This window comes from Leucopleurus acutus (assembly GCF_964270905.1).
Source record: "Leucopleurus acutus genome assembly, chromosome: X".
Classification (NCBI taxonomy): Eukaryota; Metazoa; Chordata; class Mammalia; order Artiodactyla; family Delphinidae; genus Leucopleurus; species Leucopleurus acutus.
In genome coordinates, this window is record NC_139148.1 from 102118323 (window position 1) to 102365786 (window position 247464).

Here is a 247464-nt window from a genome sequence, read left to right on the forward strand (position 1 = left end):
CCTCCCTCCAGCCCCTGGCAAACACTCTTCTACCTTCTGTCTCTATGAGTCTGCTTCCTCTTGGAACCTCGTATAAGTGGACTTAAACAGTATTTGTCCTTTTATGACTGGCTGATTTCACTCAGGGATATGCACATTTTTAAGGTCCTTGATACATACTATCTATCAGTCAGGTTTCTTAGCTGCAAACAACAGAAGCTGACTCTGGAAGATTAAGCAGAAAATGAGTTTATTAAAGGATATTGAGTTTTTCACAGAATTGTTGGGAGGACTGGATAATCAAGGCTAAACTGCCAGAAATGATGCCCCAAACCAGGTCACAGTACAAGCTTGATGAAAAAGACACCAAAGTCTAAGTAAATAGCACATCTTAGAGTTGTACACATGTGGTGGCCTTGAACCTCACTACAAAAAACCTCACTGCCTTACACTGTCGTCAACACCAAAAAAAAGCAGAACCCCGCTTTTCATTACCAATGTCAGCAAAAATGGAAGCTCCATGTAGAGCCTGATTTAATTATCATCCTTACTGTGGATTTGAAGTCTCCTGAAAGCAAAGCTGAGGTCACATGCTTGCAGGCTAACTGCAAGGGACACTGAGAATCTGAGACGGGCCTTATGAACTTGGAATTTCCACAAGCATAGAAAGGTTGCCAGCTAAAACACAGGACACCTGGTTAAGTTCAAATTTCAGATAAGCAACAATTAATTTTTAATATAAATATATCCCATTTATGGGATATACTTGTACTTAAAAATTAATTGTTGCTTATCTGAAATTCAGACTTAACCAGGCGTCCTATGTTTTGATTTGCTAAATTTGGCAACCCTAATAGAAATGCTGTTCAAAGCTGACGGGCAGCCATGAGTGAATATTTCCAACACCCACCACACATTGCTTTAGCAAACAGAAGCACCAACAAGGAGCAGGAAGTTCTCACCCACCAATAGTCTCACTTCAAAAAAAGGTTTGCCAATTTGATAGGCAAGAAATGATATTTAACGATTGTTTTAATTTGCCTTTCTTTGACTTTTAGTGAGGCTGAACACGTTTTCAATCCTCCATGATTTTTATCTCCCACTTTGTGAACTGATCAATCTTGTGCTGCTCTTTCCGTGTTCCTTATCAAAGAGAGCATCGGCTCTTCATACAATAAATACATTATCCGTGTGCCTAGTTTACTATTGATTTTTTTTTTTTTTTTTTTTGCGATACACGGGCCTCTCACTGTTGTGGCCTCTCCCGTTGCGGAGCACAGGCTCCGGACGCGCAGGCTCAGCGGCCATGGCTCACGGGCCCAGCCGCTCCGCGGCATGTGGGATCCTCCCAGACCAGGGCACGAACCCGTGTCCCCTGCATCGGCAGGCAGACTCTCAACCACTGCGCCACCAGGGAAGCCCTACTATTGATCTTTTAAGCCATGATCCCTTTATTTACAGAGGTTTTACATGATCAAGTCTCTTGCTTTCACCCTCATACATAGAACAACTTCCCCTATCTAGATATCAGATATTCACTTATATTTTCTTCTAGTTTTTTATGGCTTGATTTTTTTTAACTTTTCAATGTGCATGGAGTGGGGTGATTATAGACTTTTTTCTAAATAGTTAGCCAATGATCCTACTAGGATTTGTTGAAAAATACAAGGGGTTTCTTTTTCAAAACACTTGTCAGTGTAGTCAGTTTCTCTCTTCCATTACCTGACAGCACTGAGCCCTTTCAACGCCTTCCTTTCAGCTTATCCCTGTGACTTAAAACCAGCACCTACCAATAATGACAGGAATCTCATTTGGACTCTTCTCTTTGCTCCTTCTATATATTTGGATTCATAAGTAAAGACATTCAAAAGCTCTCTCTTTACTCCTAAGAACTACATGTGACGTTCAGGTAATTCCAATGATGATGGGGTTATGTCTTTGGGATCCAAGTGGCCTCCCTCTATGTAGATGTAGACAGCTGGGTCGGAGTATATGAATAGTTTCTCCCATAATTTTGGTCTGTCTCTAAAATAAACTATCCATTACAATAAAATGTTGTTAATAATGATTTAATCTCTATTTAGAAAGAGGCAATACACAATTTATAGCAAGATTTAAAGAAACACAACACCTAAATACAATTCAATATCATTTTCATTAATCCTCAAATATCATCAATATCATTACCCTTCCATTCCCTCTTCTTTTCACTCACGATGCTTAGGGTGCTGTTCACCAAGAATCTTATCTGTAATAGTTTTTACCAATCTCAGAAAACATTAATTTTTTTCTGTACCCCATCAGCTGTCTGTAGCTTTTCCCTTCCATGACCCAAAACAGAAAGAAGAAAGAAAGATCACTGTTGTATTACCACTGTGTACAGGCTCTGCTTTTCTGTGCCCGGATTTTTCCAATCAGGGAAAAATTTTGTTCACTGAATCCCCTTATCCTTCCATTTGAAACTCAGATTGATGTAAAATCCCAATTTGCCTCATACACTCAAGGCTATCTATCTTTTGGAGTCTTCCCAAATTCCCTTTAAGTCTATTTCTTAGTTTTGAAGAGATCAGACTATATCTCCATCTGATTTTTGTTCAATTCAGGCAACATGATGATTGTGACTACAAACTCTGGAGCTAAGTCTGCCTGACTTTCAATTCTGCCGCCTTTATCTCCTAAGCTCCGTGTCTCAGCTTACTTATCTGTAAAATTGCCATAAAATGATATCTATGCCATAGAGTTGTTATGAAAATGAGGTTTGTTGGAAATTGCCTGGCGGTCCAGTGGTTAGGATTCTGCGCTTCCACTGCAAGGGGGCACGGGTTCGATCCCTGGTCGGGGAACTAAGATCCCACAAGTAGCGTGGCCAAAAAAAGAAAAAAAAATTCAATTAAATTTGTTAATACTTGTAAACCACTTAGAAGAGTGGGTGGCACGTACTCAACTTGATATGTGTTAGTTACTCAATCACATAAGTGATTAGAATTCACAACCAAATGTAACAATGGAAGAGCAATGATCCATAAAGTTTGGACGAAACTGGTAGACGAAACCATCCCGTTCCCTTTATCCTAGTTTATTATAAGTATTATGTGATACAGAACTCAGATCAACTCCTACGCATAATTTAACGTATTGTATTAATCTCTACTGAGAGGCTAACTTCTGGAATGTCCGTATTGGATGCCCAAATAAGTAACCTAGGAAAATACACATTTTAGTCATCTCTCAGTATTCTTCACTGGTACATATGTGTACACGTGTCCAATACAGGTGGGAACATTGTCTTCTGAATATGGCTTAATACCATATGAAACTTAGCAGCTATCATTACTTGGTACTGATAAGAGGCATGTCTACAGCATGTAAAATATTGGCAACCAATCAGTGAAAAGTATCCTTTTGTAACAAATTTTTGAATTTACTATAAAAAGTTCAGATTTATTAGCAATAGATTATCCATGGATAAATAAAAGTTTAAGAAAAACTAAAATTCTGTTACTATTTTTCCAGTTTTATTGAGATATAATTGACATATAACATTGCGTAAGTTTATATAATGATATATGTATATACGTGAAATGATTACCACAAGAAGCTTAAATAACACCCATCACCTCACATCGTTAAGATCTTTTATATCCTTGTGATGAGAACTTTTAAAATCTACTCTCTTAGCAACTTTCAAATATATAATACATATTGTTAACTATAGTCATCATGCGGTACATTACATCCCCAGGATTTATTTATCTAACAACTGGGAAGTTTATACCTTTTGACCACCTTTCACCCAGTTGCCTCATCCCCTATCCCCTACCTCTGTTTCTATAAATTTGGTTATTTTATTTTTTTTAATTTATTTTTTATTTTTTTAAAACTTATTTATTTAGGCCACGCTGTGCGCCATGTGGGATCTTAGTTCCCTGACCAGGGATTGAACCCATACCCCCTGCAGTGGAAGCACAGGGTCCTAACCACTGGACAGCCAGGTTCCACATATAAGTGAGATCATGCAGTATTTGTCTTCTGTCTGACTTATCTCACTTAGCATAACGCCAAGATCCATCCATGTTGTTGCAAAGGGTAGGATCTCACTTATATGTGGAATCTAAAAAAGCCAAACTCATAAAAACAGAGAGTACAATGGTAGTTACCAGGGGCTCGGGGTGGGTGGGGAAGGAACTGAGGAGATGTTGTTTATGGGTGCAAAGTTGAAACCAGTAGATAAGTAAGTCCTGGAGAGCTAATACACGGCATAGTGACTATATGTGACTATAGTGACTATATAGGCAACAACAATACTGTATTACAAACTTCAAAGCCTCTTAGGAACTTTGAAGTTTATCATACAGTATTGTATTATCCTTACTGTTCTCACCACAAAAAAAAAGGTAATTACGTGACATAATAGAGGTGTTAACTTACACTACAGTGGTAATCATATTGTAATATATCAATGTGTCAAATCAACACGTTGTACTTCTTAAAGTTATACAATGTTATATGTCAATTATATCTCAGTAAAAATAAATCAATTTTTAAAAAGAGGTAAATTTAGAAAAATAAAATAAAGTGAGAGAGCATTCATTCCAGGAAGCAAGAAGAAGCAATACAAAGGCCCTGAGGTAGAAATAAGTGTTGCGTTTTCAGAGGTTCTAGTTAAAAGGAGGCTTTTTGCTTAGAAGAGAGGGAAGACATGCCCTGGGGGATAGGGCAACAATGCCTGGCATGCTACCACTAGCATCTTCTAGGGGCTGTGGCCAAAAGGAATGTATACTCATATACACTATTAGGATACTATACTAAATTGTCTTATCTACTAACTGTAGATAATACTATATCTACAGTTGTTAAAATCTCACTTAAAAATTAATAATCGCATTTTTTCAAATCATTAAAGAAAATATGATTTTTAAATGGCTATTATATAATAGATTGAGTATTTATATTCAATATAGAGGTTTATTTCCAAGCTTTCTAGATAATGTTATTCTACAAAATTTTATAAATAGTGTTGTGATTGAAATATTTGTATATCAGTTCTTATGAAGCAACAATGTTTAAATTTTTAAAGAAAGGTTTTTTGAAAAATTAATATACATGATCTTGATTTTGAAAAATCAAATAGAAAAGTTTTTTCCAAATACATATATAGTAGTTTTTAAAATAAATTTATTTATTTTATTTATTTATTTTTTATCTTTAGCTGTGTTGGGTCTTTGTTGCTGTGCGCGGGCTTTCTCTAGTTGCGGCGAGCAGGGGCTTCTCATTGTGGTGGCTTCTCTTGTTGCGGAGCAAAGGCTCTAGGCGCGGGACTTCAGTAGTTGCGGCACGTGGGCTCAGTAGTTGTGGCTTGCAGGCTCTAGAGTGCAGGCTCAGTAGTTGTGGCACATGGGCTTAGTTGCCCTGTGGCAGGTGGGATCTTCCCGGACCAGGGATTGAACCCGTGTCCCCTGCATTGGCAGGCGGATTCTTAACCACTGCACCACCAGGGAAGCCCTACAGTAGTTTTTCTAAAGGTCAAATTTATAGCTACTGCTTACTTTTTTTTTAATATAAATTTATTTATTTATTTTTGGCTGCTTTGGGTCTTCGTTGCTGCACACAGCTTACATTTTTATAGAGGCTTAAAAATATTTTTTCATTGTAAGGGAGTTTCTGCCCTGTCCTTTTCTTCCCTGATGGAAGATGTAGGGATTGTTGCCACTCTTTCAGCTAAAAGAATTGTAGATCTTCAGTTTGACACTGTCAACCAGACTCTGATGCTGTTTCCTCTTTATATGTTTTCTCCTTTCTTCTAATACCAAGTATTTGATTTCTGAAGGAGAGACTCTGACCAAGCTAACTACTAACATCCCTAGTGGGCAGAGACTATTGCCAACAAGCCAACTCAGGTGTTGCCAGCCAGTCTATGGATTGACGTAATTGGTTAAGTGCCCATCTCCGGTCCAGTCACTGGCTACCATTAAGGGACAGCCTCAGACCACTTGTTTCAGCAGGGGATTATAGGAATAGATGAGAACAGTAGGCATAGAAAATGCTGAGATTTCTATATCTAATAGAAGGAAAGAGAAGCTGCCTTTCCCCATCATTGGGTACACTATGGTAATTCCGTGTAGAGAGGCCCATACATGGAGTCCACAGGCAGGGTTAGAGAATTTCACTTGGCTTTCTCACAAACATCTCAAACTCAGCATATCCAAAATTTAACTTTGATCCCTTCTCCAAAGTCTTCTGCAATCCCCACTAGTCTTTCCCATATCAATAAATGGCATAACCATTCAGCCATTTTTTTGTTGTTGTTCACGCCTTGCGGCACGTGGGATCTTAGTTGCCTGACCAGGGATGGAACCCGTGCCCCCTGCAATGGAAGCATAGAGTCCTAACCACTGGACCGCCAGGGAATTCCCCAGCCAATTTTTTTTTTTACATCTTTATTGGAGTATAATTGCTTAACAATGGTGTGTTAGTTTCTGCTGTATAACAAAGTGAATCAGCTATACATATACATGTATCCCCATATCTCCTCCCTCTTGCATCTCCCTCCCACCCTCCCTATCCCACCCCTCTAGGTGGATACAAAGCACCAAGCTGATCTCCCTGTGCTATGCGGCTGCTTCCCACTAGCTATCTATTTTACATTTGGTAGTGTATATATGTCCATGCCACTCTGTCACTTTGTCCCAGCTTACCCTTCCCCCTCCCCGTGTCCTCAAGTCCATTCCCTACGTCTGCGTAATTGCATCTTAATATGAAGAAATCATTTGGAATAGATTCACTGGAGCAAAGGGAGGAACACAAGTGCCATTTTACCATATTTAGGCATGCTTTAATTCAGCTATTTCAGAAATCATTCCTTCATTCTAGAGAACTCAACTCCTGAGTTTTTAGAAATCAAAGGCTCTATTTGTTTATATTCACTTGCAATTAGAAATTCTGACTTTGTTAGATTAAGACTCAAGATTACAAGACTTGGTTTTGTTTCTTTTGTTTACTTGTTTATAACTTTTTTCCCAACTAAAATATCCCTGAGGAGTGCAGAGAATGAGTTGGGTCCGCTTACATGCGACTGAACAGATTGTCCCTCCACGTCCCCAGAGGGTGCCACTCACATCGTCTACGATGTGGTTGGTGTTCTCTAGAATTGTTCACTGTGGCAGCCCTGGTGGTGCATTTGTTTAATACGTAATTCTGAGTGTCACCGAAACTGCAGTCATAGGGGAGGACAATATATTTTAGTATGATGTTTAGTTGGTAAATGCTGCCTATGCATTAATTCCCTGACTATCGTGTTTTCCTTCTAGTGATCATTTATGGACTTTTAGTAGCTGTTGGGCATGGCACACCATTTAATAAAGCAGATTATCACATAATAAGAACAATTATACGAATGTGTTCCCTTAGGCATCATCGTTCCCAACACTTTCTGTCTTCCTTGGCAGTCTTTTTTTTTTTTTTTGCCACCTTATCCATGCCAAACCAGCAGACACAAGCAGTTTATCAGGATATGATTAACTTTAGACTTTTAGAGTAAGGCAATTCCTGAAAACAGACAATATGTATTATACAGATACAGTTTGACAAGCACAACTTCTCTCTTGACTTTTCATTATGGAATATTTTATATACATCATACACAACAGCAGGAAGACCAGTATAATGAATCCTCATGTACTCCTAACCCACTTCAACAGTTATTGGCTTTTTGTTAATCTTGTCTCATCTACCACCACTCCCCCATTTTTTTTTTTTTGCTGTAGTATTTTTTTATTGAGCTTAAATTCATACAACGTACAGTTAACCATTTTTTATTTAAAAATTACTTGTGATAAAAACCTCATAATATAAAATTTACTCTCTTAACCATTTTTAAGTGTACTGATCAGTAGTGTAAACTATATTCACATTGTCGTGTAACAGATTTCTAGAACTTTTTCATCTACTAAAACTGAAGCTCTGTACCTATTGAACAGCTCCCTATTTTCTCCTCTCCCCAGGCCCTGGCAACCATCACTCTATTTCTGTTCCCATAGTTTTGACCACTCTAGATATCTCACGCAAGTGGAATCATACACTATTTGTCCTTTTGTAACGGGCTTATTTCACTTAGCATAACATCCTCAAGGTTCAGCCATGTTGTAGCACGTGACAGGAATCCTTTCTTTTTAAAAGTTGAATAATATTCTATAGTTAATCATTTAAAGATGTAACCATTCAGTGCATTCAAAATGCTGTGCCACTACCACCTCTCTGTAGTTTTAAAACTTTTTCATCATCCAAGAAGAACACTCTGTATCCATTAAGTAATACTCCCCATTCCCCCTCTGCCAACCCCTGGCAACCACTAATCTGTTTTCTGTCTCTATGGATTTGCCTTTTCTGGGTATTTCATGTAAAGAGAATCATACAATGTGTGACTTTCTGTGTCTGGCTTCTTTCACTTAGCATAATGGTTTCAAGGTTCATCCAAGTTGTAACATGTATCAGTACCTCATTCCTTTTTATGGCTGAAGTTATTTTACTGTATGCTAGATCACAATTTCTTTACCCATCCGTCTACTGATGGACATTTGGGCTGTTTCCATCTTTTGGCTATTATGAATAATGCTGCTATAAACATTCATGTAAACTTTCTGTATGGACATATGCTTTCATTTCTCTTGGATATATACCTAGGATTGGAATTGCTTGATCATATGGTAATTCCATGTTTAACTTTTTGAAGACTCGCCAAAATGTTCTTCTACAGCAGCTGCACCATTTCACGTTCCCACCAGCAATGTATGAGGATTCCAATTCCTGCACATACTGGCCAATGCTTGCTATTTTCTTCTTTTTTCTCTCTGTCTCCCTTCCATTTATTTATTTATTTGTTTGTTTGTTTATCTATTTATTTATTCCTGCCTATCTGACGGGAGAGACCAGTTTAACAACTCTTACCAGTCAGGATGCTTTCAGCTGCAAGTAAAGAGTGCCTGCTTAAAAGTGGCTTAAACAATGAGAACATTTATGGTCTTGAACAACCAGAGGTCCAAGGTGCAGGGCTGGTCAATTCAGCAGCTCAATCTCTTTATTATTATTATTTATTACATTCATCCTAGCGGGTGGGAAGTGGTATCTCATTGTGGTTTTAATTTGCATATCTTTAATGACCAATGATGTTGAGCATCTTTTCATGTGTTACTTGGCCATTTATATGTCTTTGGAGGAATGTCTATTCGAGTCCTTTGCCCATTTTCTTAAGTGGGTTGTTTGCCTTTTTCTTGATGAGTTATAAAAATTCTTTCTATATACTGAATCCTCAACTTCTATCGGATATATGATTTTCAAATATTTTTCCCATTCTTCACCCTCTTGATAACGTACTTTGATGCACAGAAGTTTTTGATTTTGTTGCAAGTGCTGTTTATCTATCTTTTTCTTTTGGTGCTCGTGGTTTTGGTGTCAAATCTAAGAACCCATTGCCAAATCCAAGGTCATGAAGAGAAACCCCATGTTTTCTTCTAAGAGTTTTACAGTGTCAGTGCTTATAATTAAACTATTGAGCCATTTTGAGTTAATGTTCATATATGGAGTGAGGTAGGGGTCCGACTTCATTCTTTTGCATGTGGAAATCTGATTGTCCCAGAACCATTTGCTTAAGAAACTATGTTTTCCACATTGAATGGTCTTGGTGCTTTCGGAAGCATTTTTAAGCGAATCCCACGTCGTGTCATTTCATTTGTAAATACTTCAGTACGCATCTCAAATCTGTAAAGACTGGTTTTTAACATAATCATCATGCTATGGTCCTATCTAACAAAATTAACAATTATTCCTTAATATCATTTAATACCCAATCCATATTCAAATATTTCCAATTGTCTCAAAATTCTCTTAAAGCTAGTTTGATTGAAAGAGGATCCAAACGAGTGTCACACATTCAGATGCAGTTCCTTTCATTCTGATATATCACTTCCACTCCTGGTACTGGCTGTTTTAATTCTTTGTTTTAATGATAGTGTTCCAGTTATCAAATGCTATATAACAGATCACCCCAAACCTTAGTGGCTTAGGAGAACAACACTTATTTTATTATTGTTCATGGTTTCTGTGGGTCAGGAATTTCAGGAAGGGCTCAGCTGGACGGTTCTGGCTCAGAGCCTCACAGGTGATTGTAGTCAGATGGTGACTGAAGCTGGAATTGCAGGGGCACCATAGCAGCAGGAGACTGCTCAGGCATTCTTTTCACTTCATGTAGCCTGAGAGCCTCTCCACGTGGCCTCTCCACAGGGGCCAGTCTGGGTTTCCTCCATGCATGGTGGCCTGGAGACAGATGGACTGCTTATAATGGCAGCTCAGGGCTCCAAACAGGTATCAAAAAAGAACCACATAGACAATGTATCACTTTTTATGATCTTGCCTCAGAAATCACACTGTGTCATCCTGCCATGGTCACAAGCCCACCTGGATTCCGGGAGAGGCAACACAGACCCCTGGCCTCATGGGTGTGCAACGTGTACAGTCACACAGGGCCTCACCCTCAGAAGAGTTCCACGCTTGGTTTAATGTTCTCCTGTTGTTGGAAACGTAAATGTAAAATTCTGAATACATTTCAAGCAAGGGGCCCTGCATTTGCACTTCACGCCGAGCCCAGAAAATTATGTAGCTGGTCATGTCTTGAAGGCAGAAGCGTCAAAGTCATGTTGTAAAAAGAGCATGTGGGATGGGAGATCCCGCTGTAGCATCTTTGGGAAACACAACATCTGCCACAGACAACTAATGCTCATTTAATAGCTTACTGTGTGCCAGACAATTTATTTCATTAAATTTCCATAAACACGGAAGCCAAGTACTAGTTGTTATTCCCATTTTGCCGGTGGAGAAAAATGACCTGCTCGTGCTTACTTTGCTAGAGAGTCGGAAACCAGGATTTGAACCCAGTTCAATTACACTCTTGTGCCCTAGTGCAAGGGTCCCCAACCCCCGGGCCGCAGACCAGTACCGGTCCACAGCCTGTTAGGAACCAGGCCGCAGAGCAGGAGGTGAGCGGTGGGTGAGTGAGCGAATCTTCATCTGCCGCTCTGCATCCCCCGCATCGCTCGCATTACCACCTGAAGCATCCCCCACCCCCTCACTCCACCCCATCCATGGAAAAATTGTCTTCCACGAACAGGTCCCTGGTGCCAAAAAAGGTTGGGGACCTGCTGCCCTAGTGCACACCCACCATGCTATTCTGCTCGTGTTGATTATAAACCTTCTCACAGGCCCTGACCATATGGGTTGCTGTGCTCCTGTTAATTCTCCAGGGCGGTCAGATCACAGAAGTCATCATGGCACCGGGCACATCGTAGGAGCTCAGTAAATGTTCACTCCTCTCCTTTTCCCTTAGTGCGCCCTCCAGGCTTGGTTGCATTTATATCCACGACGCCCTCTTCTTGGCATCAGTAGAAGTAAGGTCCTTTTTGTTCAGTAAATGTTGATTGCACACCTACTAGGTGTCAGGCCAGGTGTCTTCTCTGGTCTGTGACACGGCCCCTTCTCCTAAGTGTTTTCTTTTCCTGTGTCTGAGTTAAACCCCATCTTGCCTCCTATACAGTGAAGCAGTGTGAACGAGAATCTAGTCACGCGTCGATTTCTGCAGCTCTAAGTGTCTGCCCACCCTGTCCTTGTTCCTGCTCTGATCCTAGTCTCTGCAATTTTCTGGATACAACCTATCTGCCCCTAAAGGCTGCTGAAAGTCGTCCTTTGCTCTTTTCAACTCTGCTCCACAGATGGCTTCCACTCAACTTGCCCAGCGCCCAACTTGCCCAACTCGCCCAAGGAAGTTCCCATCTTCCTTCCCCAGCCTGGACCATTCGGTCTCTTTATGAGTTTCCCATTTAGGAACATGCATTTACAGTACAAAGTAACACCTAGTACTTTCAACAACGTTCGAAATACTCAAGCCCCCTACATTTGCATTTTCAGAGACATATCATTAGCCTCTGGTAGGGGAAAGGGTTATCCTTAAATCCACAACCAATTTATGGGTAGAGGATTTTTATTACACTCTGTGAAGGAGGTGGATTCGGTAAAAGTAACAAAAGAGGGTGAGGTTTGTGCCTTTGTCTGGGGAATAAGAAACCTCCCATTATTCCAAGTGGTGCAATAGGCTGTTAATGTACACACAGTAAGGTTTATATCATTTCAAATACCTCATACTCTAATAGGGCTCTTAACTTTTTCAGATACTCATATAGTGCATATATTATTGTATCTAATCGGACACCATCACTATAAATTCATGGATGATGGATCCATAATGAGATAAAGTAAGACAGAGTTCCTCTCAGGGCCATTCAGGTTACTTGACACTATATGGTGTGTTGGAAAGAGAACTAGAAGACCTGGGTTCTGTTTCTGGCTCTGCCAGATAACACGTGACTTGGCTTCCTCAGTTTCTTCATCTGTAAAATGGGAAAAATAGTCTTGGCTCTACCTACCTCTCACGATTGTGTTGAGGATTGCAAGAGCTAATGGATATAAACGTGCTTTAGAGTCTCTGCAGCTCTCTGCAATTACAGTTTGCTTGTTACAAAGGCCTCAGTGACCCAGAGAAGTGGGCGTGGCATCATGATTGCTTTCGCTTTGCTTTATTTGCCTTCTCCAACTAACCATAAATATCTTCTCTTTGGAAAAGCCTTACACAATAAATTTGGATATTTTAATTAATTATTGAGTGACCCTGATGTGCTGGGCACTGTTCTAGGCCTGCCTTGTCCAACTTAGTAGCCACTAGCCACACGTGCCTATTGAGCATGTGAAATGGGGATTGTGTGACTGAAGAACTGACTTTGTAATTTTATTTAATTTTAATTAATGCATACTGAAATATAAAAACTGATATGCGATACAGTTATTGGGAAACTTTTAAACAAGCTGGATGTGTGAATCTACTCTTGCAACTAATACTATGAATCTAAATATAGATCATGGATTTCTGATGAAAATTTAGCATCTGAACAATCTAAGGGTGAAGCCTGGATCTTGAAGACTTACTATGAAAAAAAAAGTAAAAAAGAATCTCATCAATAATTTTTACAGGCATACCTCAGAGATATTGTGGGTTTGGTTCCAGACCACTGCAATAAAGCAAATATTGCAATAAAGCGACTCGCACGAATTTTTCGGTTTTCCAATGCATATAAAAGTCATGTTTATACTATACTGCAGTCTATTAAGTGTGCAATAACATTACATCTAATGCTGCAACGAAGATCCTGAATGCGGCAACGAAGATCCTGTGTGCTGCAACTAAGACCCGGCACAGCTAAATAAATAAATATTTTTTTAAAATGTACATACCTTAATTAAAAAGTACTTTATTGTCAAAAGATGCCAACCATCACCTGAGCCTTCAGCGAGTTGTAATCTTCTTGCAATAGTAACATCAAAGATCACTGATCATAGATCATATTAACAAATAGAAAAAGTTTGAAATATTGCGAGAATTACCAAAATGTGACACAGAGACACAAAGTGAGCAAACGTTGTTGGAAAAATGGTGCCAGTAGATTCGTTTGAAGCAAACAAAACTTCAATCGATAAGACATGCAGTATATGCAAAGCACAATCAAATCAGGTCTGCCTGTATATTGATTTCATGTTGAAATGATAGCATTTTGGATATATTGGGTCAAAGAAAATACACTATTAAAATTAATTTCACCACCTTCTTTTTACTGAATTTTAACGTGGCTGCTAGTAAATTTAAAATTACATACGTGGCTTGTATTGTATTTCTATTGGACAGCGCTGCCCTAAGCATTGAAGCTAGAACAGTGAACAAAGCAGAGAAAATGTCCTGCCCTCATGGAACTTAAATTTTAGTGTAGAAGACAGACGACAAACAAAATAACTAGGTAAATACATATATAGCACATCAAATGGTGATAGTGCTTTGGAGAAAAATAGAGAAGGGTAAGTTAGATAGGAGGGAGGGTTACCGTTTTAAACAGGGAGGTCAAGGGATTCCTAACTGAGAAGGTGACGTTGGGCACGATCCAAAGGAGTGAGGGAGTAAAGCAATGAAGCTATGTGGGGAGGAGCCTTCCAGGTAGAGGGAATAGTAAGTGATGAAGCTCTGATGATGGGCAATGCCTGCCATTTCAAGAAATCACAAGGAGGCCCGGCTCCAGCATAGAGTACAAGGAGGAGGATTAGCAGGAGATGAGATCAGAGAGTTATGGGAAAGGAGATGTAGCAGGACAGGTGGTCTAGACTGTGACAGACAGCTTCTGACATGGCCCCCAATGGTCCCCACCTCCTGGTGCTAACGCCCTTGTGTGACCCTTTCCCTTGATTGTGGGCTGGATCTCATGAATAGAAGCCAGCAAAACTGAAGGGGTGTCACTTCCAAGATTAGGTTCTTAAAGGCTGTGGCTTCTACTTGCTGGTAGTCTCTTGTTCTCTCATTGGCTCACTTTGATGAAGCCAGCTGCCACGTTATAAACGCCCTATGGACAAGCCCACGTGGCAAGGAGCTGAAGGCAGCCTGTGGCCAACTGCCAGCGAGGAACAGAGGCCTTCAGTCAAGCAACTTGTGAGGATCCAGATCCTGCCAATAACCACTGATGGAGCTCAGCAAGAGATCCTGACCCACTTGAACCCTGAGATGAGCGAGGCCTCAACCGATGCCCTGATCACAGCCTAGTGAGAGACCCTGATCTGGGGGACGCAGCTAAGCCATGCTCAGATCTCTGATCCACAGAAAATGTGAGATAACAAGTGTGTGTTCTCTTAAGGGGCCACATTTGGGGGTAATTTGTTACACGGCAAGAGATAAGTAATACATTGTATCTTGTAGGTCACTCTAAGCACAAACTGGGCGGGGGACTGATTAGAATCACTGGCTGGTATGTTACAAATAGACTGTAGCAGGGCAAGGGGGAACGCGGGGGCGGGGGTGGGGTGTCAATTGAGAGGCCACTGAAATAATCTAGGCAAGAGATGCTGGTGGCTGGGACTAGGGTGGTATTGGTAGAGATGGGAGAAGTCTTTGGACCTTGAAAGTTTTTTTTTTTTTTTTTGGCCACACTGCGGGGCATGCAGGATTTTAGTTCCCCGACCAGGGATCAAACCCGTGCCCCCTGCAGTGGAAGCGCAGAGCCCTAACCACTGGACCGCCAGGGAATTCCCTCTTGAATGTATTTGGAAGGCAGAGTCAACAGGATTCGCTGTTAGATTAGATGCGGGGTGTGTAAGAAGTAAGAGATGACTCTAAGGTTTTTGGCCTGAGCAACTAGAAAAGAACTATCATATACCGAGATAGAGGAAATTATAGAAGGAGTAGATTTGCGGAGAAAGAATAGCAGTTGGGTTTTGGGCATGCTTAATTTGAGGTATCTATTAGACATCAATGTAAGGATGATGAATTGGATATACAAGTCTGGGGGTTGAAGCTGGAAATATACATTTGAGAGTCTGCAGCATTTAGATGATAAAACGTGAAAGCCCGCTTTCTCTCCACTCCCATGTCCCACCCATAATCCCCCTTCCCCCGGTTAGCTCATGTGTAGGGATATAGATACACATACACAAATATTATTTTTCCACAAGTAGAATTGTTCTGCAACTTGCTTTTTATCAATATTTTTTGGAGTTTTTCGATGTAAGTACATCCATATATATCTCATTCTTTCTTAATAGCTGTAGAGAATTCCTTAGTATGAATGAATCATGTTATATCCATGCATTCATTCATTCATTCACAAATATTTTTTGAGCACCTACTATGTGCCAGGCACTGATCTAGAAATTGAGGATAAAGTTGTCCCTTATGGATGGTATTTAGGTTGTTTCTAATAGTTTGCTATTATTAACATGGATACAATGAGTATCTTTATGCAGGCATCTCAGTTCACATGTGAGAGTTTTTATTTGGCATTGATTCATAGAAGTGGAATTTCTAGGTCAAAGAGCTCTATGGCATTTCTAATACTTGAATCTCAAGTTCAATTAGGATAGGGTTAACATTAAATTAAATTAAAATAAACATTAGGATAGGTAAATTTGTGATAAAATCAAAGGTATTTAACAAATGTGGAAAAGAAATCACCCAATAAAATGCTCTGTTGGAAGCTGTAGGATTGCCTCTACAATTTCCCTTTACTATGTGAGTGTAGTCATGTCCAAATCCCACTCAGCTTCAAGGTCAAACTCAAACGCCCCCTCCTACAGGAAGCCTTCAGTAGGCCCTAATCAGATGTGATTTTGTGATCTCCCGCTTTACCTCAAGTATGGTCTTTATCACATACTTCCCTGTATCATAAATACATTCTCTACAGGACTTTTTTTTTTCCTGAAGGGAATGGACAGTGTATTTAATTCATCCTGCATCGTCCCTCAGTGCATAGCACAACGCTCAATGTTTATGTAATTAAACAGAAGCCTTAAAGCAAAAAAAGTGAAACGTACAGTCTCAAGAATAAGCGTGGCGGCTACTAATGACCAGATGGTGTTTGCATACCATCCGTGTGACATGTGCTTCCGATGGCTCACAAGGCTCTGTAGAAATTGCCTTCTTCTCCGATTCCATCTCCTACTACTTCTCTTCCTTCTATGCTCCAACCATGCTGGCCCTTTTTTTTTTTTTCTGGCTTTGAACACACTAAGTCTGCCCCCATCTCCACACCTTTGTACCTGTCATTCCTTCTACCTGGAGTGCTCTACCTCCTGATCTTTGCTGGCTGCTTCTTTTCCTTCAAGACTCACTCAACTTTCACCTCCTCCAAGAAGACTTCCTTGACCTTCTATTCTAAATTAGGTCTCCAACTCCAAGTACTCTCTATCCTATCACCTTAGCTTAATCCTCCACATAGTATTTCTCGCTTTCTGAAATTAACATGTTCATTTGCTTGCACTAGAACGTAAGCTCCACCAGAAGAGGGACCTTGGCCTGTCTTGTTCAACCCTGTGTACTTTTAATGGCTACAATAGAGTATGTAGTAGTAAAGATGCTTTTGGCTGAAAGAAACAGAATATTCAACTAAAAGTTGCATAAACTATAAGGGTTTACTTTTCTCAGAGGTAGGCAGTACTAGGTAGGGTTGGTTCAACCGTTCAATGCTGTCTGAATTCTGGATTGGCCCCTCTGCGATGGTCTTGGATTTCCCTTGTGGTTGCAATATGGCTGCCAAGGGCAGATGCGTCACCAGAAAAGACCCCTCTCAGGGAGAAGGGGGAGCAGAGGTCTCTCTGCACAGCTCTTTTTTAAAAGGTGGAAAAACTCAGGAGCTCTCCTCCCACACTTCTCTTTTCTATTGCATGGGCCCAAACTGAATGGAGTTAAGACCATTCCTCTAGTAGAGTGAGATTATCATGATTTTCTTTTTAACCAGTCATAATTCATCACCTGGAGCTGGGTCTGTCTTCCCTAAGCCCCCTGGATCTGCTCCATACCAGAAGCAAATCTGGGCTCTCTTAGCAAGGAAAAAGTGTTATGGCTTTTCTGGCGGTAACCAACAGGGCGGGCCACACAGGCACTCATGGAACCGAGGCGTGAATTCGGGCTGATCCACCTACATTCAACAATTAACACATTTTATATACATACGCTCTGTGCAAAGCCAAGATTGGTGATACATGGCTTCTGCCTTCCGAGGACCTCCGGGTCCCAGGCCCTCTGGAACCTTTGTCTGTGCTTTAATGGGACTAATGTGATGACTGCTGAAATAGACATGCTGCTAAGAGATTTGGTCTTTTCTGGATTCACAGAAACCATCAACCATGCCCTTGTTTTCAAAACAAAGTCCTGTATATAGGTGTGACTGCTTGGTCTTTGAAGATGGTAAAAAGTGGGCAAAGTGGGCCTTCCCTGGTGGCACAGTGGTTGAGAGCCCGCCTGCCGATGCAGGGGACGCGGGTTCGTGCCCCGGTCCGGGAGGATCCCACATGCCGCGGAGCGGCTGGGCCCGTGAGCCATGGCCGCTGAGCCTGCGCGTCTGGAGCCTGTGCTCCGCAACGGGAGAGGCCACAACAGTGAGAGGCCCGCGTAGCGGGAAAAAAAAAAAAAAAAGTGGGCAAAGTGCCCTCATGGCAGTGGTAGGAACCCGCTTAGAAGGGCTGCATGGCTCCCCAGAAATTTTTGGCCATTTTCAAACTCTTAACACATTAAGTAACCAGGCAGAAAATTCCCGCGGTTAGCAGAGCCTCTCACTTTGCACTTGGGGAGGTTTTACAGGGTCACCAGTACTTCAAGATTCACATCCTTATTTCTGTCTTAAGCACGTTTATTTTACATCTAGTTAGAAGATGTTCTTTGATTCTTGGGAAACAATTTCTTGGAAGGTGAAGAGGATAAGGAAAGGAGTAGGAAATGGAGAGGCGATAGCAGGATGTGTAAAAGCTTCTAGAAGACCGGTAAATCCTCCAGACTCCAGGTAATGGCCTTCCAAACCCGCCCCCGCCCCGCTCCACCCTCCCCCCGCCCCCCCGCCCCCCCCCCCCGCCCCGTCTCTGCCGAACTAGACAACCTGCCACAGGCTCAGGGCCCACCATCCAGCTCTCCCCTGCCCTGCTGGGGGTGGAGGGGTGGGCTCGCCCACAGCAAGTTTCCAGTCCCAGAAGCCCGCTCCCTCCTGGGGTTGCCCCCCGACCCCTCCCACGTGAGGAGGATCGATGGGTAAGAAAACAGTGTGGGCAGCAGAGGACCCAAGCGAGTCGCTCCGGCCGGAAAACCCGCTCTCCCTCCTTCGACAGCGACATCGGCTCGACCCCTCCCGGGCGGAGCACACAATAGGCGGCTGCTCCACGTTGTCGCGCAGCCCCTCGCCGCCCCGGTCCCGGGGGCTTGCGGGGTGGCGGGGCGCGAGAGTTCCCCAGTCCTCCTGCGGGCACTGCAGCCTCCGGGGCGGGAAAGGAGCGCTGGGGTAGAGCGCGCCGCACACTTGGAGACATTTCGTGTGGTTCCCCCCTCCCCGCCCCAAAATACACACAAACGAAAATGAAGCAACCAGACCTCCCCTCCCGGAGGCGGCTGCACCAGCAATATCAGCTGCGGGCGGAGCCCGAGCGGTTGCCACTTCCCCCCTCTTCCCTCGTGACCCTCGTTCCCCCTCCAATGCTCCCTCCCCCTCCACACGCCCTTCCTCGCCAGACACACCCTCCTCCTCGGGCTGCTCGCGCACGGAGCACGGGCTCTCTGGGGGAGGGAGCGGCCGCCGCCGTGGGGCCGGACGGCGAGCGAGCGAGGAAGGGAAGGAGGGAAAGAGGGAGGGGCAGCGGAGGGCGGGAGGGAGGAGCAGCGGGAGACGCGCCGCCGCCAAGCTGCGATGTGGCCGGCCGGCGTGTAAACACTTGGAGCAGCAGCGGCCGCGGCCGCCCCGGCCCGGGGCAGTGAGCAAGCCAGCCGAGACCTTCCCGCCGCTGCCATGGCCGAAGTGCGCAAATTCACCAAGCGGCTCAGCAAGCCCGGCACGGCGGCCGAGCTCCGACAGAGCGTGTCGGAGGCCGTGCGGGGCTCCGTAGTGCTGGTGAGTGGCCGGGGGACGGGGCGTCCTGGGGAACGCGCTCCGGGCGAGAGCAACTGGGTGGCTTCCCGCGCGCGCGCGCGCGCGCGCGTGGGGCCGGGACGGGGACGGCGTCGGCGGCGGCCGGCCGGTGCGCTCCGCGCTCTTTCTCCGTTTCAGTAAGTTTTCGCCCCGGCCGCCGCTCGCCGGGGTCCGAGTCCCAGGCGCCCGCTGACAGCGCCGCGGCTGCCCGGCTGCCCCGCACGGGCTGGACGCCGACGGGCCGTCGGGGGCTCGGAACTGGGGCCCCGGCCGGGGGTGTGAATTCGAGAACGGACCCCGCGCTGCCCTAGACCCGGCACAAAGAGCCGGCGACCCGGGCGCGACGAGATCCAGAGTCCATGCTGCCCGCACCTGAGGCAGTCTAGGCGGAAGGATGCGGTGTCCGTTTTGCACATACACGCACTCGCGCGCGCGCACACACACACACACACACACACCGTGTACACAAAAAAAGAACCCCACCCAAAAAGCCCCGGGCGCCCAAGCTCCGGCGGGCGGTGAGAACAGAGGAAGCACAGCGACTTCCTCCTGCTACTGGGGAGAGGGTGGTGATGGGTGTAAGAAGGGGTGCTGCTGCCGCCGCCGCCGCCGCCGCCGCTGCTGCCGCCGCTGCTGCTGCGGAGGGAGGGGGTTGGAGACAACGGGTTTCCGGGGCGTGTGGGCGCGGGGTGTGCAGCCGCAGGGCGAGGGTGTCCCCTGCGACCCGAGAGCGCTCCGGAGGCAGGAGATGGGGCCATGGGGGTTTGGGGGAAGACGGTGTGCGCCAGTCCAGGGATGGAGGACCTGGGCTCAGAGCCCCACCGCTCACGGCTGGGGGATGGGCATTGGAAAGCGCGCTGACCTCCTGGGAGCCTTTCCATCGCACCCTCAGCCCCATTCGGATTGTCTGACTCTGGAGCGCAGCGGAGGGTACTAGCGAGCACTTTCCCCTTCTCCTGTTTTCAAGACACTCGTTGCCAATTTCCTGGACCAGTAGTCAAAACCTAAATAAGCAATCAGACTGGTTAATTAGCATTTGTTTTGTTGCTTTGGTTTTTTGTTTGTTCGTTTTTGTCTCTCTCCATGCTCTCTACCTTACAGCGAGTCGTCTGCTGTGTTTAAATTTCACCTTTAAGAGTGAGCTCTTTTTGTTAAAACAACTTATCATCGGAAGGGAACTTCACAGCTTTTCCTTGTAATTTTTCTGTTGATCTTGTAGAATCTGCGATAAAACCAACATTAAAGGGAGGCCAGGGGCCTGATCCCAACAGTGGAGAAAGTTGACATTAGTGGGAGTTCTGGAGGAGGATCAAAGGTAAAAATATGTACCTTTGAGATAAAGATCTGATCCCTAATAGCTACCACTGTGCAAAGCCAAATGACTTTAAAGAAATCTCTCTATCGTAGCTGGACCCTTGGAAGTTTAATCCTGCTGTTTAGCAGAGCTAAAAAGCCAGACCTTTAATGTTGTTTTAATGGACTTGGCCTATTGTGTGTCTCACTGATTTTAGAATGAGGTCCTGTTGGGGTTAGATTGGAACCTCGATTGTCATCACAACCAGTTAAGAGAGGAAGGCAAGCTGTGGGTAGGGAATTTATACCAGGGCTCTCATCTCGGGTGATTGTTAACAAGTGATTCAGTCTCCCTAGCATAGGAAACGCTTTCCTAAATTCAGGAAGAAAGAAAACCTCGCTTAAGCAGGGCTGGCTGGCCCTCTACCACATCGTGTGAAGGGAGCCTGTGAATTGGACAGATGGTCTCAAGAGAATAAATGGGACTCAGCAAACCTCCGCTGGGATTTGACCGGCGTTTGACCTGCCACCCCCAGCAACGTAAAGTTGACAGTAGCATTCTTGTCCAGGGTTTTGGGTTTGAAAAAGAATTGGGGGTAACACAGGTGCCTTCCTAACCATTGACTCTGGCACAAAAAACTGTTAGTGGGAGGAGACTCTTCTGAGAGATACCGCCAACCTAGCTTACTTGGGACCAAGGCCACGGATTTTTTTTACCGGGCAAGGCACAGGAATGATGTTTATTTACTACTCTGGTATGTGGTCCACACTGAGATTTTGGGAGGTGGGGAGAACCGATTCTAGGAATCTAAATCTATATCTGTTGAGCCCCTGCAACGTGCAAGGCACAATCCTAGATGCCCTAAAATTATGAATGAGTGTGATGACTTTATCTTCATTTGTTTCTGTTAGTTCCAACCGGGGTTGGGTCTGTGTGTATGTGTTTGTCAAGAGGACACCCAGATTATGTACGTAAATCAGTTTTAGCTTATTCATAGCACCTTAGTGAATGCTGTTTTGAAGCAGTTCAGTCAATTAAGAGATAAGGAAAGAGTCTTAAATGGAGTGTACTCTCCTAAATGGCTCTCTTTCTTGGCCCCTGCTTTTCTGACACCAAGAGCTCGTTAACCAAAGTTAGCAAAGCCATGGGTGGCTGGAGAGCGAGTGGACCACATTGCAGCTGCCATCACAACGTCTGATTCTTTTCTGATTTAAGACCCAAAATGTTTATCAGGGACAGCTGAGGTAGGATTTACACTTGCTGCTGTCAACCCACGACGTTCAAGTTAGGGCTTCAATATGGAGTCGCATTTTCATTAGATTTCAATATGGAGTCATTCCTGCTGCAGAGCAAGCTTTCCTGTGGTGTATCTTTCACTAGAACTTGGAAAACCCACCAAGCTGAACAAATATACAGAATTTCCTGTTTAGGTGGTTTCTTTTTTAACAGTTATACCCTTTTTGGCATGTTGCTAACATCATTCAGTTTTGTTCACTGTTTGAAAAATTCAGAAGGCCTGGGCTATATATAGCATGTAGTTGTGTATTCAAACCTTCATTCAGTTATCAGTACTTCCTCAAATCTATTAACTATATAATGAAGCAGATAGAGAAAGAGAGACCGTTTTGTTGCTGCATTTTTTTTTTTAAATGAAAGACAGTTTTAACCCAGGCAAAGGGATAATTACAGAATTAACCACTGGCAGAGATTTCTCAAGAGAGACTTGGGGAGGGATATTATAACCTGAGAGCGTCTGTGATTAACTGAGAAGTGTTTACATATATACACATTTTAAAATGCAGCGTTTCAACGCTGTTTTCGTTATAGTTCAGGATGTAGCTCTTTGTGCCTCTGGGGAAACAAAGGCATTTGAGAAACCTGTTGTATTCTGGCTGCCCTCGGGAGGAGTCCTTGTGTCTGCCTGGGAAGGTCGCCTAGTAGGTGTTTAAATACTGTTGACTTGCTCTGCTGAATTTACTTTCAATTCCTTGTGCGCCAAAGGATCAGGAAAGAGTTGCTAGATATTACGGGTTGTAGCCCCTCGAGGCAGGGCGATGCATACACGGTGCCCTGGCTGGCGCCTGGCCAGATGGCATATAACAAAGCCAGTGGAGAAAAGCTCTCCAAGAGCTGAGAATGGCTGAAAAGGGTCTGCAGCTGTTGACACCCCCTCCCCCCCCCCCCAACACTACCACCTCTGCAAGGAGTATTCCTTAGGTTTGCATTTAGGGAAGGCCTGAAAATGAATCAGCTCCCCTGCTCCCTCTTCCCAGGGGAATGTGTGGAAAGTACTTCATCGAGGACAAAACAACTTACACGGTAGAATAAAGCCAGTTGCAACGGGCTTTGCCCGCGAGTCTGCAGTTCAGAGACTTAGCTGGGCTCTGTATGCACTGACCCAGAGTGTGGGCGAGTAAGCATGAAATGGTCTTACTGCTCCCGTTGGCTCCTCCAGGTTTGGAGAAGGAAGGATCTGTCAGCCAGCCCAGTGCAGAGGTTGCTGTGAAGCCGGAGAGGCCTCCTTGCCCAGCCCTCTTTGAAACACCAAATAGTACTAAATAGAATTTGTTTTCCAAGCCGAGCACGTTAAACAGATTTATCATACAAACCTGTAAATAATTATGTCACTTACCCGTATCTTATGAACATTTCTTCACATCAGTGATACGAATCTACATAATCATGTTTAACGACTGCCAGAAGTTCCACTGTGGGTGGACCGTAGGTTAATCATCCTTTACTGTTTGATGTCTTGAGAAGTTCTAATTCTGAGGAGTTAGAAACATGAGCTCTCCAGTACAGTAGCTACTAGCCACCTGTGGCTATTTACGTTTGAATTCATTAAAAAACTAAAATTAGTTTAAAAACTTTAAAAATCAGCTCCTAAATTGCCCTTGCCACAAATGCTCAAGAACCACGTGTGCCTAGTGGCGGGCCCGCATAGGGCAGCCCAGAGACAGCATTTCCACCACTGCAGGAAGTTCCTCAGGACAGCTCCGGTATAAACATGAATTTGAATGAACATCTTTGAGCAGGCATTTTCAAACATGCTAGATTGTCCCTCTAGGATAAATTTCTAGCATTGGAATTGCTTTGCTCAAACATTAGACACATTTTTAGCATTAACGTTTCCTTTAAACCTGCTGTTAAATTGCTCTGCAGAAAGTTATTGACATTTGCCCTTCCGTCACCAGAAAGTGTGAGTGTTCCTTCTGCCCCCTCCCATGGCAACACCGGTAATTAGTATTTTTTAACCTTTGCAATCTGGTAGGCAGTAAACGGCATATCACCGTTCTAATTTGCATTCCTCTCATTAGTCTTGAAGTTGACCAGGTTGGCATATGTTGATTAGCCATCTGTATTTCTTCTTTTGAGGATTTGAGTGAACCTTCGTACAGACTTATTTCCTGGTTTGTAATTCTCACACTAACGGTCTCTACCCCTAAGATTCTGTTTCGATAAGTCTGGGCTGGGGCCAGGCATGTGTATTTTTAAAAACAACCCAAGGTGACTTTGATGTGCACAGAAACGCAGATCTAGACCACTTGCCTACTCAAGGCAGGAATGTCCCCCGTACCGGCCCTGACAAACGTTGCCTAGCTTCTCCTTAAACGCTCTCCGCCCGTTAGAGGGCTGGGTTAGAAACGGCTCTTGCGCTGAAATTTGCTCTCTGTAAGTTCCACCACTAGGCTAGGCCTAGCTCTGCCATTTGGAGCCACACAGAAGATGTTTGCTTCCTCTTTCGCATGGCAACCCTTCAAATATTTGGAGACAGCCACCATGGCATTTTAAAATGCACTCTTCCCAAAGCCAAAGAGCCTTCATTTCTTTCCTTCCTTCCTCATGTGACTTGGTTTCGAGATGCTTCACCATCACGATCATCTTGTTTGGGCTCCTTTCCAAGGTTTCAGTGTCCTCCTTAAAATGTGGGAGCCAGAGCGCAGGCTCAAGAGTCAGACCTGGGCTTGACTCTGCCGTCTGTCACCGGCTTGCATTGTGAACCGAAGCGAGTAACGAGATCTTGTTTTCCTCATCTGTGAAATGGGGATAATAAATAGTTGTACTGACCTTGTGGAGTTCTCGTGGGGGTCGAAGAAGGTAATATTTGGAAAGCGTCTGATGTATAAGTGATTCATAAAAGTTTAGGAGAGATCTAGTAAAAAAAAAAAAGCATTCTAGAAGGGTCTATCGCAGATTACAGTGAAGAAGGGGGCAATATTTCATACCCATTCTGAATATGAACCAAGAAGGCAGGGGCTGTGTGTTCCTGTCTATTCCCAGTGCCTCTCACAGCGGGAAACACATGGAAACAATATATAGGATGGACCAGGTGTTGAGTGCCTGGAGACCAGGTAACTGGGTAAAATATAGCTGCATGGCTCTGGAGAGGGACAGCAGTGGCTTAGCTGAGGCAGTGACAATGGGGATAAGGCGGAAGAAGTAGGAGAAGTGATAAAAGCAGCAGGATTTAGTGATCCTTGAAGGGGGAGTAGAGGGGGGAAGGAAGAAGTGGGAGGAAGAGAGAGGGGGGAGGTGGAGTCAAGATGATTGAGGTTGTCAGCCCAGGTGACCAGGAGGGTCAGTGTGTTCCACGAGAGGGGAAGGAAGAAGCTAATGAGCGGCCTCTTCTAGAGAGGGTCGTCAGGGCAAAGCCATTTTACAGTTAAGGCGGTGGAGAGAACGTTCTGGGGAAAGGCTGAGCCTCTAGTGTTGTGTTTTGGCAAAAGACTAGGGTTCTTGAGGGCAGAGAAGAAAGTGTTCCAGATGGGATCAGGAAGGGGCGGAAGAGCCAGGGCTGAGCAGCCGGGCAGGGGAGGCGAGATTAGCTGATTGAAGAGCTCTGCACCTTTGGGGGTCGTTAGGGAAGTGGGAGGCAGGGCGGGAAGGGGGGGGGGCTGAGGAACGGCCTCCCCAGGCAGGCTTCATGGGAAGTTAGGTCACCCCCTGGGCAGCTTCCCGTCCCAGGGTTCAGCCTGACCAGCCTCCTTCCCCAGGTGCCTGAAGAGGCTGGCTAGCGTGTTTCCTGCCCTTGAGGGACTCACAAGCCTGGAAGGGAGATGGGATGTATGCAGATGAGTGTGAAATAGAGACGATGGAAGCGGCAGGAGTCTAGTGATTGGTGCTGCTTCTATCTTCAGTTAGTTACATCATTTCTGCCCGGCCCCCGCCCCCTCATGGTGTTTTTTGTGGTCCTTAACGTTTTTTCAAGACGTTGGTCCTTTCTGGGTTCAACAATGTTAAATGAGGCCTTTGGCATTTCCCTCATTTACTGGGCTACAGAGACCTTTTTTTTTTTTTTTATGGGAATGGGGAAAGTAAATGGCAGCGCCTGACACTGAGAAATTCACATCCAGTGTACATGTGTAACTCCCCTTGACATTCCTTGACCTGACGTCTGTGGGCTGCCGGAGCGGAGCGCTTGCTGCCTTCCCAGACCCCACCTCGGGAGCCGCCCCGCCCCCCAGGCTTGTTTGCGGGAATTCCGTTCAGAGGAGTCATTCACCTCCCTGCTTTTGCTTTCATCTGAGACATAAAATGATCAGTAGGCATGTTGAAAAATTATTAGTTTTTTTGTTTGTTTTCTTTTCTTCCTTTTTTTTTTTTTTTTTAAAAAACACAGAGGGAAGGCCAGAAACCACAGGCGGGAGAAAGCACGAGAGCTGTTTCCCCTTTTCTGTAAATCCTAATGGTAGTTTTATGATACATCTCTGTTTGGGATTTAGATATCTTAGTTTCTTTTAGCTTTTGTCAGGAGTGCAGAGGGGTTCATGGGTAACGTTGACCTGTCGCTTATATCAACCCAGAGCCAGATGCCTTTCCGATTCTTGCAGGGCCACACCCTGGAGGCTCCCAGAGCAGGAACTGGGGCAAAGGGACAGTCTCATTCAGCTCCGTTGTCTGTGACTCGTGCTTAGTAGAGCACACTGGGCTCTGGAAACTCACTGCCCGGGTTCAAAGTCCAGCTCAGCTGCTTACTAACTTGGGTGACCTTGGGCCAGTTATTTCACCTTCTGTGCCTCGATAACCCTCTGGTGGGTTTGGGTTTGTGGAAAGGCTTCCATGAGTTGCATGCAAAGCACTGGGGACCGGGGCTTGGCACGTGGAAGGCACTGGACAACTGTTGGCTCGCACGCTTACTCCCGGGCTTGATGGTGTGCAGAAGTCTTTTGTGTATGTGTGACACATCAACCAACAAAAGTAGACGGGTAGAAGGGAAGCAGGTACCCTTGCTTTTTTATTTCCCCGCTGCAGATCATGCCCCAAAGGGTGAGCCACATACATGGCTGAGCCGAGAATCATACCCTTCTTGGCAGACTAAGCTGGCTGCCCATGAGGTCCTGGGAGCAGCCATTCCCAGGCGGACCGGATCATATCGAAGAGCCCAGTGGATGTGAGCTAGGGCTCTGGGTCTTTGGCAGTTCTTGCCTTCAGACTAGTCAGATGAGTGGGTGGGAAGACTGGTCGTCTAGTGGGGAGGAACACCCCATCCTGTGCCCGGGAGGAGGTCCTCTGGTCTGGGGAACTTACGACAGTCTGTTCAGCGTGGTTTCTCCAAAAGCATGGATAGAGGAGCATTGGGCTCTGTATGGAAGACTAGAACTTGAACGCTCTTTCCTTTCCCTCTCAAAACTTCATTGACATGCCTTTTACTCATTAATCCTTACTTTAAAAAGAATCAAATGACCGTTGACATTCAAGTGCCCTTTTAAAGATGTATTTTGGAAACATGTATTTTAGTGGGAACATTTTAAGCTTACAGGTCTTCTAAGAAATTAATATACTTTTCTGCCCAGCTATCCTGGTTTTGTGGTAGCAGGATGAGTCCAATTAGGAATAGTACGTGCAGGTTTCCAGCGTAGTCAGTACCGTGGAAAATATGCCAACTGTTCCAGGGACATGAGCTTGACCTACTACCTACGCACAGTGTCGCACAATCACGCCAAAATTTGCTATTAATGATTTCCTGCCATTCTTTACCACCTTATTTTTATTGCTCATCGAGTTTATCGTTGACAGGAAGTTGTATTTTGGCCTTTCTCGACAGCTTACGTTGGACTGTATATGTTTCAAGCTGCAGAGAAATGTTTGAAGGTATTTTGATACTTCAGCTCTCCCCTCCCGTTGCTTTCCGTAGTGACTAAAAGATTTGACTGGGTGAGATTTAACTAAGAAGTCAAATGTTCTTCTAAGCCTCTGAGACAGAACATCTTTATTTGAAGTGCTTCAGCAAAGTGTGTCAGGAGGCTGGGGAATGCCTTTGTACGAAATAGTTGATGTATTAGACCTTGTATTTTTATAGCCCCGATCTTATGATGAGTCAAAAATGCTGTTATGCCTCCGACCTCGCATGTTCTTCCAGGTCACTGTGAAACACATCCTGCATTGTCATCACCTGTCTCCCTTCAGTGGGGAAACAGAGGCATGGTTTCAAGTGAGGCAAGGCTGTAGGCCGCCCAGGTTTGCTAAATGACAGAACAGGTAATGAACTCCGGGTGTCTCAATTTCTTTGGCATAATCAGGTAAAGAAGCACTAGCTCCTGGGCCAGATTCCACAATAGAAAGGGTGGAGGAAGCTCTCTTTGTGTGGTTTTGGTGATGATCTCCTCCTGTTGGGAAACAGTGTTTATTTCTGAACAAGCTTAGGTCTCTGTAGTGGGAAAGTAGGAGGTGAGGACAGAAAAAAAAAATGAAGAGGGGTGGGGTTGTTACTGAGAAATGTGGGCAAGATCCGTATAGATTTTTCCTTGCCAAAGTCAGCCTAAGGACTTTGAGAACTGTTTGCAATTGGCCGTCCTTCCTTTCTTTGCTATTTGACTAGCTATATGGGGGAAAAAATTCTCCAGGACACTGGTTCTGCCAAGGTACCTGGGATCATTTTCAGGGAACTGTTTTTATGATTTTTTTTCAAGCAGGTTAGTGCCGTCCAAAAATAACAACATATATATTTCTCTCCATGCCTTTTATATTAGCCGTGTAGCTTTCCCACTTGAGAAACTGCCAACTTTATGTCTTACAGGACCTGTTGTCAATGTTCATGGCGTGAGTGGAACAGTGTGGTTGGCAAAACCAGTTTATTTTCATAGGTTAACAAGTTCCGAAGGCTTCAGCCCATTAGATGGTTTCCTAGAGACCAGGAGGAGGGAATACCACATTCTGAGTTGCCTAACTTACCACCAAGAAAGCACTTAAATCCGGGAGGGCTCTCAATGAACTGTTGGCGAAAATTGAACAAAATGGTTATTTGAAAGCTCATAGGCGCCCGCAGCTCTCCTTCTGGCCAGAAGAGTGTTTAGATCATGCTCTATTGCTTGTGGAGCAAAGAAGGTTCTCCCTGCTAACCTGACCCCAAGGGAGAATCGCTCCTCCCCTGCTAGTGACCTGCGTGACTGCTTACAGAGGAGCTCTGCCTCTGTCTTCGCCTTCCAAACGAAGTGAAACGGGGTCTGGCAGAATTCTCACCGGGAGAGCCGGAGGAGAATTCCATAGGGCTTTGTTGTCGCCTCAGTTCTGCGATGGAGGCCCAGCTCCCTCCCCCTGCTTCCTCTGCGTGGAGTGAACTCGGATGTCCCCTGCCAGCCCGGCACCGCCCCAGGCCCAGAGACTAGTCAGGGCCTAAGCAAGGGGGCATCAGAAGACTCGTATTCAGAGCTGCGGATCTGGGCCTTAAGTCCCCTAGGCTGCTGGTTCTGCCCGGTCTGTAAAATCCATTTCCGGTCACTGGGTTTTATCTTGTTTCTCGTCCCGACCCCCTACCCTATATCTAACCCTCTGCCTTGGTTTGGCGGCCAATGGCGCAGCCCCTCTAGGAGAGTTCTCGTCTTGTTGCCGGTCCTGAGGAGGACTGTTCTACACTCACCATGACTGCACAATAGCTTGAGCTTAGCACGCTGCGTGTCTGCTTAGAGAACTCAGAAAAGGCAGAGTACTTGAGATGAGGAGTCCCAGCAGTGACCCTGCTGAGAGTTGCACTAGATGCATGGCCTGTTAGTTTCCTATGGCCGCTACAACACATTGCCGCAAACTTAGTGTCTCAAAACAATACAGATTTACTAAACTCACAGTTCTGGAGGTTGGACGTCTGAAACGGTTTTAAGTGGGCTAACGCCAAGGTGTCTGTAAGTCCTCACTCCCTCCCAGAAGCTCTAGGGGAGAATCTGTTACCGTGCATTTTACAGCTTCTAGAGGCTGCCTGCATTCCTTGGCTTGTGGCCCCTTCCTCCATCTTCAAGCCAGCAATGTCTGGTCAAGTCTTTCTCACATCGTATCATACTGATACTGCTTATGTCATCACATCTCCTTCTCTGATTCTGACTCTTCTGCCTTCCTTGTTTCCTTCCTCCCTCCCTCACTTAGAAGGACTCTTATGATTGATTACCTTGGTCCCACCAGGATAATTAGTTAGGATAATCTCTCCATCTCAAAATCCTTAACTTGATTACATCTGCAAAATCCCTTTGCTATGTAATATAACGTAGTCACAAATTCCAGGGATTAAGAAGCGGACAGCTTTGGGAAACCATTGCTGGGGGTTGAGGAATGGTGGAATTCTAGGGTCACATGGGTTTCCAGCATGGTTACTGACCTTGTGGTGGAGGAGGAACACGGGGCTGATAGACGGGCAAACTGTGAGCCAGGTGCAAAAGCCTTCGCAGAATAAGAATGAGAAAGCACAAACCCTTTTGAGAATTTTGGCTGAAAGAAAGCAATATAGGTTTGCAGTCTGCAATTTCAGTTTGGATGTTTTCTTAAATTCTTCATGATTAAAAAAATTTTTTCCCACACAAAAGTCCCTCAGTCTGGAGTTCTTGTAAGTGGGCACTGCTTTCAGACTTGAGGTGTTTCAAGATACAAGCTGGCCAGACACTTGGCAGGCACTTAGCCAGTTCAGGCCTATGGAATTTTCCACCCTCAGCTAAAGAGTAAAGAGGTAAGCGGGTGGGTGTGTGTATTGAAAAGAGAAAAGGATGGTTTCACATCAGGGAGGATAACTCTTTGGCTGACAAGCCCCAAGACACCTCTCATGTGTCCTGTGTGAGAGACACTTCACCCATCCTGAAGGTCAGGTTAGACTGGGCATGGCCCTCCTGCATTTTCAAGGTAACTGGCAGACCCTTTCCCAGAAATGGGTTTCTAAAACACATGATTCAAGAAGCAGAGAGAAGGACTGGAAAAGCTCTCTGATTCCTTCAGTCTTCACCATGTTTTCAATTGAGAGAGAAATTGAAACTTCCTGTCTCATTCACCAAGTCCAGCCACTGCCATCTTAGAGACACACACCACAAAAGCTTGCTGGCTGATCACATTTGCACCATCCCTCCTCACGCTGGCCATGACAATATCCATGATAAGCTGATGGCACAGAGCCTACTGCCCTGAAGAAGCACTCTATCATCGATGTGGGTTGCATTTTCTATTTTTACATCACTTCTAATTGGCCATGGCTATATTTCTCCGAGGCCAGGCGTATCTTTTTCCAGACCTTTGGGTAATTGGCTGAAATGTACTGAAAAACATTTTGTAAAAGGTTGGGAAACCCCCAGATTTTGTTTAAAAATCTGTACCGACAAAATATACATTAACCATCTTCACTGTCTCCTGTTCCAGTCTTCCTTTCTTTTCTCCTCAATAGGAAAATAGTTCCAATTCTCCTTATAAGCCAATTCAGTTAAAAAATTCAGATGTTTGCAGTGGAATTATCTTCAAATTTTTTCTAATGTATTTAGATACTACTAATCTCTAGGATGTGAAAAGGTATTAACTGTAATCCTATTTAAATCTTCTTTAGACACTGATGTTCATTTTCTTTATGTTACAGGCTCTTGCCCTTCAACCTGGCTTATTTTGTTATAGTTTATTTCATATTATTTTACTGAGTTACTGCTTTCTGGTTTGAGGTTTTTCCTTTTTCACTGGCCCTCATCTGAACTTCATGGCGTAGGGATAGTAGGCATTGGATCAGTGACCTTCGTGACAGAGTTGATGCCTCAGGACTCTGGAACATCTGGGAGTGTGGTGTGTACCAGAAGAAACTAGAAAGCAAATGTGTTTGAGAGTGAGCTAGGGGAGAGGGGGAGAGAGGGAGAGAGAGAGAGAGAGAGAGAGAGAGAGAGAGAGAGAGAGGGAGAGAGAGATGGGAGGGGAGAGGCATGCTGACCTATGGGAGATAGCAAGCTGTCTTAGCTGAAGGAAAAGAGAAATACGTTCCTTCTGGTCATGCTAAAATCCCAAGGGAAATGCTTTTAGAACTGTTGCTTGAATTGAAGCAGAGAATCTATTTCTACTGATTTTAATACATGGGATCTACTTAGGGCAAGGATGGGGGCGGGGTGGGGGAAGGGAAGACAAGGACTTACTCTGAGGAAACTAAAGGATAAAAATAAGTTAAGTTGGAAGGAAGGGATTTTTTTCCCCCTCATTATAATAGACCAAGAGACCAGAGATGAAAATATTAACAATATTTAATGAGGGGAGCAGTATGGTTTTAGCTTCAGACAGGAAGAAATCCACCCCTGTAGAAATTGTGCCAGGTAAGTGGAACAGTTTTGTGTGGGGTGGTGTACCCTGTCAACTCGCGTAATTCAAGACCCCAAATTAATTAGTTAAGGAATGTGGAGGACACTTCTATGTAGTTCTCCACCGTATGTGTTAGTTGGAACCTAATTCTCCGACTTGGGGGTTTAAGACTTGGGACCACCGGAAACCTGTAGAGGCCAGATTCCTTTTGGGAGTCAAGGGTTGGCTGGCCCTCACTTCCTCCACCTTCCGGTAGAAGAAGGGCAACAGTTCACACCTATTCCAGATCCGTATTTCTCAAGGCAGCAAACCCTGCTAGACAGGAATGGGGGCCGTGGAGGCTGCCCCTCCGAGGCCTTGAGACCTGCTCTGAGCGAGTCGCCCACTGGGGCAGGGTTCCTTTAGCTGACTTCGCGCTCTCCCGACCACATTTCTTTCTTTCTCTTTCCACCTTCCACTGACCCCTGACTGTTCTCCCCTCATTCTGATCTTTCAACTGCTGCCCCCTCTGCACTGTGGCCTTCCAGGAAAAGCGTCTACATATTTGTGCTCTGGAAACTTCCTTCCACGGTGGGCACTCTCTCACTCACCCCTTCTCATCTTTTTCTCACCTCTTCCTTCCCTCTCTCCTCTGTGTTTGGTCATAAAGTGTTCTCTGGGGGACAGGGCCGTCACTGTGTTTATTGTTTTTAACCTTTTCTTTAGACAAGGATGGAAAATTCCAGAGGCCTGAGCTAGTGATGGCTGGGTGCCTTTTCTGGAAATCCAATGGCCTGGATGCTAAGGGAATGTTGTGGAGCTACACATCTGGCAAGGTTGTCCCCTAAAATGTCCTGGCTTTGTATTTAGTTCCAACTAAGAGAAGCGGAGATTCTGTCTGCGGAAGTACGGAATAAGAATGAAGAGTTTAAGAAATGATATAATTACCACTCCAGAGCCCAGTATACATCACTGTGTGTGTGTGTGTGTGTGTGTGTGTGTGTGTGTGTGTGTGTGTGTGTGTGTGTATGTGTGTGTCTTTGCTGGGTTTTATTGGGAAAGAGTGGCCTTTGGCTTGGTAGACCTTTCGAAAGTGAAACCTTCCTCATGAGAGACAAGCAAAGTTCCTGCGGCTCAGTTTAATGGAGGATTTTGCCTTCTTGGGGTGATGAGTTGGCAGAGGCCGTGCACATTTCAGAGCAACCAGGGACATTTCAGAGTGTCTCCTGGGGGGGCACGAGCGTCCTCCCAGTTGCCACCAGGTGGAATGGAATAGGTCTCCCTCACTGTCGCGGTTCTTGCCCCACCCTGGAGAAATCATTTAGGCACAGTCTTGTCCACATGTCCCTAGGGGTATGACATATCAGAGTGGACCATCTTGACAGTAAGCAAAGCAGTTATTGTCTTGAAATAGCTAGGAACTGACCCACCATTCTGCTGCCTCTCAGGAAAGGATGAGGGAAAATCACAAAATCCCCAGACCCATAAAAATACCAATTCTATCTGCACTGGCTCCACATTACTGGAAATGAGCACCCAGATTTCCTAGCAGGCCTTCCTGTTCCTTCCTGTCCACCAGGAAGGCCCATCCCATTTTTGAATTCTCTTCTCCCACCACATTCCTTCCTGTCACCTGTACTCTAGCTGTGCTGGACCATTACTGCTCCCCAAACACACTCTAAACTTTCTCATCTCCGTGCCTTCGCACGTGCTGACTCCTCTTCCTAGAATGCCCTTCCAGCCCCTTCCCTGCTAAAGGGAACCCTATCTGTCCTGCAGGGCTTAGGTCAAATGGCCATCCCTCCCCGCCCCCCACATTTGGAGCAAGTTGCTCCTTCTATAGGCCCATAGCCTCCTGCTACTTGTATTGCTTTCCTGTGACTGTCATAAAAAATGACCACCAACTCGGTGGCTTAAAAGCCATGAATTGATTCTCTTATAGTTCTGGAGGCCGGAAGTCCAAAATCAGTATCAGTGGGCCACATTCCCTCTGGAGAATTTAGGGCAAGTTCCGTTCCTTGCCTCTCTCAGCTCTGGTCGCTGCCAGCATTCCCTGGCTTGTGGCTGCATCACTCTAGTCTCTGCCTCTGTGAGTCGCATGGCCCGCTATTCGGTCGTGTCAAATCTCCCTCTGCCTTTTTCTTATAAGGACATATGTGATGGCGTTTAGGGCCCACCTCGATAATCCAGGATGATCTCTTCATCTTGAGACCCTTATGAACTCGATCCCGTGTTAAAGACCCTTTTGCCATAAGGTATCATTTGCAGGTTCCAGGCATTAGGATGGGGACATATCTTGGCGGGGGGCATTTTTCAGCCTACCATTCCAGTTCTCCAGTTTTACAGAGGATTGATTTCATTCTGCCTCAGAACTATGGTTGACAACTTCTCTCATCCATTAGCATGTAAATGCCTTAAGGAGTGGGCAGGAGAGTAGAAGGAGCTAATGCGTTGGCATCAGAGTGCCAGAAAGGCCCAGTGATTCCACTGACCCTCTCTGTCACCTTGGACAGGCTATTTAACTTTGTGGAACCTCCTTGTGCTCATTTGTAAAATGGAGCTAATATCAACCTCAGTGGGCCTTGCCAAGTGGTTTATAATAGCGAAACAACAACCGCCCCCCTCCCCAAGCTTAAACAACCCGAATGTTCAAAAGTAAGGGATTGGGAAAAATGTACCTCCATACACCAGAAAACCATGCAGTCATTAAAATGACATCTGTATTAATTATTGACATGGGAAAAAGTTTAGGTTATGAAACACCATGCAAAGTATGATCGTGTTTTTGTAAAATAATGCTTATGTGATATATGTGACTTTAGTTACTTAACTACTCTCTGCCTCAGTTTTCCCATCTGTAAAATGGAGATGACGATAGATAGTACCGACTTCACAAGGTTGATGTAAGGACTGAGTAAAGTAATACAGTAATACACTTAGAATAATGCCTGGAACATAGGAAGTGCTGAATAAATGTTAGCTGTTAGTATTATTGTTATATTCAAAGAAAACATTCTCAAAGGGAATGCCTGTGTTTATAATATATGTGAGTATATAGAATATTAACAGTGCGTGTCTCTGGGTGGTGGGATTATGAGTACATTTTATTCTTGCTTTACATTTTCTGTTTTTAAAATGTATTATTTCTGTAATCAGAAAAAGTAGAATTCAGAAAAAGCGCCACACTTACTTTTCAGGCTTGCTATATTTCTCTGATATATATGAATGCATATGTATGTGACATATAGTATCTATACAGTAATTAGCCTGGTGCTGTTATTATTAAAATAATTTCTCCTATAATCCTGCAGCTCCTTGCCCGTTGCTTTGCATGTCTCACATTCTCTGTGTCTTGAATCAATAAAATGAGGATGGCCTAGAAATTAGAGACTTCAATTCCCATTTGCTTTTCATTGCTATCTGCTGAAGTATTCCTCCAATTTTGATCATAATGGGTTCTCTATAAAGTGAAGTTTCAAAGGGTTTATGTATATATATATATATATATATACACTCACACACAGTATATGTATCTGTATGTCCACATCTATGTAATGTTTCATATTATCTTCACAGTTTTTGAGAGGTGGAAATGCCTACCCTGAAGTTTCTGAAATGTAAATTAAAATTGGTCTCATCTTTCTTGCACGTGTCTTAGGTTGTCGATACTGTAGTCATCCTTTGCTGCCATTAATATGATCAATCACAAGAGGGACTTAAATTTCAAGTATAGCTAATTAATAGGTGATATGCATCGATATTGCAAGGATTTCTGGTTGCCATTTTCCTGAGTTCGAAATTGCTTATCTTTGTTCTTTTATTTAAAAATAATCTTAGATTTTTTGTGGATTTAAAACAAATGGATGGGAGAATTATGGATGAATTAGGAATTATGGATGAAATGGAAGGTCTTGCCTCTGACATTTCAGATAATTAGATTATGCTGCAGATCTTGGTAAGCAGGGTCTCTTTTCCCCTCTGTACTGTGTGCCCCTTTTTTTCCCCATCAGCATGTACATCCTTGAGTTCATTTCTTTTTCGTTGCCTTTGTCCTTCTGTCTTGTCTTTTCCCCACCACATTTCTTCCTCCATTTTCTCTCCAGCGCCCACTCTCATCATAATATAAAACTGATATATGAAAATTGATCTGTTGTATTTAAACTGAGGTTTTTTTGGTTTGTTTGTTTGGTTTTTTTTTTGCGGTACGCAGGCCTCTCACTGTTGTGGCTTCTCCCGTTGCGGAGCACAGGCTCCGGACGTGCAGGCTCAGCGACCATGGCTCACGGGCCCAGCCGCTCCGCGGCACGTGGGATCCTCCTGGACCGTGGCACGAACCCGTGTCCCCTGCATCGGCAGGCGGACTCTCAACCACTGCGCCACCAGGGAGGCCCTAAACTGAGTTTTGAATATTTTCTCTTCGTAACTTAAAAAGCAGCAGAGAGGGAGGCATGAATAGGGCGAACACAGAGGAATTTTAAAGCAGTGAAACTACTCTGTATGATACTCTGATGGGAGATACGTGTTATTATATATTTGTCAAAATCCATAGAAGGTACAACACCAAGAGTGAACCCTAGTGTAAGCTCTGGACTTCGGGTGATTAAGAGGGTCAGCGATGGTTCATCGCTTGTAACAAATGTATCTCTGTGATGGGGGATGTTGATATGGGGGAGGCTGTGCTGTGCACGTGGGCGGGGGTACATGGGAACTGAACTCTCTGTACTTTCTTTTTTATTTTTTAAAATTAATTAATTTTTGGCTGTATTGGGTCTTCGTTGCTACAGGCGGGCTTTCTCTAGTTGCGGTGAGCGGGGGCTACTCTTCGTTGCGGTGCGAGGACTTCTCATTGCGGTGGCTTCTCTTGTTGGAGAGCACGGGCTTCAGTAGTTGTAGCTGATGGGCTCTAGAGTGCAGCCTCAGTAGTTGTGGTGCACAGGCTTAGTTGCTCTGCAGCATGTGGGATCTGCCCGGACCAGGGCTTGAACCCATGTCCCCTGCATTGGCAGGTGGGTTCTTAACCACTGCGCCACCAGGGAAGCCCTCTCTGTACTTTCAATTTGGCTGTGAACCTAAAACTGATTGAAAAATTACAGTCTATTTTAAAAAAATACTATGCATGAAATATTTCATGTTTGGAAAAAAATAAACTTAAACGTAGTTCTTTTGTGCTTATGTGGACCTTTACTCGTTTTGCCTGTTAATGGTGCTATTTTTTTTTTCCCATCCCTGGTAGTTTGGAAGGTGGCATTCCCAGCTTTCTTGCCAACTTGTTTGGCATAATTATGAGGACTAACAAATGTGGATTGAAGACTTTGGGTCAAGAGTACTAGGTAAAAAGCAAAGCGATTTTATTGTTAGAGTGGGGGAATTGTGAGTCAGAAATTGTAAGGTCAACTCCTCACTGTACGACGTTGGAGGCAATGAAATGGGTATAAGAACCACTGAAGTCATGGTGAAGAGGTACCTGTAATTAAATTCAGCCTTTGGTACAGCTGTGTTCGCTCAATGAAGCCCATGTGCAAATCCAATCATTCAGCATACATTAGGGGAATCTGATTTTTGAATAAATTTGATTGGAACCCTTTGGCAAAGCAAAGAATCCTTTTGTAATGCAAGTGGACACCCGCTAATTTATGTCTTTTGTAAGGTAGGATTTAATGCTTTAAGCTTATACAATTCCTGTGCCATTTAAAATCAGATTGTTTTGGTGCCCCCGAGAGAAGAATTGCTCTGGGAACTTGCATTAACTCCTTCAGCCCTGAGGAAACCATTTAGTAAATTATTGTTTCTGGGAACTAAATAATACCCGTGTCACCTGAAAGATTTAAAATAGCCTTTGTAAGTGGCTCCTTAGTCTCTGAAAGAACATGACTCATTCCTTCATTGTAACCTGAAAGAAATCCAAGTGTCAGAAGACACTGGGAAATGGACTTAAGTTATACTTCTAAACATCGATACTAGAGGTTTTAAATGTTAGGAAACCAATATGATATGGGTTAAAAGTTGATGGCTGGAGCCACTATATTAGGATGTGGCTGAAAGGGCAAGGGGTGGATTGAGAGTCCTTTCTAGAATATTCCTTGGGAAATTCTTGCTGGCGGCATTAAGAGTCTTGCACGCTAGCTGAATTCGATATACCATGGGTTGTCTTATTCTTTTGCCCAGGGAGCCCACCTTGACCCCCTGCGTTTCTGACTGCCCCATGTTTATACATGGCTCCGTAACGTTCCTTCTGCCAGCTTTACTTAGGGTTACTTCCCCCTCAAGCAGCCTTTTCTGCATCCTTCTTCTGCACATGACCAGTGAAAGGAAACTAAGTGTATTAGAACAAGTCTTGTGTTAGTGCTGGGAGATAGATTGCATTCCCGTACCTCTTAAAACCCATGTTCTTGACAATGTAAATTGGGGCTGTGGAGGGTGAGGTTGTCCAAGTCTGGGTCAGCCATTGCCTTTCACTGACCTCAGTGGATGCTGCTTAATGGAAAGATATGATCAGGGTTCACCCTATGGAATCATTGCTTAATATTGTAGATGACTCATTGGAACTAGTGTGTTAGAAAATCACTTCCAGATGTGTCACAGAAACTTTTCCAAAAGGGAGAACTAAACTCTGGAAAACTGCGTTGGTTTTCTTTTTTCTTTTTCTGCTCTTAGCGCCAGAATCAAATCTTCCTGTAGAGGGTGAGTCAACATATATTTGGAGCTCTAAGTAGTATGATCCTGTTCACTTACTGTGAGACTGGCACCCATCTTCTCTCAGTGATGAATGGTCTGGAAGCCTTACCTAGTCCCTCCGGCGCTGGCCTCATTCTTTATCGTTATCAGCAGACATCTATGGAGCATTCCTCTGTGAAGGCTCGTTGCTAGGTCCTGTGAAGGGTGGAAGAAATAACTAGTTGAGGAGCAGTAGAAGTACGGGTGATACAGCAGTCTGACTGAGAATGTGAGCTCTGGTGTCAGCGTCTGAGTTGAAACGCGACTCTGGTTGGAGAGTGTTGAGAAAGTTACTTAACTTTCTAAATAAGTCTCAGTTTCTTGGTCTATAAAATGGGAGTGACAGTGATAATAATACCTACTTCATGAGGTGAGCCGGAGGCCTAAATGACACAATTCATGGTAAACGCTTGGCATCGGCTACATAAGTGTTAGCTATTATTATTCATCTGCTTTGTCCCCATGTGTAGTTTGGGTGTGTTCGTGTGTGAAAGAACATGAAACATGTGTTGTTGACTGATGCCCTCCAAGAAGCAACTCCAGTGTATGCTTCTGTGAGTTTCTCTTTAACTTGATCTCACTCCAGCAGAGAATTCGCCGGCCTCTCCTAGTCAGTGAATTTGGAGTTGGGCTGTCTGAAAAGAGATAATGGGTTGTCATCTCTTCAGAGGCACAGGATGACAGATCTTGCAGATTACGCAACGATCAGAAGGAAAGTATTCACAAGTAGCACCGCCTGGAGCCCTTGTAAAAAGCCCAGCCTGCTTCGACAAGGCGCCGTTGGTAAATAAAATCTTATGATTTCCGGTCTACTTATTTTTTCACAGCTTACCTGTTATCATGTTGCATTCGAGCAGTTTTCTATTGAATGTGTATTCTTCTCCCAGATCTCAAATCAATATGTGTGTTTCTATACTAGAATGTGGTCAAAACATTTTTAAAACTTGCAAACTGCATCAGAAGAGGAAAAGGTCATACCCATAACTGTTAAGTAGAAATTGGTGTCTCTACTCATTTTGAAGAATTAAACATGGTTAGGAATTTGTGAAACTGCTACTGAAACTACTGTAGTGGTTAAGAGCATTCATGCCGGAGTTAAACAGCCCTGGCTTTGAATCCTGAATGAATGAGTTTTCTATTGCTGCATAGCAAATGACCACAAACTCGGCCGCTTAAAATAACACACACTTCTTATTTCAGTTTCTCTGGGTCAGAAGTATGGGCAGGGCGCAGCTGGAGTCTCTACTCAGGGTTTCACAGGTGTTGGCAGGACTGTGATCTCATCTGGAAGCCCAGGGGCCTATTCCAAGCTCCTTCAGGTTGGCACAGTTCAGTTCCTTGTGGTTGTAGGACTGATTGGACCCGTTTTCTTGCTGGCTGGCAGCTGGGGGTGGCTGTCAGTTCCTAGAGGACAGCCTCAGGTCTAGCCCCGTGGACCTCTCATAACACTTCTGTCTCCTTTAAGACCGGTGGGTGAATCTCCCTCTCCAGGAGGGGCCCAGTTCCTCTCCCAGGGTTCACCCGATTAGGCCAGGCCCACCCAGGATAATCTCCCCTTTGATGACCTTGGAGTCAATTTATTACTAACCTGATCAGGGGAGTGATCTCTCATAATATTCACAGGTCTGGCTTACAATCAAGGGGATGGAATTATACAGGGTGAGTAGACCGGGGGCAGACCTCTTAGGGGGCATCATAGAATTCTGCCTACCATCCCTGCCCAACCTCCCTTAGTCTCAGTTTTCCCATTGATAAAGTGTGAGCAATGATAGTATTTTCTACCTCACAGGATAATTGCGCGAATGAAATAACACGTGTAATGCATTTAGCACAGCACCTGCTGCTTAGCAAGCTTTCAATAAATGGTAGAATGGTAGAGAAGAGCTACTTCTCTTCCTCCCCTCGTACCTCTTCTCTCACCCCAGCCATCCCATAATGTGATGGCTTTGAAGGTAGAGCATGTGAGCATAGGCTAAAGGAGTTGAGGGTTTGTTTTTTTTTCCTAACGATTTAAGTGCAAAAAAGGATTTCCTAAGAGTAAAGATGAAATTTCTAAGACAGTTGTTTTGGAATGTCTAGGTGGAGGCCTTCCTACAGATATCCTTCTAATTTGATTCTTTGCTAAAAGAATGCATGTACAGTACTCAATTCACACCCTGGGGTATGAGATATCTAGTTAAGGGAGAAGTTTCAGATAGTCTCCTTATGAAACAATGGTTTGGTGGATCAGTGATCTATAATTGAGAATACCTTTGATAACAAATGCTTACTTCGTAGAGCAGGAAATATTAATTTACAGGACCTGCAGTGGGTTTCTAACCTTTAGTCTTAGAGATATTCAACAGTTTAGCCTCACAATGGTCCTGAAATTTAGACTTACTTTATTCACATTCCAGGGGATTTGAGTGTGGTTCCACAGTCATCCCTAGAAGAAAATGCGTACGTGGTGCTTCTTCTGATTGCCTGTAGAAACCGATTAGACTTCAAAAATACTTGGAAAATAAATTCCGACGTGACAAAGTTGTTTAGAAAGCCCCATTTTGCCGATAGGAGTAGGGAGGCAGAGAGGGAGGAGGGAGGAGAAAAGAAATGAAGGGCAGAGGCATACAAAAGGCAATGTCTGAAGTTTACAAACAGAGGGAGTCACTTCCTGGGAGTTTGAGTCTTCAAGAGGGAACTGAACTTGGGTGTCACTTTTCAAAGTAACGACTTAAACAGTCCATTCCATTCAGCACTAACACATCTGCATGTTGATCTTGCATGTGAGAAGTTTGGAAGTTTGAGTGTGTATAGTCAAGAACCAGCCAGAGAACGGGTTAGGGTGAAACGTCTGCCTGGTGGAACTGGGGAACCTTAAAAGTCTTACAGGATCCGATGTCCCCACCATCCTGACCATCCCCATTGGGCTCACCTACCACACCCAGCTTGAGTTCCCTTTCTGGGACTCTCGCTAGCCTACAAGTGTCCTACAGCACTAGTTGCCTAGGAAGGAGCCAAGTTGGGGGGAGGAGTTATGAGTTGTTACCTCATAGAGACCTCAATTCTTGTTCCTTTTCCCTTGAAAAGGAAGTCTACAGAGAGGTATGAGGATTCCCGTCCCTGTCTATACTTTATTTTTTATTTTTATTTTTTTTTATTTTTTGGAGGGACTGGTTCTTTATTTCAAAAAGACATTTATCAATGTTCAGTATCAAAACAGTTACACTATTGTTTTTTCTTTCTCCCAATCGGCCCCCAAAGAGACCACACCAAAGGGGAGTACATTTTAAGCCAATTAAGCTGTAGGATGCACACCTAACTGACCTCACTGAAACCTCACCAAAAAGGGGGGACTGGGTAGGGAAAGAAACGTTAAAAGATCAGCACACTGCCAGAGGGCTGTCACAGCCAGATGGGGTGACCAGTGTGCCCCAACCCCAAAGAAGCAAAGTTTCAAAATAATATAAAATTTAAAAACAATTTTGTACATAAGCTATTCAAGATTTCTCCAGCACTAACTGATACAATGCACAATGAGATGGCACTTTTATTAGAGACAGCAGCTTCAGACCCAGAAAAGGGTGATGAGATGAGTTTCATATGGCTAAATCAGTGGTAAAACATAATTTTCTTTCCTTTCTTTCAAGGAGGCGGGAGAGCAAATAAGTGGTCGCCTCAAAATAAGGGGCACATGATCCATTCTGTGAGCGGCTGGGAACAGGGGAGAGCTGGGACAAGGATTTGGTCTCAGAGGTCTCACCATCTTGATTTCATCTGGTCACTTCTGGTGGAAAAGTTGCCCAAAGATACCGTAAAGCTGAAAACCTGAACAGCGCTTTTTTTTTTTTTTTTTTTTTTTTTTTTTTGGCTAACTCCTTCTGGAATCACCTTTCTGGTTTGGCGGGTACTTTTTACAGAGCAATAAGGTTTCCCAAAACGGAGTCCTCTGGGCTGTTTGGCTCTCTGTAAGGCAGGCCCATACCTTTTCCCCTCCTCTACGGAGAGGGCAATATGCATTAAGCTGAAAAGTTACCTTCCAAAAGTGAGAAAGGGATTAGACTGCTGCTTCAGAACTATGGAATTATCTGGAATGTTTTACAAATGGCTGCTACATCAACAACAACAGAAAAGGTAATTACAAAATGTGTACATCACAGCATGCTTTTAAAGACACTTAGCATTGTGCTCACATTCCCTTAAACGTTGTTCCCAAAGGTGCTCAGCCTCTAGCCCAAATGGAATCTCTGGGGAGAGGCAGAGACAGTTTGGCGAAAAGGACACAGGGGTGGGGGTGGGAGAGGTGGCGAAAGGAGAAAGCAGCCTTCCAGTTAAAGGTCAGCCCTCAGTTTAAAGGTCAGCTTCGGGCAGGCTGGCCTCAGCGGAGTCGGGTCAGAGGGAGGAGCAGCGGCAGGATGGGACTGGGGTGCTCTACATCTCATTCAGGTCAAGCAGAGTCTGGTCCAGCATCCTTTGTGTACAGAGGTGCTCCTCTTTGGTGCATTTCAGCTTATCTTCCAAATCATCAATTGTCTTTTCCAGCTTGGCTACCGATCTCTCAGCAAACTCAGCACGGGTCTCTGCCTCCTTGAGTTTATCAGTAAGAATCTTTATCTCTTCCTCATATTTGTCTTCTTTTAGAGAGTACTTTTCTTCAGCAGCACTCAGACACTTCAGGTTCTGGTCCATCAGTCTGATCTGCTCATCCATCTCTCGGCAACGGGACTCTGCCAGCTCAGCTCGCTCCTCTGTGCGTTCCAAGTCTCCCTCAATAATCACCAACTTACGAGCCACCTCTTCATACTTCCTATCTGCCTCTTCTGCAATGTGTTTAGCTTCTTTGAGTTGGATTTCCTGGAGTTCCATTTTTTCTTCATCTTTTAAGGCTCGGTTTTCAATAACCTTCATACCTCTCTCACTCTCATCAGCAGCTTTCTCAGCTTCCTCCAGCTTTTGCAGGGCAGTGGCCAGGCGCTCTTGAGCGCGGTCCAGCTCCTCTTCAACCAGCTGGATCCTACGGTTCAAGGAGGCCACCTCAGCCTCAGCCTGTTCCCGGGCCCGCCTTTCTCCCTCCACTTCCCGCTGGAGGTGCTCGGCCCTCTCCTCTGCATCATCGGCCTGCTGCTGCAGAACCTGGATCTTGCGCTTCACCGCCTCGATGGTGGTGATCCCGGCCATGGTCCCCACCCAGCCCCTGCTTGCCTTCGGGTTCCTGCCTCCTCCGCTCGGCGTTGCAGCCACTTCTCTATACTTTATTTTTAATTTTTGGCTGCGTTGGGTCTTCGTTGCTGCGCGCGGGCTTTCTCTAGTTGTGTCGACCGGCTTATCATTGTGGTGGCTTCTCTTGTTGTGGAGCACGGGCTCTAGGCACGCAGGCTTCAGTAGTTGTGGCACCCGGGCTTAGTTGCTCTGCGGCATGTGGGATCTTCCCGGACCACGGCTCGAACCCATGTCCCCTGCATTGGCAGGCGGATTCTTAACCACGGACCCACCAGGGAAGCCCCCCATCTATACTTTAGGCTGTCTGCCTATGCCCTAAAAAATTTACCTGTACTTTCTTTAAAAAATAAAGTTGATTAAGAACTTTTGTGCATCAGAGGGCACTATCAAGAGAATGAAAAGGCAACCCACAGAATGGGAGAAGATATTTGCATAGCGTATACCTGATAAAGGATTAATATCCAGAATATATGGAGAACTCCTATGACTCAACAACGAAAAAACAAACAACTCGATTTAAAAATGGGCCAAGGACTTGAGTAGACATTTCTCCAAAGGAGATAAACAAATGGCCAATAAGCACATGAAGAGATGCTCAACATCACTAATCTTTAGGGAAATGCAAATCAAAACCACAATGAGATACCTCTTCACACCTGTCAGGATGGCTGTTATCAAAAAAGTGGAAAATAACAAATGTTGCAGAAGATGAGGAGAAATTGGAACCCTTGTGCATTACTGGTGGGAATGCAAAATGGTGCAGCCTCTGTGGAAAACCGCTTGGCAGTTCCTCAGAAAGCTAAATACAGAATCACCATACGATCCAGCAATCCCACTTCTAGGTTATAAACCCAAAAGAACTGAAAGCAGGGGCTCATACAAATACTTGTACACAGTGTTCCTATCAACACATCCTATCAGTGTTTGTATCATATTATTCACAATAGTCAGAAGGTGGAAACAACCCAAATGTCCATCAACAGATAAACAAAACATAGGACATATGTACAGTGGAATCATATTCAGCCTTTGAAAGGAATGAAATTCTGACATGAGCTGCCACATGGATGAACCTTGAAAATACCACGCTAAGTGAAATCAGCCAGACACAAAAGGACAATTATTGTATGATTCTGCTTATATGAGGTACCTGCAATAGGCAAATTCATAGAGTCAGAAAGTAGATTAGAGGTTCCTGGAGGTTGGGGAGAAGGGGGAGTTAGGGTTTAATGAGTACAGAGTTTCTGTTTGGGATGCTGAAAAAATTTGGACATGGGTAATGGTGGTGTTGCAGAACAATATAAATGTACTTAATGCCACTGAAGTGTACACTTAAAAATGGATAAAATGGGGCTTCCCTGGTGGCACAGTGGTTGAGAGTCCGCCTGCCGATGCAGGGGACACGGGTTCGTGCCCCGTTCCGGGAAGATCCCACACGACGCGGAGCGGCTGGGCCCGTGAGCCATGGCCGCTGAGCCTGCGCGTCCGGAGCCTGTGCTCCGCAACGGAATAGGCCACAACAGTGAGAGGCCCGCGTACCGCAAAAAAAAAAACAAACAAAAAAAGGATAAAATGGTGAATTTCATGTTATGTATATTTTACTGTAATTAAAAAAAGCTAATAAAATTGATTTTATGTTTTTGGATTATAATAGCAATACAGGTTTGTGCTAGAAAAATGGGGGGAAAAGCAGAAAAAGAAGGAAAAAAATCACCTATAATCCCATCACTCAGAATACAGAAATCTTTAATGTTTTCATTGGACCATATTTACTTTTAACTACTCTCCTCTTGTCAGTAAAATGACGCTCACTTTCTACCACTTCCTGCGTAGGTAGTACAGTAGCGCCTCCTTATTCCCCCGTGAAATTTTGGTGCCTTAAACAATCCCCAAACAGAAAAGAAATAGTAGTGAAAGAAGGAGCCGCCGTGGCAGGCGTCGTTTCTCAAAGCTGTTGAGCACATCATGGGGACTGAATAGGGTCAGCAGGTCTGGCTTCCAGCTGCAGTTCTATGAAAAGTGTATGAAAGGGCTTTAAGGTCTCTGGTCTTTCTCATGCTACACACTGAGCCCTGGAGCAGCATCACGTCTAGCCACGAATTCAAGTCCCTCTTAGACAGAGTGTGGCTCTTGCTTTAAGAGAAGGTGAGGGCTCTTAACTCTTGCAGTCCACTGGCTGCCTCAAGGCCTTCCGAAAGGAGCTCTGGTCACAGCCCGGAGGGAGAGAAAGATGCCGAGGCACAGCTACGGGCCCACCTCGGCCTGCTTGCCCGATGGCCACTTCACTACAGCCTGCAGGTGGCTGCTGTCAGGTTGAGGTGTTGACAAGAAAGCAGGGCCGAGCCTTTGACCTGGCCAGAGGCTGTGGCTTCTCCAGTCGATGCCAGTATGTTCCAGGAAACTCTTGCAGGGTCAGGCCTGGATTGCTCCCTCAGAGGGGCCTCCAACGGTCAGAGGAAGGAGGAAAAGCCTCAGTGGTTTAGCGAGGGACGGGATGGCTGATAGAGAAAGCTCTGAAGCATTTCACTGGGCTTGGCCTTGAATTCTTGCAAGAGACTTATTTGCTTTCCTGCTTGGAAATGGGATAGTGTTTAAATACGGGATGAAAAGTGCAGTAGAGGGAGTGGACTTGAAATGGTAAGAAATCTTGCAGTTGGCTCATCCTCTGCCTATATATATTTAAAGCAAAGAAGCAATGATTCTGTTTGTCCAGAATTATCTTGATTGTGAAATATGTAAGCAGTGGCGGTGAAATAATTACACTCCTTAAACACGGTGGAATTCCACAAGCAAACAAGCGCTGTCCTTTGAACAGTCACCACCATAGGAGACTACACAATTATTCCCTAATGTCTTTGCTCAAAACACAGGGAATTTCCCTCAGAATGAGTTTATGAGTCGTGTGAGATGATCCAGGCCTTTACTATATAGTCGCATCTCGTGTATTTTGTTTTATCACCTTTTTTAAAAATATATCATTAGGTGAGAGTCCGCATTTTGGTAATAAAGGAGAACCGTCATTAAAAAAAAAAAATCTGACTTCTAGTGGTTTAATTGTGTTCCTCCAAGTCTATAATTACGTCATTGTTGCCACCTGACCCCCTTTTTTTTCCTGGTTGATATAGGTCCAGTCATTTTAAGCTAAAATGTTCTCTTTCTTAGGCTGGAACTTCGCACAGCCTATTGAAATCCCTAGAATTTTTAAACACCTTGTGTGAGAACTTGGATAAGGATTTACTCTTGATTTTTGGAGTGGTGTGTCATACACACAGCAGGTGCTCAAGAAATATTTGTTGGTAGATGGGCTTGGAAATCAAAGGCAGTTGTGAACACTGGTCCCAAATTCTTTGTACTCTGAAGTTTCTCAAACCCTGTAACTATCAAAAATCAACAGTATGAATCCAATTTAGAAGGAGACAAAAATTGAAAAGAGATCGAGAAACATCAAAATGGCCACTAACAGTGATCCTCTCTGGATGGTGAGATTCTAAGGAACTTTCATTTTCTTTTTTACATTTTTAGATTAAAGATTCCTCAGTGAACATGTATTGCTTTATAACGACACAAAACCAGTAAGTCTTATATAAAAATAACGCAGTCTGTTTGTATGAAGTTAGTAAGGCAGTAGATCTTAGCCTTTCTTGGGTCACACACTCCTTTGAGGTTCTGGAAAGCTCTGGATCCTTTTCCCCGTAAAGGTGTACATAGAACATTTTCCATATAATTTCAGACTTCCACAGATCCCACGTAGCCCATCCAAGGATCACTTAGGACCCCAGATTAGGAACCAAATTAGGAATGGAGAAAGTGGCACCCAGAAAGGAGTTGACTGCCAAATAAATGTGGCAGGATACAGGGTTTTATGAAATTTGTTAACGTCAGCGTGGGGACATCGGATTCAGTAGAACAGCCCTTGCAGCAAGCTATGCAGGTCAACCAGGACGCCACTGTAAGAGAGGGGCTTTTCCATTCGTGAAACCTCAAGTGTCCTGTTCTCTTTCAGGTCGTGGGGAGCTGACAAGGAGTAAAGTAAAAGCCTTGAGGGTGGGACTGAGAGCCCAACTGAGCCTAGGATTTGTATCCCCGTAAATGAAGGCCTTGAGCACTCAGTCAGGCTCTTCTCCTGCAGCAGCAAAGACGGGCAAGCAGGGGGCTTGATCTAGGGCTGGGGAGTGGCCATGGATGTGGTTCCGAATGACAAGGGACTAGTGACAGGGCTATCGGCTACGGGGTCCAGGTTGAAATGAAAATGTACACAAGACAGGAATGCGCTGTAACATGGAGAGAATGGGCAAGGGTGATGTTAGCCTAGTTGGAGATTGTCTTGGGGAGAAGGTGTGGAGATTCTTTTCTGGGAAAGACATAGTTTTGCCATTATGACAGTGGTTCAGCCACATAATATAGGTAGAGGCTTGTAGAGGCAGCGTTGTTCTAAGTCTGAGGTCTTGCAGTGGCATTGCACCGGATGAGGAACGTTGCAAAACGGGGATGCTTAGATAAGGGTGTGGGGAGCGCTTCTCGCTAGAGTTTCTGCGCATGTGTGGCGGGATGCATTTTGGATAACTTTTAGGGAAGGAAGCCAGAAAACATACCCTGGGCACATTCAGCACACAGTAAATGTGAGCTCAAGGGAAGGGAGGGATGGGGAGAGAGAGGTTGTTCAGGAGGAAGTTTGGCAATGGGAGAACTGTTACCAGCACAAAATGAGTTTTGCTGGAGTCATCAACTTTCTCTCAAGTTTAATTCAAATGCCCAACCAACACGATTTTCTACCTCCTGACACTTTACATTTCTTCATGTAGGTGTGCCTGGTTCTATGAAAACTTCATATATGATGTTGTGAATTTACCAAAAGAGAAATGAATGAGTGATGATTCACATTATTAAAGTGTTCAGTAGCCTGGCTCCTTTGGACAGCTACCCAAATGTGTGTATTTCAGTGAGCGTTTTGTAGTTGGTGATCATCTTGAAAAATTGGAAGAGGCAGGAAATCTTAATGTTGAGGGTTAGAAAGATAATGACAGCACAGGGAGATCAGCTCGGTGCTTTGTGACCACCTAGACGGGTGGGATAGGGAGGGTGGGAGGGAGACGCAAGAGGGAGGGGATATGAGGATGTATGTATGTGTATAGCTGCTTCACTTTGTTATAAGGCAGCAACCAACACAACATTGTAAAGCAATTATACTCCAATAAAGATGTGAAAGAAAGAAAGAAAGGAAGGAAGAAAGAAAAGAAAGAAAGATAATGACAGTGGATTCATAGTTTGCTCATTCAGTCATTCAACATAAAATTTGGGGGTGCTGGGGATAGAGCCGTGAATAAGACAAAGGCTCTTGAATCACAGAGCTTTCATTCTAGTCAGGGGAGAGGCAGAAAAGGAAATGGGCACCTCAGCTCTTCATCATGGGACTAGGATGGGGAAGGAAGTTCAGGCACTAGCTGTGGGTTTGAGGAGGTGGGTAGCAGTGGGTAGGAGGGAGTGGCCATTTGCACCTAGAAAGATGGGCAGCTTCACGGAGTCTTGCAGTGAGGCTGGGGGAAGAACTGGCAGAGGAGCAGCAAAGGCGGGGTAACAGGGCCCATTAGGAGATCTGCCCACGGGGGTTGGAGCGCCTGGGCTGGAGGCTGGGGGTGGAGGCCAGATCTTATAAGCCTTGCTAAACGGTTCAAGCTTTTTTCTGCAGGCTACGTTTTTAATTTTAATTAAGAACATTTATTATTATATTAGTATATTATGCATTCTCCAGGAGAACGTAGTGACTTTCCCATTTTTACCCCAACATTTTTCTCTGCCTCACAGATCACCAACTCTGCAGGCTATGTTGAACCATTAAAGGGGTTTAAACAAAGGAATACTGTGATCCAACTTACGTTTCATCGAAAATTTAACCATTCTGAATCAAATGAGCCATTGAAAAGGTGTTGGAAACAAATTAAGTGCAGATTGGCAGTTGATCTTTTCAAAATGAAATGTTCAGGCGAATTTAATCTCTGTCACAAGGAAGATGCAAGCAAGTATTTCTCTCTTTATTTCTCTGTTAAAGAAAAACTCTTCACAGAAACAGAGCCCTCACTTAATTTTCCTCAATAGTTTCGGATGCAACTCTAATGAGTAGTTTTCCATAATTCAGTGTATTGCTCCTGGAAAATGTAGACAATGGGGCAAATTTTCAGCCTATGCTGTCATTTTATGGATTAATTTCCATTAGCGCTGACCTTCTGGCTTGCAGTGCATAAATATGAGTAAAACATCTGTTCATGTCATTCCCCTGCTTAAAAACCTCTCTGCTGGCTGCCCATCGCCTACACTAGGAAACAGTCCAATCTCATGGCCTTGGCATCTGTGGTCCTCCGTAAACGTGCCTTTCCAGCTCTTCCCGGCCATTTCTCCTTATTCTGTGCATCCCCAGACTCCTTGAACACATGCGTTTCATCCTCGTCTATTACTTCCGCTCTCATCTTTGCCTGCAGTGCCTTTCTTCACCTTGCCTGCCATGGGCGTTTTTATTCAGTCCTTCAAGGCTCAGCGCACATGCTACCTCCTCTCTGAGCTTCCTTCGCCCGTGGAATTAATCTGCATCCCCACAGCACTCTCTGTGTCCCCTGTCCCAGCTCGTATTCCATCGTGTATTTTTATCCCATCGTGTGTTTTTTTTTGGCTGCGCCGCATGGCATCTTAGTTCCCCGACCAGAGATGGAACCGCGCCCCCTGCAGTGGAAGCGCGGAGCTTTAATCACTGGACCACCAGGGAAGTCCCTATCCCATCGTATTTTAACTCTCTGTTGAGGGCGTCTGTCTTCCCTTCAAGCTCATGAGTTCCTGAAGGGCAGCACCCACGTCTTGCCCACGTTTGTCTTCTCAGCTTTGTAGCCCACTGCCTCTGGCACATGGTTGATGCTCAGTGGCAGTCAGAACTAAGCTGTGTGTTTTGTGTTTCTGTGTGTAAGAGCTCCAGAAGAGCCCTCAGGGAGCTACAGGGCAGCAAGCCTCACTTTTGTTCCAGGCCTGCCAGTGGAATCTCTGGCTACAGCCTAGCTACAGTGTGGGATCCCCACACATTGACACCTAACCATTCTACTGAGGGGCCTGGTGGTTGCTGTACGGCGAACTCTTCTTCCTAAATAGTGGAGGGGTTTTTTAGGTATAAGGAAGTGAAACTGGATAGGTTATTTTTTTCCCCTAGCTTTCTTAGTAGCTTTGTTGAGATGTAATTTGCATACCATACAACGCACCCATTTAAAGTGTCTGTGTCAGTGGTTTTTAATATAGTCACAGATATGTGCAACCATCACATCGATTTTACAACATTTTAATCACCTCAAGGATATTAACTTAAGAACTTCAAAGAACCTTTCACAGGGGTCAACCCCTAAGACTCTCCTATCAAGTGGTATCTCTGATGATACAGGTTTGTCATAGGGAGGGAATTGGCTTAAAGAAGGAAACAAAAGTGATATACAGGCAGTTTTTAAAGAAGAAGTTGTGTAGAAAAGCTGAATAGCCAAGGGATGGTTGAGCAAGGGATGCTGGTCTGATTTAACACCCTTTCCTAAGAGTTGAGAGAGGCCAAGCTCTAGGAGCTGTACCCCAGTGAGACCCCATGAGGCTGGATAGTGTGGACAGGAAAGTGAGAGATGAGTTTCTGGATGGACAAGAGCTGGGGAGATAATTGAAACTTATTACTAGGAGAGTAGGTTTTGAGCTTGATTATGCTACGCTAGAGCAACATGGGAGTGATTGTAGACTGAACACTGAGAACCGTCTGCCCAGGATGCGTTAGGGCTGGAAGGACAGTAAAACATGCAGCATGACCAGGAAGATCATCTGTAGATTCCTGCCTCAAGTCACCAAAAGGCAGAGCCTACTGGAAGGTCTGCCTGTTTAATCACAAGTGGGTAGATAGGATAAACATGGCTCAGGTCACCATATACTGGAATATTATACCAAGACATAGGGCATCTCCTGATATTTTAAAGAGGTAAACTTAAGAAAAATCCAAGGACCTCTCTATTTATTTCAAATAGCTTTTAGAATGTATTATCTCATGAAGTGGTATACACTGAAAATACTGGTAAGGTTCAAAAAAGGCAGAGAGAATTTCAATTAATGGATAGATCCAATATGACCAGTTATGGAAAATGCAAATATTTGTAGAAAAGTACGTTTTTGCCCCTGTCAAGGTTGGTTTTCAAAATGGGGCCCATCGATTTTCTTTACTCCATTGTCAGGAGCAGATTAATGGGATGGCTAGACCAGTGGTTGGATCCAGTGTGGAAAATGATGTGTGGCTGGCTGATTTATAGATTACAGAGCTTTTGTAACGAAATAGGCTTGTCCTGCTGTTTTCAGATGACACAAACAGGACCTTTGGGTTTTTATGTTTTCATGGAATGTAAGTAATGTAGCTGGCTAAATCCACATACCTATAGAACATCAGTGCACTTTACATTTTGTTCTGCTTAAGAATGCAAGGTATGTTATGGTTCTGTTTGTCACACTCAGGAAAAAGTCAACAAGATTTCTTTTCTGTCATTACTGGAGTGGGAACGAAGATCCAAGGCAGGTTATAAATTAGTTGATGGGCACACAGTCTAATTTCTCCTTGCTTGAACGAATTGTCTGTAATAATTTTGTATGTCTATGTGAACTTGTTAAATTCTTTAATTTGTTAGAAAGAAAGCCATTATGTGTAACCAAGGTGCATTTTCTTTCTTTCTGTCAATAATGGCTTGCTAAAGAATAGAAAGAGTGTTCTTCTAGTTTCAAAAAGCTACTTTGCCATTCTCTCAATTTATTCAATCCTTTCTTTTCATTTTTACCTCTTTTTGTCTTATCTTTTTTTTTTTTTTTTTTTTGCGGTACGCGGGTCTCTCACTGTTGTGGCCTCTCCCGTTGCGGAGCACAGGCTCCGGACGCGCAGGCTCAGCGACCATGGCTCATGGGCCCAGCCGCTCCACGGCATGTGGGACCTTCCCGGACCGGGGCACGAACCCGTGTCCCCTGCATCGGCAGGCGGACTCTCAACCACTGCGCCACCAGGGAAACCCTTGTCTTATCTTTGAGTCATTTAAATACTAGCAGAAAGTGGACACAAAACGTAAGGAGTGATTGAATTCAAATCAATTTTCCTACCTGTCAGCCAGCATATTGAGTAAACATCATTATCAGTTAAAGTGAAGTTTGGGGGTATGGAGTTCATGGAAATTCTATTTATTCATTTGTAGATAATCTAGATTATTTGCGTAATATTTGAGTTGGCTGTAATGAAAAACACTTGTTAACCGAGTTTGATTTAATCATATAGTACATATGAGACTTGTTTATTTTGTGATTTAAAAAATAATATAAATTCTTTGTAGGTTTTTAAAAATAGTTCTTGAGTTTATATAAATAGCCGAATAGACTTAGAAAAGGGAAGTAATTTGGCATTTAAAAAGAATTCCTCCCTATGTGAAAACTCTAAACAGGGAAAAAAATGAGTTTTCTTTTTCCTCAGTTAGATTTAAATACCTTTAGAACCTCATTTTGCTGATTTCTTGGAATCAGAAATTAAATTCAAGCTGGGATCTGAAAATGAATTCTGAAAGCCTTAGCTAATCAATGACTTGTCCCTCTCTCCTCGTGTGCTGCCGTTTTAGCTTGGAAGGCATACATACATGTAGGATCAGTCTCTCTGTATTATTCAGCCGGTTATGCCTCATGCACCACAAAAGCTTCTGGCTTTGTAGTTCTCACGGCTGTCTTCTAGGTTCTCTCTGTGGAGGATACAGAGGTGAATTAGACACGGTCCCTTGACAGTATCTTACTGTTGTTTTTTGGTAATCTGATTCTTACCCACTTGAAGTCAAATCTGCCAACTCCTTTCCCCAAAGTAAAAGACCTAAGGTGCTAATCCCTACTCATTGACGGCAAATGCTAAATTGGAAGCAGCAGCTAAGAAATGTAAAACTCCTTATCCAATTACGTTACAAGCTCTGTAAGCCACTCATGCTCAGCATCATCAGGGCGATGAGAAGGCAAGATCTCACTTTGGTAAAAATGATGGTGTAGTTCAAGTAAGCGCTAGCAAATCCTAAAATGTCAAGTCCATCCAAGGAAATTAAACATGGTAGGAGTGAGGGTGGGGAAATGTTTTGTTTTTGTTTATGTGTATTATGGTTAGGGGTACTGGCTCTGGAGTCCATCAGATATAGATTTGAATCCCAGCTCCACTAATGTGTGACATTGGACCTGCCTGAGCCTCAGTTTCCTCGCCTGAAAATGGCCACAGTAAAAGAGCCTCCCTTGCAGGGCTTTTGAAGGAATTAAGTGAGATAATAGAAAATGCTTAGCTTGGTGTATGTTAATACTCAGTGTAAAGGTCAGCGAATGTACAAGGCACTGTTTCCCCCTCCAGGTGTTTACAATCCCGCTAAGGAGACGAATATGCGAAGTACCCACAATGCAATTATAGCTATATGTGAGAAAATGCCGCAGTGGTTGGGAAGGACATTATGAGCTGTGGGTGAGAGAGGTTGGAGGTTGGGCTGTCACAGGAATGATGTGAGAGCCAAGGTGTAAATTAGGAATAAGCATGACCCCGTGGTCTCATGAAAAGTATGATTTTCCCTTTAGCTCTTAGCTTTAAGAAAGGTCAGTGTCTTGAATGTGATTTGTATGTGGGTTTTTGTGCCAACATTTGTCCTGAAAAACAACCTTTATTAAAATGTGTTTGTGTCGGGCTTCCCTGGTGGCGCAGTGGTTAAGAACCTCCTGCCAACGCAGGGGACACAGGTTCGAGCCCTGGTCTGGGAAGATCCCACATGCCGCGGAACAACTAAGCCCGTGTGCCACAACTACTGAGCCTGTGCTCTAGAGCCTGCGAGCCACAGCTACTGAGCCCGTGCACCTAGAGCCCATGCTCCGCAACAAGAGAAGCCACCGCGATGAGAAGCCTGCGCACCGCAACGAAGAGTAGCCCCCGCTCGCCGCAACTAAAGAAAGCCTGCAAGCAGCAACGAAGACCCAACACAGCCAAAAATAAAAATAAATAAATTTATAAAATAAAATATGTTCGTGTCTATTTTGCCAAGTCGGTTATACTAACTGAAAAGATGGCCTTCCCTCCCCTAGCATCATCATCAGATTCTATTAATTCAAAGCTTCTTTGGTACTTGAGTTCCTTTTGGGGAAGAGGGAAAGAAATGAGCTGGTGAAAGGTAATCATACGATTGAGGAAAGACAAGGTCATAACAAAGTCAAATACTCTTGACATGAAACTTATGAAAAAGTTCCTTACAGTTACGGTTCCTTTGTTGCCATGCTGTGTAGGGTCCCCCTCTAGAAATCTCTAGTCTGCAGTGGTGACGTTTCTCATTTCTTACAGAATTTATCAACTAAAGTAGAAGACAAGATGAAATGATCCGAGACCACATATACCCATACAGGGAAATTCTTCTGATATAAATGTGACTAGATGGGCTTGCACACTTTAATGTGCAAGAACACTTGTGCAGTCGCTTTGTTGGAAGAAGATGTGGTATCAGAGGGTCTGACAGATGCATGGAAGCCAAGTGGTGCTTCAGGTTATAACAGCCTCTGTGATCAACTTAAACGTCTTGGGTTTATCCGCCTCCCGCTCTAGACCGTGAGCTTCTCAAGGGCTAGCACACAGCCTGGACCTTAGCAGGGACTTGATAAGTGTGCTCTACCACCAAACCCACTTTCTTTTCTGCGTTGCCGGAAGCAGCATGTCCCCAGTGGCCATTTTGAGCGCAAAGTGTTATTTTGAGATCTCTGGAGAAAGCGCTCCAAACCCTGCTCCAAATGTCTGAAACAAAAGGGGAGCTAAATCCCTTAGGGGGGTCTGGAGACATTCCCAAGGGAGGGAGGTGGGGGAAGGATGGGAAGGAGAGACTTGCGGAGTAACCCCCTTTTTTTGAGTCTGTTCCTTCTTTTCTAAGATGGTTGTCATTTTCAATAAGATTATGTTCAGATGCCATTGCAACAGTCTGATCACAATACTGCAAAAATCAGCTTCTAACTTTTGGGCTAAATCATTCTCCTTCATAAACCAGTCGTTGCCGTGCTCCGTCTGGCACCAAAACTTAATGTGGAGAAGCGGGTGGCAGTGGGAGATTTTTGAACTGGCTCTGGGCCCCACTGCTAAGCCTTCTGCCTGCTCTGCTCTCCCTCCCAGTGTGATACAGAAGGGATTCTGTGAAGCCAGTGTTCACTTCAGACTTGCAGAAGAGACATTCTTAGAATTCTTAAGAACTAGTTTCTAAAAGTCGAAGATTTACCAGCAAACGAGTGACCTTTGGTGTAATATCTAAGCAAAAGTAACCCAGGCTGGGGCCTCCCTGGTGGCGCAGTGGTTGAGAGTCTGCCTGCCAATGCAGGGAACACGGGTTCGAGCCCTGGTCTGGGAAGATCCCACGTGCCGCGGAGCAACTAGCCCCGTGAGCCACAATTACTGAGCCTGCGCGTCTGGAGCCTGTGCTCTGCAAGAAGAGAAGCCACGGCGATAGTGAGAGGCCCGCACACCTCGCTGAGGAGTGGCCCCCACTTGCCGCAACTAGAGAAGGCCCTCGCACAGAAACAAAGAGCCAACACAGCCATAAATTAATTAATTAATTAATTAAATTTAAAAAAAGGCAAAATTCCTTAAAAAAAAAAAAAAGTAACCAGGCTGATTTTGCACTGTTGACACGGAAATATTACGCGATTATGATTGCTTTTTAAAAATGCAATTGAAATGATACGGTTAAGTTTCTAATGAGAGCATAAACCGGCTTACTAGTAATGTGCGCTTGTAAATACATGAGTGGTTGGAGGGTTGACTGTATACCTGCATATACATATTTACATATCATTTTAGGGTCGCAAGCTTGGTTTTACATTTATACATACATAGTTAAGATGATGAAAGATCAGTCATCCTGTACAGTGGATGTACAGGGACCACCACAAAATCATAAAGTCTTAAAGTGTTTGATGCTGTTAGGGACTCCCAGTAAGAATCCATTGCATCCTCTCTTTGTACCAAAAAGCAGACTGTAACCAAATCTGTACTGATGAGTTCCCTTTTTCAGTCTCTGTCCTTTCACTCTATGTTAGACATCAGAAAGTTATCTCCATTTGCGGAATTGTGCATTTCTTCACAATTTGAGGGCTTACACGTGGAAGTCTATTTAGATTTGGTCCGAGGGGCCTGAGTCTGGAAGAGTGTACTGTGTCCTGAACCATGGCACAAAGGTTGATATTTAAAACTTTATTTTTTGGGGATTAGGAAAATATTGACTTATTTTCCTTTGGGGGACTAATATAAAGCTTACTGTTTCAATAAATATATTTCAATGAAAGAGAGATTTGATTTGAAGAAAAATATGAAGTATATGATAGTGCAGAAGTTGTGGCAGAAATCTTGAAGATTGTACCATGAGTAAGTCGAGTTTGGGAGACACTTAAGAACAGAAAAAGGCTCAGTAGTTGGAAGACTTGGATTTGAATCCTGATTCTACCGCTAGATGTGGATAGCTGATCCTAAGCTCCGAGCCAGTTTCTTCATGTACGAAGTTGAAATGATAGTATTTTCCTTGTCTATTTGATGCGTTTTGGTTAAGAAACAGGTAGAATATATATTGAAAGTGTTTTCTTAAAGACTGCAGAGTCATCTTGGAGTGAAACAACCACCAAAACCCTAATAATATGAGCAGCAAGTTATTTCAAGAGAGCTCAGGAATCAGTGAATGAGAACTTTCAAATGCAAACCTTTTTTTTTTTTTTTCCCCTGCATGGTGAAAACTGAGTAGGTTCCAAATTTAGGCTGACGGTTTTCCTGTCACTACTTAGGAAGAGAAGACTGAAACATATGCTCGCTTCTCTCCAGATTATATAAATGCTTTTGCCTTTTACTTAACACTGCTACAGAACTTATAGAAGGACGCAGTGGGACCTTGCTATTATTTGGGTGTTTATGAACTACTGATTATTATTATTTTTTAAAATAAATTTATATATTTTTGGCTGCATTGGGTCTTTGTTGCTGTGCATGGGCTTTCTCTAGTTGCGGCAAGCGGGGCCTACTCTTCGTTGCGGTGCGCGTGCTTCTCATCGCGGTGGCTTCTCTTTTTGCGGAGCATGGGCTCTAGGCACGTGGGCTCAGTAGTTGTGGCTCGCGGGCTCTAGAGCGCAGGCTCAGTAGCTGTGGCTCATGGGCTTAGTTGTTCCGTGGCATGTGGGATCTTCCCGCACCAGGGCTCGAACCCGTGTCTCCTGTATTGCCAGGCGGATTCTTAACCACTGTGCCACCAGGGAAGCCCTAAACTACTGATTATTATAACACAGTTTTCTTGCGTTAGGAAAAAGCACCTTTTCAGGCCAATCAGTGCACGAACAGGCAGGAAGGCAGTGCCCAAACCTGAGAGAAAGACCCTTTTTGTGTGTGATGGAAGCTTTATTTCGGGTAACCCTGTAAGTCTGATAATCAAATCATAAAGCCGAATAGGAAAGTTAGATAAGGGTTATGTTCTAGACCACTGGGCAGAGCTGCCATTAAGTCATGGTAATTCTAAAAGTCAAAGGTTTTCCTTGTCTCTGATGCCAACAGAGTTACAGCTGAATCCTACTGATAGCTCGAATTGTGCTTTTAATTCCGGGGAGAGGGCTGGAGAAACAAATGGGGATTGGAGGCAGCTGGGGGATGGGAGGGGGCCCTTAATCGTTCTCTTTTTCTTTTTGTAAAAATGAAGCCTGATTCACGGGCCTAGATCTTCTTCTAGGGGAAGATTTGTGGGACCCAGAATAGCCACCCCAGCTTCTTCTGCAGTTGAGCTACCCCTGACAAAGGAGTAGGAGTGAAGACCGAGAATGCTTAGTTGAATCAGTTTTCTATGAAAAGTGAAACCTCGTTTTCTGTAACATGAATATGTGGCCTTTGAAACACAGGGAGAGCTGGAAGTTTCATTTTTAGAAGGCATATACTGTACATTTCAACAAGTGATTCATTTTGACGTATCCTGTAGCATAGTAATTTGACAACTAGGTTAGAAAGCTGAAGGAGGATTTTCTTTTTCAAAGTTACTTGGAGCAGGTGCCTGTGAAATTATTGTGCAGAGAAGATTAGCAGATGCTAATTCAACAGGTTAAACAATGAAATTGGAGGACTGTTTTTGCAATCTGTATTGGGAAGATAGTTGGCACCGAAAGCAAAACTTTGAAATTCAGTTTCTAAGGCTTGCCTTTTTTTTTTTTTTTAATCGGGGTAGTCGTTTTACAGTGTTGTTAGTTTCTACTGTACAGCAAAGTGAAGTGGAGTTCCTTGTGCTATACAGCAGGTTCTCGTTAGTTATCTGTTTTATGCGTAGTAGTGTGTATATGTCAGTCCCAATCTCCCAGGCTTGCCTTCTTAGATGGGACTTTTATTCACTTAACTTCTCTGAGAAATTGATCACAGACTCTAAGTGTTAGGGCTCAAGCTTCACTCACAGTGTCCTTTCACTTGGGTCCACGAAACATGGTAGATATGGGACAAGGGGGTCAAATGTTCCTATCAGAAAAATCTCTGAGTTCACAAAATAGGAGTCTTTTTTCTTTTATTTCAGCTTGTTTTGCGCAGGTATCCCTAGACACGATAGGGATGATCTACTTCATTTGATCTCATGGGTCAATAAATCCAAATTTAAGACTTGAAATGAAATATATCTTTGTTAGGATCTTTTTCCCCCAGATTTATTGAGATATAATTGAAAAATAAAAGTATGTATTTAGAATGTACAGCGATTTAATATACGTATACCTTGGGAACTGATTACCACAATCGGAATTAATGAACACATCTGTCACCTCACATGGTTACCTTTTTTGTGTGTGTGAGAATGCTTAAGATATACTCTCTTAGCAAATTTCAAGTACGTAATACAGTATTGTTAGCCATAGTCACCGTGCTGTACATTAGATCCTCAGAACTCACTCAACTTATAACTGAAAGTTTGTACCCTTTGACCAACATCTCCCCGTTTTCCCTCACCCTGCTGCCCTTGGCAACCACCATTCTACTTTTTTTTAGATTCTACGTATAAGTGATACCATACTGTATTTGTCTTTGGCTCATTTCACTTAGCATAATGCCTTCAGGATTTATTCGTGTTGTCGCAAGCAGTGGAATTCCTTCTTCTCTATGACTGAACAATATTTCATTGTATATATGTACACGTCACGTTTTAAAAATCCATTCCTCTCTTGATGGATACCTAGGCTGTTTCCATGTTTTGGCTATGGTAAATAATGCTGCAGTGAACATGGGAGTGCAGATATCTCTTGGAGATAATGATTTCTTTTCCTTCAGGTATGTACCCAGAAGTGGGATTGCTGGATCATGTGGTAGTTCTATTTTTAACTTCTTGAGGCACCTCTATACTGTTTTTTAATTAATTAATTTATTTATTTACTTTTGGCTGTGTTGGGTCTTCGTTTCTGTGCATGGGCTTTCTGTACTTGCGGCAAGCGGGGGCCACTCTTCATCGCGGTGTGCGGGTCTCTCACTGTCACAGCCTCTCCTGTTGTGGAGCACAGGCTCCAGACGCACAGGCTCAGTAGTTGTGGCTCACGGGCCCAGTTGCTCCGTGGCATGTGGGATCTTCCCAGACCAGGGCTCGAACCCATGTCCCCTGCATCGGCAGGCAGATTCTCAACTACTGCGCCACCAGGGAAGCCCTATACTGTTTTTGTTAGGATCTTTTAGACTTGTTGAACACTGATTCTCATTCGTTAGAGTGGTTTACTCTCACTAACTAATCTTACAGAGGAAACTCTGTGACGCCCTTCAGATATGGAACTGCGATATAGCTGTGACCATGTATAAAAACGGTTCTCAAAGCATGGTTTGGATACAGTATACTGGAGACTGCCTCAAATACTATGTACACAAATACAAATATAACCCCTATTCCATTATGCTGTTAAGTTTTAACATATCTTAAATTCAAGTTTTCTTTATACAGTTTTCATTATAAAATTATTAAGAAAAATAATTTAAGTAAAACGTTATTACTAGAAATCAATAATATATACCCGCCTGGGTTTACAGTAGTGTGTTGAGACATGGCTCTGGTAGAATCTGAATATCTCCAAGTTCATTCAACACTAATGACTGGTTGTCTACTGAGTGCCAGGTACTGTTCTAGGTGCTAGGGTTATAGTGGTGAACAGATGAAGGGAAATCCCTGCCCTTAAACAGGCAGAGCCGTAAAATAGACAGTGTATCAGATCAGGGTAAATTCAGTGAAGGAATAGATGATAGGAAGGTAGGTGATGGGATCCTATTCCAAGTTCAGTACCTTGAACTTTAGTATCTTGCTGTATTTCTCAGGGGAGGAAAGGCTATATGGGGTGGAAAGAACAGAGCTTTGGAGTCACAGAATCAGGTTTGAATTCCAGCTCTGAAGGTGGGCAAGTTACGTAACCTGTTCTGAGTCCAGGATTTCTTCATCCGTAAAGTGGGAACAAAGATTTAATCTATTTCATAGGGTTATTATGAGTCTTATGTGAAAAAATGTAGAGAAAGCACTTGGCACGGTGCCTGGTATCTAGAAGAGGCTCAGTAGATGCTGTTATCACTCTTATTAAATCAGTCACATCCTGGATTTCTCAGGGTCACTAACCCTGCTCCTTGTAACCTTGGCCGCGGGCTGTGGCCCTACTATCAATGGCCGGGTCACCTGGAAGTCCCACAGGGATCCCCTGACTTTGCCACCTGGAACCTCATCCTTTCATGCCCTGCCCATTGGATCAAGCACCTCCAGTACCCATGCCTGCCCCAGCTATTTGGAAACTTGAGATGTCCTTTGGACAGCGTGCCTGGTACCAAGTAGGCACAGGAATGTTGCTACTTTTCTCCCCTTTAGTTACCCAGTGAATAGTGCATACTCAGTAAATATCAACTGACAGGCTTCCATATATGCCACTTTTTGTTTTGCCTTAAATTCGATAAATTGTTGGGTGGCACACGGATAAGCAGAGTACAGGGCTGTCTCTCCTGAACTCTTGTGTTTAGCAGAGAGACCTGTGTTTGTATGTATGTATTTGGTGTGTGGGTCTAATTATGGAGAATATTTCCCTCATAAAAGTGTCTCCTTTAATTGCTGAGTATCAATAATCCCTTCTTTGGTGAAATAATGTATCTTTGACACATGATGAGGAGGAACTACTCTCTCGTGAGTTTGACAGTATTAACTTTCTTTTCGTCTCTCATTAAGGAAAAGACCAAAGTTGTTGAGCCCTTGGACTATGAGAATGTTATCACCCAAAGAAAAACCCAGATTTACAGCGACCCCCTCCGAGATCTGCTTATGTTTCCAATGGAAGATATATCTGTGAGTTCACAAGCACTTCTTTAAAGAACAAAACTGCATTTTTCAAGGCCGTTCGTAGAGCGAGGATGTTCTTTGTCTTCTAGATCTCGGTGATAAGTCGTCAACGCAGAACGGTGCAGTCCACTGTACCAGAAGATGGTGAGAAGAGGGCCCAGAGTTTGTTTGTCAAAGAGGTAAGAGGCTCAAAGGCCACAGAAGAAAATTCATCATTCATTCATTTTAAATATACTGTATTTAAAATACTCTTTCCTGGGGAGATCTGTATGTGTATGGCTGATTCATTGTTGTGCAGTGGAGGCTGACACAACATTGTAAAGCAACCAGACTCCAATAAAATTAATTTAAAAATTAAAAAAAAATACTCTTTCTTTAGTGTAAATGGAAAATAAAATTACTAGAACTTAACTGACCTACATAACAAGTCTATATGATGTGATATCGAGGATACAATTTAAATACTTTCACAAGTAGCTTGTATTCGTAGTCTTTTTTTTTTTTAGAAGGCAAAGGACGTTGTTTACTTTTATTTATTGATTTATTTATGTGGCTGTGCCGGGTCTTAGTTGCTGGCATGCAGGATCTTTCTTGCGGCATGCGGGATCTGTGGTTGCAGCATGCGCGCTCTTAGTTGCGGCGTGTGGGATCTAGTTCCCTGACCAGGGGTCGAACCCAGGCCCCCTGCATTGGGAGCGCGAAGTCTTAACCACTGGACCACCAGGGAAGTCCTCTTAGTCTTTTTTTTTTTTTATTTGAATACTCTTTGGACTTGGAGTCAGAGTGTCCAAGAGAACATGTGAATTGGTATTTATTGCCACCAACTGGTTTAGGAAGACACGGTTAATCCCCAAAGGAAGAGCCCAGTGCCAACATTCCCCAAATGATTTTTAGAAGTCTGTCAGCCTATTACCAGACATAAAGAAAGCAGATATACATGTACTTTTCCTACATTTCAAATTAAAGATTCTTATTTTCTTTCAGTGTATTAAAACTTATAGCACAGATTGGCATGTGGTAAACTACAAGTATGAAGACTTCTCTGGGGACTTTCGAATGTTGCCATGGTAAGTTTAGAATTTAAGGGAAACTTTCAAGAGGACAGTTATTAGACATTTTACCTTTTTTCAAACCATTTGTGAAGCTTCTCAATTATAACATATAATAAAGCAAAACCTCAAACACCCAGCATGTTTGGTAAATGTATTTTGGGTAATTGGATATATTTTAACTTTGCTCATTGAAATTTTTTCCAAGATGGGCGAGTTCACTTTTTGGCTTTGGTACATCTATATTGACCATAAAATCATCTTTCTTTGATTCTGGATAATGTAGTGAGCATTTTCTAGTGCTGTCAGTGAAGAAGCTAGAAGACATTTGGCTCAGTTTGATGGCCCCAGACATCTCTCGACAAAAGTACATCTCTTTGAGTTGCGTTGAAGGGCAGCCGTGAGCGCCCCGGCCCAAGATCCAGGCTGTCAGGGTTCAAATCTTATTTCTACCACTTCCTAGCTGGATGACCTTGGGCTAGTCACTCAGTCACTTGAGCCCTCACTTTTCTCCCCTTTCTCATCCATAATACTATTAACCTCACAGGGTATCATACGGGAGATGTTTTGGAGAAATGACTTGGTGTAGCCTTTTGTAGTTTTCAAGGCACTTTCCCAGACGAGAAAACTGAGTCTTAAAGATGTCCTGTAAAGCTGAGTCCTAAGATGATCAGTCCAGGGTCATACAGCAAACAGACGGAAGAGCCAGAGTGACCTGATGTTGCTTTTAGGCCTGGGAAGGATAAGGTCCCACCACCAGTGACAGCTCTGGCACCCATTCCTTGCAATTTCTGCCTTTTGGGCTTAGTTACGTCTTCGCTGCTGGCTGCACATGTGGGAGTCCTTTTACAAAAGGTAATGCAAGTTTAGTCAGAGGGGAGAATCTGACTTCGGAAAGGAGAAAACAATTTCTCCTTCTTATGTCTTGGCGTTTCCTTGGTTGTGAAAGAGAGAAGTCTACTCATCTTGCCTTTTTTTTTTTTTGTCTGTTCTGTTTAGTGTCTAAGACAACTCTCTTGTATTTTCAGCAAATCTCTGCGACCAGAAAAGATTCCCAATCATGTATTTGAGATTGATGAGGACTGTGAGAAGGATGAGGTAAAGATGGGGGCAACTGCGCTGGTTTCTTCAAGATCACTTCTGCTGAGAGATTTCCCTGAGAAAAGATGAGGGAAAGAATTGTTTTTGAATGATCTGGGGCCAGCTTTCAAGCTGACGAGTGTCTTTAAAAATTTTTTCTTTTTAGGGGGCTTTCCTGGTGGCGCAGTGGTTGAGAGTCCGCCTGCCGATGCAGGGGACGCGGGTTCATGCCCCCGTCCGGGAAGATCCCACATGCCGCGAAGCGGCTGGGCCCATGAGCCATGGCCACTGAGCCTGCGCGTCCGGAGCCTGTGCTCCGCAATGGGAGAGGCCACAGCAGTGAGAGGCCCGCATAACGCAAAAAAAAAAAAAAAAAATTTTTTTTTTAATTGTTGCATTTCCAAATGGAGCTTAGGAAAAATCAAGTGAAATGGGCTGTGATGTGTGTATAAAACATGTTTTCCCACCTGTGGGACGCGCTTGTAGAGTTGCTTTTCCCGCACTGGGCATGTGGCATGGTGATTCATCTGGCCTGTCCTGCCTGATAGATCCCTCTTGGGACAGATGGCCCGGATGTCTGTGACATTTTGAGGTGCAGTTTGACTGTTTATGTAATGCAGAAAACTTTCCCAGAAGACAGTCCATACGATCCAGTAAATACTGAGTGCCTACTGTGTGCATGGCACAGAGCCTTTCATCCTGTAGTAACAATTTCAAGTTTCATCAGGCATCTTCACGGTGGGGGGGTGGGGGTAGGGGGAACTTTATGCTTTGGAAAGTGAGGCAGGGCCTAGTTCGTGCCCCCCAACTGTTTGATTAGATGCCAAGCCAGCTGCTGTTTTTACTGATGGTTTTCGCTCTATTTCAGGATTCCTCATCTTTATGTTCTCAGAAGGGCGGTGTGATAAAACAAGGCTGGTTGCATAAAGCCAATGTAAACAGCACCATCACGGTTACCATGAAGGTAAGAAGTAGTTATTATATTATTTCATCATTTTAAGGATATTGCCGTGACTAGCCTGTCTGGAAACAATATTTCTTTTTCAAACTTTCTTACAAGGAGCCCTAGCCAAAAAAAAAAAAAAAAAATCTTTAGTGAGAGGATTCTCACAAATGTATGGAATTTAAGAACTCTGACCCTCAGGATGAGTTTAGAAGTCCACCTTTTTAAAGAAATGTAATTATTACCTTCTGAATCAGGATGTTTAAAAAGGAGGCTGTCAGTTGAATGAAGAAAATAGCTTTGAAACAAAAAAGGCATCAAAGGTTCCTGTGTGGAAATGAATGTAAATGAGTAGACAAATAAGGTACTCTGTTTCTTTAGCAGATATTAATTAGGTGCTTATTATACGCTGCTCACTGTGGGGAACATATGGCTCGCTAAGATGGGATCCCTGGCCTCCAAAAGCCTCCAGACTAGATAAGAAACATACCAAATTAACTACTACACCAAGCGGTACCTTAGTGCTGTCAGAACTAGGGACTTCTGTAGTCTGGCCAGAATAGTGAGTTTGTGTACAGGGTTTGTGCGTGGCCTTGAGTGCTTCGGACATGATGTTGGCTTTTGTTCGGGAGGCTGTGGAGAACCATTAAAATCCGAAGGTAAAGCTAACAAGCTACTTGAAGATTCTGAGCGGAAAACCGAATTATTCTCTGATACCAAATATAACTGTCCTTCCAGATATTCAATAGAACATCATGTGGTTTGCCGAGGATGATTCACACTTCCATTAAGTATTAAAGGTCATTCTATCTTTCACACAGCCTGCAAGCAGAAACCATGGTTGTCTACCAAAGGGAGACTCAAATTTTATCTTAATTTAATATTTTGCCTGCTGCTTTCCATTTAGTGGTCATGTCCTGTTCTCACTTTCATTTTCAAGCCCTGAAAATAATGAATCCAAGCGGTAGGATGCTTCCTGTGTGTCTCTTGCACCTAAGCCTGGGCCTTGGCACGTGGTGAGGATAAGAAAATCCACTTACTGATGACTTAATATGTGCCAGGCACCATGCTGAATGTTTCATATTCTGTATCTCTTTTAATCCTCATGGCAGCCCTAAGACACAGGTATTATTATTATTCTTGGTTGACAAATGTGGAAAGTGAGGCACAAAGAAATTCAGTGATTAACCCAAGGTCGTATAGCTTCGAGTTTTCAGAGGTGGGATTTGAACCGAGGAAGGCTGATGCCTGAGCCTCTGATCTTAATCAGCACACTGTTGATGCTTCCTAGCTGAGTGAGCGAGACTCAGGCATTTATTGTATTACCTATCAGAGTTACCGGGTTCCAAAGTGCATGTGTGAAGGTGAAAATTCTGGGCAGTTTGTTAGAAAATGCTTCTGTGGTTTTTGACTGCACTCCCTTCCCCTAACCTTCTCAAAATATTAAAATGCTCTACCCGTACTTAAGTTTTAGTTCAACATTAAGTAAATATAATGTATGGAAATCTGGATTTCTAAAACAAGACATTAGGAAGTTAATATCTTTACAAAACAATTCACAGGATTCCTTTCAATAGCGAGTTATTCTAATGACTTTAAATTATAATTTGCTTTACATATAACTTTTTTAGGAGTTCATATATTGTAAATCAAAATACAGTTGTCTGTAAAAAAGTGCATGCTTTAAATTTTCTTTCATAATTTGTGAACTACAGATTGGTTAATATAGTAGGCAGAATAAAGACCCCCATGCAAAGGTGTCCATTCCTAATCCCTGGAATCTGTAAATGTTCCCTTATATGGCAAAGGGGAGTTAAAATCACTAATCAGCTGGTAGGGTGGTTAGCCTGGATTATCCAATGTAATTATCATGGTCCTTTTTTTTTTTTTTTTTTTTTTTTTTTGCGGTACGCGGGCCTCTCACTGTTGCGGCCTCTCCCGCTGCGGAGCGCAGGCTCCGGACGCGCAGGCCCAGCGGCCATGGCTCACGGGCCCAGCCGCTCCGCGGCATGTGGGATCTTCCCGGATCGGGGCACGAACCCGTGTCCCCTGCATCGGCAGGTGGGCTCTCAACCACTGCGCCACCAGGGAAGCCCATCATGGTCCTTTTAAACTGGAAGACGGAAGCAGAAGAGGAGAGTTGGGGAAGGAGATGTGAGGGCGGAAGCAGGGTCAGAGAGAGATGCTGTGTTACTGGCTTTGAAGCTGGAGAAAGGGCCAAGAAATGGAAGCTGGAAAAGGCAAGGAAGTGGATTCTCCCCTAGAGCCTCTGGGAAGGAGCACAGCTCTGCTCTAAACTTGATTTTAGCCCAGTGAGATCCATGTCAGACTTCTAACCTCCGGAACTGTAAGCTAATACATTTATGTTGTTTTCAGCCTCTAAGTTTGTGGTAATTTGTTACAACAGAAATAGAAAAGCAATTCAATCAGTTAGTCAAAGATTGATTGTTTAGCTTTTGTATCGTCTACCCCTGAGATTGCAAACTCCACTGCTTACAAAGGCCAGGCAGGAACCATAAATTCATGAAGCAGGGCTGGGGGGGGGCGGGTGGGGGGGGTGGGGGGTGTCTGAGGCAACCTGGTGACCACGTGGCCCGGCTGAAGGGGACAGCTGCTGCTTGTTTCCAGCTAATTGTTGCTCTGCTGCTGCTGAGCTAGGCTCTTTGCTTTTCCTCTTTTCTATCCCCAGCTGTTCATATTTTGGCCGCTTCTTTCTTCTTCTTCTTGTTTTTAAGTGACATATAATTCACATAACATAAAAACACTTATTTCTTTTAAAACCTCTACCAAACAGTAGGCAGAGGAAGGAGAAGAAGGGTAAGCCAATTTGGTCGTCTGTGCTACACAGTTCTTTAAAAAAAAATGTGTGAGGAATAATTTGAGATATAAAGGCCGTTAATGAGCTTTGGGAATTGTCTCTGGTTATGGAGCTCATTTATCCCGGCTATTCTTTATTCTGGATTGTGGCTCTCCATTTTGGATTTCTGGGAGCTGGAAATACACCCCGTGTTCTTCTGGTTTCACCTCCAGAAGGTCCAGCCAGATTCAGTTAAAGGCGTCAGGGATTTTGCCAAGATATTTTTTTTCCTATAAGAACTGTGTTTGAACTCTTATTTAGTTTAGCATCGTTGAAATTCACGGAAACTTGCAGTGTTTACTGTGCCCTCTCTCCCTATGTAAACAGAGGGCGTGTGAGTATGGAGCAGGGCAGGGAGAGGATTGGGCATGGGTGGCAGTTTCGTCGTTGTCAGGCTGGAGGTTGGAGCGAGGGCCAAAGCAGAAATCCAGGCGCATGAACTGAGGTGCACTGGAGGCCTCAGGCTTGTATCCCTGGGTGCCCTGTGCAGGATGGGGGATCGTACACATTCTTCCTGCTTCAGGCCTGGATTGGCTCAGGCATAGACAGAAGAACTGCAGTAAAGGGCTGCAAAGTTCAGGAGACATTCTGAAAGGAAAAATTCTGCCTATCTGTTTCTGCCATGTACATCTTTGAAGTGAAGCGTATTAGTGCCTCTCCTAAGCAAATGGGAAGATGATTCACGTATGCTGTTGGCTGAGTCACTTTCCTGATCGTGGTGGCAGTTTTACCTTTGGTGTATCCAGAGTCCCCTGCCTGCAAGGAACTCCAGCCCACACTGATGACAAGCTTTGCTGGCTTCAGCGATGAGCACCACAGGGCTAGAGCTCGCAGAGTTGAGAGCAAAGAACCGTTTCTATTAGGAAATTCAAGTGTTGACAGCCCCTGCAAATACACAGCAGACTAACCGGGAAGCTACAGCAGAAGGATCTGGGTATTAATCATGACTCATTGGCAAGTAACAGCCCACGGGAGCCGTGCGTCTTCCCTCCTATTTTATCTGCACTTCTTGGATGTGCTGTGGTTAGACACCGGCCTGCAGATCCTTCTGGGGATGACAGGATTAAAGCAGGGCAGCTTGGTGTCTTTTAGAGTGAGGTGTAAGCTTACAGATCTTTATTCACTTAAAAATTTCTGGATATTAAAAACTATGTAGAATCAGTCCTTTGGAAAGTTTGAAATCATGCATGACCACTTTACACTGTTTTTTTTTTATCAACAAGTCCGAGTCCTTTTCCTGGCCCTTTTGACTCTCAGAAATAAGGCAATCTAATAGCCCGGAAGGAAGAGAGAGAGAATCATGAGAGGTTAGAAAGAAAAAAAAACGGAGGAAAGAGGGTTAGAAAAGACTCCACAACGTCCAGGAGATAAAAGGAAATCAGAAGACTCCTACTTTATAAGTTCTTTTGAGAAGGCAACCGCATGACCTGTGATGCGACGTGAATAATGTAGCCAAAGTAATTTGTATATGGGCCGCTTTAGAAAGTTCAGCCTCCCTAACTAGCTGCCAGACAGTTTTGCAAGAACATTCAAGTCGATGGTGACGGGCTCTAGGGAAAAGGGGCTGGTGAAGAAACTAAGCTGAGTTCTTCATATTGGAAGATTGGAAGACCCTGTATTTATGGAATAAACCTTTGTATTTTCCCCAGTATACACCTTTCCACCAGCTAGGTCAGTTTAGATATAGTCTGCACTATTTTCTGCAGTTGTCATTATTTTCCCAGAAGTGCTTGCTGAGCTTCCCCATTATTGGCTGAGAACTAGCCGTGAGGAACCCAGGCTACAGGAGAGCTGCTAATGATGTGTGTCACTCTCCAAGTCACAGTTCTCAGTGCCCGAGCATGTCCTTTCACGGAGGCGGCTGTTGGCCACACGCAGCTCTCGCAGAAGCTCTGTTGGTTGTCTGGGCACGGTGACCACCTTGCTCAGCTCATAATTGCTTTGTTCCCGGTGTTCATGTTAAAACAAGACAGGCCTTGTCATAGGTGATTAATTTCCCCAATTTGTACCTTCTAGATAATGAGAACACGCCCCACTGCCTCTCTTCAGCTCCTGGGAAAGTTTTGGAGAGAAGTTTTAGATAGCATAGAGAATAAACGATCTCTCGGGCAGAGACTGCAGTCCTAACAGAAACCTCCATGCTCTCTTTCCCAAGTAGCTGCTAGAGACATCTGCTTTTCTCAGCTTCTCTCTATATCCGTGAAGGAATTTAGTGTGGACTAGATAGCTCTGATATTGGACGTGACCTTCCCATGCATGGTATTTAGAACTGTTTTTCCTAAGGGGTATAATGATGTATGGAATAAGGAAGAATCTGATCTTGACGGTGGTTTTTCATTTTGAAAAAATCTGCTATAGATTCTTGGCCAACCCATTGGGACACCCACCTTTATGCATCTTCTTGGCTCAATTTGGTCACATTTCTCAAGCTCTCTCCTCCCCGTTCGTAGCAATTAAACATTGAAGTGTCTGGGTATGTTATCAGGGTTGCAAGTTCAACTGCTTGATGTATGACTCACTTCTGGTGCCCTCCTTCCCTCCTTCCCTCCCTCCCTCCTTCCTTTCTTTCTTTCCTTCTTTTCTCTTTCTTTCTCTCTCTTTCTTTCTTTTTTCTTCTTTGCACAAAACAGAGCCATTTGTTATATATCCAGAGTCTAAAAGTTCTCACTTATTCTTTGACTGTTACGGGAGGGTTTTTGGCCTTCTGCAGTGGGAGAGCAACAAATCAAAAGAGGATTTTACCTAAGGAAACACAGCTGATGTTAAAATAATTGCTGGGAGGCCAAGGTCACTATGTTTACTGGAACAAAGAGAAGAGGAAATCTTTTATTTTTGATATATTAATACACTGTACACTCAAGTCTGCTAGTCTGTCTCTCACAGCTAACAAACGGATTACACTCATTTTACCGGATAAGGGATTTCTCACTAATTTGTTTTTTTTTGTTTTTTGTTTTTGCGGTACGCGGGCCTCTCACTGTTGCGGCCTCTCCCGCTGCGGAGCACAGGCTCCGGACGCGCAGGCTCAGCGGCCATGGCTCACGGTCCCAGCCGCTCCGCGGCACGTGGGATCTTCGCGGACCGGGGCACGGACCCGTGTCCCCTGCATCGGCAGGCGGACTCTCAACCACTGCGCCACCAGGGAAGCCCTAATTTGTTTTTTTTTTTTTGTTTACTTTTCCCTCATTCGTTGGTGACTGTTTAAAACCATTTATTAGGGGCTTCTTATGTGTCAGACAGTATTAGGAATCAATGAGTTCATCATCACCAAGTGTATCTTGAATACCTTATTAGTACAAGGTGTTGGCACTGTGGAGGGCAGAGAGAGAGAGAGGTGTAACACGTAGAGTTTAAACCTGTTTGGGGAGATGAGACACACAATAATAATGTATTGTTTCAAGGTGGTACAGAGACCCAGTGCTATATGAGTCCAGATCTGTGATCTGGGGTCAGAGAAGGCTTCTTGAAGGAGGTGGGGCCTCCAAGGAAGGGAATCAGAAAGGAGGTGAGTGTGGCAGGCAGTGTGTACAGGACAAGTGTGTTAGGTGAAGTTGGGTAGTCTTGGGAGATGGAGTCGATTTGGTCCTCTGGTATTACCCTGTGCCTCAGTTTCTCCTCTGTAACATGGAGATGATAACAGTAATTACCACACGAGGCCATTATGAGGATTCACTGATGTAATATGAGAAAAGCACTTAGCCAGAAACTGTAATGTAGTAGGCACTCCCCACATGTCACAGATTGTTATTATTTTGTATTATTAGTAGGACCGTGAGAGCACCTTGAATACCAGATCACGCACGGGAGCCTTACCACGTGGGTAACTGAGGGTCATTGAAAATTTGAGCAGGGCCATGACATGCTCTAAGAAAGATAATTTGTCTCTAATGAGAAGGGTGGATTGTAGACCCCTCCTTTTAGACTTTGCTTCAAACTAAATAGTTAAAACATCTCCAGTGCCTAGGTATGGTAGAATTATCAAAGAAAAGCTATTTGAGTTTTAACCAGTCTCCCAGACAGTAGACCTATATAATATATTAAAACTTGGTAGGACCGTAATATGATACAGTGGAGAGCGATGAGTGATATATCAGGTTGCCAACCTACTGGTAGGGGTATTCGGCAGGATGACGTTGCTGACATTCTGGTATAATTAACTGCAGTTCAATTTTCTGATAAGTCGTGGGGTTTTCTTCCCCACTGTTTCTTTCATCTTCGCTTCGAACAGCTCTGAGACCCACTGTGTCTCCGGCTTTCTCCTTTTCCTCGCTGCCTCTTTTTTCCTGTTCCATCAGAGACATGAGTCAAGTAAGTTTCCCCCGCCCCATTTCTACATTGCTCCTGGCCCACCTACTTGGCCAAAGCCTTCAGACCATCCTTTCTCAGGGCTCCTGGTTCATAGAATTTAGCAGTAAATAATTACCCTCTAGGGAACACACGTAGGTAAACACCTTTGAGATTTGTTATATAAAATGATAAAAAGGCTGTCCTCATTTTGAGGATGCTAGGTGCTCGAACTTTCTGGCCTTCCATCTTTGATTCAACCGAGTGACAAAAGGCCTTTGTTCCTGCTCCAGAAAGGGTCATATGGTAAGTGTTCAAAAGGTTGTCATCCAGACAGCTCAGGGCCTTCAGGAGACTTGGCAGGACCTGTTCCCAGAGAATTATCTCCTTTGGCTAACTCTCTATTTTATTCTTCTGGGTGGTCTGAGTGGGCCACTCATTAGGAACCATGCCTCTCACTGAGTACGGTGGGGAATTTTCAGCTGTGTTCACCATCTAGGAAAAATAATAAAGGTGCGGAGGAGGAAAAAGAATATGGGCGTTACAGAGAAACACCCTTCTATTCGATGAAACCGCTGGAGAATCTGTACTGGAGAATGAATTATTCATTCATTCCTCGTTCATTTGCAAAATTTTATTGCTTTCCAGGCGCTGTTACAGGTACTGGGGCTACAGCAGTGGATGAGACTTGGACCTTAACGGTTTAAAAGAGGCAGACAGCAAATAAATAAATAGATAGATGAATAAGATATATTTGAATAGTGATCGTTCTATGAAAAAGCTAAAATAAGGTGCCGCCATGAGGGCAGGTAGTCATAGAAGGCCTCTCGGAGGAGGTAAAATTCAAGTGAAGACCTGAAAGAAGCTGTGGATATGTGGGGCAAGAGGCTTCCAGGCCAAGGGGACGTGAAGTGCGAAGGCCTGAAGAAGGCTTTTTGTCTGAGGAACAGCAGGTGAGCCAGTACAGCTGGAGCAGCATAATTAGAAATAAAATCCAAGAGGTAATCCAAGGCCAGAGCCAGCACATCATCCCAGGCTATGGGGGAAGGATTTGGGGTCTTATTCTAACCTTGATGGGAAGCCATTGGAAGGTTTGGGCAAGATTCTCTTTGTCATTGTCCTGTGATTCTGATTCCAGTTCTGCCATCGACTTGTCTGTGTGAACTTGAGTGAGGTCTTGGTCCCTCAGTTTGCTGTTAGGTAAAATGTGGATAATAATGCTTATCGTCAAGTGACATTAAAAGAATTAGCTCTTGGTTACAAAGGACTTGAGGCCTTCAGATGAAAGGTATGATATAGGGTAATTACCACTGTTCTATATAGTCATCATTTTAACAGTTGTCTTCTTTTCGAAATGGAAAAAAACAACGTAGACCGGTACCCTAAATAGCAACGTTAAAAAAAAGCCCTGTTTCTGACTTCCCTTTTTGGTTCCATATGAGATTTAGGATACCCCTTTCTTCTTTGAAAAGTACCTTAAAAGCTTCCCGGAAGTGGAAACCCAACATATATCATAGAATATTAGAATGAGAAGACGTCTTCGAGATCTTACAGATCTGTCGTTGGGGCAGAGCCTGCTGTCTCTAGAAATGATTTTTTTAAAAATGTCCTTACTGTGAAAACTGAGTGCTTTAAGCCCGTAGGAAATCGCTTGGGGAGTGTGGCCCCCAGCTGGGAAGGCTGCTGTGTTATTTGTTCATTTTCAATAAAATTATTTGTAGATCATGAAAAAAAAAAGAGGATCTTACAGATCATTTGGTCTGATCCCATCATTTTACGAGTGAGGAAGGAGAGAAGCCGAGTCTTGAGGACGGTTTCGCTGCTGGGGAGCAGGAATGCTGGGTGAGAATCAAGATCGTATGACTTTCAGGCATCTGCTCTCTCCCCAGATTCACGAGCTGCCTTACCTCAGTGTCACATTTAGACATAATTGCAGTGTTACGGGAAGTGATTTACTGTAATTTCAGATCCCTTTCCATCTCTATTGTGATGATCGTGCTTTGCTAATATTGGCAATGGCGGCTGCCACAAAACATCTTTGCTTGGTGAGGGAGCTGTACATAAAAAAATGTTGCAGGCTATAATTTGACTCTGTGCCACAGATGTTTTGCTCTGTGTTTTCCCTTCCTCTGTTGCTGGCTAAGGACTGTGCCAATGGAGTCTACAGACTGTACCACTGAATCTATGAACTTTGAGTTTTAGATTTGATCATGGTTCAGATTCTAATCTGGTTGTAATTTTTTTTATGTTAACTTTTGCCTGGAAAATGTATTTTAATTTTTGTCATACATAAGTATTGTGATAACTTCTAAAAAGTGGTGTTTTGTTCATTTGAAATCAGCTCATTATGTCATTTTAGGTCTTCTGGTTCCATCAATTTAATAACAGCTATGAACCACTGTCATGAAAATAAGCAAACATAAATATATATATATATACACACATATATATATGATCACCGTTATGATTAACATTTTCCTTATATATGGATCTAGATTTCTTCATTATAGTTGCAGTAAACTTAAATGTGGGTAAAATGAGATCACACACACACACACACACACACACACACACACACTTTCTGTGCCTTTGTATACTGATGCAGTAATGTTTACCTGATTGGCATTGAAAAACAAAGTGGTGTTTTCTACTTGGACTTCTTTCTGTTGATGCTATATAGCCCACAGGGCCCCTCCCTGAAACAGAAGCAGTAAGCATTTACCAGTCTAACCTGTTAGGGTGTTCTTCACACTGGTATATTTTTGTCATTCATTCTAAGATCAGTGATATTTGAACAAGTCAAAACTAACTACAAGCGTATGATTTCTTTTTACTGGTTTTCCTTAAAAGAAATGCCCCTTAACCTATTTCTATATTTTGCTTACTCTCATGCCATGGAGAAATGAATTGTTGATATCTTAGATACTTTGCCAGGAGTTAAGTAGTTTTCAAGAATAATCTTGCCAAATAATACTCTTTCCATAATTAAAGTTCTTAAAATAGTCAGAGATCGTCCTGGATTATCAGATGGGTGATTGAAAATGGCTAGCTTAGGTCTTAAAGCTGACTTCTGTGAGTAAGACAAGATGCTTAGGAATGCGTTTCTTCAATATGATCACCAAGAGGCTATTTCCTAGTCTGTCTTCCCATTCCCGTCCTGAAATGATTTTAGATCTCTTAACCAGGGGAATTTTACTATAACAAATGCTGAACACAGCGTGCAGTCTGTGGCTTACTGAAAGAAGCATAGATTCATCAGAGAGCTCTGAATCCTAACCCTAACCCTTTTTCCACTTCCTTCATCCTTCGTCTTTTAAGGGAGAGTAGAGGGGCAGAATAAATGAATCAGGCTGTCTTTTCCTCCTTTTCCCCATTGCTGTGGGCTTCGCTGTGAGTTGTAGCAACAGGCTACTCCTTAACTGTTGTGAATCCCTAATTTCAAACGCGTGGCCCAATCACATGGGGCCTTTTGACTCAAATCTCAGCATACAGGGCGCTGAACAGCAACTGGTGGCATCTCACTGCTCTCAGTATTTCCCTGTGAGTGTGTTATAAGCTGGACTCTCGGCAGTGGGGACACTGGAGCAGCATAGGTGAGTGCAATAAGATGTGCAGGTGATAAGTAACTATATGATAGAGGGTGTGTGTGTGTGTGTGTGTGTGTGTGTGTGTGTGTGTACACACCCTTAGATTTGTGGCGAGGTGAACGAAATTATAAGAATCCAGTCATGGTTTGCAATTAAACAGGAGAAGGATGCTGTAGCGAAATGTAGTGATTCAGATACAAAACTGCTTCATGAACTTTAAAGTGTTAAAACCTCTCCAGATACTTGACTGAGAGTAAACCACTTGACTTCAAGCTCTCCATCTTAAAATGAAATCAAGATAATGGTAATTCCTAATGACTTCCCCAAGTTGTCTGAAGATTGTCCAGATAAAATGCGTGTGGCAAGCCCTTCAGGGTTTCTTGTTCAAATGCAATGTTTACATAACAAATGTGTCACTGCTGTTTTTTCCCCCATAGGTGTTCAAGAGACGGTATTTTTACTTAACTCAGCTTCCCGATGGTTCGTATATTCTCAATTCCTATAAAGATGAGAAAAATTCAAAAGAATCTAAAGGTTGCATCTACTTGGACGCCTGCATTGATGTTGTCCAGGTAGGGTTATCGATCAACTTTTAAGAACCTCAGTATTTTTCTGCCTTGGTTAATGACATCTGCGTCCACCAAAACATTCATACTAGCAATTCAGAATCCTCTTCAGAGTTCCCACTCTCCCTCTGTGCCACTATTCAGGTGTTTACCCAGTCCTTTGGAGTCTGCTCCAGGGTGCCTCTTGAATCTCTTACCTTCTTTCCATTCTCACTGTCTTCTTCTGGTTCCCCCTTTTATCTTGTCTTGCCTAGAGTCTCACCTTCCTGCCTTCTGATGTGTCATCCGGCTTCCTAAGACGTAGATGGGGTCCTTCACTGGGATAGTGAGGGTGGGTGGGAGGGAGACGCAAGAGGGAAGAGATATGGGAACATACGTATATGTATGACTGATTCACTTTGTTATAAAGCAGAAACTAACACACCATTGTAAAGCAATTATACTCCAGTAAAGATGTTAAAAAAACAAAAACAAAAAGCCTTTTGGCTCTTGATTTATTGTCTTGCAGAGTGAGCTCGAAATCTCTTACCAGGGCATTGCAGGCCCGCAGTGATTTGACCTTACTAACCCCATCCCCCGGCATCCCCATACACATTCTGTGCTCTAGTCACGCCAGGCTAAGCACTCCGCTGAGTTTCACGCCTGTGTGCCTTTCTTACATTTGCTTCTCTGCTTGGCATGTACTTCCCCTTCTGTTCCTGTTTGAATCTTATCTGTTAAGACTTGGCTCAAATGGGACTTGTGGCATGAAACATTTTTTGTGTTCTTCTTCACCCTCATGGAATTAAGCTCCACCTCCCCTGTGCTACCACTGTACTTAGCTCTGTGCGTTCCTTTTTGGATTACAGGGACCATGTCATATTCATGTCTGGGTCCCTTATAGTGATTAGCAGAGTTGCACATACAGTAGGGGCTTACCAAATGTTTGCTGATTTGAGTTACTTGAGGAGGCAGGGACATTAGGGTTAGCGTGGATGGGGTGGGAAGCAGAGGGCAGAGAGATGATTAAATAGGAAGTTGATTGACCGTGTGATAGGAGCCATTACTACAGAGCCGGGGTGGCCTGGTCGACAAGAAGGAGCACTGCATTGAGTGGAAGGCAGGAGATGTTGCTTCAACACCCTCAGCCTACCTGAACCTTAGTTTTCAGAACTGTAAAGTGGGATTAATAATATCTACTCACTTTATCAAATGAGATTGTCATGAGGAGCAAGTGAAGACACACTTTAAAACATAAAATATAAGAGATATAAAGATCTATGTGAATAGAAGTTGCCTTCTTTTATATATATATATAAATGTGACAGCTTTCTTATCTACTGGAAGAAGGCACATACAATTCCCAGATTTTCTCAATTAGCTCTAGTCCGGACTGACCTCCTTTTCTGGTGCTCCTCTATTTACGATTCCCTCCTCCCGAATATTTTCAAATATATAAATCTTTATGACTTGCTACAGCAGTTTCATTTCATTCTTTACTATGCTTTGAAGATGAGGAGGAACTTTCCTTGGTTCCTTCTTGAATGATGACCACGCACTGGAAAATTACTGATTCATGAGCCTTTCTTGAAATTAATGCTGAGGTATTCGGGAGCGGGGGAGAGTGTGTCATTTCTTTTGTCATGACAGAGAAGGTGGTAATATAAAAGAGGTGTCATCGTGTTTGAGGAAAGGGAGAGCCTTCTATTTTCCTTGTATGCTAGCATTCAGCCTGGGCCATTTCCATCATTTTTATGGAGAGCCACAATCTAATATGAACCAACTACAGTCTTCTTTTATGCTACTGTGATGCATTTCATATTCTGCATGGCAGAGTGAATCAGATAGTGATATTGCATTTTATGGTGTGATATAAAGCAAGTACCAGGTTTATTTCAGGTCACATTTAAGCTTGTTTTTAAGGGCTGATTTTGAAAATCTGTGAATATGCCAGGAAAACTTAAAGCAGGGTGGAAATAGTAAAACATTTGCTTATTTTTATGGTGGTAGTTTGATTATCCAAACGTGGAGGATGTCAGAAGGCCTTAAATGATAATACTCACTCAACGTGTAGTATTTTATGCCAACTTTGTGCGTATACTGCTGTGCTCAGTACTGAGGGGGATAAATAAGATGTTTGACATGGTCATTCGTCGTCTTGGAATTTCTGTTCCTTGTTGAAAGAAGCAGTTCTTTCATGGAAGTATTGACGTACATATGTGCTGAGCTGAGGTAAAAGTAAATAAACTAATGAAATCTAATATTAAAAGGGCAACTAAACTAACTGAACATGTCTTTTCTTCCCCCCCCTCCAGTGCCCCAAAATGCGCCGTCATGCTTTCGAACTCAAGATGTTAGATAAGTATAGCCATTATCTGGCTGCTGAAACGGAGCAGGAAATGGAGGAATGGTTGATAACTTTGAAAAAGATTATTCAGATCAATACCGACAGTTTAGTGCAAGAGAAAAAGGAGACGGTAGAGGCAGCACAAGGTCAGAATTTTTAAATGATTCATTATTGAGGTAAAGCCCTTGTCTTTAATCCATGGGAATGTCCTTTGTGTAGAGTGAATATAGAACTCTTAATCTTGAAGGTGACCTGCTTCTTCATTAAAAGTGACTATGGAGGTTGATAGGGTTTTCTTTTCTTTCTTTCTTTTTTTTAAGAGTTGATATGCTACATGGGCTCTGACATATGAAATATAACCAGACTGAAACAGATAGGGAATTCATGGCAGATTTTCAAAAGCCCATTAGAGTTTTCCCTGTGCTTTCATAATCAAAATTCTTTGCAATAAATCTAGTAGGAGAGGTTGGGGTGGGAGAGGGAGATAGTTAGGATATTCCGCTTAGGTGATTAGTAATGGTCTGCATGGTTTAGAACATCTGCTTTTAATGAATTCGCAGATGATGAAACTAGCAGCCAAGGAAAAGCCGAGAACATCATGGCCAGCTTGGAACGGAGCATGCATCCGGAACTGATGAAGGTACATCTTTCTGATGGCAACTTGCCTTCAACTGAGACAATGCAGGATTAGCTATTAAAGTTTGAATGCTGGATTCCATGTGGCAATGTCATTTCTAAGTTAAAAACCACAACAAATGAGTGAAACAGGTAGAGATGGTAAAAGAAAAGTTACACTCCTAAAGCTGGACCTGTAAGTGCCAACTAACAGTTTGGAAAATGTTATTTGTTTTCCTGGATGCCAAGAAGTACTTCTAGACGTTAGTGACTTTATTGATTTCGTCTGCTACTTCTTATTCAGTTCAGTTACTGTATGCCATTCATACACTAGCTATGCTTCATTCAAGGGGCTCTTGATGAAGATTGAACATGATATTCAATCTAATGATTTGTATATGTTAATTTTGTATGAAAATCATAGTCTTTCTATATGTGGCTGCCTATGTATATGTATATGAATAATTTCATCAGATAAAGATTTTGGTTAACAGGCAGTGTTTGTGTTAGTTACTCTGCTCTTTGGTGTTTGAAGTGAGCCAGTTTTGAAAGTGTAGAGGTGATTATCATACCTATCTTAGTAGGTTACATATATTACTCTGTGGACTCTCTACTATAATAGATTAGGAGGTTATGACCCATTTCTTCATTTAAATCCTTGCCAAACCTATTTATATTTTTACTTTATTCCTCTTCCTGAACTATTAAGTTACACAGGTTTAGATGTTACTTTTTTCTATTTGAAATTTAGCGTTCTCTTAAGCTTCAAAGCTGTCTTCCAAAATTTAGGAACACACTCACGATCCCCTGTAGATTTTAATGTATCCCCTCCGAGTCTTTGTCATTCCAGACCGTAGAGCCCATTATGTTTTTCCTAAAGTGATGGAATCAGAATTGTGTATAATATTCCATGGCTAGCACCATGGATATATAAAAGATAGTGTTTTCTCTCGTTCATTCTTTTACATCCAAAGTCTCTTGTATTTCTTTTTTGTACTATGGGTTGAACAGTATTCTTGGTATTATAAAAGGCATATAGAAAGTATAAGAAGCTGATCTATAGCTTATTTATGGGTCATGGTGACTGTGACTCTCTGCCCAGCAAGCATTCTTTATCCACCTTAAGTGATTGGAAATGGAGAATAGTGTATATATATATATATATATATATATATACATATTTTTTTTTTTTTTTTGCGGTACGCAGGCCTCTCACTGTTGTGGCCTCTCCCGTTGCGGAGCACAGGCTCCGGACGCGCAGGCTCAGCGGCCATGGCTCACGGGCCCAGCCGCTCCGCAGCATGTGGGATCTTCCCGGGCCGGGGCACGAACCCATGTCCCCTGCATCGGCAGGCGGACTCCCAACCACTGTGCCACCAGGGAAGCCCAAGAATAGTATATTTTTGAAGCTGTGGCAGATTGCTAGTTTCACATAAACTAGATAATTAAATGGCATTTAATACTGTTTTGACGGAAATGAAGTAATGTTTCGTGTTTGTGTGTGTGTGTATATATATGTTTGTTTTAATTTTAGTATGGAAGAGAAACTGAACAGCTGAACAAACTCAGTAGAGGAGATGGAAGACAGAACCTCTTTTCTTTTGACTCGGAAGTTCAGGTATTAATGATACATTTCTTTAAATAATCCTAGAATAGTTGCTTATTCAGATAAACAGTGTCTGAAATGTTGAAATCACTGATTTTTGCACTACTGGGCATATCTATTGCTTTATACTTGTCTTGCTTACTTTGAACAAGTAGCTTAACAGCTAACTTCACTAAGAGGGCTAGCGTATATACAAATAGTTTGGGACAACATATATATATATATATATATTTTTTTTTTTTCTCTCAGTTCTTTATATTCTTTTCACTTCATCTCACTCCTCAAAATGGATAAATTAAAGAGTCCTTAACAATGGTTTCAGTGCTTTTAACCCATTAAATACAATTGTGATCCAGTAGCAGTGAATATCTACAGTGTAAGGAACACCAAGTCATATGAGACGTGTTTATTTTCCACTTTTGACGTAGGCCTGTAGAACTGGGATAATTTTCATGTATCTCACTTAAACTGGAAAGCGGTGCAGGGAAGTACAGGTTTATGTGCACATGTGTATTTTAATCTCTTTCATGAGAGTGAGGCACTTTTTGTACTGAGATATATAGGTAGTTAATATTTAATTCCATGATATTTTCTTTTTTTTACCTCTTTAAAAATTTTTTATTTTATATTGGCATATAATTGATTAATAATGTTGTGTTAGTTTCAGGTGTATAGCACAGTGATTCAGTTATACATATACATGTATCTATTCTTTTTCATATTCTTTTCCCATTTAGGTAATTCCATCATATTTTCTAATTAAATTGCTGATTTTTTAAAATGGAAAAATTCTGCTGTGTATAAATGTTACAAATATTTTTCCTAATGGAAACTATTTCACAAGAAAATGAAATTATTTGAGGGAAGATGAATATTTTGGTTTTCTTTTCAATTTTTCTACATGAGATTTCTAATTAAAATCTGTGGGATTTTTTTAATAGAAAAGTACACATTATATAAGCATTACAGTTTTTTCCTCAGTGAAAATATGTCAATACAATATAAAATAATTTGGGGAAGACTGATTTTGTTTTCATTTCTTTTTGCTTCATACAGTTTTCTTTCTTTTTTTTTTTTTTGAAGAGGAGCCTCCTCTGATTTATTTTAATAAATTTATTTATTTATTTTTGGCTGCATTGGGTCTTCGTTGCTGCGCGAGGGCTTTCTCTGGTTGCAGTGAGCTGGGGCTACTCTTTGTTGTGGTGCACGGGCTTCTCATTGCGGTGGCTTCTCTTAGCGAGCGGGGGCTACTCTTCGTTGTGGTGCACGGGCTTCTCATTGCGGTGGCTTCTCTTGTTGCGGAGACGGGCTCTAGGCGCGTGGGCTTCAGTAGTTGTGGCACGTGGTCTCAGTAGTTGTGGCTTGCGGGCTCTAGAGCGCAGGCTCGGTAGTTGTGTGCCACAGGCTTAGTTGCTCCGCGGCATGTGGGATCTTCCTGGACCAGGGCTCGAACCCGTGTCCCCTGCACTGGCAGGCGGATTCTTAACCACTCCGCCGCCAGGGAAGCCCCCACTTCATACAGTTTTCTAACTAAAAGTTTTTAGTCTGAAATGGAAAAAGTATATAGTCTATAAATAATGCAAAAGTTTTTCCTTAATAAGATACCACATGAGAAAATAAAATTATCTGGGGAAAATTTGTTTTAAATGTTCTCTCCCTTTTTCTCCATAGCACTACTATATTATTTGTGTAAGTTGTATGAATTAAAACAAAAAGGGGTATAGCAGGCCTTGGGAATGTTAGTTCTAAGATACTCATTCAGAAATTTACTCATTCCAAGCATGTCTGAGCCTCTGATCCCACCCCTCATCATCATGATTGGGCTCTAATTGAACATGTCAGACTCTTTGATTGTATACAAAGAAGCCAATTGACTGTGGTTGAAACTCAATCTAGTGTCTTTAAAAAATCTGTGGTGTAGTGTTTTTGTGGTCATGGAACTGAACTGATTTTATGTTTGAGTTGTTTATCAGTGAGCTACAGTGAGAGAAAAATTCACAGTTGCAATGAAAGTTTGACAGAAAATTGACTTCAGTGTTGGTTATGGAAGGCAGTTTCACTACAGAGAAATCTAGGTTGTGTGTGTCGAGTACTTTTCTAGGTAGGCAGTGTCATCCTATAATATTGGCTGTCACTTTTGGCCAGAGTTCAGTGTTTAGAGATGTGTTTTCTTCCACTGACCGTAGAGAATAAAGAAGCACTGGGGAATCCCCTGGCGGTCCAGTGGTTAAGACTCTATGTTTCCAATGCAGGGGGCACGGGTTCGATCCCTTGTTGGGGAACTAAGATCCCACATTCCAAGTGGCACGGCCAAAAAAATAACAAATGTACACGCCTAATAAGCATCCCCCAAAGAAGAGGCAGACAAACAATTTAAAAAAACACAAAAAACAAAAGAAAAGAAACACTGACTGAAGTGGGTGGCTCCAACTTTGAACTACTGAGGATGGCCATATGTCCCAACATTTGCACTCTTAGGCCTCAGAAGGGAAAGGATTTGGGGGCTGGGGGCGTTTAGTCCAGCTTCTCTTCACATTCCACCGTCTGAGTAAGCTAGAAAGGAGAGCAGATAAATGGGCGGAAATTAGAATTGATCTCCATGGCAATGACTTGCCTCCGCTGGCTCCACAGATAGATAAGTGTTCAAGAGGGAGCTGTCTAGTCCCACACATTTGTAGATAAATAGACTCTAGGGGGAAAATCGTGCTTTCAGGTACGACTATTATATTTTAGGCCCTTTTAAGGAGAATTTTGTCAGTGATGTAGGCAAGGTCAGGACAGCTATAATTATCCAAGACTCTTCAGTCACAATACCTGTTTTGGCTTGAAATACTCAGGCAATTGAGAAAAATTCTTATGTTTCTTGGCTTGAGTTTTCCATACTGGCAGTATATTCTGCTCGGATTCATCCAGTCATTTCCCATCTACCCTGTCTCTGGTCTTATCGAAAGTATAGTAAGTTGTCCCACAGTATATACTTTTCCTCCCATTTGTGCACAGAATGTGAGTCTGTTCAGACCATTAGAATGAACAGATGAACTCAGGATCTCCTGAGCCGTGTGAGCTGAGGAGGAGGATTCTGTGAGAGGAATTCTTTGACTCCTAATATCCTTTTTTATTTTTTTTAAAATTTTATTTATTTATTTATTTTTTGCTGTAGGCGGACCTCTCACTGTTGTGGCCTCTCCCGTTGCGGAGCGCAGGCTCAGCGGCCATGGCTCACGGGCCCAGCCGCTCCGCGGCATGTGGGGTCTTCCCGGACCGGGGCACGAACCCGTGTCCCCTGCATCGGCAGGCGGACTCTCAACCACTGCACCACCAGGGAAGCCCCCAGTATCTTTTTTTAAACTTTATTTTGAGATAACAATAATTTTCAAAAATATATCTCTGTGGCAGCCAGGGTTCATCTCCCAGCTCTGTTAGAAGATGAGCTCAGGAGCACATGCCTTTCCCTCTGCTCATCATTTCAATGTAGGTGGTCCTCAGAGGTCCGGCCTTGTCCTCCTCACCCTGGTTACCACTGATTCCCAAATCCAGATCTCCAACCCACACCTCTCCTATTTTTCCAACCACTTACTTGCATCACCTCAAACTCAACACATCCCAAGCTGAACTCATCACCTCTGTTCACCCTCCCCCCATACCTGCTATTCATTTTTATTTCCCATCTAAGTTTGTAACATCACAGTCTACTGAATCTTCCAAGTTAGAGGCCATTGTGTTATTCTTGCTTTCCATATCCATTCATGTCAAATTTGTCTCCTGCACAGCTCATGAAAGAAACAAAATTCCTACCATCCTGGAACATAATATTTTGTGGGGAAGACAAACAGTAAACAACCAAATAAATATCAAAAATAATGTTTGAAAACGAAATTAAAGAAAGGGAGTAGAGACTTTCAGAGAGTATATAGTTTTTGTTTTGTTTTGTTTTTTGTTCTTTTGCGGTACGTGGGTCTCTCACCGTTGTGGCCTCTCCCGTTGCGGAGCACAGGCTCCGGACGCGCAGGCTCAGCGGCCATGGCTCACGGGCCCAGCCGCTCCGCGGCATGTGGGATCTTCCCGGACCGGGGCACGGACCCGTGTCCCCTGCATCGGCAGGCGGACTCTCAACCACTGCGCCACCAGGGAAGCCCAGTATGTAGTTTTATATAGGGAATTAAGGAAGGTCTTTCTGTGGAAATGCCAATTGATTAGACACTTGAATGAAATGAAGCCTCACCCTGGTAAATAAGCCTTGCAGTTATCTTGGGGGAAGAGGGTTCCTTACAGAACACCAAGTGCAAAGGTCCTGAGGTGGGAGTATACTTGGTGTGCTGGAGAAATAACCAAGGAGGCCAATGGGGCTGAACAGAGGTTCGGGGGAGGATAGGAGATGAAGTCAGAGGAGTGGGGTGGAGGGTGAGGTCGGGATTTCTCTCTGTGTTTGAACCTTACTATAAGAGCTCTACAAAGCCTTGTTGAATAAAAAAATAAGAGTTCAAATGAAGAATGGACAGAGAACTGTGTTGGATTTTGCAATTTTTACGCATAGATCTATATTCATATAATATCTATTTTGGGGGAGAATTGATTCATATTATGTATTTTGTAGAGGTTGGACTTTTCCGGAATTGAACCTGATATAAAGCCATTTGAGGAAAAGTGCAATAAACGTTTCCTGGTAAATTGCCATGATTTAACGTTCAATATCTTGGGTCAAGTTGGAGACAATGCAAAAGGACCACCCACAAACGTATGTATGAATTTTCCTTCTACCTCCATTAAACCAGTGCATTAAGGAAACTTCTTCCTTATTTTTTTAAGATTTTTAATTTTGTTCTGAGAACTAATTTACCGCATGCAAATTCCATTGCTACATGTTACGATAAATTTGACATGGAAGAATTCCATACATGTCTTTATTTTGCCAGAATAGGAATGTGTTTTCATCTTGAGAGGATTCATGAAAGTCTTACCTATTCAAAATAGCAGGTAGAGTAGGTAGGCTCTTTACCTTCAAGAGGGACATGTCTGCAGAGCATGGAAAGTCCTCAAATTTGTAAATTCTACTAGAGAATATGACTTCTGTGAAATTGACTCACAGCCATGAGTAAGGAACACCAAAGCCATGGAGGAACACAGATGCTGTGCAGTCAGCTCCACCTCACTCACTATTCTCATAGGGTAAATTCATTCTGTTCTTCACAGCAAATTTTAATTATTAGCTGTCACGCTTCATTTGAGCTGCTTAGGAATACTTGAAACTATGAATGTAAGATCGCCAAAGAGACTGCATTTTATGTTCATCTTTTTGGGGGTTCTACTTTGTCTTTGAGAAATATCCACAGTGATGATTTATTCTCTAACAAAGTAGCTGAGATGCACTAGCAGACTTTCGGTGTGTAAAGGGTTAATCTTTATGCCATCTGGCATGAAATTTCTCTTTGTGACCAGCTTTCAAATGCCATCTGTGGAGAGGAATCATGTCTTCCAAAATTGCTGATGGAGCAAAGCTTTTGTCAAGTAATTGGATGTTCACTGATATTAGCTCTTATTAAATGTATAATCCAATAAGCTGTAACATAGCAAAAGGGAAGATTTATTTCTGCTCTGTAATACCGGCATTATTTTGGGGTAATTTCAGTAAGCCTATGGAGAATTAAAATTTATTCATAGAACAGTTGAAGTTCTTTAAATGTGGCTTCTGATTTCTACGCATCATTTTAAAAAATTTATAACTTGTGAAATTATACCTGACAGAAGTTAAAACTTGATAGTCTGTTATTTAGAATGCTCTTTCTTATATGCAAATGAACCACAGTGCAATTTTAGGTAAATGTTGAACTCAGAGGAATTAAAAAAAAATTATTTTGTAATTTGTGTCCCTCCCCTCACCCCACCTAAAATAAAAGTCGTAGTTTAAAAACGTAATGGTTTTCATTCCCAGGTTGAACCCTTTTTTATAAATCTTGCCTTATTTGATGTGAAGAACAATTGTAAGATTTCAGCTGACTTCCACGTAGACCTGAATCCCGCATCTGTCCGTGAAATGCTGTGGAGCCCTTCAACCCAACTGGCTAGTGATGGAAACTCAAGAGGTTCTTCACCGGAGTCTTTCATTCATGGAATTGCTGAATCTCAGTTACGCTACATAAGGCAGGTAAGGAATGATCTTTTAGCCTTGGTAGCGCATTCAGAATAAGAAACAGAAACACCCTTGGGTTCCCTCATAGTTTCAGGCCAGTGTTTTCATGGGCATTCCATCTCTTGTAGGGTCTGTGTATAGATGTTTTTCTGGTGACTGAAGTTGGAGGGGAAAAAAAGGAAACCAGCAAATATGCTAATAATACACTGGTGAAGTGAGACCGTGATGTGAATCTCAAAGGAAGTATTTTGTGAGATGGAATGCAGATGACACAGACACACCCCTGTACCCCTGCGCATACTTTTGAGCAAGGCAATAAGTACCTGTAAGACTCGTTTCTTTGAAGAAAAAGTTGACCCTACAATAACCTTCCCCTCCTAACTCCCATTCCCATTCTGAGTAGGTAGTTTTTTGTTTTTTTTTTTTTTTGCGGTACGCGGGCCTCTCACTGTTGTGGCCTCTCCCGTTGCGGAGCACAGGCTCTGGACACGCAGGCTTAGCGGCCATGGCTCACGGGCCCAGCCGTTCCGCGGCATGTGGGATCTTCCCGGACCGGGGCACGAACCCGTGTCCCCTGCATCGGCAGGCAGACTCTCAACCACTGCGCCACCAAGGAAGCCCCTGAGTAGGTAGTTTTAATGGAGCATAAACTCTCTTTATTCAAGGAGTTCTTGTGTCACAGCTGTAATGCTACGCTCCCCTATCCTGTCTGAGGCAAAGAATGCCCTTTGGAAGGAGCCTAACAGTTCCCTGGCATTTTGGCCTCTGACCAGACTGGACGCCATAAGAGGTTAGGCAGAGCAGAATTGATGGTCTGCCTTCTAGACTTTTGCAACTGAAAGGAAACTAGAATGTGGCAGAGAATTAAAGTGGGAAGAAGCAGAACAAAGCAGCTCGTATTGTAATGAGATTTCTTTTACCCTAAATAAAAATGTTCCTTTTTGTTCTGATTGTAAAAATAAATACATTATCATGTAGAAAATTCGAACAATACAAAAAGTAATAAAGAAGAAAGTAAAAATCAGCACCTATAGACGATAACTATTAACATTTTGGCAAACATCTTTCTGGATGTCTCTGTTGTGTATATATAAACACATACACATTATGTGTACTCTTATACAGGCTGTATCATAGTCGTGCTGTTTTATACCTACTGTATTCAGCATCGTGTTTATCACCCTGTATCAGTCACATTCTTATTAAAGGCTAATCTGTTATTCCACTGATTTAGCTCATTAGGATATTTCTAATTTGGGGATATCATAAAGAACACTGCATTATTGCATCCTTGTGCTTACGTGTTCGCTCACTTGTTGAATTATCTCCTTAGAATAAATTTCAAGCATTGGGGTTTTCAGGGTCAAAGATTATGCTCATTGATACAGATTGCCCAGTGGTAGGGGACTTGACGTGTGCTGTCCCTCACCTCTGGGCTGTGGACCTGTGGTCGTTTTTCCCCATGCTGCTCCTCATTCCCTTACATCCTCTTAGTTTGTTACTCAGACTGTGGTTGTCACATACTTGAACGTTCCACTATGACGGCCTATGCTTCTAAAAGAGAGATTGAGCAAGACAGTATTACAAGTATTTGAGAACCTGCTATTGAATTATATGTTTAAAATTTTCCACACAGTGTCAAATAAGTCCTTCTAAGCCAATGATGTATTTGCTGCATTAGTTCAATGTGCTCAGCTGTCTGTTCAATACAAGAAGTTTACATTGTGGTTTCAGGGGTCATCCCACCTATAACCTAGGTCAGGAAGAAAATCAGCATTTTTTGCATATCTCTTGTGTGCCAGAATTTTCCATTGGTGTCTCATGTAAACACCATTGTCTTGTGAAGTAGGATAATTATTGCTGTTTTGCAGATGAGGAAACCGCTGATCAGGGAGGCTAAGTAAGCTCCCCGTCATGACATGGCTGGTAGTGGTGAAGGTGGGATTTGGGCCTAGGTCTGTTTGAAAGACCTCAGTCAACAACATTAGGCAGTATGTAATTAAGTGCTGACTTGTATCACACAATGGGAGTGGAGGAGTTTGGAATGTGAGGAGGGGTCAAGGCTCAGGAGTTGCCTTAGAAGACTGCATAGAAGATGTGGGACGTGAGAGAGGCTTCAGAGGAATCGGCAGCGGCCTCAAATGGCTTTATCATTTTGCACCCTTGTTCCAGATCAACTAAAGATACCAGGAAGCGGCCATTTGCTCCAATATTTGGACATTTTCTTTTTTTTTTTTTTTTTTTTTTTTTTTTTTGCGGTATGCGGGCCTCTCACTGTTGTGGCCTCTCCCGTTGTGGAGCACAGGCTCCGGACACGCAGGCTCAGCGGCCATGGCTCACGGGCCCAGCTGCTCCGCGGCATGTGGGATCTTCCCGGACTGGGGCACGAACCCGTGTCCCCTGCATCGGCAGGCGGACTCTCAACCACTGCACCACCAGGGAAGCCCCTGGACATTTTCTTTTGAAGAAGGCTTTTTCTTCATCTTCCTCCCATTTAGGACTGGGATGCAGTACTGTGTAGGGAGAGACTGGATGTTGGCAGATCTGAACGCCAATCTCAGCTCATCAGATTTTTTTCAGCAATTTTTTTCCCGTATTTCTCTAGGTACTTTATCTGTATAAAGTCATTTAATTCTTACCACACCCCCAGTAAAGTAGGTAGGTCCTATTCCTATTCCCATTTTATAGATGAGGAAACTGAGGCACAGAGCAGTCAGGTGGCTTACTCAAGGTCACAGAGCTACTGAGATGAGGAGCATTCCCCCCTCTACTGCACTGCTTCCCTGTCACCCTAGAGATGGGGAAACAGCCTGGGTCCCCAGCATTCCTGGAAAGGGCTGTCTGGCAACCCCGTCACCTCCACCAAGGCTGTTCGAGGGGTGGCATGATCTGTAGAAAGAGGCCACTCCAGGGCTTGGTGGACAGTGGGGGCTTGCGGGCCGTTCTAGGCCCTCCCCATCTGCTCCTTGGAGCAACAAGGTGACCGCAGGAAAAGGAGGAAGCTGGGTCCGTTGAGTAGTTTTGCCTTCCTGCCACCAAACAGCCACTGTGACCAGTTACTTCACTCTCAGCTGCCTGGCAGTTCCTTCCCAGATGCCCTGACAGAGCTCAGTCCCCCGTGTCCCCCAGACTGACCTGTGGGCTCCCCGCTGGGGGGCAGCAGGTGTTGGGCGCTAGTGAAAAGGGGGCACTCTGCCGTCACATGCCCTGCCGTGCTCTGGGGGCTAAGTGCTGCGGACTGGGCTGGGGGGACCTGGCCCGTTCTTTAGAGGGAGGGGGCAGTGAAGTGGGTGAGAGTCACCCTCCGGCGGGGGCAGGCCCATCCATGCCTCCTTGGTGGGACAGGAGGGAAGGGCCAGAGGCCTTGTCCTAAAGAGCCAGACTCCCAGCCCACACAGGGTTCCTGGGTGCTCTCTGGTTACCCTTCTGTGTTCTGGGGACGGGGGCGAGCTCGAAGCTGGTGGGACAAAAGGCGACGCAGCTGCAGAGAGTCTCCCCCTGGACCGGAATCCTGGTCACTTGAACAGTGAGCATGCCTGTGCCTCGGCATCCTCATCTGTAAACTGGAGGTAACCAGAGTACCTGCATCCAGGGTGACTGTGAGGCTCAGACAACGTGTGCTGTCCCTAGAAAGCACTCGGCCCTGTACCAGGCCCACCGAGTTGGCTCAGTAAGACGTGGCTGCTATCAAGAGCAGTAGTAACAGTGATAACAGATAAACGAGGGAAAGCAGCTTCCTCTTATCAGTTGTCAAATCCTTTTAAATGATAATATTCGTTGCTCGCATCAGTGTGGGGAAATGGCTGTGTGGGGGAACAGCTGGAGTACTGGGCATGGGGAACAATAGGCACTCAGTGAACGTTAGCCGTGGCAGTAATTGGTGTTACTGTTCTCGTCAAGCTGTATCGCGTGAGATGTTGGAAGCCTAGGTCAAGAGGCTGAGAGGCTGTGTATCGTCTGGAAGCCCTGGCTGCAATCTTCACCCACTTACTGCGTGAACGTCTCTAAGCCTCAGTTTCTTAATCTGTAAAATGTGTATATCGTAGTGCTTGCGTTCAAGGGTTTTTATGAAGACTGAGGGAGATGGTGCACGAAAACTCTCTAGCACAGTCACGTGACAATCAGAAAGCATGAGATTGCACTCAGGGTGCACTGCTCAGCATACCTTCTGCGGGAGCCGCTCTAGCAGTCTGCCAACTGCATGTCACAGCCCGGGCAGCACGCTCCTGGCAGAACCAAAAATCAAGTTCTGTGATCTTGGGACGCTTTGGGTTACTCTGGCAATAACCAGGTACCTAATGTGCATTACTTCATTTAATCCACTCAAGAAGATTACGAAAGCGCTCTTACTCTCATCATCCCTCATTTCATAGATGGGCAATCTGAGATGTAGAGAGGATACGACTTGCCTAAACCCATAAATGGTGGGGTCAGCATTTGAACCCAGGAGATTTGACTCCCCGAGCAGTTTTTAACCACTTTCTTCCATGCTTGCTGCTTGGGAATTCAAAGCTAAATCAGCCATAATCCGGGACCCTTAGAAGCTGCTGGATTTGGGGGAATTACTTAGCGTCCTACACTTGGTTTTCTCTCCTTTCCTGTCTACCTCAGAGGGTTCTTTCTGGAACAGATGAGCTACCGTGTCTGAAATGCTTTGAAAACTGGAACACACTATCTTAACACAGTTGGTAATATACCAAACAGAAAAATAAAACTTGGTAGAGTCCCAGTGATGGATTTTTACACTTGAATTCATTTGTGTGGTGCTTCTTTAAGCAACGGACATAACCAACTAACAGGCTATTTGGAAGACATTATATTTGGAAGGAGCTGAACTGGAACAGGAGATGATATGCTTGTTCCACATGCCCTCAAAGAAAACTCATGGAACTTGGGTTGCATCTACATTACTACCTGAGATAAAGTGTTTGGGAACAAAAGGAGTTTCGGATCCTCTGTCCTCTGCCTTTACGTGGAGAGCACCAGGGCTCTTTAACTGCAACAAAGGAATGGTTTCTATAGGATGATTCAGTTTTTATGTTATACAGAGCAGTAAAGTATTTTCTTCCTTCTTAGCTACCATCAGTAGTAGTTAAGTGTGAGTGAATTGCCCTGGAGTTACAGGCAGTTACGTTTAAAAATGCATATCCGGTTCCACTTCAGAAATGCACGCTATTTTTGCACATGCCGCTTGAGCCAAACAATACACGCCGTACTGATAAGGCCTAAGGACGCACCTCGCAAACACCGCCGAACACAAAAGGCTAAGCAGCCGGGGTGACACCTGTGCTTTGTGGACTAATAATACATGTGAAATTGGTGACAAAATAGAAAATCCATTTTGAAAGGAGCATTGGGAGCCTGGGAAACTGTACGAAGCTGTATGAAAGGAAATGCTATCTATTGCCAGGGCCCTGGACATGATCCTATGTTGAATATCAACATTCTGTGCTAAACACACCACTAACCAAACAACTGTATATATGAGGTTACATTCTAGAAAAGTCTAACGGAAGGAATTTTTTCCAGGGAATTTTCTCAGTGACGAATCCACATCCTGAAATTTTCCTGGTCGCGAGAATTGAAAAGGTGCTCCAGGGAAACATCACGCACTGTGCGGAACCCTACGTCAAAAATTCCGACCCGGCAAAGGTATTTATAAAGATCGTTTGTGAGCGTTTGAGCCTGATGTAGACTTTGCCTTTTATTGGTATTTTAAATGGTATCATCAATGATTCCTCCCAAAAGAAAACAAAAAACAAAAAAATCCCGCAACGTTCTCGCAGCATGCAGTATTTTCTGAAAACGTTGTTTACTATGTGAGTATGCATGCTAAGGCTTGAACGTGACTTTTCCCCCTTTTCCTTTATGTCCTTTTTACACGACGATCTGATTTTTGCTTGTTTATCGAAGTAAGAGCTAAAGGCTTTTAGGCAACACCTGTTCATTGATACCGTATCCTTGGCAATAGCTACCCTTTCTTTACTCCCAGCCCTGCAATACAGGCTTAGAATCTCAGAGCTGGGAGGATAAAAATGACCCAGTCCTGCAGTTTCCAAATGCCAGTCTGTACTCAAATTTACTCCTATCTGTGATGAAATGAGAAAAGAAAGACAAGATAGTGAGCCATTCATGAAACTTCAATGTATTTTATTCGAAGGGCTGTCCTTTATTCTGAGATTTTTGCCCTTCCTACCTTTTAGACATTACACGTGTCTGTCTTTCCTGAAACGTTGGCGTATGAAATGACGGGGATTGTTTTTTTTTTTACCATCCAAGGGCTTTAAGTGGCAGCCTTCAAAGTCGGCGACCCATAGACTCATCCCAATTTCTGGATCATGAATTCCAAACTTTTGGAAATTATTGATCTAATTCTCTCGTCTCATTTTATAAATGAGAAAAGTGAGGCCCAGAGAGGGAAAGCATTTGTGGCACAGTTCACTAGCGGCACTCCAGCTGCTGAGTATTTGTAAGAGTCGATCTGTTATTTGTAGCATTTAGCTGTGTGTCCAAATAGTGTTTATTAAGTGGGAGATGCTGAGGAGACCTGTGACTAATGTGTGGGAAAAGAAACTCTGAACAGTATAGATAAAAGCCTCTAGCATTCTGTATCCCTAGGGGTGAGCATACAGCCAGCATTTTCACAGCCTGTTTAGACTCTATAGGCAGTTCATCTCCTTTGCCATCTCCCAGTGCCTGTGCAAACAGCAATTCCTGCCCACGCGAAACTATTTGCATTGATTCTTGGTCATTTGGCTTTTATCTTGGGAGTAAAAAGGTCAGCAGTACCTAGAACAAACTTCTCCCAAGAATGATGCGTGTCTGCCTGCTCACGTTGTGAAAGGAAATACACATTACAACTGCTTAAATTTTCCCAGTAGTGGTCTTTGGTGCAAACCATGCCCTACATCTATTTTGTCTGTCTTCTGATATCTCGATGAGGGCTTTGTTGATGAGAAAACACAGAACCTTTAGGAAGTACTTTCATCTTGGAAAGTGGGTGGCTGATGTGTGTTGTGTTTTACCTGTAGCTATTTCTATATATTGTTCTCCTAGATTTTGATGTTTTATATCAGTGAGTTGGGGCAATTATTTTTCTGGCTGAGTCCCTGGTAGTTTGAACAAATATGATCTTGTCTTCTTATTTCTGCCCTTAGACAGCCCAGAAGGTGCACAGGACAGCTAAGCAAGTGTGTAGCCGCCTTGGACAATACAGAATGCCCTTTGCTTGGGCTGCCAGGTTTGTACAAATATAATCCTGACCCATCTATTCACGCTCATATGTAAAGTTGAGGGCTGTCGTCTTTCCCAGTAGCATTTGGAAGTCTGTTTCTGACGAGCCAGTTACATCTTGGGACACTCGGGATGTGTCTCAGTTCATTCGGACTGCTATAATGAATTATTATAGACTGGGTGGCTTAAACAACAGACATTTATTTCGTACCCAGAGGTTAGAATTCCGAGATCAGGGTGCCAGCATGGTTGGGTTCTGGTGAGGACTGTCTTCCAGGTTTTAGATAACCAACTTCTCCTTGTATCCTCACATGGTGGAACGAGGGCGGGCTAGCTCTCTGGCCTCTTATAAGGGCACTAATCCCATTTATGAGGTCTCCATCCTCATGACCGAATCACCTCCCAAAGGCCCTACCTCCAAGTATCACCTTGGGGATTAGATTTCAACAAATGAACATTGGCGGCATGGGGCCGGGTGGGGGGAACGATACAAACGTTCAGTCTGTAACAGGATATAAGAGTTCTTTCTCTTAGAATTTGCTGTGCCTCAAAGACATTTCACTTTTTCAAATGTCTTGCTTCAGGGAAATTTTCTTTGGCTTGGGTTACTGATCTGACTGACACCACTTAATTTTATTGCATTTTAAAGCAGAGCTTATTGGCTAAAGTGATGGAATTTTTTCCCAGAAAACCAGAAATTGTAGTGAATTATGTACAGTGTGCCCACTGTTTCAGAGTTGGCTGGGTTTATGCTTTGAAAAGCCATCATAGAGTAATTCTGAAAAACATACTAAAAATGAGAAGGCAAAGAATGCTGTTAAGTGCAAGTGTGTAATTACTTAATAGATTTTCTTGCTTTCTGATGACAAATTTGGCAACCCCTTCAGGGGTAGTCTATTAGGAAGTGTATTATCTATACCATATATCTGATGGTGGGTTACATGTTTTTTCTCCAGATCTTGCAAGTCTACCTACAGTGATGACTTAAAACGTGCTTCTTGCTTATTCCCCCTTTGAAGTACAAGTTCACTGGCTTGTTTGTGGTACAGCCTGTACAGCTCACTGGAACTTCTGGGGAAAGGGCACCGTGTTCTGAATAATTCAATCAGTTATGTTCAGTGGGTGCTGAGGAGTAGCATAAGGATAGGAGATTCTAAGTTAATTAAGTCTTCTGTCACTATTTATAATCATTTCATTTGGGGGAAGGTCTCAAAGTGCATTGTATGTTGGTAGATGAAAAGGCACCTTGTCCTTGTTTTGCAGACTGGTAAGAATGATAGCCAAGGATAGGTCAAGGGCAAAGAGTAGTGGAGGGTGGTATGTTTAGGCATTATAGGAGGTGAAATACGGCCTGTAAATATAAGCGTACTTAGTGATGCTCCAGCTGCTGCTGCTGTTATTATTTATAGGGATTAAGTGCTCAGTGTATAAGGCAGAGGTCTGAGTGTTTAATGTATACTTCCTTAAGAGGTGGGTATTGGGACTTCCCTGGTGCTCCAGTGGGTAAGACTCTGCGCTCCCAATGCAGGGGTCCCGGGTTCGATCCCTGGTCAGGGAACTAGATCCCGCATGCCGCAACTAAAGATCCTGCACGCGGCAACGAAGATCCTGCGTGCCACAACTAAGACCCGGCACAGCCAAACACACAAACAAATAAATACATACATACACACATACATACATACCCCCCTCAAAAAAAGAGGTGGGTAGTATCCTCCCCCATCTTAGAGACGAGGAAATTGAGTCACTGAAATAAAAAAAAAAAAAAATCCTTGCCCAAGTTCCCATGGCATGTGTGTGAGTAGGGCTCAGCGCTCATGGCGTCTGAGTTCAGAGCCCACGCTGGACACCTGTGGCACACTGCCCCCCGCCCCCCTTCAGGCCATGGCAGTAGCTGCTTGATGCTGATTTGCCAGTAGAAAAATAAATTTTAAAATCTTCAAAGTTAGACGCTGTGATCCTCAGTTCTGATGTGGAATTATGCTGTTTCTTTCTGCCTGAATTACTTTGGTTGTCAGCAGTAGCAGGAACTCACTCTAAAGGCTTGGCTGGGGTATTTAAAAGATGTGTGATAAACCCCTGTTTACTGAAAATAAAGGAGGTATGCTTAGAAGTAGGAACAATAGTTAATGCCTATAACCACATTTTCAGTGGTTCTGCCGGGGGAATTGTGCTTCTGGCCGTAGCTGCTTCCAGTGTGTTGGGTGCTTGTACATTACTTCCCGAGTTAGCAGTAAAAGAGCTGCTTGAAAAATGGAAGAAGGGGAGCGGGAGGGAATAGTTCCAATTCATATTGGAAACTTTACATATATATTGTAGACTCTATAAATTGATCTTAAATATCTAATTCAATTTTTATCAACTTTATTGAGAGATAATTTACCTTTGATTAAAATTCACATTTTATATGTCCAACTTGATGAATTTTCACAGATATTTACAGTCATAAAACTACCACCCCAACCAAGATAGAGAACATGTCTATCACTCCAGAGAGTTTCCTCATATTCCTGTCCAGTCAGCCATCCCACCCACACCCAGGCAACCACTGACCTTAGATGACTTTTACCTATTCTAGACTATCATATAAGTGGAATCATGCAGTATGTACTCTTGCATTTGGTTTTTTTTTTTAAGGCTTTTTTTTTTGATGTGGACCATTTTTAAAGTCTTTATTGAATTTGTTACAGTATTGCTTCTGTTTCATGTTTTGGTTTTTTGGCCACGAGGCACGTGGGATCTTATCTCCCCAACCAGGGATGGAACCCGCACTCCCTGTATTGGAAGGAGAAGTGTTAACCACTGGACCGCCAGGGAAGTCCCTTGCATTTGGTTTCTTTTTTTTTTTTTTTTTTTGCGCTACACGGGCCTCTCACTGTTGTGGCCTCTCCCGTTGCGGAGCATAGGCTCTGGACGATGCAGGCTCAGCAGCCATGGCCCACGGACCCAGCCGCTCCGCGGCATGTGGGATCCTCCCGGACCGGGGCACGAACCCGTGTCCCCTGCATCGGCAGGCGGACTCTCAACCACTGTGCCACCAGGGAAGCCCCGGCATTTGGTTTCTTGTGCTCAGTCTGTTTTTGAGTTTCATCCATAATGTATCTATCAGTTGTTCATTTTGAGTAGTATTCCATTGTAAGAATATACCACGATTTGTTTCTTCACCTGTTGATGAATATCTGGGTGGTTGCCATTTGGGGCTATAACAAATAAATCTGCTGTGAACGGTCAAGTACCATGTGGAAATATGCCTAGGAGCGGAATTGCAGGATCAGAGGGTAGGTGTATGCTTAACTTCGGGAGAAGCTGCCGAATTATGTATGTTCCAAGATAGTTTCACCATTTTCTACTCCCACCACCACTATTTTATCTTAATTTATCAATACTTTGGAGTTAAAAAACCCCTTCTGTTCCTGTTTTAGACCCATTTTCAAAGATATTCAAGGTTCTCTGGACCTGGATGGGAGATTTTCTCCTTTGTATAAACAAGACAGTAGCAAGCTTTCAAACGAAGACATTCTCAAGTTGCTCTCAGAATACAAGAAGTAAGTGTTTGGGAGTTACTGCAGTAGATCAGTATAATAGATGAATTATAATTCCTTCAGATTCTGAACGTGAGTCATATATGGGAAAAATCAAATGCTTCGGAGCATTTGGATTTTGGAAGCGTTTGGGAGTTTGGATAAAGTGTAACCAATGCACTTCTTAATCATATTTTTAAGTATCAAATATTCTTATTTTACATCTAGGCCAGAGAAGACCAAATTGCAGATTATTCCTGGGCAGCTAAACATCACAGTAGAATGTGTTCCTGTGGATTTATCAAGTAAGAACTTACATATTGCAAATAAGCCTACAGAGCTATTATGCTTGAATCTCAGGTTTTTATCTTCTCAGTGTTTTTCTTGAGGTTTACGTGGTATATTAGTTTCCTAGGGCTGCTGTAAGAAAGTATTACAAACTGGGTGGCTTAAAACGCAAATTTATTCTGTGGTTCTAGAGGCTAGAGGTCAAAATCAAGGTGTCAGCAGGGCCATGCTCCCTCTCAATGCTCTAAGGAAGAATCATTCCTCGCCTCTTCTAGCTTCTAGTGGCTGCTGACTCTCCTTGGCATCCTTTGCTTGTAGTTGCATCACTCCAATCTCTGCCTCTGTCCTCACATGGCCTTCTATTAAGAACACCAGTCATTGGGGTTAGGGCCCACCTTAATCCATTATGATCTCATCCTCCTAGCTAATTACATCTGCCAAGACCCTATTTCCAAATAAGGTCACATTCTGAGCTTCTAGTAGACATGAATTTGGGTGGGACACTGTTCAACCCAGGACGCATGATAAACAGTTACAGATTAGGAAGTGAATTGAGTTGATTTTATCAGGTGCTGTTTCATGTATTATATATGATGTTGTGAGTGTGCTCCAGTGAGTTTCTGCTCCTTTTGCCTTGGATAAGTTTCATCAACGAAGGGATCCAAAAGGAGGAGAATCTCTTTTCTTGTCTAAAGAATCTATGATCTCAGGAGACACAAAAGACAATTTGCAGGAAATAAAATGACTTGTAAATCTTTTTAAAATGTCCAATCTCAGTAATTATGCCACTAACACAAAGGTAAACATTTAAGCATTGGGATTTTTTTGTTCATCTATGAGATTTACAAAAATGAAGTGGAACTGTCTAATGCTGGCTAGGTTTTGGCCAGGCACCGTCCCCCATCACGAGTAGGAATACAGTTTGGCAGTAGATATCCATGAATGTCCGTAACTAAGGCATTCCATTTCTGAGATTCTGTCTAGCCATTTATTCACCGAATAAGCATTTATTGAGTAAACTTTATTGAATACTTACCAGATGCTTTGAAAGTATGGAGATTACAGTCTAGAATGAATGACAGACATTAAACAAGAAAACAAATAAATGAATAATTTCAGTCTGTGGTTGGGCAGGCTGCTTTAAAAAGGGTGGCCAGTGAAGGCTCACCATGTGACCCCGCCAGCATGTGGTGACTGTGGCTGTACATTCTGCTCTGAGGGTGTCCCATATGTAAAGACCTTGAGGTGGGAGCTAGCTTGGTTTGTATGGACAGAAACGGAGCCAATGTGGCTCTAGTGTAGTGTGTGACGGGCACGAGGGAGAGTAGGAGATGAAGTAGGAGAAGTAGGAAAAATCACGTCATGTAGAGAATTGTAAAGACCATGGTAACTCCTTAAAAGACTGAATTTCATTCCAAGTACCATGAGAAGTCACGAAAAGATTGAAGTAAGAGAGTGGCAATTGACATTTTAAGACATCTAAGAGTACAATGGCTTATTTTTTCCCTAAAGAAATAATTTGAAGTGTAGACAGGAGTTTATGCATAAAGGTGTTCTTTGCAGTGTTGTTTATGTGGGGTGGGGGCATTTGGAAACAACCAGAGCCCAACACTGTCAGTGTGGTTAAGGCAGTTATGGTATCCAGATACCATGAAACTTTATGCAGCTATGAAAAATGATGTTTACAAAGAATTCATGAAATAAGACATCAGATAAAACGCCAAAAAAAAAAAAACAGGATAAAGTTCTGTATACAGTGGGATTTTTGTGTTGTTATATAAAACATGCATAGGAAGAAGACTAGAAGAAAATAATGCCAAAATATTAGTAGTAGTTATCTCTGGGTAGTGAAATGATCACTTGTTTCTTTGTACCTTTACTCTATACCTCCAGATATTCTGTTGTAAGTATCACTATAATAGAAAGCCAAACCCAACGAAAAATATTGTGTCCTCGGGTCTGACTCTCCGGGGTCTTCCTCCTCCATCAGTATTGCTCTGCAGCAAGGACCAGCAGTCTTAGAGCCCCTTAAGTGTATGAATAACCTTTACTACAAGGGGCTACCTCAATAACATGTGCTGCTGCTACACCTCTCTGAGGCTTTGTGTTTTCCACTTTCGGGAGGATTGAATTTATTATTGGTAACACATCATAAGATTTGTAGTTTCAAAAGGCTGCCATTATTTCTTAAGTGAAAATTTGCACCTGCACCAAGTTAACTTTTTAAGAGTGACTAGCCATGAGCTAATTGGCATAAATTTACTGTTACTTCCCTGATACCAATAGAAATTTGCAGTGAAAGCTAAATTGCAGTCACAGGAGGAAAAATGTAATGGATTTCTTTGCAGAGTTTACATTTGTCAAAATTATGATGTGTTATATTTGGCAAATCACTCTACGTTGAGAATGAATAGCAATCCACGTCTGGTTTGAAGGGTTTCACTAAAACCAGCATCAGGCTACTTACTCCTACTTGTTCTTCTGGGTCCTTAAAGTGCTTGTATAACTTTTTGTCAATCACTAAGAATTCTATTTGTTAAACTGCTCTTTGAGAACACAAATCGTGTATATTTTTATAAATGCAGGAATGTGTTAATGATTGTTACATCTTTGCCTGTTCTTTTTTCTGCTGCAGACTGTATTACGTCTTCATATGTGCCCCTGAAGCCTTTTGAAAAGAATTGTCAAAATATTACTGTGGAAGTTGAAGAGTTTGTTCCAGAAATGACAAAATATTGTTATCCATTTACCGTTTACAAAAACCATCTATATGTATATCCCTTGCAGTTAAAATACGATAGCCAGAAAACATTTGCCAAGGTACACGGTGTAAACTATACATTTTGGGGTGTAAAATGTTATTTATAATTTTGTTTTGTCACTCATTTTGAATGATGAATCATTTTAGGCAAGGAACATCGCGGTCTGTGTGGAATTCCGGGATTCGGATGAAAGTGATGCTAGCGCTGTAAAGGTTTGTTTGTGATATTGTTAAGCATGCATTTTTGGTAGAGATAGAGATTTTGGTTCTCGGTAGTTCTGTATGCTAAGTTTAATGTGTTTAAATGTCGAAGAAAATGTACTAATGCGACAAATGTTATATCGTCTTCTCTACTCTTACGCGTTAAGAATGCGTTAAATACTAAGAAATAACAAACTGAGTTAGGAGCATATATAACTTTAAAAATGGGCAAGCTTCATATGCCAGATTTTTGCCTTTGCCCCACTTCGATTTTGCATTGCTCCAATGCCCAGTCACAAGGTCGTTTTCTCGTGACCTGACAGCTTATAACGGTACCATCAGGGGAGTTTAAACTCCTTTCTCCTTGAAACCTGAACGGGCTTCGAGCTGACAGAAGCACAGCATAACTGCTTTGATCTGAGATATGACTTCCAGTCTGTGGCTGGCCAAATGGTACCTCCAAACTTGAATTAGTGATCCACGAAAAGCATCTCAGCATTATCTGCTACCGCAATCCTTAAATACCTGTCACTTCACAGTGCCCTTACATTTTCACTCTTTATAGCCGCTTTTTACTTTTGGCCCTTTAGCCCATAGCCCATTAAGCAGAGGCCTGAGAGAGAAGTCAGACCGTCTAGCCATCACAGAGTGTTTATCTGGCTTCCCAACTTCTCTAGCTTGAGCCTAAATCAGACAGATGGATGGCAAATCTTCCACTTAAACCACCTTGGGAAAGAGGCTGGAACAGCCCCGGTTAAGTCATTGAATGGTTAATAGCTCTGACCCTTGAAAAGAGAGTTTTTTCACAGAGAAAGCTAGGTTAAATTAAGAATTAGCTGGCTCAAATGCGGTGTATGTTCTCTGATTCTTCCTTCAGTGGAGATGAGAATAACACTTTCTTCGCCCCCATGCGGTATCCTTTTTTCTTTTAACATCTTTATTGGAGTATAATTGCTTTACAATGGTGTGTTAGTTTCTGCTTTATAACAGAGTGAATCAGCTGTACTTATACATATATCCCCATATCTCTTCCCTCTTGCGTCTCCCTCCCTCCCACCCTCCCTATCCCACCCCTCTAGGTGGTCACAAAGCACCGAGCTGATCTCCCTGTGCTATGCGGCTGCTTCCCACTAGCTATCTATTTTACGTTTGGTAGTGTATATATGTCCATGCCACTCTCTCACTTTGTCCCAGCTGACCCTTGCCCCTCCCCGTGTCCTCAAATCCATTCTCCAGTAGGTCTGTGTCTTTATTCCCGTCTTACCCCTAGGTTCTTCATGACATTTTTTTCCTTAGATTCCATATATATGTGTTAGCATACGGTATTTGTCTTTCTCTTTCTGACTGACTTCACTCTGTATGACAGACTCTAGGTCCATCCACCTCACTACAAATAACTCAATTTCGTTTCTTTTTATGGCTGAGTAATATTCCATTGTATATATGTGCCACATCTTCTTTAGCCATTCATCCGATATCCTTTTTGTATACTTAAAGATTCTTAGGTTACCTCTCCGCAGTGCCTGCAAATTGCCTCCATGACCATATTTAAGGAGAGCTGGCGTTGCACTCACGTGGAGTGTCACTTTCATTTCTTAGCTGGCCCGGAGGCTAGCTCCGAAGTACCCGAGTGAGGCAGTTAGGACCTTGGCACAGTGACTCCATATTTTCATCCTTGAACTTACTAGGCCTATGGAACTGAAAAGCTCACACTAGAAATGAAATCGGATCTTTCCATGGAACCATGGAAAGCCTTCCATTAATTTTATTGGTGTAACAGCAAGCTGGTGACTCTTAAACTGTGGCTCATAAAGTGAGAGAACAGTAAGCTAGTCTGTAGCTTAATGGACATTCAGTTTCTAATTCCTCGAGGCTAGGAAGGGATCTGCTGTTGGTTCTATTTTGTTAACTCCTCGCCTTACCCCACTGCACAGCGAGCATTCAGCAAATGTTGCTGACCGACTGAGGGGGAGCTTCTCATACTAAGAAGTGCAAATAGCACGAGAGAAGTCAGCTTTCCAGCCTGGTTGGAGAGTGTTTCCCTTCCGAATGATGAGAAGTGTTCAGCCTCTTACTGTCAGCTAGGTTGGAATTATATTTCTCAGATGGCCGGAAATTCAGAAGCATTCACGCAGCCAAGTAAGGCGATGTCTGGGGTGGTGTCTGGAGTGACTGTAAATGATTTGGAATTTACAGGTTCATGGTGAGAGCTGGGTGGGCTTGGCTGTGACCCTGGGCTCACAGATGCCTCTAACTGTTTGTGGTTCCCTAGCATCGTGTTTAAAGAGTGACATTGAGGGTGGTGACTCTGTTTCCTTGTTTTGCAGTGTATTTATGGAAAACCTGCGGGGCCTGTTTTTACCACAAACGCTTACGCTGTTGTCTCGCATCACAACCAAAATCCAGAGTTCTATGATGAGGTAAAGCGCGTTATTTGGACGTTTACAAAACCCAGTGGTGGCTCTTCTTTTTCTCTTTGAATCATTTCCAATATTGTGTCTGCACTTTCACTCGCTGAATGTTTTGTCCCATGAAAATAGAAAATGTCACATCAGAACGAGGGGCCACTGCCTGCTTGGTGCCCTTTGGTGACAGTGGAAGATTGGCCCACAAATTGAAGGGGCTCTGGCGTGAGATAACGTAGGAAACAGACACCACACTGGAACGGGGACTCTGGCCCTTACTTTGACAACAGCTGGCTCCGTGACCTTGAGCAAGTCACTTCCTCTTTCTGAGTCTCCATTTCCAAAGCTTTAAAATAAGAAATTTAGAAGGGATTTTCTGAAGGCCCTTTTAGCTCTTTCTTCCTGTGGTCCTGCGTGGGAGGGTGCAGCCTCTCTGTAAGTGAAATGCTCCGAGAGGCACAGCGGCATGGCTGGGTCCCCAGAATCCCATTGGCTGCACTGAATGCCTCAGCGCAATGTAGACAGAGGGGGCTGGCGCGGTCTCCCGGCCTCCGAGCGCCTTTGCTCAGTCTGCCTTTCTGACCCTGTCCCTACCTCTTTCCTTCTTCCCACTTCTCTAGCTCTATGTCTCTGTGTCCTTTCCAGTGTCTCTCTTAGTGTCTCTGTCACAGCCTCTTCTCGTCTATGTGTAGTCGGCTTATCCAAATCCGCAGACTACTTTTGATGGCTGCGTGTCTCCATGGAACCCGGATGCGTATCCCAGGCCAGAAGCTCTGCTGTTTCTGCTTCTCAGGTTCCACGTCTACATCCCTGGCTTGGTCTGAAACCATCCCCCCTGCTGTCCTGATTTCCCCAGGCCCAGCTGCTGTTGTATGGAGGCCTTAAACCCCAGCCCGAGGCTCACTCATTCCTTCTCAGTCCAGTGCCCCTACTTTCTCCGGGGTGGAGAGGAGGGTAGTGGGACTTTGCATTTTCGCCACCCAGGGAGGGAGTATGTCCATATTGATGTGCAGCAGAGCATTAGATACCCAGATGGTCTGGATGCTGTGAATAGGCGTATTCTGTGGGGAAATATACCTACAACAGAAATTAGTTATAACACCAAAACCATGCCTTGTGTGAATGATAATTAGGCCAGATGTCCCATCACCAAGCTGTTTAATACATCCCTCTCTATAACCAATGTCAGTCACTAGAGAAAACTTGTTCATGTAGTAAGTAGTCCACATTATCTTTAGGAAATGGACTTTTCAAGCATTCACTATATATTAACCAGGAAAGTGAGTGTGAGCGTGTGTGTGTGTTTGCATGTGTTCCTGTGCAAGTCCACGTATGTGTGTTAAATCAATTAAATCTGTAATCTCTCTCCCATACACTTCCCAGGAGGCATTACAAACAGGCAGTTGGGTTCTGACTGGAAAAGTACTTGCAATGCTTGTTTTAAAGTATTAATTTTTAGTATTAAATTCGTGTGTCAGGACGATACTTTTTATTTATTCAAGAGTAAGGTTGTGTTCTTCTTCTAAAGAAATTTATATACACTGTAATTTGTGGATCCCATAATACCACAGTGACTTTTTGCATGTTTATTTGTAAAGGCTTAATTTTTTCTTCATGCAGAGGAGGGCAGTGATTTTGAAAAAAGCAGCCTTTCAAATTCAATGCACATTGTAGATGGATTGCATTCACTGACTTACATTGAGTTACAGAGTATCCCTGGGCTGTAAGGATGTGGTTTTGATCCAGTGTTTCAGAAAACCTGCTGCAAAGTTGAATCCAGGAGAATCCACTGGACTCTTCAGCAAAAGTAATAAATCAGCCCTCACAACCCAAGAGAATATTGTTGTCAAACTGTGAAACTGACCAGAAAAGCATTTGGAATATATTTAAATCATATCTATTATTTGACCACTTGGCTTGTGATTTAGAAAAGTATGTCATTGGAAAAGTATGATGAAACAGAGCTAAAGGTCTGACAGTCCAGCTTGACAATGAAAACAAAACGCTATGTGTAATTTTGCTTTCATTTCAGATTAAAATTGAGCTTCCCATTCACCTGCATCAAAAACATCATTTGCTTTTCACTTTTTATCATGTAAGCTGTGAAATTAACACAAAGGGAACAACCAAAAAGCAGGATACAGTTGAAACTCCAGGTACGTGTGCTCTTTAAATGTCTCTCTCTAGAGCTATTTGAAATGGAGTTGTCTTGGCTATATATAACCTCTTTTCATCGAGGTACAGACCACTTCCCCTCACCAAAAAGTACATTTCTGAGTTAAAAGTTCATTGGTGACAGATGAATTACATGTTCGTTTTATCATTATTTCTACCCAACGTCATGTCCAAATGCTTGCCAGTGTACTTAGACTACCATAGGCAACGTAAAGTAATATTGCCCCTCTCAGAGAGAAACCCATATTATGATGCAGTGTTTTTGTCATTTCTTTCACGTAGAATAGCCCAGCAACCAGAATTTTCCAGTTCTGCTCACTGAGAAGAGGGACATGAGCCCAGAGCCATGGGCGTTTTTGAACCTGAGGGAGATTGGGGTTCTAGTGAGAGGAGGACAGGTTTAACGAACTTGAATAAGCTTTGGTAGTAAAGCTCCAGTCATGGTCTCATTCAGCAAGGCTTTCGATAAGCCAATGGGAAGCATCCTTAGGAGAACATAGAAGGCCCTAAGAACATGGCCTGTGCCACTCCCACTATATCAGTATCAGCACGCCCTGGGATTCAGATCCAAGCTAGCCTGGACCAATCTTTATTTTATTTATTTAATTAATTATTTTTATTTTTTATTTTTTTTAACATCTTTATTGGAGTATAATTGCTTTACAATGGTGTGTTAGTTTCTGCTTTATAACAAAGTGACTCAGTTATACATATACATATATCCCCATATCTCTTCCCTCTTTTTATGGCTGAGTAATATTCCATTGTATATATGTGCTGCATCTTCTTTACCCATTCATCTGTTGATGGACACTTAGGTTGCTTCCATGTTCTGGCTATTGTAAATAGAGCTGCAATGAACATTGTGGTACATGACTCTTTTTGAATTATGGTTTTCTCAGGGTATATGTAATCCCAGTAGTGGGACTGCTGGGTCATATGGTAGTTCTATTTTTAGTTTTTTGAGGAACCTCCATACTGTTCTCCCTAGTGGCTGTATCAATTTACATTCCCACCAACAGTGCAAGAGGGTTCCCTTTTCTCCACACCCTCTCCAGCATTTATTGTTTGCAGGTGTTTTGATGATAGCCATTCTGGCCGGGGTGAGATGATATCTCATTGTAGTTTTGATTTGCATTTCTCTAATGATTAATGATGTTGAGCATTCTTTCATGTGTTTGTTGGCAATCTGTATATCTTCTTTGGAGAAATGTCTGTTTAGGTCTTCAGCCCATTTTTGGATTGGGTTGTTTGCTTTTTTGATATTGAGCTGCATGAGCTGCTTGTAAATTTTGGAGATTAATCCTTTGTCAGTTGCTTCATTTGCAAATATTTTCTCCCATTCTGAGGGTTGTCTTTTGGCCGTATTTATGGTTTCCTTTGCTGTGCAAAAGCTTTTAAGTTTCGTTAGGTCCCATTTGTTTATTTTTGTTTTTACTTCCATTTCTCTAGGAGCTGGGTCAAAAAGGATCTTGCTGTGATTTAGGTCATAGAGTGTGCTGCCTATGGTTTCCTCTTAAGAGTTTGATAGTTTCTGGCCTTACATTTAGGTCTCTAATCCATTTTGAGTTTATTTTAGTGTATGGTGTTAGGGAGTGTTCTAATTTCATTGTTTTACATGTACCTGTCCAGTTTTCCCAGCACCACTTATTGAAGAGGCTGTCTTTTCTCCACAGTACATTCCTGCCTCCTTTATCAAAGATAAGGTGACCATATGTGCATGGGTTTATCTCTGGGCTTTCTATCCTGTTCCATTGATCTATATTTCTGTTTTTGTGGCAGTACCATACTGTCTTGACTACTGTAGCTTTGTAGTATAGTCTCAAGTCAGGGAGCCTGATTCCTCCAGCTCCGTTTTTCGTTCTCAAGATTGCTTTGGCTATTCGGGGTCTTTTGTGTTTCCATACAAATTGTGAAATTTTTGGTTCTAGTTCTGTGAAAAATGCCAGTGGTAGTTTGATAGGGATTGCATTGAATCTATAGATTGCTTTGGGTAGTAGAGTCATTTTCACAGTGTTGATTCTTCCAATCCAGGAACATGGTATATCTCTCCATCTGTTTGTATCATTTTTAATTTCTTTCATCAGTGTCTTATAGTTTTCTGCATACAGGTCTTTTGTCTCCATAGGTAGGTTTATTCCTAGATATTTTATTCTTTCTGTTGCAGTGGTAAATGGAGTGTTTTCTTAATTTCTCTTTCAGATTTTTCATCATTAGTGTATAGGAATGCCAGAGAGTTCTGTGCATTAGTTTTGTATCCTGCTACTTTACCAAATTCATTGATTAGCTCTAGTAGTTTTCTGGTGGCATGTTTAGGATTCTTTGTGTATAGTACCATGTCATCTGCAAACAGTGACAGCTTTACTTCTTCTTTTCCGATTTGGATTCCTTTCATTTCTTTTTCTTCTCTGATTGCTGTGGCTAAAACTTCCAGAACTATGTTGAATAATAGTGGTGAGAGTGGACAACCTTGTCTTGTTCCTGATCTTATAGGCAATGGTTTCAGTTTTTCACCATTGAGAACAATGTTGGCTGTGGGTTTGTGATACATGGCCTTTATTATGTCGAGGTAGGTTCCCTCTCTGCCTGCTTTCTGGAGGGTTTTTATCATAAATGGGTGTTGAATTTTGTCGAAAGCTTTTTCTGCATCTATTGAGGTGATCATATGGTTTTTCTTCTTCAGTTTGTTAAGATGGTGTATCACGTTGATTGATTTGCGTATATTGAAGAATCCTTGCATTCCTGGGATAAACCCCACTTGATCATGGTGTATGATCCTTTTAATGTGCTGTTGGATTCTGTTTGCTAATATTTTGTTGAGGATTTTTGCATCTTTGTTCATCAGTGATATTGGCCTGTAGTTTTCTTTGTTTGTGACATCTTTGTCTGGTTTTGGTATCAGGGTGATGGTGGCCTCGTAGAATGAGTTTGGGAGTGTTCCTCCCTCTGCTCTATTTTGGAAGAGTTTGAGAAGGATGGGTGTTAGCTCTTCTCTAAATGTTTGATAGAAGTCGCCTGTGAAGCCGTCTGATCCTGGGCTTTTGTTTGCTGGAAGATTTTTAATCACAGTTTCAGTTTTAGTGCTTGTGATTGGTCTGTTTATATTTTCTGTTTCTTCCTGGTTCAGTCTTGGAAGGTTGTGCATTTCTAAGAATTCGTCCATTTCTTCCAGGTTGTCCATTTTATTGGCATATAGTTGCTTTAGTAATCTCTCATGATCCTGTGTATTTCTGCAGTGTCAGTTGTTACTTCTCCATTTTCATTTCTAATTCTATTGATTTGAGTCTTCTCCCTTTTTTTCCTGATGAGTCTGGCTAGTGGTTTATCAATTTGGTTTATCTTCTCAAAGAACCAGCTTTTATTTTTATTGATCTTTGCTATCGTTTCCTTCATTTCTTTTTCATTTATTTCTGATCTGATCTTTATGATTTCTTTCCTTCTGCTAACTTTGGGGTTCTTTTGTTCTTCTTTCTCTAATTGCTTTAGGTGTAAGGTTAGGTTGTTTATATGAGATGTTTCTTGTTTCTTGATGTAGGATTCTATTGCTCTAAACTTCCCTCTTAGAACTGCTTTTGCTCCATCCCATAGGTTTTGGGTTGTCGTGTCTCCATTGTCATTTGTTTCTAGGTATTTTTTGATTTCCTCTTTGATTTCTTCAGTGATCTCTTGGTTATTAAGTAGTGTATGGTTTAGCCTCCATGTGTTTGTATTTTTTACAGATTTTTTCCTGATATCTAGTCTCATAGCGTTGTGGTCGGAAAAGATACTTGATACGATTTCAGTTTTCTTAAATTTACCAAGGCTTGATTTGTGACCCAAGATATGATCTATCCTGGAGAATGTTCCATGAGCACTTGAGAAGAATGTGTATTCTGTTGTTTTTGGATGAAATGTCCTATAAATACCAGTTAAGTCCATCTTGTTTAATGTATCATTTAAAGCTTGTGTTTCCTTATTTATTTTCATTTTGGATGATCTGTCCATTGGTGAAAGTGGGGTGTTAAAGTCCCCTACTATGGTTGTGTTACTGTCGATTTCCCCTTTTATGGCTGTTAGTATTTGCCTCGTGTATCGAGGTGCTCCTATGTTGGGTGCATAAATGTCTACAATTGTTATATCTTCTTCTTGGATCGATCCCTTGATCATTATGTAGTGTCATTCTTTGCCTTTTTAACATTCTTTGTTTTAAAGTCTATTTTGTGTGATATGAGAATTGCTACTCCAGCTTTCTTTTGATTTCCATTTGCATGGAATATCTTTTTCCATCCCCTCACTTTCAGTCTGTATGTGTCCCTAGGTCTGAAGTGGGTCTCTTGTAGACAGCATATATACGGGTCTTGTTTTTGTATCCATTCAGCCAGTCTGTGTCTTTTGGTGGGAGCGTTTAGTCCATTTACATTTAAGGTAATTATCGATATGTATGCTCCTATCACCATTTTCTTAATTTTTTTGGGTTTTTTATTGTAGGTCTTTTCCTTCTCTTGTGTTTCTTGCCTAGAGAAGTTCCTTCTCATTTGTTGTAGAGCTGGTTTGGTGGTGCTGAATTCTCTTAGCTTTTGTTTGTCTGTAAAGGTTTTAATTTCTCTGTCAAATCTGAATGAGATCCTTGCTGGGTAGAGTAATCTTGGTTGTAGGTTTTTCTCCTTCATCACTTTAAATATGTCCTGCCACTCCCTTCTGGCTTGTAGAGTTTCTGTTGAAAGATCAGCTGTTAACCTTATGGGGATTCCCTTGTGTGTTATTTGTTGTTTTTCCCTTGCTGCTTTTAATATTTTTCTCTGTATTTAATTTTTGATAGTTTGATTAGTATGTGTCTTGGTGTGTTTCTCCTTGGATTTATCCTGTATGGGACTCTCTGTGCTTCCTGGACTTGAGTAACTATTTGCTTTCCCATATTAGGGAAGTTTTCAACTGTAATCTCTTCAAATATTTTCTCTGTCCCTTTCATTTTCTGTTCTTCTTCTGGGACCCCTATAATTCGAATGTTGGTGAGTTTAATGTTGTCCCAGTGGTTTCTGAGACTGTCCTCAATTCTTTTCATTTTTTTTCTTTATTCTGCTCTGCAGTAATTATTTCCACTATTTTATCTTCCAGGTCACTTATCCATTCTTCTGCCTCAGTTATTCTGTTATTGATCCCTTCCAGAGAATTTTTCATTTCATTTATTGTGTTGTTCATCACTGTTTGTTTGCTCTTTACTTCTTCTAGGTCCTTGTTTAAAGTTTCTTGTATTTTGTCCCTTCTGTCTCCAAGATTTTGGGTCATCTTTACTATCATTATTCTGAATTCTTTTTCAGGTAGACTGCCTATTTCCTCTTCATTTGTTAGGTCTGGTGGGTTTTTACCTTGCTCCTTCATCTGCTGTGTGCTTCTCTGTCTTCTCATTTTGCTTAACTTACTGTGTTTGGGGTCTCCTTTTTGCAGGCTGCAGGTTCATAGTTTCCGTTGTTTTTGGTGTCTGTCCCCAGTGGCTAAGGTTGGTTCAGTGGGTTGTGTGGGCTTCCTGGTGGAGGGGACTAGTGCCTCTGTTCTGGCGGATGAGGCTGGATCTTGTCTTTCTCGTGGGCAGGTCCACGTCTGGTGGTGTGTTTTGGGGTGTCTGTGGCCTTATTATAATTTTAGGCAGCCTCTGTGCTAATGGATGGGGTTGTGTTCCTGTCTTTCTAGTTGTTTGGCATAGGGTGTCCAGCACTGTAGCTTGCTGGTCATTGACTGGAGCTGGGTGCTGGTGTTGAGATGGAGATCTCTGGGAGATTTTCGCTGTTTGATTTTTTTTTTAACATCTTTATTGGGGTATAATTGCTTTACAATGGTGTGTTAGTTTTCGCCGTTTGATATTATGTGGAGCTGGGAGGTCTCTTGTGGACCAATGTCCTGAACTTGGCTCTCCCACCTCAGAGGCACAGACCTGACACCTGGCTGGAGCACCAAGAGCCTGTCATCCACACAGCTCAGAGTAAAAGGCAGAAAAAAAAGAAAGAAAGCAAGCAGAAGATAAAATAAAAGTTTTTAAATAAAAAATAATTATTAAAAAAATTTTAAAAAGTAATAAAAAAAAGAAAGAAGAGAGTTACCAAGCCAAAAAACAAATCCACCAATGATAGCAAGCGATAAAAACTATACTAAAAAAAAACAAAAAAAAGAGACAGAACCCTAGGACAAATGGTAAGAGCAAAGCTATACAGACAAAATCACACACAGAATCATACACATACACAGTCACGAAAAGAGAAAAAATATATATATCATTGCTCCCAAAGCCCGCCTCCTCAATTTGGGATGATTCGCTGTCTATTCAGGTATTCCACAGATGCAGGGTGCATCAAGTTGATTGTGGAGCTTTAATCCGCTGCTCCTGAGGCTGCTGGGAGAGATTTCCCTTTGTCTTCTTTGTTCGCACAGCTGCCGGGGGCTCAGCTTTGGATTTGGCCCCGCCTCTGCGTGTAGGTCGCCTGAGGCGTCTGTTCCCGCCCAGACGGGACGGGGTTAAAGGAGCCGCTGATTCGGGGGCTCTGGTTCACTGAGGCCGGGGGGGAGGGAGGGGCACAGAGTGCGGGGGGGCGGTGGGAGTGGCGGTGGGGGGGGGAGCCTGCGGCGGCAGAGGCCGGCGTGACGTTGCACCAGCCTCAGGCGCGCCGTGCGTTCTGCCGGGGAAGTTGTCCCTGGATCCCGGGACCCTGGCAGTGGCGGGCTGCAGAAGCTCCCGGGAGGGGAGGTGGGGAGAGTGACCTGTGCTCGCACAGGGGCTTCGTGGTGGCTGCAGCAGCAGCCTTAGCGTCTCATGCCCGGCTCTGGGGTCCGCGCTGATAGCTGCGGCTCGCCCCTGTCTCTGGAGCTCCTTTAAGCGGCGCTCTGAATCTCCTCTCCTCACGCAGCAGGAAACAAAGAGGCAAGAAAAAGTCTCTTGCCTCTTCGGCAGGTCCAGACCTTTTTCCGGACTCCCTCCCGGCTAGCCGTGGCGCACTACCACCCCTCAGGCTGTGTTCACGCAGCCAACCCCAGTCCTCTCCCGGCGCTCCGCCGGAAGCCCGAGCCTCAGCTCCCAGCCCCGCCCACGCGGGCACGTGAGCAGACAAGCCTCTCGGGCTGGTGAGTGCAGGTGTCCACCGACCTCTGTGCGGGAATCTCTCCGCTTTGCCCTCCGCACCCCTGTTGCTGCGCTCTCCTCCACGGCTCCCAAGCTCCCCACCTCCGCCACCTGCAGTCTCCGCCCACGAAGGAGCTTCCTAGTGTGTGGAAACCTTTCCTCCTTCACAGCTCCCTCCCTCTGTTGCAGGTCCCGTCCCTGTTCTTTTGTCTTTGTTTTTTCTTTTGCCCTACCCAGGTACGTGGGGAGTTTCTTGCCTTTTGGGAGGTTTGAGGTCTTCTGCCAGCGTTCAGTAGGTTTTCTGTAGGCGTTGTTGCACATGTAGATGTATTATGTATTTGTGGGGAGGAAGGTGATCTCCACGTCTTACTCTTCCGCCATCTTGAAGCTCCTGTTATTTATTTTTGGCTGCATTGGGTCTTCGTTGCGTGCAGGCTTCGTCTAGTTGCGGCGAGTGGGGGCTACTCTGTTGCGGTGCACGGGCTTCTCACTGCGGTGGCTTCTCTTGTTGCGTAGCACAGGCTCTAGAGCCCAGGCTCAGTAGCTGTGGCACACGGGCTTAGTTGCTCCGCGGCATGTGGGATCTTCCCGGACCAGGGAGCGAACCCATGTCCCCTGCGCTGGCAGGCGGATTCTTAACCATTGCACCACCAGGGAAGTCCCTGGACCAATCTTAAATTGGTTCGTTTGTTCATTCACTCAGCAAATATGTCTGCGTATGTATTATGTACAAGATATTATAGGAGGTACTATGGAGAATACAGTGGAGAACCAAGCATAGATCTCATCTTCAGTGAGCACATGATCTAGTAGGGGAAATGAGACCTATGTAGACATTTATAACACAAGACAGAAAGTAGTAGTTACCTAGAAAATGGCGCTATGTGATGTCAGAGAAGAGCGAGTTATTACTTCAGCTGGTGGAGAGCCAAGTGGCTGGGAATTAGGTAAGGGTTCCAGGAGGACATGGTGTTTGGGTGAGGCCTTAAAGGGCAGGGTAGAGTTTGATAATGCAGTGATGGTAGGAAGGTAGAGGATTCCAGGATGAAGGAACAGCTGGTACAGAGGCAGAGTATTGAGGGGTCTGAACAGGGAACCACAAGTAATTCAATAGGATCAAAGCACAGGGTACTGGGGAGGGAATCATAGGATGCCAGGTTGGAAAGGAAGCATCAGATGGTGGAAAGCCCTGAATGCCAAGTTGTGGGTTTGATTTTATTCTGTTACCAATAAGGAAATACTGGAGGGTTGTAAACACCAGTAAGAGCTGTTTTGCAGGAAATCTAATCAGGCAGCAATATAATGGGTGAGGTGAGTTGGAGCAGGAAGAAGGAAGGAAGGAGGAAACACCAGTTAGGGAGCTATTTCTGAAGTCCAGGAGAGAAAGGGGGCCGCACTATGGCTGTAACGTGGCGGGGTGGGGTGGAGGAAAAGAGAATTGCAGAGGAATATACTGAACCTGGCAAGTGATTGGCCACTAGAGAGGTAATTCAAAGTTAGCACTAAAGTTTCGAAACTGGAAAGAAGGTATTGCCAGGTAGCAGAATTGTGGGTAGGGATGGTAGGTTTTGACTGATGTTGAGTTTGAGGTGCTAGTGAGACATCTGAGTGATGCCCGGCCCACAGCAGGACTGAATATTAGGAAGTTCCCTTTGTGGATAGGGTGGTCCTCTTCTAGATCCCCATAGAAATTGCAGTTCATTCAGGGTAGGGACCTTGCAGTTTGAGAAGAAATCTGGCAGAATGATAAGAACCTATAACAGTGCACCTCCTGAGCAACAAATGACTATTTCCTTATCCAAATCCTAGACAGATTGGGCAAGATGCTTAGTGGAGTGTGAGATGGTGGTTCTATGTGCCACTCATCACTTTTTTAAAAAATATATTAAAAAATTATTTGAAGTATAGTTGATTTACGATGTTTCAGGTGTACAGCAAAGTGATTCAGTATATACACCTATATATATATATATTCTTTTTCAGATTCTTTTCCATTATAGGTTATTACAAGATATTGAATATAGTTAGTTCCCTGTGCTATACAGTAGGTCCTAGTTGTTTATTTTATGTAGAGTAGTGTGTATCTGTTAATCCCAAACTCCTAATTTATCCCTCCCTCCCCACCACTCATCACTTTTAACTGTCCATCCTTTAAGTGGCTTCACATCTTTGAGCCAGATGGCTTGTGCTTGACATCGTACCTTGATAGCTTCCAAGTGTGCTAGATGAGTTTTGACTGCAAGACACCCTTGGCCATGCCCTGATTGATTCACAGTGCAAAATGTTGCCTAAGCAATTCCACAGAGACAGAAAGGAGATCCGTGGTTGGCCGGGACTGGAAGAAGGGAAAGTAGGGTGTGACTTCTAAGGGGATATGGAGTTCCTTTTTGGGGTGATGAAAAAGTTCTGGAATTAGATAGTGGCAATAGATGCACAGCTCTGTGAATATACTAAGAACCATTGAATTGTATACGTTAAATATTCAGTAGATGAATTGTATGGCATCTTTATTATATCTCAGTAAGAATTTCTTTAAGGAAAAAAAAATGTTGCCTAAGAAGAAGAACTATATTTTCCTTTTCCTACTTTCTGGACTGGAAACCTTTTGCCATGTGTCTAATTTTCAGTTTAACTACTTTGACAGAGTCCTTTTGCATGGTTTTTCTGCTCATGTTACTTTCCTCTGCTTTTTCTAAAAGAAGATCTCTGGGTAGAGCATTTCTGAAGTTGTACTAGTCAGATGCCCTTCAGGCATGTTTCAGCATCTGAGAGAGCCTTTCAGTCTGCTTAGAGAAAGCAACATATTAATCTCTTTAAGAATTAAAGCATTTGCCAAATTAAACACGCGAATGAAAACATTCTAACCAGATTTGTGTTGACTTCTGTGCTCACAGTGTAAACACACGCACGCGTGCGCACACACACACACACGCACTCACGCAAAGTATTTCAAAATATCAGAAAGCAATGGCTTTCAAAAGTACTCTCCAGCCAACACCCTCTCTCGTATGCCAGAACTCAGTCCAGAGCAAGCTTTTTTATAGCTGAGTTATATAAACACTTGAAACCCAGAGTAATCTCTATAATGGAAATACTGACATCGCTTGACTTGAGCAACACAGATGGCTCTGGCTTTTTTAGCTAGAACATGATGAGTTTTCTAATAGGAAGCCAAGAGGCTCTTTGGGGTAGAACTGTTAAGAAATGTAGAGACTGGGAGGAAAATCTCTCAGTGGATTGCAGTTGTAAGCACTGTGCCCTGGCTGCATTCTCCTACTACCGCTCTTCCTTCTGTAATCAGGAAAACTGCCCAGATAGATACTGCCTTGTATAAGTATGGAATGTAATGTTGACTCGTGACCTTAATTTTCTGCAGTCCCTTGCTTACCCTGGGGTTGCTGGAAGCAACAATGGTGATTGTTGTCTCAGATATGAGACTCTGTAAGGATGGACGAGAGACATCTGAATCGTTTAAAACATAAGTCTACCAAAAATTCTCCCCCACTGTGTCAAGATGATGAAATTGATGCACTTTAAAAGTTTTCAAGTGTTTTGGTATATTAGCTCACTTTGGTCTCTCAATCACTCTGATAGAAGAGCTGTGTGTTGTTGTTTCCATCATTATAGTCAAGGAGGTAGCATGAATAACCTGTTAGTGGTCAGGCTAGGATTAGGAAGCGATACAGACTCATTGTTCCTTCCCCAGTACTCGGATGCCCAACACCTGGACTCCCACATACAGACCTGCCCTGCTCCCCGGTGAGCAGACATTGGTGTAGCTAAGTGCATTTGCGATTTCGTTTCTCATGGTTGTTTATTGTCTTGGCAGTTGGCTTTGCCTGGGTACCTTTGCTGAAGGACGGTAGAATCATCACATTTGAGCAGCAGCTGCCAGTTTCCGCTAATCTTCCCCCAGGTTACCTGAATCTGAATGATGCCGAATCAAGAAGGGTAGGAAAATATCTGTATTTGTTGAAGTAATCATGATGAAGTGTTTTTCCCCCCTCTTTTTAAAAAACTGTATTGAAGTACAGTTGATTTACAGCATCGTGTTAATTTCTGCTGTCCAGCAAAGTGATTCAGTTATACGTATATGATGAAATGTTTAAAAAGTAGAATACCGTTGGCATAGTCGATAGTTTGGTCTGGTTGATGGCTACTCAGAGTGTGGTTTGAGGGCCGGTGCTGGTCCACGACGAAGCTAAGTATAGAAAATGAGTGTTGAGAAGCTTGTATAATAGGTTGACAAAGTAACCTCACGTCTGTTGATTCTGATAACGATTTTTAAAATGGGACTTCGATTTTGTGCGTCATGAAAAGAATTCATTTATTTAGTAATTTTTATTGTCATTTGGAAAAGTATCAGCCTGCAAAGGATTGGAAATTCAGAATGGTTTAGGATACATTTATTCTAAAGGCATGTTATTTTCTCCAATAATTCCCTATGTGCAAAACGAACACATCTGTTTCTGAAAGAAAATGCTGAAATGCATAAAGGCGTTATATGTTGCTCATCTGTCCATTGCTATGGTACAGAAACTCATGTGTGTATTTTCTCTTCACAGCAGTCTAATGCGGATATTAAGTGGGTAGATGGTGCAAAGCCTTTGTTGAAGATTAAAAGTCACTTGGAGTCTACCATTTATACTCAAGTAAGTTGCATCACCTGAATTTTGTCAATTTTAATACTTGACTATATTTCTGGACTAAAATAGACTATATTCGATTCTACAGCCTTAGAGAAGTTGTGGCCTGAAAGACTTTCTCATTAGTAATAACATCATTCTTAATAATGGCTCAAAGTTAAAAATTCTTCTCAAATTACCAAATCCTTTTACCTATTAATGCCCCTTTTCTGTTTCAGGATTCTGTCCAGTATAGCGTGTTACATTTAGTTGTCATATCTCCTTAGGCTCTTCTTGGCGGTGACAAGTTCCGAGACTTTCATTGTTTTTGGTCACCTTGTCAGTTTTCAGGACTACTGGCATTTTGTAGGATGGCCCTCTGTTGGGATTTGTCTGACATTTTTCTCATGGTTAGACTAGAGTTGAACACAGAAATTTGCAGTCAGTGGATCATGGCTGGCTACTACAGTTTGCTCTTAGCCTCGGCATCCATGAAATTAGGGTCAAGTATCTGTGAGATGCCTCAAGCACAGTTTGAAAAATCACGGATGGAGAAGGTGAAGTCCACGCTCTTTGGTGTGGCCTACAAGGTCCCTCTCAATTCCCCCTGCCCACTTCATCGTTTTAGAGGAAAAGAAACCGAGGCTCGCTCGGGTTAGATGATTTACCCGAGGTCACACAGGTAATAATTAGAGGAAGCAGGTCAAAATCCGAATTTCATGATTCTGGTTCCTGATACAGTCCATGCCGTCCACAAATTCAATATCTGTAGATTCCATACAGGACAGCTGGACGCTGACCGGTGCAGGGCCAGGGTACATTGGGCACTGAATGCCTGGGACTTGTTCTGGTGACTCCCTGCTGCTACGTTTTCTTCACCCGTGAATTCAGACCTCTCTTCCTGCTCGTTTCATTAAAATATAGAAGCAGCCCAACTTCGGAGGCCACACTAGCCAAAAAAGAGATTAAACAAATGTGTGACTACTTGGGCATAAATGGTGACCTACCCGGCGTGCCTAGGTACACGCTGAATGTGCCTGGTTTTGCTGCTTTGTGTGACGGTCGAGAGGACTGTGGGACTCATTTAGGAACATGCATGTTGGTAGCTGCAGGTGCTGAGTCTGGCCATTAGAAGACCCAGGGAAACAGGTTTCCAAGATTCCAGGGTGGTAGGGTGTGGTGCGGGGGCGGAGCCTGTGCTTTGCAGGTGGGAGGGAGGGAGACGCAACAGGGAGGAGATATGGGGATGTATGTATACGTACAGCTGATTCACTTTGTTGTACAGCAGAAACTAACACACCATTGTAGAGCAATTATACTCCAATAAAGATGTTAAAAAATAAAAAGAAATGAATCAGATTTCACATGGCTGTGTCCATCTCTTTTTCAGGATCTACATGTGCACAAATTCTTCCATCATTGCCAGCTGATTCAGTCAGGCTCAAAAGAAGTTCCAGGGGAGCTCATTAAATATTTAAAGGTAAATGAACAGTAGCTTTCTGTGAAAGGTTTGTTTTTCATGTCGTTCGGTTGCCACATTTTTTGACATGGGGGAAAAAAAATCAAACGAACCCTTTAAAAATACCTTTGGCCGTGTATCCTCAAGAGAACACTTTCTATTATGTGCTTTTCCATCAAGGGGCTGTTTAGAAGCAGACCGCAGAATTGCTACATGAGGAAGAAAATGTTTTAGCCAGAATTCGTTGACATATTTTTGAAAATCTCATGAAAATGTTTATTTCAGTTCCGTAAATTGATTTTTCCGGGCCTTTTCTCATCTTGCCGATGGCCAGGTAAAGGTGGAGAAAGCTTGGGGGAAAGGGCCAGGAGAAATGGAGTCACTTTTGCTTGGAATGAAATGTGAAATGATTCCTGTGTTCATAGGTGAAAGATTATCAGAAGGGTCAGCTAAAAAAAGAGAACCTAGTTTCTGCATGTTGCATGGGAGGGAGTCATAAGTAACGCCATATTTTATCAAATGTATTGAGAATCCAAGACTCCATTTATTCCCTAATGGGGTGGGACAGGGCACACGTCATGGAACCCAGCTAACAGTGACTTTTCTTTTCAGTAGATCAGCCATGGCCAGTCTGAGGCATTTTTATTTTAAATGAAGCCTCTACAGGATTTCCCTTTAGGCATATGTTAATAGTGAATGATATTCTCAGGAAATGAAAAGGTTCATTTCTTTCAGAGAGGTACTATGACATGAGGTAATACACGTATGGGTTCTGGAATCACAAACTGAATTTGTCTCCCAGGTCTGTCACTTATTAGCTCTGTGATTGACCTTGACCAACTTACTTAACTTCTCCAAGCCTTTGTTTCTTCTTTTCTCTCACATAAAGATAAAAACCTACTTGTAGTCATGAGAGAAATGCAAATCAAAACTACAATGAGGTATCACCTAACACCAGTCAGAATGGCCATCATCAAAAACTCTACAAACAATAAATGCTGGAGAGGATGTGGAGAAAAGGGAACCCTCTTGCACTGTTGGTGGGAATGTGAATTGATACAGCCACTATGGAGAACAGTATGGAGGTTCCTCAAACAACTAAAAATAGAACTACCATACGACCCAGCAGTCCCACTACTGGGCATATGCCCTGAGAAAACCATAATTCAAAAAGGGTCATGGACCACAATGTTCATTGCAGCTCTATTTACCATAGCCAGGACATGGAAGCAACCTAAGTGTCCATCGACAGATGAATGGATAAAGAAGATGTGGCACATACATACAGTGGAATATTACTCAGCCATAAAAGAAACGAAATTGTGTTATTTGTAGTGAGGTGGATGGACCTAGAGACTGTCATACAGAGTGAAGTAAGTCAGAAAGAGAAAAACAAATACCGTATGCTAAGACATATATATGGAATCTAAAAAAATAAAAGAAAAAATGGTCATGAAGAACCTAGGGGCAAGACGGGAATAAAGACGCAGACCTACTAGAGAATGGACTTGAGGACACGGGGAGGGGGAAGGGTAAGCTGGGACGAAGTGAGAGAGTGGCATGGACATATATACACTACCAAACGTAAAATAGCTAGCTAGTGGGAAGCAGCCGCATAGCAAAGGTAGAGCAGCTCGGTGCTTTGTGACCACCTAGAGGGGTGGGATAGGGAGGGTGGGAGGGAGACGCAAGAGGGAGGGGATATGGGGATAGATGTATATGTATAGCTGATTCCCTTTGTTATACAGCAGAAACGTAACACACCGTTGTAAAGCAATTATGCTCCAATAAAGATGTTAAAAAACAAAACAGAACTACCCACTTGTAGCGTGGTTACAGGCCGCAGTGAGATAAGGCATCTGCTCTATAGTATTCACTCATTCCACACTTTTATCTTGAGTGCATCCTACGGGCCAGGCTTCATTCTAAACACTGGGAGGATAAATGAAAAAAACAAACAATATCCCTGTTTTCAAGGAGCTTACTTTGTTGCGGAGACAGATGGACAATAAACACATAAACAAATGCATACGCGCGCGCGCGCGCGTGTGCGCACGCACACGCACACACACACACACACACACACACACACACAGAGTGGTCCCTCTGTATCCTCGGGGGATTGGTTCCAGGACCCTCCATAGATACCAAAGTCCAAAGATGCTCAAGTCCCTTGCAGTCAGCTTTCCGTATCCACAGATGCGGAACGTGTGGATACGGAGGGCCGAGGGCCGACTGTGTATGTCATGTCAGGTGGTGGTAAGTGCTATAAAGAAAACCAAAACATAGTGCAGGGGAGTAGGAGTGATAAGGAGTCCCTCTTTTAGATAAAGTGTCAGAGAAGAGCTCTCCAGTAAAGTGATGTTTGACAGAGACCTAAAGGAAAGGAGGGTGCCAGCTATGTGGAATTCTGGGGGAGAGCTGGGAATAGCAAGGGCAGAGGCCCTGAGGAACTTGCTTGGTGTGCTCAAGGAACAGCCGGAGCTCCAGTGTGTCTGGCACACAGAATGATAGGCCCTCACATTGAAAAGGTGGCTGGGTTGCTGGTCAGGTCAGGCCTCCTAATATGATGTGACTTTGGTTTTAAAGTGTCATTCTGCCTACCATACCGAAAATATATTGTTGGAAGGGTAGAGTCAGGGAGGTAGCCGATACATGGTGGCTACGATTCTTAATTATCATTAAGAAGTATAGTAGTCATCTAACTTCAAATCCTTTTCTTGGGTAATGTCTAGAACTCCCGCTCTACGTATGAGTGCATTGTCTGTTGAGATCATTGGCTTTTTCTTCCAGTGGGGAAGCTTTGTAAAAGTTTTAACAGAATTGAACAGAACACTGTTTTCCTATACTCGTATTCTTAGGATGGAGGAAAAAGAAAGTACTCATATTTGCGTTTTTAAGGGTGTGGAATTTCTGATATTTATGTGACCTATGCTTGCCCTCTAGTGGCAGTGAATGAAATGCCATGTGATTATAGAAAGAGCTCCTGTATGGAGTGTTAGCACTGAAAGGGATCTTTAGCGATTTTGTTTTACAGATGAGGAAACTGAGGCCCGAGGAGAGTGATTTGCCTGTGGTCATTCTGGTTACTAGCAGAGCTGAGCCAAGCCTGTCTCTTGATGTGTCTCTTGACTCCTAGTCCTGTTTTCTTTCTATCAAACCTTGCTACCTGTTGTCCTTGTAAATGACAGTGTTTCATCACTTCATTTAACCATCTACATGTTGAGCCCTTACTACGTGTTCAGTATTTTCCCAGATGCTGTGGGGCTTGCAGAGAAGAATAACTTAGGCTCATTGTCTGTAGGGATCTTACAACCAGTCAGAGAAACAGGATCCACTTAAGTCAAATGACAATATAAGTCAGTAGTACAAGTGATAGTCCAAAGCAATAGGTAGTTAAATGTCAAATGCGTGATACAGGGTATAAATGCTAAGCGTTCACAAAACCGAGGAACCACTGAGACTAGAGGGTTCCCATCTTTATCCCTTTGGTTCCTTACTTTATTCATTTATTCAGTCATCCCTCAAATATTTATTGAGCACCTACTATGGGTCACATATTGTACTGGATGCTGGGACTATAATGGGAACGAGTTAGACAACATACCTACTCTAGTTGGGGTAGAGAGATTATAAATAAGTAAGTCACATTACATAGGGATGAGTGCTGTGAAGAAAATAGAACAGGTTAATGGGCTCTAGCATGACCAGGAGTGCAGTCAAGATGGACTTGTCAGGGAAGGCCTGTCTAGGAGATGACACCATTTCAAGCTGAAAAGCTGCTGATGGGAGGAAGACAGCCATAGGTGATAAAGCTGTGTAAAAGGATGACAGGATATTGCAGCAGGTGTAAACACTTCGCAGTGGGATGTGTGGAAAGAAGAAAAGCAAAGACAACGTAGCTAGAGCACATTGAGCAGCAAAGCAGGAGGACGGCCTCAGATGAGTGCGGAGTGATAGGCAGGGTACATGTAGGACGGGGAGCCCTTCACAACCTTTTGTTCGTGGTGGTTGGTTTTGTTTGTAACAGAGGGAGATGACATTGTGGAATTTGCCTTTCCAAAAGAACCCTCTGGCTGCTGTGTGGAGAATAAATTCCAGAGGAACAGTACTGGTGCAGGGAGATCACTTCTGCATGGAAGGTCCTTCTCTCTTTTCTACTTGTTGTGATCCTACTTACGATCCTTGAACCTTCCTCCTTTCTGAAGCCTCATATGACATTCCCTCCTCACTGGCAGACTCGGCTGCTTCTTCCTCTTGTACGCCTTGTGTATACCGCTGTTGTACTGTTTAGTGTTTGTATCGCAGTGATTTAGTTCCATGTGTTTTCCCCCCATAGTCTGTGAACTTCTTGATGGTAGGAACCATGTTTTTTTTGATGTGCTTGGCAATTGAAAGTTCATTCAGTATGCCTTTGTTGAATGAGTGAATGAATGGCTTCACTGGACTGGGGTTTGAACTTGACTGGGAAGGGTGGCGAGGATTTGGCTACAAAGTGTGAACAAAGGTAGCAGTGCATTGATATATTCAAGGAGCAGTCGAGACACCAGTGTGGCCTCGTGCAGAATGACGAGTGTTAAGGTTAAGAGTGTAAGCTGGGTCTTAAGTAACTTAGACTTAATACCTGGGTCAGAGCTTCTCAAACTTGGCACTATTGACATTTGGGGCAGGATAAGTCTTTGTTGTAAAGGGCTGTCCTGTTCACTGGAGGGTGTTTAGAAGCATCTCTGGCCTATCCACTAGATGTCAGTAGCGCGCGCGCGCACACGCACACAGGCACACACACACACCTCCAATTGTGACAGCTCAAAACGTCTCTGGACGTTGCGGTTGGGTTGTGGCACATGGTCTCTGGTTGAGAACCACTGCCCTAGGTCATGGGGAAGCATCAAAAGAATCTTGTTGGTGGCACAAGGTGGCCTGATGTAACCCCTATTCGAGGAGGATTAAGTTTTGGAAATGAGAGACATATTGGGAGTGAGGAGAAAGTGTACATAGACCTACTAGAAAATTATTAGACTATTTTGGTTATAGGTTAGAGTTCTGAAAAAGGGCGATGGCTGTAAGGATAGAAGAGAGAGGGCAAAAGGAAGGGAAAACCTGAAGGATAGACCATGGGTTCCCTGAGCTCAGTTTCTTGCCTTATGCATCCGATTGAAGAGAGGCTGCCCGGAAATCTCAGAGGTCACTGTTGAGATGATTCAAATATAGATGAGAAAAGCCTGAAAAGGGATGCTGAGAGTAAGGATGGCAACAGAGAGCAAGAGTAAGGGAAGCTATGAAAGGTAAATGCTGAGTTCCTTAGTACAGAGACTTGTTTTACCCGTGTCTGTATTTCCCAGGGCGCTAAATATTGAATTGGTGTAGAAGGTGCTCAGTGAGGTTTTTTTGGTTGGCCAGTTGACTAAATGAGTGAGTGAATGAATGAGTGAATAAACGAATGCGGAGAGAAGGGAAGGAAGAAGGAAGACATTTTACATATTTAGCTGCTTGTATCATTTCTATGTATACACGGACATATTTCTTCTTCTTCTTTTTTTTTTTTTTTTTGGTACACGGGCCTCTCACTGTTGTGGCCTCTCCCGTTGCGGAGCGCAGGCTCCGGACGCGCAGGCTCAGCGGCCATGGCTCACGGGCCCAGCCGCTCCGCGGCATGTGGGATCTTCCCGGACCGGGGCACGAACCCGCGTCCCCTGCATCGGCAGGCGGACTCTCAACCACTGCGCCACCAGGGAAGCCCCATATTTCTTCTTTTTGATGTCAAGATACTGATCAGTAGAGATGAGTGTTAGCACTTTGAAGAAATGTATTGTGAGATGTTAGAATGCAGAACTGCCTCAGCTTGTGGACGGTGCTAGTGTAAAGCCAATTATATATAGAAACACACTTTATTGAATCCCACGTAACTTCTCGCCACAAAGTAATGGCCCACTTGCCCCTGTAAAACACACGAACTTGGGGGCTGGTAGGCCTGTCTCCATTACCTCCAAACATGCCTGCTCCTCGCCCCGATTGAGTGTTGGTTTACCAAGAGTCTGTTGTCTTTATTCCAAAACCTGTTGATCCCAGTTATACTTATCTTCAATAGAGCATTTAATATTAAATGAACTAACAGAATCTGAGTGCCAAACTAGAGATGTGGCTAAAGGAACTGACAAAGTCCCCTATCCCCTGAAGCTCGTGTTTAAAGTGAGCTTATATTCTAGTGAATGTAGTTTTCATTACTTAAATTTTTGTTGTTTCACCTTTGCAAGTTATATCATATTTTGGTTTATTTTCATAACTAATAATGACTTATCTTAGTGTTTGCATGCCATGGAGATCCAAGTCATGATACAGTTTCTACCTGTAATTCTTATGCAACTCTTCCGAGTCCTCACAAATATGACCCATGAAGATGACGTGCCTATCAACTGCACCATGTGAGTTTCAGTGTCGTAATATCAAGAAGCAACTTTTGTTTCCTTTTGCATTTCTTCATGTGAAATATAAATTTATCTTCCAAATGAGAACCCCAAAGTCAGAAATCTAATATCAGTTTTCTCTAGTTTCATACTTCTCAGACCAGGGGACTTATATCCCCAGGGACAGATGATACCAGAAACCATAGGATAAACTTCCTCAACCAGAGGTTCTAAAGCTGCTGCATGTTAGAAGCTTTTAAAAATGTCTGTTCCCGGACCATACTTCATACCAATTAAACCAGAATCTCTGAAGGTGGAACTCAGCATCAGTATTTTTTTTTTTTAAGTTTCCCTGATGATTCCCTAATGCAAGGGAGTTTGAGAACCATTGCCCTTGACCAGTCTTGTCCAATAGAACTTTCTCCAGTCGTGGAAATGTTCTATACCTGTGCTTTCCAATATGGTGGCCATTAGCCACATTTAGCTGTTGAGCACTTGAAATGTGGCTAGTGTAACTGAGGAACTGAAGGGTTTTTTTGTTTTTTTTTTTTCTTTGCGGTACGCGGGCCTCTCACCGCTGTGGCCTCTCCCGTGCGGGGCACAGGCTCCGGACGCGCAGGCCCAGTGGCCATGGCTCAAGGGCCCGGCCGCTCCGCGGCATGTGGGATCCTCCCGGACCGGGGCACGAACCCGCGTCCCCTGCATCGGCAGGCGGACTCTCAACCACTGCGCCACCAGGGAAGCCCAGGAACTGAAGTGTTAATCGTAGTTAATTTTAATTCATTTAATCGCCACTTGTGACTAGTGGCTCTCACATTGGACAGAGTGGCCCTAGGCCATCAAATTGTACTCGAAAGAATAATGGAGTGTTCTTTTTATATGAAAACAAACAAGGATATATTGTAGAGTAGGATGCAAAATGCACCTGAATTTTGAAATTAAAACAGGAGTTTTCCAAAAAATTGTGAGCTCAGTGCTGGCTCTTTCTGGCTTTGCTGCTTCTGCTGTTGCCACTTCAGTTGAGCCTCTCCGGAGCCTCAGGGCTGAAGCGCCACACACCTCCATACTGTTTGCTCTTCTCTGCTGCTGGGCATAGTGTGGTTGCAAATTTAAAAAGCATTATTCTAGCCCAGTTCTGAAAATGTGGTTCCCAGACCAGCAGCATCAATATCACCTAGGAGCTTATTAAAAATGCTAATCATTGAACTTCACCCCAGACCTGAAAAATCAGAAACTCTGGGAGAGGGGTGAGCACTGTACCCTCCAGGTGTTTCTGAGGCACGCTAAAGTTGGAGAACCACTGCTGGTCTCATAATTTTAAAACTTTCTATGAATCTTAGGTTTACTTCCAATTTTAGTTCATATCATTATACCTGCTCTGTCTCTCCCTTCCCTTTTCCCCCATCTGTTGTCATGCTTAACATTTTTTTCTATTCTTTTCCTTTTATTCTCACTAGAGTGGATTTCAATATTTACCTTACTGAAGGTGGTTTTTTTTTTTTTTTTTTTTTTTACACTATATGGTAGTTATGACCACACTTCAAATGTGGTTTAGAAAGGAGATGAAATATCTGGGTTGCCAAAATAGAATATCCGTCTTTTGAACCAGGAAACATATTTTACAAGACCCTGAGCGTGTTTGTTAGATGCTGAAATCTCTCTTAGACCCAAACTAAGGTGACATTTAATGCGGTCACCTCACCTTTAATTATTTAGGCAGTATTAGGTATTTTTAGGGTTAAGTATGATGGTTTTATCGAACATTCAAACTGTAGTGGTTAATTGTAGCCTGACATGCTGACTTTTGTGAATGTTGTTTCAGGGTTCTCTTGCATATCGTATCAAAGTGCCATGAAGAAGGCTTGGATAATTATTTAAGATCCTTCATAAAGGTTTGTGGAGTAAAGCTTTCTTTCTGAGCAGCTTGTCTTCTGAGAGAATTTTGTCTCACAGCTCGTTTTCTTTGATTGTAGTATAGCTTCCGACCTGAAAAACCCAGTACTCCTCAGGCCCAGCTGATACATGAAACTCTGGCTACTACGATGATAGCGGTATTGAAACAGTCTGCAGACTTTTTAGCAATAAACAAACTGCTAAAGGTAAGGGCACAGGACACGGCAGGCAAGAAAAGCAGCCAGAGATATGCTTGTTTGATACCCTCCCATTTCACTTCTAGTCTTTCATCGTTTCCTCGTGTGACTTTCCTTTTCCTCACCACTTTACCTACACATCCTTTTCCCCCAAGTTCTCCACAGAACCTCCTTCATTCCCTTCACCCTTCCCACCCCCTCCTGCCCACAGTCGAATGTGTAATAGGAAGAATTTTGGAGGAGATAGACCTGGGCTAGAATCCTCTATTCACTGCATAATAGTTCTGTGACCCGGAGCCTGTTACTTAGCAGTCCGGAGCCTCCACTTCCTCACTTCTAAAATATAAGCAAAGCATTTAACGTGTTGTTTCTGGCACATAGTAGGCACTCAAATGGTGGCTCTTATTATTGTCATGTTTTTACTATTCCTGTTAATAATGGTAGAATTTCAGTTTTGGGTATTTTAGGATGTATCTGCTTGAGGCTTCTCTGTACCCTTCAAATTACACTTACACAAACACCTCTGCTACTTGGGCTGGCCCCAGTGTTGTACCAAGGGCAGGGTTGGGTCCCCCACTGGGTGCAGGCCATAATACAATTCACTGTCTATAGAGAATTTAAAAGCAATACTAAAGTAGACTAAAAGTTGGTTTGCTCTTATCACCACATGTAGGCAACTCAAAGCAGTGTCAGTGATAAAACACCCCTCCCCACTGAGTTAAACATTCCCACCAAACAGCCTTTGTACATCACCAGCCAGCCCTAAGGTACACTACTACCTTTTTGCCAACACAGTTTGAAGGTATCCTGTGGGACTTGGACAATTGCGATCACTTTAAAATGTTACTAAAGTTCAGAGACAAAATCCATAGTGATTCGTCAACCTCTGCTAAGCTTCAAGGATTTGGGTAACTATTAAAGATTGATTTGTATTTATTTGTTTATTTTAGTACTCATGGTTTTTCTTTGAAATTATTGCAAAGTCTATGGCCACATACTTGTTGGAAGAGAATAAAATTAAGGTAAGTAGGCTCAAGAATAATATTTAACATAGACAAAGAAGGCTAATCTTATTCACAGGTAGCCGTGACATGCAAATCCTCTTTTATATTTTAAGGACTCTTAGCCCTTAGCTTTTTCAATTTTGCTTAAAACAAGCAAAAAAACAATGGATGTATTGCAAAAATCTGACAGTTCATATGTTTTCAAAGTCTGATCGTCAGAGACTCTTCCACATAGTTTCCTGCGAGGTATTTGCCATGTTAAATGCATTATCTTTGAAGCTTTCCCTTTGTCTTGTGGTTTTAAAATGTCTATGTCAGAACATTCATCTGGAAGAAGAACAAGTACCAAATAAGAAAGAACCATTCTCTTAGAAAGGTCGAAGGCATGTACAAAGTTAAAAACACTTTATGTAATAATACATGTGCTCCTGGCATGTGCTGTATACATTTAGTCATATGTTTGAACTCTTTCGAAAGTACAAAGAAATTTTCTTAGCTATAGGAATTGAAAGCTAAGATTTGTGAAGTAAAAAATATTCATCTCATACTTAGCATTTTTATCAGAGTCTTCACAGAGCAGGTTTACTAAAATTGAGATGCATGGATACATGTATACTTTGTGTGTCAGGAAAAACATGGAATGAACAAACGGATGTGTCTGTATCTCAGGAACACGATTCCAAAGTTGGGTCAGAATAACCTACTCTTGTTCATGATTTCAGTCAGTTATGGTATTAGATGTCCAGATAGTTCCTATAATGATCTAAAGTATACACTGAACTAGCCATGTCATTTTTAAGTTGGGAGAAAAATTAAACTCCAGTTAAAAACACATTTTTATACAGAATGTGTCTGAAAATAAAAACAGCAATTGATTTAGATCTTTTGCAACTCTTTTTTCTATGCCTATTTAATTTAAGCTTCCCAGAGGCCAGAGATTTTCTGAGGCATATCATCATGTCTTACATTCATTGCTTCTTGCAATAATTCCTCACGTGACTATTCGCTATGCAGAGATTCCTGACGAGTCCAGAAACGTCAATTATAGTTTGGCTAGCTTCCTGAAGGTGAGTTAAAGGCAGCCAGCACATGGTAAGGAATTATTCTTCACCAATATGGTCTTTAAAGCCAAAGAAAAAAAAATTACCTACTTTCTAGAGACTCAGCTAGGCTGCTGGAGAAACTTTTGACTGAGTTAATCCATCAACTCAGTTAAACAGCCATGTTTGATCCCCCACCCGCAATGGTTAATTAATTAAACCAGAGGCCCCACATAGGTGGCTTAACCAGAAGGCACGTCTTGCTGGTTTTGCATGGTGTTCCTCAGAAATATTAATTTGAATGCCTTTAGGTGGGGCATGTACTTTCTAGGTTGCCACAAACCCCACCACTCCTTAATATACCCCGACACTCTTTATACATTTAAATAGCTTCTCTGACCCTGTTGGCCTCTGAGTTTGTAACTCTTGAACTAAAGGCACAGTCTACACATTGCTAATATAATCACCATCTACTTGTTGCTAATACATGTAAATGAAAATGGTTGAGTTTGGTCAATGAGACTATCTTGAGAGATGTCAGAAACTCCTATATTTATGAAAGATAGCACGTTTCTCGTTGTTGTATTTTTATTCTCCATATGTAAGGGGCAATGCTGGAATGCGATTGTTCTAGAAAGTGGGTAATAATAATATTTGATTTGCTGCAGAGAAGGGGCATGGGTTTGTAAGGCACTTAGTTTTTACTTCTCTCCACTCCCCATCTTCTCACAGCCTTTCATCATGTCTCAACCTTATCTTAAGAACCTCATAGTCAGTAATCCACCCAAGCAGTTTTAGTATCTCACATACCCTTGTTTTCTTATTAAAAATTCACAACTAGGTTTCAGATCTCCAGAGCATGATTTTCTGACGTAAGACCTCTGTTTACCAGAATTAAAACAAAGTTTTAACACTATTACATGAGCCCTTTTGTGTATTAAAAACCAAACATCCACATATCTTTTAGAAGTAAAGATGAGACTATTTGAAATATAAAATCTCCGTTTCTTCCATGGAGTTTAAAGTTAAAGTTTGCTGTGTAAACGGAATAGAACATAGTCGATTTAATAGCAGTATTTACCTCATTCAAGTCAACAAACATTTGTCTTCTATGTGAGAATCCAAAGATGTGAGAGGCTATCTCTGTAATTATATTCCAATACATGTACAAGATCAAGCTTGATGACTGCTGTACTGAAAATACAAACAAAATACAATCGGAAAACAAGAAAGGGAGGGATTAGGACCAGGTAGTATGAACAGAGACTAGAAGAATAGTTCCCCAAGACAGGGTTGAGGGTGTTTCAGGTAGAGGATTCATGAGCAAAGATGAAATACATGCGTTCAAGAATTGTTCGGGGAGGAGCAAGAAAGTCATTGTGCAGAGTTCAGGATGTGTGGAGGTAGAGCTGGAAAGACCATCTGATGCCAGATGATGAAAGGCCTTGAATGTCAGGCTAAGGGATTTAGATTCGGAGCTATATGCCATGGAGCTGTCTATATACCAAAGATTTTGGAAGAGGTGAGGAAAAAGCCAGAGTCAAGGCAACCAGTTAGAAGACCAGTCTTTCCCCCCTGTCTGCCTGGCAGAGTCCATTCATCTTTTAGGCTCAACTCTTTCCTGACCTTCCCACACAGGGCTGATCACCCCTTCTGTTGTTTACCCGTCCTTTACATACTTGTATAACTTTTTATTGTGCTGTATTTTAATTGTTTGTTTGTTTATTTGTCTTTACCATTAGGCAAGACTAAAGACCATATCTTATTCACCTTTGTATTTCTCTAGAATGTAATGCATTGTTTCAAACACAGCTCCTCAAAATGTTTTTGGATGAACAGATAAATATAAGCCTACCTCATTAATCCAGGTGAGAGGTGATGAGGCAGTGGAAGTTGAAAGGAGAGATGAGAAGTGAGATACAAATGGCTGATTAATCAAATATTGAGTTCCTTCTATTTCACAGGGTTACTGTAGGTACCATGGAGAACATAAGAAAAAGAGATCGTTCCTATTGTCCTCTCTAGGTGAAAACAGGAAAATAATAAGGAAAACACAAGCTAGTATAAAGTGTTTAAAGGGCCCTGTAGACCAAGGTGGTTAATGAAAATGGGCTTCATCATTGAAGAATGGGCAGGATTATGTAGAAGCAGTGATAGAATTGCTAGCGAGACTTGGCATGAGCAGAGACCCAGAGGTGGGAATGCACAGTGCATCTTGAGTGGGTGATAAGTAGATGAGCTGTATTGGGAGATAAAACTGGAAAAGTAGGTTGGGACAAGATTGTGAGTGCCCTTGAATGCCAAGCTAAGGAGTTTGAAATTACATTAGAGGCAATAGGGAACTGTTGAAAGCTTTGGGGAAGAAAGGTGACATGATGAGGGCTAGGACTTAGAGATTAATCTGGAAGCAGTTGGATGGAAAGATTAGTGGCAGGAAGACAGGTTTGGAGGATAACTGCAGTTGTGCTGTTGCAAGGTAATGAAAGCCTTAACCAGGAGAGTGATAGCAGGAAAATATGAACAACTAGTAGGGTTGTCACAGAGGAAGAACGTGTCGTAGGCCAAGACTTCACAGGGCCCAAAGAAAAACTTCACTTTTGGCCTGAAATGTTCACATAGGCAAGCCCCGCTAACCACCCTCCAGTTCACTTTGAGCTTTGAGAGTTAACCAAAATGAGGCAGTATAGCTAATAGATTACATATCAATATATATGTGTATATACATATATGTGTATATACATGTATACATGTATTTGTGTGTGTATATATATGTGTATCTATATCTTAGTTTGAAAATTATACAGTTGAGTCCCAATTCCAATGATAAGTCATTTGCCCTTTATCTCTCTCTTTTTTTAAAAAATAAATTTATTTATTTTATTTATTTATTTTTGGCTGCATTGGGTCTTCATTGCTGGGCTCAGGCTCTCTCTAGTTGCGGTGTGGATGCTTCTCATTGCGGTGGCTTCTCGTTGCGGAGCACGGGCTCTAGGCGTGCAGGCTTCAGTAGTTGTGGCACGCTGGCTCAGTAATTGTGACTTGTGGGCTCTCAGAGTGCAGGCTCAGTAGTTGTGGCACAACGGGCTTAATTGCGCCGCAGCATGGGGGATCTTCCCGGACCAGGGATCCAACCCGTGTCCCCTGCACTGGCAGGCAGATTCTTAACCATTGTGCCACCAGGGAAGTCCCCCTTTGTCTCTTTAAGGTCACCTAAATCTCTGAAAGTTTTTCTATTATCTGTAAAAGTGAGAATGTCATCCCCTTATTGTGGAAAAAATTTAAAATTTTTTGAATTTTAAAAACTTGACAGACCTTTAGAATTATGTAACTAACTGTTCATTTTGATTTGGTTCCTATAGCGCTGTCTGACACTAATGGATAGAGGATTTGTTTTCAATTTGATAAATGACTATATATCTGGATTCAGCCCCAAAGATCCTAAGGTAAGTTATAAGGACATAACTGCAGTGGGTGTCAGACATTAGAGTGTGAGAACAATGGTGACATTCTCCTCTGGAGGATTTGGAACTGCTGTTTTCATTTAGGTGCTTTGACTAGAGTTATACCTCAAAGCAGGGAATAATGGATAGTGTTTTGGGGGTCCCCAATACTACCCCGTGTTTGATGGTTCACTAGAATGACTCACAGGACGTACTCATGGCTAAGATTCATTACAGTGACACAAAGAGGATGCTCAGTTGGATCAATAAGGGGAAAAGACATCAAGTGGAGTCCTTGGCAATCTACGTGTAGGCTTCCTGAGTGCCCTCCCTCCTGTGAAGGGTCACATAGAGCACATCCTCTCTCCAGCAGTGAAAATTGAGCCACATGTGTGCAACATTTCTCTTTAGGGAAGCCCATTTGAGACTCGGGGCTTAGGGGTTTTGTTGGGGGCTAGTTGTGTATTTGAGGCTGGTCAAAATTTCCAGAGTCTTGGAAAGGACAGGAAAGCAGATGTTCACCATAAATCACATGGTTTGCACACTGCTGAACAGGTTGGCACAGAAGGCACAGTCTTATCATGTAGGAAATGTTTGTTTCAAGGTCTAATTTCCCACACCACAAAACAGAAAATCACAGGCCAATATCTTTGATGAACATAGACGCAAAAATCCTCAACAAAACATTAGCAGACTGAATTCAACAGTACATTAAAAGTGTCCTACAACATGATCAAGTGGGATTTATTCCAGGGATACGAGGATGGGTCAACATCCACAAATCAGTCAACCCGATTCATCACATTAATAAAATGAAGGATAAAAATCATATGGTCATCTCAATAGATGCAGAAGAAGCATTTGCTAAAATTCGACATCCATTTATGATAAAACCTCTCAACAGTGGGTATAGAGGGAACATACCTTAACATAATAAAGTCCATATATGACAAACCCATAGCTGACATCATACTCAACAGTGAAAAACTGAAAGCTTTTCCTCTAAGATCAGGAACAAGGGGCTTCCCTGGTGGCACAGTAGTTAAGAATCTGCCTGCCAATGCAGGGGACATGGGTTCGATCCCTGGCCCAGGAAGATTCCACATGCCGTGGAGCGACTAAGCCCGCGTGCCACGACTACTGAAGCCCGTGTGCCTAGAGCCCGTGCTCCACAACAAGAGAAGCCACTGCAATGAGAAGCCCGCACAGCGCGATGAAGAGTGGCCGCCGCTCGCCACAACTAGAGGAAGCCTGCGTGCAGCAACAAAGATCCAACGCAGCCAAAAAAAAAAAAAAAAAGATCGGGAACAAGACAAGGATGCCCACAGAAATTAGGCAAGAGAAAGAAAGAAAAGGCATCCAAATTGGAAAGGAAGAAGTAAAACTGTCGCTATTTGCAGATGACATGATAATACATACAGAAAACCCTAAAGACTACACCAAAACTCTGTTAGAACTAATAAATGAATTCAGTAATGTTGTATGATACAAAATCAACATACAGGAATCTGTGGTATTTCTATACACTAATAACAAACTATCAGCGAAATTAAGAAAAAAATCCCACTTACAATTGCATCAAAAAGAATAAAATACCTAGGAATAAATTTAACCAAGGAGGTGAAAGACCTGTACACTGAAAACTATAAGACACTGATGAAAGAAACTGAAGAAGCCACAAATAAATGGAAATATTCCATAATCATGGATTGGAAGAATTAATATTGTTAAAATGTTCATACAACCCAAAGCAATCTACAGATTCAGTGTATTCCCTATCAAAATTCCAGTGGTATATTTCACAGAACTAGAACGAATAATTCTAAAATTTTGTATGAAACCACAAAAGATCCTGAATAGCCAAAACAATCTGAGAAAGAACAGAACTGGAGGTATCATGTGCCCTGATTTCAAACTATACTACAAAGCTATCATAATCAAACCAGTATGGGACTGGCATAAAAACAGATACACAGATGAGCAGAACAAAACTGAGAGCCCAGAAATAAACCCATACATATATGAACAATTAAGTTACAACAAAGGAGCAAAGCACATACAGTGGAGAAAAGACAGTCTCTTCAATGAAAGGTGTTGGGAAAACTAGACAGCCACATGTAAAAGGATGAAACTAGACCGCTCTCTTACATCATAACACAAAAATTAACTCAAAATGGAGTAAAGACTTGAATGTAAGACCTGAAATCATAAAATTCCTAGAAGAAGACGTAGGCAGTAACCTTATTGACATCCATCTTAGTGATGTTTTTGTGGATCTGACTCCAAAGGCAAAGGAAACAAAAGCAAAAATAAGCAAATGGGACTGCATCAAACTAGAAAGCTTTTACACAGTGATGGAAACCATCATCAAAATGAAAAGGCAGCCTACTGAATGGGAGAAGATATTTGCAAATCATATATCCATCAAGGGGTTAATATCCAAAATATATAATGAACTAATACAGTTCAACAACAACAAAAACAATCTGATTTAAAAATGGGCAGAGGATCTGAATAGACATTTTTCTAAAGAAGACATACAGATGGCCAACAGCACATGGAAAGATGTTCAGCATCACTAATTGGGAAGCACAGATCAAAACCACAATGAGACATCACCTCATAATCTGTTAGAATGGCTATTATTGAAAAGACAAGAAATAACAAATGTTAGAGAGGATGTGGAGAAATGGGAACCCTCGTACACTGTTTGTGGGACTGTGAATTGGTGTAGCCGCTGTGGAAAACAGTATGGAGATTCCTCAAAAAATTAGGAATAGAACTAGCATAATATGACCCAACTTTTCCACTTCTGGGTATCTATCCGAAGAACATTAAAGCGCTAATTCAAAATGATATGCACCCCTATGTTCACTGTGGCATCATTTACAGTCGCCAAGATAAGGAAATAACCTAAATGTCCATCGATGGATGAATGGATAAAGAAGATGTGGTGTATATGTGTGTAAGTGTGTGTGTGTGTCTTTGTATGTGTATATATATAAAATGGAATACTACTCAAACATAAAAAAGAATGAAATCCTGCCATTTTACAACGTGGATGGACCTTAAAAGTATTACGCTAAGTGAAGTAAGTCAGATGGAAAGACAAATACCATATGATTTTGCTCACATGTGGAATGTAAAAAGAGAAATGAACAAAAAAAAACCCAAACAAACTCGTAGATACAGAGAACAGACTAGTGATTACCAGAGGGGAAGAGGTTGGGGGGTGGGCAGAATGGTGAAGGGGGTGTAAACTGTATGGATGGCAACTAGACTTGTGGTGATGATCACTTTGTAGTGTATACAGATGTCAAATTACAATGTTGTATACCTGAAACTTACATAATTAAAAAAAATCCAATTTCTCAAATGCCAGCCAATGACCAACCGTGCAAGCAGGCCTTTTTAAGGTGAGCAGTCTTAGACCTGCTATGTTAACTCTTTACTGCACAGGTCACATTTTAAGGTATGCCTAAAATACTACACACTTCTGTTTTGAAAATTAATGCACTGTATTTAATCACTAAAGTAGTAAATGACCACTAAATAGGAGTTCTGGTATAATTTCTTTGTGTTTAGGTCCTGGCTGAATACAAGTTTGAATTTCTGCAAACAGTTTGCAATCACGAACATTACATTCCTCTGAATTTGCCAATGGCATTTGCAAAACCTAAACTTCAGCGAGTTCAAGGTATGTATTTATGTTTTCCATCATTAGGGATTGTGTTTTCCTGTTTTTGGCTAGTGCTAGTATAGTATAACGTTTTCTAGTTAAACCAGTCAATCTAAAGGTAATGTCAGAATTGTTACTATGTGAAGATAGGTTCGTTAATGGTACTCGGCATTTCCTTCATAGTGTCAGTGGTAGTATTCATAGAATGAAGAAATTAGGTGTGTTACATAGATTGCTACTTAAACACAGATGTCAGATACCAGTTAAATTGCTCTCTGTAGTACTGTTTGGACTCTTATGTGAGACTGAATTAAGAAAAAACCATATAAATACATTTCTGCTGAATGGAACATCAAAAGAGAAGTATAAAGGCAGAGTAAAATAGTGATATGTATGTATTAAATTGATGAAATGCCTTCAGTTATCTCCATTGCTAGTTTTATTGAATGCTTTGTTGTGTAGCACTATTCTTATGTTACTATGTTTTTTATTTGTCCCTTTTCTTTTCATATATTAATTAGATTTTTTTTCATTTGCGGTGGACCGTTTGACTTCAGTAGGTAGGTTTAACTCGGTTCACTCTAAAGTAGTTTGCTGTCTTTAAAAACAATTGATTTCATGAATGGCTAAGATGGATGGGGGCTTTCTTTGCTTTTTAAATCCTCCCTAGCCAAGATGAGACTTTAGTTAATGTACCCAGAAAACCTAGGAGGTGGTGTATTTGCTAACTCTTAAAATCAGCTTGAGTGTTGATTGCTGGAAGAATCAACTTTAAAACACCGTCCTCAGAAAACAAGTTTTGGCTCAAGCTGGCATGGGGGCTAGAGGGTAGCTGTTCTTTAAGCGTGTCTCATCTCTGCCAGGCTTGCCTCCCTTCTCTCTGACCCTGCTTAGTGACTGCTTGGCCACAGTTTTGGAGGTTGGCTGAAACTACCTGATTCGATTTATTCAGACCCCTGAAGTAAAACACCTTACTACCATTGTAAAGTCGACCCAGATAAGGCCACCTGGGTTAGTCCGTACTGGTTCTTGTGCATAGAAAGTGGTTGGGATTCACAAAAGAGCATGACCAATGGCAGAAAGGATATCAGCTACCTCGGTCTCTAGGAGGGTAGCTGCTGAGCACCAGTTTCAGTGCTTGAATGCCAGCCAGTGAAAATGGAGAAAAAATATTTAAAAACCCAGGCACCCGTATTCAACTGCTCCCTTATTAGATTCTGAGCATGTATAGCTCCGATACTTCCCCCAGTATTTATTGATGGCTTGAGGAATTCAGGGAAAAGAAGGGATGAGGATTTAGGATTAAATCTGATTTAGCATTTATTAAGTCCTAACTGAATATATAGCATTATATTAAGTGCTGAAGAGGCCAGAAAAGAAATGGAAAACATATCCTTCAGCTTCATGGCCTAACTAAAATTAAAGGGTACGGGAGAGGAAATAAAGATAGTAGAAATTTACCGTAGAAATGACTAAACTTGGTCACGGTCCCTTCTGATTGTGACCCAGTCAGTTTATAAGGCAAGTCCCAACCAGGATATTAGCAGCTGGGATTTAAAATGGACTGAGGATCTAAAAGGAAGTGAAAGAAATAGTTTGAAGCGGTAATTTTATGAAATAAAAGATTTGTATTCGCGTGATGAATTTGAGTGAGATGAGGCTGTTTTTCTTATTGTTCTTGTACCCCATTGTATTGGGGCCGATATATAACACTTACTAGAACAGTCAATAGTTAATACTGTTACAGTGATTCAGTTGTCTAGTTTCTCTTCCTTTTCCTACTTTACAAATACAAACAGATAAGTGAATCAAGTATTGCTGTAGAGAATTACTCCAATTTGTAGTTGTAACTAAATCTCTTCAGATATGAAGAAATGTGTTAAAACATTGCCAAATACAGTATTCTTTCATTCTAGATTTTATCCTAAGATTTCTAAGATTTGAAAAGCATCTCGAAAAACAAAGAATTCTAGGGACTATCTTACCGACTGAAATTATCATTAAGGCTATCATCTAGCCCCGACGATGAGTGCTCGTATCTTGTAAAATTTTGCATGCTTATTCTGTATGATAAAAGAACTGTTCATATTTGTTAATAATAACAATATAGTTCTTGCTAGCATGGTCACATATGACTAAGTAATAAATATAGTGCTTTAATGTTAAAGTAATTTTTGAATATTTTTATAAACGGGTTTTAAATTTCATTATACTGCAGATTCAAATCTTGAATACAGTTTATCAGATGAGTATTGCAAGCATCACTTCTTGGTTGGTCTACTTCTGAGGGAAACCTCCATTGCTCTTCAAGACAATTATGATATCAGATATACAGCTATCTCTGTCATAAAGAATCTTTTGATAAAACATGCATTTGACACTAGATACCAGCATAAGGTAAGGATGTTCGTATCATCATCAGTATCACATTAGTTAGTTTCTAAGAAGATTTTATGTTCAAGGTGAAGTTTTCAGTAAGGAACATTACAGGAGGATTGATGAAGTTATTTTTACAAATACGTTTTGTTTCCGTTTCAAATGATTAGGTTTTAAAAATACTGTTCAGATAACTGTTGAAGAAGAACACTGGTTTTTCAAATCATGTCTAAAGAACACAGCTGCTTCATGATTTGTTACATAAACTAGAATTTTTTTTAAAAAATCTTACACGATTATAGCCATGTGCACTCTTTCAAATACACGCCTTAATATATATCCTTAAATATATCTCCCTAAATAAATGCTATTATTGATTAGTAACTGATTAATAGTGACACATTAAGTATGTCCAATATATAAAAGATGTAAATATGAAGTTTTTCTTCTTACTGAAAAAATGTAGGTGTGGCTGTAAACCTTCCATACATTACACACTGTCGATGTGTGAAGGCCACAGCTGCAGTTGCTTTTTGCCGCACCTTTAACTTAATATACGGGGATGGAGGGTATATTCAAATCTTATTAACATTATACCCTATGGGCTTCAAATAGTAGATGGCAAACTGTATGGATTTAGAATAACCTAACTTACTTACCTGGCTCAAGGTAACATATTATTTCATAATTAAGAATTTGTCCCTTTGTTTTACATTCAAATTTAAATAAAATTATCATGTCATTTATTTACTTTGGAAAGCTGACTTGGAGGTGGATCTTATTCTTTTTCTACAGTATTCCCATTTGTCCTTAAAAAACAGAAAATGCCTGCAGAACATATTTCTTTAATATATTTCTTTCTAAATTAAAGAAATATATTTCTTTAATTTAATTTAATATATTTCTTTAATTATGAAGATTTGTTTTACTTACAAATTTTGCTAGTTTTCTTCATATAATTCTATCCTAAAGTAGACTTAAACTCTTTAGCTTTCAGATGTTATTACTTACTGCAATTTGCATCGTTTTTTTCCACGTTATAGTTATAACAACATACTCCCATTTTGTGTGGGTTGCTCTCTTATGTGCCACTTTTTGTGTGTGTGTGAATGTTGATATTGACTTAACGTAAGTTAACTGGCATAATATATCTAAATGAAAAGATATCTTAAAGTCATCCATTCCAACCAAGCTTTGTCAAAGCTTTAAAAATGCCAGTTACCACTGGGCTCTGTTTGTACCTAGTAGTAGCGGAGGAAAGTGTCTTTAGCCATGATTTCAAAGAATTTGTGGGAAAAGTACAAAATGAAGTTCCTGTTCTTAAAGCAGGAAGTTGTATTTTTTCCCCTGCCTCCTTAGATGAAAGTGAAGGAATATCGGATTTCACTAGTGTCTTACCTGGAGGTAGAATTTTAAATATTTTATATCACATATTTGCACATTAGTTACTTTTTAAAATTCTGAGAGCAGTATATGTACTCACATGCACACACACACATCACTGTTGTTATCTGTAAATAACACTCTGCCTCTTTGAGTGTTTGAGGTTTTAGACTATGGGAAAGATTGAGATGCCAGCCTCATTACCCTTTCAGTAATTTCTAAAGCCCTTTCTTTGTTCAAAATCTTCTGACAGGTTTTAAGTGTGTATAGGATTCTCCCCAGTAAAACTTTGCTTCATGGACCTGCTTCATTCCCTTTCTCTGTATGGTCCAAAGACTTCACAGGTGGCCTGAGTAGGAGGTCATTTGTCAAATATTGATACATTCACTTAAAACATGTTCACCATTAATGATGATGCCAAGGTGAGGGCAGAGAGGGGAGCTTTGAGCCTCTATAATTTCCATTGGGTCCCCCAAAGTGACCCCAAATAAAAATACAGTCAAGAAAAAAATTCTTCCTGTGGAAAGGCTGCTTTGAGACTAGATCTCCCAGTCACCGCCACCCCCCATTCCAACCATGTTGCCTTCCTCAGCCTCTCCTCTAATGAAATTATGGAGATGTCACTGGTCCCTATTATGTGCTACTCAAAAACTGCTTTGGGAGCCCTCCTAATACCATGAGACATCTTTCCTACCCAGAACAAGAATATCCAACATCTAACATTTATCCTGGGGTCTGTATTAGTTCCTGTACCACTGCAAGTGATGTTGACTCCTAAGAATTGCAATTTCTGCTTGGACTGTGGGCAGATTTTTTTTTCTTTTTTTTTTTTATGGTAATCTTACACACATGTTAAAAAAGAGAATCAAAATGCCTCCCTCCCATTCCTTACCTCCATGCCTCAATTCATCTCTCCAGAAGCAACTACTGTTATCAGTTTCTTATATAAACTTCTATTTTATGCATGCACAAGCCAATATGCTATATATATATATGTATATATATAAATATATAATAGAAACCATTATGCATTTTTCTTTTGTCATTTAACAATATAGCCTGAAGATTTGATCTGTATTTATTTTAAATCTGCATAGTATTCCATCATATGGATATACCTTATTCTATTTATCTAAACTGTCTTCTGTTAATAGATTCTTAGATGGTTTTCTGTCTTTTGTGCAGACAAAACTTTTAATGTATTTGCCCTGACTGCATGCTTTCCTGTGTTCCTGTTCACCTGAGAAAGGTGTAGTATCTCCTTCCCTAGTGATCATTCACTATCAGAACTAAAATGAATTCCCATCTAGAAGCTATAATATTAATAATAGTAGCTAAAATTTATTGAGGACTCACTATATGCCAGGCACTGTATTAAACATTAGCTTACATGAATTAATGTCACTGTTATTATCCCCATCTTACTAAAGAGAAAACTGTGGTTGTGACTTGATCACAATCAAGTAACTAGTAACAGGAGAGCTGGAATTCATGTGTCTAAAATTCAAAATCTGTGCTCTTAACCACTAGACTATACTGCCTCTCAAATCTTAAGTGGGACCCTGGAAAATTAGAGAACTGCCGAGAAGGGGTGATGATGATGGTGGAAACTCTTGAAATCAAAGCCATGTGAAGAATAAAGGAAAGTAGTAACAGCTATTTAGCCTTGTGAAGAGTGAATTAAGACAATTTGTGGTAATTGTCTCCAAATATTTAAAGGGTTGCCATGTAAAGTGGAAGTGGGCTATAACTAGCAGGTAGAACTTAACTGCTAAAGGATTTTTCTAACAGAACCTCTGAAAGGGCTGGAGTGTTTAAGAAGTTTAAAAACTAACCGTCTGTCAAGGATGCAGGTAAGGGCTGTTCCTGCCTTGAGCAGGATATTGAACTAGATCAGTGGTTCTCAAACCTCAGTGCACATCAGCACCATCTGGGGCAGATTCCTGGGACCCAGCCCAGACCTACTGAACCAGAATCTCCTAGCGATAGAGACTATTACTGATTAGGGTTGTGTATTAGAAGTAGGTCTGTTAAGAGTTCCTGAAACTCATAAAAGAGGAAGTACAAATGGACAATTAACATATGAAAAATTGTTCAATTTCAAGAATAAATGGAACTATGAGACACTATTGATCTGTATTCTATAGGTTAACCATTGTACCCTAGAGGCCTTATCTAAGTCTACAGACAAACCTCCCAAAGTCCTGAAGTATGGAGGGCAACTCTTGTGCCATCACAACCACTGGTTTGGCTGATTTGAATGTATGTCCATATCTGGTGAGGAATGTCTGTAGCTGAGAAAAGCAATAAATAAATTCGTATAAGAGGTACCACATTCATTAAGATGACCAGTGGCCAGCTTCACTTGCATATTTACAAATATATCAATCTCCCAAGTTGTATAATTGATTTAGGGGGCCAAGATCACGTTATTTTAATTGCAGCTTTACTCAAAGCAAAGACATATTTCTTGAATGAATACAGTAATTCACCAGTTTTTTACTTCTTCCATCTATTCATTCATTCAGCTGATGTATATTGACCATATACTATGTGCCCAGGCACTGGGGATGAAGCAGTGAACAAGACAGACGGGATCCCTGCTCTCCTCAAACTCAACCCTTGCTGGAGTTAAAGAGCAGGACTAATATGATCTGCTATTAAAAAAAAATAAACTTTTGCCTGTTATGTAGTGATGTTCGAGGGATGTGCTTCGACTCTCTATTGTATATAAATTCAAATACCAACAAAGTGGTGTAGCAGTTAGAGACTATGAATATAAATAGACTCATGCTTCACTAATTTGTTATGGATATTAGCTTGCTTTTAGTGTTTAAACGGACAGATGGAGCCAACTTTATTTGTAATACAGGCATATTATATATCTATTAAGCTTTTGATAATTATTTTTCAGAACCAACAAGCCAAAATAGCACAATTGTACCTCCCATTTGTTGGACTGCTTTTGGAAAATATACAGCGACTAGCAGGTCGAGATACCTTGTATTCTTGTGCAGCCATGCCTAATTCTGTAAGTAGTAATGTGTTTCCATTGGCATTTTATCCTGTTTTATTGACTGTATTCAGAATTAGGGTCATACGCTGTATGGTCTCAATAGCGCACCTTTTACAGCATTTTAAATTTATACTTCTTCCTGGAGCAGTGCTTCTCAAATCTTAATGTGCATATGGATCACCTGGGGAATGAAGACAGAGATTCTAATGTGGTAGCCCTGGGGTGGAGCTTGAGATTATGCGTTTCAAACAGGCTCTTGGCTTTTTCTCGTCTAAGGACCATACTTTGAGTAACGAGGTCCAAGAGAACGCCGAGAATCCTCTGTGCTCAGTGTTTTCTTTTCAAGATTTGCTGCTGTTACATGCCTTCATACATTTATTCAACCGGAAAACTGAACAGAACATTCACTTTGCAAAATATTAGGCACCAGGGATTAAACTGTATTCCTTTGCTTCTCCTCCCTTTGACAGCCTCCTTCCAGCACTTCCTGATGAGTGGCTTTAACTCATCACAGTTGGTCTGTGCTTTTTTCTCCCCTTAGAATCTTAGAGTTGAAAGGAACTTTGGAGGTGATCAGTCTTCCACTTGGCAAAACAACATTTTGCCATAGTAGTAATGAAACCTTTCCTCCTCACATTAGATCTGCAAGATTTTCTACCCACTGGTCCTAGTTTTGCCTTCTAGTGATACATCCATTTCTACCTCCACGTGATACCCCTTCACACGTGTCCCTTCTCAATTTTTCTTCAGGCCAGATATCTCCACTTCATCATTTGTTGTTTCAGACCCTTTACATTTCTTGGTTGGAGTCTTCTGGACATGCTCCATTTTACCAATTGCCATTTTCAAATGTGGCGTATACTTTACAGTCTGTCCAGTGCGACTAATAACTCCTGCCCCCCGCCCACTCCACGTTCTGTCTGGCCCAAGATCACCTTCACATGTTCAGTAGCCAAGTCACATTGTTGGGTGGCAGGTGAAACTGTGTCCTTTACAGCTTCCTTTGGAAACTCCCCATAATAAATGTCCGTAGATTTGTCAAGCCTACCCTGGGTTCCTGAGAAAGCTGCTTTTAAGCCTCACTTGATTGCCTGTGCCTCCCAATTATGTGAATCAGCTAAATGTGGACGCTATATCGCTTACCTGGGTGGCAAGCAAGCCTTTCTTCACAAACACAGTTACTCATGCTTATGCTTACTCCACAACATTTGCCAGTGATATTTGGAAATATTTTACTTACCCGTTCTTTCTTTTGCAACTCAAGATCATGCAGGGCCTCTGGTCACACCTCTCCTTCTAGTATTGCCCTTGCTTCAAGGAGGAGAATGGAATCATGTTTAGGTCACACCAGTTTGCAGCTGTTACCAGCCACCTAGAGTTGTGTCACTTTGCCAGAGGTCATGGTTGTAACAGTGTACCAGGATCCATTTTCTTCTTTGTGTGTGTGGTACGCAGGCCTCTCGCTGCTGTGGCCTCTCCCGTTGCGGAGCACAGGCTCCGGACGCGCAGGCCCAGCGGCCATGGCTCACGGTACCAGCGCCACCAGGGAAGCCCCCAGGATCCATTTTTAAAAGAGATGTCCCCTAAATACCAATACTGATATGTGATTTAGACTTTCACAGTGAGCTTTGTTTAAAATTAGGGTGCCATCTCATTGTTAATTCCGATTTCTTATCCTAGTGTACAAGTGTATTTAAATGACAGAGGTATCACACTGTGTTACAGGCATCCAGAGACGAGTTTGCATGTGGCTTCGCTTCACCTACAAGTAGAGGGAGTCTGAGCACTGACAAAGACACCGGTAATTAAAAGTCCTTTAAAGATTATACGTGGCATGGCTGTTTAGAAATGTACCCTATACGTCTCTGTATTTTTGAAATATTTCATAATAAAAACTATACATGGCACAATCTCTACTAAAGTTTAATTAAAATCTTACACTTGCAGCCACGTTTCTTTGCTTAGGTTTCCTTGTCTCAGCTTGTATAAAATTTAGCTTAGGATAATGAGAAAAACACTGGTTTCCAATCATCTGTCTCCAGTCCTGGACAAGACACTTCCTTTTTCTGGGCCAAACTTCCTTATCTATAAAATTATCTAATTGTTTGCCTTTATTTTATGACTTGCAAGGAATTTCTTGTAGTTTCATACACGTTAAAGTGTTTCAAGGAAAAAAATTGCTTACCCTTTATTTGGCTTCTTATGGTGTTTTGATGTAATATATAAACTTCACATTTTAGATGACCAAGATCTATTTCCTAAAATATGTCTTTACTTAAATTAACCCAGTGCTTAGTTTTAAAATTATTTTTGACAGTTCCTCCTGTTGCTAACAAGGACTTGGCTTTTTTCCAGCTTATGGGTCTTTTCAAAATGGACATGGAATTAAGAGGGAAGATTCGAGAGGTTCCCTCATCCCAGAAGGAGCAACAGGATTTCCAGATCAGGGCAGCACTGGTGAAAATGTAAGAACCTAAGTATATAGGATAACCCTAGTGATGTGTTAAGCTACAGCAGTCTTTCTTTTTATGAAAATAGGGGTCTCTCTACTCTCCTGTAGTCTGTACTGGATCTTTAAAAAGCATCCCATAATGCTTGGATGTTGTAGCAGTTCCTTCCTATCCTGGCACCTGCTGCTTGGATATTTTAAAACTGTTTATAGAGGATAAGGCATTCATCTTTAAGAGTTCCAACTTTGAATACCTCCTTTAACCCTAGCACTCTGTAAACCTGTTCTAGAGAGGGAAGGTTCAAGTTTAAAATGCCTAATGTACCTTGTCACTTAAATCACTCCCTGGCAGGATTCAGCTTTTTATTCTTTTGTAATAGAGTAATGACATTAACATGGGAGAAGAAAAATTAGGTCCCCAAATGGATGATCTCAGCATCCCAGAATCACTTAATCACAATATATTCTCTAACTCTTCTATCAAATTATTTCAAGCCTGACATTGAAGTTTGGGATATGTCTGCCTTGAGACAGAGAAACCTCACTTTAGACCAGTAAAGCCTTGTCACGCTGCTACGTAAAATCAGAGAATCATATAAAATTAGAGTTAGAAGGGTCCATAAAAATAATAAATTCCAACTCTCAACTTACAAATTAAAACTGGGATTGTGACTTAGGACAACCACACAACTATGGCAGGGCCAGGCCTGAACCCAGGTTTTCTAATTCCGGCACTTCTTCTCCTAGATCATGGCATTCTTAGGGTGCATCTGGGGAACTTTATAAAAATGGATAGCTGAGCCTCATCCCCAGAATTTCTGTTTCTGTCAGTCTGGGGGCTTGCTCATTTGTATCTCTAAGTTCCCAGGTGATGCTGATGCTGCTGGTTGGGAACCACCCCTTGAGAACCACTGGACTATATACTCCATTGAGTCTTTGCATAGTTAGTAATTTAATCATAAAGGTTCTTATTTCACACCATTTAGAATTAAGACAACAGACACTGTCATAGGTAAGACACATGAAGGACAAAGAGGTTAAATGACTTGCCAGTAGCCACACAGCTAGCAAGCGTTCAGGACCTAGATGTTTTGCTCCAAGCAGACGTTCTTGGTGAGTCCTAGATTAGTAAATATATATCCCCAGCCCAGGTTAGCTCAGCTGAAAGTATTGGTTTCTAACAAGGGTACATTCGTTAGGAGATTGTCATTGCTGTATTCATACAAATCCCCAAATAAGTCAGGTCTTGTCATTTTTAACTGGTATTTTAACAAAAGTCACTAAATAATAGGAACATCACTACTTTGTAGAGGCTCTAATTTTGAAGTATTACTGGGTCCTCCTTAGTAAAATTATCTTGTAATGTCATTAAGCCTTTTTAAGATAGATTTTCTGACCTATTATTTAGACGTTGGATTTTAATAAACTCTAAGGAGAGATTGAAGTTAAAGAGTTTAAAATGCTTCTTATGCTTCGATGTACCTTAGTTAAGTTTCTCCTTGACGTAAAAGCTATTTTTTCCTGGAATAGCCACATATGATTATTCAAAATGTTTTCTTACTAAAACACAGGACCTATGGGAATGAAACATACACAGTATATTCATGGCTATATCTTGATGAAGACTGCAAGGTAATTTCCAGTGATATTATTAGGTACAGTAGCAAAGAAGAGTCAGCCCATTTACCTTCCAAATGTGATATAAAATGTGGATTTATGCTTAGAATTTTCCCAAACAGGACTAATGGTTAAAACAGTTATTGAGTTAAAGGCTATGGGAAGCTACAGTACCAATATTGTTTCAGAAAAGTCCTATCTTTGTATTACAGACTCGGCAGAGTTCTGCAAGGAGTAGTGTATCTCAGTATAACCGATTGGATCAGTATGAAATCAGAAGCCTCTTGATGTGCTATTTGTATATAGTAAAAATGATTTCTGAAGGTGAGTTACCAGCATATTAATCGTGGACTGTACTCCACCCTCACAGGTTTACAAGTTCATGCAACACATATTTGACCATCATCTGCATGTAGAACACATGCACATGAGAAACAGAACTTTGAAGACTCTGACCTTAGAATGTTCCTATATTTTAACTTAAAATAGGTTCATTTCGGTCATACAAGTTTGATTCTTTGCAATAACTTTTTTTTTTGATTTAAAAATTAGTTTCTAAAGTGAGGCAATAGTTTTAGAAGTGCTAAACATTTTTTTCATGCAGAGCATATAATGCATTAAATGACCAACGTAAACAGAAAAAAATAACAATAACCAGTGCCATAGTTAACACTTTAGCTTTTATTTGACCCAGGATTTGGAAAATCAGAAGCAAACAAAAAGACAGGAAGGGTTCTTTGAGGGTAAGGAATGTCGTTGTTATCTTTTGCAGTACCATTATACAGTTTTGCATGGTGTCACATTCTTTTCCAGGCTCTGTTCTTTTTTCCTTGGTGTACAATTGTATTATTAACTAGTATTACCATTTCCTCTTTACCTTATAAGATAAAATATAACCAAAGGATTTTCATAAACTGCATGTCCTCTGGAAGTAAAATCTTATTCCCAATACCACATTTGTTTACACAATTCCCTCCCCTTTCTTCCTTTTCTGTTTTTGCTCAAAAAAAAAAAAAAAGTAAGCAGGAATGAAGAACATAAAAGCACCTGGGTTCTGATCATCATAATACAGTAGTTAAATTTTACTTATTTTCTATTTTTTTATTTCGTTTTTAGTAAATATTAAATCTTTTTTTGTAATAAGGCAGCATATAAGAACATAAAATAAGTTGATAGTTAACTCACTACAAACATTGAAACAGATCAAAAGCTAGATATGAATGGTTAATTCTAAAGTATATTAATAAAACAGGTTTAAATAACTAGAATCTTCAAGTTCTAAGAATGTACGATTTAGAGTAAACATCAAAGATGATTGAGGCAATGTGATAAGCCTCCATGTTTGGGGAAAGAAAACAGTAAAGGGAAATCATTTTCAACTCTGGTGGTATTTCATTCCAGGAGATAACAGATCAGTTAATAACTACAGCCACAGCTCACTGTTTTTGTCTCCCCACAAGGTGAAAAATGGGGGAGTATAGAAAGTGACTGCTAATATGTATGGGTTTTTTTTCTTTAGGGTGATGAAAATATTCTAAAACTGTGGTGGTTTTATAAGTTTTTAAATGTACCATAAACTACTGTATTGGGCACTATTTAAATGGGTGAGTTTTATGGCACATGAATTCACTCAATAAATTTGTCTTTTTTTTTTTTAAGGCCCAAGAGGCAACATGGAAAACAAAAAACTGGAGAGAAAAAGAAAAAAGTAGTTGAATACCACCACAGCCCAGGGAAAGTAAGAAGGAGGGTGGTAGGGGGAGAGAGAGAAGGAAGGAGGAGAGGGAGATGCATCGTTGACTAGTTCTCCTCTCCTCCACCCAGTACACGTGTGCACACACCCCCACATGCCCACATGCCACATACAGTGTTAACCAGTGACAAGCCACTGGCTGCTTTCTTCATGTCATGGGTAAAACCATAAATGCTTTGTTTCTTGAGAACTTCATAGTTCCCCCTCGTCTTACAGTCACATCTCCTCTTTATCTTTTGTAAGTGTAAAGTCATGCTGCATGGTATCTGTTAAGTCATACTCGTTTTATTCCAAAAGATATCTGCTTCTTGGTCCTTCTCAATGAATGTATTCTAGTTACCTTGTCAAGTCCAGTAAATATTTCACTTTCGTTATACCTTGTCAAGTCCAGTAAATAGTTCACTTTCGTTATACCTTGTCAAGTCCAGTAAATAGTTCACTTTCGTTACTCTATATGCATTTAAATGTTGAACTCTTACAGTCATAAACAGTAGCAACTTAATTTCAGCAAAAAGATGGTAGACTCTACACTTTCATATCAAAGTACAGGGATTCTGAAGAATGAGTTTCCTTCTCTGTAGCTGAAATTTATTAACTGGCAATAATTCACTGTTTCAAAGTCTTAGTCATTTGCCCAACTTTTGTGTAGGTCTCATTGCTTTGTATATTATATTCTGAGAAGTGTATCAGAGTCAGGGGTTATCAATTACACAGTCTGAATTGACAGCAAGACTGTTCTCTTGGAAAAGAAAAGCAGTCTCCTTAAGAGAAAGGAAGAGGGAAAGCTACTTCCTTCTTCCTGGCTGTACCCCGGCTTTTCTCTTTATTGTAGACCCCAAAGTGGAAATCTGGGTCTCACCTTGTGGCGCATCAGCACCAGCTGCACCTGTAGATTCAGCAGTATGCTTCCTCGCAGTCACCTCTTCATTGGAAGGTGGCTGGTTACAGCTATGTCTCACCGAAAATCCAGTTTTGTATTGGGAAAGACGAGCCGCTGATCTTTTCCCACGAGATGTATAGTCAAGAGGAAAGACATATGAAGGGGGCTTTCCCTTTCTCTGTGTAAAATGAGGAAATGAGTTAGTATCATCAAGCGTATATTCATCTGTAGTTGCAGGTACTAATGGAGTAGGTGGGTTTTCTCCCGCAGAAACACTGGAAGGGCTCCAAGAGAAGTGACTCTGAGCTCTACGCTTTTGTGTGGAGCTCTTCTGTGTGAAGATCGGTTTCTTTTGAGCACTGCCAAGCCTGTCTTCAGGACGGCTTAAGTCACCTTGAAATCCATGCCCCCCTTGAGCGCCAGGTGCAGATGTTAAAGGAAGACTTGCAGGTGACTTCTGGTTGGCACTCCTTCCTGTGGGAGGCCTGCTGCTGTTAGAGGAACTCTCCAGAGGGGTCTCTGGCACCACAGTGGGGTCCTTACTATAAAATGGAATTGGAGGCTCGGAACTCTGTTGCTGTTCCTTTTTGTCTCCAGATTTCATCTGTTCAGTATTTGATGGCATTACCCGTCTGTAGGGCGGACGCAACTGAAATGTGGGTGGAGGGTCCCTGACTGTAAAAGCGAGCCCCTTCTTTTGGGTGCGGAAAATGAAGCCGTCATCACTATCAGAACTAGAAGGATAAAGCTGTTGCTCCTTCAGCTTTAGTCTCGCATAAAGCCGTTTATTTTCTTCTTTTAATTTATTCCTTTCTTTTGTGAGCTCAGCAATAACCTTCATATTTTGTTGTTGGTTACGGTCATATTCTTTCTGTAGCGTCTTCCTGTATATTTCGTTCACTGAACAGCGGTCACATACTTTGGAGCTTAACTTATGTTGCAGGTCATTGATGGTGACATTCAGGATATTCTGTTGCTCCAGCAACTCTTTAATTTTGGCTCTGGAGCCCGCCTGCCTTCTGTCTGCCAATCGCTCTTTCCTCAGACTGGTTAGTTTCCCGTGGAGACGGCGTAGCTCCTTGTCATGGAGCTCTTTTAGTGTTAGCCAGGCTTTTTTAAAAGCGTCAGAAGACAAATCACTGACGCTAACCTGCATTTCACCTCTTGCGGGAGAGCTCTGGCCACTTTCCTTGTCTCCTCCACCCACGTTGCCCGCCTGCATCTCGTCTCCCTGACTGGGACTGGGAAACAGTGGAGACAAACCGCCGCCGGCCAAATGGCGGAAGGGCTGCTGACTAGAGCTGGGCCGCGGACGGGACGAGAGTTTCACCCCTTCTACAGACCTGCGAAGAGGCTTCAGAGCACAAGGCCGGTGTGAGGATGGCTCGGGGGTAGACAGAAGGGCCCGGTTTGGCGGCGGAAAGGAGTTCTGAGCCTCCTTTTGGCGGGAAGAGCCAGTGCGCAGAAGACGAGGCCTGCGAGCCGGCCTGTAACGAGAGGCCGGAGAGACCGGAAACGCGGTGACTTCTGGGAGAGCCATGCTGCGCTGAGCCGGAAGGGCGCCCGAAGGCGGAGGGGTGGACCGGAAGTCAGCGCTCACTTTATTTTTGAAACAAATCTAATTTGACCTTACGTTAGCATCTTATTCCTGATGATCAGTATTTTATAAACGTTGAAAACTATCAATACTCATGGTCTTGAGTAAATTGGGGAAATAAAGTCAAAACCCACACACTCTTCCCTCCCTGTCACCCCTCCGTTTAGCCAACGTTACCTAGTGGTCCATCCCTATCTTCAGAGGCTCTCGCGGGGCAGGCCATTACGTCATTGCCTACTTTTTTTTTTTTTTTTTTGCCGTATGGGGGCCTCTCACTGTTGTGGCCTCTCCCATTGCGGAGCACAGGCTCCGGACGCGCAGGCTCAGCGGCCATGGCTCACGGGCCCAGCCACTCCGTGGCATGTGGGATCTTCCCGGACCGGGACACGAGCCCGCGTCCCTTGCATCGGCAGGCGGACCCTCAACCACTGCGCCAGCAGGGAAGCCCCGTCATTGCCTACTTTTGCGATCCCCACCAGGTTTTTAAATTTAGAAGTGGACCTGCTGACACCATTAGCTATATCTGAACAGGATAAAAAAGGAATGGAAAGTTAAGTGAGGGCAATATTTTTCTTTTTAAAAACGTCTCCATGAGTGTTTTTGAAGTAAAAAAAAAAAAAAAAAAAGGAACAGCTCCAAAGAGAAGTATATGTGATAGGTTTAAGGGACATTTATATCTGAAATAGTTGTTCCATTAATGTGTGTGTATGTTTGTATATTGCCAGGACTTCAAGGTTGATAATCCGAAGGCAAAGAGGAAAAAGAAAGTTATCAGTCTCTTCCTCTAAAGTTTAAAGTTCTCAGACTGTTTGGTTCGCAGAGCCCTTTGAGTAGCAGGCGAAGGTGCTTGACCCTACCTTCCGAAAAGTGTACTTAAACGCACCATCTTGCATAAAATTTTAGGAAGCTTATTAAAAATCCCAGGTCTACTTCCCTTCCTCTGTCTTCAGGGATGATAAGCCATCCAAAAGAACGTTTATAAAATACATAAAAATAATTGTTGAAGTTGAAATAATTACAGATTAAAAGGTATATTTGGGATTAATTTAAAAGAATACAGTGTGGGTATTGGGCAGTGAGATGAGATAGGAGGAGAGGATATGGATGAGACAGAACTGGCTGTGAGTTAATGGTTGCTGAAACTAAGTTATTGGTACTTTGGAGTTCACCGCGCTATTTGCTGTAAGATCTATGCTATCTCAAGACGTAACACTTTATTCATTCCATTTTCAGATACACTCTTAACTTACTGGAATAAAGTATCTCCTCAGGAGCTCATAAACATCCTTATACTTCTAGAGTAAGTTATATTAACTTATTTTCATAAAATTTCCTCTTATTTTTGGGAGCTTAATTTTTATACATAATAAAATATTACCCCCTTTCTGTTTTCAACAGCATATTTGTTAATAATGTAGGAAATGTTAAACTATTTTGATAGTTTAGAGGCTGATGTACAGGTTCTTCACACATAGATAGAAGAAAAACATGGAGATGAAATACTTCTGATATTATAGAAAACTCTAGCTAATAATAGTGCATCCTTGCAGACCATCAGGAGTCTTTCTGTGATCTGGAAAACTGGAAGTGGCATCAGCTGTCCTAAATCATTCATTTAGAGCAGATGCTGGCTTAATGGAGCAGCTTAAATGTTGGAATTTAGAATTTGTACTCTTATGTAGAGCTGAGTAATTCTACTCACTTCAGAAATGTATATATGTATATATTTCCATATATATATATATATATATCTCCATTGCAAGGTCCTTAGGGGAAAAAATCTAGCCTTTTTCCTAGGTGGAGGTTGGAAATTGTCCTATATTGTATGCTGAGCTATTTTTACGTCATTATTGAAAGCTAAAAGAAAAATTAGAATGAAATGTAAGAAATTTCTAAATAAATAGTACACATATATGATACCGTGTGTGTCTACCAAAACACAAAGAGGGTAATCTATGCATAAAAACTTAGTAAAGTCTTTCAAAATTTTGCAGAAAATGTCAGCAAATAAAAGTTATGATTAAAGAAACTACTCTAATTATATTGAAATGTTTACTAATGAAAATATATGATGTTGGGGATTTACTTTAAAAAAATAAAGGCGGTAGGGAGTGTGGAGGGAGAGCATGGGACCTGTTTGGGGTATAAGTTAAGAATGGCCATGAGCTGATAATTGTTGAAGCTGGTGGGTGCTGGGTATGTGGGATTTAGTTTGCTGTCCTCTTTACTTTTGTATGTGTTTGAGATTTTCCATACTAGAAAGTATTTTAATGCCATTATAAAAAATATAGCAATTGCCCCAATTGCTTAAGAACCTCTTTAGGTGTTACTGACTGTGCTAGAGACCTTTGGTGTGGTACACACTATAAAGTACAAGGGATGATTTGCATTGACGGTTTTTTAAAAAAAATATGTCATTAGAATTGTATATGAAGACATGGAGCTTTTTGGTGTTGATGTAATTGTAGCAGATAAATGTAGAAAGATATAATATGGCAAGTAGTTATTTGTATATTTATTTTTGTATACCGAAACATTATTGTAATGTGATTTTAAATGGGTCGTTCTTTGTGACACGTGAATTTTCAAATATTACTTGTTAAAATGCAAAGTATGGTAATATCTTACTAACATGCTATTGTTTTTCTTTCTAGAGTATGTTTGTTTCACTTTAGATATATGGGGAAAAGAAACATAGCAAGGTAATTCCCATAGCACTGCAATTTCCACTTTTTTTCTTCTCTTCCAACAGAGGGCAGCCTTAATTATGCCATGTATAACCTAGATGATTCATTTTGAGTTGACATTAAGATACCCATGATTTAGTTAATGCGTGTCAACTCAAAGTTGAAATAATTCTGATGTGAACATTTTTAAAGTTTTCCAGAGGGTAATCGTTAGACTGATATGCAGAGTTTCTGCTCTAATCCTAGAACAGATGCTTGTCTCTTCTGAAGGATGTGAGAAAGGGCTAGATCAAGGGGAAGGCAGGAAATCGTAAAGTGAGGACAACTGTAAGATCTGTACTTTTATCTACAACCTGTCAGTACTCGCCTCAGTTACTAACGTGAATAGAAATCCCCGACAGCAATTGGGACATGCACTATATACTATTTATTTCTTCTTTTTGCTGTGTAAGTCTTAGTGAAATAAATACTTAAGGAAATGTTTGAGGAACTGTAAGGAAAAGATTACTTATTTCAATAAGATATATTTCAGCGGTAGAGTTAGTCATTAAAGGAATTCAAATAGAATTCTTTTTCTAAGTAAATTCCATGGCACTTCCAAAAACTAAAGAGGCTGTTTGGATGGGGTTTATTGCTGAGTCTCTGGAACATCCTAATAATTCAAGGGATGATTTCCACTGTCTTCCCAGCACTGGGAACTGGTTTAGACCTAGTATGGTAACTACCGCCATGAACCTTAACCTCTAAGATTCTGCTGACCCGCCCTCTATGTTTATTAGAGGATAGACAAACTCCTTTTCTTCCTCAGTTCCTGTATTACCCGGTTGTAATTTTTTTTAATGGAACCTTAAAATTAAAGGAAAACAAAGAAAAATGTGCAAATAGACATGTTTATAGAGTAAAAATTTCTGCTCCAAGTTTAACTTGGGTCCAGAAACAGATTAGATAGGCACTCATTCTTAAACATCTAACGCCAGGAATTCTTCCACCTTACGTCAACTCCTAGTATCCCTCTCACTGTTTTCTCTGACTCTTGCCTTTCCTTACCTCCTGAGAGAAGACTGGATCTCATTGGAGTGTTGTCCACTTCACTCTGATATTTTTGAGAAGAAGAAGGGAAGTAAGAAACTCCCTCTAAATTCCTTACTTGTATTCGTATAGTATAAACTATTTTAAATATACATTAAGCTTCATACAATTTCCAGTGATGCCTCATTGAAGCCAAGTAAATACTGAGCATAACACAGTGTTTATGTGGAAACCTCGTCATTTATTAGTTTAAAAAATCTAACGTTGAGATGTATTCTCAGAGTGCTCCATTTCCTAACTTTAACATTTATTTTAGGGTGCATGATGCCTGGATGTCAAAACATTTCGGAATAGACCGAAAATCGCAAACCATGCCAGCTCTTCGAAACAGATCAGGAATAATGCAGGCCCGGCTTCAGCATCTTAGTAGCCTGGAAAGTTCATTTACACTTAATCACAGTAAGTGAAAAATGTGTGTAGGGTACCCATTTGAAACAGATATTAATACTATTTAATCTTAAAGAAGTACTGGCTTAAATCTCCAATACAATTGGTAATCATTTCCCATACATAGATACAATTGCATATCTCTGTTTATGAACAGTCATTTCATCATATGTGAATATATGATAAGATATGCATGGATTTTTCAGCAATTTTAGGTAATGATGGGTTTTTTTCTTAGTTCAATATCAAGGAAGTTAATTTTCCCTTTGAATTATTGTTCTTATATTATTTTACATTCGATATCCTTTATTCCTACTTTAATGCAAATAACGGCATCTTAATATAATAGTATGTATAATATTTGTTTAGAGTTACTATTGTTCATTCAGTGATCTTAAGGGATTATCCATGCTGAGCTGACCGCAGAAATCAAAGAACTGTAAATAGTATTTTGACAAAGATGTATTTCACACAGGTTGAAGTACTGACAAGTCGAATAGGACAAGGAGGAAGCTACAGGGTTATATAAATGGAAGCCATCCTCTGAGAAACAAATATTAATAAAAAAGTCAAAGAGTGAGATAAACGTTCATTTCCACACAGTCCTTTGGGGATTGCATGAAAGGAAGCCAGCAGAACTGGCTTTGCGATAGGGCTAATAATAAAAGCAAATGTCTTGAGCAGATGGACCTGAGCTAACAGAGTCAAGACCTTTAAAAAAATGCAAGTCTTACAGCCTTCAGCTTTGCTCTTTGTCACTTGTAAAAATATCAGTATAATGAACCTATGTATTTCAGTTGGCCCAGATGCTTTGTTTTCCTCCTGATTTAGAAACGTCTCATACCACTGGCATCATTGAAAACATCTGGCCATAGGGCGCCACTGTATGTAATGTAGCTGCATTTCTATGAGTTTCTCATTTTTGCACACATAATTAACAGCACAGCCTAAAATGCCTCCTGCGTTATTTCCTGGTTACATCACCATAGTTCATCACTGAAATCTTGTCTCCAAAGAAGGGGGCACCTAATTATTTGTTGCAGAGCTGTTGATACAGAGCTGAAGTAAAAATTAGTGGAACTGATTAACCCAGAGCATATTTGATTAAGGAGTAAATACAGTGAAACTCATTAAGTCTGCAGGTATTGAAAGCCTGCTTTCTTTGTGTTTGTCTCTCTCTCTGAGTCTTCGGAGGAGAAAATCATTCAAAACTGTTATGTGAATCTCTGTGTTGGGCAGTTTTAATTTTCTTTGTTTTTAAATCCCAGGTTCTGCAACAACTGAAGCAGACATTTTCCATCAGGCACTTCTTGAAGGCAATACTGCTACTGAAGTTTCCCTAACAGTACTAGATACCATATCATTTTTCACCCAGTGCTTCAAGGTAAACATGAAGAGTTAGAACTCAGTCGGTATCATTGCAAAGAAAATATTACGCAAAAACTAATTAGTCAGACGAAGCTTAGTATAGTATAAAAGCCCCCAGTGAGCAGTCAGGAAACTTGGATGGCAGACCTAGTTTGGCTCCTGTGTGACCTTGGGAAATCACTGAGACTCGTATGCCACATCCATAAAATGAGAGGATTGGACTAATTTGCCCTGAATTTCCCTTCTCTTTTATTTTCCTGTTTAAAAAACAGTTTTCTTTCACACTTTTATGAAAACATCCAGTCATTTTTAGCCCAAATTATGATTGAGTCAGTTTATCCAAACACCCGTTGTGATGAGGTATCTTGTCAAGCCAGATGATGTCCAGGCAGACCGGCTGGCTGGCTTCCCTCGTCAGGTGCCTGGTGGTTTCTCTCAGATGCTTGCCTCTCGATACAAATCATCATTGCTAGGATTAAAAAATAAGAAGAAGAAGAAGAAATTAAAAGCAATTATCTTGCAGGGTTGTTGAAGGTGTAAAATGAGATAATGGATGTGAGAGTGCTTTGAAAAGTAAAGACTGTATAACTATAATGAAGGGTAACAGTAGTGGGAGAACTCAAAAGTGAAAACTCTTGCTGGCTTTTCATCTGAGTTAGACAGATTTTTTTTCTTTTCTTCCCCCCTTCTCTAAGTAATTCAGTTAATTGCTTCAGCCCTCTGGATTTACTATGGAAACCTGGCCTGTGCTTTTCAAATAGGCTTATCAGGGAAAACTGAATTAGGTACTAATAAGAAATAGGCTGCAAAATCCCTTTATGAAGTATTAAGTTCTGATTCATATGCAACCCAAATTCATTTTTTATTGTGCCAGTAAGTAAGACATTTGGTCTTAAGGTTTGCATTGTATTCTTTCCTCCTATCCAAATACTTCTTATTTGTTTAACATACATCTCTTGGTAGATGTCAAGGCACTATCCTAAGTGCTTTAGAAATATTAACCCACTTTTTTGTCGTGGGTCTGGAGGTGGAAAAGAGGACTGCAAATGGGCACCAAGGATCTTTTTGAGATGATGGGAATGATTGGGTTGTAATGGTTGCAAAACCCTGGAAATTTACCAAAAATAGTTGAATCATGTACTTAAAATAGGTAAATTTTGTGGTATGTAAATTATACCTTAATAAACTTAAAAGTACAAATGTGAACTCACCTTTAATCCTCACACTAGCTTCGTGATATAAATACTGTTATTTTTCCCATTTTAAAATGAGGAAACTGAGGCTCACAGGGAAGTTAATGTCACATAGGTGGTTAGTTAGCAGAATCAGGATTCTGATCTAGGCCAGTTGTCACAAGAGTCCATGCTTCTAACCACTACCCCATGCTTATTAGAAGTAGACTAACAGAAAAATCAAACACCATTCAGGGATTCTGGCTATCAGGGTTACCATTAAATCTGTTACAGGTTTGCATATTGTTTTGGTTCGTTGTTGTTATTTTTGGCCAAGTTGTAACCTGGTAGGTAGTTTCTTGAGGGATAGGAGAGCAGGACTGGAGGTGTTAACCAATGCATTTTTTTTTAAAGGCTCACAAACCAATAGATATTTCTCTACAATTTGTTGTTTCTCTTATATCTCTATTTGCAAGGAACATTTAAACAATTTACGTAGTCTGTTCAATTGTGATCCCTGTTATTATCTCTACTCATAGAGGGTTTAATTTGTCACCAGTGGCTAAAGATACCTTATACTAAACATACATTTAAAAGCAAATTAGATAATAGACTTTTAAAATGGAATTGATGTTTTCCTTAATTCTTACATTACTTTGTCAGAGAAATACAAAGCCTGGTTACCTTGTATCCATTTTTACTTTACTGATTTCTGAATTGAGGAGCAATATGGTTAGGTTAATAGAAAATACTCTTCCCATACTAGTTCTGTATTTGCTGTGTTATACTGGAAAAAGATTTTTTTTCATCTATTTAAAATTATGGAATTAAGTATAGATGTAGTTTATATAGTATTTTGAGATTTCCAAGTTGAAAGATGGCACAGATGATTTTAGATTATGTTAAACTTTTTATTGTTACTTTTCAAGCAGTGGTTTGATAAACAGGTTGTTGGTAAAGCCTGTTCTCTCATTCTAGGGGGAGCGGCATAAACTCTTTCTGCAAATTTTTTTTTCATGTTTTGTAGAGCCAACTTTTAAATAATGATGGCCACAACCCGTTAATGAAAAAAGTATTTGATATTCATCTTGCTTTTCTTAAAAATGGGCAATCTGAAGTGTCGCTGAAACATGTCTTTGCCTCACTGCGAGCTTTCATTAGTAAGGTAAGAGCAGAGCTTTGTGGCTGCGAGTGGCCTTGCTTCATAGCAAGAAGGAAAGGGGAACAGGGATCATTGCGAAGACCTCTCCAAACCTCAGATAAGGAAGCCGTTAAATCCTACCTTTGTAAATACTAGAACAGCAAAATGCGTAAAGAGAGCCTGACCAGGCATTCCCTAAAATCAGCACGTGCTTTTTATTTTGTCCTGTCATTCCTTTCTGAAGAGTATCATTTTCAAATTACCAACTGCCAGTGTTTCTTCTCTTTTGCTTCTTTTTAAAGTATTGTCATGCTGAAGATACATAAGCTGTGAGGGTACTCGTGTATAAGCACTTTGAAAGCAGAGACCAAGTCTTATAACCCCAGGGCCTTGTATGATGTCTTGCAAATTGTAGGCACTCAATACATGTTCAGATGAATGAATCCTTCCTTTCAGTGTGAATTGTATCGGTGGGCTCTGAACGTTCAGGCCATTTACCTCATCTAAACTAAAACTTCAGACTAGGCTTTTAGGAATAAATATGACTGAAACAGATAGCAAGATTTATTTCTGATCTGGTTTTGATAGCTTTTAAACATAATTAAAAGCATCAGGAACCAAGATGGAGTTAAAATTAGGGAAAGGCAAAGTCTAGGTCTCCGCTCTAGTATGTGTAACTCCAACAAGACAAATTCAGTTAACCGATTTTTGTAATAGGACAGCTGAGCATGGAAAACTTTTTTGTCACTATTTGTATGGCAACTTACAGGGTTTAATTGATATAAAAATTAGGTGATCTTGAAGGTTTATTTTTAAATTGACGTTCTTTTTTTTTTTAAATTTTTAAATTTTTGGCTGCGTTGGGTCTTTGTTGCTGCACGCGGGCTTTCTCTAGTTGCGGCGAGCGGGGGCTATTCTTTGTTGCGGTGCGCGGGCTACTCATTGTGGTGGCTTCTCTTGTTGCGAAACATGGGCTCCATGTGTGCGGGCTTCAGTAGTTGGGGCACGTGGGCTCAGTAGTTGTGACTCGCAGGCTCTAGAGCGCAGGCTCAGTAGTTGTGGCGCAGGGGCTTAGTTGCTCCGCAGCATGTGGAATCTTCCCGGACCAGGGCTTGAACCCGTGTCCCCTGCATTGAGAGGCAGATTATTAACCGCTACGCCACCAGGGAAGCTCTAAATTGCCATTGTTTAATACAATTTTTTTAACATCTTTATTGGGGTATAATTGCTTTACAATGGTGTGTTAGTTTCTGCTTTATAACAAAGTGAATCAGTTATACATATACATATGTTCCCATATCTCTTCCCTCTTCCGTCTCCCTCCCTCCCACCCTCCCTATCCCACCCCTCTAGGTGGTCACAAAGCACCGAGCTGATCTCCCTGTGCTAAGCGGCTGCTGCCCCCTAGCTATCTGTTTTACGTTTGGTAGTATATATATGTCCATACCACTCTCTCGCTTTGTCACAGCTTACCCTTCCCCCTCCCCATATCCTCAAGTCCATTCTCTAGTAGGTCTGTGTCTTTATTCCTGCCTTAGCCCTAGGTTCTTCATGACTTTTTTTTTCATAAATTCCATAGATATGTGTTAGCATACGGTATTTGTCTTTCTCTTTCTGACTTACTTCACTCTGTATGACAGACTCTAGGTCCATCTACCTCATTACAAATAGCTCAATTTCGTTTCTTTTTATGGCTGAGTAATATTCCATTGTATATATGTGCCACATCTTCTTTATCCATTCATCCGATGATGGACACTTAGGTTGTTTCCATCTCCGGGCTATTGTAAATAGAGCTGCAACGAGCATTTTGGTACATGACTCTTTTTGAATTATGGTTTTCTCAGGGTATATGCCCAGTAGTGGGATTGCTGGGTCATATGGTAGTTCTATTTGTAGTTTTTTAAGGAACCTCCATACCGTTCTCCACAGTGGCTGTACCAATTCACATTCCCACCAGCAGTGCAAGAGTGTTCCCTTTTCTCCACACCCTCTCCAGCATTTACTGTTTCTAGATTTTTTGATGATGGCCATTCTGACTGGTGTGAGATGATATCTCATTGTAGTTTTGATTTGCATTTCTCTAATGATTAATGATGTTGAGCGTTCTTTCATGCGTTTGTTGGCAGTCCGTATATCTTCTTTGGGGAAATGTCTGTTTAGGTCTTCAGCCCATTTTTGGATTGGGTTGTTTGTTTTTTTGTTATTGAGCTGCATGAGCTGCTTATAAATTTTGGAGATTAATCCTTTGTCAGTTGCTTCATTTGCAAATATTTTCTCCCATTCTGAGGGTTGTCTTTCGGTCTTATGTATGGTTTCCTTTGCTGTGCAAAAGCTTTGAAGTTTCATTAGGTCCCATTTGTTTATTTTTGTTTTAATTTCCATTCCTCTAGGAGGTGGGTCAAAAAGGATCTTGCTGTGATTTATGTCATAGAGTGTTCTCCCTATGTTTTTCTCTAAGAGTTTGATAGTTTCTGGCCTTACATTTAGGTCTTTAATCCATTTTGAGCTTAGTTTTGTGTATGGATTAGGGAGTGATCTAATCTCATACTTTTACATGTACCTGTCCAGTTTTCCCAGCACCACTTATTGAAGAGGCTGTCCTTTCTCCACTGTGCATTCCTGCCTCCTTTATCAAAGATAAGGTGACCATATGTGCGTGGGTTTATCTCTAGGCTTTCTATCCTGTTCCATTTATCTATCTTTCTGTTTTTGTGCCAGTACCGTACTGTCTTCAGTACTGTAACTTTGTAGTATAGGCTGAAGTCAGGGAGCCTGATTCCTCCAGCTTCATTTTTCGTTCTCAGGATTGCTTTGGCTATTCGGGGTCTTTTGTGTTTCCATACAAATTGTGACATTTTTTGTTCTAGTTCTGTGAAAAATGCCAGTGGTAGTTTGATAGGGATTGCATTGAATCTATAGATTGCTTTGGGTAGTAGAGTCATTTTCACAATGTTGATTCTTCCAATCCAAGAACATGATATATCTCTCCGTCTGTTTGCATCATCTTTAATTTCTTTCATCAGTGTCTTATAATTTTCTGCATACAGGTCTTTTGTCTCCATAGGTAGGTTTATTCCTAGATATTTTATTCTTTCTGTTGCAATGGTAAATGCGAGTGTTTTCTTGATTTCACTTTCAGATTTTCCATCATTAGTGTATAGGAATGCCAGAGATTTCTGTGCATTAGTTTTGTATCCTGGTACTTTACCAAATTCATTGATTAGCTCTAATAGTTTTCTGGTAGCATCTTTAGGATTCTCTACGTATAGTATCATGTCATCCGCAAACAGTGACAGCTTTACTTCCTCTTATCTGGTTTGGATTCCTTTTATTTCCTGTTCTTCTCTGATTGCTGTGGCTAAAACGTCCAAAACTATGTTGAATTAGAGTGGTGAGAGTGGGCAGCCTTGTCTTGTTCCTGATCTTAGTGGAAATGCTTTCAGTTTTTCACCTTTGAGGACGATGTTGGCTGTGGGTTTGTCATATATGGCCTTTATTATGTTGAGGAAAGTTCCCTCTATGCCTACCTTCTGCAGGGTTTTTATCATAAATGAGTGTTGAATTTTGTCGAAAGCTTTCTCTGCATCTATTGAGATGATCATATGGTTTTTATTCTTCAGTTTGTTAATATGGTGTATCACATTGATTGATTTGCGTATATTGAAGAATCCTTGCACTCCTGGAATAAACCCCACTTGATCATGGTGTATGATCCTTTTAATGTGCTGTTGGATTCTGTTTGCTAGTATTTTGTTGAGGATTTTTGCACCTATGTTCATCAGTGATATTGGCCTGTAGTTTTCTTTCTTTGTGACATCCTTGTCTGGTTTTGGTATCAAGGTGATGGTGGCCTTGTAGAAAGAGTTTGGGAGTGTTCCTCCCTCTGCTATTTTTGGAAGAGTTCGAGAAGGATAGGTGTTAGCTCTTCTCTAAATGTTTGATAGAATTCGCCTGTGAAGCCATGTGGTCCTGGGCTTTTGTTTGTTGGAAGATTTTTAATCACAGTTTCAATTTCAGTGCTTGTGATTGGTCTGTTCATATTTTCTATTTCTTCCTGATTCAATGTTGGCAGGTTGTGCATTTCTAAGAATTTGTCCATTTCTTCCAGGTTGTCCATTTTATTGGCATAGAGTTGCTTGTAGTAATCTCTCATGATCCTTTGTATTTCTGCAGTGTCCGTTGTTACTTCTCCTTTTTCATTTCTAATTCTGTTGATTTGAGTCTTCTCTGTTTTTTAATGGTTTATCAATTTTGTTTTTCTTCTCATAGAACCAGCTTTTAGTTTTATTGATCTTTGCTATTGTTTCCTTCATTTCTTTTTCATTTATTTCTGATCTGATTTTTATGATTTCTTTCCTTCTGCTAACTTTGGGGTTTTTTTGTTCTTCTTTCTCTAATTGCTTTAGGTGCAAGGTTAGGTTGTTTATTCGAGATGTTTCCTGTTTCTTAAGGTGGGCTTGTATTGCTATAAACTTCCCTCTTAGAACTGCTTTTGCTGCATCCCATAGGCTTTGGGTCATCATGTCTCTATTGTCATTTGTTTCTAGGTATTTTTTGATTTCCTCTTTGATTTCTTCAGTGATCACTTCGTTATTAAGTAGTGTATTATTTAGCCTCCATGTGTTTGTATTTTTTACAGATCTTTTCCTGTAATTGATGTCTAGTCTCATAGCGTTGTGGCCGGAAAAGATACTTGATACAATTTCAATTTTCTTAAATTTATCAAGGCTTGATTTGTGACCCAAGATATGATCTATCCTGGAGAATGTTCCATGAGCACTTGAGAAAAATGTGTATTCTGTTGTTTTTGGATGGACTGTCCTATAAATGTCGATTAAGTCCATCTTGTTTAATGTATCATTTAAAGCTTGTGTTTCCTTATTTATTTTCATTTTGGATGATCTGTCCATTGGTGAAAGTGGGGTGTTAAAGTCCCCTACTATGAATGTGTTACTGTCGATTTCCCCTTTTATGGCTGTTAGTATTTGCCTTATGTATTGAGGTGCTCCTGTGTTGGGTGCATAAATATTTACAGTTGTTATATCTTCTTCTTGGATCGATCCCTTGATCATTATATAGTGTCCTTCTTTGTCTCTTCTAATAGTCTTTATTTTAAAGTCTATTTTGTCTGATATGAGAATTGCTACTCCAGCTTTCTTTTGGTTTCCATTTGCATGGAATATCTTTTTCCATCCCCTCCCTTTCAGTCTGTATGTGTCTCTAGGTCTGAAGTGGGTCTCTTGTAGACAGCATATATATGGGTCTTGTTTTTGTATCCATTCAGCCAGTCTGTGTCTTTTGGTGGGAGCATTTAGTCCATTTACATTTAAGGTAATTATCGATACGTATGTTCCTATTCCCATTTTCTTCATTGTTTTCTGTTCATTATTGTAGGTCTTTTCCTTCTCTTGTGTTTCTTGCCTAGAGAAGATCCTTTAGCATTTGTTGTAAAGCTGGTTTGGTGGTGCTGAACTCTCTCAACTTTTGCTTGTCTGTAAAGGTTTTAATTTCTCCATCAAATGTGAATGAGATCCTTGCTGGGTAGAGTAATCTTGGTTGCAGGTTTTTCTCCTTCATCACTTTAAATATGTCCTGCCAGTCCCTTCTGGCTTGCACGGTCTCTGCTGAGAGATCAGCTGTTAACCTTATGGGGATTCCCTTGTGTGTTATTTGTTGTTTTTCCCTCGCTGCTTTTAATATGCTTTCTTTGTATTTAATTTTTGACAGTTTGATTAATATGTGTCTTGGCGTATTTCTCCTTGGATTTATCCTGTATGGGACTCTCTGTGCTTCCTGGACTTGATTAACTATTTCCTTTCCCATATTAGGGAAGTTTTCAACGATAATCTCTTCAAATATTTTCTCAGTCCCTTTCTTTTTCTCTTCTTCTTCTGGAACCCCTATAATTCAAATGTTGGTGCATTTAATGTTGTCCCAGAGGTCTCTGAGACTGTCCTCAGTTCTTTTCATTCTTTTTTCTTTCTTCTGCTCTGCAGTAGTTATTTCCACTATTTTATCTTCAGGTCACTTATCTGTTCTTCTGCCTCAGTTATTCTGCTATTGATCCCATCTAGAGTATTTTTCGTTTCATTTATTGTGTTGTTCATCGTTGTTTGTTTCATCTTTAGTTCTTCTCGGTCCTTGTTAAATGTTTCCTGCATTTTGTCTATTCTATTTCCAAGATTTTGGATCATCTTTACTATCATTATTCTGAGTTCTTTTTCAGGTAGACTGCCTATTTCCTCTTCATTTGTCAGGTCTGGTGGGTTTTTATCTTGCTCCTTCATCTGCTGTGTGTTTTTCTGTCTTCTCATTTTGCTTATCTTACTGTGTTTGGGGTCTCCTTTTTGCAGGCTGCAGGTTCGTAGTTCCCGTTGCTTTTGGTGTCTGTCCCCAGTGGCTGTAGTTGGTTCAGTGGGTTGTGTAGGCTTCCTGGTGGAGGGGACTAGTGCCTGTGTTCTGGCGGATGAGGCTGTATCTTGTCTTTCTGGTGGGCAGGTCCATGTCTGGTGCTGTGTTTTGGGGTATCTGTGGCCTTATTATGATTTTAGGCAGCCTCTCTGCTAATGCATGGGGTTGTGCTCCTGTCTCGCTAGTTGTTTGGCATAGGGTGTCCAGCACTGTAGCTTGCTGGTCGTTGAGTGAAGCTGGGTGCTGGTGTTGAGATGGAGATCTCTGGGAGATTTTCGCCATTTGATACTATGTGGAGCTGGGAGCTCTCTTGTGGACCAGTGTCCTGAAGTTGGCTCTCCCACCTCAGAGGCACAGCTCTGACTCCTGGCTGCAGCACCAAGAGCCTTTCATCCACACGGCTCAGAATAAAAGGGAGAAAAAGTAGAAAGAAAGAAAGAAAGAGAGAGAGAGAGAGGGAGGGAGGGAGGAGGGAAGGAAGGAAAGAAAGAAAGAAGATAAAGTAAGTAAAATAAAATAAAGTTATTAAAATAAAAAATAATTATTAAGAAAAAAAATTTTTAAGAAGAGAACAACAACCAAAAAAACGGACGGATAGAACCCTAGGACAAATGGTGGAAGCAAAGCTATACGGACAAAATCTCACACAGAAGCATACACATACACACTCACAAAAAGAGGAAATGGGGAAAAAATCATAAATCTTCCTCTCAGAGTCCACCTCCTCAATTTGGGATGACTCGTTGTCTATTCAGGTGTTCCACAGATGCAGGTACATCAAGTTGATTGTGGAGCTTTAATCCGCTGCTCCTGAGGCTGCTGGGAGAGATTTCCCTTTCTCTTCTTTGTTCTCACAGCTCCCAGGGGCTCAGCTTTGGATTTGGCCCCGCCTCTGCGTGTAGGTCGCTGGAGTGCGTCTATTCTTCGCTCAGACAGGACGGGGTTAAAGGAGCCGCTGATTCGCGGGCTCTGGCTCACTCAGGCCGAGGGGAGGGAGGAGCACAGTGTGCGGGGCGAGCCTGCGGCAGCAGAGGCCAGCATGACATTGCACCAGCCTGAGGCGCACCGTGCATTCTCCCGGGAGAGTTGTCCCTGGATCCCGTGACCCTGGCAGCGGCGGGCTGCACAGGCTCCCCGGAAGGGAGGTGTGGATAGTGACCTGTGCTCGCACACAGGCTTCTTGGTGGCGGTGGCAGCAGCTTTAGCGTCTCATGCCCGTCTCTGGGGTCCGCGCTTTTAGCCGCGGCTCGTGCCCGTCTCTGGAGCTCCTTTAAGCAGCGCTCTTAATCCGCTCTCCTTGCGCACCAGGAAACAAAGAGGGAAGAAAAAGTCTCTTGCCTCTTCGGCAGGTCCAGACTTTTACCCGGACTCCCTCCCGGCTAGCCGTGGTGCACTAACTCCCTGCAGGCTGTGTTCACACTGCCAACTCCAGTCCTCTCTCTAATACAGTTTTTCGGATAAAGAAATAAATGGAAAACTGAGTTCAGTGCAAGCATGTTACGAGAAACTAAGGGAAAGAGATTCAGAAATAATTCATTTAACAAACAGTTACTGGGTAGGTAGTTACTGATGTCAGATATTGTTTCAGGGATACAGTCCGAGGGTTTACTGTCCAGGAGAGGGGAACACACACACACATTGATGCACATCCGCAAATACCATTAGTCTAAAAGAAGTCTATACAGAGAACTGAGGGTGAATAGGAGAAGGATGGGAAACACTAATTTAGCAAAAGTTTCTCTGCAGCACTGGAGTTAGGATTTAGTATGGACTCAGCAAGAGATGAGACTGAAGAGGTCGATGGGGACCAGATGATTATGTCCTCATCTTAGGAGTTAGACTTCATCTTTTAGGTATCAGGGAGCATGAAAGCACCATAATTAGATTTTTATTAAGAAAACTGTTGCGGGTGGGGGAAAATCTCTTTAAAAAGTAGCCTGGAAGCCTAGTCTCTGCCTTCATGAAGCTTTCAGTGGGTAAGGAGGGTGGGGCAGAAAATAAACAAGTAAATAAAACAGTAATTGTCACAAATTCTAGGAAGGAACCAAGGTGTTGAGATAGAGAATAATGATTTGTGGGAGTTACCTTACTTTAGATAGGTTTGTCACTTTTAAAATGAGACCTGAAATATGAAAAGGCGCCAGCTGTTTGCGGAGCGTAAGGAAGAACATTCTAGGGAGAAGCAGAAGCATGTGCAAAGGCCTGGAGTTGGGATAGAGCTTGAAATTCTGGGAACTGCAAGGCCCGGTTTAGCTGGAATGTAGGGAGAAAACAACGTAGAAGGGGATGGAAGAGGGATCTGTAGAGGAGATGAGAGGGAGCGGTCACAGAAGCAGGAAAAAAGGCAGGAGAGAAGGATATCATGGAAGCCACAGGAGAAAGGAGTCTCAGCATTATTATGCAGTACAGAGTGGTCTAATAAGATAAGGTGGAAAGGGAGTCCTTGGGAATTGGCAGTTACAAGGTCATTGATGATTTTGGTCATTGCCCACTCAGAGAAGTGATGTAGGTAGAAGTCTTCTTTTTTTTTTTTTTAAAGTCAGGAGATGTCACATTAAAGTCTCCTTTTTTAAAAAAATTATTTAGTTAGTTTATTTTTGGTTGTGTCGGGTCTTAGTTGCAGCACGCGGACTCTCTAGTTGAGGCGCGCGAGCTCAGTAGTTGTGGTGCGTGGGCTTAGTTGCCCTGCAGCATATGGAATCCTAGTTCCCCGACCAGGGATCAAACCCACGTACCCTGCCTCGGAAGGCGGATTCTTTACCACTGGACCACCAGGGAAGTTCCGGTAGAAGACTTCTTACAGCGGATTAACTACACTAAAGCTATGCTTTCCCTTCCTTTATTTTCATACTAGAGTATCTTGCCCAACAAGATTTGGTTTAATCCGGTGAGACTATTGATGAGATCTTTCAATTGCCAACTAGAAAACATTTATTAAACTTTCATTATCTGCATAGCATTGCACTTGGTGTTACGGTGATAAAACGAAGATAGGTTCCTATAATATGGGTTTAAATTCAATATTCCCAAGAAATAATTTTGCAAGCGTGGCCCTCTAGCTTCACACTCCCTGAGAAACATCCATTGTGTGCCCTGGAGTAGCTTACTGCTTGCTTCCCTAGACATGTAAGCATGGAAGATTGTAATAAGCCTATGTTATACGTATAGTTTATTTTCCGCAAAACAGAGTGAATACGTTCTCAAAGTAGCAGCCACTTGCCTGTTTTGAGAATTAGTTACTTTTTTTACTCTTTTTCTATGCCAACATGTATTTTGATCAACAGTTTATGAATAGAGGATGCACATGTTTATGTTTGTGTGTGTACACTTCATCTATACCTCATTTTGTTTAAAGATCAACTTTATTTGCTGAATAGATTCCTGGTATAATTTTCTCAGCATTTGGAAGTTCATAATATAAGGAACTGTTTAAATATAAAGCAAAAGAGTAAGTAATGCAGATTGTCCTAACCATTTTTAAGGCCCAAATTGAGACCCATCAATCATTCATCATTTCAGTCATTCACTAATTTAATACATATTACTGAGAACCTACTCATCTTCTTTTCCAGACCATTATGAGCTTTTCTTAGATCCGTAGCACTTATAGTCAGTACCTCACATTTTTGTAGAGACTTGTATACTGACTTGCATTGTTCTGTCATTAGTACATGCTGGTCTTTATGTTTTTAACTAGTTTGGGTTCTCCAGAGCGGAGCCCTAGCCTTATGTTGATTTGGTATCCTCAAAGCACCCAGCATAGTTGTAGGTGAGAATATAGTAGGCACTTGATAGTTGATTGACTTTTATGATTGGGTTTTCAGATACTTACTTATGTTTTTCCTGTTCTTTAGTTTCCCTCAGCCTTTTTCAAAGGAAGGGTAAACATGTGTGCTGCATTTTGCTATGAGGTTTTAAAGTGCTGCACATCAAAGATTAGCTCAACCAGGAATGAAGCCTCTGCACTTTTGTATCTTCTGATGAGAAACAACTTTGAGTATACCAAAAGGAAAACCTTTTTGAGGACACATCTGCAGGTCAGTGAAAACCAAAGCTCCTCTTCTTTCTTCTATTCAATCTTTAGCCTCTATGTCAAGATCTAGAACTACCCAATCCAGTACAATAGCTATTAGCCACAGGTGGCCATTTAGCACTTGAAATGTAGCTAGTCTGAATTCAGATCTCCTGTAAATATAGAATACACATTGGCTTTTGAAGACTAAGTACAAAGAAGTAAAATATCTCAATTGTTTTATATTGACTGTATGTTGAAATGATATTCTGGATATATTGGGGTAAGTAAAATAAATTAAAATTCACTTGTGTCTTTTTACTTTTTAATGTGGCTACTGGACAATTTCGAATTACACATGTGACTCAGATCATATCTCTGTTGGGCAGCACTACTCTACAGCATAGGTGTTAAGAGCATAGATTCCAGATTCCAGGACTATCACACACTGTGACCTTAGCAAGGGCCTCCTTAGCCTCTCGGTGCCTCAGTTGCCTCATATGTAAAATAGTAGTAAATATCCCTACCTACCTCGTAAGGTTGTGGTGAGGATTAAACGAGATGATTAAGTAACAAACAAAGCACTTGTACTTTTCATGTTCCAGCATGCCCAGTTAGTAAAAAAAATGAGAAGTCTCAAGGTTTAGTAGAAAGCATGGACTTTGGAATTGGACCTACCTGGGCTTAAATCATAGCTCGGCTACTTACTTATGTGACCCTAGGCAAGATACTCAATTTGTCTTAACTCTTTGCCTCATCTGTAAAATGAGGCCAAGTATGTTTCACCTTGCAGGGTTATCATGAGGGTTAAAAATAAAGTGTGTGTGGTGCCTGGCACATAATAGACACTGAGTACGTGGCAGTTTTTCAGCGTCTCCATGTTTTTTAGCTTATCTGGTGAAACAACTCTCTGAATTAAACAACAATTGGGACTTCTTGGCAGTAGCCCTCTTCGTAATATGGGAAATGCTTGGTCATATTTCTGTCTTCACTGCCTTGGTCTGGCCCGTTGCAGTTGTTTATTGGAGACCGGGTTATAAATGAGGAAACAGCCATAAGCAGCTTTTTAGAAACGTCGTCAGTGATGTGAAAATCTGATAGAAGTATATGCTTCCTGTAAAAATCTTCTATATAGTTACTTTTGGGTACTAGGGCCAGCATTATATGTTAGGGTGTCTAATATTTGCTTTCAGAGAGGTGTCACTTGAGTACCATCTTCCCCCAAAACATTTCTGCAATTAGTGTTCTGGTGTATCTGAAAATTCCCCAGTAGGGTCCATTCTTCTGGGTTAAAACATCAATTTTTCTCAAGTCCTTTATTCAAATATAAATGAATTAATAACTGTGCAGACTTAGAACCAGGTTCTAAGTGGTCGATAAAGTGGTTAAGTAGTAGTATTATGATTATGATCTCTTTAATCCTCATAACAGCTCTATAAAGTAGGTATTGTTATCATCCCCATATTGCAAATAAGGAAAGTGAGGCACAGGAGGGGTAGTTAACTTTCTCAAACCCACTCAGTGAATAATGGATAAAGTCAAGATTTGAATCTAGGGCAGTTTCACTCAAGAGCCTGCACTCAGCTCCTACAGTATCTTGCTTCTCCAGATCAGGGGTAAAGCGTCCAGCCACTAACACCTTAGCCTGAATCATTTAAGCATTCAACCAAAGGAGCCTGAGAAATTAAAAAGCACCATTATGTTATATTATACTGCTATCATTATGTAATGTATATGCCATAACATATACTGCTATCTAAACTAGATAGGCCCTAGTCAGAAACAAAGAAGGGAGCTGAGGCGCTGGAGTTGGAAGTCCAGCACACTGAAATAGACTAGTGAAAAGAAATGAGAAACCATCAAGAAAAAGGTCATTTATTCCCAACTTTGCCATAGCTACTACGTAGCAGGCATACTGAAAGTAGAGACCTGACCACCATTGTATTAGTTCACTAATTATGAAAACAGTTTTAGATCTAGCTGTGCCATGAGTTTGGAAGGTTTTTCACATCTAACCAAGAAAAGTCCCAATAAAATTTGTAATTAGGAACCTCTGAAGTTGCTGTTTCAATAGAAGAGTTTAAACCCCTCATGTATGAAGAAAATAGATTTTGATGGAACTATGTAGGATCTTCAAAAGAAGAACTTCATATGAGTGCTTATAGGTTTGTACAATGATGAAAATAAGCAGCATTTGTGCAAAAGACATTTGAAAAAATGGTGTTTGCTTCTTCCCACAGATTATCATTGCTGTAAGCCAGCTGATAGCTGATGTAGCACTAAGCGGAGGATCGAGATTTCAGGAGTCTTTATCCATTATCAGTAATTTTGCAAATAGTGACAGACCCATGAAGGTATGTTCTCACTTCAAGTAAAAAGTTAGAACTACGTTCACTGTCAGGGAAGCTTACACTCCTCAAGTTAAACTGTGTGTTGGATTTACAATTTTTACATAGTGTAGAGTTTATAGAATGTGAGCTTCACAAGTCAAAGCTTTGTCTTGTACACCACTGCACCTCTAGCACCTAGAACACTGCCTGGTACACAGTGGATATTCAATATTATCTGAATGGATGGATCAATGGCTATACTGTGTATACATAGTTATGATAGGATTCCAGTTTTTTTCTGGGCTTGATTTTTAAACTTGCTCAGAAAAGAAATGGGTCCTTTCTTAACAGTTGTTACCATTTATAAGATTGGTTAATTAAGCATTGAGTTTGAAATTTCACAAAACCTCACTTATTAGAGTAGCTAACAGCTGCCTGATCCTTTGCCAGCAGATAAGGAGTGGCACAGAAGGGATTCCTTATTTGATGCTTTTCTGAGTTTAAAGAATCATCTGTTAACTGGGGCTTACCAGAGATACTTATTGGCAAATCCAAGTCCAAGGCTGTCATTCTTAGGCACCAGCTGGCTGAGGCCAAACCCAAGACCCTGACCACCATTCCTCTTTCCAAGCTATATGCTTAAAACCTATAACATTGTGAAAATTCATTTTTTGTTTCGTTGCATGGAGAGCAGGTTCTGATCTTCAGTGATGCCTGCGTACAAGGGAAGAAGAATCCTTTGCCAGTAGAGAACTTTTCCTCCCCGAGGAATCATCCCCATTCTTGGGAAAAGTCATCTTTCAGCATAATTTGACAATTTGTGTAAAATCTGGAAAAAAAAAAAAAAGCCCACAGTCACAGCATACTTAATGTTTGGGATGTGTCGAATCTTTGTACCAAAAAATATTCCCATGGGAATGTTGCTGAAACTGAAAAAAACACTGAGTAGTGCCAGCCATTGTCAGGCTGGGAAAGTTTGCTTTTCAGCCAGTGCTGGTTCCTCGGGAGATCAGTATATGCTTCAACTAATCCCATGAACACAGAAAAAGCTTATGTCATTTAGGATTTTTTTACTTATACCCTAAGAGTTTATTTTTACCAGTTCTTACCATCCTTAATTCCATGTTACGTAAAAGTTGGGTTAGCAACTTTTTCAAAGTAAATGGGGTCTGTTTTAGCCCTCCTTGATAGGAAATCTTTTTCATGACTCATTTCTGAAATGACTTAGTTTTATCCTGGTAGGGAAGTCATTACCAATAAACTCTAGTACAACAAAGTATAGCTTTCTCCCAGTAAATGGAATCTCTATTAATGTATAAGAGACTTTACATATATAATTATTTTTAAAAGTCATCTTTAAAGAAGGCACTTTTAAAAATAATTTTCTCCACATTTGGTTATATTCACATTGAAAGGCTCCCAAAGCCCTGTACCTGTCCCTTACTCATCTTCTCTGAATCCTACAAATAATTGTGATTACTCCAGTGGGGTTAATAGGAAGCAATAGGACTTCCTTAATAGTGCCCAAGATAAAGAGGAAACTCGAACTTCGTGTTTTTTGGGTACAGACACTTTGAGAGAAGTTAATGATCTCCTTAAACTCTCCCGAGTGTTCTGTGATTCATAAACTCTTATTTGCATAATTGGAAATTTTTGCAGTATGGTTTTCACCTTAGTGTATATGGTAGTTGGTAGATGGGATAAGTATGCTTGTCGGTATGGAAGAGTGACTAAGATCACTAGCTTTGGAGCCAAACTGCCTGGGTGTAAATCCTGTCTCTACCACTTACCAACTGCAAGACTTTGGCCAAACTACTTAACTGCTGTGTACCTCGGTTTTCCATTGGTAAAATGAATTATAATAGTACTTAATTCATAAGGTTGTTATAAAATTTAAAACATGTAAAGCACCTAGGCCACTGCCTGGTGCATAGTAAGCTGTCAATTTTTAGTTACTGTTGTAACTAAAATTACACAATAAAAGTGAATATAGATTACACTCATAGCTGTAGAATTCACGGTGGAGGAGCTGGGGTTCAAAGCCAGGTAGACTGGCTCCGAAGTCCGTGCTTTTATGTATTATGAATATACTGCCCTCAAACTCATTGCTTTTGAAGCCTGAGCTAGTGAGATATATTTTAAAGAATTAATTTAAAACTCTTTAGGCGTGCCACATGCCAAGAACCAAGAACCAAATACCAAGATCTCTAACAAGGGGTAAAAGTTGTGTGTTATTCCCAGGATTGGATGCCTAGGCTTAGAGCGCACTGGCAATATTGATAAACATGTCTTTTTTGTTTGTTTTGATATTAGGCAACTGCTTTTCCCACAGAAGTTAAAGACTTGACCAAGAGAATCCGTACTGTTCTTATGGCCACTGCTCAAATGAAGGAGCATGAGAAAGACCCCGAAATGCTAATTGATCTCCAGTATAGCTTAGCCAAGTCCTATGCAAGTACCCCAGAGCTCAGGAAAACCTGGCTTGATAGCATGGCAAAGATTCATATAAAAAATGGAGATTTTTCAGAGGTGACTACTTATGGCTTTGTTCTAAACACAACCCTGCAAAACCCCTGGAGCGCAATCTGACAGTTCTTTCTTTGTCATCCTTTTTCAGGCAGCAATGTGTTATGTCCATGTAGCAGGTTTGGTTGCAGAGTTTCTTCATCGAAAAAGTAAGGCATTTCTTTTCTTAGAGATGGGGAGGACTTCAGTTAGCACAAGAATTTTTATCTTTGTAGCTTGCACCTGTGAATGTGATATGATTGAGCTCTGAAAAATGTGTTTATACCTTTAGCCTTATTCACTGTTAAACAGAAGTTGTTATAAAAGAAAACGGGATTGTTCATTTGCCTTCTGCTTTCATTAAGAGTACAAGAATAAGCTAAATAGTACAGGGCCAGGCCTGATGCCCAATGTTTATTCTCCAAGACTGTCTCCCTGGAAGACTGCCACAAATGAAATTCTCAGGGCTTATGAGAAGCCCTGGATAATACACACCACTTATTTTCCCCTATCTGCCTCAACTTTACCAACAACCGCCCCCAAATTAGATCTCTACAGCCACTTTAGTGCAACAATATCTTGGTATTAAAAGGGAGTTGGCACATCAGCAAGATGGCCCTATAAGATGTCCCTCGTTTGTATACCCATCTCAACAACAATTTGGCATCCCTACATGGACGTAAGTGCCTTTGTGGGAGTTGTGGGATCCAGCACCACATGCCAAGGGACCTGGGAGGAATTTTACCCACCCATGCATCAGGTAATAGGCAGACAGATCTGTGTCCTGTCTGTGGACCCTGCAGTGGCCTATGAGCTGGCTCCAGCCCCTCTCAGCTGCAATCCGGGATCCCCTGGAGAACACTGTCTTTAGATAATCACCCACAGATGAGGGAGCCTTGGGGGAAGTCCAGAAGTCCAGTGGAGAAGTTCCAGCGTGCTGTCGGAGCAAAACTTATACAAGTTTGAATACACTGGAGAGGATAAGAGGAACAGTTTGATTTCACTCGTGTCACCCTTTCCCCAAGGTGGCACAGCTCAGTGCCAAGAGAGACTTTCTCACCGTGATTTCTTCTGCAGGGAAAAGTGAGAGCATGTGAGTGGGTACTGCCTTTCCCAGCAGTGCAGATGTTGCCAAAGAGGCCCATTTCTCTCCTGCCCCATTGAGAGTACTGAGTCATGAACTGAATGAGTGGGGGGCAGGAAGAGGCTGGAAGCGCAGCAGATCGGACTTAGAGGGCATTACAGGGACACAGATCCTACTAACCGCATCACAGACTCCATCAAAAAGCCCACCAACAAATTGCTAGAGACATTTAGCCTGTGGATCCCACCCAGCTGGCCCACAGGCACCCCTGGTGCTCCATGTGCCTCAACCACATACTGTAGCTGGATCTCTGTGCGTGCTCCTGAAGGCAGATGGCTAGTGAGCAGGTGCAGAAAACCAGCCAGAATCGGTGGGCCAGGGAGAGACCATAAGCTTGAACTTTAGAATCACCCTTGGGAGATCAAATGGGAGGCTGTTAGCACCTGGCCTGGTGTATTGCATGATGGAGAAAAGACATACACGCTTAAGAATTCTGTCATAAGAGGGAGCGAGAACTGTGGAGCAGCTGTATCCATGGCAGGGCTGTGAAAGCCTCAGAATCCCCAGCAGGACAGATGGAAAGTTGTTCTCTCCTAAAATCAGTCAGTAAAGTTGGTTGGAGGTAACTGCTACTTCAAATGTGAAGATAGCAATGGAAGACTTCAAGGAACATGAAAAATGAAGGAAACATGACACCACCAAAGGATCACAATAATCTCGTAGTAACCAAACTCAAAGACATGGAGATCTGCAATTTATCTAATAAAGAATTCAAAATAGCTGTTCTAAGGAAGCTCAGTGAGCCACAATAAAACAGAAAATTCAACAAAATCAGGAAAATACACGAACAAAATGAGAAGTTAAACAGAGACAGAAATCTCACAAAAAAGGACCAAACATATTCTGGAGCTGAAGAATACAATGAATGAAGTGAAAAAACCCGCAGCAGAGAGTATTAACAACAGAATGGATCAAGCAGAAGAAATAATCTGAATTAGAAGACCGGACTTTTGAAATTATCCAGTCAGAGGAGAAAAAAGAAAAATGAAAACGAGTGAAGAAAGCCTATGTGATCTATGGGATACTATCAGCAGAAACCTTACAGGCCAGGAGAGAGTGGGATGAGATTTTCAAAGTGCTGAAAGAAAAAAAACAACAACTGCCAACCAAGAATACTCCATCCAGCAAAGGTGTCCTTCAGAAATGGATGGATGAAGGCTTTCCCAGGCAAAAGCTGAGGGAGTCCATCACCACGAGACCTGTCTTCCAAGAAATGCTGAAAAAAGTTCTTCAAGCTGAAATGAAAGGATGCTTATTAATAACATGAAAACATATGAAATGTATCCATATGAATGGATAAAGCAGACATGGCACATATAATCAATGGAAAGAAGGAAATCCCGCCACTTGTGACAAAATGGATGGAGCTTGAGGGCATGATGTTAAGTGAAATAAGTCAGAGAAAGACAAATACCGTATGATCTCACTTACACGTGGAATCTTAGAAAGCCAAATTTGTAGAAACAGAAAGTAGAATGGGGGTAGCCAGGGGTAGCGGAAATGGGGTAATTTTGGTCAAAGGGTACAAACTTCCACTTAAAAGATGAGTAAGTTCTGGATATCTAATGTACATAGTGATTATAGTTAACAGTACTGTGGTATGTACTTGAAAGTTGCTAAGAGTATAGATCTGAAATGTTCTCACTCCCCCCAAAATGGTAATTATGTGTGGTGATAAACACTACTGTGGTAATCATTTCACAATATATACATGTATCGAATCAACACATACACCTTAAACTTACGCAGTGTGAGATACCAATTATGTCTCAATAGAGCTGGGGCTGGTTGCAGGGGTGGAAGGGGGCCACAAAAAGGAGTCATGGTCTTGAAGGGCTCAGGATCCAGCAAGTCTAATTCAGGAATCTTCCTGAAAGCTTCCCTTTCCAAAATTAGTATTGTTGACTGTTGTACTTAAATAGTAAAACAGTTGAGTTAGGTTTAAAAATTGATTGGCAATGGACATTGCAAAGAAATCTCCCACTATCTATCATAATTGCCAAGCTATTTCCTTGAATGCAGTCAAATGAATGACATTTGGGCAGAATGAAACCATCTTGTGGGAGTCACATCGCTGCGGTTTTGGCTCTGAGAACACTACCATGTTTTGTTTTGTTTTTTAATTCCAGAATTCCTGCAGTTAACTATGTATCTTTCTTCCCAGATAGCATGACTAAAATGTAGATTCATTTTAAATTTAACACTTTCTGTTTGATACTGAATTTCTTTTGAACAATCCATATTTTGAAGTTGGTATACTCTAGTATTCTCTTTTTAGTACATAGTGGTTTCAAAATGGAGAATGGGATTAATTATCAGAAGAAGGCCTTGTTTGAGGGTTTTTTCCCTACATCACCGGTATGCCTGAGAAATTGCAGTAAAAACACATATTGAAATTGCACACCTGCAGTTGCAAAAAACTAACAAATATGAGAGCCCTAAACATGGTACTAAATAAAGTTTTAGGTGTGTCTTTCAGGTATATCAGGTTAATATAATCTCATCTTTTTCAGTAGTAGAAATCTGAAATAAGAGTTTTTTGTCTACTGAGTATAAACCCTTTATATATGGAAAATAGTTAAATGTATTAAAGTACTTCCTTAGAATTTTTTTCCCAAGTGCAAAGGCCTTAAAACTAAGCAAAAATCAAGAATTATTAATCTCCATTATCAGTTCTTAAGCTTTAGAATTATAACTATAGTATTGGAGAAAATAGCAACTTAAATATTGCTGTGGGTTTTTTTTGGACATTAGCTTGAGGCAGCTAGCCTGAACATCAAACAATGTGACATGTTTCAACAAGTGGAAACAGTGCTTTTAACTAGTCATTTAAGTATTTATTTCATAATACCTTCAAGGTTTTTTTTAGAATTTATCCTTCACAGAAATCAAAGAGCCCTTCTCTGAGTAGGAAAAAAATGATGTTTTGCATTTTAAACAAAAAATAATGTTAAAGGGCTTCCCTGGTGGCGCAGTAGTTGGGAGTCCGCCTGCCGATGCAGGGGACACGGGTTCGTGCCCCGGTCTGGGAAGATCCCACGTGCCGCGGAGCGGCTGGGCCCGTGAGCCATGGCCACTGAGCCTGCGCGTCTGGAGCCTGTGCTCTGCGACGGGAGAGGCCACAACAGTGAGAGGCCTGCGTACCGCAAAAATAAATAAATAAATAAATAATAATGTTAAATATAGGAGAGGTTTACATATTTATTTATAGGTGCCATCTATTTTTAAGCCTGGAAAATTCTACTCAAACTAGAAAATCGTATTCTAAAATCGTGGCAGTAGTAAAATCCTCAGGATTTCCCCCCTTAGCTTCAGTCGTGCCAGTGATCGAAAACACCTGATTTTGCTAATTAGCTGATTCAGCTATGATAGTTATACCCAGGTAGACCACTGATGTTAAAACAGAAGTTAAAAACTTAATCTGTTAACCTGTCATTCAGTCTGAGAAATCCGTGATCTAGATAAGACCTGGATATTCACAGAGTAAATAGAAGTACGTTTGAGTGCAGGACTGAAGAAAAAAGTTTTATTTATACTTAAGACACACTTATTTAACAAAAATAATTGAGCAGTTGTAGAGCCCTGTGTTTTCTATCAAGTGTCCTTGATAATGAAGACAAAATCTTTGACGTATCGATTGCCAGAATTTTTCTGTTTTCTCAAAGTCCTGTGCCATTTCTCTTGAAGTCATTATAAAGCTTTTTTTCATCAGGATGGAATGAAATGCTATAGCTGATGCATTGGAGACACATGATTTCCTGTTTAGAGTTTTTAAGAAAAGAAAAATAGTTTGTCTCATTGGGTGGTTGCCTAAGCGAGCAAGGAAATGGGCCCCTGGCCTCCAGAGGTGACCACAGAACACCAGTGAGGGCCCATTTCTAGATCCTTTTTTTCATTTTTCAGGCCCTGAACTGAAAGGGAAAGGGGGAGGAGGTGTGCAGTTCTCCCTGTCCCACCGCCACCCTCAGACGTCTTTCAGGCAGCCAGAGTTCCTGCTCTTTGTACCAGAGATCTTAAGGGTCATCATTCTCTTCCCTTTCCCTAAGTTATCTCTAAGTGGTGGTACTAGGTGTTAGTTACTCCCGCTCCCAAAAATATGTAATAAGAAACAGATCTAAATTTCCTTATTTTTATTTTGTCTGAAAACCTCAAAATGTTCTAGATCTCATTCTCTGGAGCCTAGACTTAGGTACCTCTTCCTCTTCTCTTCCTGAGAGAGCGCACAACTGTTTTCCCCCAGGGAAGACAAGAATCAAGTCTGCATTCTTACACCACCGCATAGCATCCGAGGTTCAGCAAAGCTTCGGGCCTGTAGAGCTCCTCCAGCACCCCGGGAAGAGGAATTTCATTTCCCATAGAGTCTGTTCTTTTCATGCCTTATAGCATAATGTTCCCTTCGCCAAGTCTTTATGCCCAGGTTCTGATAGCTTAAGTTCTGCAAAGCTTTCTCTTTACCCACTTCCTTCCCAATCACAGCTTTTTCCCTTTTTGCCCTCCGCTTTTACCTCCTATCCCTCTTCTGACCAGCAGTCGTATTTTATCAGGGGTTGAACTGCTTTCCCATCGTCGAAACTCCTCCCTGCTTTTTTCATGGGACAGTTTGTTCTCGAGGTGTAGTGGTCTCTACTTGGACAGTTTGCATCTTGCTTTCCCTTGGACAGCAATCAGGAATACAGAAGCTACAGCTATGAAGGGCAAAATCAGGAATCCAGGTCACATACCAGAAAGATTCAAAGCAGAGCCTCCAAGACCATGTTATAGAATGCCACAGAGGGCTGCGGGAGAGCCCTCACACACGTGCCTCCCTCTGTTGGGACATATACGCTGGCCTAGATTCAGCAACTTGTTTCATCTGAAACAAGACTAAACTAAACAAGACTAAAGGGAATCAGAATTTTCCCTAAGCATTTTAAAGACCCTAACAAACAAGAGTCCTCTTATCATTGGATAGTTTCGTGGGTGTTGATAACTTAAGCAAACAAGGGGATATATAGGCTTTTCTAGCTAGAGATAACGTCATCAGGCATAGGACTCAAGGTAATACACTTAGCAAGAAGAGTGGACTCTGACGCTGAAAATCCATAATGGTAGTCTTTACACCAGATGATACACACAGCGAAGTCCAAAAGAAGAACCATAATTTACCCTCCTTCTACTTAAGGTACACCCTGGGAGACTCTTTCCCAAGATGCTTTAGTCTCATCTGATCTCAGGCATAGGAGTGTGCCCCGTTTTGTCCTCCCCTAAATCACGGCCTACTAGAGAAACCCTAGATTTGGGAATCACTTAAAGTAATAATATCCTCAGTGTAGACAGGATTTTTCCCCCAGTCGTGGACCTAGCTGCCTGAGGCCTTCAGGGATTGACCCTTTTCTTTGTTAAGGACCACACTATCTCTTCAGTCAAGTTTTGGGGCCCTCTTCCTTAACTGCCTAGCTCTTGACTTCATAGAGGTAATCAAGTGGGACATTTTCTCCTAAATTTCAAAAAGTTCTCCTAATGCACTGCTACTCAGAGTGTCCCATGGACGCAACTGCCAGTCTGAGAATGGTTTCTTACTGGTCCACGACAAGATAAGGAATATTAACCCAAATATAAATCAACTTACGGCACTGAGCATGATGGTTAGTTCAGCTGAATTTGTTTTTTTATAGAAAGACTGTTGAAGAAGGAAGTGATGAATTGATTTACATTCTCCTTATCGTGTTGTGATCCAGCCCTTTGAATAGAATTCCCCTAGCAGTTTATATAACAGACCATTTTAGGCATGCTTATCCTCAGAAATGAAACATGCCATGCTCTATCTTCAGTGCCTTTTATTACCTAATTTCTTGGAACAAAAATGGTCCTAAAGTCCATTGGGTCAAAGTAAATCTTATTTTCATTTCTGCCTCTCCTTTTTCTCTAACAGAAATCCACTGACTACTCCCTATGGGTTTCTCCATTTTTGAAAAAGTGCTTCAGCACAACCCCATCTTCCCTTCCAGAATCCCATCTCTCTCTCTCATAGAAGTGTGGTGCTGACTTGATACCTCATTTTCTGTCAAGCGTCTTACCAGAAGATGTATGTCTAGTTAGCATCCACTTAGACGAGAAGAGCTGGCAAACTCCAAGCCGTGACACATGACCCTTTTTTCCATCAGAATGCTGAGACAGCTCCTCAATGTGAGGTTTGGCTTTCCTAAACCTTCCTTCTTCCTTCCCCAGCCTCTAACACCAGGAAGCTTACCAAATATTTAGTCGTGAGTAGGTCATCATTGCTGAGCATCACTATTAGAGATGTTGTAGAACAATAGATTGCAAAAGCTGTCCCCTTTGTGACCAGCCATTTTCCACTGCCTAGCAGATTCGGTTATAAGGAAGCCACAATTTCCTTAACTATAAAATGACAGCCCCCTTAGGGGTAAACGCAGCCAGAGCAGGAGTGTTTGGACATGTTCCTATGTCCAGAGTCTGCAGGGCAACCACGTGGCCTTCTATACCCATACTCTTGCTTGACAGTAACAATTTGGTCCACAATCCTACAGCAGCTGTTCTCAGCTTGAGCTCACTTCCTACTTCCCAGGGGTCCAGCTGCAGTCACTTACTATACGAGCTGCTAGCAATTATTGTATCTTGAGAAAGCTAGTTTATTTATTGGTAGCTTTGTTTGGTAATAATAATTCATTGCACACTTGTTATATGTTAGGTTCTGTTCTAAACACTTTACATTTCATTGAATTCTTATAAGGTAGCTGCTGTTTCTATTTTACGGATGATGGAACTTTTTACAGTCCTAGAGAGATAAACATGTCTGAAATCACACAATTAATGATCGAGCTGGGTCTGTCTAACTCCAAAAGCTCTGGTTCTCCCAGCGCCCCATCCTGTTTCTCTAAGGATGCTTCATCCCTGGCATCTGTTTTATTTCTTGCCTCTCTTTACGGGTCCTAGGCTAGGCTAACAACCCACTTTTCCAATTCTCCAGTGAAGTGAGGAACTAGAGATGACTACAAAAGCTCATTCGATGTTTACCTGAAAAGTACATGCTCTCTTTGTTTAGGTGACAGACCATAAACGTACACAGGATCAAAGTGTTAATAACAATTTTTAGATCACATTAGGAAAACATTTACTATAGTAGCCATTGAAGATGATGCATAGTCAGAGAATGAAACTTATTTGTAAGTAACTTGAGCTCACCATTTGGTAAAAAGACTGGTAGGATGTATAGTAGGTAGAAATAATTTGTAAAATTCTTTTTTTGTAACTGAAAATGGCACGTATGACTTTGATCCTCACAAAAATATGTGTTTATTTTTAAGGGTAACTAATACCTGTAAGGCTATCTGTTATTTACAAAACACTTTTTAAAAATAAATTTACTTCACTGGTTTTTATTCCCACAGAGTTATTCCCTAGTGGATGTTCAGCCTTCAAGAAAATTACTCCCAATATAGATGAAGAAGGAGCAATGAAAGAAGATGCCGGGATGATGGACGTCCATTATAGTGAAGTAAGACTCCAAGGCCTGCATTGCCAGTTATATAAATTTAACTTCTTAAAATGTATTTACATTAAAAAATTATTACAGCTAAAAAAAAATTATCACAGCTAACTTAATTTGGAAGGTAACGAAGGGTTGATGAACTGTAAGCATTAAAACTGCCCAGGGAAAAGATGTCCCTGTGTGGAATGTGGAGCCCTATCTCTGGAACTGTTCTTATTGTCTGGTTTTAGAAATGTACCATGTATCTTCCTCAGATCACCTTCCCAGTAACCAGATCACCGTCAACATACTTTGGAGAAATCTCCGGAAAAAATATAGCTAACGATGTAACAGCTAAGGAGAGGATGCTTACAAGCATTTTAAAGATGGAAAGTTTCTGCTCCAAGCTTCATATGGGTAGCAAACAGCTTCGGTTGTCAATCACTCAACAAATATTTGTTGAGCACTGACTTATGAGCAAGGCTTTGGACTTGGTGATATAGAAGCTATAAAATAATTAGATATGGCTGATCCCTGACCTTACGTCTACCTAAAGAGATAATACACCTGCTCGAAATGGAGAAAAGCAAGACAGTGCCATTTGAATAATACAGACAGTATGTTCCATGCAGAGTTGAAGGTGAGAGATGCCTCTGAGCTGAGGTAGAACAGAGGACAGTTAGGATTAGAGAGAGGTTTGAAGCGTGAAGACACCCTGAAGGCATTTTAGCAGAGGGAGGATAACGGGGACAAAAGTTAAGAGGTGGGAAAGTATAAGGTATGTTTGGGGGCACAGTGAATGGATCATTTTGGCTAAGCCATTGGGTTCACATAGAGAAGAGTAGTAGTTGAGGTCAGGTTTTGGGAAACTTTGAATGTCTGGACTTCATTGATTAGAATGTTGAGTTGCTGTCAGAGGTTTTTGAGCAGGATAATGACAAGATGAAAGCAAGGAAGAGGAAAGGTTAATTTGGCGGTTATGTGGGAAATGTATTAGAGGTAGATGGATAGGGGCTGGAGGCGGAGTCTGGAGGGCGGGCTGCCCTAAGAGTCCAGATGTGAAGCAGCCAGGTCTAAACCCAGGTAGTGACAGGTTCAGGAAACACTGTGAAGAAAAGAGGAAAACTTGCTGGCTGGGGGAGAAGAGTCAAAGGTAGTGCTGAGATTTCAGGTTTGGATATTATAGGAAAATGATGGATGGATGATTTTACAGGGAAGATGATGAAATCAGTTTTTGATGGGTGTTGAATTTGGAGTAGAAGGTTATTGAAATGGAAATAACATCAGGCCATTAGAAGTTCAGAACTGAATCTAAAGAGAGAGATCAGGGTTGGAGAGCCACATCTGGAAGTCGTAGCAGTGTGAGAACCAAAGCACACTGACGATGGGAGATAATACAGCAAGCGAAGACCAGAGAACCAAGGACTGAAGCACATTGATGTTTACAATTAAGGAATGTGAAGACCAAAGAAAGAAAGAAACAACAAAAGTTGGAGAGATTTAAGGGGTTGCAACCCCACAGAAATAAATTTTTTTAACATTATATTAAGAAACATAAGAAGCAGCCAGGTTAAAGTGGCAGAGACATGTTTTATACTTTATGAATTGTTTTTTAAAATATTTTTATTTACTTTTTAAAATTTATTTATTTTTGGCTGCTTTGGGTCTTCATTGCTGCATGTGGGGTTTCTCTAGTTGCGGCAAGTGGGGGCTACTCTTCCTTGGAGTGTGCAGGCTTCTCATTGCAGCGTCTTCTCTTGTTGCAGAGCACGGGCTCTAGGCGTGCAAGCTTCAGTAGTCGTGGCACGCAGGCTCAGTAGTTGTGGCTCGCGGGCTCTAGAGCGCAGGCTCAGTAGTTGTGGCGCACGGGCTTAGTTGCTCTGCGTTATGTGGGATCTTCCCGGACCAGGGCTCGAACCCGTGTCCCCTGCATTGGCAGGTGGATTCTTAACCACTGCGCCACCAGGGAAGTCCTGTTTTTTAGAAAATATAAGCAATCTCAAGGTAGCTCTAGTTCATTTAGCTAAAATGATATATGCCTAGAAGCTTTACCTACTACTTCTATATGGGTCTCTCTCCTCATCAATAAAATAAAGGTGATAATACTATCCTGGTCACTTCACAACAAATGTGAAGGCTCTTTATAAGTCATTAGGTGCTACATAAATGTCAGACTCTATCACTGACCAACTTGATAGTAAGGTTTCCTTTTACCTCCAGAACCTAGAAGAGTAGATACTTAAAACATCCTTGCGGAATTAATTAATCATAACAGAGAATCGAGATACTTGAATTTTAATCCCAGTTCATTGCTTGACTGTGAAGCCTTGGGTAAGTTAATTCACTTTTTGGGTTTTTAGTTAGACTTCAGTGATTTTCATCTAAGACCCCCAGTTTGTGCGGGCTAGCAGCAGAAAGATTCACGGGAGTTTGTGGGAGATAAATGTTTTAACACAACTGAAGTTACATCCTTTTTTCCAAACAGCAGCTTCAACTTAGTCATAAAAATGGCCTTGCACCTGACCCTTTTTTATACTCTCAAGGAGGGCGGTCATATTTCTTATTAGTCAAGAACTGTAATCAGTTTTTTATGTAAACACATTTGTTGGAACTCTTGTGTTCTACAGTAATAATTTATACATGCTTTTCATTTGATGTATACAGATAGAATCATGTTCTCCGTAGTGCCATTTTATGTTTCAGTTTATGTAATAGGGCTTCTTCCTCGTGCTCTAGCCAATGGAAAATAACCGCCACCGATTTACAAGTTTTATTGAAACGAAAAATACAAATTGTTGTTCATTTAGTGCCTTATTTAAATAGGTTAGTTAAACCAATAATACTTTAATTGGTTTTGAAAACTGCATTTCTGACTTCTGATTTGCAATCGTTTTTAAAGATATAATTAGCATACAGTAAAATTCACACATCTTAAGTGGACAGCTTGATGAATTTCCACAGTTGTACACACCCATATAAATTACCACCAGAAACAAGAAAGAGAACGTGTCCATTCCCCCAGAAAGTTCCATTGTGCCCATTTCCAGTTAGTCTCCCCACCCCCACTCTCTGATTTCTATCATTATAGATTAGTTTTGCCATATTTTGGTGTCATAAAATGGAATCATTCAGTATGTACCCTTCTGTATCTGCGTACTTTCGCTTAACATAATGTTTTTGAGATACACCCATATTGCTGAGTATATCAGAAGTTCTTTTTCATTGCTAAATATTCCATTATATCAATGTAAGATTTTTAAATCCATTCTCCTGCTGATGGATTTTAGATTGTTTCCAGTTTGGGATTGTTATGAATATAAGGCTGCTTTAAGCATTCTTATCTATGACCTTTTGTGGACATATGCTTTCATTTTTCTTAGGTAAATACCTAGGAGTGAAACTGCTGGATCCTGGGGAAGTTACATATTTAACTTCATAAAAAATACCCAGAGTTTTTCAAAGTGGTTGGACCATTTTATATTCCTACCAGCAATGAATAAGAGTTTCAGCTGCTTCACTTCCTCACCAGCATTTGATGTTGCTGATCTTTTTTTATATTTTTACCATTCTGTTAGACATGAATTGGTGCCTCGCTGTGTTTTTCACTTGTATTTCCCTAATGACTAATGGTGTTGAGCACTTTTTATGTGCTCCTTTGTCTTTCATATATCTTCTTTTGTGGAATGTTTGTTCAAGTCTTTTGCCCATTTTTAGAAATTGCATTATTTTTTTTTGTTGACTTAGGGGAGTTCTTTCTATATTCTGGATACAAGTCCATTGTCAGATATATTTGCTGCAGATTTATTTACCAGTCTTTATTTATTTTCTTAATTGAGTCTTTTATTGAGCAGAAAGTTTTGGTTTTGATGAAGTTCAATTTACCGTTTTTTTGATCGTTTGTTTTTGTGTTGTGTGTTTGGTCTGAGAAATCTGTGCTTACCTCAAGACTGAAGATACTGCCTTATATTTTCTTCTATAAACTTTGTTTCTGTGTTCTATGTTTAGGCTGATAATCTATCTAGAATTCATTTTTGAGCATGGAATGAGATAGAGGTCAAGGTTCATTTTTTTCTTTTTTTCTTAAATTAATTAATTTATTTTTGTCTGTGTTGGGTCTTTGTTGCTGCGCGCGGGCTTTCTCTAGGTTGCAGCGAGCGGGGACTACTCTTCGTTGGGGTGTGCAGGCTTCTCACTGCGGTGGCTTCTCTTGTTGCGGAGCATGGGCTCTAGGCACGTGGGCTTCAGTAGTTGTGGCACACGGGCTCAGTAGTTGTGGCTTGTGGGCTCTAGAGCACAGGCTCAGTAGTTGTGGCTCACGGGCTTAGTTGCTCCGCGGCATGTGGGATCTTCCCGGACCAGGGATCGAACTCGTGTCCCCTGCATTGGCTGGCGGATTCTTAACCACTGAGCCACCAGGGAAGTCCCAAGGTTCATTTTTTTCTAAACAGTTATTTTACATGGTCCACACCACTTGGGGAAAAATAAAACTTTTACCCCCACTGAATTGCTTTGGCGCCTTAGTCAAATTTCAGTTCTTTGTATGTCTGTGGTCTATTTCTAGACTCTGTTTTGTTGCACTGATCTATTTGTCCATCTTGATACCAATATCACACTGTCTTGATTACTATAACTTTATAAGTCTTGGAATCGGGTAGTGTTAGCCCTCCAACTGTATTCTTTTTCAAAGTCATTTTGGCTCTTCTGTATCCTTTGAATTTCCATGCAGAATTTCGAATCATTTTTTCTATTTCCTCAAAATAGCCTGCTGGAAGCTTTGTAGAGATTTTGTGACATTTGTATATCACTATATGGAGAATGGAGAGCTTAACAATACTGAGTCTTTCAGTCAGGTCTTATTTAGTTTGTCTTTAATTTCTCCCAGCAATATTTTGTGATTTTTCAGGGTAGAAGTCTTTTCCTGGGTATATATTGTTAGATAATGGATGTTCTGATGCTACTGGAAATAGTATTGCTTGATTTTTTAATCTTAGTTTTCAATTTGTTGTTGCTAGTATATAGAAATACAGTGATTTTGTGTGTTGATCTCATAGTCTGTAACCTTGCTAAATCTGCTTATTAGTTTTAGTAGTTTGTATATTCCTTAGGGTTTTCTACATACACAATCATGTCATCTGCACAGAAAGACAGTTTGACATTTGCAAATCTCTGTGCTCGCTCTCTCTCTCTCTCTCTCTCTCTCTCTCTCTCTCTCTCTGTCTCTGTCTCTGTCTCTGTCTCTGTCTCTGTCTCTGTCTCGCCTTATTACACTGGCTAGGACCTTCAGCATAATGTTGAATAGAAGTGGTAAGAGCAGACATTCTTGACTTGTTCCCAAATTTAGGAGAAGAGTGTTCAGCCTATAGGTTTTTGGGTTTTAGTAGATGCTCTTTATCAGATTGAGAAAGGTCTCTTCTATTCCCTGTTTCCTGGGAATTCTTTTCTAACATCATGAAGGGGTGTTGAGTTTTTTCAAATGCTTTTTCTGCATCTATTGCTTGAGATCAAATTTTTCTCTTTTGTTCCGTTTACATGGTTCATTCTGTTTACACTGGATTTATTCCTAATTGTAAACCAACTTTACATCCCTGGGACAAACATTACTAGTTTGTAATAGATTTTTAACTCCCCCAAAGTTCCTCCTTCCCACTGTTGATAGAAATTTTAATTTGGCTATTAAATGTTAATATATAGATTATTTTTTCAAGTAGCAGCGTTTAATGAACATCTACTATGTACTGCCGCCATACTAGTGACTGAAGAAACCAATATAATACATTGTCCCTACTCTTGAAGAGTCACAGCCTATTTGGAAAGTCAGATACATAGATAACAGACAAGTATAGTGATAAATGTCCACCCAATGAATTATCAGAGTAAGAAAAAAAGGTGTCTTGTGTCTTGCTACTCTTTGTTAATCAGGAGAAGAATCCTGGCAGAGGTGATACCTAAGCTTTCTTAAAGGGTTAACTAAGTGAAAGGGATTAAAGGACAAGAGGGTACAGAATGGACAAAGGCACAAAGTTAAGGCAACACCATGGTGCTTCAGAGGAACTACCAGTAGCTCATCGTTGTTTAAGCATCAAGTACCAGGCTGAGCATGATGCATGATGATATTATAAAAGTATCAGCCAGATCACTGCAAGGCTTGTGTGCCAAATGAAAGAGCTTGTCCTTAGTTCTACGAATGATGGGAGCCATCATGAGATTTTAAGAAGGGAAGAAGGATGTGGTCTGGTTTGCATTTTAATCAGAACCCTATGGCAGATTTGTGGAGGATAGATTTGAAAGTGCCAAGGCTGGAAGATCAGTTAGAAAACAATAATGAGGTCTTGAACCTTAGCAATGAGAGCAGAAATGGAGAAGAAGGGTCAGACTTGAGAAATATTTAGGAAGTAAAACTGGCAGAACTTGATGATGGACTGATTAGAGGATAAGTAAAGAAAGAGAGTGTATTAGTTTCCTAGGGTTGCCATAACAAGGTACAGAAACTGGATGGTTTAAAACAACAGAATTTTATTGTCTCACAGTTCTAGAGTCCAGAAGTCTGAAATCAAGGTGTCAGCAGGGCCATGTTCCCTCTGAGACTCTGGGTAGAAGCCTTCCTTGCCTCTTCCTAGCTTCTGGCGGTAGCTGTCGATCTTTGGCGTTCCCTGGCTCGTGGCTCCGTTACTCCAGTCTCTGCCTCTGTAGTCACATGGTGTTCTCCCTGCATATCTCTGTCATATTGGAGTAAGGGCTCACCCTACTCCAGTATGACTTCACCTCCACTAATCATATCTGCAATGACCCTATTTCCAAATAAGGTCACATTCTGAGGTACTGGGAGTTAGGGCTTCAACTTATTTTTTTGAGGGGCACAGTTCAACCCATAACAAAGGGTAAAGTCAAAACTGCCCTTAGTTTTCTAGCTAAGAGTTTATAGGGTGTGACCCCTGGCTAGGTAGGAAACACAAGTGAAAGAGCTAGTTTAGGAAGAAGAGGAATTCAAAATTGTCTAGAGGACATACAGGAAGAGCCGTTTTAGCAGTCAGTTTTATAGGTCTGAAGTCCATCTCTTTAAGATAGAAACAAACTGTTAAGACTTACGGATAGCATGAGTAATTGGCTTCATCTTTTTATTGTTGAGAACATGACACGATGGTTGTTTTATAGCGGCTGTTATTATAGCAAGGTCAGAGGTCTCTATCTTGAGGTGGTATTATACTGTCATTCCCACTCATTTTAGAACCAACAGTGAGGAAGGAAGCACTGTTGACCAAAATCACATCATTTTAATAAACACCTTTGTCACTGATGCAACAGCTTGAAAATTGCCACATTATCTTAAGACTCTATTAATTGTGTTTAAATATAATTTCAATATAAAGGAAAAATAATGGACATTTATAGACTTAGTGGACATTTATAGACTGTTAGACATTTAAACATCCTCAGTTTGGAACAATGTATCCCCTTTTAAAAATACTTCTTCTCAATGTGTTACCATTTGTAAGTACAGTTAACATCTTTATTATGTGATAAACAAAGTAAATAGTAGTTTACTATTGTCAATATTAATTTCATACTTTTAAGAATGGTTTCAATTTCAAATACTTCAAGTATGTGCTTTAGAAAAATATAGTCACACAACTATACTCCTTCTGTGCATTTCATTAACTTTAGTACATTCTATTCTCTATTAACTTGAAATGGTTCAAAATATATTTGCCCAGAGCTCTAAAACTATCTCAAATTCCTGATTGCATTTTTCTCTCAATGCAGGAAGTTTTGCTGGAGTTGCTAGAACAATGTGTGGATGGCTTATGGAAAGCAGAACGTTATGAAGTAATTTCTGAAATTTCCAAGTTGATCATTCCAATTTATGAGAAACGTCGAGAATTCGAGGTAGGTAATTTAAACATTTGCATCATTGGCCTATATGTTTTATTTTGGTCTTAAGTTACTATCCTTAAAAAATGCTAGGAGGCCCTAAAATTACAATCCTACCTCATATTCACATAAATTTTCCAAATGAAATTAAGGACCAAACATTTGATATAAATTGAAATTTACATTATACCAGTGGTTCGCAAAACGTTTTTATCTAGCAATCTCTCCTCCTCCACTCATGGCAGAAAACAATCAATGTTGTCTTCACTAAACCTTCACTAAAAAAAGCTGTTGGATTTCCATGTAGCCCAGGAAGAGTGATAGGCATGATTCTATTCTTTGCAATTTGACGGTGAGACTAAAGGTGCTGGCAGATGACAGTAGGGGAGATAATAGTAATAGTAATAACCCTATTGTGAGGAGTTTTTCCAATTTAGTCTGCCAGATAAAGCTGTTGATAAAGGGTAGTTAATAAAGAATAGTAGTATAATGAGCAGCTGTTGCCACCAGCACTGAACAGGAATTTTTTTTTTTTTTTCTTTTGCGGTACGTGGGCCTCTCACTGTTGTGTCCTTTCCCGTTGCGGAGCACACGCTCCGCACGCACAGGCTCAGCGGCCATGGCTCACGGGCCCAGCTGCTCCGCGGCATGCGGGATCTTCCCGGACCGGGGCACGAACCCGTGTCCCCTGCATCGGCAGGCGGACTCTCAACCACTGCGCCACCAGGGAAGCCCAGGAATTTTTTATATTCAAGTCTCTAAGTCCATATCATAATTTTATACCCTTACTATGCTGGGAAGGGATGATTTAGGATTCAAGCCATTTTTTTTTAAAGCCAAGCAGTTTATCCTTAAATATAGCAAGTAGTCTTTCATTGTTGAAGAAGTTTCCAAGAGTGAAAACATACATTTAATAATATCATCTGTGTAGTGTTCTAATCTCCGTTCCAAACTGGCTCCGATCAAACTCACCTTTTCTTCCTAGGTTCTGGGTCTTTCTCTCTTTGCCGTGCTTTTGGTGTGTATGGGGCATGCCTGAAAAATCATAGCGGAGTTCAAGTGATTATATTAAAAAACAAGAGTTAAATAATTAAATCTAAGTCATACAGATGACAAAGAATAGCCTATGAGACACGACAAGAATTGGCATTGAGCTTTCTTTCAAAGCATTACATCCTAAGAACCTTTGTAAACGTTTCAAAATACCCACTCTCTTACTCTTAGGTTGAAGGTCAGGTTATTAGAAACCCAGGGAACATTTTGCTACTCAATTGACTAATAGGGAAAAAAGAAAAACAGATCTTCCCTACACATTAAAGGAAGCAACGTGTTCTATAGGGGAACTACTCCTATTCCCTTGTAGGGGTGCAAGGGTCTGTATAGATCCCTTAGTGTTCTGCATGAGATGAAGTAATTTTTCAGTGTATCTTTATGGGATGGGCTGAAAAGTGTCAGAGGTGGCAGCCATAAAGGTAAGGAAAACTTCCCTCAAATTGAGCTCAACTGCAGAAAATAATATAGGAAGAATTTTAGACAAAGAATGTCTGCTTCTGTGCTCCCCTTTTATTACGGAAGTGAAATTCACTAACATACAATTGACCATATTCTAGTGTGCAATTCAGTGGCATTTAGTGCGTTCTTAACGTTACGCTCTCACCACCTCTCTCTAGTTTCAAAACATTTTTATCACCGCAGAAAAAGACTCCATATCCTTTAGTAATCACTCTCCACCCTGTGCCCCGCCCTCTGGAAACCACTAACCTGCCTTCCGTCTATGGATTTGCCTGTTCTGGATGTGTCATAAAAACAAATTAATACAACATGTGACCTTTTGTTTCTGGCTTCTTTCACTTAGCATAATATTTAGAGATTCATCCAGGTTGTAGCATGTATCAGAACTTCATTCCTTTTTATGGCTGAATGATATTTCATGGTATGGCTATACCACAATTTGTTTATCCATTTGGGTTGTTTCCACATTTTGGCTATCATGAATAGTGCTGTTGTAAACAGTTATGTATAAGTTTCTGTATGGGTATGTTTTCTTTTTTTATATCTAAATTTATTTTATTTATTTATTTTTTGGCTGCATTGGGTCTTTGTTGCTGCACGCGGGCTTTCTCTAGTTGTGGCGAGCGGGGGCTACTCTTTGTTGCGGTGCGCGGGCTACTCACTGCGGTGGCTTCTCTTGTTGTGGAACATGGGCTCCATGCCTGCGGGCTTCAGTAGTTGTGGCACGTGGGCTCAGTAGTTGTGGCTCGCAGGCCCTAGAGCGCAGGCTCAGTAGTTGTGGCACAGGGGCTTAGTTGCTCCGCGGCATGTGGGATCTTCCTGGACCAGGGCACGAACCCGTGTCCTCTGCATTGGCAGGTGGATTCTTAACCACTACGCCACCAGGGAAACCCTGGGTGTGTTTTCATTTATCTTGGATATATACCTAAGAGGGGAATTGCAGGGTCATAGGGTAACTCCATTTATAACTTTTGAGTAACCACCAGATTGTTTTCCCTTTTACACTTCCACCAGCAGGGTACACATTCCACATCCTGATCAACACTTATTTTTGGTTTCTTATTACAGCCATCCTAGTGGCTGTGAAGTGGGGTCACATTGTGGTTTTGATTTGTATTTCCTAATGACCAGTGATTTTGAACATCTTTTCATGTCCTTGTTGGCCGTTTATATATATTCTTTGGAGAAATGTCTATTCAAGTCCTTTGCTCACTTTTAAATTAGGTTTTTGTCTTTTTGTTGTTGAATTGTGGGAGTTCTTTATATTTTCTGGATATGAAAACTTATCTGTGGTTTACAAATATTTTCTCCTGTTCTGTAGGTTGTCTTTTCACATTCTTGATAATGTTCTTAGCACAGCGTGCTCCCTTTTTCTGGATGTGTAGAAGAATATATTCTTTGAAAATGTCTGTGAACTTGTATAAAAGGAGTCCACACTCAGACTTATACTATTATTTTTCTGTCTGCATTTTATTTTCTTCTCCAAAATTGTTCGCATGGATTGTTTATTCTCATCTCTCCACCTAAGAGCTCAAGCAAAGCATTTTGCTTATCTTTCAGTTAAAATAATTCAGACATAAGAAAAAAGTAGTCAGTAACACAGTATTTTTAAATTATACACTACCATTGAGATATGAATGAAATGAAACATGATATTTAGAAGTACAGTGTTATTTGACCATTTTAAGCTCTACCCTATGACCTAAAGTTGTTAAGGAGTTTTGTCTAATAATGACCATGGGGGAGGGGAGTGTGAATGACCCCACCAAAACCGTTTTGCAAAGGAAATAGTGTTGCTTTTTTTTTCCTGTGCATTTATCTTAGACATTTACTAACTAACCAAAAGACAAAGCTGTTTCGTTTATTCTCATTTTTCAGAAACTTACACAAGTTTATAGAACTCTTCATGGAGCTTACACAAAAATTTTGGAGGTTATGCACACAAAGAAAAGACTTTTAGGCACTTTCTTCAGAGTTGCCTTTTATGGCCAAGTAAGTATACTTTAGTTCATAAAGTTGTTTTCCTTTTTAAACATTCACCTTTGAATGATTACTGTAGCAGCAGTTATTGGTTCTAGGATTCTGTCTAGATAGAGCACCTGTCACAACAGCAGGAAGCCTCGTTTGTAAGTGTAAAGTTCACTTTGGTTCCCATATCTAAATCCACTAGGTCAGAGAACAACATATAAGATTTGAATGTTTCCTTCAGTTTCATTTTTTGTTAAGCTTCTTAAATGTATATTTAATATCTAGCACTGAAAGATTTGCAATAAAAATCAGGTAAGTATGCAGGCGATGAAAAAATCGAGTGTGGAAATCTTCAGGCCAATAATATGCTCACATGACTGTGAGTTTGAAAATTCTCATTTATTTCAGTTAAAATATATGCATGTGACTTTTAGTACTAGTATTTAAAATCTATTTCAAATACATTATTGCTAATTATTTAGTAGATTTTCTCTAAGTGCTTTGTTTGCTCATATTATTTATAAATTGTCATATGTTTAACTTTATAATAGTCTTTTTTTGAAGAAGAGGATGGGAAGGAGTACATCTATAAAGAGCCAAAGCTCACCGGCCTCTCGGAGATTTCCCTGAGACTTGTTAAACTTTACGGTGAAAAATTTGGTACAGAGAATGTCAAAATAATTCAGGATTCAGACAAGGTAACATATTTATTGGTTCCAGGTGTGGTACGTTGCTTCTGACTTTTTCCTTTTTTAGCTAGTGGAGGAGAGGCATGGGAAAGAGAGCCTTTCCAGATCGTGAAAGAAAGGACAGGGGCTTTGGAATCAGAAAGAAGGATTCAAATCTCCATTCTCTGCCACTTGCTAGCTGTGTGACCATGGGGAAGTTACTTAACCTCTCTGTGCCTCGTTGTTCTCATTAGTAAAATGAAGTTAATAATAGTGCCTTCCTCATGGAGTTGTTGTACGGATTAAATGAGTTAATATATGGAAAGTGATTAGAGTTCCTGGTATGTAAAAAAGCATTCACTAATAATAATAGAAGCTGGCACGCTCAGTAAAGGTTAGCTATTATTGTGAATGCTGTTGGGCATCATGATTGTCAATTTCATGCTTTATGATTAAAAGCATCTTAGGACACACATTTCACTCTAAGATATCCTTAGTTCACTAGTTACATTCGCAGTGATGTAGGTTTAGGAGAGATGCCTTGGGCCTTGATCTAAAGATTATCCATCCCACTAGCCCTGCCAAGGCACGGATGAGAAAGGTTCCAGCAAGAGAGGCTCTTTCCTAGAAGTGCATAGTTCCCTATAGACAGAATCGCGGGAAGGCACAATAGGAATGCCTGACTGTCCTTAGTTACCATGGGTATGTACAGGATGAGAGCTGACTTTTCAGGTAGGAAGGACCTATACAGTGCAGGATCTGTAGACCCCAGAAACATTTACTGCGTGACTATGACGTGCATGGTGCTACGCAAAGCACTCAGTAGCTAACAGGCAGCATTGCCGGAGTGAAAAGCCCGTGGCAATAGTAAAGACACTTCATTTTCTACTATGAAAATGATCTCTTCACTTTGTAAACTTACCTATATCTCATGGAGATGATTTTATCTTACACATATGCCTTCGACATTTAAAAATAGATGTGCTGATAGGTTCAAAATTCATGAATATTTGGCAGAACCTCTCTACTTCTGATCCGTTTCACTATTTTGTGTTGTTTTATTGAATTAAGGCAACAGAACATTTTATCTCCTTATAGCCAGAAAGTTTTAGGCTTGCTGCCATACTACTGATACTATAAATGGAAAGTTAATAGAAAGCCAGGCTTGCAGAATAACATGCGGTTTCCTACTTTCTTCTGCCTCCGAAAACCTGGCCAACAAGCACTAATGGCAAAACACCATCAGGCAGCTGGACTCCTGACATGATTTTTATGCACAATATTTTAGTCATTCTTCATAGGCAACAGATATAATAAGCAGTTGCTACTTTTAAACTCCTTATTTCTTTCTTAATGTGTGAAATTAAAAATTAAGAACACTCTTTTACTTGCCAAAGAACAAAATCTGCTTAAGGGCACAAACAATGTGAAAAACAGTTGGGCAGTATTTTCAAGTATTTTAAATGTATCTTTCCTTGGACCCAATAATTTCACATTTAACATTTTATCTTGTAGCTAGATATACACACATAAAGATGTATGTTTAAAGGTGTTTATTGCTGCAAAGTTTATATAACAAAAACCTGGAAACAATCTAATATCCACATGGTTAAGGAAGTGGTACTACCCCCATATAATGGATATAGTATCCTAAGCATTAAAAAACTGATGAGTATTGGTATACCTATCAAGATATATTATTGAGAGAAAAAAGGTGAGGCACAGAACATTATGGATAGGATGATTACATTTGTGAAAATTGATATTCACATATACTCACTTGTTTATGCTTAGGAAATTTCTGGAATGATACATACAAAATTGTTAACCATGGTTATCCCTGAGGAGAGACACTAGAGTCTTATGTGGGAAGAAAGACTTTTTTTTACTTTTCATATATACCCTCATGTACTGTTTGAATGTTTACCATATACATAGTTTATTTTATAAGGTCAAAATCTGTCTTGACCTCTTTTTTATTTTCCTTCTATGTCTTGTCTTAGCCAGATAATTAACCTCACCTGAGTTTCTCTGGAGAAATCTAGCTTTTTAATGGGAAAGAAAAGAAAGGATTTCTAGATTTAGGCTTTTAGATTTTTATGTAATAACAAGTAGAATGGGTTTGGAGAAGTTTTAAAAGTTGCTAAGAAACTTTCCCTTGTCTATGGTCCTGTATATGTGGAGGGAAAAAAAAAAGGATGTAGGGACTGTTTCTTGGGAGGTTTTTGTTGTTTTTTTGGTTTGTTTCAACTTTTCCTAAGCTAAACACAAAAAGGCCTGACTATGATAAATTGCAAGGATATTGACAGCGCCACCAACACCCAAGGCACAAGTCAAATTTAGTTGGGAGAACACTGAAAGAAGAGGGCCCTGGGAATCAGCTGGAGTTCATGGAGACACTGCAGCATAGCTTCTTAACATGGAATTTAGACTCTTTATGAAATGGTCTGTAACTATTATAATTTTATATCTCTGAAATAGAACCATTCTCCTTTCCTGTGGTCCCCTTCCTCCATAGAATAGGCTTAGTGCGATCAAGAGTACCCACTCTTACAATGTCAAATACTGCTTGTGGATGTACGAATTGTCATCTTTTCTGTAGGGTAGTTGGGTAGTATGTATCAAAATTCCCCAAACCATGTAAATCTTTTAACTAAGCAACTTCTCGTCTAAAAATTTTTCCTAAGGAATAAATCAGAAGAAAATATACACAGTTGTAAATACAAGGATGTTCATTGGAGCATTATTTATAATAGCAAAATGTTGGAAAACAACCTGAGTCTATTAATGAGGGACTGATCTAATAAATCATGTTTATCCGTATCCATCCATTAAAAGTCATGTCAATGACTATAATATAGAACTGTGATAACTATCTTTTTTATTGTGGTAAAATACACATAACATTTATATGTTAACCATTTTTAAGTGTACGATTCAGTGGTGCTTCCAACACCATGTTGGGTAGAAGTGGTGAAATGGGCATCCTTGCCTTGTTCCTCATCTTAGAGGAAAAGCTTTCAGCCTTTCACCATTGAATGTGATGTTTGCTATAGGTTTTTCACAGTGGCCCTTGATCAGATTGTAGACATTTCCTTCTATTCCTACTTTATTGAGTGTTTTTATTATGAAAGGGTGTTGAATTTTGTCAAATGCTTTTTCTGCGTCGATTGAGATGATCATGTGGTTTTTTTCCCCCTTCATTCTGTTAATGCAGTGTATCAATATTACATTGATCAATTTTCATATGTTGAACCATCCTTGCATTCCAGGAATAAATCCCACTTGGTCATCATGTACAGTCCTTTTAATATGCTGCTAAATTCAGTTTGCTAGTATTCTTTTGAGAGCTTTTGCATCAGTGTTCATAAGGGATATTGGTCTGTAGTCTTCTTGTGCTGTCTTTGTCTGGCTTTGGTAATCAGAGTATTGCTGACCTCATAGAATAAGTTAGGGAGTGTTTCTTTCTCTTCACTGTTTTGGAAAATTTTGAGAACACTTGGTGTTAGTTCTCCTTTAAATATTTGAGAGACTTCACCAGTGAAGATACCAAGTCCAGAGCTTCTCTCTGTCAGGAGATTTTTTATTACTGATTGAGTTTCCTTACTAAAGATCTGTTCAGATTTCCCTATTTCTTCATGGTTTAGTCTTGGTAGGCTTTGTGTTTCTAGGAATTTGTTCATTTCACATTTCATCTAGGTTTTCTAATTTGTTGGCATATACTCGCTCATAGTACTCTCTTATAATCCTTTTTATTTCTGTAGGATTGGTAGTAATGTCCTCATTTTCATTTCTGATTTTAGTAATTTGAGTGTTCTCTCTTTTTTTTTCTGTTCTATTTCGTTAAAGGGTTGTCAATCTTGTTGATCTTTTCAAAGAGCCAACTTTTGGTTTCATCGATTTTCTGTGTTATTTTTCTATTCTCTATTTCATTTATCTGTGCTCTAGTCTTTATTATTTCCTTCCTTCTGCTAGCTTTGAGTTTAGTTGTTCTTCTCTTTCTAGTTCCTTAAGTTGTAAAATTAGGTTGTTGATTTGAGACCTTTCCTGTTTTTTAATGTGAAATGTTAGAGCTATAAATTCCCCCTCCCGCCCCGTAGCACTGCTTTTGCTGTGTCCCATAAGTTTTGGTATGTTGTGATTTCATTTTCATTAATACCTAAGTATTTTCTAATTTCCCTTGTGATTTCTTCTTTGATCCATTGATTTCTTCAAAGAATATGTTGTTTAATTTCCACCAATTTGTGAAGTTTCCAATTTTACTTCTGTTACTGAGTTCTAACTTCATCCCATTGTGTTCAGAGAAGATACTTTGTATGATATCTGTCTTTATAAACCTATCGAGACTTATTTGTGGCTTAACATATAGTCTATCCTGGAAAATGTCCCATGTGCACTTGAGAAGAATGTGTATTCTGTTGGGTAGAGTTTTCTATATATGTCTGTTAGGTCTAGGTAGATCATTGTGTTATTCAAGTCATCTATTTCCTTACTTACCTTCTGCATGGGTGTTCTATCCAGTATTAAGAGTGAGCTATTAAAGTCTCCAACTATTATTGTAGAACTATTTATTATTTCTCCCTTCAGTTCTATCGATTTTTGCGTCATATATTTTGATGATCTGTTATTAGGTGTGTAGATGTTTATAATTGTTTTATCTTCTTGCTGTATTGAACCTTTTATCAATATATAACGTCCTCCTTTGTCTCTTGTAACCTTTTTAAATTTAAAGTCTATTTTTTCCAATGTTAGTATCTTTACCCCTGCTCTCTTTTCATTACTATTTAGATGGGATATCTTTTTCCATTCTTTCACATTCAGCCTTTGTGTGTCTTTGGAGCTAAAGTGAGTCTCTTATAGACAGCATATAGTTGGATCATGTTTGGTTTTTTTTATTCCATTCTCCCAATCTCTGTCTTTTGTTTACAGAAGTTAACCCATTTATATTTAAATTAATTACTAATTATTAAGGAGGGACTTTACTGCTGTCATTCTGCTCTGTTTTCTATGTGTCTCATAGCTTTTTTGTCTCTCATTTCCTGCATTACTATCTTCTTTTGTGTTCGGTTGATTTTTTTGGCAGTGGTTTTTGTTTTAGTTTTTAAATCACATCCTCTCTCTCTTTCTAAATTTTATTTATTTTTGGCTGCGTTGGGTCTTCATTGCTGTACACGGGCTTTTCTCTAGTTGCGGTGCGTGGGCTTTTCCTTGCAGTGGCTTCTCTTGTTGCGGAGCATGGGCTCTAGGCACACGGGCTTCAGTAGTTGCAGCACACGGGCTCAGTATTTGTGGCATGTGGGCTGTAGGACACACAGGCTTCAGTAGTTGTGGCACACGGACCGTAGAGTGCAGGCTCAGTAGTTGTGGTGCACAGGCTTAGTTGCTCCACAGCATGTGGGATCTTCTCGGACCAGGGCTCGAACCCGTGTCCCCTGCATTGGCAGGTGGATTCTTAACCACCGCGCAACCAGGGAAGTCGTCCCTCTCCCTCACTTTTAAGGACGGTTTTGCCAGATACAGGATTCTTGGTTGATAGATTTTTTTTTCCCTTTGGCACTTTGAATATATCAGTCCACTGCCTTCTGGCCTCCAAAGTTTCTGATGAGAAATCTGATAATCTTATTGAGGATCCCTTGTGTGTGACAAGTCGTTCATCTCTTGCTTCTTTCAAAATTCTCTTTGTCTTTGGCTTTTGACATTCTGATTTTAATATGTCTCAGTGTGGGTCTCTTTGAGTTACCCTTTTGGAGTTTGTTGAGCTTCCTGTCTTTCATCAGATTTGGGAAGTTTTCACCCATTATTTCTTCAGATATTCTCTCTGTCCTTTTCTCTGTCTTTTCTCCTTCAAGGACTCCCACAGTGGGTATGTCCGTCTGCTGGATGATGTTCCACGGGTTCCTTAAGGCTCTGTCGCTCTTCTTCAGTTTTTTTTTCCTTTGTGTTACTCTGATTGATAATTTCCATTGTCCTATCTTCAAGTTTACTGACTATTACTTCTGCCTGCTGAAATTTGCCTTTGAATCCCTCTGGTGAATTTTCATTTCAGTTATTACGTTTTTCAGCTCTGAAAAAAATTTTTGGTTTCTTTTTAGATTTTCTACCTCTTTATTGATATTGACATTTTGTTCATACATCATTTTCTTGACTTTTTCCATAACTTCCTTTAGTTCTTTTAACATGAAGACTGTTGTTTTAAAGTCTTTTTCTAGGAGATCTGCTGCCAGGTCTTTTTCAGGGACAGTTTCTATTGGTTTATTTTTCTCGTTTGAATGGGCCATACTCTCCTGTTTCTTTGTATGCCTTGTGATTCTTTTTTTGTTGAAAACTGGACATTTGAATTTAATAACATGATCACTCTGGAAATCAGATTCTCTCTCTGTCCCAGAGTTTGCTGGGTTTTGGTTTTGTTTTTAATTGTTGTAAGCTGTCTCTGTGCCAGGGATAAGCCTGAGGTGTAAACCTGGGGACTTATCAGGTCTTTCCTTAGCCTGTGCCTTCCCCTGAGCATGTGCAGTGACTTTCTAGTTTCCTTCATATATGCAGTTGCTTTGGAACGCCCTAGTCTCCAGTGTCTGGCTCCCAAGAGGGGAAAGAGAGGAAAATGAAGGGAGGAGGGGGAGAAAAGGTACCGGTCCTTTAAATACCCTGGAAGTCACTTCAGCCAGAGGGGGAGGGCCTTGCAACAGTGGGAAGAGGTGCTACAGTAATGGCCTGCAGCCTCTTTGACTGCCCCCCTGTGATCAGAAGCAGCAATCAGATCCCCAGTATTTGGAAGACAGGGTCCTTCTTGTTCATCCTGACTCCCGCCAGCTGTCCAAGAACATGTGCACCGCTGCCTGCCATGGTACTTGAGGGGTGAGGTGCAGATAGCGGCCATTGTGCCAAGAGCTAAAATAGACCAAAATCAAAATTAAGGTGATTTCCTGTCCAGGTCCTCCCCTGGAAGTTGCAAGTCTTCAGTAGACTCCAGAGTTCCAAAATAGTTACATCAGATAGATTCTGCCAGTGTAACTGTTGTCCCTGTAGGAAGATAGATTTCTGGTGCTCTGCCATCTTCTCCGAATCCTCTCTATAATATCTATTTTATAGAGGTGGAATTCAGATGTGCAGTTAAGCCACTTTAATATATTTTTAGGAAATCAGATTATAAAACAATGTTCAGCATGATCTCAGGTTCGTAAATACATGTGCATAGAAAAGAGATTGGAAGGAAATATATGAAAATGTGAATAATGGTCATTGCTGAGTGGTAGCATTACAGTTTCTATCTTCTGCCTACGTTTCTGTAATCTCCAAATAGGTTTCTGTAACTTCTTAATAATCAGAAGGAAACGATCCTTGAAAAAAGAGCGAAGACCTCTTCCAGGTGTGTATTCAACTCACAGTGTATTCAGCGACAGTGGTCCTCAGTTGATTTCAGAGGAGTTAGTAGCTTACCTGTACCCCCTTTTCCTATATATTGAATAAAAAACAAAACTTTCTTACCTTACAGGTAAATGTCAAAGAGCTTGATCCCAAATATGCTCATATCCAAGTCACTTATGTGAAGCCCTACTTTGATGACAAAGAACTCACAGAAAGAAAAACTGAGTTTGAAAGAAACCATAATATCAACAGATTTGTTTTTGAGGCTCCTTATACATTATCAGGCAAAAAGCAAGGCTGTATAGAAGAACAGTGCAAACGCCGTACGATCTTGACTAGTAAGTGGGACTTGGCATAACTTCTTTGTTTGACATGGTCATTTTTTGATGCACACAAGCAGCAGCTGGTCAGCAGGAAAATGTAACTGAAATTTTAATCATTCATTGTTCTGCTGTTCAGTCACTAGCTTGCACAAACATGGCTACGTTATAAACCATTGGTTTCCCGTATGTAATTCATGATTGCTCTGAGTCATCTCATAAAGAGAATTTCTCCCTCAATCCTGAAGTAATAAGGTGCCTATCTGGTCCCTAAGGTATTTTCCAGACAAAGCATGGGGAGAATTAAGCACAATAGATTTTTTTCTTTAATTTGCCTGTTTGATTTACTATCTTAAAAACTCATTTGTTCAACCTTAACATTTAATAGCTTCAAACTCGTTTCCATATGTGAAGAAGAGGATCCCTATAAACTATGAACAGCAGATTAATTTAAAGCCAATTGATGTTGCTACTGATGAAATAAAAGATAAAACTGCAGAGCTGCAGAAGCTTTGCTCTTCTGCTGACGTGGACATGATTCAGCTCCAACTTAAATTGCAGGGCTGTGTTTCAGTGCAGGTATGTTGGTTGCTAAACATGTATTAAATGTTTCTTGACGTTCCTCTTGCTTTCATAAGGGCAAAGAGCAAGCATTAATTGTAATTGTCTGTTATACTCTTACTGAGTACAAAAACCTGTACATTTTTGATTAAGTTAATAAAGAAATTATGTTCAATTTCCATAAATTTTGTGTTATGTCAGAGAACTTTAACATAAATCCCTCTGACTATAGCCAAGCCCTATATTTACATATCAGAAATCATTAACTAACTTATTAGAATATTACCTTTGCAGATGATTTGCTTTAGTTAATCTTTTTCAAATAAATTAAAAAAAAAATAAAATAAATTTATAGTAAGAATAGTAAATATGTTTCTCAGATGTGGATTTTTAACATACTGGTTTTCTTTAAAAAGAGAATTGTAAAAATTACGTTTTGGTTGTGTTCTAACAGCTCTCTCATTTTTCTCCTTTTGTAATTTAGGTAAATGCAGGGCCGTTAGCATATGCAAGGGCTTTCTTAAATGACAGTCAAGCTAGCAAGTATCCACCTAAGAAAGTAAATGAGTTGAAAGACATGTTTAGGTAAGTGCTTTGTAGTTTTCAGATTATTCCTCTATTCTTTTACTCCATTTTCTTCTTAAAAGAAACCAAAATATTCACCAAATAATGTCCCTCCAAAAAAGGACATTCTCTGTTCTCTTTCACAACATTTAAGTGACCTTCTAATGGTACTTTAAGTAGTAAGGAAATGTGTGATTTCTTTCTTGCTGCAGAACTTTAACAATGAATGTCCTAGTGACCCAAGACATTAAATATGACAAGTTACTGTATTGCTTTGGAGATTGTGACACAAACACAAGCCTACATTCATTACGTGATGTCCTCCTTTGCCCGACTGACCTTATGTTACAGCTTTTCAGGCCATTTAGGGTAGGAAGGGCTGGAGAAGCTTGCTTCTATCCATGTCCTTAGTTCTACTTGGATTCTTCCAGTCTAGGGCATGTGATGTCTTGTCTGGACTGAGCATCCCTCTAAGCTAGGGCACGTCTGAATGCTCTTGCGTTGGAAAAAATATCTGTTTCATATAGAAAAAGAGTTTACATTCAGAATAAGAGAGACAGCTGAGTAAATAGGCTAAGGAGAAAGATGATAGCTTATCCGCTCATTTGCTTCGGACTTATAACATTTACTTTTCCTGTCTCTGTTATCAGCTCTTTCAGGTTACAGAGTAACCAGTAGTCATTCATTCAATAATTATTAATGCCTGGCATGTATGAAAAGATTCTACTAGTTGCTATGACAGGGATACAAAACAAGTGGGCAGTGAGGTACTTTGTCCCCTGAGACCTACCGTTTAATTATGGACATTAAACATAAACACATGAAATCATGGAAAAATGCTTTTATGATAACTCATCAGCTCTCTGTCCCAACTCTTACCAGCCCAGGGCAGATACTTCATGCCTATAGCACCCAGCACTGTACTGGCTGCATAGTTAGTACCAAAAAAAATATTTTTGAATGAATGACATTATCTACAGATGTAAACTAATGTTAGCACAACTTGAGCTGATGTCATATCAAGTAAATGACTGAGCAAGTAGGCTTCCTAGAGGGTATATGTTTTGAGCTGGATTTTGAAGGAGGTAAGAAAGCAGAAGAGAAAGATGGAAAAGAAAGAAAAAGATACTTCAGACTTAGGAGATGGCATTAGCAAAAGCACAGTGAAAATACAGGATTCTAATCTTCCTTGTAGGCAAGCCGTGGTTAAAGTAAATATTAAATTGTCGGTGAGACTTTCCAGGAATAAACAACAAAAACTTTATCTTTGGGGGCTTCCCTGGTGGCGCAGCGGTTGGGAGTCCGCCTGCCGATGCAGGGGACGCGGGTTCGTGCCCCGGTCCGGGAGGATCCCACATGCCGCGGAGCGGCCGGGCCCGTGAGCCATGGCCGCCGAGCCTGGGCGTCCGGAGCCTGTGCTCCGCAGCGGGAGAGGCCGCAGCAGTGAGAGGCCCGCGTGCCGCAAAAAAAAAAAACAAAAAAAAAAAACAAAAAAAAACTTTATCTTTGATCTTCATCCACAGGAGGTTCATCCAAGCATGCAGCATTGCACTGGAACTAAACGAGCGGCTAATTAAAGAGGATCAGATCGAGTACCATGAAGGGCTAAAGTCAAATTTCAGAGACATGGTAAAAGAATTGTCTGACATTATTCACGAGCAGGCAAGTATTAGGGTGGTTGAAAACGAAAACGCGATCCGGGGTCCGTAAAGAGTTACTTCACAAATCTATTAGTTTGAAATGTGTTACCTTGAAATTAGCATGTTATTTTAGAATTTGCTCATATCTTCTTTAATCATTTAAATGATGTAATACAAATGAAATTGGAAGCAATTACTGACAGTTGCTTTAGCAGGTGCTTCAGATAATAAATCATTTGGTTCTTTGTGCCACAGAGCCATTAGAAGCGAGTAGCTGAGCGAGTCTGAGTTGATCTACTACGAACATGGATAAGAATCTCTCAAGAAGGGTCCTAGAGAAGTGAAATGATTGGCTCAGTAGCCAAATCCCTAAATGAATGCTCCTGTCTTAGCTGTAAGAAACTAGATACAGGTGGCCCTCCCTGTCTGCAGGTTACACATTCACGGATTCAACCAACTGCAGATCGAAAATATTTGAAAAACAAAATTCCAGAAAGTTCCAAAAAGCAGAACTGGAATTTGCTGCACATAGGCAACTGTTTACGTAGCATTTACCTTGTATTAGGTATTATAAACAAGCTAAACTAAAGATGATTTAAGGTATCGGGGAGGGTGTGCATAGGTTATATGCAAATACTGTGCCGTTTTATGTAAGGGGCTTGAGCATCCTCAGATTTTAATATCTGTGCAGGGGGCAGTGGTCCTGGCACTAATCCTCCAAGGATACCAAGGGACAACTATACCATCATTTAGGTGAGATCCTGAGTGAGTTCCAAAATTCAGGAATCGTCTTAATACCCATACAGCCAGTTCTCTTTTCATAAAACCTAGCATTTTAATTTATGACTGAGTGTTAATGACAATTACAGCTAACTTAGTAGAACACAATCTGAAAAATACAGAGGCAAAGATCTGCTCACCACTTACAGCCAAATTATGTCATGATTAAGTAGTTATGACTTTCATATCCCTACTTACCTAAAACCAGAGTACTCCTGAATTGTCCTGGTAAATGTCATTCCTATATTGGGGTCCTGAAATCGGTGTTTACAACCACTCTAGACGTGGACTGTCACTCAAGTATTTTAATATCTTCAACACAGTTGTAAAAGTCACAGCATGATGGGCTGGTCCCTCAGTGCGTGAGCCTGTTAAGCTTATCATAAAGTCTCCTTAATTTCCTTACTAAGGAAAACAGCCAATAAGATAAATGTTTGCTTCAGAAACTCTTCAAACTCTCAATTTTTTTAAGAAACTAAGGCTCCTTAAAAGAAACAAGGATAACTACAACCCTTTAGAGAACCCGTTCTTAACACTGGTCCCAGAAAGGAGAACCTCATTTGTCCTGGTATCTGCATTTCATGGATTCCTTGGCACTCCCCTGTGTGAGACCATCACTCAAAGGGTGTACTTACAAATAGACTTACAAATAGTGGTTAGTTCCCAAAGAACTGCAGTGTAATGATGGGTGAAAGAAGAGATGTTTCGAGGAAAACAAAAGCTAGTTGACTTCAGGCTCTACCTCTCTGAATTTAGCATGTATGCTTTCTCTTAGAAAGGACTAGGGGAAATTTAGTTACCATTAGCCCAAGGTTGTACTGAGTGACCAGGAGTCTAATTTTCTAACCATGGTCATCTTCTCAGTGTGGAGAAGCCAGTCAGCCAGACGTTCATCGTCCCATCTGTTCAATGAGACGAGTCACCCCAGTCTCCTACTCTCCCGTTCTCATGGCTGGGAATTTTGTTGGCCTGAGGAGTCTGGAATCAGTGATCTGTTTCTTCTTTTCGCCATCTTTACTTCTGTTAGCCCACTTAGGAGTGAGTGCAAACTGTTCCAAGGCATACCTTTGCTGCTCAGTTTTCAGAGGCCCGTTTTGGCCTCCTTCCCAAAGCAGCCAGGTGATCAGGGCTAGGAGGATAGGGAATCATTCCACTTCCTTTATTGTCTGTATCTCAAGCTCAGCCCCTGAGTACAGTGGGTACTTCACCATCACTGTTCTGGGGTATACTTGAATCAAATAAGACCACATAATTTATTCCTAGAATCTGTCCAGTTTATGGGGTTTTGTTCTCCATAGTCCATAGGAAAAAAACAGCAAAAACTCCTCCTTCACAAAAGATATAAAACAATTACATCATTTTAAGCCAGTGTGTATTATATTACAGTTATGTAATTTGCATGCAACCGTATGACCTAGCATTGAGCTCTAATTTATTCAACTTGAAAGCAAATCGTTCAATTCACTGCTATTACTGTGATCAAGATATTTAGAGTAGTAGTTTTATAAAGTTATTTTTTCCCGTGTTTTAAAAAAAAAAAAAGTTCAACTGAGTAAATTTTAAAGATCTTGGCTTTGTTCGGTGATTCATGAGTCGGAAAGCATCCCATCTAGCAGACAGAAAGGAGCTCCGAAGAGTTTTACAAAATGGAAGACTTTTACAGGTAGAACGAGGCAGGACAAGTTACTCTAGAAAAGAGCTGATTCTTTCAGGCAAGGTCACCTTCCTGCGGGGCACAGCAAGGGTCTGTCAGGTGGAGTACCTCACCAGTGCCAACCAGGTGATTCCAGACTGAAAGTAATGCACATACTTTCTTGACTGCTTAAGAGTACCTGCCTAGAAAAGGCTGAAACTGCAATTAGGTTAGGTATTAAGTCTCAGGTGGCGTGGGCTTAGCGCCAGTGACTCCATTTTGGGCCTCTCATCTCTTTTTTAACACCGTCAAGTGTGGATTTTACAAACCTGCTGTCTTATTTCCCACCTGTCTCTCTCATTTAATTTCCATGAACCATGGCTATTTTGTTTAGTTCTAGGGACCAGTATTTTAGACCTTTGATATTATATATTGATAGCTAACCAAGAAAAATCTTAGTTTCTATTGGTTTCTATTTATGCACGCTGTACTGTCATAACGCCTCATATTCAGGTGTGCCTTACTTTGGGCAAATGTTGACTTTATAGTGAACTTCTGTAAGTCAATATTTCCTATTAGATTCTCATATAAAAGAGAGCCTTTTTTTAGTCATACACTTTGAGACATATTATTTCCCAAAGGAGAACATAATAATACAAAATAAGATAAAATATAGCTGTGCATTGCAAATTATCTATGAGCTCCATAAATGATTACTTGACAAAAAGACACGGCCTGGATATCCTTGGCCCTTTTCAATGTAATCTGTTACACTATACTAAAATATAAAGTCCTTTGAAAAACTTCTTCAAGCTTTTGACTTTTTAAACGGGATGTATATCACCTTAAAACTATTCATTGCAGGTCTTAATTAGATAGAGTTGGTGGTGGCCAGTGTAGTGTCTGTTTGGTCTGTTTTGTTCATGATGAATGCTCTATTTTCTCGTCACATCTGACAGTTGTGGATAATCAATCATCTCTTAAACCTCTCCTGTGCTTTCAGATTAGTGTCATGAGTTACGATTTTTATAAGTGGAAATTTCTCTATTACGGACTTTATATAAGACATGATTTGTAGCAACACAAATGATATGACGCGTTGCTGCCACCGTAAACTAATTTGCAGGCTTAACACTGAAGTTTCAGAGCTAACTTGAGAACCCAGTATTGAAAGCTTGAGACCTAAATTGGGACAGTATAGTAAAGAGGTTGGATGTGATGTGTACGCTATTCTTTTCTTCTATCTAATCCACGCGTGAGATCTCTGTTGCTTTTGAGCACACAAAATAGTTAAGTTGGGGGACTTCCGTGGCGGTCCAGGGGTTAAGACTTCACCTTCCAACGCAGGGGGTGCGGGTTTGATCCCTGGTCGGGGAGCTAAGATCCCACATGCCTCGCGGCCAAGAAAACAAAACATAAAACAGAAGCAACACTGTAACAAATTCAATGAAGACTTTAAAAATGGTCCATATCAAAAAAAAACTTTAAAAAAAGTGGATAATTTTTAAAACATCTATACTAATATGTATGTTTATATGTTTATGGGATATAAAATTTATACTTATGAAGTTTATTTCCAAGAAAAGTCTTCTGTATTAATTAGCTTATATAATTATAGTATGTATTTAGAAATGTTCACTTATTTTCTCTTCACTTAATATTATTTCCCAAGTCTCCAGGGAAGGAGCATGGGTATCTGCATGTTTGAAAAGTCCCACAGTGATCCTGAGAACCACTCTTAGAAGATGATCTATAAACTTGTATCCAAGAGTCCACTGTTTGGGGCTCTTGTTATGACCATCGGTTAAAAAAATTGTTTTAAAGATTGTATTACCTCTCGCTTTCTGTTGAATTTTGCATTTTACAGCCTTCTGTGTTTCTTAATGAGTAACCAGATCTTTTCTGCTTTTTTGATATGCTGCCTTTGTAATACAGCTTTGAAGACTTGAGTCGGTAATGTTTTTCTTTGCTCTTTCTGCTTTATGTCATTTTAAATAGCTAAGTGTCAGTGATAAATTGAAACATGCCTGCGATTTCATATACACATACTTCTTGGGCAGCGGCTACTTTACCTCATGATAAACATGCAGATTTCTTTCGTTTCAGATCTTACAAGAAGACACAATGCATTCTCCCTGGATGAGCAACACATTACATGTATTTTGTGCGATTAGTGGCACGTCGAGTGACAGAGGTTATGGTTCCCCAAGATACGCTGCTGAGATATGAGGACATGCAGATGTAAAGTGATAACAAGAACGAACCTTCTCAGGAATATTTTGAGCTGTGCAAATGTTAAAATTTAAAGATTTGATATACATGGAGTGTTTTCTTCCTGACACCAAAATTTTCATGCTTTCAAACAGGGTGCTTACATATTTGTAAATATTTAAGCAACTTGAAAGTGCCTGGAAAATTGCACCACTGTGCTTGGTTTGTACTTTTTTAGGTAAATCTGTATACTGAGAAGTAGAGCTCAAAAACGTTAATTCGATTTGCTCAACTGTTGCTTAAAATAATAATGGTACTGTGTAAAATTGTATAATGGAACACAATAAAAGGTAAAACTTATTTGTAAGTAGAAGTGAAGGAAATAATACTTTGAACTTAGCATTTTTCTTGGCAGGAAGCTAAATTTATTATCATACTAATCCTTGGAGAAAAAAAATTGATAAAATTTCCATAAAACATGGATACTTCCAATAGGGGAGATGATTTGAAATCTTGCCTACCAGTGGTCAAGACTGGGCTAAGGGAAGCAAAAGCATTATTTAAAAAGGAAAATTTCACAAAGAAAGGATATATATAGAAATACCAGGGTTCCCGATCCTTCAAGTTTTGATCCAGTGATGCTAGGTTCTCCAGTTGGTCTCTCTGACATACGAGACAAGGGATTCCTTTGTGGCATAGGTTTGCCTGGCAAGCAACGTTCGTTGCCAGAGCTTCATCAGCTGAGGCTATCTATAAAGCTAAACAAAACATCTCTGAGATTTGCAGTCAGTGCAAACTATGCAACTCCAAAGCTTTAGCAGCAGATTCTGAGGGTAGGGATTTTGTAACGATCATTTACAATGATCATCAGTTTACAAGTTCAACAAGCATTTCGATAGAACTTGATGGTTGCAGCGTTTCTCGGGTGGGTATACGTAAGCACCACAGATTTAGCAACTGCTAGCTAAGGATTACATCTCTAACTATGAAGAAGCCTCAGACTACCTAAATAATTCAGGAGAAACCAAGATGCGAAGAACTTTTTTAGCTTGAATTATCCATATAATTTTGGCTGCCTTTCATGTAAACTTTAAGTCCTAGACTTATTTTTCTTATGTAGTTTAGCTTATTTTACAGACCAAAAAAGGGAAAACAGACACTGAAATATATAAATGGGTCGCATGGAGCCTTGGCTTTTTAAGTACTTTGTGATCAAGTAAACCTTAGCGATTATGCACCTGGCTTGGCCATTTTTCTTTACATGTCATTTTTAAGCTTTCAGGGGAGCATGAAATTATTTATGAAATGTTAATTTTGTATTTAATGGGGATTCAGAAATTTCAGAGGCAGTTTGTAATTCCTTAATATCTTGGGGTAACTGGAGAGTTAGTTTCACCTTTAAAGTGATTATATTTGGCATGTATATGTAAAGAACCGTCACCTAGAGAGAGTGCTGCCTTCTGAGAATGAGGCATCTTGGGGAAACTTCAGTGCTCTTTTGTCAGTAACTAGTCCCTATCATGTCCCCCAGCAAAGTATTGTGCCCTGTGGATAATTTTTTAAAGTATAACAAATGACCCCTGCCCTCAAGGAACTTGCAATCTAGTTGAGGAGGCAAGATAGACACAAAATTAAATAAAACAAGAATTAACAATATAAGACAAGAAAAGTTGTATATGAACATTGACAAATGAAGGACATTGCCCATAGCTCATATCACATTCAAGGAATGAGAGGCCGCTGTGAGTTGTAATGTTCAGGGATGGTTTGTTTCATGGGCAAAGTAAGCCTTGAACAGGCTTTCAAAGGTGAGAGGGTGTTCTAGGCCGGAGGAACATCATAAGCAAAGGTGCAAAAAGAATTTGCTGAAGTTCAGGGGATGGTGAGACCAGTTTTGTTCAACGGAGTAGTGGAAAGAAAGTTCAGACCTAGATTTTGGAAGGCCTTGAATACCAGGCTAATAGTATTTGGACTTTAGTCAGTAAATATGAGGGAGCCAGTCCAGGTTTTTGAACAGAGAGACTACTTGATTAAACGTTATTTTTAGTTAGGAGTCCATAAACCCATAGATGTGAACAAGAATGGAGAAGAAAGGACAAGTACAAGAGGTACTCTGTGGAAAGACTGGACATGACTTATTGATGGCTAAGGAGAAAAGAGGAAAAGTTAAAGAGAATTTTGTGCCCTGTGGCCGGTGAGTTCTCCGGGTCATAGCACAATTTCACTAGATTTTTTTTCACCAACTTTCAGACTGAGGTCAGAAAGCTATATACAGAGAACAAGGTGGGCTAGACTAGAGAAAGCCAGCGAAATGTGTTTTGAAACACTGCATATATTAGGTGTTACTGTTTATATAGTTTAATGATTTCATGAAGTGATTTGGCCTCTACAGATTAATTCACATCAAAGAGTACGTTTCTGCTCTACTGATTATTTTTGCAGTTAAGCTTGAGTCCAATTTCCCCTGGAAGCTCTTGTTTTGATAGTCTTTGACCATATTGTAAAATGTGAATAAAGTCACCATTAGTAGTGTTAGTTTATCACTACAGTGATAACCCGTAGAGAAAGTAAGCAATTCCATGTAGGTTTTCCAAGTAACCAGTGCACCAATGGCATCCTGTCTCTAGATGGGATTGTTATTGTTACCATGTGATTTGACTGCTTATAATAAATACTGTCAACGTCTTTTTAGAAATGAAACAAAGAGCAGCAGTGGTAGCAACAGCCTTGGAACCTTGACCAACGTATCATAGAACTAGAGATGACTCACTGGTTAATTAACAAACTAAATAGGTCAGCATAATAAAAACCCAAGCCTTTGATTATAAATACTGGTTTATCTGAAATGCAGAACCTGAGCAATGTATTGGAATAATAGGAAATTTCCAAACTCTTGAAAATATTAATAATCAGACACATATCTCAGGCTTGTGATCCACAAAATGGTGGGCTACCTTCAGTCTTGTTCTAACAGTATATACTACTTCAGCTATCAAAACACAGGGGGGGAAAAAAACCACAGGGGAAAGGAGTAGAGTAAAAGGGGTGGGGAGTGTGGGATTGTGTAGCAAGGCTATTCCCCTGTCCTGGGATTTGGCCTGTAAGAGTGCTTTGTTCATCTGGTTCCGGTTACAATAATGCTTTTTTTTCTAGTCCCAAACCACGTAATGGTTACTTGAAGAAAAGTGTATATGTATGTTTATCCAACTCCTGATTGAACTTGTGACTAAATCCTTCAAAGATTTTGCCTCTGTGTATGGCATCTTAAAACTTTTTCCAACATGCTTTTTTCTCTTCTGTTTTCCTCTTTATTGAGCTGCGGTTCACACACCGTACAATTCACCCATTTGAAATGCACAATTCAGGGGTTTTTAGTATATTCAGAGTTGTGCAACCATCACCACAATTAATTTTAGAAATTTTCATCACTCCAAAAAGAAACCGCATACACGTTAGCAGTCACTCCCCATTGCCCACCAACCAGCCCCCAGCCCCTGACAATCAGTAATCAACTTTCTGTATCTATAGATCTGTATTCTGGACATTTCATATAAATAGAATCACACAATATGTGGCCTTTTGTGGAACTGGCTTCTTTCATTTAGCATAATATTCTCAAGGCTCATCCATGTTGTAGCCTGTATCAGAATTTCACTCCTTTTTAATGGCTGGATAATATTCCTTTTGTATGGATACACCACATTTAATCCGTTCATCAGTTGATGGACATTTGGGTTATTTTTGCTTTGGGGCTATTATTGATAATGTTGCTATGAACACTCACGTACAAGTTTTTGTGTGGATATGTTTTCATTTGTCTTGGGCATATACCTAGGAGTTGAATTACTGGGTCATGTGGTAACTCTACGTTTAGCCTTTTGAAGGACTGCCAGACTGTTTCCCGCAGCAGCTGCACCACTTTACAGTGCCGGCAGCAGTAAATAAGGATTCCAATTTCTCGGTATTCTCAGCAACACTTGTTATTATCTGCCTCTTTGATTATCACCTTCCTAGTGGGTGTGAAGTGGTATCTCATTGGGGTTTTTGTTTGCATTTCCCAAATGGCTAATGAAGTTGATCATTCTTTCATGTGTTTGTTGACTGTTTTTATGTTCTTTGGAGATAAATCTATTCAGATTCTTTACCCATTTTTAAACATTGGTTTGTCTTTTTATTGTTGAGTTGCAAGAGTTCTTTATATGTTCTAGATGCAAGTTCCTTATCAGATATATGATTTCCGTATATTTCTGTGGGTTGCCTTTTCACTTTTGTAATGGTGTCCTTTGAAACAAAAGTTTTTAATTTTGATGAAGTCCAATTTATCTGTTTTCTTTTGTCGCTCGTGCTTTGATATTGTACCTAAGAAGACGTTGCCTAATCCAAGGTCACGGAGATTTATACCTACATTTTCTTCAAGTTTGGGAGTTTTAACTCTTACTTCTAGGTCTTTGATCCATTTCAAGCTGGGTTTTGTATATGGTGTGAGATAGGGGTTCAAATTCATTCTTTTGCATGTGGCTATCCAGTTGTCTTCGTACCATTTGTTGAAAAGACTATTCTCCCCCATTGAATTGTCTTGGCACCCTTTTCAAAAATCTATTGACCATAAATGTACAGGTTTATTCTGGGCTCTCAGTTCTTTTCCACTGATCTATATGTCTGTCCCTATGCCAGTACTGCATTGTCTTGATTACTGTAGCTTTGTAGTAAGTTTTTAAATTGGGAAGTGCAGGTCCTCCAACTTCATTCTTTTTCAAGACTGTTTTGGGTATTCTGGGTCCCTTGCATTTCCATATGAATTTTAGACTCAGATTGTCAATTTTTGCAAAAAAAAAAAAAAGTAGCTGGGATTTTGGTAGAATTTGCTGTGAATCTGTAACTTAATTTGGGGAATATTGCCACCTTAACAATATTAAGTGTCCCAATCCATGAACGTAGGATGTTTTTCTGTTTGCTTTGGTTGTCTTTAATTTCTTTCAAAAGTATTTTGTGGTTTTCAGTTTAGAAGTCTTACACTTCTTTTGTTAAAGTTATTCCTTAGTATTTTATTCTTTTTAATGCTATTGTAAAGGGAGTTTTTTTTAAATTTCATTTTCCGATTGTTCATTGCTAGTTTATAGAAATACAACTGACTTTCGTATATTGACCTTGTATCCCGAAACCTTGCTGAACGCATTTATTAGCTTTAATAGTTTTTTATGGGTTCTTTAGTGTTTTCTATATAAGATCATGTCATCTGAAAATACAGATAGTTTTACTTCTTCCTTTCCAATCTTGATTCTTTTTATTTTATGTTCTTACTTGGCACTTGGCTAGAACTTCCAGTAGAATGTTAAATAGCAGTGGTGAGAGCAAGACGTCCTTGTCTTATTACTGATCTTTGGGAGAAAGCTTTCAGTCTTTCACCTTTAAGTATGGTATTAGCTGTGGGTTTTTCATAGATGCTTTTTATCAGGTTGAGGAAGTTCCCTCCAACATGACTTGCATCTGTTTTCCAATTCAGTTTCCCCTGGTAATCATATGATCCGTGTATGACATATAGGGAAATAGATGAGAAATGGTTAAGAAATGTACTCAAGATACACATCAAATTAGAGATGAAACCAAGGCATCCTAACTCACAGTCCACAGTGTTTTCAGCTATTATATACTATTTCCTATAGGCTCCTGCTGCAACTTCCTGCAGCTTTCTACAGAGACCAAAAAGGTTTCCTCTCTTCCTTTTTACTAAGAAGGTAAGCTCCGTAAAGGTAGAGTCTGTGTCTAATTTTTCACCTCTGTTTCCCTGAAATCTAACAGTACCTGCCACAGAATAAGTACTTGAGCAGTCTCTAGGAAATAAAGCCAGTTTAGATAAGCAGATACTTCCAGGGCTTTTATTATGATCAAGGCAATATCCCGGCCCTCAGAGACAGTGCGGTTGAGAAGGTAAGACATAGTCACGTAAGGTATGAAGAGGCCTGATAATAGCAAATCAGTGGTAATGGCAAGTGCTTGAATAGGCAGAGCTTTTCTAGATGTAGAACAAAAAAGGCTTCGTGGAGGAGCACAGCCTTGAAGGATGGGTAGGAACTAGCGTGTGTGCATTAAGGAAGTACCTTAGGCAGAGTTTTTAACAAGAAGTTGAAAAATTAACTTCATTTTAATTATTATGTGAACTCTGACCCTTAAAACCAATCAGTATCACAAGGGACATGCAAAGGAAAAATAATAATAGAGTGCATGTAAAATCAAGTAACATTCTCTATCTTGTTTTTCTGACTCCCTTATCCTTTTGTCTTAGATTCAAACTGAGTAAATCAGTCTTGTCTTTTTGTCTAGAAAATGTGTGCTCTAGTTGCTTCATTCCCATGTTAGAAAACTTTCAGCCTACCTCAGTCAAGTTCTGACCAACAAGTCTGTTCTTTGTGCATTGTAGCATTTTGTAATAATCGCTGCTTCAGTAGATCTCCTAGTTGAGAGTCTTAAAAAGCTCTGGACCCCTCATTCTGCATGCCGAGTGTGTGCCTCTGATAGGAAACCAATGGAAGCTATCATGTGAGCAGTTCAGGGCTGCAATCCGCGAATTGTAGACCATTTGCCACCATTTTTTTTTTTTTTTTTTTTTTTTTTTTTTTGGCGGTACGCGGGCCTCTCACTGTTGTGGCCTCTCCCGCTGCAGAGCACAGGCTGCGGACACGCAGGCCCAGCGGCCATGGCTCACGGGCCCAGCCGCCCCGCGGCGTGTGGGATCCTCCCAGACCGGGGCACGAACCCGTGTCCCCTGCATCGGCAGGCGGACTCCCAACCACTGCGCCACCAGGGAAGCCCTCGCCACAGTTTTTTGATCTCCCATTGTGAACCAGGTATATGAATGATCAAGGCAGTATTCGGTGGGCAGGTATACAGATGAGAGATTATAATTATAATCTAGTAGTTATTCCAAGGGTAGTCTTTTTCTGTCAGTAACTGGACTGGGTCTTCTGAATTCTGTATCCCTGAATAGAAACATCTTATGTCTCTTTGAGGGATATAAATAATAGTGCCTGGAACTGATGTACTTGAACATTTAATATTAAGAAGCAAAAGCAGACCTAAAATTGATGTGGAGTTCTGTCCAATGCAAAGACGATCAGGTCCTATAGTGCTCATGCAGTGAATTATTTCAGAATTCTTCTTTGTCAGGACTTGAGATGCTTCCGGAACCACTGTAAATCGTGATGATAGTACTGTGCCCTCCCTCCACATCCCAAACTAAATCTAGACACACAAACAGACAAAATGAAAGAGGTCGAGTGAGGGGAAAGGGCCGAGTTGACAAAATTATCCTTATCAGAACAACTACGGTGAAAATGAAAGACTTCTGGAAGGAAACTTGGCTGCACTCTGTTCCACTGCAACTCCAAGTAGGTACAAGGTCAGCTGAAGACGATTCAGGTCCCATGTAAGAGAATTTATGTTCAGGGAAGTAATGTGGGGATATTTACGCAGAAAATAAGGTAACCCCACCAACACTACCACCACTTCCTCCTCCTGTGTTAACGGAAACAGAACTTAAAGTTCTAGCCCTGGAAGGAGAATCTTCAGGAGGGAAAGTTCCAACTCTGTCCCCGTGGGTTTAACCATCTTGTGATTATTCTGCTTTCTCTTGGAACTGCCACCAGTGTGATGGCCCCCAGGGGTGTTTCATGATAACCCTGTGCTTCTAGATGAGCCTTTGGCAGGGGATGGACTAGTTAGGGGTCCTCCTAGCCTACCCAGGGGCTTTGTCTGCCCTCCAATGATTACTCTCATTTTGAGAGTTTTGGCATTCCTTCTATATAGCATATGGTGGTTAAGTGCACAGACTCTGAAAACCAACTGTCATTTACCAAGCTGTGGGACCTTGGGCATGTTACTTGATCCCTCTATGCCTTCATTTTCTCATCTGTAAAATGGAGGTATTTATTTTACCTACCTCCTAAGATTACTGTGAAAATTCAATGAAGTAAGGTATGTAAAGCCCAGACAGTGATACCTGGCACATCTGTTTGATTGTTACATCTATATGTGTGTTAGCTAAGAAATGTAATCTTTACCCCAGAGCATAGCAGAATTTTGCCAGCCACCACACCCTGTATGTCTCTGGACCCATCTCTCCATTCCAGGTGGAAGTGGGGTAGGGACAATGGGTGGGTCAAGGTCAGGCCATTTTTACCACTTGATATTCCACAGATCACCCCTGGCCTCACTAGATCTCACCGTGTGCTGGAGAGCTGTGCCCCGTGCAAGGACGTTATTTCCTGTGTGGTATGGGCGCCGACAAACATGCACAGATGCTGGCCGTTAGCAGCAAACACTGCCATACTGGTGTATCCCGGATGAATATCAGCCCTGCCCCTGTGTCTATCTTCCTGAACAGAAGCCGGTTATTTATCTTTATAGCTTCCACACACATCTGAGCATTGACAAGCTGTCCCTTAGGCCCCTGAACTCTAGGACCTCTCGGCTTACCTCCTCTGGCTTCCTTCCGCTCTCAGAATTACACAGAAGTGGTTTTGGATTTGCGATCGAACTGGTGGGATTTACTCCCTCAGTATTCCCTCTATAGAGAGTCTCTAAATACACAGCCTCCTTCAACTGAGTTTAATTTGTATTTCTCATTTGGATTTCTGCTGTCAATGTTCACAGATAACCAGCTCTCATGAAAAAGATCAGAAAAGTTTTCAGTTTCCCTTTCCCATTTCCTACTCATTTCTTTGTAGCTATAGAAATCCTTTAGGGGCAAATTTGCCCAACCAATCTTGTTTAAAGACATTTCATCCTCACTTTAGGTGATGGGGCTTGGAGTTGAGGCCTGCTTTCCCCGTGCATTGCAGTGAAGCGCCGGCCCCTCCCTCCCAATCCCCTCCTAGACCCTGTCCTCTTCCTCCTTCATCCAAGAGCTTGCCACGCTCCTATGCTGTGCGCTCTCCTCACACTGGCTTCTCAGCGATCACTGTCTGAATGAATCAGCTTCCACAACTGTGACCCATAACTCCAGCTCATCTCACCTAAGGGCATTTCAGCAAGTTTCTGCAGCCACTGCAGCTTGGAGAAACTGACATTTAGTCAAGATCGGACAAGCCTGCATTAAGGAAATGTCTTGAGGTGGAACTGGCTATATTTTCCCTCTCTCCACCCCAAATCTGAAATTTTCCTCATGGATGGATACCTCTCTACTATCATTCTCCCTCCCTGCCAGGTATTCCCCAGCAAGGATTTCTTCCTTCAGATGGCCGTGAGCAAATCAGTCCCTGCCCCTACTCTGCTTCCTCCCCCTGCTCTGATGTTGGGGCATCCGTAGGAAGTCAGCTACCCACACCATCCCACCCCATCTACCAGGATGTGGCAGAGTGTGGGTGGTTATCTTGCACTTCCCGTTTCTAGGAGGCCAACCGGCCAAGACTGAATTGCCTAGACCCTAAACGTCACCACCAGCACCCTGCTGGCTGACCTCACGTGCTCACTTCTTTGGTTATTCCTTCGCTCTCTGGTCCCTTAGATCTCAGAATGGTGGTTCTTAATTGGGAGTGATGCCCCCTGCCGCCCCCGCCAAAGACATATGGCAACGTCTGGAGACATTTTGGAAGGTGGGGTGGATACTGGAATCTAGCGCGTAGAGACCAGGGATGCTGCTGTGCACAGGCAGCCCCCCTACAACAAAACTACCTGGCCCCTAATGTCAGGAGGGCACAAGTTGCACTGCTGCCTACCTCACTGGACTCCTTGAAGGCTACTCCACCAGCTGGTTTGTCCTCAAGGACCCTTCTGCTGGCCATCCTACCAAGAGTCCACTGGGAGATCTCGCCTCCCGACTAATGACATTTTTTTACCCTCAGCTGCAACTACCTGCCTGCTTGCGTGCCTGCATACACGAGCAGGAGGGGTCCGCCTGACCTTCATCTCTAACTCGGCACTTGGTCTGCAGATGGGCTCTGCTCAAGAACCTGAGGATGCTCAAGGTCTGCTTCACCACCTCCGTAGCTGTCCCTTCCACTTTCTGGTGAAGTCTTTCTCACTACTAGTGACACTCCCAACTCGCTAACTTGGCCAAACAATTCCAATTCTATTGCTGCTGCCACCTATAAAGCAGTTTAATTCCTCTAATAAAACAAAACCCAAGACTTCTACGATATTAGCCGTGAAAGAAAGAAGCATTAGGTCGAGAAGACTATCTACTGAACGACGTAAAAATAAAGTCCTGAATCAATGGCGTTGCATACCTTGTCACAATTATAAAGATGTGACTTCTCCGCTAAATATCTAAATTCAATGCCATCCAAATCAAAATCCCTAAAGGATATTTTTAACTTGAAAAAATGATTCTCAAGTTTATCAGAGAGAATAAAGATGAAAAAATAGCGACGAGAATACCCCAAATAGACGAATAAGAAACAAAGGCTTGCCCTAGCAGACCTTAAAATGAAGAATATACCTAATTAAAACTGGGCATTTACAGAAGAACAAAATTGGGAGGACTGATTACCTGACTTCCAGACTTACTGTGAAGCTACAATAATCAAGGCAGTGTGGTATTAGCAAGAGAATAGACAAAGGGATCAATGGGACAGAATAGAGACTCCAGAAATAGACCCCCATAAATATAGTCAATGGATCTTTGACAGAGGAGCAAAGGCAATGCAATGGAGCAAATATAGTCTTTTCAACACATGATACTGGAAGAAATGGACATCCACAGGCAAAAGAACAAATCCAGACAGAGACCTTACACCCTTCACAAAAATTAACTGAAAATGGATCACAGATCTAAATGTAAAATGCAAACCTATAACACTCCCGGAAGATAACATAGCAGAAAACCTAGATGACCTTGGGCATAGTGATGCCTTTTTAGATACAACACCAAAGACAGGTCCATGAAAGAACTAATTAATAAGCTGGACTTCATTAAAATTAAAAACTTGTTCTCTGTGAAAGACAATGTCAAGAGAATGAGAAGACAAGCCATGAACTGGGAGAACATAGTTGTGAAAAAGAAGTATTTACAAAAATGTTCCACATTATATCTCATCAAGAAAATGCAAATTAAAACAACAATGAGATACCACTACACATCTATGAGGCTGGGCTAAAATCTAGAACACTGACAACACCAAACGCTGGCAAGGATATGGAGCAGCAGGAACTCCATTCGTTGCTAATGGGGATGCAAAATGGTACAGTCACTTTGGAAGACAGATTTCTACAAACTAGAAATACTCTTATCATATGATCCAGCTATTTACCCAAAGGAAATGATAACATGTCCACACAAAAACCTGCACAGGAATATTTATAGCAGTTTTGTTCACCATTGCCAAAACTTGGAAGCAACCAAGATGTACTTCTTGGTAGCTGAGTGGATAAATAAACTGAGGTACGTCCAGACAATGGAATATTATTCAGCCCTAAAAAGAAATGAGCTATCAAGCCCTAAAAAGACATGGAGGAACCCTAAATGCATATTACTAAGTGAAAGAAGCCAGTCTGAAAACGCTACATACTGTATGACTCCAACTATATGACATTCTAGAAAAGGCAAAACTATGGAAAGACTTCCCTGGCGGTCCAGTGGTTAAGACCCCGCGCTTCCAACGCAGGGGGCGCAGGTTCAATCCCTGGTCGAGGAACTAGGATCCCGCGTGATGCAAAGTGCAGCCCAAAAATAAATAAATAAATTCTGGAAAAAAGGTGGACATCCTTGTTAAAAAAAAAAAGGCAAAACTATGGAGACAATAAAAACATCAGTGATTGCTGTTTGGAAAGTGGGTGGAGGGAGGTGAATAGGCAGAGCACAGAGGATTTTTAGGGCAGGGAAAATACTCTGTATGATATTATAATGATGGACACGTATCATTATAGATTTGTCCAAACCCATAGAATGTACACCACCAAGAGTGAGCCCTAAGGTAAACTACAGACTGGGCGATTCTGATGTGTCAGTGTAGCTTCACGCTTGGTAACAAATGCACCCCTCTGGTGGGGGCTGTGGGTAATGGGGGAGGCCGCGCACGTGTGGGGAAGGGGTACGTGGGAAATCTCTGCACCTTCCTCTCAATTTTGCTGTGAACCTAAAACTGCTCCAAAAGAAAAAGTCAATAATTTTTTTCAAACCGGGAACTTACTAATATGGAAATAGGCAGGCAGAAGGGTGTAACAGAATAATATATGTGAAAATCTATATGACAAAGCTTTCATTTCAAAAAATAAATCAATAAATCATGTTGGGATTATTCAATAAATAGTATTGTAATAATCAGCTAAGTATCTGCACAAAAGTTAAGGGATCCCTACCTTACTATTTACACAAAAATCAATTTCAAATTGATCATAGATTTAAAAGTTAAAAAAACAAGACCCTTAAAGAGCTAGAATTGAACATGTATTGCTATGTGTACAGTCTTGAGGTTGGGAAGGTCTTTCCAATGAAGACTCAGAATTCAGAAGTCAAAAAGAATAAGCAACTGATAAATTCGATCCCCCAAATTGTATTTATTTTTTATTTTATCTTTAATTTTTTTTTTTTTTTTGGCCACGCCGCAGTGTGTGGGATCTCACTTCCCCAACCAGGGATCGAACCCGTGCTCCCTGCAGTGGAGCACGGAGTCTTAACCGCTGGACTGCCAGGGAAGTTCGCCCCAAATTTTAAACTAAAAACATTATAAGTAAAGTCAAAAGAAAAATAACTGAGTAAAATATTTGCAGCTCTATGATAGATTATAAATATCCTTAATATAAAAAGCATTCTTACAAATCAATAAGATGAATTTTCTAATAGGAAAATGGGTAAAGAACATGAATAGGCAATTTTCAGGAGGGAAAACACAAATGGTTTATAAATATATGAACAAATGTTCAACTTTCTTATTAAAGAAATGTAAATTAAAACAATGACAGTCAAAGGAGGAAGGAAGGACATCTTTATTAAACTCTAAGGAGGAACAAAAAGGAAGTAAACATCTGAGACATCTAGCCTTACAAAAGACTGGCACAACTTCAGAGACATCTTAACCTGGGGTCCTCGCTTTTTTTCCCTGCTTCTCGCCACCCACAGCCTACTTCTCAGCCCGGGGGGTCCCTCCTAGACACTGTGACATCTTCCTGGGGAAGATGGAGAGCCAGTGTCCCAATGGATACGCCAATGAAGGTTCTCCTGCCCAGGGCAAGTCGGTTGTTTGTTTTTGGTTTGAGAGACAGGCATCTTACCAAGGTGACCGACACCTGGAATTGACTGATTCACGTGAGGATTCACCTCTGTGAGGTTCCACATTGAATAAATACACAACAACCGCAGCACTCATGAAAGGAAACTCAAGCCTAGGCAGTAATCCAAGTGGGATCATTGCAGGACAGTAAACAATGAGGAAAGGAGAAAAAAGGATGTGGAAGGGAATGATGACATAAATAATAACTCAGACAGTACTTAAATATGTGCCTGGCACTGTTATAAGTGCTTTGCATACAAGAATTCATTTCATTCTCACTACAAATTTGTGAGGCAATTACTAATATTACCCACCACCTTATGACTGGGGAAACTGAGGCACAGTGACGCTAGATAAGTTGTTTGAGATCACACAATAAGTGGCAGAGCTGGAGTTTGAACCCAGGGAATCTGGTGTAAAAATTCACACTCTGAGCCACCACACTGAGATGAATCAAGGGAAAAAGAAGAGAGATGCTGGAGCATAAAAAGCTGAGGAAGGAAGGAAAGAGGAGGAAAGCCTCAGTTTCCTGACGTTGGAAGGCAGTTGCTAGATGTATACATATATCCACTCTTTTTTAGATTCTTTTCCCATGTAGGTCATTACAGAGTACTGAGTAGAGTTCCCTGTGCTGTACAGTAGGTCCTTTTTAGTGATCTATTTTAAATATAGTAGTGTGTATATGTCAATCCCAATCTCCCAATTTATCCCCCTCCTCCCTTTTCCCCCCTGGTGACCATAAGTTTGTTTCTACATCTGTGACTCTATTTCTGTCTTGTAAATAAGTTCATTTGTACCATTTTTTTAGATTCCACATATAAGCGATATCATATTTGTCTTTCTCTGTCTGACTGACTTCACTTACTATGATAATCTCTAGTTGCATCCATGTTGCTGCAAATGGCATTATTCCATTCTTTTTTATGGCTGAGTCATATTCTAATGTTATTTTTATATTGTGAGAGACAATTGTTTTCAGAAGGAATCCATGTGAATTCAGGAATACCAAAATGCTGCCTTTTGGGTTTGTTTTTCTCCCCTCTGCCGAAGCACAACCTAGAGCAGCAAAATCAGGGCGAGAGAGAGGCATGGACATATATACACTACCAAACGTAAGGTAGATAGCTAGTGGGAAGCAGCCGCGTGGCACAGGGATATCGGCTCGGTGCTTTGTGACCGCCTGGAGGGGTGGGATGGGGAGGGTGGGAGGGAGGGAGACGCCAGAGGGAAGAGATATGGGAACATATGTATATGTATAAGTGATTCACTTTGTTATAAAGCAGAAACTAACACACCATTGTAAAGCAATTATACCCCAATAAAGATATTAAAAAAAAAAAAAGATCTACCTATGCCCCCTCCCACCTCACCATTTAGCTGTAATTTAAACAAGAAAAGGCCTTACATCCTAGGAAGGCTGGAGACTAAACTGAAGATAATTCCAATTCTCAGATAAATTCTTAAACGCCCTCTAGTCTTCACCTGCACCATGCCACATCTTTAGGGTTCTAAACGAAATTACAGCTTTAAGGCTAAAGCAAACACTGAAATTGAGGAAAAACTGGGAATTCTAAGGCCACTACCAAAATAGTTGGAAGAGACTGGGATTTGGGGCATTTACTTCTGAAGAAGGGGAAGGGTGCCAGTATTCACCAGCTCGGTGTCCTGCCGTGGCCTCTCTCCCAAGTTCTAGAGCCTTAAACCCAGCTGCTTGCTGGGCTTCTCATCTTGGGGGCCCATGGGCACCTCAGGATCACCATGCCCCCACCCGACCTCCTCCTCTTCCCTAGAAACCTGCTTCTCTTCCTGTGTTCCCCATCTCAGCGATGACATCTCCCATCCAGTCACCCAGGCCACAAACCCGCAAGTCATCTAGGTCGGCGTACTTTTTCCATGAAGGGCCAAATAGGAAATATTTGAGGCGTTGCAGGCCACATGGTCTCTGTCACAACTACTCAACCCCGCCATTGCAGAATGAAAGCAGCCATAGACAGCGTGTAGCAAATGGGGGGGGGGGGGGCTGAGTTCCAAGAAATCTGCAGTTAGGTACACTGAAATATTTTCACATAATTTTCATATGTTACAAAATAGTCTTCTTTTGATTTTTGCCAGCTATTTAAAAATGTAAAATCCATTCTTAGGCCATGGGTCGTACAGAAGTAAGTGGGCTGGATTTTGTTGCTCTAGAATCCTCACCTTCCTTCCCACATCTAATCGGGCAAGTCCTACAGAACTCACTTCCTAAATACTTCTCGAATCTGTCCCACCTCTTCCTCCATATCGACACCGTTTTAATTCAGGTACTTGTCCATATTGCTTTCTGACATGGACAGTTAAAGTTGAAGGCTGCAAAGAAAAATCCTCTATAACTATGGTAGGTGGAAGCACATGTCCCTTCCCAGGTTTCTTAAGTTCCTCATAGCACGAAGCATAAGCTACAGATTAGTTTGCCTCTTCCTTCATCTGGCACTGGAGAAACAATCTATTAACGTATGCCACTGTTTCATGAGGTGGCCTGGGAGGAGAGGATAACTGATGCCCTGTAATCTAGTCCCGGTGAAAAGCAGAGAATGGGAGCGAGCGCTTGAACGCATGCTGGCTCTGTCTAACCTCAGGGGCCGGCTGGACTAGGTCTGGCCCTTGTCTCCACTGGTCTCCAGACTGGACATTCAGACGTGCTTTAGCTTGGGGCCAAGCCGTCTGCTGGTGGCTAGGACTCAGCTAATCTACCCAAGACATCTGTGGCATTGGTCCTCAATTTCTAGTCCTTTGCCCTATGTTTTCAGTGTGGCATTGGACAGCAGCAGTGTTCTTCTCTGGAAACGAGACCAGTGGCCAAACATCACGGGAGTTCACCCAGCCTGTATGATGACACTCACCAAGTCTTGGTGGGAGCAAGGGACATTAGACGAACCACTCTCTGATGTCACACCTCCCACGTAAATAAAGGGGAAAGCCAATTTAGTTTCTATTTTATTCACTTTCTGGAATTTAAGAAACATTTTAGATTTTTAAAAAAATTTCATTGAAGTAGAGTTGATTTACAATGTTGGGTTAATTTCTGCTGTACAGCAAAGTGATTCAGTTATACTTAACATACATTTTTTTTTCATATTCTTTTCCACTATGGTTTATCACAGGATACTGAAAATAGTTCCTTGTGCTATAGAGTAGGACCTTCTTGTTTATCCATTCTCTATATAATAGTTTGCATCTGCTAATCCCAAACTCCCAGTCCTTCCCTCCCCCACCCCCCTCCCCACAAGTCTGTTCTCTATGTCTGTGAGTCTGTAAGAAACATTTTAGATTTTTGATTGTTTCTTTTTTCTATGTTGTCTAATATGTCAGTTTCTTAAGTAAAGCATCTTTTGGCTTATTTTGGATAGGATGATTGTAAGTACCTACAAGTCTTTTAATTTAAAATGACCTTTTTCCCTCATCATAAAAGTGAGCTACAACGGCAAACTGCTCATTGGATGACGCAAAAATCCCTCCCACAACGAACACCTAGAAATGTTGTACAAAATATAACATCACAAGTAGGTATTTCAGGACTTCCCTGGTGGTGCAGTGGTTAAGAATCTGCCTGCCAGTGCAGGGGACATGGGTTTGAGCCCTGGTCCGGGAAGATCCCACATGCCACGGAGCAACTAAGCCCGTGCACCACAACTACTGAGCCTGCATGCCTAGAGCCCGCGCTCCGCAACAAAGAGAAGCCACTGCAATGAGAAGCCCACATACCACAACGAAGAGCAGCCCCTGCTCACCACAACTAGAGAAAGCCAGCGTGCAAAGAGCCAACGCAGCCAAAAATAAACAAATAAAAAATTTATTTAAAAAAAATAAAGCAGCATCTTCACTGTCTGTTCCTTGATTCTACCTTATAATCCTACTTTGCATAATGTTGCATAATATACTGTATTTAAAAAAAAGATATTTCACACCGTCTCCCCTCCCCTCAAACCTCCAGTTTTCTCTCTACCATGTCACTGTTAGCAAATGATTTTTCTACTGATTTCATTGAAAAAAAAAGGAATAAGAAGAGAATGTTCTGGGCTTCCCTGGTGGCGCAGTGGTTAAGAATCCACCTGCCAATGCAGGGAACATGGGTTCGAGGCCTGGTCAGGGAAGATCCCACATGCTGCGGAGCAACTAAGCCCGTGTGCCACAACTACTGAGCCTGCGCTCTAGAGCCCGCGAGCCACAACTACTGAGCCCGCGTGCCACAACTACTGAGCCCGCATGCCACAACTACTGAAGCCTGTGCACCTAGAGCCCATGCTGCACAACAAGAGAAGCCACCGCAATGAGAAGCCCACGCACCGCAACGAAGAGCAGCCCCCGCTCACCGCATCTAGAGAAAGCCTGCACACAGCAAAGAAGACCCAACACAGCCAATAAATAAATAAATGAATGAATAAAATTTTTTTAAAAAACTAAATTATATTAAAAAAAGAAAAACAACCTTCCAATGGCCTCTCTTCTCACTCCAATAAAAGCAAAATCCTTCGAAGCTCTGGCTGATCTGGCACTTTGGGACCTCTGGTGTACTGCTGCTCTCTCTCTCTCCACTTTCCAGCCATGCTCCAGTCACACAGGCCTCCTTGCTCTTCCTTGAACATAGCATGTGCACTTCCACCTCAGGGCATTTGCACTGGCTCTTACCTCTGCCTGAAATGCTCTCACCCAAAATAACGTCGTAGCTTTCTTCCTCATTTCATTTAGGTTTCTACCCAAAAGTCGGCTTTCCCTGAAATAATAACTGCTCCCTCCATTCCCAGCACTCCCCATCCCCTTAGTAAACATGCTTTACTTTTCTCCATCCCAATTCAGACCCTCTGACATTATAGTATTGTATTTTCTGGTTTGTTTGTGGTCTGCCTCCTTCAATTAGAATGTAAGCTTCATGAGAGCGGGGCTTTTGCCTTGTTCACTGGTGTAACTCCTGAAAACAGTTCCTGGTTCCATAGTAGATGCTCAATAAATATTTATTGAATGACTGTCTGAAAGGCACAGTTGAGAGTACAAGAAAATAAGGTGGCAGAAAGGATGAGAGAACTAAAAACTATAGTGGTATATGGGTAACTTGTCATCTAATGACTTGAGATTTGACCACTGTGGCCAAGACTGTCATCCCCCAATATCCATTGTCCTCTGTATCTATAACAGAACTCCTAATTTTTAGTTGGACACAGTCACACAGAATAAAGACTACCATGACTAAGTTCTGGCCAATGGGATATGAAAGAAAATGTTATTTGGAAGCTACTGAGGATCTTCCTTAAAAGACAGCTGCCGGGGCTTCCCTGGTGGCGCAGTGGTTGAGAGTCTGCCTGCCGATGCAGGGGACACGGGTTCGTGCCCCGGTCCGGGAAGATCTCACATGCCGCGGAGCGGCTGGGCCCGTGAGCCATGGCCGCTGGGCCTGCGCGTCCGGAGCCTGTGCTCCGCGGCGGGAGACGCCGCAGCAGTGAGAGGCCCGCGTGCCGCTAAGAAAGAAAAAAAAAAAAAAAAGACAGCTGCCATGTCCCTTCTTCTTGACCTCTTACTCTTTTCTGCTGGCTGGAATGTACAAGCGAAGGCTAGAGCTGGAGCAGCCATCTTGGACCATGAGGTGACCTGAGATACAGAGACCACATGGACTGGAAGAACAATATAGAAAGAGCCTGGGTACCTGAGAACATGGTAGGGACAAACACTCCATGCCGGCGTGGCCTGCCTTACTCTGGACTGTTATATGAGACAATTTTTCTCTCACTTATACCTCTATTATTTTGGAGCTCTGTTGCTCTCAGCTGAACCTAGTACTAATCAGTACAATGCACATGCAGAGAGAGGAGCCAAGGCTTTGGAACCAAGAACCTTATATTAGTGTTGGACCATCAATTAGTTATCCCCTCAGTGAAATGGCAAATTAGGAAAAAACCTGTCCACTGGCAGAGGAGACTAAATGAAAGATTGCCTACCTAGGCCTGGGTTCTGGGCAGAAAAATAGAGTTCCTTTGAGAATTCATAACCACTAATAGGGTAAGATTTTTTAAACAATAAAAAGCACAACCCAAAGGGGGAAATGATAAATCTGAGTATACTATTATTATTATTTTATTTATTTATTTATTTTTGCAGTACGCAGGCCTCTCACTGTTGTGGCCTCTCCCGTTGTGGAGCACAGGCTCCGGACGCGCAGGCTCAGCGGCCACGGCTCACGGGCCCAGCCGCTCCGCGGCATGTGGGATCTTCCCAGACCGGGGCACGAACCCGTATCCCCTGCATCGGCAGGCGGACTCTCAACCACTGTGCCACCAGGGAAGCCCTGAGTATATTAAAATAAAAAAATATAATTCTGAATGACAAAAGACACCATAAATGAAGTTAAAGACAGGCCACAGAATACATAAGCAACAAAGGATTAGTGCAAGAAAATACAAAGACTTCTATAAATCAATAAGAAAAAGACAACCTAGTAGAAGAACAATGGGGAAGTGACATGAAGAGGTAATTCACAGAAGAGGAAACTTTTTTTTTAACATCTTTATGGGAGTATAATTGCTTTACAATGGTGTGTTGGTTTCTGCTGTATAAAAAAGTGAATCAGCTATATGTATACATATATCCCTATATCTCCTCCCTCTTGCATCTCCCTCCCACCCTCCCTTTCCCACCCCTCTAGGTGGTCACAAAGCAGCGAGCTGATCTCCCTGTGCTATGCGGCTGCTTCCCACTAGCTATCTATTTTACGTTTGGTAGTGTATATATGTCCATGCCACTCTCTCACTTCGTCCCAGCTTACCCTTCCCCCTCCCCGTGTCCTCAAGTTCATTCTCTATGTCTGCGTCTTTATTCCTGTCCTGCCCCTAGGTTCTTTAGAACCTTTTTTTTTTTTTTAGATTCCATATATATGTGTTAGCATACAGTATTTGTTTTTCAGAACAGGAAACTTTTAATGACCAGCAAACAAATGAAAAGGTGCCCAACCCATATTGATTATGGAAATGGTAATTAAAATAATAACTCATCCTTACTGAGACCCTACTATGTGCCAGGCAACATTCTAAAGGTTTTACATAAGAAACCATTTCATATCCATCAAACTGGCACAACTTTTAAAAGCACAACAAATAACAACTTCTGGCGAGGATGTGAAGCAATGGAAACTTCCAGGCATGGCTGGTGAGAGTACAAGTACTTTACAAGGCAATTTGGCAATATCTAGTCAAGTGGAAGATACAAATATCACTTCTAGATGGACGTTTAGAGAAATCTGTATATATGCCCAAGAATTTTCAGAGCAACCCCATTTGTAACAGCGAAAACATGGAAACGATATAAATGTCCTCCTTCAGGAGAATGGATAAGTGAACACACACACTCTGGAGCTCTCTACAACAAGGAAAATGAGTGAACTAGAGCTACATGTATCAACATGAATGAGTCTCACAAAGTACTGAATGAAAAAGATTGTTTCAGAATGATACATGTACAGATTACCATTTGTATAGAGTTTTAAAATATGCAAAAACCCCTATATCATTTATGAATACCCTCATTGTAGTAGTATAAACATGTTCAAGACAATGGTACTTCTAGGGAGAGATGGTGTTGGAGAGACAGGGTGTCAACTCTGTAATGTTTTAATTCTTAAAGGAAACTCAGGTAAATAGGGCATGGGGTTACAGTTTAATAAAGCTAAGTAATGGGTATACGTGTGTTCACCATGTGGGTCTCTATACATTTCTGTAGGCTTGAAATATTAACAATAAAATTATATAAACAAATAAAAGTAATCCAGTCATTTTGAGAAAAAAATTAGAAACTGGCTTAAAACTTACATAATTGTATCATCCAAAAATGTTAACATTTTAATCTAAACTTTTTCACCGAATTCTAATACTTACTGAGCCCCTACTTTGTGCCCAGTCAGGATACTGGACATTCTAGATACCTGGGGCCAATAAGACTGTGACATTCCTGCTATATGTGCTGCCAAAATCTCCAGCAAAAGGGTTACAGCTCTGTTAAGAAGTGTCTTTAAAATGTATGTTTAAGTTTTTTCACTGGACAAATATTCAATATTCATCAAAGGGATTACCCACAGTTTTCTGGAAATAACAGTAACTGATACTTTCATTGAGTGTTTACTATGTGCCAGGATCTGTTCTGAGCACTTTACATGTATTAACACATCTAATCCTCACAACAACTCTCTGAAGTAGGTGCCATTATTATCATAATCATCCCCATTTTCAACAGGAGGACGCTGAGGCACAGAGAAGTTAAGTAACTTGCACAAGGTCACACAGCTAGTAAACGATGGAGCCAGGATTCAGACCAGTCTGACTCCAGAGCCCTTGCTCTTAACCATGGTGAAATCTTATTTTCAGTATCACTGATTTTACAATAATAACGCTTTCGGTTAGTTGTGTGTGGCAAGTGGACATGAGTTGATGATTGAACTCCAACATGGTATTGTCTTAATTAATCTCATTTCATGTGTGTATGGCTTGTCTCCTTAATCAGAGAGCAAGCTTCTGAAAGGCAGACACCGTGGTTTAAGACAATATTTTTTGTTGTTGATCACTATGTACCTTCAATAGTGTTATTTTCCCACAGAAAAATTTCAATAAATACTTACTGAATGACTGAAGGGAAATACAAGAAAACCCATGAACATTTCCACATGGAGGCATAAGAGTTTAATTTCCTAGGTCAATCAGGAAAGATATTCCTCAAGAGTCTTTTCTACGATTTTGGTTTTCATTAATCTTTTTGTTAACGAAAGCTTTATTGAGATATAACTCACTCATTTAAAGTGAATTTAGTGATTTTCAGTATAGCCACTGAGTTGTATGACCATCACCACCATCAATTTAAAACGTGGTCATCTTTCCGCCTCAAAACAACACCCTGTGTCCATTAACACAATTAACAGCCTTTCCTCTTTTCATCCCATGTCTCCCCCTAGCCCGAGGCAGCCACTAAACCAGTTTCTGTCTCTATGGACTTGCCTCTTCCAGACCTCTCACAGAAATGAATCCTACAATACGTGGTCTTCTGTGACTGGCTTCTCTCACTTAGCATAATGTTTTCAAGGTGGTATATCCCTACAATGAACTATTATTTATTTGGCAATAAAAAGGAACGACTCATTAACTATTTTATGCAACCAATGTATTGCAAGATTTCAAACATACTTATACTTAATTTTTTTATTTTTATTTTTTGCGGTACGCGGGCCTCTCACTGTTGTGGCCTCACCTGTTGCGGAGCACAGGCTCCGGACGCGCAGGCTCAGCGGCCATGGCTCACGGGCCCAGCCGCCCCGCGGCATGCAGGATCTTCCCGGACCGGGGCACGAACCCGTGTCCCCTGCATCGGCAGGCGGACTCTCAACCACTGCGCCACCAGGGAAGCCCCTTATACTTAATTTTTAAAAAACTTTTTGTGGTGAAATATTCATAACATAAACATTTCCATTTTAACCATTTTTAAGTGTACAAATCAGAGACATTAAGTATATTCACATTATCGTACCACCATCACTACTATCCACCTCCAGAACTTTTTCATCATCCCAACCTGAAATGCTGTATGCATTGAGCAATAGCACCCCATTCTCCCCTCCCCCCAGCCTCTGGCAACTACCACTGTACTTTCTATCAATCTGACTCTTCTAGATACCTCATATAAGAGGAATAATACAGTATTTGTTCATTTGTTACTGGCTTATTCACTTAGCATGACGTCTTCAATGTTCATCACTGTTGTAGCATGTCTCAGAATTTCCTTCCTTTTTAAGACTGAATAATATTCTACCGTATGAACACACCATATTTTGCTTCCGTTCATCTGTCTGTGGATATCTGGGTTGCTTCCATGTTTCAGCTATTGTGAATAATGCTGCTATAAACATGGACGTACAAAAATCTGTTCACGTCACTCCTCTCAGTTCTTTTGGATATATACCTAGAAGTAGAATTGTTGGATCATATGATAACTCTATGTTTAACTTTTTGAGGAACTGCTACACAGTCTTCCACAGCAGCTGCACCATTTTATATTCCTACCAGGAATACACAAGCATTCCAGCTTCTCCACATCCTTGCCAAAGCTTGTTTCTTTTCTTTCTTTTTCTAATAATAGCCATCCTAATGGGTGTCATGTGGTACCTCACTGTGGTTTTAATTTGCATTTCCCTAATGATTATACCTTATTTTTCGTAAATCCTATTATCCAAGAAATACCTTAAGAGATTTTCAAAACCTCTTTACAAAATGAATAATCCCCACATGTAGCTGAGGAAACTAATTGCTGCAATACTTTAAGCATGAATATGGTAGGTCCCGTGCTGGACACTTGTCACAGGTTAAGTTCCCCCAGGAAGTGAACGCTGAGACAGTTCAGAGTGCAGGCTGTTAAGTAAGGAGTGCTCTTGGGATGAACAGCCGTGGGAGAGGGGTCCTCGATAATTTTTAAGAGCTTAAAGGGGTCCTGAGATCAAAAAATTTGAGATCCACAGTCTAGAGCATACTAGGTGAGGTAAAACCCCTCAGAGGCACTTTAAATCAAATATCAGCCATAAAAAAGGAACAGCATTGGGTCATGTGTAGAGACGTGGACGGACCTAGAGACTGTCGTACAGAGTGAAGCGAGTCAGAAAGAGAAAAACAAATACCGTATATTAACGCATATATGCGGAATCTGGAAAAATGGTACAGATGAACCGGTTTGCAGGGCAGAAACAGAGACACAGATGTAGAGAACAAACGTGTGGACACCAAGGGGAGGAAAGCAGGGGGTGGGTTGAATTGGGAGATTGGGATTGACACATATACACTAATATGTATGAAATTGATAACTAATAAGAACCTGCTTATTAAAAAAATAAATTACATTCAAAAAAATCAATGAATGAATCAATCAAATATTTACCTGACTACTAAAATTGGAAGACCCTCTCTCCCATTTCCAATCTGTCTGTCTGTCTCTCTCTCTGTCTCTCTCTCTCTCTGACCTTCGTTCCTTTTCCCACTTTATCCTAAAACTCTCACCTTCCTTGATGTGTTTCACTCTGCATCCCTGTCTCCAGCATATGTTTATCTCACCTTCTCCTCCAGACCTTTTCTGTGGATTGCAAGAAATTAAACTGCTCCTGTTTCCATGCTGGCATTCCATGTAGCATTCTCTTTGATGAAGATAAATACAATACATTATATATAGTTTGTTTTTTTAGACCTTCTGAATCACAGAGAGGCATTTTGTTATTGTGTATGCTGACAGGGGTGTACTGCATTTCATTTACATTGTAAGTTGAAATTGCACTTTTGTAATAAAGAAATTTCCAAAAATACCAACAGCGTCTATTTAAAGTTTATTGTGAAGAATAAAAGTATATGCTGAATCGCCGTCAAAAGATTCGACTCTCATATTTCCGTGAGGCCCATTCAAAATATGGATGAACGACACCACTGCTTATTTCAATCCAAGTGCAGAAACCACCAGAGAACCAAAAACTACCCCAAACTCAACCAAGTTCCAATGTGCCTCTGGTGACATAATCTCTCTTGGAAGAATGTCATGGACACAGAAAAAGTAAAGATCTGAAGTAGGTGGAGTAAGGAATCATCATGACAATCAAATACGAGATGAGAAGAGGGCTTTCTTTTTGGTCTGGGGAGTTTTTGCTATTTAGAAACATAATGTGTTGCTTTCTCCGAGCATCACGCGCACACACACACAAAGCACGTAGCTTGCTAAATTTAGTTGCAGTTCTGTCACAACAATGGTGACAAAATTTTCCTCTGACCACAATGTGTTTGAGTAAAAATGCTTCCTCTTTCCAGGCTGTGGTTAGTACATATGCAAATTCCTAGTGAGGTGACACCCACTGTCCCACAGCAGGACTCCTTCTTGACAGCAGACAGTGAGGATCTGACCATCCTCTCTAGGCACAGGTGCAAAGGAATTAAACTGTATCCTAGCTGGTGAGTTCTCTGGCCTTATACCCATTTCACAGAAACTGATGATCGCAGCTGATCCAGTTTCACCGTGGTCAGCCAAGAGTGACACACAGATTCGGCCGCGTGTTGGGCAGTACCTTTTTCACCTTGTGAAATGGGAATCAGTGGACAAGGCACCACTGTCTCTCCTCCTGCCCCTGCTGCGCCACAGAGCCCCTCCACGCTGACTCTCTTCCCCAAGGGGCTTCACCACTGCAGCTTGCACATGGAGCTGGCTTGGGGATGAAAGGGTGAGCAGAAACAGGAAATCAAATGGCAGGAAAGGAGAAATGAAAGAAAAGGGACTGAGAACAAATGGAATATTGTCAGCAGAAAGGAGAACAACAGAAGCGGAACCGTGAGAGACAAGGGAACCCTAAATATGAAAGAGTACTACAACTTCTAATAATGGTTCCCATTTAGTAGTGCTTATTATGTGTTAGGCACTGGATAAATATTTTATGTGAGTCCCTTCATCTCATTTAATCCTTACAACAAAACCTGTGGCAGGCAGTATTATTATGAATATTTTATGAAAAATAAAACATGCTCTTGCAATGAAAAAACAACCCCCCACATACACACACAACATTTAAAAGAAGTCAAAAGAGGAGAGGATAAAAAGGAACAGAAAAAAAAGGGACACACAGAAAGCACAAAATCAGATGGTAGAAATAAGTATAAACATACTAGAACTAAATTGTACAGTTAAAAGACAAGACTGATATGATTCCAATTTTCTTAAATTTTCTGAGGCTTGATTTGTGACCCAAGATGTTCTGACGACAACGCTGTGAGATTGGAAATCAATTACAGGAAAAAAACTGTAAAAAACACAAATACATGGAGGCTAAACAGTGCACGACTAAATAACCAAGAGATGGCTGAGGAAATCAAAGAAGAAATAAAAAAATACAAAGAAACAAATGACAGTGAAAACATGATGACCCCAAACCTATGGGATACAGCAAAAGCAGTTCTAAGAGGGAAGTTTATAGCAATTCAATCTCACCTCAAGAAACAAGAAAAATATCAAATAATCAAACCCTACACTTAAAACACCTAGAGAAAGAAGAACAAAGAAAATCCAAAGTCGGTAGAAGGGAAGAAACCATAAAGATCAGAGCAGAAATAAATGAAATAGAAACGAAGAAAACAATGGCAAAGATCAATAAAACTAAAAGCTGGCTCTTTGAGAAGATAGACAAAACTGATAAACCCTTAGCCAGACTCATCAAGAAAGAAAGGGAGAGGACGCAAATCAATAGAATTAGAAATGAAAAAGGAGAAATCACGACTGACACTGCAGAAATACAAAGAATTACAAGAGACTCATGCAAAAAATTATATGCCAATAAAATGGACAACCACAAAGAAATGGACAAATTCTTGGAAAGGTACAATTTTCCAAGGCAGAACCAGGAAGAATTAGAAAATATAAACAGACCTATCACAAGCAATGAAATTAAAAAGCTTCCAACAAACAAAAGTCCAGGACCACATGGCCTCACAGGCGAATTCTATCAAATATTTAGAGAAGAGCTAACACTGGTCCTTCTCAAACTCTTCCAAAAAATTGCAGAGGGAGAAACACTCCCAAATTCATTCTACGAAGCCACCATCACCCTGATACCAAAACCAGAAAAAGATATCACAAAAAAAGAAAATTATAGACCAATACCACTGATGAACATAGATGCAAAAATCCTGAACAAAATACTAGCAAACAGAATCCAACAGCACATTAAAAGGATCATACAATACAACATGATCAAGTGGGATTTATCCCAGGGATGCAAGGATTCTTCAATATATGCAAATCAATCAATGTGATACACCACATTAACAAATTAAGGAATAAAAACTATATGATCATCTCAATAGACGCAGAAAAACTTTTGACAAAATTCAACACCCATTTATGATAAAAACTCTCCGGAAAATGGGCATAGAGGGAACCTACCTCAACATAATAAAGGCCATATATGACAAACACACAGCAAGCATCATACTCAATGGTGAAAATCTGAAATCATTTCTACTAAGATGAGGAACAAGACAAGAATGTCCACTCTCGCCACTCTTTTATTTTCTTTTATTTTTATTTTTTATTTTTGGCTGCTTTCGGTCTTTGCTGCTGTGTGTGGGATTTTCTTTAGTTGTGGCGGGCGGGGGCTACTCTTCATTGCGGTGCACAGGCTTCTCATTGGGTGGCTTCTCTTGTTGCAGAGCATGGGCTCTAGGCGTGCAGGCTTCAATAGTTGTGTCACTCGGGCTCAGTAGTTGTGGCTCGTGGACTCTAGCATGCAGGCTCAGTGGTTGTGACGCATGCGCTTAGTTGCTCCGCAGCATGTGTTCCTGGAGCAGGGCCTGAACCCATGTCCCCTGCATTGGCAGGCGGATTCTTAACCACTGCGCCACCAGGGAAGACCATCACCACTCTTATTCAACATAGTTTTGGAAGTCCTAGCCACGGCAATCAGAGAAGAAAAAGAAATAAAAGGAATACAAATTGGAAAGGAAGAAGTAAAACTGTCACTCTTTGCAGATGACATGATACTATACATAGAAAATCCTAAAGATGCCACCAGAAAACTACTAGAACAAATCAAAGAATTTGGTAAGGTTACAGGATACAAAATTAATGCAGAGAAATCTCTGGCATTCGTATACACCAACAACGAAAAATCAGAAAGAGAAATTAAGGAAGCACTCCCATTTACCACTGCAACAAAAAGAATAAAATACTTAGGAATAAACCTACCTAAGGAGACAAAAGACCTGTATGCAGAAAATTATAAGACACTGACGAAAGAAATTAAAGATGATACAAATAGATGGAGAGATACACCAAGTTCTTGGATTGGAAGAATCAACATTGTGAAAATGACTATACTACCCAAAGCAATCTAAGATTCAATGCAATCCCTATCAAACTACCAATGACATTCTTTACAGAATTAGAACAAAAAATTTTACAGTTCGTATGGCAACACAAAAGACCCCGAATAGCCAAAGCAATCTTGAGAAAGAAAAATGGAGTTGGAGGAATCAGGCTCCCCGACTTCAGACTCTACCACAAAGCTACAGTAATCAAGACAGTAGGGTACTGGCACAAAAATAGAAATATAGATCAGTCGAACAGGATAGAAAACCCAGCGATAAAACCACACACATATGGGAACCTAATTTATGACAAAGGAGGCAAGAACATACAGTGCAGAAAAGACAGCCTCTTCAATAAGTGGTGCTGGGAAAACTGGGCAGCTACATGTAAAAGAATGAAATTAGAACACTAGGTAACACCACACAAAAAATAAACTCCAAATGGATTAAAGACTTAAATATAAAACCAGACACTATAAAATTCTTAGAGGAAAACATAGGAGAAACACTCTTTGACATAAACCACAGCAAGATCTTTTTGGACCCACCTCCTAGAGTAACGGAAATAAAAACAAAAATAAAAAAATGGGACTTAAACTTAAAAGCTTTTGCACAGCAAAGGAAACCATAAACAAGACAAAAAGACAACCCTCAGAATGGGAGAAAATATTTGCAAATGAAACAATAGACAAAGGATTAATCTCCAAAATATACAAACAGATCATGGAGCTCAATATCAAAAAAACAAACAATCCAGTTAAAAAATGGGTGGAAGACCGAAATAGACACTTCACCAAGGAAGACATAGGGATGGCCAAGAGGCACATGAAGAGATGCTCGACATCACTAATTATTAGAAAAATGCAAATCAAAACTACAATGAGGTATCACCTCACGCTGGTCAGAATGGCCATTATCAAAAAATCTAGAAACAATAAATGCTGGAGAGGGTGTGGAGAAGAGGGAACCCTCTTGTCCTGTTGGTGGGAATGTAAATTAATACAGCCACTATGGAGAACAGTATGGAGGTTCCTTAAAAAACTACAAATAGAACTACCATCTGACCCAGCAATCCCACTACTGGGCATATACCCTGAGAAAACCACAAGTCAAAAAGAGACATGGGGGCTTCCCTGGTGGCTCAGTGGTTAAGAATCTGCCTGTCAATGCAGGGAACACGGATTCAAGCCCTGGTCCGGGAAGATCTCACATGCTGCGGAGCAACTAAGCCCGTGTGCCACAACTACTGAGCCTGCGCGCCTAGAGCTCATGCTCCTCAACAAGAGAAGCCACCGCAATGAGAAGCCCATGCACCGCATCGAAGAGTAGCCCCTGCTCGCCGCAACTAGAGAAAGCCCACGCACAGCAATGAAGACCCAACTCAGCCAAAAATTAATTAATTAATTAATTAATTAAAAAAAAAAGAGAGACATGTACCGTAATCTTCATTGCAGCACTATTTACAATAGCCAGGACATGGAAGTGACCTAAGTGTCTGTCGACAGATGAATGGATGAAGAAGATGTGGTACATATATACAATGGAATATTAGTTAGCCATAAAAAGAAACAAAATTGAGTTATTTGTAGTGAGGTGGATGGACCTAGAGTCTGTCATACAGAGTGAAGTAAGTCAGAAAGAGAAAAATAAATCCCGTATGCTAATGCATATATAGAGAGTCTAAAAAAAAAGAATGGTACTGATGAACCTAGTTGCAAGGCAGGAATAAAGAGGGAGACATAGAGAATGGACTTGAGGACATGGGTGGGAGGGCGAAGCTGGGGCGAAGTGAGAGTAGCATGGACATATATACACTACTGAATGTAAAATAGTTGGCTGGTGGGAAGCAGCAGCATAGCACAGGGAGATCAGCTCGCTGCTTTGTGACCACCTAGAGGGGTGGGATAGGGAGGGTGGGAGGGAGGCTCAAGAGAGAGGGGATATGGGGACATGTGTATGCATATGGCTGGTTTGCTTTGTTGTGCAACAGAAACTAACACAGTATTGTGAAGCAATTATACTCCAATAACGATCTATTTTTTTTTAAAAAAGGCAATGATTGACTATCGGATAGAAAAGAAACAAATTTGCATTATATGTTGTTTCCAAGAGCACATCTAAAACATAATAGCAGGGACAGGAAAGTAAGGACGCGGGGAAAACGTACGAGGCACATACTACCGACCACAAGAAAGCTTATGAAGTTATACTAATATTAGAATAAACCCTGAGGCCAAAAGCATTCATAGATTAATGAAAGTTACTTCATAATGATTAATGACTTGCTTTACTATGAAGCTATAACAGTTCTAGACTTGCATGCATCTGATGAAATAGCCTCAAAAACACATATATATAAAGCAAAAATCAACAGAATTATAAGGAGAGCTTGACAGATACACCATCATAGTATGATGGTGGGAGATTTTAACACGTCTCAGTAACTGATAGGTCCAAAACGAAAAAAAAAAAACTCAGCAAGTACATGGATTTGACCAACACAATCCACAAGCTTGATATAATGGACACATGTAGAACATTTGGCCCCATAATTGGAGAATTGTTCATCAAACGCTCATGAAACACTTACAAAAATGAAGTATACATTGTGTCATAAAGCAAACCTCATCAAATCCGCAAGGCTTGGTACCATCCTGGGAAGGGAGGATGCAGAGAAGTTAAGTTCCGGCCTTTGCCTCCGTGGCTGAGAAGTGGGGACGATGGCGCAGAATGCACACAGCCATGGCCCAGCTCCAGGAATGCTACCCACTACGTGGTCGTGCTGCAGCCATCCTGCTGTAAGCAGCCCAGTCAGAAAGGGCAATCCAGGTAAAGGGCTGTGGGCGATATGGCGTAATTCAGGAACTAAATCGAAACGGATTTTGCTGCTCCCCCGCCCTCCCCCAAGCCTGGTGTTTTCGAAGTGAAAAGTGAGGCCTCAATCCCTCAGAGGGAACTGTGCAACAGCCAGATAGGCGAAGTGACCTCTGGGGATGTGCAAATTCGAGCACTGATGCCCTAGCCAGTCCTCTGGGAGGCACAGTAGATTGAGGCAAGAGGGACTGGAGGGTTCTATGTTCAAATGTAAATAGTAACTACCCTACACATTTAACACAAACAATGGAGACTTTTCAGGACAAAAAGATGCAGGCAACTAACATGCAAGTGATGCATTTGAATCTTTAAACTGAATGAGTCCTGAGTGGTGAGGCGCTAGCACAGATGGGACTGTTGAAGGCTGTGCTTGGCAGTGTGCAAAGATTGGTCCTGCCTGGGCCAGGGAAGGGGCCAGGACCTAAATAGGGTCTTACATCCAGGGTGGAGAGGGTACAGTGAGAAGGTTGCAGGAATCCTGGCTGAGATGCTGGGGTAGTGGGCCCAACGACAGCACCCCAACCTGAGGCCAAAGGAGGAGCCCTGGATTCCCGACAAGGCACAGAAAGTGTCGGAAAGCAGAACGGGGCCAGCTCCGTAGAGGGAGGGCCTGCGGTCTGAAGGGAGTGAGGCCACGGAGTCCCTGAAAGGGATCTTGAATGCTCTCAAGGGGAGAGAGGGAGAGAGATAGTAGGGGTGCCAGGCCCCAGGCGTATGTCCTTTGCAACACGGTGCCCCAAGTTGTTTGGCCCAGGGAAGAATTGGCCTCACAGCCCCGGGGGTCTGATGGTGGAGCCCGCAGTTTGCCTAGAGGCTGACCCTGTCCCTGACTGCCAAGCCTCAGATAGTCTTTCCCTAGCCTTCTTCCCTCTGGGCAAGAACTAAGGAAGTCTTGATAATTCCTCTTAGACAACCAGATCTCCTAAACACCGCTTTTATTATGTATGTCGCTGCCTTGCTGGTAAAAGTGTCCTTATTACTTCTGAGTTCTAGCCTTGAGCTGACTGCTGTCGGCTTACGCTCTCTCTGTCCCTCCCTCCCCCTCCCTCCCCCTCCCTCCCTTTCCCCCCACCCCTTTCCCTAAGTGCTGGTCATCCTTCAAGGTCTAGTTCAACTCCCAACTACTCCAAGAAGCCTTCAAAAGCAATTCCAACCATACTGATCTGTCTCGCCTTTCTCTGAAACCTGTACCACAAAAGAGCATTTTTGCCATTTATGTTTGTTTGTTCCATTTCCTCTAATTGTTTTATAGACCTTTCCATACTTAGGCTGGAAGTTTCCCAAGGGCAACAGCAAGAACTGTTGTCTTTTGTTGGTTGGTTGGTTGGTATCCCTCCTAGCACCTATCGAAGTGTCGCTTATTCATTCATTCAAACATATTTATTGAGTATGTACTATGTGTCAGGTACAGTTCTGAGTGCTGGGGATACAGCTGGGGGAAAAAATCAGAAAAAATTCCCTGCCCTCCTGAAGCTTACATTCGAGTGTTAGAGAGACAGAGTGACCCAGGAAGGGAGAGAGGGAGTGTTGATGGGGTTTGCAATTTTTGATGAGGCGGCCAGAGCAGGCCTCCATGCGCCATCTGAATGAGGCCCTGAGGCAGGAGTGCGCCTGGCCTGCGTGAGGAACGGCCACAGTCCTGTCACGGGCCTCTCGTGCAAACAGCACTTCCTTGAGTGCACCCTTTTCTAGAAGAAAACCACTTGCTGAAGAACAAGAACCTTTAAGTCAATTAAATCCGGACTGATCATGTTACATTCATCTTCATATTCTCTGTGGTACCGGGCGCTGTCTTCCCTACAGCCACCCCAAATAAACTTATAACCTAAGCCAGAGCAGTGTGCTTGCATGCTGTACGCATGGCCTCCAGTCAGATTGCTGGCCCTAAGCTCCTCCTAGGTGGAAATCCTGGAGTCACCCTGGAGAGAGTCTCCGGCCTCCAGGAACGTAAATCCAGTGACGGAAATTGACTTGCACGCAAACCTCTGTATTATTTGCTATGGTAGAGAAATTTGTCGAGAGCTATGGGCACACGTATAGGAGGGAGTAAAGTATTTTGCATTTGGGGGTTAAAGAAGCTAAAAAAATAAGTGACATTTGAAGAATGGAAAAGCTTTCTGGACAACGGAACAGCAAGAGGAAAGGTCTGTAGTGAGAAAATACCAGAGGTGACAAACAAGTAGTAAGTAAGGGGAGTAGGCCAGGCCAGGGAGCTTAGGGCCTGTGCAGACAAGGAGGCACATGCCCTCTTGGTGAGGTGGCAGCCCTGTTTAGCACCCTCTGACAGCTGGCACAGTGAAACGCCGGCCCAGTGTTAGCAGAACTTCTGGTTTCTTAAGAGAAGCTAAAGATCTGCGGTGTTATGCAAAATTCCCTGTTTATTTTTTTTCTTCATTTCTGGCATCTACATCTAAATAAATACAAACATGTTGTGAACCAAACAAAATTGCCTGCAAGGGACATTCAGCCTGAAGGTGGCCAGCAGCTAGGAGGGCTAGAGCTCCCAGTGACCTGGGGAGTCTGGCTGGACATAAAGCTGGGAAGAGTTTGGGGAATCAGTCACGAAGAAACAAGCCTGCAGGCAAAGGAGTTGGGACTACCTTTTGTGGCATTTGAGGGGAGGGGGTGTCACTGAAGAAGCTTAAGCTGGGAGTGAAATGGTCAGATTTTCACACTGGGAAGGTCTGTCTCCTGGAGGGTGGATTTGAAGACCATTGTGATCTATAAGGGCAAGACGATAAGGACCTGAACAGAAAAGTGGAGGTGAGGAGGGGGAAAGGGTAGATCTGAGAGATGTTTTCCCGTCTAAGTGACCTCATGGCTAATTGGTGGGGTGGGCAGACTATGTACACTAGATACAGGGAAGGGAGGTGTCAAGGATAAGTTTTAGCATTAATCTCTCACTGATTTTTGGTGGGCATGAGGACAGTGGCTGGGTAGGGATAAAGTACAAAAGAGAACAAAGTACGCTAGCTCAGAATTTCTCAATTATTGTCATTTTGTGCCGGGGAAGTCTGTTCTGGGGGATCATCCTGTGCATTGTTGGATGTTTTGCAGCATCCTTGGCCTCTACCCACTAGATCCCTCAAGTTGTGACCGCCAAAAATATCTCCAGACTTTGCTTCCCCCGCAGAGGCAAAATCGCCCCTGTTTGGGAACCATCTCTAGTGTCAGGAGGGAAATTCCCTGTTTGCTACTTCCCTTTTTTCTTTGCATTGCAGTGGCGCTGAGGGTCTGTTCTGGTTTCGCTTAGTAAAAGGTAGAAGACCTTTTGTGAGATTTTTTCCTAAGGAGCCAGAATTCTTGACTAAGCCCTTGGTCTGTGTCCTTTTTTTTTTTAAATTTAATTTATTTTTGGCTGCATTGGGACTTCATTGCTGCGCACGGGCTTTCTCTAGTTGCGGCGAGCGGGGGCTACTCTTCATTGCAGTGCGCGGGCTTCTCACTGTGGTGGCTTCTCTTGTTGCGGAGCACGGGCTCTAGGCATGCGGGCTTCGGTAGTTGTAGCACGTGGGCTCAGTAGTTGTGGCTCGCGGGCTCTAGAGCGCAGGCTCAGTAGTTGTGGCGCACGGGCTTAGTTGCTCCGCGGCATGTGGGATCTTCCCAGACCAGGGCTTGAACCCGTGTCCCCTGCATTGGCAGGAGGATTCTTAACCACTGCACCATGAGGGAAGCCCGGGTCTGTGTCCTTTATGAACTCAGCAGGGGGCCTCTCGCTGGCTGGAAGGAGATCTGACTTTGGAAAGGGGGACGTCATTCTCTCCCCCCAGATACTTTCTTGTTTGTGCCCCTTTTTAACTCCATTTACAGAAAAGAAGAAAGCCTTAGTGAGAAGGGTAAAGATCAAGAAAGCCAGCTGGATGCACCAGTCAGCCCAGAACTCAAGCCACGACCAGCCAAAGTGAAAAGAACTGCAACTGGGAATCTCACACCCAAGTCATCAGGGCTCAATGGATTAAAGGTTAAACCTAAACTTGATGTTGACTCATCAGGACTTTGATTACACAAAGCCAAAATGAGAGTTCTTTGTTTATTGCAGTTCCTGGAAAGCCTTGCATCTGTCTTCATCTTCTTGTATGCGGGGGCAGTGGCCTAACTCAATCAAGATGTTCTTTGAGTAAAAGTACACAGAGATTACAAATAAAAGCTTGATGTTGAAGAAACAGCATTCCTAACCCTCGCCTAGCCCTACAAAAAAAATTCTTTTTTTCAAATGTTGCATGACGTTTAGGGTCTACAGGAAATGGAACTGACTATAAGAGTCTTACCCAAAAAAACAAAACAAAACAAAACAAAAAAGAGTCTTACCCATGACAGCAGGCCAGGACTGTCGAGGCCATGCCACCACGCTTGGTTTTTTTCCCTCACAATGTGCACCCTTTCAGGGCCTTTTCTGAAGGCTGATGACAAGTCATGACCCTTATTTTTCTAATCGTTTGCAGCCATTACTGCTCATTTCATTAAGGACTTGCTCATATGCCAGGCGGTGCCCACGATGGCACTCAGCCAGTCCCCAGGGGCTCCTGTTCCAACTGAGACTTCTTAAAAGGCAGATGACATAATCATTTTGGAAACATCATTATAAACTTATTATATAATGTTTATAGCAAATGTCAACAAGTGTATGTGTGTGGTGATGGGGGAGGGGAGGTCTTAGGTTAGAGAGTGGCTGGTCTATTTGTGGGGCGACTTAGAAATAATAGTAATCTCTCAGTTCTGCTGGATTCAATAGTTTACACAGTGTTTTCATAAACATTATTTTGTTCGGTAATATACACAGGCAAGGATTCATTCTGAACTTTGGAGTGCAGGACTCAATATCTCAAAATTCAGCTCGGGCAGGCCTGCCCTCTGGAAGCCTCTCCTGCCTCTGCCCTCCCATAGGTTGTCCCTTCTTTGTGGCCCACAGTTCCCTGTTCTTGACCTTATGATCGCCCCTCACACTGGCTGCAGCTCTTTGTTGGCAGGGCCTGCTTTTAATGAGTGCCTACTGCAGTTTCTAGAAGGACAATAATATTTATTGAACTTGAGGGCCTTAATTCCAAGAGTGAGGCCTTTGTTTCGGATAGGTTAAACATCCCCAGGCTCTTTGAGTAGGGTCTAGACTAGGTGTATTATCTGCAATTTTATTGCTATATTTTTTGCAAAAGATTTCAGGTGTGTCCATTGGCTTAATTCAACTCAAATACACCCTAGTTAGTGGGTCTCATCATCCATCCAGACATGACACTTTTTTGGGGGGATAGTGCCAGAATAATCCCCCCCCAATGGTGTACATGACCTAATCCCAGACAACTGTGAATGTTTGTTACCTTATATGGCACAAGTGACGTTGTAGGTGTGATTAAATCAAGGATTTTTCAAAATTCATTTTTATTGGAGTACAGTTGATTTACAATGTTGTGTTAGTTCCAGGTGTACAGCAAAGTGAATCAGTTATACATATACGTATATCCACTCTTTTTAAGATTCTTTTCCCATATAGGTCATTACAGAGTATTGAGTAGAGTTCCCTGTGCTATACAGTAGGTTCTTATTAGTTATTTATTCATCAAGGATTTTGAGATAGGGAGATTATCATGGATTATCTGGTAGGTCCAAATCTATTTTTTTCCTTAAAAAAATTTTTTTT

At 41.5% G+C, this 247464-nt stretch overlaps 2 protein-coding genes across 3 annotated transcripts; one reads left to right on the top strand and one right to left on the bottom strand.

Annotated features, from left to right (window-relative positions):
- Positions 1-19334: 19334 nt before the first annotated feature.
- DOCK11 (dedicator of cytokinesis 11) lies at positions 19335-211015 on the top strand. The gene is made up of 53 exons (XM_082865385.1): positions 19335-19475; positions 62430-62546; positions 62630-62719; positions 63525-63607; positions 64618-64687; positions 65538-65633; positions 76778-76912; positions 79201-79378; positions 79793-79872; positions 81382-81465; positions 86048-86188; positions 87383-87595; positions 93110-93232; positions 94738-94820; positions 98236-98358; positions 98563-98639; positions 101258-101442; positions 101531-101596; positions 103912-104004; positions 106022-106145; positions 117081-117202; positions 117817-117903; positions 119267-119356; positions 125639-125757; positions 127562-127631; positions 127713-127838; positions 128780-128851; positions 129754-129900; positions 133233-133316; positions 136899-137010; positions 139211-139389; positions 143666-143782; positions 145493-145568; positions 146123-146232; positions 148046-148157; positions 153297-153363; positions 154718-154765; positions 156096-156238; positions 157495-157610; positions 159794-159931; positions 170176-170358; positions 172574-172687; positions 174977-175192; positions 175281-175338; positions 183701-183807; positions 191542-191664; positions 195040-195153; positions 195681-195827; positions 203290-203500; positions 203871-204061; positions 204528-204628; positions 206131-206269; positions 210767-211015. The coding sequence occupies exons 1-53, from the start codon at positions 19374-19376 to the stop codon at positions 210887-210889; spliced, it is 6225 nt and encodes a 2074-aa protein (XP_082721511.1). The 5' UTR covers positions 19335-19373; the 3' UTR covers positions 210890-211015.
- On the bottom strand, positions 42139-44206 carry LOC309978784 (tropomyosin alpha-3 chain-like). 2 transcript variants are annotated; one of them, XM_082865394.1, is made up of 2 exons: positions 44005-44205; positions 42139-43882 (listed from the first exon to the last, which is right to left on the bottom strand). In XM_082865394.1, the coding sequence occupies exons 1-2, from the start codon at positions 44082-44084 to the stop codon at positions 43402-43404; spliced, it is 561 nt and encodes a 186-aa protein (XP_082721520.1). In that variant the 5' UTR covers positions 44085-44205; the 3' UTR covers positions 42139-43401. The 2 variants fall into 2 exon arrangements, with proteins under 2 accessions (XP_082721520.1, XP_082721519.1); XM_082865393.1 differs by having other exon boundaries at positions 42139-44206.
- Positions 211016-247464: the final 36449 nt, after the last annotated feature.

What these genes read in the sequence shown, in the direction of transcription:
- DOCK11 (XM_082865385.1), top strand. Translation starts at nt 19,374, where the DNA reads ATGGCCGAAGTGCGCAAATTCACCAAGCGGCTCAGCAAGCCCGGCACG. An exon ending in GACGGTAGAGGCAGCACAAG is followed by an intron (nt 79,379 to 79,792) that starts GTCAGAATTTTT and finishes ATGAATTCGCAG; the next exon opens with ATGATGAAACTAGCAGCCAA. An exon ending in AACATCCTTATACTTCTAGA is followed by an intron (nt 153,364 to 154,717) that starts GTAAGTTATATT and finishes TTTTCTTTCTAG; the next exon opens with AGTATGTTTGTTTCACTTTA.
- LOC309978784 (XM_082865393.1), bottom strand. Translation starts at nt 44,148, where the DNA reads ATGGCCGGGATCACCACCATCGAGGCGGTGAAGCGCAAGATCCAGGTT.